At 46.0% G+C, this 270,000-nt stretch overlaps 1 protein-coding gene and 2 pseudogenes across 1 annotated transcript; 1 reads left to right on the top strand and 2 right to left on the bottom strand.

Moving 5' to 3' along the window:
* The window catches only part of LOC137535494 (zinc finger protein 585A-like), a 63,220-nt pseudogene extending 35,932 nt beyond the window's left edge, over positions 1-27,288 (top strand).
* A 28,209-nt stretch (positions 27,289-55,497) lies between these two features.
* Positions 55,498-127,893, bottom strand: LOC137535491 (zinc finger protein 585A-like). Its single transcript, XM_068257327.1, has 7 exons — positions 127,833-127,893; positions 123,045-123,164; positions 122,784-122,918; positions 122,575-122,698; positions 122,220-122,453; positions 108,156-109,422; positions 55,498-57,071 (listed from the first exon to the last, which is right to left on the bottom strand). Exons 2-7 carry the CDS (start codon positions 123,138-123,140, stop codon positions 56,123-56,125), a joined length of 2,805 nt encoding a protein of 934 aa, XP_068113428.1. The 5' UTR covers positions 123,141-123,164; positions 127,833-127,893; the 3' UTR covers positions 55,498-56,122.
* Positions 127,894-143,854: 15,961 nt separating this feature from the next.
* Positions 143,855-269,170, bottom strand: LOC137537205 (uncharacterized; annotated as a pseudogene).
* Between the last annotated feature and the right edge of the window lie 830 nt (positions 269,171-270,000).

Raw genomic sequence — 270,000 nt, 5'->3', positions numbered from 1 at the left:
CCATTCCCCTTCGTGATCATTACCTTGCAGCGGTGAAGGGGCTTGCGTATCACAATGAAGCAATGACCGCCGGCTATATGAGTGTCTGGGGGGTTGGCACACCAAAGATAATAAGGTCGTTGCTTTGTTGTGGTCAGACCAAATTTGATCAGCTGGACAGTCACTGTTCTGTCATTCGGCTACATAAGCCGGGCGACCATATGGGCTGTAAAGCCACCATCACCTGCACTCTCGTCATGGTGCGCACCAGTCCAGCATGGCCATCACTACACAAATGGCTGTTTGCAGTCACTGCATACCTTTAAGTGCATCTGTGTCTGCACATTGTATTATACCTGGCAGTCAGTGCATACCTTTCACTTGAATGGATGTCAGACTTGCCCTCCAGAACAGATTCTCGTGAAAGGCAAGTGGTGTCATCTTTGTCTGCCATAACAGATTCTCGTTAAAGGATTTAAAGTTAATTCATTTCAAATACAGCAAGCCCTCGAAAGTCCTCCCGTATTGTTATTTTTGGTCACTACCTCGCGACGGGCACGCCATGCCTGCTACCTTCCTTGCCTGGATGTGTGGTGGTAGCCGTTTCTTAGGCTCCAACTCCGGAACGGAATACAACCAGGATTCCCTGGCCATTACCTGTGGTCAGTCACAATGGAAGACTTGCCTTCCATAAAATATTCTCGCCCCTCCTTGAGGAGGAGACCAACCTGGTGAATTGCAGTGAAGGCACCATCAGACTTCCCCTCCATAACAGATTCTCGTTAAAGGATTTAAAGTTGATTCATTTCACATACGCAGCAGGGCCTCGAAAGTACTCCCGTATTGTTATTTTTGGTCACTACCTCGGGGTGGGCATGCCATGCCTGCTGCCTTCCTTGCCTGGATGTGTGGTGGTAGCCGTTTCTTAGGCTCCAACTCTGGAACAGAATAGAAACCGGATTCCCCGGCCATTACCTGTGGTCAGTCACCATGGTACTGACAAACTAGTACCATCGAAAGTTTCACACAGTTCAATGAATGGCAGACTTGCCCTCCACAAAACATTCTTGGCAAATGCTTTCGAGTTGGTTTGTCTTCCGCTGGGTCAAGGGTCCATCTGACCACAGATGCCTGGTCTGCAAAGCACGGTCAGGGCAGGTACAGCATGGGTCTCAGGCTCCCACTTCGGACCGGAATCGAACCTTGATTCCCCGACCATTACCCGTGGTGACAATGGCAGACTTGCCCTCCATAACAGATTCTTGTTGCAGGTACTGAACAGCAAGTAGAAAATGTAATTTAAAAAAATAGATTTAAGTTAAGCTTTAACAATGGTAGAAAAAGAACCATCGAAAGTTGATAAGGCAGTCAGACATTACCTGATATCACTGAGAAAGAGCAATCTCGCCATGTTGCGCACCAGTCCAGCACGGCTGTCACTACACAATCAGCTGTTTGCGGTGCGTTACACAGTGAGTTTGGTGTGTCAGTGTGAAGCAGTACACTAATTACACTACCTGATTTATGTATACACATGCAAGATGTTTGAAAGCACTTTAGGCCTGCAATTTAGCATTCAATGTGATTTCTGCTCTTAAAACGCTACTTTGCGTCAAATCCAGATTTTTCCCTGGGACTTTTGGCATGTATCCCACTCCGCCATGCCCCCTCCAGGTGTTAGACCCCTGAAACATCTTTTCCATTTACTTTTGTGGCCAGCATAAGTGTTTCTAGTTTTCAAAGTTCGCCTCCCCATTGAAGTCTATTGCGGTTCGCAAAAGTTTGCGCGAACCGAACCTTCCTCGAAAGTTCGCGAACCAAAAATTGAAGGTTCGGCCCATCTCTAGTTTGCAGAGATGTAAGGAACCCAACATTGGAGTACAAGTATAACAATATGCCTTCTACCTGCATAAGACATGTCGTGGGATTCAGACTTTGCTAATGGCCATGGCTGCAATTTATGTTCGTCAGAATTGCCACCATTAACATTGCCAAAATAAACAGGTTTTTGTGACCCTAGGCTATGACCTCTTTGGCCTAGGAGCACGAAACTCACCAGTCATGATTCCCCTAAGAGTCCCTACAATGCTAGAAAATTTGCCACTGCTGAGCCATCGCCCTTGGAAAAGATGTGAGATTTTGGAAAGTGAAATAGGAGGCCCAATGAAAGCCTATTGGGGATTTTAGCACTTTTGCACCCCATGTAACTCTGGTTTGCAGAGCTGTAGGGAACCCAACATTGGAGTACAAGTATAACAATATGCCTTCTACCTGCATGAGATATGTCGTGAGATTCAGACTTTGCTAACGGCCATGGCTGCGATTTATGTTCGTCAGAATCGCTACCATTAACATTGCCAAAATAAACAGGTTTTTGTGGCCCTAGGCTATGACCTCTTTGGCCTAGGGGCCCGAAACTCACCAGTCATGTTCCCCCTAAGGGTCCCCACAATGCTAGAAAATTTGCCACTGCTGAGCCATCTCCCTTTGAAAAGATTTGAGATTTTTGAAAGTGAAATAGGGAGCCCAATAAAAGGCAAAATTCAGCACCTTTGCACCCCTATAACTCTGGCTGGTTATCACCCGCCGACTTTAGCAGTTAATAGCAAAGGCCCCTTACATCCTAGCAAAACCAAATTTGCAGGATATGTGTGAGAGAACGCGGAAAAGCCGCCGCGTGTGCTGCTGAGGAGGCGGCGGATTCCGCGTCTAATGCGGCGGTTTGCACGCGGAAGCGTGCGTCTGGTAACAGGGCAGAACGCGGAAGAGCCGCCGCATGCAACAACAGTAAGGCGGCTGGTTCCACGTTCAGCGCGACGGTTTGCATGTGTCTGGTGTGGCTGAGTCTGTTAGTGCACACAGGCTTAGGAATACGCGCGCGTGCGCTGAGAGGCAGAACTCTTATACTGGGCAAGGAGAGATCAGCTGATCACGCTGATCCGCTCACTCCAGAGCAGGTTACTAATGGTTGATCAATTAGGGGTGGTGCCGGAGAGCACTACTCCATATATAGTCACTGCTGGCCAGTCTCAAGTTGTCTGCCGTTGCGAACACTTCATGATAGCACTCAGACCTTAGTCAGATCCAACAGTGTGTTTGAACCAGGTGGACCTGGGAATCCACACTTAGCCAGATTACTTGTACTGTTATTCTGTTTATGCTTAGGCTAGTTCCAGGGTGTAGAGACCACGGACCTCACACCCAGACTAGGGAACTTATGTTATCTATCTGTTATGCTTAGGCTAGTTCCAGGGTGTCGAGACCACGGACCTCACACCCAGACTAGGGAACTTGTGTTATCAATCAGTTTTACTTCAGACTAGTTCCAGGGTGTAGGGACCAAGGACCTCACACCCAGATTAGGCATTATATTGATATCTGTTATGACTTACTGCTTTCCTGACTATCCCACTGATCTGATTCGGTTCCTCGCATATCTGATATTCCGTTGCCAGACCCAGCTTGCCTTGGATACCGAATCAGCCTTCTGTCTTTGTATTTTAACTATCGATGTGTTGCCGACCTGGCCTGCCCGACCTCGAGAGCTATCTCTCCTCTTAAGAGAGAGTCTCCAGACCAGATAGTGACATCCACCTTCAGGTGTCACTCACTCTCTGGTCCTTCCCATCTTCAGCCTGACTCCACCACTTGGAGAGTCTCAGGCTGCTGGAAGGTTCCTGTGTCCTCAAGAGCAGTATTCCTTTTACTGCCTATGATCACCTGCTCAGCAGGTGCATTACTCAAAGTACTACTGTTACACCAAACACTCACATACCTATAGGTGTCCAGAGGTTAGCGATATATCTGTATTATCGGTGATTCTGCAGATCATCAATAATCAGGTATAAATCTGCATTCTTGGTGATACTGCAGATCACCAATAATCAGATTCTCTCTGCGTGCTGACACCAATCGTTACAATATGTTAAAAAGATAGCAGGAAACAATATTTAACCACTTTACCCCCGGCGGTACGAATTTCTCCGTCCCTTTTTTCCCTCCTAAAAAACCAGGGACGGAGAAATCCGTACCTTCCGCGCTCCCGCCGCTGTCCGCGCTACCGCCGCTCGTGCGCGTGCACCCGCCGCTCGTGCACGCCGCCGCCCGCTTGCCCGGAGATCAATGAACGGGAAAATCCATTCCCGTTCGTTGATCTAAGCCCCCGCAATGATCTGCTGCTTCTTTCAGAAACAGCGAGATCATTGTGAGTCTCCCAGCCTCCTACTGCTTCCTGTAAGCGTCCTTCCGGTCGCTTACAGGTCGCATGTAAACATACTCACTGTGGCCATCTTGTGTCCAAATAGTAAACTACACCCTAATGCATTTTACACATACAAATAAATTGTTTTACATAATAAATTAACTCATTACCTCCCACACTCCCCAATTATTATTTTTTTTTGTAATTTAAAAAAAAAAAAAATATATACAATAAAAAAAAAACATAAATAGTTACCTTAGGGACTGAACTTTTTAAATATTTATGTCAAGAGGGTATAACACTGTTACTTTATAAACTACGGGCTTGTAATTAGGGATGGACGCAAAACTGAAAAAATGCACCTTTATTTCCAAATAAAATATTGGGGCCAAACATTGTGATAGGGACATAATTTAAATGGTTTTCTAATCGGGAATAATGGGCAAATACATTTCATGGGTTTTAATTACAGTAGCATGCATTATTTAAAAAAACTATAATGGCCGAAAACTGAAAATAATTTTTTCCCACATTTTTTCCTATTTTCCCCATTAAAACACATTTAGAATAAAATAATTCTTGGCATAATGTCCCACCTAAAGAAAGCCTAATTGGTGGCGGAAAAAACAAGATATAGTTCATTTCATTGCGATAAGTAATAATAAAGTTATAGACGAATGAATGGATGGAGCGCTGAAAGGTGAAAATTGCTCTGGTGGTCAGGGGGTAAAACCCCTCAGTGGTGAAGTGGTTAAAGGACTTCTGAGGCCACAAATGTGAAAAAAGCTAAATACCTTTTCATAATCCAGATCTATGGAGGACGCCATCCGCATCCTCCCGTTCATTTCGCCGTGGCTCCCACAGTAATACCGTCCTCAGTCGGGTCCCGACATCTCCGAACGGGTCGGGTTCTCATTCCCCTCAATATGACTGCCACAGATTGCCGCAGCTGCGCAGTCCACATAGACGTGATTGCGGCTGTGCAGCTGTAGGACCTCCTCCCGATGCGTCCGATGTTTGCACGCATATTGATGATGCGGCGGGAGGAGGCCCTAGAGCTGCACAGCCGCAATCGCGTCTATCCGGACTGCGCAGCCGCGGCAATCTGTGGCAGTCATATTGAGGGGGAATCAGAACCCGACCTGTTCGGAGGGGTCGGGACCCGACTGAGGACGGTATTACTGTGGGAGCCATGGCAGAATGAACGGGAGGGCGCGGATGGTGTCCTCCATGGATCTGGATTATGAAATGGTATTTAACTTTTTTCATACTTGTGACCTCGTAAAAAAATATTTTTTTAATGATTTTTATGTGCTGAGTGTGGGAAATCTGAAAAAAAAAATGCCGTAGGGTCACCCCTCCCGAGCCTCTGTAACCCCTTGTCCCCCATGCAGGCCGGCCAAGCCTTCCCCTCCCCCCCCAGAGCCCTTGTCCAATCCATGGACAAGGGGCTCTTCCCCACCTCCGGTGCCCCAGGAGGAGGTGGGAGCGACAACTCCCAGGGGGGGGTTCATGGTGGCATCTGGGAGTCCCCTTTAAGAAGGGGACCCCAGATGCCCACCCCCCTCCCAGGAGAAAGGAGTATAGGCGTACATAGTACCCCTTACCCATTTCCACAAAGGGTTAAATGAAATAAAAACACAACCACCAAAAAAGTCCTTTAATTTTCTTAATTAACCATAAATACTTACCTGTACCTTTAAAGGGAACCAGAGAGAAACGGTAATAAAAAATAGAACAAGTTTTTATACATACCTGGGGCTTCTTCCAGCCCCATAAGCCTGGATCGCACCCTCGCCGCCATCCTCCGCTTCCTGTATCGGCGGTACTTGGTCCCGTCACTTCCGGCGGACGTGGCCAATTGTCCGCATCACAGGGGCTCCCTCCATACCCGTACGCATGAGGCTGCACAGTAGGCAGCCTCATGTGTACGTATACGGAGGGAGCCCCGTGTGATGCGGACAATTGGCCACATCTGCCGGCCGACTGGCCGACTCGCGGCAATGACGGGAGCCGGTACCGCGGATCCAGGCAGCAGAGGACGGCGGTGTGGGAGCGATTCGTGCGTATGGGGCTGGAGGAAGCCCCAGGTATGTATACAAGCCTACCCCCAACGTCTCTGGTTCCCTTTAAAAAAAAATTCCCACGCCAATATCCTCTAACGTGCAATCTTCTTAACAACTTGATTGAAGATCTTCCATGACAATTAGCTATACTATAGCTTAGAATGCATCCTTTGTGACGCATAGCTGCCAACTACCGCTGTCCTTATCGCCTCCTCACCTGTCACCCTCACCTAGCCTGATGCCCGGTGCACCGTGTGCCAGCCTAGGTGGGGGTTGACAGGTGAAGGCAGGTGGGGAGAGACAGCGGAGCCGGCAGCTATACGTCTTGCACAGGACGCATTCTAAGCTATACTAACGGCTCATGAATCATCATTTGTAATCAATCGGTTCTTTTTTAATGAATCGACTCTTTTTTCTTTGAAACTTTAAAATCGATTTTCTCAAAAAGTATAAGGTCTTTTAGATTTTTTTTTTCCTTTTGTAGTCACTGCCCTCCTCTACATACTCTGCAAATTTGGTGGTTTTACTATGTAAGGGGACTTTGCTATTAACCGCTAAAGTCGGCGGGCATTAAAGTCTATGGGCGAACCAAACTTTTGAAGAAAGTTCCTGGTTCACTGCGAATGCGAACCACCCAAAGTTCGCCTGGAACCGTTTGCCAGCGAACCGTTCGGGCCATCTCTAGAGAACAAACCCTATGCCACAGCAGCAGCCACACAGCAGGCGGGTGGGAGAACAAACCCGATCCCACTTGGGTTACACAGTCGCTCTCGGTTGGATACAACAAAATCCAGGGAAACCCTCCACCCAGGGTTGTAAAAAACTAATACTTAAAGTGATCGTGTAATAAACAAAGTGCCCCTATGGGATACTTACCTCACGGGCGTCTTCCCTCCTCTTCATTCTCCGAATATCCCCAAACAAGTGCCGTCAAGCTGTGCGCAGGCGCAGTAGCGCTAGGCAATATTTACATACTGCGCTCCTGCACAGGCGCACTAACCGCTTTCCGATCAGGTTCAGACAGGAGTAGCTGAGCTTGATCGGGTCTGCTCTACTGCGCAGTCCTGAGACCAATGGGAAAGCTGATACTGGGCCTGCGCAGGAGAGCAGAATGTAAATATTTCCACACGTGGTGTTCGCGGGCTGCCAGCGTTTGGTCCCAGAGGGTGAAGAGGATGCAGAAGCTTCATTAGTATCCAGAGGCTTTTCCTGTCCCAGGGTATGTACCCTTTGGGGCCCCCTTTTTATTACAGATTCTCTTTAAGTTTCACTGGCACCAAAATGAAATCAATTATTTAAGAACAGTTTAAAAAGAGGAGGAAGACAAAAACTTACTTCCTCTCAGGGAAACACGTCCGTGCAAAAAGTTCTACTTACCTGGGGCTTCCTCCAGTGCCTGACAGCCTCTCTGTCCCTCGCCGCAGCTCCTGTGATCCGCTCCGTTGATGCTGACCTCGCCAGGTGTGCCTCTACTGCTCCTGCGTGAGTGTGTGCCCGCGCCACTTGTAATAGCGCTCACATAGCCTGGAGTGTTCTGCGAAGGCACAGAAGTGCTGCGTGTAATGTACAGATTCACCGAAAAATGAGCCATCTGCGCAATCACAGGAAAATGACACCCAAAATATGATCTGAAGTGCCCCTTTAATTCATTAGCCAATAGCCTGGCTTTTAGAAAGCAGTGCTCATTTCAGCCCAGACCTCTGCACTGGGGAATGTGCTTCCTGAGAGGAGCAATAAACCCTCAAAAAACAGACCCACTCCACATCCTTTGTCCCCTCTTAGTAGACCCACAATCAGCTAAGTCAGAGAAACCAGATCCCGGTCGTAAATTCATTAAGTAACCACATTGCTGCACATTGCCTGACCTTCAGGAGCCCAGAGACAATGTCCCTTAATGATACTTTGATATACATAATCCCACCTGATTCCATAATTCAATGTATATTGCGGTACCGCAGGGACCCAGTAGTCCACAATTCACAGTGTGTCATGTGGCAAGCGCAGTACACCTTCTGAGATGCTAATCGATCAAATAGCTGCCTCACAGCCTGAGACATTGATTCCCTAGACAGAGAAGGTGTCACCCCAAGCGAGTTTGATATCGATTGGTTCAGAGCATGATGGCGGAATGTAAAATGCTGGTTTTTATACCCTATGTCAGATATCCACCGAGTTATGACATAATTGGAGAAAATACCCAATTCGGTCCCTAAGACAATAGGGGCCGGACTTCAGCCTAAAGTCAGATTGCTGAGGGTGGGGCAACCTCTCTTGTTACCATTCTCACCCTCTAGCAGAGAAAGGGTTAAATGGCTGGAAACCCAGGCTGAGGGGGAGAGACTCCAGCCATCCATACAACATCTATGATTGGCTGTGTTATCCATGGACTTCTATCCACAGAACTTTCCATAATTGGACTTTATATCTTCTGTTGGACCTATTACCACAAAGGACATACGGTAACTTGACACATTGCTCAGACTATCAATAGTTATTATTTTCACGTTTAATCCTTATTTTTTTTTAATTGTATCGATTTGTTTCAATTGCCATATTCAGTTCTGCATTATTTCTTTAACCTTCTGCCGCCTGCGTCCCGCCAATGGGCGTGGCCGCGGCGGCAGCCCCAGGACCGCCTAACGCCAATTGGCGTAAAGTCCTGGGGCTCTGTTTTGCATGAGATTGCGCGCATGGTGCGCGCGCATCTCATGCTCGCAGGGCGGAGCTCCGCCCCGCCTTCAGTCTCCGAGCGGCTATTGCCGCTCGGGAGACTGTTAGAAGGCGATCACGCCGTCTATTTACTAGGTGCTGCGATTAGCAGCAGCGCTGCACTGGGGCCAGCCGTGTGACACGGCTGTCCTCATGGGGGACAAGAGAGTGATCGGCTGTCATAGGCTAAAGCCTATGACAGCCGATCGCCGTAATTGGCTGGCTGTGGGGAGGGAGGGAGGGAATAAATTTAAAGAAACAGGGGTTTTTAGAAAAAAATAATAATATTTATTTAAAGACAAATAAACATGGGGGGAGCGATCAGATCCCACCAACAGAGAGCTCTGTTAGTGGGGAGAAAGGGGGGGGGGGAAATCACTTGTGTGCTGAGTTGTGCGGCCCTGCAGCTTGGCCTTAAAGCTGCAGTGGCCAATTTTGCTAAAAATGGCCTGGTCACTAGGGGGGTTTAGCCCTGCAGTCCTCAAGTGGTTAAATAAAAAAATTAAAATCGTCTGTCTAAGTGCTGTTTTCTTTAATATCTGAAAAGCTCCGCAAAGGATTCACATCTCCAAAGAGAGACGTTACCATAACCGTTTTAATATTAATATTGTTTTTTTTTTTAATCTCTAGAAAGGTTGTGAATTAACGCTTTTTTCTACAGGATTTAGCTAGAGTTAGACTTAGCATATTCACACGCTTTATTGCATATTGGTGGCAGCGACCTGGTCTCTATATGAGATCACAGATTGTATCGATTGTACATACAATCGAAATTGGACTGTGTGTGGACTCACCAACCAATCCAAAAGGTTACTTTGCCTTCAGTGCTGACTGCCTTCAGGATTCCCTCAGGGACTGAGGCTGAATGGTAAACTGCGGCAAAGGAAACAGGAATTGGAGGGTGACTGCGCATATGTCACACTGCGCCTGCACAAAATGCTCCAGGCTACGTGAGCGGGGTCATGACCGTGCGCTTGCACAGGCGCAGTACATGCTGACCTGGCAACGGAGGGGATCTGGGGACGCCAGAGCTGCGGCAGTAAGTAGATCTTGGTTTTATTTTATTTTTTTTTTGCTCAGATGTGTCCTTTAAAAATGATATAGATGATCACAGCATTAACCTCCTTGCCGGTTATCCCGAGCTCAGCTCGGGGTAACCTGCGCAGGAGGATTTCTCAGTCCACGCTGGGCCGATTTGCATATTTTTTTTTTATTGCACACAGCTAGCACTTTGCTAGCTGCGTGCATATTACAATTGCCGCCGATTCACCACTACCCGCCGCGCTGCCCCCCCCCCTCCAGACCCCTTGTGCAGCCTGGCCAATCAGTGCCAGGCAGCTCTGAGGGGTGGATCGGGATTCCCTCTGACGTCATGCCGCCCCGTCGCCATGGCGACCGGGGAAGCCCAGCAGGAAATCCCATTCTGAACGGGATTTCCTGCTTACTCTGATCGCCGGAGGCGATCGGAGTGGGTGGGGGATGCCACTGCTTAGCGGCTATCATGTAGCGAGCCCTGGGCTCACTACATGATTTAAAAAAATTTTTTTTAAAAGTGCTGTGCTCCCTACTTGGCACAGGAATTGGACCGGCAAGGGGGTTAAAGGACAACTGAAGTGAGAAGAATATGAAGGTTGCCATGCTTACAGTATTTCCTTTTAAACAATACAGTTGCCTGGCAGCCCTAATGATCTATTTGGCTGCAGTAGTGTCTGAATAACACCAGAAACAAGCATACAGCGAATCTTGTCAGATCTGACTATAATGTCAGAAACACCTGATCTGCTGCATGCTTGTTCAGGGGCTATGGGTAAGAGTATTAGAGGCAGAGGATCAGCACGGTTGCCAGGGAACTGGTATTGCTTAAAAATAAATACAATTGGCAGCCTCCATATCCCTCTCACTTCAGTTGTCCTTTAATGTTCCAAATAACTCCTCTCACTGAGCCGCTGGGCTTACAACTCTTTTTGAGATTTTGGGTATCATTCATGAAAGTGCTATCGGTAAGGGGAATCAATGCGGAAAAACACCGCTGCCGGTACTTTAGACTTCTGGGTGGGAATTCATAAAGAAGTGTGTAGGTGCGGTGGCAGTGCGGAGATTCCCCGAACTAGGCAGGCGGTAGGCTTGCGGAGACACGGAAGCTGCCGAGTTGATACATTTCTCCGTGTTCCGCTCTGCTGCAGCTGCCTGGGAGGTTTGTGTGTCTCCATTCACTTACATTGTTATCGCCACATCAGAGGGAGCGGTACTTCCCGACCTCACACCGCTTGCGGTGATCTTTATGAATGAACATTTTGCTACATTTGTTCCGATAATCACCGCACAAGGCGGTGATTTATCACTCTGCTCGGTAGTGTCATTTTTACATGCGGAAAGAGCCTTTATGAATGCTGAACTTTCCGAGTGGTCGGTAAAGTCAGCTGTTTTTAGCATTTCCGCATGCGGAAATGCTTTATGAATGATAGCCTTTGCTTTCCTTACTTACTTACTTATGAACTGAAGACCTACTCCTGAGAAACGCATTGCATTCTATGAAAGCTGTGTTTTTAAACATTAAAGCTATAGTTATTTTTCTCATTTTCTTAGTTTTTTTTTTCCCCTGAGAGGAGGTAAGTTCATATCTTCCTCCTCTTTTTAACTTTTTTTTATTTCATTTTCATGCCTGTGATGGCTGCCTTTGGCTGCAGTTATTCTTTACACCACAAGATGGCGATCTCACCTCTCTCAGGTGAAACGCAAAGAAAGGAAGAAATTAAACCAAAGAAAGGAAGTGATGTAACACAGACAGGAAGTGATGTCAGAGCAGGAGGAAACGTGGCAGGACAAAGCAAGGAGACGTTGTTGGAAGGGTAGTTGTATGATTTTTGTTGTATTTATGGTAATATTGAGGTCGGGGGAGGGATACATTTAGTTACAGAGGAGATTATAGTGCACCTGTCACTATCCTGATCATCCCCTTGAAGTAATTGCCATACAAGAGACTTTTATATAACTGCTGTGACTTGTTTGCCAGTTTTCTAGTGGCCCCACTACATGTGGCATAGATTATGGTTGACTTACATTGATGGAAAGTAAATAAAAAAAAAATATATATCATACCTCCCAACTTTTTTAGATGAGAAAAAGGGACACTTAAGCCATGCCCCTGCCACACCCCTGACCACGCCCTCACAACGCCTCTAGTCACGCATACCATAAAGATTTCATAAGAAACATTTTAAAATTAGTAATATATCAATTTAAAGGTTGGGAATAAAGTTTAGAGTCAATCAAAAACATTTTTAGTATAGAAATATATATACATAGAAAGAGGGACAACGTCCTGAAAGAGGGACAAATGAGGGTGAAAGAGGGACAGAGGGACAGGGCTCCCAAAAAGGGACTGTCCCTCTGAAAAAGGGACAGTTGGGAGCTATGTATATATATACATATCTGGTGGCTCCTCAAGCCCTGTTCGGGCTCATCAGTCCCTCATCGTCTGTCTCTGCCTCCACGATTCACCGCTGTTTGGTCAGTCAGGGGCATTCAGTGCGCTCCCCCATTGTGCTCTTCCATAGCCAAGAGCATCCTGCACAGTTTCTCCCGATTGCCTGAAGTACTGGGCTCAACTGCATTAAATCCAGGTGGAAAAGGACGATGAGGGACAGATGAGCCTGAACAAGGCTGGAGGAAGCCCCAGGTATGGATACTTTTATATACTTTATACCTTTAGGTTTACTTTAACCTCCTATCAATAATTCAGTCAAAACAGCATACAGGAGCGTATCTAGGTAAAATAGCGCCCCCCCCCCCCCCCCACAGTGAAAACCCCCTGAATAACAGCATCCTACCTCACCCTCATAGGCAGAGCAACCTCTCCACACAATCATCCAACCCCTCTCCCCTGTCCCAGTATAGATATCGCCCCTATAGTGCATTGGTGTCGCTCTGTTATTTACAGACCTCAGATAAGCGGTGACTCAAGAGAGGAAAGCTACACCAAGACAGCTGCTTCAAGGTGTTTTATTCCCCATGTGATGAAAACCCCTTTCAATTCACACAGTGTCAGTACTAATACAAATTGTGCAGACATCATACTGTATAGGGGCAGCACGGTTGTGTAGTGGTTAGCGCTCTTGCCTTGCAGCGCTGGGTCGCCAGTTCACATCCCAGACAGGGCACTGCATGGAGTTTGTATGTTCTCCCCATGTCTGAATGGGTTTCCTCCGTGCTAAGACAATATACTCTGTACAGCGCTGCAGAAAATGTTGGCGCTATATAAATATAATTTATACCATTTAATTCATTGCAATAGAGCTCCACCTCTAAAATCAGTATCTCATCATTAACCTCTGCAGTTCATTGTTATTCATTGGTAATTGGCTGCTGGGATACTCTATTACCGCAGCTGCTGATGTCATGGGGATCATCACATGTGGCATTCCCCGATCCTGTGTGGCCACCATCACCGGGGCCAGTACAGCAGACGTCATCCCCCAATCCTGTGTGGCCACCGTCACCGGGGCCATTACTGCAGACGTCATCCCCCAATCCTGTGTGGCCCCCACCACCGGGGCCATTACTGCAGACGGCATCCCCCAATCCTGTGCGGTCACCATCACCGGGGCCATTACTGCAGACGGCATCCCCCAATCCTGTGTGGCCACCATCACCGGGGCCATTACTGCAGACGGCATCCCCCAATCCTGTGTGGCCACCATCACCGGGGCCATTACTGCAGACGGCATCCCCCAATCCTGTGTGGCCACCATCACCGGGGCCATTACTGCAGACGGCATCCCCGATTCTGTGTGGCCACCATCACCGGGGCCATTACTGCAGACGGCATCCCCGATACTGTGTGGTCACCATCACCGGGGCCATTACTGCAGACGGCATCCCCCAATCCTGTGGGGCCACCATCATCGGGGCCATTACTGCAGACGGCATCCCCCGATCCTGTGTGGCCACCATCACCGGGGCCATTACTGCAGACAGCATCCCCCGATCCTGTGTGGTCACCATCACCGGGGCCATTACTGCAGACGGCATCCCCCAATCCTGTGTGGCCCCCTCCACCGGGGCCATTACTGCAGACGGCATCCCCCAATCCTGTGTGGCCCCCTCCACCGGGGCCATTACTGCAGACGGCATCCCCGATACTGTGTGGCCCCCTCCACCGGGGCCATTACTGCAGACGGCATACCTGATCCTGTGTGGCCACCATCACCGGGGCCATTACTGCAGACGGCATCCCCGATACTGTGTGGCCCCCTCCACCGGGGCCATTACTGCAGACGGCATCCCCCGATCCTGTGTGGCCACCATCACCGGGGCCATTACTGCAGACGGCATCCCCCAATCCTGTGTGGCCCCCTCCACCGGGGTCATTACTGCAGACGGCATCCCCCAATCCTGTGTGGCCACCATCACCGGGGCCATTACTGCAGACTGCATCCCCCGATCCTGTGTGGTCACCATCACCGGGGCCATTACTGCAGACGGCATCCCCCAATCCTGTGTGGCCACCATCACCGGGGCCATTACTGCAGACGGCATCCCCGATCCTGTGTGGCCACCATCACCGGGGCCATTACTGCAGACTGCATCCCCCGATCCTGTGTGGTCACCATCACCGGGGCCATTACTGCAGACGGCATCCCCCAATCCTGTGTGGCCCCCTCCACCGGGGCCATTACTGCAGACGGCATCCCCCAATCCTGTGTGGCCACCATCACCGGGGCCATTACTGCAGACGGCATCCCCCAATCCTGTGTGGCCACCATCACCGGGGCCATTACTGCAGACGACATCCCCAATTCTGTGTGGCCACCATCACCGGGGCCATTACTGCAGACGGCATCCCCGATTCTGTGTGGCCACCATCACCGGGGCCATTACTGCAGACGGCATCCCCGATACTGTGTGGCCCCCTCCACCGGGGCCATTACTGCAGACGGCATCCCCCGATCCTGTGTGGCCACCATCACCGGGGTCATTACTGCAGACGGCATCCCCGATTCTGTGTGGCCACCATCACCGGGGCCATTACTGCAGACGACATCCCCCAATCCTGTGTGGCCACCGTCACCGGGGCCATTACTGCAGACGGCATACCTGATCCTGTGTGGCTACCATCAGCGGGGCCATTACTGCAGACGGCATCCCCCAATCCTGTGTGGCCACCATCAGCGGGGCCATTACTGCAGACGGCATCCCCCAATCCTGTGTGGTCACCATCACCGGGGCCATTACTGCAGACGGCCTCCCCCGATCCTGTGTGGCCACCATCACCGGGGCCATTACTGCAGACGGCATCCCCCAATCCTGTGTGGTCACCATCACCGGGGCCATTACTGCAGACGTCATCCCCCAATCCTGTGTGGCCCCCTCCACCGGGGCCATTACTGCAGACGGCATCCCCGATACTGTGTGGCCCCCTCCACCGGGGCCATTACTGCAGACGGCATACCTGATCCTGTGTGGCCACCACCACCGGGGCCATTACTGCAGACGGCATCCCCCAATCCTGTGTGGCCACCATCACCGGGACCATTACTGCAGACTGCATCCCCCGATCCTGTGTGGCCACCATCACCGGGGCCATTACTGCAGACGGCATCCCCGATACTGTGTGGCCCCCTCCACCGGGGCCATTACTGCAGACGGCATCCCCCAATCCTGTGTGGCCACCATCACCGGGGCCATTACTGCAGACGGCATCCCCGATCCTGTGTGGCCACCGTCACCGGGGCCATTACTGCAGACGGCATCCCCCAATCCTGTGTGGCCCCCTCCACCGGGGCCATTACTGCAGACGGCATCCCCCAATCCTGTGTGGCCACCATCACCGGGGCCATTACTGCAGACGGCATCCCCGATACTGTGTGGCCACCATCACCGGGGCCATTACTGCAGACGGCATCCCCCAATCCTGTGTGGCCACCATCACCGGGGCCATTACTGCAGACGACATCCCCCAATCCTGTGTGGTCACCGTCACCGGGGCCATTACTGCAGACGGCATCCCCGATCCTGTGTGGCCACCGTCACCGGGGCCATTACTGCAGACGACATCCCCCATTCCTGTGTGGCCACCATCACCGGGGCCATTACTGCAGACGACATCCCCCAATCCTGTGTGGCCACCGTCACCGGGGCCATTACTGCAGACGACATCCCCCAATCCTGTGTGGCCACCATCACCGGGGCCATTACTGCAGACGACATCCCCGATTCTGTGTGGCCACCATCACCGGGGCCATTACTGCAGACGGCATCCCCCAATCCTGTGTGGCCACCATCACCGGGGCCATTACTGCAGACGGCATCCCCCAATCCTGTGTGGCCACCATCACCGGGGCCATTACTGCAGACGACATCCCCGATTGTGTGTGGCCACCATCACCGGGGCCATTACTGCAGACGGCATCCCCGATACTGTGTGGCCACCATCACCAGGGCCATTACTGCAGACGGCACCTCCCCGATCCTGTGTGGCCACCATCACCGGGGCCATTACTGCAGACGGCATCCCCCAATCCTGTGTGGCCCCCTCCACCGGGGCCATTACTGCAGACGGCATCCCCGATTCTGTGTGGCCACCATCACCGGGGCCATTACTGCAGACGGCATCCCCGATACTGTGTGGCCCCCTCCACCGCGGCCATTACTGCAGACGGCATCCCCCGATCCTGTGTGGCCACCATCACCGGGGTCATTACTGCAGACGGCATCCCCCGATCCTGTGTGGCCACCATCACCGGGGCCATTACTGCAGACGGCATCCCCCAATCCTGTGTGGCCACCATCACCGGGGCCATTACTGCAGACGGCATCCCCGATCCTGTGTGGCCACCGTCACCGGGGCCATTACTGCAGACGGCATCCCCGATCCTGTGTGGCCACCATCACCAGGGCCATTACTGCAAACGGCATCCCCCAATCCTGTGTGGCCCCCTCCACCGGGGCCATTACTGCAGACGGCATCCCCCAATCCTGTGTGGCCACCATCACCGGGGCCATTACTGCAGACGGCATCCCCGATACTGTGTGGCCACCATCACCGGGGCCATTACTGCAGACGGCATCCCCCAATCCTGTGTGGCCACCATCACCGGGGCCATTACTGCAGACGACATCCCCCAATCCTGTGTGGTCACCGTCACCGGGGCCATTACTGCAGACGGCATCCCCGATCCTGTGTGGCCACCGTCACCGGGGCCATTACTGCAGACGACATCCCCCATTCCTGTGTGGCCACCATCACCGGGGCCATTACTGCAGACGACATCCCCCAATCCTGTGTGGCCACCGTCACCGGGGCCATTACTGCAGACGACATCCCCCAATCCTGTGTGGCCACCATCACCGGGGCCATTACTGCAGACGGCATCCCCCAATCCTGTGTGGCCACCATCACCGGGGCCATTACTGCAGACGACATCCCCCAATCCTGTGTGGCCACCGTCACCGGGGCCATTACTGCAGACGGCATACCTGATCCTGTGTGGCTACCATCAGCGGGGCCATTACTGCAGACGGCATCCCCCAATCCTGTGTGGTCACCATCACCGGGGCCATTACTGCAGACGGCATCCCCCAATCCTGTGTGGCCACCGTCACCGGGGCCATTACTGCAGACGACATCCCCCAATCCTGTGTGGCCACCATCACCGGGGCCATTACTGCAGACGGCATACCTGATCCTGTGTGGCTACCATCAGCGGGGCCATTACTGCAGACGGCATCCCCCAATCCTGTGTGGTCACCATCACCGGGGCCATTACTGCAGACGGCATCCCCCAATCCTGTGTGGCCACCGTCACCGGGGCCATTACTGCAGACGGCATACCCGATCCTGTGTGGCTACCATCAGCGGGGCCATTACTGCAGACGGCATCCCCCAATCCTGTGTGGCCACCATCACCGGGGCCATTACTACAGACGGCATCCCCCAATCCTGTGTGGCCACCATCACCGGGGCCATTACTGCAGACGGCATCCCCCGATCCTGTGTGGGCACCATCACCGGGGCCATTACTGCAGACGGCATCCCCCGATCCTGTGTGGGCACCATCACCGGGGCCATTACTGCAGACGGCATCCCCCAATCCTGTGTGGCCACCATCACCGGGGCCATTACTGCAGACGGCATCCCCCGATCCTGTGTGGGCACCATCACCGGGGCCATTACTGCAGACGGCATCCCCCGATCCTGTGTGGGCACCATCACCGGGGCCATTACTGCAGACGGCATCCCCCAATCCTGTGTGGCCACCATCACCGGGGCCATTACTACAGACGGCATCCCCCAATCCTGTGTGGCCACCATCACCGGGGCCATTACTGCAGACGGCATCCCCCGATCCTGTGTGGGCACCATCACCGGGGCCATTACTGCAGACGGCATCCCCCGATCCTGTGTGGGCACCATCACCGGGGCCATTACTGCAGACGGCATCCCCCAATCCTGTGGTGCCACCATCACCGGGGCCATTACTACAGACGGCATCCCCCGATCCTGTGTGGCCACCATCACCGGGGCCATTACTGCCTTATACTGGGGGCACATCTGGCTATCTATACTGGGGAGGGGGCTGCCTCATACTGGGGGCACATCTGGCTATCTGTACTGGGGAGGGGGCTGCCTAATACTGGGGGTACATCTGGCTTTCTATACTGGGGAGGGGCTGCCTATTACTGGGGGTACATCTTGCTATCTATACTGGGGAGGGGGCTGCCTAATACTGGGATACATCTGGCTATCTATACTGGGGAGGGGCTGCCTAATACTGGAGACACATCTGGCTATCTATACGGAGGAGGGGCTGCCTAATACTGGGGTCACATCTGGCTATATATACTGGGGAGGGGGCTGCCTAATACTGGGGGCACATCTGGCTATCTATACTGGGGAGGGGCTGCCTAATACTGGGGTCACATCTGGCTATCTATACGGAGGAGGGGCTGCCTAATACTGGGGTCACATCTGGCTATATATACTGGGGAGGGGGCTGCCTAATACTGGGAGCACATCTGGCTATCTATACTGGGGAGGGGCTACCTAATACTGGGATACATCAGGCTATCTATACAGGGGAGGGGCTGCCTAATACTGGGGGTACATCTGGCTATCTATACTGGGGAGGGGGCTGCCTATTACTGGGGGTACATCTGGCTATCTATACTGGGGAGGGGCTACCTAATACTGGGATACATCTGGCTATCTATACTGGGGAGGGGCTGCCTAATACTGGGGGGACATCTGGCTATCTATACTGGGGAGGGGGCTGCCTATTACTGGGGGCACATCTGGCTATCTATACTGGGGAGGGGCTGCCTATTACTGGGGGCACATGATGGCTGTCTATACTGGGGGAGCCTGCCTAATACTTGGGACTAATCTGACTATCTATACTTAGGGGGTACCCCTCTAATATGGGGGGCTTATCTGGCTACCTACACTGGGAGGGGTACTCATCTAAGTCTAGGGGCACACCTCATTACCTGTACTGGTTGGGATATTATTGGCGGGGGAAGGCAATTTTGAATCTCTGCCTCTAGTGCTGGAGAACCTTGTCCCGGCCCTGCACTTAGCTGATTGAAGCAGTGAGGAGGATTCTGGGAGGTAATGTGACATTACTGTTAGTCTTTCTATACAGAGTTTTCCTCCAGTGAAGTCTGGTGATCATGTGACCATCACAGTGCCCTCATCTCACTCCAAGATATCTGATGGACACAACAAGCAGAAAATTTTGGAAATCACTGGGAAGATGATTGAGCTGCTGACAGGAGAGGTGAGCAGTGCTGGGAATTATGGGATATTATCCAGTAACACAAGGGGTGTGTCTGGGTGGTAACTATCATTGTGTGTGTCAGGTTCCTATAAGGTTTCAGGATGTCACCATCTATTTCTCCATGGAGGAGTGGCAGTATATAGAAGGACACCAGGATCGTTACAAGGACGCCATGATGGAGAATCAGCTGCCCCTCACATTACCGGGTAAGAGATTTTCATGTTTTGTAAAGGAGAGAGCAGTACTTGGGGTCCACCTAAATCCCCCATCATCTGATAGACACATAGGGACAATGTATGCAGCAATTCTATGTGTTTCCTACAGATGTATCCAATAACAGAAACCCACCAGCGAGATATACAGGTCCTCTTTATTCCCAGGATTGTCCACAGGAAGATCCCACCATCCCCCAGCATTATCAGGTAGGTGGAACTGAGGGTCCCTGGAGACTCCAAACTATGACCCATTCTTTATTCCTGTGTATGCTGTTATCTGTGTTCACATTTTACATTACATACATTATCTCTGACTTTGTGCACTTAGGGTGGAGAACTTCTACATGGAAGTGCTGTGGTTAAAGAGGAAGAAGAAGAGACATATGTGAGGAGTGATCAGCAGTCTATGGAGGAGGGTGACATGATGAGGACAAGTAAAGAGGAAGAAGAGACATATGTGAGGGGTGATCAGCAGTCTATGGGGGAGGGTGACCGGATGAGGACATGTAAAGAGGAAGAAGAAGAGAGATATGTGAAGAGTGATCAGCAGTCTCTGGAGGAGGGAGACATGATGAGGACAAGTAAAGAGGAAGAAGAAGAGACGTATGTGAGGAGTGATCAGCAGTCTATGGAGGAGGGGGACATGATGAGGACAAGTAAAGAGGAGGACAATGTTACAGAGGGCAGAACAGGTGAGTAATCAGCAGTAATATAGAATGAATGTGTATCTTTATTGCTGTTATGTCAATGCTCACAGACTGGCCATATTAGGGTGTATATTATGTGCTCATGTTAGATTATATAACTATTATGACCGTGTTGGGTGACAGCTTACTAACAATAGCAGTACAGACAACCTGGGGAAGGGAAAGGTCTCCTTATTCTCTCACACTGGGCTGCCCTCTTTTCCTCTGACACTTTAGCAGGGGCCGCTTGCAAGTGTCAGCAGCACTGATTAGCCTAATAAAGTGCTACATTTCTGCTAATTAGTTCCAGTGATGATGCCCATATGTCATTGTTCAGCCACCTTTGTGTGATCCTTGGTTGCTTAGCAACCAAAAGAGGGGTGAGAGAAGAATATCCTAGCTCCTATAGTACATTCATCCTCTTTATTCATAAGTTGTACTTACCCGCGTCTGCTGCCTCCGCCCCAAGGTGTGGCTAGGACCTGGGTTTGCCAAGGTGTCTGTGGGGTGTGGCTCCAGGAGGTGCTGGAGAAGCAGGGGGCGTGTCCTAGGCCACCCACATCTGCTGCATCCGCCTCAAGGTCTGGTCAGGACCTGGGATTGCCATGTTGTCTCTCTGGTGTCTGTGTCTGGGAGGTGGAGGAGAAGCAGGGGGCGTGTCCAGGGCCGGCCACGTCTGCTACATCCGCCCCAAGGTCTGGCAAGGACCTGGGATTGTTATGGTGTCTCTCTGGTGTTTGGCTCTTGGAGGTGCGGTAGAATCAGGGGGCATGTCCAGGACCACCCACGTCTGCTGCATCCGCCCCAAGGTGTGGCTGGGACCTGGGATTGCCAAGGTGTCTCTGGGGTGTGGCTCCAGGAGGTGCTGGAGAAGCAGGGGGCGTGTCCAGGGCCACACTGTGCAAGCAGCATATTTTTTGACTGCGGTGCACTTTAAAAATTAAGCAGGAATATGCCAAATATTTAAAGCCTCTGCTACAGTGGCTGCAAATAACAATTTTTAGGCAGGGAAACACAGCGGCCATTCTAAAGAACGTAATCTGAAAAATATAGGAACCAAATGCAATGTTTCGTGTTTACACATTAAAAAAAAAGCCTCTGTGTAAAATACATATTTTTGGAGGTAAATGTTCCTGTTGATCCCCCTCTGCCATGCCACTGCCCAGGGTTTTTGGACAGTTTTGACACCTTTTTAAAATAAATGATGGCTGCAAATATGCCCTGAAGGATTTTGAAATTCACCTGCCATTAAAGTCAGTGGGGTCCCCCGCGAACGTTCAGTTTGTGAACATTTGCGGAAGCGTTTGTGAACAGTCTGTGAACGTTCATTCGCGATGTTGGTCCATCAGTAGTGTGGAGATGTATGCTGTGCCTATCGCAGGGACAAGGACGGGAAGTCACAGCACATGTTACATCACATCCGCTGTCCTCCTGTTACTCCAGCTCACATTTACAGATTGCCCAGCAAGCTCATGGTGAACCAGAACTCCCAGAAGTGTGTAACGGGCTAAAAAGGATCAAAAAGCCCTCTTACTAAAATGCCATGCAAAACAGAAATGTGTCTTCTCAAAACAGAAGGTATTTGTGATTATTCAGGTTGGAGTGAGCATTTGAGATGTCCCACAATGCACCTTTGCTGAATATGCAAATTATCCAGTTGTTGTCCCTGAAAGCTAAAATAAGTCGGCACATCTTTGCATTCCAGTGGTTCGGGAGGTGTGGCTAGCTTTCAGGGACAGTAAAGGGATGATTTGCATATTCAGCAGTGATGCATTGTGGGAAACATCATTTGCTCACTCCAACCTGAATAAATTCCTTCTGTTTTGAGAAGGCAAATTTATGTTTCAGCTCAAATGTGACCGAGCCAAAGAGCTTCTTATGGCAGAAGCTGTGTGACATGATTACAAAAATAATGAGATCGCATTCACAAAGGAGGCATTTTAACCTCCCTGGCGGTATGCTTGGCACTGTGTCGGGCATACCACTTGCTGGCTCCAGGAGTCCACCATACGTAATAAATGTGATCCCATGCCTTTAAAACCTTTAGCTATCACTAGGATAGCTAGTACAAGTGTCCGGCACCCCCCGATCCCCACATTTATACATTACCCCCCTGGATCCAGCGATCGCGCGGCCTCCCCGCACAGCTCCAGTCTCTATGGGGAGGATCGGGTTTGCGCATGACGTCATGTGCGATTCTCCCCATAGTGAAGACCGGAGCTGTGCGGGGAGGCGGGGCCGATCGCTGGATCCAGGCTGGGTAATGTATTAGCAGGGGAGTGGTGGGGAACAGGGGGTTCCGGATACTCGTACTAGCTAGCCTAGTGCTAGCTAAAGGTTTTACAGACCTGGGATCAAATTAATTTTACTGGGGGACACAAACTGGCAAAACCTCCTGAGCGGCGTAATGCTCAAGAGGATAAAAAGGTAGCTGTCAGCCATACTATCTCAGGAAACAAACACATATATAAGTAGATAAATACTTGCTCTACTTACATAACATATGTATTGCACTGTCCACATTTTGATTTTAGTGATTTTTCTACAGTAAAAAAAAGAGAAAATCCTTCTTAGCATTTCCCATTTTACCTGTGGTTATTTTGAAGCCAATAATGATGTCATTTCCTACCTTACTCTCCTCTGCCTGATTGTATATGCATTGCCCGCCCTTCACTATAGAAAGTGCACGGTCTCAACATGAGAAATATTTGCCAATCCGAAAGGAACAGAGGTGTGGGAGGGAAAAACAGGAGGGAAAGAGGCTTCAGCCAATCAGGCTGCATAATTAAGTCTGAGGGGAAATAGAGAAGCAAAAAAGGACAACCCAGCATGCCCTGCAATTTCCTTTTTGTGTAGCAGATTTTGTGTGTACCAAATAAGTCAGGTAAACTAGGGAATGATCATTTATCAACAAGAAAAGTAATAGTGATTTTAACTTTTGGATTGCCTGGTTAGCATCCTTATTACTTGTTTACCAGATGAAAATAAAGAATTGAGTTTTGCTTTTATGCCCGACAGTTACACTTCAAGGGGGCTTTCACATAGGTACAGAGGAGGCACTGAAGTGTGTGCGTGCGTGCGCGCGTGTGCGGTTGTGGGTGGCAGAGGAGGTACTGAAAGAGGAAGAGAAAGCACAACTCTATGGACTTTTCTAATGAATTAATAAAATAAAAGTTAGAATGGTGGAGGGCATTTCCCAAGTTTTGCAGGGAGGCCCAGTGATTTCTAGTCCCACCCTTTCCCCTCCCCCTCCACTGATCTGTCCAATAGGAGCTGCAGTGTGCATCAGTTTGGTTGCTCGTTGGACAGAAGGGTGGGAGGTGAGATATGGCTATACTGTATATATTGGAGTATATATGTATGTATTTATATCCAGCTACAAGAGTGTTAAGGTGCCCATAGACCTGACAATTATGGGCAAATTATATTATATTCGACAAAGAGACAAATTGATCTCTAATTGAATCTGATTAGAGATAAATTTCTCTCTTGTCGCATCTGCCCATACACTACAGGCCGGTTCCCGTCCGATTTCAGCATGAAATCATCAGGGAATCGGCAGAGCCTGCCGCGTCTGCACCGCCGCTGCCCCTAATGTATAAATGTGCCCCCCAGTGTGTGTATTTATACGTTACCTATCCGGTGTCATCCTCTGCGTGGTGTCAGTCCATCTCGCTGGCAGCCTCATACATGCTAGCAGCGTAAAGCGTCTGACATCAGTGGCTATGTGCCGCTAACGTGTAAGCGGCTGTCCGGCGAGATGGACGGACACCGCATGGAGGCTGACACCGGGCAGGTAATGTATAAATGTACACACCGGGCACAATTATGGCACACGTTGTGGCAGCAGTGACGGGGTTTCATCGCTCGTTCAAAAATCGTACCACCGCACACCAAACCAACCAACTTCAGTCCGACAACTATCAGCATGCGTGGTCCACCATGTGACCAATTTCTGTCCCGAAATTGGTCGTTTGTCAGTCGGGAATGCACTTGGTGGCACCAATTTTCATCCAATTAGATTATAATCTGATTGGATGGTCGATCGGCCACCAAGTCGCCTCATGTATGGCCACCTGTAGTGGTTATAAGTATCCATAATATCAATAGATAATTCCTCCACCTCACAGCTCCTATAATTTAGTGTTGTGTAACATCACAATATCTTTATTTGCACAATTGGGGACAAGAGAGAGATAAAGGGACATTACAAGGGGCATATGAGTGACACGAGGATACAGTGGTAATAAGAAGGTGTAAGTGACACCACATTGCTCTACAAACATAACACAGATGTCTTGCTATAAGTACATATAGGTTTGTTGTCACAGGAGTAACACATTGCTTCCACTGTCTCATTAAGCTCTACATTTACTGCTGCTCAATGTATGGCCAGTGCTTTAGCTGTAGGGAGGGTCAATGACATGCAAATTACTCTGACTTGCAAATTGTATGCAGCTAATCACATTTCTCAGGAAATTAAAGTCATTGTCCAAATTCCAAGATACAGAGAATATGCATGCAATGCAAAGTTATTGTCCTGTGATTGCCTGTCTGTAAACAGCACAACCTTCTGCAATTCTCTGTCAGGCTGATAACTAGCAAAGGTCAGTGACATACCAATATCTCTGAGATGGTGGAAATGATATTTTAATTACATACAAAGTTATGCAGATGCTGCTTCTGGTCCATTTCCACTCTGCATAAACTTTGCATCAACTTGGATTTATCAGCAGCTCACTGACCCTCCCTAATGATAATTGTTCCTCCCCTCAGAATTCTCTAACAGGAAGTGATGATGTTTCTCTATTTGCAGGGCGGAGTCCTGGCATCAGGAACCTTTCAGAGACTCGTCTCTCTGTTTCCACAGACTGTACAACGGATGATGATGATGTCACTGGACAAGAGTCCCCTGCAGATATCACAGTTACCCCAAATATTCCCCCAGACTCCCTTCACCTGTCTAATCCTGAGGGGCCTCATACCCAGCACAGCTCTACCCCTGCTGGAGAGTCTTATTCCTGTTCCACGTGTGGGAAATGTTTTGTGTGGAAATCAAGTTTTGTCAGGCATGAGAGAACTCACACTGGTGAGAAATCCTATTCATGTGCTGAGTGTGGGAAATGTTTTGGACGGAAATCACAACTTGTCAGTCATGAGACATGTCACACTGGTGAGAAGCCCTATTCATGTACTGAGTGTGGGAAATGTTTTCCACAGAAATCAGGCCTTGTCATACATGAGAGATTACACACAGGTGAGAAGCCGTATTCATGTGCTGAGTGTGGGAATTGCTTTGCACAGAAATCACATCTTGTCAGACATGAGAGATCACACACTGTTGAGAAGCCCTATTCATGTGCTGAGTGTGGGAAATGCTTTGGACGGAAATCACAACTTGTCATACATGAGAGATCTCACACTGGTGAAAAGACCTATTCATGTGCTGAGTGTGGGAAATGTTTTGTGCAAAAATCAAAGCTCGTCATATATGAGAGATCTCACACTGGTGAAAAGCCCTATTCATGTGCTGAGTGTGGGAAATGTTTTCAGCAGAAAGGAAATCTTTTAACACATGAGAGATCTTACACTGGTGAGAAGCCTTATTCATGTGCTGAGTGTGGGAAATGTTTCAGACACAAAGTAAGCCTTGTCAATCATAAGATATGTCACACTGGTGAGAAGCCTTATTCATGTGCTGAGTGTGGGAAATGTTTTGGAATGAAAGGAAACCTTGTCATAAATGAGAGATCTCACACGGTTGAGAAGCCCTATTCATGTGCTGAGTGTGGGAAATGTTTTCAAGTGAAAGCAAATCTTGACATACATGAGAGATATCACACTGGTGAGAAGCCCTATTCATGTGCTGAGTGTGGGAAATGTTTTGGGCAGAAAGGACACCTTTTAATACATATGAGATGTCACACTGGAGAGAAGCCCTATTCATGAGCTGAGTGTGGGAAATGTTTTGGGCAGAAATCAGACCTTGTCAGACATAAGAGATCTCATACTGGTGAGAAGCCCTATTCATGTGCTGAGTGTGGGAAATGTTTTGGGCAGAAAGGACACCTTTTAATACATATGAGATGTCACACTGGAGAGAAGCCCTATTCATGTGCTGAGTGTGGGAAATGTTTTGGGCAGAAATCAGACCTTGTCAGACATAAGAGATCTCATACTGGTGAGAAGCCCTATTCATGTGCTGAGTGTGGGAAATGTTTTGAACATAAATCACAGCTTGTGAGACATTTGTGTTGAGTGTGGGAAGTGTTTTGGCCATAGGTGTTGTTTTCCAATGTATCTTTTATTTCTTGCAAAGTGCACACGGCAGCATTTTTACACTGAATCCTCAGGATGCTTTCATGCTGCTCAGTGCATTGGATTGTTGCTGCTCTTTATCTATATCAGACTCCTTCAGTTCCTCCAGCAGTTGCATGCATTTGTAAGCGTTCGTAGGCGTTGGTCCCTAGCGTACATCAGCCATTTTCAAGGTTGTGGCATTGGCTGCTTGAACGCTCTGCTACCATATATTGTGCGTTTGTTGAGAATTAACTTTGTGTTTGAAGCAATGGGATTAGCCATACTATGCCAGGGAAAAACAACATGTATAAGTAGATAAATACTTGATCTACTTACATAACGCATGTATTGTACTGTCCACATTTTTGTTTCAGTGAATGTTATATAGTAAATGAAGAGAATTCTGTTCCTGATGGGACCCATGTCTTTTTCTCACAGTTTAGGCTAAATCCTGATGTCATTTCTGCCCTTTACTATATTTCTTTTCTCCTCCAATTGCTGAGTCACCTCAGCCTTGCTTGTAAACACAAGTGAGCAGGGGATCGTGTTTCAGATAAGCAGCTAGGCAGGGAAATATATGGAAGAGGAGGAACATATTATAGATTAAAAGAACCCCCAGCATGCAACTGTTGGCACTGATTACTAAAGGGCCAGAGCTCCTTAAGTATGTGATAACTCCAAATCATAACAGCAGAAAAAGTTTTTAAAAGTTTTGAATGCAGGATTAGTATTTTTATCACTTAATACACTCAGAGCAGTTGCTGTTGAAATTAGATTTTTATGGTGACACTCCCGCTCTAATAGACATTTTGACAGAAAGGCAAAAGAACCTGGGAGTCATGCTTATAATACAGGAAGTAGAAACTCCCAATGCCTTATTACTTCCTGTGTGAATGAATGAATGAAGAGTGTGGATGGAGTGGAGTCATGCACAGTGTTGTGTTATCTTGTGTTTAATTGTATCAACTGAGGAATGTAAACAAACACTTCTCTGACACTGCAAACTCTCCTGAACAAAGACAGACAGTCAGAAAGTATATCTTCTTATATTTCAACATGAAAAAAAAAAAAAACAGTTATGAATAAAGTGCAAAGGCAGCTCTCAAAGCAAAACAGTGTACTTTGGAAACTTGTAATTTCTAAATAAATAATGATACTTATGCACAAAAGCAAATATGATAACCATATGGCATATAAAAAGTAGGAAAACATTTTATTGAATATTATGTCAGGGTTTTATACCGCTTAGAGCAGTGTTCTCCCCAGAGCATATTAGCTGGGCGTGCTGCCCGGGTAAGATCTGCGGCTGCCCGGGTAAAATTCAGCCATCCGTGTGGTATAATAAGCCTCCGTCCGAGCGGCCAGGAGATTAGATCTGTCCTAAGATCAGAGATGCCTGCTGCTCGGAGGAGATGCCCGCCCCCGGAAATTGCAGTCAGTCTTGCGTTGTGCACGCTGTACGTGCTATACTCGCGGGGGAGCCGGCCGCCTAGAGAAGCATGACTGTGAGGCAAGCCTGAAGTGACTGAGCCGGAGGCAGAGACACGGTTGAGAGTGGAGAGAAAACGTAGAGGAATGTGAAGAGGAAAGCAGGAGCAGACTGGACAGCGATTGAGGAATGTAGCTCGATAGAGGATGCAGGATTAATGACCACTGCTTGTCACGTGTTCCTGGCAGCTAGTTGAAAGGCAAGTGGGATGAGTATTTGCTCTTTGGTCCTGGTGACCTGGAATCTTTTTTTTTTTTCTGAGTTGGAACCTCTTGTGAATTTGTAAATGTCTTTATACAAAGTGCAGTGGTGCTTTATGCATAGTCTTTCAACTTAGCAATACAGTACTCATCCCTGACGATTTCTGCAGTTACCGATAATTCACTGACATTTTTTAAAGTATACTTCTGAGTGTTGTTTGTATAGTTTCTGAGCTCTTCTAATTATCTTTCTAGAAAAATCTTTTTAGAAAAATGCAGTCGCTGCTTTTCTTACCAGTTACAGAATCTGTTGGATTTTATAGTTCTGCTGTGAGTGATTGGTTTTTGTCCCTAGCATTGTTGGAATCTGCAGCACAGTCAACTTTTTTGCCACAGAAAATATCAGCATGTTGTTTCAGCTCATCCTATGTGGGAATATTTGGTGTTTGTGCAGGGATGCTGGGAGCTGCCACTTGTTCCTGTTGGGCATGCAATGCATTTCCTCTCTTCCCCTACTTTGTTTGAAAATTGGTTTTGAAACAGAACTCTTATCACACAGTGTGTACCCTCTGATTAATACGTAAATTAAAATGGCACTTTCCTTATAGCTTTAACTTAAAGGATACCCGATGTGACATGATGAGATAGACATGTGCATGTACAGTGCCTAGCACACAAATAACTATGCCATGTGCTTTTTTTTTCTTTTTGTGCCTGAAAGTGTTAAAAATAAATGGTAAACCATCATTTTTTCAGAATGGCAATCATCGGGCGATTGTGAACCGTTAATGGCAGCTATACGGCGCAATCACTGTTGGAGAAATTGTAGGTTGTGCGATTGCAGCGTGAATATGGTTGCAGTCATGCTTCCTAGTGGAAAAGGGCCCTTACTTCCCCACCCAGCTACTTTTTCATGCCACCCAGCTGAAAACAAATTCTGGGGAGAACACTGTAGACGCAGTGTTCCCCAACCGTGCATGTTTTGTAGAAATCCGGAGAAGTAGGTAATTGGCTCTGCTGAGACACTAATTACCTCACCAGTGCATGTTTGTGGTTTTCTGCAAAACATGCACTGTTGGTGGGCCTTGAGGACACGGTTGGGGAACTCTGCTGTAGAGAATCAGCCGCTGAGATAAGAGGCTGCATAACATTTTACACAAGCTCAGCTGCTGCTAGTCCTGATTATCTCTTTGGCTGCAGTACAGTCTGCCTGGTCATTGTCACGCAGAATGACGGCTGACCCTGCTGCACAAATGGGGGGGGGGGTGATCAATACAATTCCATCTCTGAGCCGTAGCAACTCAGAGGGAGACAGAATTTGGGGGCCGACAATTGCGGCTTCCTGAATTACCCTTGCGTGGACTACAGCATTACTGCTAAAACCGTGCCAAGCTGCAGCAAAAAGCCCTGCCTCATGGCTCACAACCCTGAAACAAGCATGCACGTAATCTTCTCGTAGTTTTATAAGCCAAATTAATCTGAATGCATGTTCAGGGTCTAGAGCAAAAGCGATTAGCGGTAGAGGATGAGCAGGACAGCCAGGCAACTGGTATTGTTCAATAGGATAAAATAGGGGGTGGGGAGCTCAGATGGTGAGTAGGTCGCACATAGCAGGAGCTCCGGGTATACCACCACCAGCCTTACCCACCATTTGCCGCAGAGCCAATCCATTGGGTTAACAGAGGGCACTGAGGGCGCTAAACCTGAAGAGTTTATTGAGACCAGGCTAATACAACAGTTTGGGACTGATCGATTGTATAAAACCTTGGCAGTGGAACAAGCGCATAGGGTGCCGCCCAGCCGTCCACAGCCTGGTGCTCCGCCACGTACATTTCTAGCTCCGATTGTACACAGTAGAGATCGAGATGCTATACTGCTCCTGGCGCGCGTCAAAGGTGATCTAAAGGTGGACAATACAGATGATTCCTGATTACTCCATTGAATTGCATAAGAAAGTGCCTCTTTCACTGACATTAAGTGGCGCTTGAAGGGAGTGAATATTCCCCATTCCAGGCAGTTCCCGGCTAAGCTACATATTCTAGACGGTGACAAGACTCCAAGAAAGTGCTGCACTGGTTAGATAGTAGACCCCATCACTGAATATTACACCTATACTCACCTTTGTGATGCCACTGTGTTTGATTTAGCTATGTGTAGCTATGTCTAGCTTATCTATATTGCTTGTAAGTTTACTTTACAGATACCTATGCAATTGTTCTATTTCTGATTGAGTAGAAAGTGATATACTGGCTAGGCAGTAGGCCTCACCATAACTGCATTTTGCCCCTACATTCATCTTTATAATGCGGCTACATTTGATCCAGATATGCTTCATTTCTGTTTGGACCACTTGCAAGTTCAGTTTCTAGATACCCATACTGCTGTTATATCTATGACGTTTTCTAGAGCAATGTTTATATGAGAGACTACGGTCATTTCTTAAAGTGGACCTGAATTCTTTCACAGGACAGAAGGAAAACACAGAGAAATGCATCCTGTGTGTATTTAAAGAGTTTAACCAGTTTAATTCACCCCCATTTGTGTCTAATTACTAGTTTTAATTTGATCTCCCCCCGTTTCACATGACTGCCTATGGCAGATAAGGCCATTTCAAAGCACAGGCTGTAAACAATATGTCTGCTGTAACATTCTGTGGAGATGCAGCTGCGGGCAGTCAGGATGCCCCCGCAGCTGCTTCAGGTTCCCTGTGGGGCGTTTCTCCTGTCCCTCCGGCGTCTAGCACGCCGAGGGGATTGTCAGTGGCTCATAGAGTGGCTTTGTCGCGCGCGCACAGACAGGACCTTTATGCAGGGAGGAGGCGCGTCAGCTGACCTGCCGGTCGGCTGACGTCAGAGGAGACTCTCGGCAGCTCGGATTGGCTGATGGCGTGGGCGTGGCCGAGGGGTCTCCTCCGATTCTTAAGCCTCCAGGAATCACTTGCAAACTGTCTGCTGTTGCGAATGCTTCGTGTGAGCACTCAGACTTTAGTTAGTTCTGGTGTGCTTTGATCTGGGAGGAAACCAGGGATTTCACACAAGACTAGGAATTGATATTACTACTGTTATTATTGCTTGATATTCTGTGTATGACTCTGGCTCTCTTCTGACTACTCTTACGCTACCTGATTCTGTACCTTTGCCCATCTGATCCTGTTGCTGACTCTGCCTGAAATACCTCTATCCTTCTGCCTGCCGATTCTGTACTGTATCCTCCTTTCTGTTGCCGAACCGATCTGTCTGACCACTCTACTCACCAGTGAGCCCTTGTCACTGGTGAGGTTCCTTACTGATAGTACCCACCAGCTCCTCTGGTGAGGTTCCTTACTGATAGTACCCACCAGCTCCTCTCTTGAGGTTCTGCCAAACGAATCAGTATTACTGTTGCACCAAACACTATACACTTGCTATTACCTTGTTAGCTATACTTGCATTATTGGTGATTCTGCAGATCCCCATATAATCAGGTATAGTGTCTGATTTATTGGTGATTCTGCAGATCACACAATAACCAAACTTCTGTTTGCTACACCAATCGTTACATCTGCTTCCATGAATCAGGAAGTAGAAACTGTGCAGATTTATTACAGGATTTATATCAGCTGTAACACAGAAATGTCTTTTGTTTAAAGGTTATTATGCTGTTGTGTATCTTTTAGAGCAGAGAGGAGGTCTGAGTTCAGCTCCGCTTTAACAGTTCGGTTCTGCGGCACACTCACACTGCAATGTGCTAAACCCGGATCGACTTGACTGCTCGGTCTCCATAAGAGTATTCAGTTAATGCTGATCTCTTGTCCTGTTATTAATATTTGGGGTATAAGCCCTGATGCTGTATTTAAAGGTTCTTGTTTAGCATTGTGGGTAGCGGTTCAAGGTTTGGAATATTTGAATGCACAATTGAATATTACATTTATGCTATTGGAAGCAGAGAGTTTTTCGATACCGGTAGCCACTGTAGGTACATGTAATGAATGGCGGAGATGTCGCCGTGCGGTCTGGCAGCGGGGCGGCTGTCTTCGCGTTCAGACCGGCGGTTTCCGCACAGCGACATGTGTCTGGTTTGTCTGGGCCTTCTAGTGCACACGGAGGGAGAGTTACGCGCGCGCTAGAGGACAGGACCTTTATGCCAACAGGAGAGGGATCAGCTGATCCCAGCGAACTCCTGATTGGCTGAGCGGCTGGGGGCGGCGCTGAGCAGCGCTGGAGTATATATAGATCTTGCCTTTCAGTTGCTGGTTGTCTGCCGTTGCGATTACTTACGTGTGAGCACTCAGACCACAGTCAGATCTTACAGTGTGTTAGAACCAGCAGGAGCTGGGAATTCACACTTAGCCAGATTACCTTTGTTTATGCTCTGTTATACTCTAGACCATTTCCAGGGTGTTGAGACCAAGGACCTCACACCCAAGTATAGGATTACTGTGTCATTACTGTGTTATACTTTAGATCAGTTCCCCGGGTGTTGAGACCAAGGACCTCACACCTCAGACTAGGATTGTGCTTATTAATATCTGTTATGACTTTCTGCTTTGCTGACCTCTCTCTTGCTTTCTGATTCGGTACCTCTGCCCATCTGTCTACCAGTTACTGACCCTGCTTGTATCCGGTTACCAAATCAGTCTTCTGTCTTTGTACCTTATGAGCTGTATGCCAAAATCATCAATATTAAAGCAATAAAAGGCTTGAACTACTTCAGTTGTGTGTATTTGAATCTAAAATATATGAAATTCTAATGTTTATCAGTACAATACAGAAAATAATGAACTTTATCACAATATGCTATTTTTTGAGAAGATCCTGTATGTGAGATGATTTTAAGGAAAGCATTCAGCATATTCTGAAACTCCCCTGTGTACTGCAGTGTGGGCTTTGTATCTAGATTTTTTTTGTAGTAGGTGTTGTTGCAGAGCTGTCTGTTTGCTTATTGAATTTAGCTGGATTTATCCAAAATCACTACAGAAAGCTTTACCAAATTCCCTCCAGATCTCCAGTCTTCAAATCCAGTTTCCGCAAACATATCAGCGCTTGAACATTTTACCCGTGACCTTAATCTTCATACATGGAAAGAATTGTGTTTGTCAACTATTGATAGGGAAACAATCTTAGACCCTTTCCCCACTTAGTCCAATCTTATAAGCTGTAACTATTTACTTATCATAGAATTTTTCACTTGGTTAAGTTTAAAGGGAATATTACCTCCTAGATTCTAGTCTTCCTTATGCTGGGTACACACTATTAGATTTTATGGTCGATTTACTGTCAGGTCGATTATTTCCAACATGTCCGATTTGTTTTCCAATCGATTTCCGAACATTTTTCGATCGATTTCCTATTAATGTTAATGGAAATCGATCGGAAAATGCTCGGAAAGAGATCAAAAAGCAAATCGGACATGTTGGAATTAATCGATCTGACAGTAAATCGACCATAAAATCTCATAGTGTGTACCCAGCATTAGCTACTATGTTAAATTTGAAGGGTTACTATAAGCATCTGGTATAGGGCTTTAATGTCATATTCAGGATCTCTTCTACAGATATGCAGCTGTTTGCTCTAATGACCTCCAAAATAGCATTTCATGTACCCAACTACTTTCTGTAAATAAAGCAATATCCACTCTCACTAAATGATGTAACACTCACTGGGAGATGTACCATCAAATCTTTTACTCCCTTTCTTCAAAAAGTAAAGCAGCAAGCATGCAACGATGAGCCAGCAATAGTATTTATTGAGACACAGTCCATAACAAACATGCAGTGCAGCAGTAACAAGCATCACATCACAGTCCGTGTGAATTGCAATACATCACCATCCAGATGGCCACACACATAGAGACCCCTGGCACTTCCAACAATTGTTTTGCCTTGGAATGGTGCTTGTTCACGGAAACTGCGGCTCACATGACAGTTATGTGAAAACTTTACACGACAAAATGAGAGTGTGTATAGATACACGCCTACTACGTGGGCCTCCTTCTCCCATTGGGCAGTGCTCAGAGCGGGGTCAGGTCGAGTGACCCCCCCCCCCGCCTAGGGGTCATCACTGCAACTAGGCCCACCATTTTAAAGTGGTTTGAAACCCAGCATTTCTTCTTTGCTCTAAAAGATTATTTACAGCATATTATATACTACCATCATTTGTTTTTACTAGAACAGCATTCAACTAGTTAAACACAGGAGTTACAAGCTCCCTGCAGGGAAAGCTGGACGCATTCGAACTGGAGATAACATTATCTTGTGTTTACTTCAGACACTCCAGAACACAGACAGACACTCAGAAAGCATTTCTGGGTACATTACAATATGAATACACCAGTTATGAATAAAATTCAATGTCAGCTCTCAGAGCAAAAAAATTGTACTTTGGGAATTTGTAATTTCTAAATGGATAATAATACTTATGCACAAAAGCAAATATGATAACTGTATGGGATATAAAAAGCAGGGAAACATGTTTTTATTGAACCTTATGTCAGAGTTTTATACCGCTTTAAGATGGTATGAGTTGCCTCCATTAGATTCAGTAAAATGTTGTACTAATCTAGGAACACCTCCATCTCCTTTCTCAATAGCGCTTATATGTTCAACCAGATGTTCCCTCGTGGGACGTGTGGTTTTTCTAATGTAAAAGAATTTGCAGGAGGGCATAAACAACAAACTCGGTTCTACATATTATGAAGTCTCGAATTTGGAAAAGGACTGATCCCAACCTAACACTCTCCGTCTTCAACACATGACAACATGTAGGACAGTGGTCACATTGAAAACCACGTTTGAGGCCATGCACCTATGAATTCACTCTTAGTAAGCATGCAGCCAAGTGTATTACCCCGGCAAAAGGCCATAATTGGTGGCTGTAAGGCCTTTGGACCCAATGGCCTCAATTCTGTTAGGGTTATCAAACAAATGACCCCATGAGGTAATGACATTTAGCAATTCTGGCAGTTTATCCACTTGAAGACCGTGGGCTTTACCCCCCTTAAGGACCAGCCACTTTTTTTTCCATTCAGACCACTATTTATTGCTCGCTCATACAACCTACCACCTAAATGAATTTTGGCTCCTTTTCTTGTCACTAATAAAGCTTTCTTTTGGTGCTATTTGATTGCTGCTGCAATTTTTACTTTTTATTATATTCATCAAAAAAGACATGAATTTTGGCAAAAAAATGATTTTTTTAACTTTCTGTGCTGACATTTTTCAAATAAAGTAAAATTTCTGTATACATGCAGCGCGAAAAATGTGGACAAACATGTTTTTGATTAAAAAAAAAAAACATTCAGTGTATATTTATTGGTTTGGGTAAAAGTTATAGCGTTTACAAACTATGGTGCAAAAAGTGAATTTTCCCATTTTCAAGCATCTCTGACTTTTCTGACCCCCTGTCATGTTTCATGAGGGGCTAGAATTCCAGGATAGTATAAATACCCCCCAAATGACCCCATTTTGGAAAGAAGACATCCCAAAGTATTCACTGAGAGGCATGGTGAGCTCATAGAAGATATTATTTTTTGTCACAAGTAAGCGGAAAATGACACTTTGTGACAAAAAAAAAAAAAGTTTCCATTTCTTCTAACTTGCGACAAAAAAAAAATGAAATCTGCCACGGACTCACCATGCCCCTCTCTGAATACCTTGAAGTGTCTACTTTCCAAAATAGGGTCATTTGTGGGGTGTGTTTACTGTCCTCGCATTTTGGGGGGTGCTAATTTGTAAGCACCCCTGTAAAGCCTAAAGATGCTCATTGGACTTTGGGCCCCTTAGCGCAGTTAGGCTGCAAAAAAGTGCCACACATGTGGTATTGCCGTACTCAGTAGAAGTAGTATAATGTGTTTTGGGGTGTATTTTTACACATACCGATGCTGGGTGGGAGAAATATCTCTGTAAATGACAATTTTTTCATTTTTTTTTACACACAATTGTCCATTTACAGAGATCTTTCTCCCACTCAGCATGGGTATGTGTAAAAATACACCCCAAAACACATTGTACTACTTCTCCTGAGTACGGCGATACCACATGTGTGGCACTTTTTTACACCCTAACTGCGCTAAGGGGCCCAAAGTCCAATGAGTACCTTTAGGATTTCACAGGTCATTTTGCGACATTTGGTTTCAAGACTACTCCTCACGGTTTAGGGCCCCTAAAATGCCAGGGCAGTATAGGAACCCCACAAATGACCCCATTTTAGAAAGAAGACACCCCAAGGTATTTCGTTAGGAGTATGGTGAGTTCATAGAAGATTTTATTTTTTGTCACAAGTTAGCGGAAAATGACACTTTGTGAAAAAAAAAAAAAATCAATTTCCGCTAACTTGTGACAAAAAATAAAATCTTCTATGAACTCACCGTAATACTAACAGAATACCTTGGGGTGTCTTCTTTCTAAAATGGAGTCATTTGTGGGGTTCCTATAATGTCCTGACATTTTAGGGGCCCTAAACCGTGAGGAGTAGTCTTGAAACAAAATTTCTCAAAATGACCTGTGAAATCCTAAAGGTACTCATTGGACTTTGGGCCCCTTAGCGCAGTTAGGGTGCAAAAAAGTGCCACACATGTGGTATCGCCGTACTCGGAAGAAGTAGTATAATGTGTTTTGGGGTGTATTTTTACACATACCCATGCTGGGTGGGATAAATAACTCTGTAAATGGACAATTGTGTGTAAAAAAAGTCAAAAGATTGTCATTTACAGAGGTATTTCTCCCACCCAGCATGGGTATGTGTAAAAATACACCCCAAAACACATTATACTACTTCTCCCGAGTACGGCGATACCACATGTGTGGCACTTTTTTGCACCCTAACTGCGCTAAGGGGCCCAAAGTCCAATGAGTACCTTTAGATTTCACAGGTCATTTTTGTTTCAAGACTACTCCTCACGGATTAGGGCCCCTAAAATGCCAGGGCAGTATAGGAACCCCACTAATGACCCCATTTTAGAAAGAAGACACCCCAAGGTATTCCGTTAGGAGTATGGTGAGTTCATAGAAGTTTTTATTTTTTTGTCACAAGTTAGCGGAAATTAATTTTAATTGTTTTTTTTTCACAAAGTGTCATTTTCCGCTAACTTGTGACAAAAAATAAAATCTTCTATGAACTCACCATACTCCTAACAGAATACCTTTGGGTGTCTTCTTTCTAGAATGGGGTCATTTGTGGGGTTCCTATACTGCCCTGGCATTTTAGGGGCCCTAAACTGTGAGGAGTAGTCTTGAAACCAAATGTCGCAAAATGACCTGTGAAATCCTAAAGGTACTCATTGGACTTTGGGCCCCTTAGCGTACTTAGGGTGTAAAAAAGTGCCACACATGTGGTACCGCCATACTCAGGAGAAGTAGTATAATGTGTTTTGGGGTGTATTTTTACACATACCCATGCTGGGTGGGAGAAATATCTCTGTAAATGACAATTGTTTGATTTTTTTTACACACAATTGTCCATTTACAGAGAGATTTCTCTCACCTAGCATGTGTATGTGTAAAAATACACCCCAAAACACATTATACTACTTTTCCTGAGTACGGCGGTACCACATGTTTGACACTTTTTTGCAGCCTCGGTGCGCTAAGGGGCCCAACGTCCTATTCACAGGTCATTTTGAGGCATTTGTTTTCTAGACTACTCCTCAAAGTTTAGGGCCCCTAAAATGCCAGGGCAGTATAGGAACCCCACAAGTGACCCCATTTTAGAAAGAAGACACCCCAAGGTATTCCGTTAGGTGTATGGCGAGTTCATAGAAGATTTTTTTGTCACAAGTAAGTGAAAAATTACACTTTGAATAAAAACAATAAAAAAAAAATTTCCGCTAACTTTTGACAAAAAATAAATTCTATGAACTCGTCATACACCTAACAGAATACCTTGGGGTGTCTTTTTTCTAAAATGGGGTCACTTGTGGGGTTCCTATACCACCCTGGCATTTTACGGGCCTAAAACCGTGAGTGGTCTGGAAACCAAATGTCTCAAAATGACTGTTCAGGGGTATAAGCATCTGCAAATTTTGATGACAGGTGGTCTATGAGGGGGCGAATTTTGTGGAACCGGTCATAAGCAGGGTGGCCTTTTAGATGCAACAAACACAATTGCTAACTTCCAGTCAGAGCAATATCCTGCCTCTATCTGGCCAGCAGACGCTTGTCAGCCAATCAGGTGCACTGTCATACACCCTTTGCCTGCTGTACCATACCTAGCAGGAATTACATAGATTAGCATTCAGGTGGGAGGCTTCGGTTGGACGCAATCGTGAATTGCGTCGTTTAACAGGGACGCCCCGTGTAGGCACATCTCCCACACGGTCCCCTCCCTAACCACTCACCTGTCAACCGCATCGTAGAAGCTGCAAAAAATAAAATTTAAAATCACAAACACTGGTCCACATGACAGCCCAGGGGCCCCAGGTCTCTCTCACTCACTGGGGCCCCCAAACCACCATGCAACACCTAGAGGGAAGTGCAGGCAAGCCCTGGACCTCTCACCTCCAGGGAACTCACCCCACCACCTCTAAACTGAATGCCAACTGCAACAAACACAATTGCTAACTTCCAGTCAGAGCAATATCCTGCCTCTATCTGGCCAGCAGACGCTTGTCAGCCAATCAGGTGCACTGTCATACACCCTTTGCCTGCTGTACCATACCTAGCAGGAATTACATAGATTAGCATTCAGGTGGGAGGCTTCGGTTGGACGCAATCGTGAATTGCGTCGTTTAACAGGGACGCCCCGTGTAGGCACATCTCCCACACGGTCCCCTCCCTAACCACTCACCTGTCAACCGCATCGTAGAAGCTGCAAAAAATAAAATTTAAAATCACAAACACTGGTCCACATGACAGCCCAGGGGCCCCAGGTCTCTCTCACTCACTGGGGCCCCCAAACCACCATGCGACACCTAGAGGGAAGTGCGGGCAAGCCCTGGACCTCTCACCTCCAGGGAACTCACCCCACCACCTCTAAACTGAATGCCAACTGCAACAAACACAATTGCTAACTTCCAGTCAGAGCAATAACCTGCCTCTATCTGGCCAGCAGACGCTTGTCAGCCAATCAGGTGCACTGTCATACACCCTTTGCCTGCTGTACCATACCTAGCAGGAATTACATAGATTAGCATTCAGGTGGGAGGCTTCGGTTGGACGCAATCGTGAATTGCGTCGTTTAACAGGGACGCCCCGTGTAGGCACATCTCCCACACGGTCCCCTCCCTAACCACTCACCTGTCAACCGCATCGTAGAAGCTGCAAAAAATAAAATTTAAAATCTCAAACACTGGTCCACATGACAGCCCAGGGGCCCCAGGTCTCTCTCACTCACTGGGGCCCCCAAACCACCATGCGACACCTAGAGGGAAGTGCGGGCAAGCCCTGGACCTCTCACCTCCAGGGAACTCACCCCACCACCTCTAAACTGAATGCCAACTGCAACAAACACAATTGCTAACTTCCAGTCAGAGCAATATCCTGCCTCTATCTGGCCAGCAGACGCTTGTCAGCCAATCAGGTGCACTGTCATACACCCTTTGCCTGCTGTACCATACCTAGCAGGAATTACATAGATTAGCATTCAGGTGGGAGGCTTCGGTTGGACGCAATCGTGAATTGCGTCGTTTAACAGGGACGCCCCGTGTAGGCACATCTCCCACACGGTCCCCTCCCTAACCACTCACCTGTCAACCGCATCGTAGAAGCTGCAAAAAATAAAATTTAAAATCACAAACACTGGTCCACATGACAGCCCAGGGGCCCCAGGTCTCTCTCACTCACTGGGGCCCCCAAACCACCATGCGACACCTAGAGGGAAGTGCGGGCAAGCCCTGGACCTCTCACCTCCAGGGAACTCACCCCACCACCTCTAAACTGAATGCCAACTGCAACAAACACAATTGCTAACTTCCAGTCAGAGCAATATCCTGCCTCTATCTGGCCAGCAGACGCTTGTCAGCCAATCAGGTGCACTGTCATACACCCTTTGCCTGCTGTACCATACCTAGCAGGAATTACATAGATTAGCATTCAGGTGGGAGGCTTCGGTTGGACGCAATCGTGAATTGCGTCGTTTAACAGGGACGCCCCGTGTAGGCACATCTCCCACACGGTCCCCTCCCTAACCACTCACCTGTCAACCGCATCGTAGAAGCTGCAAAAAATAAAATTTAAAATCACAAACACTGGTCCACATGACAGCCCAGGGGCCCCAGGTCTCTCTCACTCACTGGGGCCCCCAAACCACCATGCGACACCTAGAGGGAAGTGCGGGCAAGCCCTGGACCTCTCACCTCCAGGGAACTCACCCCACCACCTCTAAACTGAATGCCAACTGCAACAAACACAATTGCTAACTTCCAGTCAGAGCAATAACCTGCCTCTATCTGGCCAGCAGACGCTTGTCAGCCAATCAGGTGCACTGTCATACACCCTTTGCCTGCTGTACCATACCTAGCAGGAATTACATAGATTAGCATTCAGGTGGGAGGCTTCGGTTGGACGCAATCGTGAATTGCGTCGTTTAACAGGGACGCCCCGTGTAGGCACATCTCCCACACGGTCCCCTCCCTAACCACTCACCTGTCAACCGCATCGTAGAAGCTGCAAAAAATAAAATTTAAAATCACAAACACTGGTCCACATGACAGCCCAGGGGCCCCAGGTCTCTCTCACTCACTGGGGCCCCCAAACCACCATGCGACACCTAGAGGGAAGTGCGGGCAAGCCCTGGACCTCTCACCTACAGGGAACTCACCCCACCACCTCTAAACTGAATGCCAACTGCAACAAACACAATTGCTAACTTCCAGTCAGAGCAATAACCTGCCTCTATCTGGCCAGCAGACGCTTGTCAGCCAATCAGGTGCACTGTCATACACCCTTTGCCTGCTGTACCATACCTAGCAGGAATTACATAGATTAGCATTCAGGTGGGAGGCTTCGGTTGGACGCAATCGTGAATTGCGTCGTTTAACAGGGACGCCCCGTGTAGGCACATCTCCCACACGGTCCCCTCCCTAACCACTCACCTGTCAACCGCATCGTAGAAGCTGCAAAAAATAAAATTTGGCCTTTTAGATGACAGGTTGTATTGGGCCTGATCTGATGGATAGGAGTGCTAGGGGGGTGACAGGAGGTGATTGATGGGTGTCTCAAGGTGTGATTAGAGGGGGGAATAGATGCAAGCAATGCACTGGCGAGGTGATCAGGGCTGGGGTCTGAGGGCGTTCTGAGGGTGTGGGCGGGTGATTGAGTGCCCTAGGGGCAGATAGGGGTCTAATCTGATAGGTAGCAGTGACAGGGGGTGATTGATGGGTAATTAGTGGGTGTTTAGGGTAGAGAACAGATGTAAACACTGCACTTGGGAGGTGATCGGACGTCGGATCTGCGGGCGATCTATTGGTGTTGGTGGGTGATCAGATTGCCCGGAAGGGGCAGGTTAGGGGCTGATTGATGGGTGGCAGTGACAGGGGGTGATTGATGGGTGATTGACAGGTGATCAGGGGGGATAGATGCATACAGTACAGGGGGGGGGGTGTCTGGGGAGAATCTGAGGGGTGGGGGGGGGTGATCAGGAGAGAGCAGGGGGCAGTTAGGGACCTAATAAAAAAAATAGCAGTGACAGGGAGTGATTGATGGGTGATTAGGGGGGTGATTGGGTGCAAACAGGGGTCTGGGAGGTGGGCAGGGGGGGGGGGGGTCTGAGGGGTGCTGTGGGTGATCAGGGGGCAGGGGGAGAAATCAGTGTGCTTGGGTGCAGACTAGGGTGGCTGCAGCCTGCCCTGGTGGTCCCTCGGACACTGGGACCACCAGGGCAGGAGGCAGCCTGTATCATACACTTTGTATACATTACAAAGTGTATTATACACTTTGTATGCGGTGATCCGGGTGCTAGTAACCTGCCGGCGCTTCCGAACGGCTGGCGGGTTACAGCGTGAAGGGGCGGAGCCAGGCGCCGGCGGCCGATCGCGTCACGAATGAAGCGATCGCGCCGCCCATGCCCCTACAAGGACCGCCGCCATTTGTCTATACGGCGGTCCTTGCGGGGTCCACTTCCCGGTCGCCAATTGTCTATACGGCGGTCGGGAAGTGGTTATAGTCATGTTTTATCTAATGAGGTACATTATGTGGTCATTCATGAGGTAATTTGCATTAATTTTACCAAAAATAGCTATTCTCATGGAAATTAGGGGGCATGTTAGCACATAATTTACCGATCAGTTGAAGACCTGCCTGTACCTGGAGGTAAAGTCAATTTGTATGCAGTTTGCAGTTATTAGTGGAGTTCCTATTCAGGCTGTATATTAGAAAAGAATAGTAGAAATAAAACTCAAAATATTTACTGGATTTTTTTTTTATAAGGGATGCCTATAAATATACTTTTCATAGGTTACTACATCATCAAATACACCTTCCCCCCCCCCCCCCCCTCCCCCTCAAAAAAAAAAAAAACATCTTCCAAAGACTATCCTAACTGATGGAAGACAATTAAAGACTATTAATTATTTATTGCATGCTTACCTCTGAAATACCTCATGTTACCTCACTTTATGCATTTACCTCATGTTTTACCTCATGTTCGAAAATGGAGAAAAATCTTTCAGAATTGCTAAGAAAAAAAGAGGAAAATACCTCATGAGCTATTTTACCTACAAAAAAATATTTCCCTCACATAGCTACCAGAATTGAGGCCTATCATTCATCTTGTTCCAACAAATACCAATTATTATGAAGAATCTCTTGAATCTGACGTGACATCGGGGAAAAGTCAAACACAAAACTGACACAATCCTCTTTCTGTTTCTGACGACCCTCCAAAACATCTGCTCTGCTAATTTCCCGTACTTTTCCAAGGCCTGGTCCAGCTTAGGATTCTCATAGCCTCTATCCACAAAACGTTCATACATTTCTCCTGCTTGTATCTCAAAATCTTCTTCCCCAGAGTTATTCCTTTTTACCCTGAGAAATTGGCTGAATGGAACACAGGGACTGACATACACATGTTTTGGGACTGCACTAGTTTCCACCCTGTGGTCTAAGGTTGGATTATTAATATGTACTTCACTTATACTGGGTTTTTGTTTACCTACAAAGCTAGATCTGTTGCCAGTCAGTATAAATGAATTCCCTAGGAACATCCAACCACCTTTACTGTATGTCATATCATTTTGAGTGCTCTACACTAAATTACAGGTAGTCTCCGACTTACGTATGACCCGCCGATACGAAAGGCCCGATCCCATCGCAATGACGTCACTTCCACATAGGGGAATCTTAACCACTTCCCGACCGCCGCATGTACAAATGGCGGCCGGGAAGTGGATCCCGCATGGACCGCCGCATGTACAAATGGCGGCGGTCCTTGTATGGGCATGGGCGGAGCGATCGCGTCATCCGTGACGCGATCCTCCGTCGGGGATCGATAGCCGGGCATTTAGCTTCCAGTTCGCCGACCAATTAGCAGCGCCGGCGAGCGGAGGAATATAAAATTCCGCCTATCAAACGCATATAAGGCACTTTGTTATGTAAACAAAGTGCCTTATACATGCTTCCTCCTCGTCTCATTGTTCCAGAGACCACCAGCGAGGAGGAAGCCATTGTAAGTGTACAAGACACATTGGTTTTTTTGTACCTAGCTCCCCTGATCTCCCACCCCAGCCTTCAGGCCCCCCTGACCACCCCAGCAGACCCCTGCCAGCACCCTTGCACCCCTCTAACCCCCCCCACCTGCCACTAACTCGACGCTATCCCTTAGCTTAGGTCCCTAACTGCCTCCTAATCACCCCTGATCCCCCCCCCACCTTTAGATTACCCCCAGACCCCATCCCAGACTATCCCCCTGTATACTGTATATATCTGTATGCAGCTACCTTACCCCCTGATCACCTGTCTATCACCTGTCCATCACCCCCACCCATCAGAGCAGACCCTAACTGCCCTGCAGGGGCAACCGATCACCTGCCCAGACCCTCGATTGCCCTCATAGCCCCCTCCTGATTACATCCCCTGCACATTGTTTACATCCGTCCTCCCCAGCAATCACTAACTGATCTGCGATCAGTAACCCCCTGTGTCTGCCTCTCATCAGATCAGGACTCAGTCTGCCCCGTGCGGGTTCCTGATCAACCCCCCACCCCCTCAAATCGCCCTCAGACCCCCCCCCCCCCCCAATCACCGTCCGAGTGCATTGTATTTGACTGTTCTGTGATTGTATTCGATTGTGCTGCGATTGTATTTGATTGTGCTGCAATTGTATTTGATTGTCCCGTGATCTGCTTCGATTGTCCCGTGAGTGTTTGATTGCCTCTGAGACCCCACTTCCCACCAACCCTCAACCCACCACCACCCCCACCCGCCATCACCTTCCGAGTGCATCAGATTTGATTGTGCGGTGATTGGATTCGATTGTGCTGTAATTGTATTTGATTGTCCCGTGATCGGCTTCGATTGTCCCGTGATTGTTTGATTGCCTCTGAGACCCCACTTCCCGCCACCCCCAACCCCACCCTCCTCCCCACCACCTTCAACCACCACCTCCAACGTGCATCAGATTTGCTTGTGCTGTGATTGGATTCGATTGTGCTGTAATTGTATTTGATTGTCCCGTGATTGTTTGATTGCCTCTGAGACCCCACTTCCCACCAACCCCCCCCCCCCCCCCATCACCTTCCGAGTGCATCAGATTTGCTTGTGCTGTGATTGGATTCGATTGTGCTGTAATTGTATTTGATTGTCCCGTGATCGGCTTTGATTGTCCCGTGATTGTTTGATTACCTCTGCTAACCCACTCTCCACCACCCCCAATACCTCTCTAATACTCCCTTTTGCTAGGTAGGTGCTCTTTTTTTCTGGGTAGTCTCGGAGGAAAACCCCATAAATTTAGCAGTCCACAATGGCAAGAAGGGGGATTTCCGATGAGGAGGTACACAGGTACATGGACCAGTCGGATGAGAGCGTTTGGGAAGACTCATCCGACGAATCATCCGGGTCCGAATTTGAACCTGTGGAAAGCAGTGGTTCTCTGACCAAAAGTGATGACGAGGTTTTGGTCCCGGCTAGAGCCAGGCGTACCAGACCCCATGTCGTTAGACCGCAGGTGGCGCAGGATCCGCCTCAAGGGCAGCAGGGTGGTGCTAGCGCTGATGAGAGTTTTCTTGGTGAGGCAGGCACCAGCAGCGCAGCATCTCCTGGACTTAGTACCAGTACTTCCGTAGACCCTGGTGAAGTGGTGAGCGCCAGCATGGAAGTTGAAACTGGTACGGTGGCACGTGCAGTAGTACCCCCGTCGCAGCCACCAAGAAGAAGACGGGCCCGTAGTACCCATAGACTCCCAGAGGTGCTGGCACAACCAGATTGGCAATCCCCTGATTCCGCCGCACCCGTAGTGCCCCCTTTCACCGCCCAGTCTGGAGTCCAGGTGGCGACAGCTCATCTAGGAACGGCCCTAGACTTTTTGCAGCTGTTCATCACCCAGGTTCTCTTGGACTTAATTGTGGTTGAGACCAACCGTAAAGCCACACAATTCATCACCGAGCACCCGGAGAGCAGCTATGCCCAGCCTTTCCGGTGGAAACCAGTCCAAGTTTCCGACATTAAAATCTTTTTGGCCCTTATCCTTCACTTGGGACTAATGAAACAGAATGTATTGCGGTCGTATTGGTCTACAAACCAGTACATCATGTTCCCTTGTACCCTGCAGCCATGTCCAGGACACGATTTGAGTCCATCCTGCGCTTCCTGCACTTCGACGACGACAAAACCTGTCATGAAAGGGGAGACCCTGCTTATGACCGGCTCCACAAAATTCGGCCCCTCATACACCACCTGTCATCAACACTTGCAGATGCTTATACCCCTGAACAGAACATCTGCGTAGACGAGTCCCTCTTACGCTTTACCGGGCGCCTTGGCATCAAACAGTACATCCCAAGCAAGCGCGCCCAGTATGGGGTGAAACTGTATACGCTCTGTGAAAGGGCCACAGGCTATACATGTCGTTTTAGGGTCTATGAGGGAAAAGACTCCAAATTGGAGCCGGTCGGATGCCCTGACTACCTGGGGAGCAGTGGAAAGGTTGTGTGGGACTTGGTGTCACCCTTGTTCCAGAAGGGGTACCATCTTTATGTGGACAACTATTACACAAGTGTGGCCCTCTATCAGCACTTAAAGTTAGAAGAAATCCGATGCTGTGCCTAGTCGCCAGGGCTTCCCCCAACGGCTCTTTACCACCAGACTTGAACGGGGGCAGAAGGCCGCCTTGCGTACTAACGACCTGCCCACGGTGAAATGGAGCGACAAGAGGGACGTTTACTTTCTGTCCACCATTCACACAGACATGACAGAAATTCAACGGGCAACTCAGGTCATTGAAAAGCCCCTTGTCATCCACGAATATAATGTCAACATGGGAGGGGTGGACTTCAATGACCAAAGGTTAGCACCCTATTTAATTTCCCGGAAAACAAGACGCTGGTATAAGAAAGTGTCTTTTTATCTGATTCAATTGGCAGTTTACAACAGCTTTGTTCTCTACAGTAAGGCTGGGAGAACTGGATCTTTCCTTCAATTTCAGGAACAGATCATTCTGGACCTCCTGTATCCAGGAGGTGCCAGCACCCCCTCCAGATGCAACTAGCCGACTGCATGGAAGGCATTACGCCTATCAGCTTCCGAGTGCCCCAGGTCAACGCATCCGAAGAAAACGTTGTCGTGTCTGCAGCAGTGCTAGAAGAAGGACTTACACCAGTTTTTATTGTCCCAAATGTCCTGACCAGCCTGGCCTATGCCTAGGGGAGTGCTTTGAGAGGTACCACGAGCAGGTACACTATTAGAACCTAGGGAACTCCAGACACAGGAGTAGGCACACACTCAGTGGTCTTTCGCACATTGTCCCAGGGGGAGGAGAGGTAAGCTTGAAAACCAAACAAACAGGTAAGCATAAAAGTCGGAAGAAGGATCGGTTTCCATGCTTGATATTGCTGATCTGTCCTAGGTTGGTGATATAAGACGGCATGTTTGAATTTCCCTTGAGTGTGGACACCCCCGGTTTATATGTGATTTGGGCCTATGATGATACTTTAATGCCACACAGAGTCATCTCTATTGGCAGGCATATTACTGTATACTACAGGCATAATGCTGTATACTAAAGTTCTGAGGCCCAGTCACATAAGTTGGTGGCTCACCCTGAGTGCAGGGTGGCACGGGGTGTCTCTCTCCTGAGGTTATCACTGCCATTGATGTGGAGGAAGATCTGCCATTGATGTGGAGCAAGGTATGTTTGCCGTTCATTTTTCCTTTCAGCCCAGAGTGCATTACTTGTATACCCAATATAAGGAGTATAGCAGAAACTCCTAATACTGGCCATACATGTAATGATTGCAGAGACCCTAAAATGCCAGGACAGACTCCACAAATGACCCCATTTTGGAAAGAGGACACCCTAAAGTATTGTGTGAGGTGCACGGTGAGTTCATAGAAGATTTTAGTTTTTGTCACAAGTTAGCAGAATTTTTTTTTTTATTTTTTTTTTACAAAGTGTCATTTTCCGCTAACTTGTGACAAAAAATAAAAAATTTTCAATGACCTCATCATTCCCCTCATGGAATACCTTGTTGTGTATTCTTTCCAAAATGGGGTCATTTGTGGGGTTTGTTAATTGTCCTGGTGGCAAGTGGGCGGGGTGCTAAATTTTGAGCACCCCTGTAAAGCCTAAAGGTACTCATTGGACTCTGGGCCCCTTAGCGCAGTTAGGGTGCAAAAAAGTGCCACACATGTGGTATCGCCATACTCGGGAGAAGTAGTACAATGTGTTTTGGGGTGTATTTTTACACATACCCATACTGGGTGGGAGAAATACCTCTGTAAATGACAATCTTTTGATTTTTTTTTACACACAATTGTCCATTTACAGAGATATTTCTCCTACCCAGCACCCCTAAAATGCCAGGGCAGTATAGGAACCCCACAAATGACCCCATTTTAGAAAGAAGACACCCCAAGGTATTCTGTTAGGACTATGGTGAGTTCATAGAAGATTTTATTTTTTGTCACAAGTTAGCGGAAAGTGAAACTTTGTGAAAAAAAACAATACAAATCAATTTCTGCTAACTTGTGACAAAAAATAAAATCTTCTATGAACTCACCATACTCCTAACGGAATACCTTGGGGTGTCTTCTTTCTAAAATGGGGTCATTTGTGGGGTTCCTATACTGCCCTGGCATTTTAGGGGCCCTAAACCGTGAGGAGTAGTCTTGAAACCAAATGTCGCAAAATGACCTGTGAAATCCTAAAGGTACTCATTGGACTTTGGGCCCCTTAGCGCAGTTAGGGTGCAAAAAAGTGCCACACAAGTGGTATCGTCGTACTCAGGAGACGTAGTATAATGTGTTTTGGGGTGTATTTTTACACATACCCATGCTGAGTGGGAGAAAGATCTCTGTAAATGGACAATTGTGTGTAAAAAAAAAAAAATCAAAAAATTGTCATTTACAGAGATATTTCTCCCAGCCAGCATCGGTATGTGTAAAAATACACCCCCAAACAACTTTATACTACTTCTATTGAGTACGGCAATACCACATGTGTGGCACTTTTTTGCAGCCTAACTACGCTAAGGGGTCCAAAGTCCAATGAGCACCATTAGGCTTTACAGGGGTGCTTACAATTTAGCACCCCCCAAAATGTCAGGACAGTAAACACACCCCATAAATGACCCCATTTTTGGAAAGTAGACACTTCAAGGTATTCAGAGAGGGGCATGGTGAGTCCGTGGCAGATTTCATTTTTTTTTTGTCGCAAGTTAGAAGAAATGGAAACTTTTTTTTTTTATGTCACAAAGTGTCATTTTCCGCTAACTTGTGACAAAAAATAATATCTTCTATAAACTCACTATGCCTCTCAGTGAATACTTTGGGATGTCTTCTTTCCAAAATGGGGTCATTTGGGGGGTATTTATACTATCCTGGAATTTTAGCCCCTTATGAAACATGACAGGTGGTCAGAATAGTCAGAGATGCTTGAAAATGGGAAAATTCACTTTTTGCACCATAGTTTGTAAACGCTATAACTTTTACCCAAACCAATAAATATAGGCTGAAGGGTTTGTTTGTTTTTTATCAAAAACATGTTTGTCCACATTTTTCGTTCTGCATGTATACAGAAATTTTACTTTATTTGAAAAATGTCAGCACAGAAAGTTAAAAACAATCATTTTTTTGACACAATTCATTTCTTTTTTGATGAATATAATAAAAAGTAAAAATCGCAGCAGCAATCAAATAGCACCAAAAGAAAGCTGTATTAGTGACAAGAAAAGGAATTCATTTAGGTGGTAGGTTGTATGAGCGAGCAATAAACCGTGAAAGCTGCAGTGGTCTGAATGGAAAAAAAGGGTCAGGTCCTTAAGGGGGGTAAAGCCCACGGTCCTCAAGTGGTTAAAGAAGCGGATTCAAATTCCCCCAAGTGCCAGTGCATGTCCCCTGCAGCAGAAGCGTTGGACTCACCTCCAAACCAAGTCCAACGCTGTCTGTCTTCCTCTCTCCACCACCTGCCACTTTCAGCTCACATCAGCATCGCTTCACTTCCTGTATGTCAAGGTTACTGTATGTCACATGACATGCAGGAAGTGAAGCAGTGCTGTATGCTAGAGGCTGCAGGAGGTGGTGAGGCTAGATTGGCTGTGCTGGATTAAGGCTGAAAGGTGAGTCCAGCCCTGCTGCTTGGTGTAGGAAGGGGGGTGAACCGAGGTATGTGGGAGAAAGCGAGGCATGGAGGACAAAAAGGAGGAACAGAGGGGACAAAACTGAGGCATAAGGGGACAGAGTCACAGGTGGGGAACTAACAGAGGCACAGAGGGGGACAAAGAGGTACAAAGGGGAACAAACAAGCATGGGGGGACTAATGGGCAGGGGGGTGACAAACAGGCACAGAGGAGGCAAAGGGGGCAGAGATGGCACAGCATTCCGACTTAAGAACGGATTCAGGTTAAGAACGAGCCTACAGTCCCTATCTACTTCGTTATCCGGGGACTACCTGTACTGCTAACTGGAAATCACAGAACCAGTTTGTAATCCCTCATCTTGTAGCTGTAACCCGCTCCAATATCCTTATTGAACAGAAGATTAGGGCTCTGCACAGACCCCACCGATTTCCCCAATCCTGACTCATGGTCTCACCAATATATAACCAGTTACTTCACTGTTATTTCTTTCCCCATGTAAAAGGGTATTTCTTATGTTATAAGCCTACATCCAGGTTTACTGACTTTGTGGAATAATAATATGACCTTTGCCATAGACAATGTAAGGCCCTCTATAGCCGACCACTGGTTCTGTCAGCCTAATTCCCTATCAGCCTGACTCCCTCCTGTCTACCTTTATGGCTGTGTAAGTGACTGTCAGGGTGTAACTATTATTACCATCTATGATACAATTTCTTCTATGGTCTTTTCATGTTATATATATTTTTTTTTTTTTTGCTTGTTTGGCGCCACCGACAGGCTGCCTCGGCACTTGGCTCCTGCAAAAATCTTCCTCTTTAGTCATTTTCTTGTAGTAATTTTAGGGTTAGCGTTTTAGTTTTTGTTTTGTTTTTAGTTTTTAGATCTAGATTGTAAGTTAGGACAGCTTTCGAGGTATAGCTTGAGTTATAGTTTCCGGGTCTCTTACCTCTGGAAGCGAGTACCTGCAGAACTACTGCCGCCAGCTGTGCTCCGATCGGCTTCAGGGCCTGTCGCTCCCCCACTGCTCCCCGCACAGACGCCAGGGGGATGAGGCTTGGGTGGACCTGATGCCGATGCCCCAGACGAACTGCTGCTAGAGGGGTTTTACTCCCCAGTGCCCCGGCTCTCCTCCGCCACGGACCACTGGCCCCACGTGTTCACCACGTGGGAGGCCTCTGCCGCCATCGGATACCCGCTCCCGACGCTGCTACAGACAGAGGCAGCTCCCCTCAGCTGTCCACGGAGCGAGAAACTCGGGCCGCCTGCCTGGAACTGCAGCTCTCTGCCCCAAATGTGACCTCGCTCTGCCGCCCCTCCTCAGCCTCCCACGCTGAGCTCCACTCGCCGCCTGGAATCTGCCTCCACTTCGCTCACCCTGGCCACCCACGTGGTGAGCTGCCCGCTACCTGCCAACCGCTCCGGGGAACTCAAGGAGGAGACTGGCTACCTGCCAGATTGACCCAGGGCTTTCTACCCTGCCACGGAGGGACCTGAGTCTGAAGCCATCCAGGCTCCTGCCACCTTATACTACCAGCCTGCACCGGTGAGTCACCACCCCTCACCCGAACTATGGACACCAGGCTGCCGGCTGCTGAAGCACGCAGCGAACCCCTGGGAGGAGGCATCCAGCCCGCTCAGCTGCCGGGTAAGCTGCACACGCAAGCCTTCTGCAAATGCTGCCTTCTCTATGTCTACTGCACTGCAGCTGGCTTTGCCCCCCTGTGCCTGTGACCAGAACTAAATTGCTGCTGTTTTGCACTTTTGGCTAATTTTCCGGCGACTCTCTGTGGGTCTGTTGCCGTGCGCCCAGTCGGCGGAATAGTCCATACATCTGTCGACACCTTGTCATATATTTCCTAAACTATCAGCGAACTACTAGCCCCTATGAGACTGTGTCTGCATCCATCTGCAAACACGTTGTTTTTGGTTTTATATGTAGGCGAGCTACTAGCTCCTATGCTTCTGGTCTGGTTATACGGTACCCGCGGGAGAACTGCTGTACTGCTGTACTTGCCTAGTATACCTGCACTGAATGATATACCAATTGTATTTTTGTAATACTGCTTTGAGAAAATGTTCTTTCTTTTCTTCTTTCTTTTTTTTTTCTTGATGTTATGACCTGTACCCATTGACAATATTTTCGTGCTGTATATTTTGCACCTATTTCCCAATTTACGACTACTACTGCACTGCCAATTACGACTACTACTGCACTGCCAACTAACACTCTGCTGCATCCCCCCCCTTTTTCACCTGCAGCCCCCCCCCCCACACGATGCAGGCCCATACCCCCCCTACCACTTACCGCACAATCCTTAGTAGAGCCGAACTCGTACACTGGGAGCACGCACCGGTAGATCTACTACCTGAGGCTACTAACCTAAAGAAGGCGATCTGGGAGCACGTAGACCTCCTAATGAGAAAGTACGAGCTAGGGCACAGAAGAAAATGCCACAGAGGGAAGCGTGCAGGAGCACTGGTGAAACTGAAGAAGAAAGGGCTGCGGTCACCCATTCCATCCATTCTCCTAGCCAACGTCCGCTCCCTTCCCAATAAGCTAGATGAAATTCAGTTACTGAGCCACAAGCCCTCAATCGAAAAGAGCACCCCTGTTCTGTGCTTTACAGAGACGTGGCTCAATGACAGGTTCCCAGATGATTCTCTGCACCTGCCAGGCTTCAACCTCCTCCGCGCGGACAGAGACCCCACCTCATCTGGCAAAAAGAGGGGCGGAGGGGTATGCTTCTATATCAGCTCCAAGTGGTGTCGCGACTCGACCATCCTGACCAAAAGCTGCTCTCCAGACCTCGAAGTCCTCCTAATCAACTGCAGACCATACTACTCACCAAGAGAATTTGCCTCTTTTGTACTCGCCGGGGTCTACATCCCCCCGACGCAGACACCAAGAGTGCCACGCGCACCCTAAGTGACACCATCGCGAAATGGGAAACGGCCCTGCCAGACTCCCTCTTCATCATTATGGGGGACTTTAATCAAGCCAACCTCCACTCAGAGATGCCACGCTACGTACAACACATCTCATGCCCAACCAGGAACCAGAACACTCTGGATCATTGCTACACCATCCTCAAGGGCGCTTACAAGGCTACCACTCGAGCAGCCCTCGGCAACTCAGACCATTGCCTCATCCAACTGATTCCTACCTACAAAAGGCGACTTGAGAACTCCAAACCAGCCCTTAAGACATCCAAGAAATGGACGACGGAAGCGAAGCTAAAACTACAGGCCTGCTTTGACTGCACCGACTAGTCAGCCCTTGCCCCACAGCACGGCGACCTAGATGAATGGGCAGATAGAGTCACATCGTACATCAATTTCTGCGAGGACATGTGCATCCCGTCAAAGTCCTATAGGGTGTACCCCAATAACAAACCCTGGTTCAACAACAAGCTACGCCTGCTACGTAGAACCAAGGAGGAAGCCCACAAGAGTGGCAATCGGGAGGAATACAGGAAGGCCAAAAACACCCTCAACAAAGAACTGAGAGCGGAAAAAAGAAGGTTCTCTGATAAACTGCGGCTGAGCCTCTGCTCAAATAACTCGCGCGAAGTCTGGAAAGGTCTCAAGGTGGCAACAAACTTTAAGTCTCCCCCTCATCACACGACTCCCAGCGCTAAGCTAGCAGAAGATCTGAATAGGTTCTACTGTAGGTTTGAAGACAACCAAGAAGATGTACCCTATGACCAGGTGCCACCGGGTCACGACCTCCCAGGCTCATACTAGCCCAGGCCCCCCAGCCGCACTGATGGTCTCAGAGGCCGAGGTTCATAGACACCTTAAGCTACTCAATCCCAGGAAAGCTTCGGGCCCGGATGGTGTGTCAAACCTCTGCCTAAAAACCTGTGCAGACCAACTGGCCCCAGTCCTCACTTCCCTGTTCTCACAATCCCTAAAGGAACACAGGGTTCCCTCTTGCCTAAAAATCTCCACAATCATCTCCATCCCAAAGAAACCAGGTGCCACTGACCTAAACAACTTCAGACCTGTCGCACTGACATCAAACATCATGAAGGTCTTCGAGAGGCTGGTCCTCTCCCACCTGAAACACACCACCAAGAATCTGATGGATCCTTACCAGTTTGCCTACAGGGCCAACAGGTCCGTGGAGGATGCCATCAACATCAGCCTGGAGCACGTTCTGAGCCACCTAGACAGACCAAATACCTATGCCAGGATCCTCCTCTTGGACTTCAGCTCTGCCTTCAATACTATCAGCCCCGACATTCTCTTTGACAGACTAGTTCTCCTCAATGTGCATCCCAGCCTCTGTAGCTGGCTGAAGGACTTTCTCACAAACAGGACTCAGACTGTCAAGCTGGGCACCTTCTCCTCACAGATGCGAGTCACCAACACGGGTGCCCCCCAGGGCTGTGTCCTGTCCCCAATGCTGTTCTCGCTGTACACTAACTTCTGCACCTCAACAAGCAACTCGGTCCAGGTCATCAAGTTTGCAGATGACACCACCATCCTTGGTCTTATAGATGAGAGCGATGAACGAGCCTATCGCCAACAGATTACGAATATCTGCAACTGGTGCAAGACAAACAAGCTTGTACTGAACACAGCCAAAACCGCAGAACTGATCATTGACTTCAGAAAAGGCCGTCCCGAACTCCCCCCGGTCCACATCGAAGGCACTGAGGTTGCCAGGGTCCTGCACGCGCGTTTTCTAGGCACCACCATATCCAGCAACCTAAAGTGGGAGGAAAACACCACAGTGATTCAGAAGAAAGCGCAACAACGCCTGTTTTTTCCTACGTCAGCTGAAAAAGTTTGGAATGTCGCATGACATTATGACCTGCTTCTACTCTGCTGCCATTGAGGCAATACTTGGCTCTTCCATCATCGTGTGGTATGCAGGGGCCTCTGCGAGAGATAAGTATAAACTACAAAGAGTCATAAAGTCTGCAGAAAGGATCATCGGTACTCCCCTCCCACCACTGAACCTTCTCTACTCCTCCAGACTACGCTCAAGGGCCGCTAGGATAGCAGGAGACCCCACCCACCCTGGCAACGGCTATTTCAGTCTCCTCCCCTTAGGCCGCCGCTACAGGTCCTTACCCACCAGGACCACTAGACACAGAAACACCTTCTTTCCCCAAGCCATTGATCTCCTCAACGCACCCTCCCAGTCGCACTCCCTTGCTCCAGCGCTTACACCCGGGTAGTTAGCCCACCCATGTTACAGCACCCCAACTAGTTTAGAGTCACTTAAACTACTCTACTGCCCTCTTTACTTAAATTACTCTACTTACTGTATATCTGCTTGTCTTCAATACTGTATATCTGTATAACTTGTACAATACTACATATCTGCATAACTTGTCTTTTGTACTACTCGAGCCTGTATGTGTCAAAAATAATTCCAGGTACAACCCCTGTACTTGGCCATTAAACTTGATTCTGATTCTGATTCTATTTCAGTCATGTACAATGCTGCTCTGCATTCCTTATTAAGTATATGATACTTGCAATCATTTATCGGTAACCCTGCTGTTTTGTTGTTATTTGTCTGTGGCGGATTTATAGACAATAAACATGGTTTTTCATGAAAAAAAATACTTTGTTGTACACTTTGCAAGAAATAAGAGACTGCAAAAACAACACTTATAACCATGACACAATTTAACTTATGCAAAACAATTGTCTAACAAGCAGTGATTTACACCTAAAGTATTTCCCACAGTCAGCACGATTAGGGCTTCTCACCAGTATGCGACCTTTCATGTACAACAAGGGATGATTTACTACCAAAACATTTCCCACACTCAGCACATGACTAGGGCTTCTCACCATTGTGAGATCTCTCATGAGTGACAAGGTTTGATTTATCAGTAAAACATTTCCCACACTCAGCACATGAATAGAGATTCTCACCAGTGTGTGATCTCTCATGCCTGACAAGATGTGATTTACGACCATAACATTTCCCACACTCAGCACATGAAAAGGGCTTCTCACCAGTGTGCGATCTCTCATGTATATCAAGACTTATTTTATGTCCAAACCATTTACCACACTCAGCACATGAATAGGGCTTCTCACCAGTGTGAGATCTCTCATGTTTGATAAGGCCTCCTCTGTCTCCAAAACATTTCCCACACTCAGCACATGAATATGGCTTCTCACCAGTGTGAGATCTCTCATGTGTGACAAATAGTGATTTCCGAGCAAAACATTTCCCACACTCAGCACATGAATAGGGCTTCTCACCAGTGTGAGATCTCTCATGTGTGACAAGCAGTGATTTCCAAGCAAAACATTTCCCACACTCAGCACATGAAAAGGGCTTCTCACCAGTGTGAGATCTCTCATGTTTGACAAGGCCTCCTCTGTCTCCAAAACATTTCCCACACGCAGCACATGAATATGGCTTCTCACCAGTATGAGATCTCTCATGACTGACAAGATGTGATTTCTGGAAAAAACATTTCCCACACTCAGTACATGAATAGGGCTTCTCACCAGTGTGAGATCTCTCATGTGTGACAAGCAGTGATTTCCGAGCAAAACATTTCCCACACTCAGCACATGAATAGGGCTTCTCACCAGTGTGAGATCTCTCATGTATGACAAGATGTGAATTCCGAGCAAAACATTTCCCACACTCAGCACATGAATAGGGCTTCTCACCAGTGTGAGATCTCTCATGTTTGACAAGGCCTCCTCTGTCTCCAAAACATTTCCCACACTCAGCACATGAATAGGGCTTCTCACCAGTGTGAATTCTCCCATGTATGACAAGATGTGATTTCCATGGAAAACATTTCCCACATGCAAAACAGCAATAAGACCCTCCAGCAGTAGAAGAGATGTGTAGGGTATGAGGCCCCTCAGGGGTAGACAGGTGAGGGGAGTCTGGGGGAATATTTGGGGTAACCAGGATATCTGCAGGAGACTCTTGTCCAGTGACATCATCATCCGTTGTACAGTCTGTGGATACAGGGAGGCAAGTCTCTGAGAGGTTCCTGATGCCGGGACTCCGCCCTGCAAATAGAGAAACATCATCACTTCCTGTTAGAGAATTCTGAGGGGAGGAACAATTATCATTAGGGATGTAAGGAAAGAGGATGGTCGGCACTGCTGTACAGCTTCCTTTATTTGGCAATGTGCAGACAAGTAGGCTGTGTGTTACATCATCACTTCACAGTCCATAAGAAGAGACTAAACATGTACCGGTGCGGGGGTGGATAATGGTGAGTGCTGGTTGCTGGGAGCCTGACGGTAGTTTCACACACAAGCGCTTCTTCGGAGGCTATGACAAGGGGGTGGGGCTATATCTGCTCTAGTTGGAGAAAGTGCTTTACTGTAATAGTAACCTGCAATCCAAGATTACAGTGTGGGGAGGTCAGGGAGAGCGAGGCCAAACAACACGGCCGCTATTCCTAATGGAATTACAAGTCCTGCTGCAGCAGCTAATTATACAAGCCACTCACATAATATCCCATGATGAATATAGGTCAGGCCATGCAGAGCAGAGAATCTGGCTGGAATAGTCAGCAGTGTGTTTTATGGTAAGACAAGGGAGCCACAATATTGGGGGCACATGTGATTATTGGGGGGGGGGGGGGGCACATCTGGCTATACTGGGGGGTAATCATGGTAGTAAATATATCTACCTATAATGAGGGGTGGTACTTGGGGAATATCTGGCTATCACTATGGGGGGACCTGATATTAAGGGCACAGTTGATTATTTATACTAATACTGCACATCTAGCTTCCTATGGGGCGTACTATTGGGGGCACATCTGGCTTCCTATGGGGCGTACTATTGGGGGCACATCTGGCTACCTAAACATGGAGCTTATACTTGGTGCACACCTAACTATACTGCGGGTACATCTAGCTATTTCTAAGGGGAATGGGGGCTTATACTGGGGACACACCTGGTTACCTATGGGGGGGAAAGTGTGACAATCCAGCCCCGCAATCCCCTCGAGATCTGCTCCCGTTAGCGTACGCAGGAAGTACGGGTGCAGACGGACAACGAGACCGGTTGCTGGATCGTCAGAGGGAGAAAGGTTAATGTGACAGCTTGCCAATACCGTCTAATCTGCTCCCGTTAGCATATGCAGGAAGTACGGTGAACAGATTGACAATAAGGATTTATCGCGCAGCTGCCGACCATATGTAATGGGACAATTATCCACCAATCCCGGATTACTAGGCCACTGTTGCCATGCAGGTCTCATGCACTAGAGACTGCTGGAGGCAAATTCATTGTGTGCGAAGTAAACGGTTAAGATTGGTTGGAGGTGCCCATACATGTACAATCGGTAAACTAAAAATATTGATTACGCGCTGGAAATCAGGTAAATACACTGCCACCACTCCCCGATTGATAGGGCGAGGAGACCCCAACGCTATCACAATACGGTAGCCAGCCCAATCACGTTCGACATGCTCCAGTCACCATTCGGGGAATAGTCACTTCCAAGCCTTAAAGACTGTGAGCAATGTGACGTTTAAAGAAAGGTTACTGGGTCCATATATAATGCAATCTCGAATTGTATTTACAATCGAGAAACTAAAATTATCGATTTCGCACAGGAAATCTGGTTGGTACTAGCTAATCCTAAAAGGAAGAAACGGTTATTTACAACCTAGCTAGCAAATCAACAATTTATAAGCAAACAATAAAACAATGCGGTAGTAGGACTGACACTTCAGAGGGCAGATTCGTTATAGCATAGAATCAGATGACCAGAACAGGCACAAGACTGAACGATAAAAATCGTTAGTTTTATTTGAAAACTACATACACACACAGATTACTTTAACCCTCCTGGCGGTTTAAAAAAATCCGCCAGGGGGCAGCAAAGTAGTGTTTTTTGAATTTTTTTTTTTTTCATGTAGCGAGACAAAGTCTCACTACATGATAGCCGCTGCTGAGCGGCTTCCCCCCAGCCCCTCCGATCGCCGCCGGCGATCGGAGATCAGGAGATCCCGGTCAAAGAACGGGATCTCCCGGAGGGCTTCCCCCGTCGCCATGGCGACGGGCGGGATGACGTCATCGACGTCGTGACGTCAAAGGGGACTCCAATTCACCCCATGGCGCTGCCTGGCACTGATTGGCCAGGCAGCGCACGGGGTCTGGGGGGGGGGGGGGCGGCTGCGGCGCGACGGATAGCAGCGGATCGGCGGGTAGCGGATGCTACACGCAGCTAGCAAAGTGCTAGCTGCGTGTAGCAAAAAAAAAATTATGCAAATCGGCCCAGCGGGGCCTGAGCGGTGCCTCCCGGCGGCATAGCCCGACCTCAGCTCGGGCTTACCGCCAGGGAGGTTAAAACAGAGTGATTTGGATAGAAAAAGAGTATAGATGAAGAGAAACAGAATGTCTGGATATACAGTTCAAATACCATTATTGGTAGTCTATGCGGCAATCGCAAGTCTTTGGCGTAAAGTCCAAGATGGCGGTTTTGGGCCCGTGTCCTGCGGGCTGGTCGATTTGATGCTACTTCAATGCAAGATGAAAGGCGAAGGACGTGGACCTTTGGGTCATGTGAGTTTTGTTCCTCACTGTAGGTGTGTGTGTGTGTGTGTGTGGGGGGGGGGGAGTTATGACACATACAAGTCCAGCCTTGTGCAATTTGAATAAGGCAGTGCCCCCTTAGGCAGGGAGAGGTTTGGGCCAAATCATATTTTGCCCGCTCTCAGCATGCCCGTAGGTAATATCAAGAACCTGAATGAATATTCATAATCAGCGTAAGTGTGTGAATCTGCTAATACCAAATACGAGGAGTCTGGATCGCTAATAGCACCGTCCCCCCCTTTCACCTTACTGGCACTGGTTCCGGAAGATCCAGAGGGCTGAAAATCTCTCAGGACCAGTGTCATGTGGAATCTTATAAACTTCGTGAATTTGAGGGAACTGCTATCTTGGAAATAGTGATGAGCGAACACCTGGATGTTCGGGTTCGGGAAAGTTCGCCGAACATGGCCGAGATGTTCGGCATGTTCGGGCCGAACCCCGAACTTTCCGAACATCCAGCTTTTGGGGGCCCTATGGGGTCGCAGGCATAAGGGGGGAGCATGCCCCGATCGCGGGGGGGGGGGGGTCGGAAATTCCCCCCACCCCCTCCGCTAGCGCTCCCCCCTCTGCCCGCTTCCCCATAACAAAGTTTCAAGAAGTACCTGCTGTGTCCGGTGGTAGTGTGGGTGGCTGGCAGTGGGCGGCACTATGCAGTGACTGAATGAGGAGGAGGAGTCCGGAGAGTGACGCGTTGAGGGAGGCCGGGCAGCGGGCGGTTCAGCAGTGAACCGCCCGCTGCCCGGCCTCCCTCAACGCGTCACTCTCCGGACTCCTCCTCCTCATTCAGTCACTGCATAGTGCCGCCCACTGCCAGCCACCCACACTACCACCGGACACAGCAGGTACTTCTTGAAACTTTGTTATGGGGAAGCGGGCAGAGGGGGGAGCGCTAGCGGAGGGGGTGGGGGGAATTTCCGACCCCCCCCCGCGATCGGGGCATGCTCCCCCCTTATGCCTGCGACCCCATAGGGGGGCCGTATTCGGCCGAACAGGGCCCTGTTCGGCCGAACAGGGGCCCTGTTCGGCGGCCATTAGAAGTTCGGGGCGAACCCGAACTTAAAAGGCCGAACACCATCAGGTGTTCGGCCGAACGCGAACATCACCCGAACAGGGTGATGTTCTGCAGAACCCGAACAGTGGCGAACACTGTTCGCCCAACACTACTTGGAAACACCAGAAATATTACAAAACTGTGCCTATTTATTAAATATAGCTTGTAAGGTTTGTTGAATCTTTGGGTGTCCCCAAATGGCGTGATAAGGATCATTCCTGTCTCCTTTCAACTCAGGCCACAAGGCAGCTACATGTCGGGCTCCTGCTGGGTCGGTGCCTAGCCGTCTAGAAGTGGATGCCTAAATTGGTTCTGTCAGGCTGATATCTCACCTTCCTCTGATGGATGAGCTATATAACTACCCAGCAAGGCTAGGTGACAAATTCCACCCTTGGATGCGAGAAGCTATGTAATTAGCCAGTGTTTGTTAGCAGCCAGAGAGTAAGAGGAAAAAAAAGTGTATTTAAACCAAAATATGTCACTCTGGTTGCTTGCAATGAAACTTACAAGTGCGTTTGTGACTTGAATGGTGCACACGCGGTTTCCTCGGGAACCGTGTGCGTCACAAAAGTATATCTGGTCATCTACTATGGGGGACCTAATATTGGGTGCACACCTGGCTGCCTATTGGGGGGTTTAGTACTGGGGCACATCTGGTTGCTTATACTGTGAGGATGTAACCTTATTTTTATGATTCATTTTTTTTAATACGTTCTCAATTTAAAGTGTAATGTACACAAACCCACTATTACTGCAAATATCATCATAAATTATGATAGGAGTATAATTTATGTTGTGTGAAAAATGGGAGATATGGCAAAATAAAATGTATGTTATTCATCTACGGTAGTGCTTTTTATTTTTAAATGGGAATTGGTCAAAACTGAAAAAATAATATGTTTATTTAATTTTTTATACTATTTTTCCCATTTAAATGCATAGAAAACAAACACATTCTTGGGGAAAAAAATGCTGCCCAATGAAAGTCTGGTTTCTCTTGAAAAAAACAAATATATATCATTTAGGTGTTATTAGTAGGGATAAAGTTATTGCTGATTAAATAGAAACCTAGTTAAAACGTCAAAACTGCTCTGGTCCATAAGGGGGAAACAAGGTTTGGATGCAAAGTGGTTAAATCCCAACATGCATTGAGACCATTAAGTCTCTGTGTACCGAGGAGGAAAATCCACACCCATCGCCTCACATACCAACAGCTCATGATAAATACAGGGCTGTGGGGTCGGTACAAATATCATTTGACTCAATTTATGAAACCACTGACCCAGGAACCCAAAAATTTCTTGACTCCAACTTCAAAACCCTGGATAAATAACTCCTCTACATATAGTATGAATAACTCAATAGCTTTCCTTAAAGGGAAGGTTCAGGGAGGGGTTGAAAAAAATAAAAATCCATATCCACTTACCTGAGGCTTCCTCCAGCCCGTGGCAGGCAGGAGGTGCCCTTCGCCGCCACTCCAGAGGCTCCCGGGCCTCTCCGGTGGCCGACCTGACCTGGCCAGGCCCGGCTCTTCTGCGCTCCAATCTGCGCCTCACGGGGGCGCGCTGACGTCATCGGACGTCCTCCGGGCTGTACTGCGCAGGCGTAGTAGTTCTGCGCCTGCGCAGTACAGCACGGAGGACGTCCGATGAAGTCAGCGCGCCCGCGTGGGACGCAGAAGAGCCTGTCGTTGGAGCACAGAAGAGCCCGACCTGGTAGCCGGCCTGGCCAGGTCGGGTCGGCCACCGGGAGCCTGCGGAGCGGTGGCGAGGGCACCTCCTGCCTGCCACAGGCTGGAGGAAGCCCCAGGTAAGTGGATATGTATTTTTATTTTTTTCAACCCCTCCCTGAAACTTCCCTTTAAGAAAGACCTAATATCAGTAGGGCTGAGCTCTCGGATTCCAAATTTCGAGTTTGCCATCGGAATTTGGCAGTTCCGAGTAAGCACTCGAAACTCGAAAATTCGGCAATTCCGAGTACCGAATTCGCGTTTACATTGAAGTCAATTGTGCTAAATTCCGTGGTTAATTGTGAAGCCCCCTTACATGCTATCATCACCAAATTTGGCATGTATGTTAAGCAGATGAGTAGGAACATGGTAAAAAAAAATTGTGAAAAGACCTTATAGTTTTTGAAATAACAGATTTTAAAGTTTCATAGGAAAAATGGTTTTTAAACTGTGTAAAATGACAGTGCTGCAGTACAGGTTACTGCATTCCGAGTTCTGTATACATATTGTATACATTACATGAAAACAGACAGCGTGGGGTCCCCTCCCAAGCCTCCTTAACCCCATGCAGGCTGGGATAGCCAGAACGCGGAGTCCCGGCCACGTGGGGCTTCGCACCTTGAGCTATACCAGCCCGCATGGTCCATGGTATGGGGCTCTGGAGGAGGGGCGGCCAACCTCCCCCTTTCCCCCAGAGCCCTTGTCCAATCCATGGACAAGGGGCTCTTCCCCACCTCCGGTGCCCCAGGATGAGGTGGGGGCCGCCGACGTCCTGGGGGGTTCATGATGTCATCCGGGGGTCTCCTTTAATAAGCAGATTCCGGAAGCTGCCCCCTCCCCAGGAGAAATGAGTATGGGGTACACGGTACCCCTTACCCATTTCAACAGAGAGTTAAAAAAAGAAATAAAACCACGACAACGGAAAAAGTCCTTTATTGCTCTGGATTAACCAGGGATACTTACATTGCAATAATCTCACGCCAGTATCCTCAGGAGTGGTCCCACGCACCCGCCCAAATGGCTATAGACAGCCTCTGCAATCTGTATTGCATAAGCAAGAAACACGAAAATTGTTTGCTAAAACAAGAATTTTCGGCAAACAGTGTCATAAACAAAATGGCTGCTGGGGAATCCCCGTTCCCCGGAGGCCACCTTAGAAAGTCAGATTGAGCGTTATTTCACATAAATAGGTGGGTCCAGGGGACCAGGGCACCTCCTGCTCTGGTCACCTGGACCCACCATCTATGTCAAAAATGGCTGGTTTCGCCACTCTAGTGTGGCCTCCAGCGTTCCGGGATTTCCCAGTGGCCATTTTGATCGCATCATTGTTTGCCGAAATTTCTTGTTTCAAAGGCAACATTTTCGTGTTCATAGCCTCTGCTATACAGATGCAGAGGCTGACTGTGACCATTCAGTGGCGGGAGTTCGTCGGCGTGGGAGTGCGGTGAGATGCCCTAAGAGGATACTGGCGTGGGACCACTTCTAAGGATACTGGCGTGGGATTATTGCAAGGTAAGTATCCCTGGTTAATTTAGAATAATAAAGGACTTTTTTCGTTGTCGTGTTTTTATTTCTTTTTTTAACTCTGCTGAAATGGGTAAGGGGTACCGTGTACCCCTATACTCATTTCTCCTGGGGAGGGGCGGCTTCCGGGGTCCGCTTGTTAAAGGGGAACCCCGGGTGGCACCATGAACCCCCCAGGACGTCGGTGGCCCCCACCTCCTCCTGGGGCACTGGAGGTGGGGATGGATTAGACAAGGGCTCTGGGGGAGAGTGGGAGGTTGACCGCCCCTCTCCTCCAGAGCCCCCCCATACCATGGACCATGCGGGCTGGTAAAGCTTAGGGTGTGAAGCCCCACGTGGCCGGGACTCCGCATTCTGGCTATCCCAGCCTGCATGGGGACAAGGGGTTAAGGAGGCTTGGTAGGGGGGACCCCACGCTGTCTGTTTTCATGAAATGTATACAATATGTATACAGAACTCGGAATGCAGTAACCTGTACTGCAGCAGTGTCATTTTACACAGCTTAAAAACCATTTTTCCTATGAAACTTTGAAATTAATTTGTTAAAAAACTATAAGGTCTTTTCACAATTTTTTTTTACCATGTTCCTACTCATCTGCTTAATATACATGCCAAATTTGGTGATGATAGCATGTACGGGGGCTTTACAATTAACCGCAGAATTTGGCACTATTATCTTCAATAGAAATGAACTCGGAACATGAAAATTTGGAACACGAAATTTGGTTTTCCCATGCGGTACACGAAATTTCGACGAAATCGGAATTCAGCTGTTCCGATCAGCCCTAAATATCAGCTCTATGGATTTTAGCTAAATGTTTACATACATTATATTCCGTTCAACTCGCCGTCGCAATCCCCTCCTCACCTGATCTGTGTATGGGAAACAGCTGTTCCCAAACCCGATCACCATGCCTGCGATGAATCAGAGTCTGCGGCAGCAAGATGCAGGCTTTCATTCAAAACCCCCGATGCTTCAGTGTTTTATTTATAGAACACGGTTAGTGTAGCACCATGTTGTGGCCAAAAAGTAAAAATACACCATTATACACTTTTATATAGAAATTTTTTTATTTTTCTTACTCTTATTTTTAACCCAGTCCACCATTGCCCCATAGTTACCAAAATAAAACACTTGTTAAAAGAAATTACAGAATTAAAAAAAAACTGCATAAATAGTTACTTTAGGGACTTTTTTTAATATGTATGTCATGAGGGTGTATTGCTGTTAATTTTGCAAATAAAGTCTTGTAATTAGTGTCATAGTATTAAAAATCAATACATGGAAAAAATATACCTTTATTTCCAAAATAAACAAACACAGAAAACAAACAAACAGAACATTAGCAGTGTTAGGGAGCAGTGCTGCTCAACAGGATACCGGATATCCGAATAGATTCGGATATCCGAACTTTTTAGGCCTATCCGATCGGATCCGGATAGCTGGTCCAGTATCCGGATAGCTATCTGCGGATAGTTGGCTGGGCTATGCGGATATCCGCGGATAGTACGGATATCCGCGGATATCTGGACCAGTGAAACACTGCATGAGGTCCAGACGTCATGGGAGCCAATCAGAGGGCTCCCAGCAGAAGCACCAGAAACCAATCACAGAGGGGAACCCTGGCCAGCCCCACCTGACCTCATTAAGCCAATCAGAGGCCTCCCAGCCTAAACCCTGGCTCCCAATCACAGAAAGGAACACTGGCCAGCCCCCCTGGTATAATAAGGAGGGCTGCCATGATGAGACAGATCGTCCTGGCTTGCTGAATGCTTCCTGAGAGACATGCTTCTGCTGCAGTGCTGGTGCCCTACAAAGGGCTGTACATAGTTATAAACCTAAGCTGTTCAGTGATTAACCCCTTCACTATCACTACAGTATAGTTAAATCATTCATTTGCTTGATTGATGTCATAAATGTGACATTTAGAGTGTGTGCTGCAGTGCTGCTGCAGCTGCTATGTGATTGTGTGTGTGTTGTACACACACCAGGCCAGGTGCTGCCTGCCTGCCACGAGCAAACACGTGCAAAGTGCCACGTGCAAACACATGCACAGTGCAAACACGTGCAAAGTGCAAACACGTGCAAACTGCAAAAATGTGCAAACACGTGAAAACACGTGCAAAAATGTGCAAACACGTGCAAAGTGCCACTTTGCACATGGCACTTTGAACGTGTTTGCACTTTCCACATTTTTGCACTTTGCACATGTTTGCACTTTGCACATTTTTGCACGTGTTTGCACATTTTTGCATGTGTTTGCACATTTTTGCATGTGTTTGCGCGTGTTTGCACTTTTTTGCATGTGTTTGCACGTGTTTGCACTTTGCACATTTTTGCATGTGTTTGCACATTTTTGCATGTTTGCGCGTGTTTGCACATTTTTGCATGTGTTTGCACATTTTTGCATGTGTTTGCACATTTTTGCATGTGTTTGCGCGTGTTTGCACATTTTTGCATGTGTTTGTGCGTGTTTGCACATTTTTGCATGTGTTTGCACGTGTTTGCACTTTGCACATTTTTGCATGTGTTTGCACATTTTTGCATGTTTGCGCGTGTTTGCACATTTTTGCATGTGTTTGCACATTTTTGCATGTGTTTGCACATTTTTGCATGTGTTTGCACATTTTTGCATGTTTGCGCGTGTTTGCACATTTTTGCATGTGTTTGCACATTTTTGCATGTGTTTGCACATTTTTGCACTTTTTTGCATGTGTTTGCATGTGTTTGCACTTTGCACATTTTTGCATGTGTTTGCACATTTTTGCACATTTTTGCACATTTTTGCACTTTGCACATGTTTGCACATTTTTGCACGTGTTTGCACATTTTTGCATGTGTTTGCACATTTTTGCATGTGTTTGCGCGTGTTTGCACTTTTTTGCATGTGTTTGCACGTGTTTGCACTTTGCACATTTTTGCATGTGTTTGCACATTTTTGCATGTTTGCGCGTGTTTGCACATTTTTGCATGTGTTTGCACATTTTTGCATGTGTTTGCACATTTTTGCATGTGTTTGCACATTTTTGCACATTTTTGCATGTGTTTGTGCGTGTTTGCACATTTTTGCATGTGTTTGCACGTGTTTGCACTTTGCACATTTTTGCATGTGTTTGCACATTTTTGCATGTTTGCGCGTGTTTGCACATTTTTGCATGTGTTTGCACATTTTTGCATGTGTTTGCACATTTTTGCATGTTTGCGCGTGTTTGCACATTTTTGCATGTGTTTGCACATTTTTGCATGTGTTTGCACATTTTTGCACTTTTTTGCATGTGTTTGCATGTGTTTGCACTTTGCACATTTTTGCATGTGTTTGCACATTTTTGCATGTGTTTGCGCGTGTTTGCACATTTTTGCATGTGTTTGCACATTTTTGCATGTGTTTGCACGTGTTTGCACTTTGCACATTTTTGCATGTGTTTGCACATTTTTGCCTGTTTGCGCGTGTTTGCACATTTTTGCATGTGTTTGCACATTTTTGCATGTGTTTGCACATTTTTGCATGTGTTTGCACATTTTTGCATGTGTTTGCGCGTGTTTGCACTTTTTTGCATGTGTTTGCATGTGTTTGCACTTTGCACATTTTTGCATGTGTTTGCACATTTTTGCACATTTTTGCACATTTTTGCATGTGTTTGCACATTTTTGCATGTGTTTGCACATTTTTGCATGTGTTTGCACATTTTTGCATGTGTTTGCGCGTGTTTGCACGTGTTTGCACTTTGCACGTGTTTGCGCGTGTTTGCACAATTTTGCATGTGTTTGCACGTGTTTGCACTTTGCACATTTTTGCACGTGTTTGCACATGTTGGCACTTGGCACTTTGCACATGGCACATGGCACTTTGCCCTTGGCACTTGGCCCTTTGCACTTGACACTTGGCCCTTTGAACTTGGCCCTTTGCATTAGGCACTTGGCCCTTTGCACTTGACACTTGGCCCTTTGCACTTGGCCCTTTGCACTTGACACTTGGCCCTTTGAACTTGGCCCTTTGCATTTGGCACTTTGCACTTAGCCCTTTGCACTTGACACTTGGCCCTTTGCACTTGGCCCTTTGCACTTGACACTTGGCCCTTTGAACTTGGCCCTTTGCATTTGGCACTTTGCACTTGGCCCTTTGCACTTGACACTTGTCCCTTTGCACTTGGCCCTTTGCACTTGACACTTGGCCCTTTGCACTTGGCCCTTTGCATTTGGCACTTTGCACTTGGCCCTTTGCACTTGACACTTGGCCCTTTGCACTTGGCCCTTTGCACTTGACACTTGGCCCTTTGCACTTGGCCCTTTGCACTTGACACTTGGCCCTTTGCACTTGGCCCTTTGCACTTGACACTTGGCCCTTTGAACTTGGCAGTTGGCACTTTGCATTAGGCACTTGGCCCTTGGCATTTGGCACATTGCACTTGGCCCTTTGACAGCCTTTTTTGTGGGGGGGGGGGGGATTTTAAGTCCCCACATCATCAATTAGTGTTCCCCTTTGAAAAAGAATGATGCTACATGCCTAATTGACCCTTAAAAACCTTTTTAAAGCAATTTAAAGGCCACTTCCGGTTTTCAATTCGGATATCCGAATCCGGTCGGATATTAGGGTCGGATATCCAAATCGGATTCGGATAGGAAAATTTTGAATTCGGATATCCGACCCGGATCGGATAGCGGGGTATCCGGATCCGAATCGGATTCGGATTTTGAAAAGGGGTATCCGAGCAGCACTGTTAGGGAGTCTTGCACACGGACTCCTACTGAATAGGTGTTGGCATACTGAACAGGAGGAGCCAGGACATATAGGCAAATAGAACGTGTGGGTCTTATGTATCGAAGCAGATTTTATTTTAAAAGTACAAGGTGGGCCAATTATATGGATACACCTTAATAAAATGGGAATGGTTGGTGATACTAACTTCCTGTTTGTGGCACATTAGTACATGTAAGGGGGAAAACATTTCAAGATGGGTGGTGACCATGGTGGCCATTTTGAATCCAACTTTTGTTTTTTCAATAGGAAGAGGGTCATGTGACACATCAAACTTATTGGGAATTTCACAAGAAAAACAATGGTGTGCTTGGTTTTAATGTAACCTTATTCTTTAATGAGTTATTTACATGTTTCTCTCTGTTTACAGCCATTGACATATTGCCGAGATTAACACGTGAGGAGCGGATAGAAATTGTGTTGATGTCTGGTGAACGCAGTAACCGGGTCATTGCAGCAGATTTCAATGCAAGACAGCCTACGAGACCACCCATTTCCCAAACTGCTTGCTAAGTTTCGTAAAACTGGTTCAGTGTTGGATTTGCCAAAATGTGGATGCATGAAATCTGTCACTAATGAAGAAACATCAGTGGCTGTCCTAGCTTCATTCAGCAAGAGCCCACAGCGTAGCACTCGCCGCATGTCACTGGAGAGTGGCATTAGTTGAACATCCCTTCGGCGGATATTAGCTACTCACAAATGGCACCTTTAACAACTCCAGCTACTGCAGCATCTCAACGAGGATGACCCAGATCGGTGCACTGAATTTGCAGAATGGGCAAAACAAAAATTGGAACAGGACCCTCAGAAGGACGCAGAAGATTTTGTTCAGTGATTAGGCAAACTTTTATGTGAATGGTGAAGTTAACAAACAAAATCACTGCTATTGGTCTGACACTAACCCACATTGATAGATTACTCCAAGACTGTTGGAACAAAAAAAATTGATGGAATAGTGTGGTATATGGGGTACAAAGATAGTGGGCCATTCTTCATCAATGGAAACCTCAAGGCCACTGGATTTGTGAAATTGCTACATGATGATGTGTTTCCCTCTTTATGCACTGAAGCTGCCACGTTCCCTGAGTTTTTCCAGCAAGATGGTGCACCACCACATTATGGGTGTCAAGTCCGAGCCTTCCTAGATGAACAGTTTCCTGGAAAGTGGATTGGTTGTCGTGGGCCAGTTGAATGGCCCCCAAGGTCTCACGATCTGACCACCTTAGACTTTTATCTTTGGGGTCATCTGAAGGCAATTGTCTATGCAGTGAAGATATGAGATGTGCAGCACCTGACACTACGGATACTGGAAACCTGTGCTAGCATTTCTCCAGCGGTGTTGCTATCAGTGTGTGAAGAGTGGGAGAAGAGGGTTGCATTGACAATCCAACACAATGGGCAGCACATTTTATAAGAGGTCAGAAACTTGTAAATAACTCATGAAAGAATAAAGTTACGTTAAAACCAAGCACACCACTGTTTTTCTTGTGAAATTCCCAATAAGTTTGATGTGTCACATGACCCTCTTCCTATTAAAAAACAAAAGTTGGATTCAAAATGGCCGACTTCAAAATGGCCGCCATGGTCACCACCCATCTTGAAAGGGTTTCTACCTTACATATACTAATGTGCCACAATCAGGAAGTTAATATCACCAACCACTCCCATTTTATTAAGGTGTATCCATATAAATGGCCCACCCTGTATAAATGGCTGAAAACTGAGAAATAATTATTTGTTTCCCCTTTTCTCTTATTATTCCCTTTAGAATGCATATAAAAAATAATAATTGGTAGCAAAAAGTACTACCCAAAGAAAGCCTAAATTGTGACAAAACAATATATAGATCATTTTAGTGAGATAAGTAAAAATAAAGTTATCAGTGAATGAATGGGAGGAGAGCTGACAAGTGAAAATTGTCTTGGTTTTTAACCTCCCTGATGGTTCATTTATTTTTGGATTTATGGGTCTAAAAGCAGTACAATTTTTTCAAGAATTTTAGGCCTCCTATTCATAACTCACCACAAAACACTTCAGGGCTGCAGCCACATAGGACGTGATCTATGGGCAGCCAAGATCATTAGGGAGCTTTGCTCAAATACTCAGTCATGTACCGGCTAGAGGCAAAATTCAAACCCTGGTCAAAGTCTCACATACCACGTCAAAGGCAACACCTTTCTTACCAGTACACTATCCAGCTGACCAGATAGGAAGGATATTTACCTTCTAGAACCGGTTCAAAGATGGGCATCTAAATGAATCAGAGGGATGGAAGGTCTCACCAAGAACGGTTGGAAAAACTGGGCTTATATCATCCCTATAACTTCATAATCAAAGCACATTGCATATGGGGTATTATTTGATTGCTCACATTCACCCCCTAACCAGCTCCTGTCCTAACCAGCTCAGAATCTCATATCTGACCTTTTCTCACTCAGGTCACTTTTAAAATATCAGTACATGGTCTTATAATATCTTGTTTAGGCTATTGTAACATACATAGTGTGCTTATCCCTCATTGCAGGCACATTACACACATCACACCCCTATTACTTCTCACATTCCCTGTGTACATAGTGTGTTTATACCTCATTACAGGAACACTGTGCAGTCACATTACACACATCACACCCCTATTACTTCTCACATTCCCTGTGTACATAGTGTGTTTATACCTCATTACAGGCACACTGTGCAGTCACAATACACACATCACACCCCTATTACTTCTCACATTCCCTGTGTACATAGTGTGTTTATACCTCATTACAGGCACACTGTGCAGTCACATTACACATCACACCCCTATTACTTCTCACATTCCCTGTGTACATAGTGTGTTTATACCTCATTACAGGCACACTGTGCAGTCACAATACACACATCACACCCCTATTACTTCTCACATTCCCTGTGTACATAGTGTGTTTATACCTCATTACAGGCACACTGTGCAGTCACATTACACATCACACCCCTATTACTTCTCACATTCCCTGTGTACATAGTGTGTTTATACCTCATTACAGGCACACTGTGCAGTCACATTACACATCACACGCCTATTACTTCGTTTTCCCTGCGTACATAGTGTGTTTATACCTCATTACAGGCACACTGTGCAGTCACATTATCACATTACACACATCACACCCCTATTACTCCTCACATCCCCTGTGTACATACTGTGTTTATCCCTCATTACAGGCACACTGTGCAGCAGGGGTCTCAAACTCAATTTACCTGGGGGGCCGCAGCAGGCAAACTCAGGATGAGGCTGGGCCGCATAAGGAATTTTACTATCGCGGCGCATCGCCGCCTCTGCCCGCCCCTCTCACTCTTCCTTCACAGAGAGAGGCGGGGAGAGGCGGCGATTGACATCAGGAGGGGCAGAGCTGAATCTGAAAGCTCTGCCCCTTCCCAGGAAATGCCGGCGGATAGCCCCCCGGGCAATTTGGGGGCTCTGCAGCCCTCGTTTAGCGGCGGGGATGTGGCGGATTACTTGGGAGCACTGAAGCGAACTATAAGGAAGCTTTTGCCGGTGAGGGCCACAAAATATTGTATCGAGGGCCGCAAATGGCCCGCGGGCCGCGAGTTTGAGACCCCTGCTGTGCAGCCACATTACACACATCACACCCCTATTACCTCTCAAATTCCTTCTGTACATAGTGTGTTATACCTCATTACAGGTACACTGTGCAGTCACATTACACACATCACACCCCTATTACTTCTCACATTCCCTGTGTACATAGTATGTTTATACCTCATTACAGGCACACTGTGCAGTCACATTACACACATCACACCCCTATTACTTCTCCCATTCCCTGTGTACATAGTGTGTTTATACCTCATTACAGACACACTGTGCAGTCACATTGCACACATCACACCCCTATTACTTCTCACATTCCCTGTGTACATAGTGTGTTTATACCTCATTACAGGTACACTGTGCAGTCACATTACACACATCACACCCCTATTACTTCTCACATTCCCTGTGTACATAGTATGTTTATACCTCATTACAGGCACACTGTGCAGTCACATTACACACATCACACCCCTATTACTTCTCCCATTCCCTGTGTACATAGTGTGTTTATACCTTATTACAGACACACTGTGCAGTCACATTGCACACATCACACCCCTATTACTTCTCACATTCCCTGTGTACATAGTGTGTTTATACCTCATTACAGGCACACTGTGCAGTCACATTACACACATCACACTCCTATTACTTCTCACATTCCCTGTGTACATAGTGTGTTTATACCTCATTACAGGCACACTGTGCAGTCACATTACACACATCACACCCCTATTACTTCTCACATTCCCTGTGTACATAGTGTGTTTATACCTCATTACAGGCACACTGTGCAGTCACATTACACATCACACCCCTATTACTCCTCACATTCCCTGTGTACATAGTGTGTTTATACCTCATTACAGGCACACTGTGCAGTCACATTACACATCACACCCCTATTACTTCTCACATTCCCTGTGTACATAGTGTGTTTATACCTCATTACAGGCACACTGTGCAGTCACATTACACATCACACCCCTATACACATATTCCCTCCCCCGCTTACTGACATTATGTGATCTATGCTGCACCCAGGAGATACTCATTTGTTAGTCAATGTAATGATTTTTTTGAATGTCTAAACTAGTTTTTCACTCACCACCGTTCAGCCTTGTAATAATGTCTTCCTCCTTAGATGCTCTCATGATGTCTCCCTCCTCCACAGACTGCTGATCACTCCTCACATATATCTCTTTTTCTTCCTCTTTAATTGTCACCATCATGACACCCTCCTCCATAGACTGCTGATCACTTCTCACATATGTCTCCACTTCGTCCTCTTTAATTACTCTCATCATGTCACCCTCCTCCATAGACTGCTGATCACTCCTCATATACGTTTCTTCTTCTTCCTCTTTAATTGACCCCATCTTGTCACCCTCCTCTGTAGACTTCTGATCACTCCTCACATATGTCTCTTCTTCTTCCTCTTTAATTGTCCTTATCATGACACCCTCCTCCATAGACTTCTGATCACTCCTCACATACGTCTCTTCTTCTTCCTCTTTAATTGTCCTTATCATGACACTCTCCTCCATAGTCTGCTGATCACTCCTCACATACGTCTTTTCTTCTTCCTCTTCTTCCTCTTTAATTGCCCTCATCATAACACCCTCATCCATAGACTGCTGATCACTCCTCACATATGTCTCTTCTTCTTCCTGTTTAACCACAGCATTCGTATGTATCAATTCTCCATCCTAAGTGTAAAGAATGAGAGATAATTAAAAAAAAGTGAAGACCGACAACAGGATGGAATACATGTCACACAGTTTGAAGTCTCTGTTGACCCTCACTTCTACCTACCTGAAAATGGTGAGGGATGGTGGGATCTTCCTGTAGACAATCATATGAATAAAGAAGACCTCTACATCTTTCTGGTGGGCGTCTGTTACTGGATACCTCTGTAGGAAACACACATACTGACTGAATACATTGTCTCTATGTGTTTATCAGATGATGGGGGATCTAGATGGACAATCCTGGGAATAAAGGGGACGTGTAAATCTCTCTGGTGGGTTTCAGTTACTGGATACATGTGTAGGAAACACATAGAATTGCTGCATACATTGTCTCTATGTGTTTAGGAATACATACGGGTGTAGGAATAAGTATCGGTAGCTTACCTCCGCAATGCGCCCACGACGACTGTAGACATCCGTCTTTCAGGCGCTTCTTGCTCTAGTTACCGTCTTGAACTGATGACGCGCAGTTCAAAGCCGATCACTAGAGCGAGAAGTGCCTGGAAGACGGATGTCTGCAGTCACCTGGGGGGGCCAGATACACAGGGGGGAGGCAGAGGAGGCTAGCGGGGGGCAGCGCAATGATCTAGGGTCAGCGCGGGAGCCTGCCAAAGGTAAGTTGCCGCCGCTTTGACACTCCATGGGGAGGGCAGGAGACTCGGGCAGGCGGGAGGGAGGAAGGCAGGGGGGCAAATTAGGACACATGGAGGCACCAGAGCACACATATGGGGGCACATGAGCACACACAGGACACATGGGGGGGCACAGGAGGACATATAGGGGCACAGGAGCACACATGAGGACACACAGGACACATGAGGGGCACATGAGAACACACAGGAGGACGCATGGGGGGCACATGAGGACCCAGGAGGACACATGAGGACACACAGGAGGACACATGGGGGGCACATGAAAACACACAGGAGGACACGGGGGGCACATGAGGACACATAGGGGGCACAGAAGGACACATGGGGCACATGAGGACACACAGGAGAACACATGGGGGGCACAGAAGGACACATGGGGGCACAGAAGCACACAGGAGGACACATGGGGGGGCACAGAAGTACACATGGGGGGCACATGAGGACACGGGGGCACATGAGAACACACAGGAGGACACATGGGGGGCACAGAAGGACACGTGGGGGGGGGCACATGAGGACACAGGACACATAGGGTGCACAGAAGGATACATGGGGGGCACATTAGGACACACAGGAGGACACATGGGAGGCACAGAAGGACACATGGGGGCACAGGAGGACACATGGGGGCACATGAGGACACACAGGACACATGGGGATATGGGGGGCACAGGAGCACACATGAGGACACACAGAAGGACATGTACAAGACGCTCCTGGAATATGGACGCACCAGGTTTAGTATTTTTTCTTCCCCTGGTTTTTGCCCTCTAAACCTGGGTGCGTCATATTCCGGAGCGTCTTATACGGCGCGAAATACGGTGTGTGTGTGTGTGTGTGTGTGTGTGTGTGTGTGTGTGTGTGTGTGTGTGTGTGTGTGTGTGTGTGTGTGTTTAGAGAGGTTGCAGCCAGCACGCAGTACACTGTTTTATAAAAACAAAAATCTGTTTATTAGCAGACGTAACTTAAACAGCTTGCTCCAGCATAAATTGGAAAATAAATGAAAGGCTTATTTCAGCTTTGCAGTCCTTATCATTCGTAAAGTCCAGCTTATCCATTACAGTTCAGTTCCTGATGCTGGGAATACACGGTAAGATTCTGAGCCATTTAGATGGCTCGATAGATAATTTCCGATATGTCCGATGAAACGCCCAATCGTTTCCGTGCTTGATTCTGCATGGCAGACAATGGAAAAAGATAAGAAAAATGAGGGGAAGATAAGAGAATCGCCCGCAGAATCGAGCGGCAAAAACGAATGGATGTGGAATCGAGCGCTAGAATCTTACCGTGTATTCCCAGCATTAGGCCAAAACCATTCATGTCAGCAGTCCACAGTATGGTTTGGCTCTCAGCAATGTCTCCAAACACACTTGTCAGGAGGTCAGCAGCACATGTGCTTCCTGCACAAGATCCAACATCATACTGCACCTGTGCTTCCTCTTGTATGCAAATATAGCAGAGCTTAACTCTGCTCCACTAAAAACCAGGTGTGTACCTGGGTGGAAAGGGAAGGCCCACCCTTCCTTCCCTCCCATTCCAGTCCAGCCCTGGAAAAAAAACCTAACAAAGGCAGCAAGCTGCCAAGCAATCCCGGACTCCTTCCCAGGCACACATCTAGTTTCCTGATACCTCCATGTCGGCATACTCTGGGTTAGGCTCCGCCCCTTTAACCCCTATAGGACCCATTAAAAATCTACATAAGTAACTACCCTACCCCCCCTCCATATTTTCTTTTTTTTTGTCCTCAGACACTATGGGACCCGTTAGGTATAGGTATGATCTGCACAGTTAGGTAGGTAAATATATATTTCTTTTGCAGTTATGTTCAAATAAAGCTCGTTGAGCACCTTACCTTGGACAGGTTTTTCTTCCTCAGGTTCTTTTCCTGTCTTGCTTGCAGTCTAAGGCTACTAAATGTGCTTATTTAGACTGTAGAGCTGTGTCACTATCCGCTGGTACTCACAAGCTAAATGCTGGGATCACTGTGTGCCTGTTTGGGCTCATGATTCATCAGGGAGTTTAGGCTCTCTGCTATGAACCAGACAGTAACATTCTGTCCGGTTCTTTGAGTCATATTTTGTATATTTCTTCGGATTAGGCTCTCTGCTTTGAGCCAGATTGGTTATTTTTTAGCTATGGCGCTGTCAGGCAGCCAGGTGGGCGTGGTTAGCGTCCGGAAGTGTCTACTGCCCATGTGCAGTATCAGAAGGGAGGCTGGAAGCACAGCAGCCATCTTTGTTTAGGGCAAACGTGCCAGGAGAACGTTTCCACGCAGCCAGAACGCTGCAGGATGATAGGGGCGGCATATTTAAGAGAGCCTGTGCCTGCTCTCTTGCTGAACGTCTCTTGAACTTGCTGGGAGGCTGCAGGGCTGTGCATTATGTTGCAGGAGTACAATTCTTCTGAGGAATCTTTTTCTCATGGCAGTAAGCATATAGATATATATAGGCATAAACTGTATTGAGTGTGTATTTTTATATAGGACAGTATTCTGATTTTTTTCTGATGTTTTTCCACAGTGGATCCCGTGGGTACCGGGCAGGTGGATAGTGATGGTCCCTCTGGGTAAGGTTTTTTAGAAAATTTAAAGGGACAGTAAAAAAAAAAGAAAAAAAAAAAGGAATGTATAGAGCAGAGGGAAAACAACATAAATTGTTGTTTATGTCTCCCAGCTCTAGGCAAGAAGAAAGGGGAGTGGAGTCCGTGAGACCACGTACACCTTCAAAGTCTAAGAAGAAGAAAGCAAAGAAGCATCATAAGGATTCAGGGCGATCATACTCCAGATCACCTTCTCCAAGAAGGAGATATGAGTCAAGATCCAGGCACCATCGCTATCATTATTATGATGACTACCATTATAGAGGAAGATCTAGATCAAGGTCACCTCCTCCAAGACAACTACCAGATAAGGGCCAATGCTGGGCATGTCCAAATCAAGCTATGAGAGATAAGTCAGTTTGTGAATCTTGCTTCGGGCAACTAGCCAAAGGAACAGAAAGCAAATCAGAAGAAATCCTGGACGTAATCAGGAAAGTCGTGAGAGAGGAGGTATCGGCTCATGCTTCTTCGTCAGCAGTTCCGGGGGTTCATAACGATGAAAATATGCCTGAGGATACTTTAGCTGAGGATGAAACTCCAGGATTATTTAACTTTAACCTGACGGCTCCTTTCATCACGGCCATTAAGGAGGCGTTGGAATGGGTGGATGAACCAGAGCAGGAGGATCAGAACAGGGAGTATTACTCCCATTTAATTAAAAAAACATGTTCTTTTCCTTTGATGGAAGAAATAAAAAATATTATATTGGAGGAATGGAAGAAAGTGGACAACAAGCCATCTCTGCATAATAGATTCTCCAAGTTATATCCGCTCAAGGAGGAAGAAGTGCCATTTCTTCAAGTTCCACCCATTGTAGATGCGTCATTATCCAGATTAATAAAACATGTTACGTTACCGATGGAAAACTCTGTCATGTTTATAGACGTGTTAGACAGAAGAATTGATAACGATCTTAAAAGGATTTATCTGTCTGCAGGAGCATCATGTAAGCCGGCCATTGCTCTCACCTCGGTAGCCAAGGCAATGAAGGTCTGGGTAACGAATATAGAAGAAGCAATTGTAAAAGAGATGGATAAGAATGATATTCTATCAGCCTTTGAGGATTTGAAGATTACGGCTGATTTTCTGGGAGAAGCCTCGTTAGATATGCTCCGGTCATCTTCACGTATTATGCTTAATGCGGTAACAGCAAAGAGGGCACTATGGATGAAGCCATGGAAGGCGGATCAGAACTCAAAAATAAACTGGATAAAGATTCCGTATGATGGAACAGCACTATTTGGGAGTGAGATGGACAGAGCAATATCCAGAGTAACTGGTGGAAAATCGGGATTAATTCCCCAAGACAGACCTCAGCAGAAGCCATCTTCTACCTTTAAGAAACAGCCGTTTAATAAATTTAAGGAAGCGAAAAGTTATAAACCAGGAAAACAGTTCAGAAAAAACTGGAGTAGCTCCCAGGCAACGCTAGCCAGGTCTTTAAAATCAAACCCCCAGAATCCAGGTTCATCAAAGCAGTCCTTTTGAAGGTACGTCCATCCAGTTGTCTCCAATAGGTGCGAGACTGCGAGCTTTCAAGGACATCTGGGTGGGGAAGATTCAAGATCCGTGGGTGATCAGAACAGTTTCCAAGGGGCACAGATGGAGATTCAGAAAAAGACCTCAGGACAGGTTTATCCCTACTCATCTGCCAAAAGGGGTACAGAAGAGACTCACCTTAAAGGAATATGTAAAATCTTTGATGGATCAAGGCGCAGTGGTACCGGTACCTCTGTTGGAGAGATTTCAGGGGATATATTCTCCTCTTTTTCTTGTGCAGAAGAAAACAGGCAGCTTCAGACCAGTGATAGACCTCAAGTATCTGAACAGACACATCGCCCTTTCAAAGTTCAAGATGGAGTCATTACAGTCGATAATACTAGCAGTGGCGCCAAACGACTGGATGTTATCCATCGATCTTCAAGATGCCTATTTACACATTCCAATAGATTACAGATGCCAAAAATACTTACGCTTTGCTCTCCTGGATTTACATCTCCAATTCGTTTCGCTGCCTTTCGGACTCTCTACTTCGCCAAGAATCTTCACAAAGGTTCTGGTGTCGGTCATTGCAGCTTTAAGACTACAAGGTATTCGAATCCATCACTACTTGGACGACATCTTAATCTTGGCAGATTCAGAAGAAAAACTGATTCATCACAGACAGCAAACTATTCGTTTTCTGACAGATCTAGGCTGGGTGATAAATCTACAGAAGAGTCAGCTGTCTCCAACGAGAGAACTAGTTTATCTAGGAGCCCTGTTCAATACGAGAACAAATACCATCTCGCTTCCTCGGGAGAAACTCGACAATATCAGGACTCTGGTATCAGCAATACTACATCAGACATGGATAATGGCCAGAACTTGTATGAAGATTCTAGGAATAATGTCATCCTCTATTCCAATGGTCAGATGGAGCAGGTGGCACATGAGAGCACTTCAATGGGAGTTCCTGAGTCAGTGGAATCAATGTTCAATGACTCAGAAGATACATCTATCAATGGAAACAAAGCAATCACTGTTGTGGTGGACGAAAGAGAGCAATCTGTTGCAAGGACATTCTTTAATTCCATACACCTGGATCATACTTACAACGGACGCCAGCCAACTGGGTTGGGGAGCACACTGCCAACAGATGTGGGCGCAGGACTTGTGGAGACCTCCACAGTTAGGGGTGGTCTCCAATATTCTGGAGCTAAGGGCAGCAGTGAAAGCATCTATGACATTCACTCACATGTTACAGGGGAAAGCAGTGTGTTTCCAACTAGACAACAGAACTGCAGTTGCATACATTCAGAAGCAAGGCGGAACCAGGAGTGCAGCAATGATGAAGGAACTTGTGCCTTTGATGTCATGGGCAGAGAACAACTTGAAAGCAGTTCGAGCAGTATATATTCCTGGAATACAGAACACACAAGCGGACTTTTTGTCCAGACAGAAAATAAACAACAACGAGTGGAAGTTAAAGAGGTCAGTATTCATGGACTTGGTGCAGCAGTGGGGGTTACCACAAATAGACCTTTTTGCATCGCCTCGGAACAATCAGCTTCCCAACTATTTCTCCAGGACACCGGCTCCAGGAGCTCTGGGATCAGATGCCCTTACGATGCCTTGGAAGGTGTCACTGGTATATGCATACCCTCCAATACCTCTACTCTTGAGATTCCTGAAGAGACTATTAACAGAGAAAATGGAAGCTATTGTGGTGGCACCCTTTTGGCCGAAGAGGCCGTGGTTTCCGTTGTTGCTTCACATGTCAGTGTGTACACCTCTGACATTACCAATGATATCCGACATAGTGTCGCAGAACAGCTGCCTTCACAAGAACCCTCGGAGGCTAGCACTGACTGCCTGGAGGTTGAGAGGGGGATCTGGAGGCAAGCCGGTTTCTCTGCAGCTGTAATAGAAACTCTGCTAAAGGCGAGGAAAAAATCCACGAATAAGACTTACCACAGAGTGTGGAGAAAGTTTATTGAGTTTGCGACACATAGAGGGATTGATTTTCTCTCTCCTTCTCCTGAAGTGTTGGACTTTATACAATCAGGGGTAGAGCTGGGTCTAAGCGTGAGTACGCTCAGAGGTCAGATCTCAGCACTTTCAGCTCTGATTGGAAGACAGTTAGCACCTGAGAGAACAGTGCAACAGTACTTTCAAGCATTATTAAAAATAAGACCACCTATCAAAAAGGTTATGCCGAGTTGGGATCTTCCATTAGTGTTGGAGTATTTATCAGGAGCACCCTTTGAACCAATTGAGCAATGTTCAATATGGAACCTAACATTGAAGACGACTTTCTTAATAGCGATCTCTTCAGGTAGAAGAGTCTCCGAAGTTCAAGCTTTGGGACATTCGGATCCATACTTGCTGTTTTTTCCTGACAGGGTGGTTCTTAGACCACTTTTGCATTTTCTACCAAAAGTTGTCTCACAAAGACATTTAAACCAGGAATGGAATCTGCCAACATTCCCATTAGAGCAGCATCCATTGGATATCGCAAGAGTGTTAAAGCAGTATCTGTCAGCTACAGAGGCATTTAGATCGTCAGAAAATCTATTTATTTGCCCAGCAGGTCCAAGGAAAGGGAAAGAGGTAACATCAAGGACAATCGCTACATGGATTTGTAGACTAATCAAGTCAGCCTACAGAGCCAGGGGGGCAGAAGCTCCTTCTACCTCGGCACACTCTACCAGAAGTATCTCTTCTTCATGGGCGGCAATGTCGGGAGTGTCATTGACCACAATATGCAAAGCAGCGAACTGGTCTACACCGAATACGTTTATTAACCATTACCGGGTTGACCCGGGTGTTCTGACTTCTGTTGATTTTGGGAAAAAAGTGTTAACGGCAGTTCATAAATAATAATTCTTTTGCATTCAATCCCACCCGTCTTGTCTGTTATTTGATACTAGTTAAATCCCAGAGTATGCCGACATGGAGGTATCAGGAAATTAGGAAAATTTGTACTTACCTCAGTAATTTTCCTTTCCTGATACAGCTCCATGTCGGCATATGACCCACCCTTCATGTTCCACGTGTCTGAGTACTATACGAGAATATGGAGGGGGGGTAGGGTAGTTACTTATGTAGATTTTTAATGGGTCCTATAGGGGTTAAAGGGGCGGAGCCTAACCCAGAGTATGCCGACATGGAGCTGTATCAGGAAAGGAAAATTACTGAGGTAAGTACAAATTTTCCTAATTTTTCTACATAGACCCAAATAACGGGGAAATACCTTAAGAGTGTGATGTGTGTAATGTGACCACAGCCCAAATAGTGGGGATACTTTTGCCTTGAAGAAGCCTAGGCGTGGCTAGGCGAAACAAGTAGGCCGCTATGCATGTCCTCAGCGCTCTCTCCTCTTAGCTGTGAGCGCTCCCCTGACTGTTGGCTTCCAGGCTCAGGCTTGTGTTGTTACATTCGAAGCGTGTTCTGAGACACACGAATGCCTTTGCAGATAATCAATCCAGCTCAGCCCGCCTGATTACACATCCTCTGCCAGGACTCTCCAGGCTCTTCTGAGGGTGAGAACTGTTGTGCAGCTGAGCATGAAACGAGTGCTTTACTACCAAGTTCCCCCCATGTCTGCACAGAACGTTTATTGCTGATCATCATTAAAGAATACCCAAAGTGACATGTGATATGATGAGATAGGCATGTGTATGTACAGTGCCTAGCACACAAATAATTATGCTGTGTTTTTTTTTTCTTTTTCTGCCTGAAAGAGTAAAATATTAAGAATTTCACTGATAAGAAATTCCAACTATAAAACACTTTTTTTTAACAGAAGGCTTCTGAGAGCAAGAAAGAGGTAAAAGAGGGGATTTCTTATCAGTGAGAGTCACACTGTAGTCACTTACTGTCTGAGTCAGGACTGAGTCAGCCACTTACATACCTGATATTTAACTCTTTCAGGCAGAGAAAGAAAAAAAAGGGACAACGCATAGTTATTTGTGTGCTAGGCACTGTACATACACATGTCTATCTCATCATGTCACTTCGGGTATCCTTTTAGAAGTGTTGGTAGTATAATGGATATGTTAGTTACCTACCATACACTGATGCCTGGGTTCAATCCCCGCCTCTGGTGCTTTGAGTCTGCCAGGAGAAAAGCATGATATAAATGTTATTGCAGGTGGCTGGATGGTTAATGGTTAAGGGCTCTGCCTCTGACACAGGAGACCAGGGTTCGAATCTCGGCTCCTCCTTTTCAGTAAGCCAGCACCTATTCAGTAGGAGACCTTTGGCAAGTCTCCATAACACTACTGCCTATAGAGCGCCTCCTAGTGGCTGCAGCTCTGGCGCTTTGAGTCTGCCAGGAGAAAAGCGCAATATAAATGTTATTTGTCTTGTCTTAAGGCCTCTTTTCCACGGACTGTTAATAGGCAGTGACATGCCTCAAACTCTCACAACTGCTGACTGCTGCCTGGTAACTGATTGCTGAGCACAGCTCAACAGTCTGGGCTCGTTTCCACTATTGCGGTGCGGAATCGCCTGGATTCCACCGCTGATGAAATCGCATGCGGATGCGATTCCGCATGCGTTTTTGCCGCGAATTCGCATAGGTGAGGGTATATGCGATTTTAACCATGTCACTGCCTGTGTGAATTAACATTGGTACCTATGCGAATTCGCGGCAAAAAAACGCATGGGGAACACGCATGCGATTTCCCTATTAAATACATTGTGTGCGATTCGCCTGAGGGTTCTGCCGTGCAGAAAAATCCTGCACAGAAAAACGTACAGCAAAACTGACAAGTGGAAACAGGCCCATCCACTTGTATTGGCTGTGCTAATCTGCATGCAGGAAACGCATGCAGATTCACGATAGTGGAAACGGGCCCTCTGTGGAAAAGAGGCCTAACTGGCTTTCTTTTAGCGGCAGAGGGTGAGATCCAACATAACATCATTGTGTCTCCCCTCTTAGGCCTCTTTTCCAAGGACTGTTGAGCTGTGTGCTCAGCAAGCAGTTATCAGGCAGCAGTGAGCAGTTGTGAGAGTTTGAGAGGCATTTCACTGCCTATCAACAGTCTGTGGAAAAGAGGCCTTAGACCACTTATTACATACTACTGGGCTACAGATAATTAACCCTTTATCACCATCCTTGTTATATCCGGCCTGACACAGACTCTAATGTTGCTGTGATAGGCAGCTGTTGCGTGTGGGTGATAGGTGGTTGTCTGCATGCACAGAGATGTGTATGGGGGGGGGGGCCCACGTTATAGGAGAGGTGGTTTTTGAGATACATGCAGTTTTAATGGGTTTGACGTGTGCTTTACCTTTTTGATCTTAAAACAGGTGTGTGGTTTTTTATGTGCAATAAAAATAAATCTTGAACTTTTAACTCTTTGAGAGCCATCCATATTTCTCTATATAAACAGGGAAATATACCTCCCTCCCAGCAACCAGCCCTGATGTCCGCTACAAGATATAACAAGTATGTCCACCCCGACCTCTGCCCTGCCCAATATATAACAAGTATGTCCACCCCGACCTCTGCCCTGCCCAATATATAACAAGTATGTCCACCCCGACCTCTGCCCTGCCCAATATATAACAAGTATGTCCACCCCGACCTCTGCTCTGCCCAATATATAACAAGTATGTCCACTGCGACCTCTGCCCTGCCCAATATATAACAAGTATGTCCACCCCAACCTCTGCACTGCCCAATATATAACAAGTATGTCCACCCTGACCCCTGCTCTGCCCAATATATAACAAGTATGTCCCCCCGACCTCTGCTCTGCCCAATATATAACAAGTATGTCCACCCCGACCTCTGCTCTGCCCAATATATAACAAGTATGTCCACCCCGACCCCTGCTCTGCCCAATATATAACAAGTATGTCCATCCCGACCTCTGCTCTGCCCAATATATAACAAGTATGTCCACTGCGACCTCTGCCCTGCCCAATATATAACAAGTATGTCCACCCCAACCTCTGCACTGCCCAATATATAACAAGTATGTCCACCCTGACCCCTGCTCTGCCCAATATATAACAAGTATGTCCCCCCGACCTCTGCTCTGCCCAATATATAACAAGTATGTCCACCCCGACCTCTGCTCTGCCCAATATATAACAAGTATGTCCACCCGACCTCTGCTCTGCCCAATATATAACAAGTATGTCCACCCCGACCTCTGCTCTGCCCAATATATAACAAGTATGTCCACCCCGACCTCTGCTCTGCCCAATATATAACAAGTATGTCCACCCCGACCTCTGCTCTGCCCAATATATAACAAGTATGTCCACCCCGACCTCTGCTCTTCCCAATATATAACAAGTATGTCCACCCCGACCTCTGCTCAGCCCAATATATAACAAGTAAGTCCACCCCGACCTCTGCTCTGCCCAATATATAACAAGTATGTCCCCCCCGACCTCTGCTCTGTCCAATACATAACAAGTATGTCCACCCCGACCTCTGCTCAGCCCAATATATAACAAGTAAGTCCACCCCGACCTCTGCTCTGCCCAATATATAACAAGTGTGTCCACACCGACCTCTGCTCTGCCCAATATATAACAAGTGTGTCCACCCCGACCTCTGCTCTGCCCAATATATAACAAGTATGTCCATCCCGACCTCTGCTCTGCCCAATATATAACAAGTATGTCCACCCCGACCTCTGCTCTGCCCAATATATAACAAGTATGTCCACCCCGACCTCTGCTCTGCCCAATATATAACAAGTATGTCCACCCCGACCTCTGCTCTGCCCAATATATAACAAGTATGTCCACCCCGACCTCTGCCCTGCCCAATATATAACAAGTATACCCACCCCGACCTCTGCCCTGCCCAATATATAACAAGTATGTCCACCCCGACCTCTGCCCTGCCCAATATATAACAAGTATGACCACCAACCTCTGCTCTGCCCAATATATAACAAGTATGTCCACCCCGACCTCTGCCCTGCCCGATATATAACAAGTATGTCCACCCCGACCTCTGCTCTGCCCAATATATAACAAGTATGTCCACCCCGACCTCTGCCCTGCCCAATATATAACAAGTATGCCCACCCCAACCTCTGCCCTGCCCAATATATAACAAGTATGTCCACCCCAACCTCTGCCCTGCCCAATATATAACAAGTATGTCCACCCCGACCTCTGCCCTGCCCAGTATATAACAAGTATGTCCACTGCGACCTCTGCTCTGCCCAATATATAACAAGTGTGTCCACCCCGACCTCTGCTCTGCCCAATATATAACAAGCATGTCCACCCAGACCTCTGCTCTGCCCAATATATAACAAGTATGTCCACCTCGACCTCTGCTCTGCCCGATATATAACAAGTATGTCCACCCCGACCTCTGCCCTGCCCAATATATAACAAGTATGTCCACCCCAACCTCTGCACTGCCCAATATATAACAAGTATGTCCACCCTGACCCCTGCTCTGCCCAATATATAACAACTATGTCCACCCCGACCTCTGCTCTGCCCAATATATAACAAGTATGTCCACCATGACCTCTGCTCTGCCCAATATATAGCAAGTATGTCCACCCCGACCTCTGCTCTGCCCAATATATAACAACTATGTCCACCCCGACCTCTGCTCTGCCCAATATATAACAAGTATGTCCACCCTGACCCCTGCTCTGCCCAATATATAACAACTATGTCCACCCCGACCTCTGCTCTGCCCAATATATAACAAGTATGTCCACCATGACCTCTGCTCTGCCCAATATATAGCAAGTATGTCCACCCCGACCTCTGCTCTGCCCAATATATAACAAGTATGTCCACCCCGACCTCTGCTCTGCCCAATATATAACAAGTATGGCCACCCCGACCTCTGCTCTGCCCAATATATAAAAAGTATGTCCACCCCGACCTCTGCTCTGCCCAATATATAACAAGTATGTCCACCCCGACCTCTGCTCTGCCCAATATATAACAAGTATGTCCACCCCGACCTCTGCTCTGCCCAATATATAACAAGTATGTCCACCCGACCTCTGCTCTGCCTAATATATAACAAGTATGCCCACCCCGACCTCTGCTCTGCCCAATATACAACAAGTATGTCCACCACGACCTCTGCTCTGCCCAATATATAACAAGTATGTCCACCCCGACCCCTGCTCTGCCCAATATATAACAACTATGTCCACCCCGACCTCTGCTCTGCCCAATATATAACAAGTATGTCCACCATGACCTCTGCTCTGCCCAATATATAGCAAGTATGTCCACCCCGACCTCTGCTCTGCCCAATATATAACAAGTATGCCCCCCCCCCCCCCCCCCCCCAACCTCTGCTCTGCCCTGCCCTGCCCAATACATAACAACAATTACCTCTTCCAGCCGTGTGCTCTCTCCATCTATTTCTTTGCCTGTCTTTGTTATGTCACTTCCTGTGTGTAAGATCGCCATCTTGTGGTCAATATACTAACTGCAGTCTCTGTTTGAGGAATCTCCTGCACTCAGCAAACTATTATAATTATACTTATTGTTATTATAATTTTCAGCTTCATCTACAGACGCATCACATAAAGTAATAACAAAACTATTGAATAACAAGAATTCTAACAATTAATTATAATCATTATTCCCCAGACAGTTGCTGGAGATGTAGAGCTGCCATAGAGATGTGTTGCCATAGTTGCAGGAAGTGTCAGTTTCTTGCAGCAGACTGGTAGGAAGAGGCAGCATTACTGAAAAAATATTTTGGACTGGGATGTCTATTTTAACCACTTCCCAACTGAGGGATTTTACCCCCTGACCACCAGAGCAATTTTCACCTTTCAGCGCTCCTTCCATTCATTCGTCTATAACTTTATCATTACTTATCGCAATGAAATGAACTATATCTTGTTTTTTTCGCCACCAATTAGGCTTTCTTTAGGTGGGACATTATGCCAAGAATTATTTTATTCTAAATGTGTTTTAATGGGAAAATAGGAAAAAACGTGGGAAAAAAATTATTGTTTTTCAGTTTTTGGCCTTTATAGTTTTTAAATAATGCATGCTACTGTAATTAAAACCCATGAAATGTATTTTCCCTTTCCTCCCGGTTATAAAAACCATTTAAATTATGTCCCTATCACAATGTTTGGCGCCAATATTTTAACTGGAAATAAAGGTGCATTTTTTTCAGTTTTGCGTCCATCCCTAATTACAAGCCCATAGTTTATAAAGTAACAGTGTTATACCCTCTTGACATAAATATTTAAAAAGTTTAGTCCCTAAGGTAACTATTTATGTATTTTTTTTTTAATTGTAATTTTTTTTTTTTTTAAATTACAAGAAAAAAAAATGGGCAGTGTGGGAGGTAAAGGGTTAATTTTGTGTGTTAAACTAATTTATTTCTATGTGAAAAATGCTTTGGATGTAGTTTTACTATTTGGCCACAAGATGGCCACAGTAACATTTTGTTTATGCGACCTGCAAGCGTCCGGAAGGACGCTTGCAGGAAGTAGAAAGAGGCTGAGAACTTTTTTTTTTCCCACAATGGTCGTGCTGCTCAGCCGAGCGGCAGTGGATCATTGCGGGGCTGAGATCAACGAACGGGAATGGATTTTCCTGTTCATTGATCTCCAGGCGAGCGGGAGGCGACGTGTTTACTAGCGGCGGGCGGCGTGTTTACGAGCGGGAGCGCGGACAGCGGCGGGAACGCGAAAAGTACGTATTTCTCCGTCCCTGGGGGTTAAAGGATGGAAAAAGGGACGGAGAAATACGTACGCGCGGGGGTAAAGTGGTTAAATATGATGAAAGACTTTATATGATACTATGTTACTACTGTTAGATATAAAAATATTAGTTTAACATTGATTCCCGTTTGCCATGCTAGCAGATATTGCCATTAGGGATGGCAGAACATGTTCCCGGCGAACGTGCACTGCTAGAATGCTGGCAGGTAGTGAAAACATAGTTACATGTATAGTTAGATATTTGGGTTAAACAAAAAGACGTACATCCATCGAGTTCAGACAGAGAAAGTACAACACCAGCCTGCTCCCTCACATAACCCTGATGATCCAGAGGAAGGCAAAAAAACCCTTACAAGGCATGGTCTAATTAGCCCCAGAAGGGATAAAATCCTTCCTGACTCAAGATGACAATCAGATAAAATCTCTGGAACAATGCTGGCCATTCATGCCCACCCTACACCATTTTTTCATGTTTCACCCTGAAGTCAGATGGGACAGGATGGTCAATCAGACATAATGACCTCCCAGGCCACTCCTCCACCCTATATAAGGCATGATCCAAGCAGCCAATTTTCATTCTGCATTTGTCAGTTTAGGAAAAGATGCTGCACCTGCTGCTGCAGTTAAAGGTCAGTGAGAGATAAGCTGTAGTGTGATATAGTGCTGTGTAGCAGTCAGTGTAGAGAGAGGAGCTGCTGCTGCTGATACAGGGACAGTGTTAGAGAGGCTGTAGTGTGATATAGTGCTGTGTAGCAGTCAGTGTAGGGGGAGGAGCTGCTGCTGATACAGGGACAGTGTTAGAGAGGCTGTAGTATGATATAGTGCTGTGTAGCGGTCAGTGTAGGGAGAGGAGCTGCTGATACAGGGACAGTGTTAGAGAGGCTGTCGTGTGATATAGTGCCGTGTAGCAGTCAGTGTAGGGAGAGGAGCTGCTGCTGATACAGGGACAGTGTTAGAGAGGCTGTAGTGTGATATAGTGCTGTGTAGCAGTCAGTTTAGGGGGAGGAGCTGCTGCAGATACAGGGACAGTGTTAGAGAGGCTGTAGTGTGATATAGTGCTGTGTAGCAGTCAGTGTAGATGGAGCAGCTGCTGCTGATACAGGAACAGTGTTAGAGAGGCTGTAGTGTGATATAGTGCTGTGTAGCAGTCAGTGTAGGGGGAGGAGCTGCTGCTACTGATGATACAGGGACAGTGTTAGAGAGGCTGTAGTGAGATATAGTGCTGTGTAGCAGTCAGTGTAGGGGGAGGAGCTGCTGCTGCTGATACAGGGACAGTGTTAGAGAGGCTGTAGTGTGATACAGTGCTGTGTAGCAGTCAGTGTAGGGGAAGGAGCTGCTGCTGCTGATACAGTGTTAGAGAGGCTGTAGTGTGATATAGTGCTGTGTAGCAGTCAGTGTAGGGGGAGGCAGTGCTGGGCCGAAATTACGCATTAGCGTAATTACGCATCGTAATTCACTACAAATGCACCGTAAGCGTTACGTGTAAGGTTACGGTATTACGGGTAATTAATTACGCGTAGATCGCAGGGTTACGTTTTACGCGTAACAAATTACGCGTAAGACAGTAAACTCCCATTGAAATTACACAGTCTGCCGTAATCGCGTAATATTACGCTCCCGTATAATATAAAAAAGCCGCCGACTTTAAGGGTTAATAGCAAAGCCCCCTTAAGTGCTAAGAGCCTCAAATTTGGAGAATATATTAAGGAGATCAGAGGGAATAAGAGGAAAAAATTTTTTTTCAAAAAGACCTTATAGTTTTTGAGAAAATCGATGTTAAAGTTTCAAAGGAAAAATATATACATTTAAAAACCCGCCGACTTTAACGGTTAATAGCAAAGCCTGCTTAAAATTTAGGAACACCAAATTCACAGGGTATATTAAGGGGATCAGTGGGAATAAGAGGAAAAAATTTTTTTTCAAAAAGACCTTATAGTTTTTGAGAAAATCGATTTTTAAGTTTCAAGGGCGAAAATGTCTTTTAAATGCGGAAAATGTCAGTTTTTTTTGCACAGGTAACAATAGTGTTTTATTTTCATAGATTCCCCCAAGTGGGAAGAGTTTTACTTACTTCGTTCTGAGTGTGGGAAATATAAAAAAAAAAAAACGTGGGGTCCCCCCTCCCAGACCTCTTTAACCCCTTGTCCCCCATGCAGACTGGGATAGCCAGAATGCGGAGCACCGGCCGCGTGGGGCTCCGCACCCTGACTATACCAGCCCGCATGGTCCATGGATTGGGGGGTCTCGGAAGGGGAGGGGCAGCCAAGCTTTCCCCTCCCCCTCCGAGCCCTTGTCCAATTCAAGGACAAGGGGCTCTTCTCCACCTCCGATGGGCGGTGGAGGTGGAGGCCGCGATTTCCTGGGGAGGGGTTCATGGTGGCATCTGGGAGTCCCCTTTAAAAAGGGGTCCCCCAGATGCCCACCCCCCTCCCAGGAGAAATGAGTATAGAGGTACTTGTAGTACCCCTTACCCATTTCCTTTAAGAGTTAAAAGTAAATAAACACACAAACACATAGAAAAAGTATTTTAATTGAACAAAAAACATAACCACGAAAAAAGTCCTTTAATATTCTTAATTAACCATTAATACTTACCTGTCCCTTTAAAAGCCAGTTCCCACGCAATATCCTCGGAAATATACTAATCAGTTACAATGTAACAAAGTTATTCAATGTAACAACTTTGTTACATTGTAACACCACCGCACCCGACGTCACTCACCGCCGCCGCCACGTCTGCGCTGCAGGACCCGACAGAGCTCTGAGCTATAGCTCAGAGCTCTCTAAGCATCTTTGTATTTGGGCTCCAAGGAGCCCCATTGGTCCTTAGCAGACCAATGGGGTTCCTTCTGATTTGAAGGAACCCCATTAATCTGCTAAGGACCAATGGGGCTCCTTGGAGCCCAAATACAAAGATGCTTTGGAGAGCTCTGAGCTAATATAGCTCAGAGCTCTGTCGGGTGAAGGGACGCTAAGTCCCCGCCGGCTCCGCTGCCCTCCCCGCCTCTCCCACATGTCACCTATATACATGCTGGCACCCATGGGTGCCAGCATGTATATGGGTGACAGGTGTGGGCGGAGTGGACGGCGGGAGCCGGCGGGGACTTAGAGTGTATGCGGCGGCCGGCGGGTGAGCGGCGAGTGACGTCGGGTGCGGTGGTGTTACAAAGTAACAAAGTTGTTACATTGTAATAACTTTGTTACATTGTAACTGATTAGTATATTTCCGAGGATATTGCGTGGGAACTGGCTTTTAAAGGGACAGGTAAGTATTAATGGTTAATTAAGAATATTAAAGGACTTTTTTCGTGGTTATGTTTTTTGTTCAATTAAAATACTTTTTCTATGTGTTTGTGTGTTTATTTACTTTTAACTCTTAAAGGAAATGGGTAAGGGGTACTACAAGTACCTCTATACTCATTTCTCCTGGGAGGGGGGTGGGCATCTGGGGGACCCCTTTTTAAAGGGGACTCCCAGATGCCACCATGAGCCCCTCCCCAGGAAATCGCGGCCTCCACCTCCACCGCCCATCGGAGGTGGAGAAGAGCCCCTTGTCCTTGGATTGGACAAGGGCTCGGAGGGGGAGGGGAAAGCTTGGCTGCCCCTCCCCTTCCGAGACCCCCCAATCCATGGACCATGCGGGCTGGTATAGTCAGGGTGCGGAGCCCCACGCGGCCGGTGCTCCGCATTCTGGCTATCCCAGTCTGCATGGGGGACAAGGGGTTAAAGAGGTCTGGGAGGGGGGACCCCACGTCGTTTTTTTTTTATATTTCCCACACTCAGAACGAAGTAAGTAAAACTCTTCCCACTTGGGGGAATCTATGAAAATAAAACACTATTGTTACCTGTGCAAAAAAAACTGACATTTTCCGCATTTAAAAGACATTTTCGCCCTTGAAACTTAAAAATCGATTTTCTCAAAAACTATAAGGTCTTTTTGAAAAAAAAAATTTTCCTCTTATTCCCACTGATCCCCTTAATATACCCTGTGAATTTGGTGTTCCTAAATTTTAAGCAGGCTTTGCTATTAACCGTTAAAGTCGGCGGGTTTTTAAATGTATATATTTTTCCTTTGAAACTTTAACATCGATTTTCTCAAAAACTATAAGGTCTTTTTGAAAAAAAAATTTTTCCTCTTATTCCTTCTGATCTCCTTAATATATTCTCCCAATTTGAGGCTCTTAGCACTTAAGGGGGCTTTGCTATTAACCCTTAAAGTCGGCGGCTTTTTTATATTATACGGGAGCGTAATATTACGCGATTACGGCAGACTGTGTAATTTCAATGGGAGTTTACTGTCTTACGCGTAATTTGTTACGCGTAAAACGTAACCCTGCGATCTACGCGTAATTAATTACGCGTAATACCGTAACCTTACACGTAACGCTTACGGTGCATTTGTAGTGAATTACGATGCGTAATTACGCTAATGCGTAATTTCAGCCCAGCACTGGCTGATACAGGGACAGTGTTAGAGAGGCTGTAGTGTGATATAGTGCTGTGTAGCAGTCAGTGTAGGGAGAGGAGCTGCTGCTGCTGATACAGGGACAGTGTTAGAGAGGCTGTAGTGTGATATAGTGCTGTGTAGCAGTCAGTGTAGGGAGAGGAGCTGCTGCTGCTGATACAGGGACAGTGTTAGAGAGGCTGTAGTGTGATATAGTGCTGTGTAGCAGTCAGTGTAGGGGGAGGAGCTGCTGCTGCTGATACAGAGTTAGAGAGGCTGTAGTGTGATATAGTGCTGTGTAGCAGTCAGTGTAGGGAGAGGAGCTGCTGCTGCTGATACAGGGACTGTGTTAGAGAGGCTGTAGTGTGATATAGTGCTGTGTAGCAGTCAGTGTAGGGAGAGGAGCTGCTGCTGATACAGGGACAGTGTTAGAGAGGCTGTAGTGTGATATAGTGCTGTGTAGCAGTCAGTGTAGGGGGAGGAGCTGCTGCTGCAGATACAGGGACAGTGTTAGAGAAGCTGTAGTGTGATATAGTGCTGTGTAGCAGTCAGTGTAGGGAGAGGAGCTGCTGCAGATACAGGGACAGTGTTAGAGAGGCTGTAATGTGATACAGTGCTGTGTATCAGTCAGTGTAGGGAGAGGAGCTGCTGCAGATACAGGGACAGTGTTAGAGAGGCTGTAATGTGATACAGTGCTGTGTATCAGACAGTGTAGGGGGGAGGAGCTGCTGCTGCTGATACAGGGACAGTGTTAGAGATGCTGTAGTGTGATATAGTGCTGTGTAGCAGTCAGTGTAGGGGGAGGAGCTGCTGCTGATACAGGGACAGTGTTAGAGAGGCTGTAGTGTGATATAGCGCTGTGTAGCACTAGCAGACAGTGTAGGAGCAGGAGCTGCTGCTGTTGCTGATACAGGGACAGTGTTATGCTGGATACACACGTTGCGTTTTGCTGTGCGATTCGCGGAACCGATTCCATCAATTCGATTATTTCCAACATGTTTGATCGTGTTTCGATGGACACAGCCATAGATTTTGCATAGTAAGTATGCAAAATCGACGGCTGTATCCATCGAAACATGATCGAACATGTTGGAAATAATCGAATCGATGGAATCGATCCCGCGAATCGCGCAGCAAAACGCAACGTGTGTATCCAGCATTAGAGGGGCTGTACTGTGATATAGTGCTGTGTAGCGTTCTTCTCTATAGGGAGGAATCCTGGTTACCAGCCCCAGTTACACCTCATAGAGAGAGGTAAGGGGCCACATACCCCCTGGCCATAGGTGTGGGGCTGCTCTGACATTCCTGGGATTGGAGGGATCCCCTTGCCCAAATTACTCTATCCACAAAGACAGAACAGAAGACAGTGATATGAAACTTCATGAATGAATGTAAAATAGCTACTAAATGCACACCACTTCCTTTCCTCCCCACACAAATACCTTTATCAGCATCTGAGATCTCTGGTGATTTGTATTGCAAAGCATTGCTGTTACACTGGGAGTAAGGTGTCCCACTGCATTGTGGGATTTGTAGTTCTATGCAGGCACATAATAGAGATTAATAAAAAGAGAGGCGGGCAATACAGGAAGGGAGGAAGTGAGGTCACAGCAGGGCTTCACCTGCCCTTTACACAGATGGAGACTGAGAGAGGGACACAAAGACATGATTTACACTGCCTGTGGGAAGCTATAAGAGGCAGTATCTCCACAGGAAAGGGAGGAAAATAAATCTAGGCTTTATTTTTTAACAACACAATGTTTCTTAACTTTATTACAGACAGTATGCCCCCTTGTATGAAGGATAATGGGCGTTGAGTACCCCACTTTTGTGACATCATCTCAAGCACAACTAGCCACTTATACATCTGTGAGGTGCTACTGGGCATGTGCAGACCACACACATGCATGCCCAGTATGAAGATTACTATAGTAAATAGCTCAGCGTTTTTCTCTGCGGAGAGAGAGGAGGCGGGGCCACGCGCCAGAATCAGGTGATGCAGGGGCTTCGGGACGGCATCGCGGGACAAGACTTATCAGGTACAAATAGCTTTCTTTTCCTTGCAGGCTGCCAGATTTTTGTATTTACTAGGGAGGTCCTCTTTAATGACCCCTCCCACCCTAGCAGGCACTTAACCACCTCCCCTCTGGTTGTCATCTTAGAACCATCGCAGCAAGAACCACCAGGCACAGGAACTCTTTCCTCCCTCAGGCAGTTCTACTCTTTAACTCACCCACCCTGTCATGCATTTGTCCCTAGTGTCACCTCCCCACCCCCTTGCAGCCTCTGTGCCCTGTCTCTGAAATTTTCTCTGCAATTGTTAACCTCCCTCGCTATTTATCTGTATGTCTTTTAGGCTGTTTGAATCTCTGCACTGCTTCTTTTTCTTATGCCGTGTGTACCATAAATAATTGCGGGTGAAACCTGGTTGCACTTGGTGAATAAAGTAAATTCTGATTCTGATGAAGGAGTGGGTCGTGTGCAGCAGCGGTGGGCTCCAGGAGGTTTTGGGAAACTTCTGGACCATTACTAAGGTAAGTATTCATTTTTCATCCTTACAGGTTTGGTTTGGTACCACAGGAGAGGTACTTGGAGATACATCAGATATATATATATATATATATATATATATATATATATATATAAGCCAGAAATTTGTTTTTAGTTTATCTGTATTGGTGCAACCCACCCTTGTGAGTATAATTCTTATACCTTATACATTAATCTGTACAGACGTTACTGCACCATTGGGCTCCTGGTCTCTTTCATTTAGAGACTCAGAGGCATTATCGACCACCAGGAATCACATCAGCTTATTTGCCAATACAGGTAGCCATTTATAGGTGCAGCCAGTACAGGTAGCCAGATATAGGTGCAGCCATTATAGGTAGCCAGGAATAGATGCCGCCAAAACAGGTAGCCAGGTATAGGTGCAGCCAGGTATAGGTGCTACCAGTACAGGTAGCCAGATATAGGTGCAGCCAGTACAGGTAGCCAGGTATAGGTGCAGCCATTATAGGTAGCCAGGTATAAGTGACCCAGTATAGGTAAGTATAGGTGCCCACAGTATAGGTGACAGCCGATGACATCTAGCCCATATACGACAGACGGATATTGGATCGAGAGGCTGTGAGGTGGCCAATACTTCAGATGCTGTGACGGGCCCATATTAGGCCGCCATATCCGGTGAGTGGGGACCTGAAGGGGGGAGTGATGGTCGTGCTCGTGCGTACGTTGGCGAGAGTGCAGGCCATGAAGATGAAAATTGAAAAATACATTTTGATTGATTGAAAATTGAAGAGTTATTTATTGAATTCTACACTGTTTTTACTTTGATAACTGTGGTAATTCCAGAGCTAAGCTAATACCTGCCGACAAGAGCTGACCTGTACGGTGCCATAAAGAACTTGTGCTGTGTACAAACATCTAGGCCTTCTCAAGTTGTAGTATCTGTTTTGATCAGTTTCAGAGTAAGAAATACAAATTTATTTATTAAAAAAAAAAAAAATCAAGGTAAAAAAATAATTCTAATTGATAATTTAAAAAAAACACTAAACAAAGTCAGCAGGTGTCAGACTGGCAGCAGCTGTCCTTCTTGCCATTCGTGGTGGGGGTGGTGTCACCCAACTCCAATGCAGAGCCACGCAGTGGAGACTTGCAAGCAATGGAACGCTTCTCTGCTTTTTGGCCTGAGATCAAGTGTAGTATCGGTTTTGATAAGTTTCAAGGAAAGGAAAGTTATTGAAAAAATTTTTTTAAAAGTTATTTATGGTTATGGGTAGATTTGTTATTTATAACAAGATAAGAGATACAAATTTATTTATAAAAAAAATAAAATAAAAGTTAAAGAATAATTCTAGTTTTAATGATAATTTTTCTGCTCTCCTACTATCTCAGGCAAGGATGTGGCATTCCCACTCACTACATATGTGTAACAAACACAGCAAACCTCAGCCCTGCCCCTGACCATCTACAAAGGTTGACTGTTAAATTGCTACAATTTTGTATTTATAGCAAAGTAAGAAATAGAAAATGTATTAAAAAAAATTGTTAAAGCTTAATTGTCAAAAATAGCCTTGTCACTGGGAAGGGGGAGGGTGGGGGGTATGTGGTCCTGAAGTGGTTAAATAAAGGGGTTATGATTTAAACCTTTTGTTAATGTCTTGAACATTTTCATAAATTAGTACTCAGAAATTTTTCTTGGTTGTTCATTTTTGAAGTTACCCTTAACAATAAGTACTTTTAGATCTTGCATGCTGTGTCCTGGTTCACAGAAGTGTTGGGCCACTGGTGTGTCCATTTTACCCTCATTGATTTTAAAGCGGTGATGGTTCATTCTCGTGCGCAGTTTTTGTCCTGTTTCTCCTATATAGATTCCTCTTAAGGGGCATTTCATGCAGCGTATCATGTATACAGCATTAGATGACTCACAGGAAAATTGGTCTGATATTTGATGATATTTCTGTGAGTTTTGTATTTGTATTTGGCTTGTGCACAAGATATAAGGGCAGGTCTCACACCTTGTGTTATTGCAGGGCAATGTGTCTGGAGTTTCTGGTGTAGATAATGCACTTCTGATAATCATTTGTATCAAATTGGGAGGTTGTGTGAAAGCAAGCAGTGGTAAATCAGGAAAAACTTCCTTCAGGCATTTGTCTTTGTGAAGTATCGGTTGTAGGTCTTTCAATATCTTCCTTGGTGTCTTTAATTTTGACTTGTAGGTGACCACTATTGGGACTCTATTGTTTTCAGTCTTTGGGGTGTACTTCAACAGTTCCTCTCGATTTTAAAGTTGCTCTGTGTATTTGATCATCAATGATTTGTGAATGATATCCCTGATTTATGAATTACGTAGTGACATAAGTTGTCTGTCTCTGTCCTCTGAATTAGAACATATGTGGTTATACCTCAGAGCCTGGCTGTAAACAATAGATTTTTGGGTGTGTTTTAGGGGAAAACTATTCCACTTGAGGTAAATATGATGGTCAGTTGGTTTATGGTATATGGGTGTTTGTTGTTATGTGGTATATAAATTGTGGTATCCAGGAAACTGACATGGGAGGTTTAAAAGCTGAGCGTTAACTTGATGTTGTTGTGGTACTCTGAGAAGTTTTTGTGGAATCTGATTAATTCTTCCTGTGATGCTATCCAGATTAATAGGATATCGTCTATAAATCTGAAGTAAGCCCATGGTTTAATTTCACAAGTTGAAAGGAAGTTTTCCTCCAACCTGGCCATAAATAAATTAGCATACTGGGGTGACATCCTACTACCCATAGCACTGCCCGATGTCTGTAGATATATATCATTCCCAATTGAAAAAAATAGTTATGAGTTAGAGTAAGGACTCGTTTCCACTAGTGCGGCATGCATCTGCGAGACGCACACCTCCACTGAGCGGATGGGCGGGATCGCAGGCGAATCCCAGCAGCCGTGCCATGCCTCTGCAGCGAATTCTGCAGGGGGTTCCGGCCGAATCGCTACAGCATGCGATTCGGCCGGCGGCACCATAGCCTCTTATGGCAGAGTTTACCCGCACAATTTGCCTGCGGGGAAGCTCTGCTAAATCGCTTCCGTTTCCGCACAAGTGGAAACGGGCCCTAAGAATGTTCTACCCAGCCAGATATCTTTTCTATTAGTGCCCCCAAACTAGAGATGATAGATCAACCTGTATTTCCTTCTTTGTGTATTTTTGGTAAGATGCAGAAGGTGCCTATTTTACGATTATCTGGTATTTATGTAAGTGTGTGAGATGATTTTGAAGAAAGCATTAAGCATATTTGTAACTACTTGTTGCACGCCATGCAGTATATTTACGGCCCTGCAAAGTTCACAGGATGCACCAGGGCCATGCATACAAGTCTGCAGCGACCGCAGTTCCCATTCATAAATCTAAGTCCCCGATTTTATGAATACCAGCGTCTACGAGACATACATGGAAAGAATCGTGTTTGTGAACTATTGATAGGGAAACAATCTTAGACCCTTTACCCACTAAGTCCAACCTGATAAGCTATAACTATTTACTTATCATAGAGTTTTTCACTTGGTTAAGTCTAAAGGAATATCAACTCCTAGATTTTGGTCTTCCTTAGCTACTAGGTTACATTTTAAAGGTTTCTATAAGCATCTAGGTCTGGTATAGGGCTCTAATGTCATATTCAGAATCTCCTCTACAGATATGCAGCTGTTTGCTCTAATGACCTCCAAAATAACATTTTATGTACCCAACTACTTTCTGTAAATAAAGCAATATCCACTCTCACTAAATGATGTAACACTCACTGGGAAATGCACCATAAAATCTTATATAGATGGTATTTGACCCCCAGGAAAATTGCTTCCTTTTCTAAAAATATTTCACCCTTATGCTGGAAATGCAACAACAACATAGGGACTTATTCTCTTTCTTCAAAAAGCAAATCAGCAAGCGTGCAACGATGAATCAGCAATAGTATTTATTGAGACACAGTCCATAACAAACATGCAGTGCAGCAGTAAAAAGCATCAGCATTCAACTAGTTAAACACAGGACTTGCAATCTCCCTGCAGGGAAATCTGGACTCATCCGAACTGGAGATAACATTATCTTGTGTTTACTTAATTGTATCAAGTGAGGAATGTAACTATTCTCTGGCAATTCAGACACTCCAGAATTCAGACAGATACTCAGAAAGCATTTCTGGGTACATTACAATATGAATACACCAGTTATGAATAAAATGCAATGTCAATGTACTTTGGGAATTTGTAATTTCTAAATGAATAATAATTCTTATGCACAAAAGCAAATATGATAACTGTATGGGATATAAAAAGTAGGAAAACATGTTTTTATTGAATATTATGTCAGAGTTTTATACCGCTTTAAGATGGTATGAGTTGCCTCCATGAGATTCAGTAAAATGTTGTACTAATCTAGGAACACCTCCTTCTTCTTTCTCAATAGCTCTTATATGTACAACCAGACTTTCCCTCATAGGACGTGTTGTTTTTCTAATGTAAAAGAATGTGCAGGGACATAGGAGGGCATAAACAACAAACATGGTTCTACATATTATGAAGGCTCAAATTTGGAAAAGGACTGATCCCAACCTAACACTCTCCGTCTTCAACACATGACAACATGTAGGACAGTGGCCACATGGAAAACAACCTCTAGGTTTTCGTTTATCCAACCACGTTTGAGGATGTGCACGTATGAATTCACTCTTAGTAAGCATGCAGCCAAGTGTATTATCCCGGCGAAAGGCCATAATTGGTTGCTGCAAAGCCCTTGGACGCAATTACCTCAATTCTGTTAGGGTTATCAAACAAATGACCCCATGAGGTAATGACATTTAGCAATTCTGGCAGGTTTTAGTCATGTTTTATCTCATGAGGTACATTATGAGGTCATTCATGAGGTAATTTGCATTAATTTTACCGAAAATAGCTATTCTGTGAGGAAGCGCGGAACAGCCGCCGCGAGATCTCAGAGTGAGGCGGCTGTTTCCGCGTCCAACAGGGCAGTACAACGCGGAGAGACCGCCGCTTGCCGCCGGAGCAGAGCGGCGGACTCCGCGTTGGATACGGCGGTATGCACGCATGATGGGACTGGCGGCGTGGGGAGGCCGCCGCCTGCTCGGAAAGCAGTGCGGCGGTCCCCGCGTCCAATACAGTGCAGGCAGTACAAGACATGCCTGGTGTGGCTGGGACTCATAGTCCCTCTAGGTTCAGAGTGACGCGCGTGCGCGCGGAGAGGCAGAGCCTATATGACAGTCAGAAAAAGGTCAGCTGACCAGGCCGGTCAGCTGAAAACTCTGCCCCTGCTCATTGGTCCAGCACTTAGGGAGGTGCTGGAGAGTGGTATGTATATATACTGCTGGCTGTTCACTTGCTGGTTGTCTGGCATTGCGATCACTACGTGGTAGCACTCAGACCTGAGTCAGATCCGAAAGTGTGCCGGGACCAGCTGGAGCTGTAATCCTACACTTAGCTAGATTCTGTTGATAGTCTAAAGTACTAATTTGATTGTGATTATCTGTTATGACCTTTTGCTTGCCTGACTACTCTTCTGAACTCTGATCCTGTACCTTGCCTCTCTGATACTCTGTTGCCGAACCCCGGCTCGCCCTTAGACTCCGCATCTGCCTCCTGATTCTGTACCTTGATATTTCTGATACCCTGTTGCCGAACTCTGCTTGTTTATTAGACTCCGCTTCTGCCTTCTGAATCTGTACTGTATCTGTCTGTGTGGTAACGACCTGGCTTGTCCGACCTCGAGAACCAGCCTTACTGTCAGAGGCGGTTCCCAGTCCTGATAGTGACACTCCCTCCTGAGTGTCACTCTCGTTTTGTCCTTCCTGCTCTCAGCCTGACTCCTCCCCCCGGGAGAGTCCAGGTCTTCGGAAGGAATTTGTGCAGTACTCCTTACTGCTCTGAGGCTTAGTCCTCTAAGTATTACTGTTGCACCAAACACTCCTACTCCACTCAGGTGTCCAGAGGTTAGCTTATATATCTGATTATCGGTGATACTGCAGATCATCAATAATCTGGTATATATCTGTATTCCCAGTGATACTGCAGATCACCGGTAATCAGATCCTCTCTGTTACACCGATCGTTACAGAACGCCAGACCAAAACCAATATGGACGTACACTCTGACCGTCTGGGGGCAATTGTCTCCTCAATGGACGACATCAATCGAGTGCTAGGTGGTCACCAGACACTGATTGATTCATTATCTGGGTCTTTACAAACCCTCCGGACGGCTGTTGATGAGGTACGATCCCCTTCTAGTTCTGATATACGTATGCCAGTACCTGAGACATTTTCTGGCCACAGATCTGACTTCTGCAATTTTAGGAGTAGAGTGTTGTCATACTTCGAGTTGAGACCCCAATCCTCAGGCACTGTGGCCCAAAGGGTCACATTTATCAAAACATTACTGTCAGGCGATTCCCAGACCTGGGCGTACAGTTTACCTGAGGGTGACTTAGCCCTGACGTCCTGTTGACGAATTCTTTAAAGCAATGGCGGTAATTTACGACGACCCTGATATTGCCTCGACTTCGGAGCGGAAGCTCAAGCTATTGTGTCAAGGCAAGGGTCCAGTCGAGGAATACGCCTCTGAATTTAGGAGGTGGTCAGTGACAGCCAGGTGGGACACCTACGCCCTGTTAGACTGCTTCTTATCTGGGTTGTCGGACGAGGTCTCTAATCTCATGTTGAGTCAGCCCGAGCCCACGACACTTGATGGAGCCATTTCATCGGCCATCAGAATCGATCGCAGATTACGCTATCAGCGACAAACCCGGGGCAAAGACCAGGTTAAACTAGTGTCCTACGCTGCACCCCCTGAGACACCATCTCCACCTGTTTTACCTCCGCCCGAACCGATGCAGATAGGTCGGTCAAAACTGTCTCAGGTAGAGCGGAGACGCAGAATGTCAGAGCAGTTGTGCCTGTATTGTGCGGAGAAGGGTCATAGAGTGCGGAACTGCCCCAACAAGCCGGGAAACGGGCTTGCCTAGGAGTAGTGGGGGGTGACACCCTAGGCACACAATTCTCACCCCTTAAAGAGAAAAGGTTGCTTCTCCCTTGTACGATTACATGGGAGAACAAGTCTGTAGCCACTGAGGCCTTTGTTGATTCTGGCTCAGCGGCTAATTTTATGAATTTTGAATTTTCTCAGAAATTGGGTATTCCTCTCACCCCAGTGAAACCTCCCATCCAAGTCACAGCAGTGGACGATTCTCCCCTGCAACGGAATCGTTCCCTGTCACAGACTCCAGAGATGAAGGTCACTATAGGGGTACTGCATGGGGAACAACTACAGTTCTTTGTATTACATATGTCAACCTCCACTATCATCCTAGGCATGCCGTGGTTACAAGTCCATTCACCACAAATAGACTAGGCCACTGGGCAGTTAACAGCTTGGTCACCTCATTGTTTTCAGCAGTGTTTAGGGAGGCTGACGTTAGGTCAAACCAGGGTACAGGTGGAAGGTGTACCTGAACAGTACTCTGAATATTCTGATGTGTTCTGTCCCAAGGCTGCTGATAAACTGCCCCCGCATCGCCCTTTCTATTGCCCCATCGATCTCCGTTCTGGTTGTATGCCTCCTCGGGGCCATCTGTACAATTTATCTGGACCAGAAAAATTGGCCATGCAGGAGTATATCCGTGAAAATTTGGCCAAGGGCTTTATTCGCCCGTCCCGGTCACCGGCCGGGGCAGGCTTCTTTTTCGTTAAGAAAAAGGACGGGGGTCTGCAGCCATGTATTGATTACCGGGGCCTGAATAAGATCACAGTGAAAAATCGCTATCCGTTGCCGTTAATAGACGATTTATTCACGCAGGTCACCGATGCGAAGATTTTTTCGAAACTAGATTTACGGGGGGCATACAATCTGGTGCGTATAAGAAAGAGCGATGAATGGAAAACGGCCTTCAATACACCCGATGGGCACTGCGAGTACCTGGTGATGCCCTTCGGGTTATGTAATGCCCCGGCCGTTTTCCAAGAACTCATTAATGAGGTCTTTAGGGTGGTGTTAGGGAAATTCGTTTTAGTCTATCTAGACGATATACTTATCTTTTCTAACAACCTCTCTGAACACAGAACCCATGTCAGATTTGTACTGGACAAATTGAGGCAGAATTTACTTTACGCTAAAGTTGAGAAGTGTATCTTTGAGGTTACATCGGTCGCCTTTCTGGGGTACATAATCTCCACCTCGGGCCTGGCTATGGACCCTGCCAAGGTATCCGCTGTTCTGGAGTGGCCTCAGCCGGTGGGGTTGAAGTCTTTGCAATGTTTTTTGGGCTTTGCAAATTATTATAGAAGGTTCATAAAGGGGTACTCCACAGTTATCGCACCTCTCACCAGTCTCACAAAGAAAGGGGCAGATACCACTCACTGGTCTCCTGAGGCCCTACAGGCATTCTCTACTTTGAAGGAGCTGTTCTGCTCAGCACCCATACTAAGACACGTGGACACTTCCTTTCCTTTTGTTGTTGAGGTAGACGCCTCAGAGGTCGGGGTGGGGACTGTGCTGTCTCAACGTTCAGGCTTACAGGGTAGATTGCACCCGTGTGCCTATTTTTCTCGGAGGTTCTCTCCAGCAGAGAGAAACTACAATATAGGCAACAGGGAGCTCCTAGCCATTAAACTGGCCTTTGAAGAATGGCGTCATTGGTTAGAAGGAGCAGAACATCCGATCACGGTTTATACCGACCACAAGAATCTGTAATACATCGAGGGGGCTAAGAGGTTAAGCCCTTGTCAGGCTCGATGGTCCCTGTTTTTCTCGAGGTTCACATTTATGATTACGTACACTCCGGGCAGTAAGAATACTAAGGCAGATGCAGTTTTGTGTGTACAGCGCTCCCACTATGTGGCACAGAACCTATAAACATATACCAGTAAGTAATCGTATATTATATACAGCCTAGTGTCTCACAAATGCCAACACACAACCAACATAAGTCCCATTAACTTTTCATAACATGCAAAAATGTCCAGTTGTTCGTAATGATCACAGTCCCCTTCTCATTTCCAGCCCTGAAACAGACTCTCAGATATAGACCACGTTCCACAGTATATAGTTATGCTCTCACCGATGTTCAGAGGCTGATACTATATATCAGCAGTCTCGCTTGATTGTTACTCCAAGTGCCGTAATCTGCACAAGCTTCACCCTAGACACATATCAGATAGAAGGAAAAGAAAAGGGAGAGCACATCGCGTAATCCAGTTTCATAAAGCTGTCAAATGTCTCCCTTCACCGGTGAGGGCCTCAATTCACATCAATCCTTCATGTGCGTGCTCCCACATGCAATCCTCGCCACCAAGTGAACATGTAAACGCTCTCCAGCAGAGAGAAACTACGATATAGGCAACAGGGAGCTCCTAGCCATTAAACTGGCCTTTGAAGAATGGCTTTATTGGTTAGAAGGAGCAGAACATACGATCACGGTTTATACCGACCACAAGAATCTGTAATACATCGAGGGGGCTAAGAGGTTAAGCCCTCGTCAGGCTCGATGGTCCCTGTTTTTCTCGAGGTTCACATTTATGATTACGTACACTCCGGGCAGTAAGAATACTAAGGCAGATGTGCTCTCCAGGTGCTTTGAGCCAGAGACAGCACAGCCCTCTGTCCCAGAGACCATTGTCCCACGGAAATTGGTGATAGCCACAACGGAGACTTGGGAAGACTGGAAGGAGACTTTAAGTCCTTTTCAGCAGGACATCCCGGAAGGGAAACCAGATGGGGTTATGTTTATTCCATTACCATTCTGTTTCCAGATCCTAGAAATGGTCCATTCACACAAGAATGCCGGACATCCTGGGGCATCCAGAACGCAAGATCTGGTGGCCAGGTGTGCTTAGTCCTCTAAGTATTACTGTTGCACCAAACACTCCTACTCCACTCAGGTGTCCAAAGGTTAGCTTATATATCTGATTATCGGTGATACTAATCTGGTATATATCTGTATTCCCAGTGATACTGCAGATCACCGGTAATCAGATCCTCTCTGTTACACTGATCGTTACATATTCTCATGGAAATAAGGGGGCATGTTAGCACATAATTTACCGATCAGTTTAAGACCTGCCTGTACCTGGAGGTAAAGTCATTTTGTATGCATTTTTTTTTATAAGGGATGCCTATAAATATACTTTTCATAGTTTGCTAGAAAATCAAATACACCTTCCCCCTCAAAAAAATCATCTTCCAAAGACTATCTCAGCTTATGGAAGACAAAGACTACTATTATTTATTTACTGCATGAATACCACTGAAATACCTCATGTTTTACCTCACTTTATGCATTTACCTCATGTTTTACCTCATGTTTTACCTCATGTTCGAAAATGCAGAAAAATCTTTCGGAATTTCTAAAAAAAGATGAAAATACCTTACGAGGTATTTTACCTACAAAAAAATATTTCCCTCACATAGCTACCAGAATTGAGGCCTATCTTTCATCTTGTTCCAACAAATACCAATTATTATGAAGAATCTCTTGAATCTGACGTGACATCGGGGAAAAGTCAAACACAAAACTGACACAATCCTCTTTCTGTTTCTGAGGACCCTCCAAAACATCTGCTCTGCTAATTTCCAGTACTTTTCCAAGGCCTGGTCCAGCTTAGGATTCTCATAGCCTCTATCCACAAAACGTTCATACATTTCTCCTGCTTGTATCTCAAAATCACCTTCCCCAGAGTTATTCCTTTTTACCCTGAGAAATTGGCTGAATGGAACACAGGGACTTACATACACATGTTTTGGGACTGCCAACTAGTTTCCACCCTGTGGTCTAAGGTTGGATTATTAATATGTACTTCACTTATACTGGGATTTTGTTTATCTACAAAGCTAGATCTGTTGCCAGTCAGTATAAATGAATTCCCTAGGAACATCCAACCACCTTTACTGTATGTCATATCATTTTGATTGCTCTGCACTAAATTACAGGTAGTCCCCAACTTACCCGCCGATACGAACGGCTCAATCCCATCGCAATGACGTCACTTCCACATGGGGGAAGCTTGCCAATGCATGTCCCCTGCATGTCCCCTGCAGAAGCAGCATTGGACTCACCTCCAAACCAAGTCCAACGCTGTCTGTCCTCCTCTCTCCACCACCTGCCAATGCCAGCTCACATCGGTATCGCTGCGCTTCCTGTATGTCAAGGTTCCTGTATGTCACATGACATGCAGGAAGCAAAGCCGTGCTGTATGCTAGAGGCTGCAGGAGGTGGTGAGGCTAGATTGGCAGCGCTGGATTCAGGCTGAAAGGTGAGTCCAGCCTTGCTGCTTGGAATAGGAAGGGGGGCGAACCGAGGTGTGTGGTGGAAAGCGAGGCATGGGGGACAAAAAGGAGGCATAGAGGGAAAAAGAGGGGGCAAAAGAATGCAGATGGGAGAAAACAATTCATAGAGGGGACAAAACGAGGCATGGAGGCACAGAGGGGACAAAACTGAGGCACAAGGGGACAGAGTCACAGGTGTGGGACTAACAGAGGCACAGAGGGGGACAAAGAGGTACAAAGGGGAACAAACAAGCATGGGGGGACTAATGGGCAGGGGGGGTGACAAACAGGAACAGAGGGGGAACAGAGGCACTGAAGGAGACAAACAGGCACAGAGGAGGACACTGGAGACAAAGGGGGGCACATAGGAGGCAAAGGGGGCAGAGATGGCACAGCATTCCGACTTAAGAACGGATTCAGGTTAAGAACGAGCCTACAGTCCCTATCTCATTCGTTATCCGGGGACTACCTGTACTGCTAACTGGAAATCACAGAACCAGTTTGTAATCCCTCATCTTGTAGCTGTAACCCGCTCCAATATCCTTATTGTACAGAAGATTAGGGCTCTGCACAAACCACACCGATTTCCCCAATCCTGACTCATGGTCTCACCAATATATAACCAGTTACTTCACTGTTATTTCTTTCCCCATGTAAAAGGGTATTTCTTATGTTATAAGCCTACATCCAGGTTTACTGACTTTGTGGAATAATAATATGACCTTTGCAATAGACAATGTAAGGCCCTCTATAGCCGACCACTGGTTCTGTCAGCCTAATTCCCTATCAGCCTGACTCCTTACTGTCTACATTTATGGCTGTGTAAGTGACTGTCAGGGTGTAACTATTACCATCTATGATACAATTTCTTCTATGGTCTTTTCATGTTATATTTCATTCATGTACAATGCTGCTCTGCATTCCTTATTATGTATATGATACTTGCAATCATTTATCGGTAACCCTGCTGTTCTGCTGTTATTTGTCTGTGGCGGATTTATAGACAATAAACATGGTTTTTCATGAAAAAAATACTTCGTTGTACACTTTGCAAGAAATAAGAGACTGCAAAATAAGAGACTTATGCAAAACAATTGTCTAACAAGCAGTGATTTACACACAAAGTATTTCCTACAGTCAGCATGATTAGGGCTTCTCACCAGTGTGCGACCTTTCATGTACAACAAGGGATGATTTACTACTAAAACATTTCCCACACTCAGCACATGAATAGGGCTTCTCACCAGTGTGAGATCTCTCATGTTTTACAATGCTTCCTCTGTCTCCAAAACATTTCCCACACTCAGCACATGAATAGGGCTTCTCACCAGTATGAGATCTCTCGTGACTGACAAGATGTGATTTACAAACAAAACATTTCCCACACTCAGCACATGAATAGGGCTTCTCACCAGTGTGAGATCTCTCATGTCTGACAAGCTTTGCTTTTTCTGTAAAACATTTCCCACACTCAGCACATGAATAGGGCTTCTCACCAGTGTGAGATCTCTCATGTTTTACAAGGCTTCCTCTGTCTACAAAACATTTCTCACACTCAGCGCATGAATAGGGCTTCTCACCAGTATGAGATCTCTCGTGACTGACAAGATGTGATTTACAAATAAAACATTTCCCACACTCAGCACATGAATAGGGCTTCTCACCAGTGTGAGATCTCTCATGCCTGACAAGCCGTGATTTACAAGCAAAACATTTCCCACACTCAGAACATGAATAGGGCTTCTCACCAGTGTGAGATCTCTCATGCCTGACAAGAAGTGATTTCTGAGCAAAACATTTCCCACACTCAGCACATGAATAAGGCTTCTCACCAGTGTGAGATCTCTCATGCCTGACAAGAAGTGATTTCTGAGCAAAACATTTCCCACACTCAGCGCATGAATAGGGCTTCTCACCAGTATGAGATCTCTCGTGACTGACAAGTCGTGATTTACAAACAAAACATTTCCCACACTCAGCACATGAATAGGGCTTCTCACCAGTATGAGATCTCTCATGAATGACAAGATGTGAGTTACAAACAAAACATTTCCCACACTCAGCACATGAAAAAGGCTTCTCACCAGTGTGAGATCTCTTATGCATAACAAGGGTTGATTTAGAATTAAAACAATTCCCACACTCAGCACATGAATAGGGCTTCTCACCCGTGTGAGATCTCTCATGTATGACAAGATGTGATTTCCAACAAAAACATTTCCCACATGTGGAACAGGAATGAGACCTTCCAGCAGGGGGAGAGCTGTGCTGGGTATGAGGCCCCTCGGGGTTAGACAGGTGAAGGGAGTCTGGAGGAATATTTGGGGTAACCAGGATATCTGCAGGAGACTCTTGTCCAGTGACATCACCATCCGTTGTACAGCCTGTGGATACAGAGAGACGAGTCTCTGAGAGGTTCCTGATGCCGGGACTCCGCCCTGCAAATAGAGAAACATCATCACTTCCTGTTAGAGAATTCTGAGGGGAGGAACAATTATCATTAGGGATGAAAGGAAAGAGGATGGTCGGCATTGCTGTACAACTTCCTTTATTTGGCAATGTGCAGACATTAGGCTGTGTGTTACATTATCACGTCACAGTCCATAAGAAGAGACTAAACACATACCAGTGCGGGGGTGGATAAGGGTGGGTGCTGGTTGCTGGGAGCCTGACGGCAGTTTCACACACAAGTGCTTCTTCGGAGGCTATGACAAGGGGGCGGGGCTATATCTGCTCTAGTTGGAGAACGTGCATTACTGTAATAGTAACCTGAAATCCAAGATTACAGTGTGGGGAGGTCAGGGAGAGCGAGGCCAAACAACACGGCCGCTATTCCTAATGGAATTACAAGTCCTGCTGCAGCAGCTAATTATACAAGCCACTAACATAATATTCCATGATGAATATAGGTCAGGCCATGCAGAGCAGAGAATCTGGCTGGAATAGTCAGCAGTGTGTTTGATGGTAAGACAAGGGAGCCACAATATTGGGGAGACACATATTGGGGGGGGGGGGGCACATCTGGCTATACTGGGGGGTAATCATGGTAGTAAATATATCTACCTATAATGGGGGGGGGTGGAACTGGGGGAACATCAGACTATTAATATGGGGGACCTGATATTATGGGCACAGTTGATTATTTATACTAATACTGCACATCTAACTTCCTATGGGGGGTACTATTGGGGGCACATCTGGCTACCTAAACAGGGAGCTTATACTTGGTGCACACCTAACTATACTGCAGGTACATCTAGCTATTTCTAAGGGGAAGGGGGCTTATACTGGGGACACATCTGGTTACCTATAGGGGGAAAGCATATCTAGACATCAGTTATGGGGGGACCTAATATTGGGTGCACACCTGGCTGTCTATTGATGGAGGGGGTTAGTACTGGGGCACATCTGGTTGCGTATACTGTGAGGATGTAACCTCATATTAATGATTTGTTATTTTTTTTATGTTTTCAATTTAAAGTGTAAAGTACACAAACCCACTATTACTGCAAAATCAAATATCATCATCATAAATTATGATAGGAATATAATTTATGTTGAGTGAAAAATGGGAGATATGGCAAAATAAAATTTGTGTTATTCATTTACAGTAGTGCTTTTTATTTTTAAACTGGAATTGGTCAAAACTGAGAAATAATAATTTTTCCCATTTAAATGCATAGAAAACAAACACGTTTTTGGGGAAAAAATGCTGCCCAATGGTCTGGTTTCTCTTGAAAAAAAAAAAAAGTATATATATATATATATATATATATATATATGTATATATTTATATATATATATATCATTAGGTGTTATTAGTAGGGGCAAAGTTATTGCTGATTAAGTAGAAACATAGTTAAAACATCAAAACTGCTCTGGTCCATAAGGGGGAAACAAGGTTTGGATGCAAAGTGGTTAAATCCCAACATGCATTGAGACCATTAAAGTGGACCCAAATTAAAAATACAAGATTGCAGAAATAAAATCTATTTTCTAAATTATAATGATAAATAGCAGCCTTTTTCAGCTGCATGATGACAAATATAAAATATTTTACATTTATTGGAGAAACCTCTCCCTTCCTTTCAAATTGCCGGGACAAAATCCGGCAAACTGGTGAAGTAGGTGGTATCCGGCAATGGAGGAATTGCTAATGGCTGCCCCCAGTATAATCCTAGTTATGAAAAGAGGAGGGTGAAAAGCATGCACTGAAATGATCATAGGTTTGAAGGAGTGTTTATTTATCTTTGTATGTGTCAGAGTGGTGCAAATAAAAATGTTTATTTAAAAAAATGTTTGGTTTGGGTCCGCTTTAAGTCTCTGTGTACCAAGGAGGAAAATCCACACCTATCGCCTCACATACCAACAGCTCATGATAAATACAGGGCTGTGGGGTCGGTACACAAATCATTTGACTCAATTTATGAAACCACTGACCCAGGAACCAACTCTAACTCCTTGACTCCAACTTCAAAGCCCTGGATAAATAACTCCTCTGCATATAGTATGAATAACTCAATACCTTTCCATAAGAAAGACCTAATATCAGCTCTATGGACTTCAGGAAAATGTTTACATACATTATATTCCGTTTACCTTGCTGTAGCAATCCCCTCCTCCCATGATCTGGTATGGGAAACAGCTGTTCCCAAACCCGATCACCATGCCTGTGATGAATCAGAGTCTGCGGCAGCAAGACACAAGCTCTCATTCAACCCTCCCACCCCTGATGCTTCAGTATTTTATTTATAGAACATGGTGTAGCACCATGTTGTGGCCAAAAAGTAAAAATACACCCAAATACACCATTATACACTTTTACATAGAAAAAAATATTATTTTATCTTACTATTATTTTTATCCCATTCCACCCTTGCTCCATAGTTACCAAAATAAAACACTTGTTAAAAAAAATTTACATAATTAACCTATTTTGGTTCCTGGCCGTAGAAACTACGTCCAGGAACCGCGCGCTCCCGCGGCCGATCTCGCACGTGCACGCGCACTCCCGGCCGCGGATTCGGTAGCTATGGAATCAATGTATCGGGCTATGGTGCCCGATCACTGATTCCTCTCCCCCGCTGAAAAAGCTACAGCTTCTCTCGGAAGCTGCGCCTTTTCTGGCCGTTCCCTTCCCGATGAGTCACTCTAAGCGTGTGTTACGCTTAGAGTGACGTCATGTAAACAAACTCATGGCCGCCATCTTGTGGCCAAAAAGTAATACTACACCTGAAAGAAAAAAAAAAGAAAAATTAACACACATTTACATTATAAATCTATTGTTTACATCCCACCCTCCCAAAACTACCCAAATAAAATGTTTACTATAAAAAAAAAAACTATTACAATAAAAAAAACAAAACACATGTAAATATTTACCTAAGGGTCTAAACTTTTTAAACATCAATGTAAAGATGAAATATTTCTATATTTTTTTTTATTTTAAGATTGTAAATAGTGATAGATGCAAAATGGAAAAAATGCACCTTTATTTACAAATAAAATATTGTCGCCATACATTGTGATAGGGACATAATTTTAATGGTGTAATAACCGGGACATATGGGCAAATACAATACGTGAGTTTTAATTATGGAGGCATGTATTATTTTAAAACTATAATGGCTGAAAACTGAGAAATAATGAATTTTTTCCATTTTGTTCTTATTCTTCCTGTTAAAATGCGTTTACAGTAAAGTGGCTCTTAGCAAAATGTACCCCCCAAAGAAAGCCTAATTGGTGGCGGAAAAACAAGATATAGATCAGTTCATTGTGATAAGTAGTGATAAAGTTATAGGCTAATGAATGGGAGGTGAACATTTCTCACGTGAAAACGACGGAACCTGAATGGGTTAACCTCCCTAGCGGTAAGCACGAGTGTAACTCGTCCAGTAAAAAAATGCTAAACTGGAGATTTCTAGCTTATCCCCTCCGCCGGCTCCACTTTTTTTTTACTTGCAAGGGATTCCCTAAGACTGCTGGATGCCTGCTAGCACACTGTGGTCAGCCCTTATGTGATCAGGAGCCAGCAGAGAAGCTGCAGATCCATACCCCCTCCCTCCTCCCACCGGCTGTGCATTGAATCCCCCCTGCAGCATTCTCCTCCCTTCTTCCCAGTCTGCCTTCTGCAGCCAGTGTGTTCTCTTTTGTGCAGCGATCCCTGGCACTTTGTCCCCCGCCCCCCCCCCTGTACCTGCCTAAGCTCAGGAATGCTCATCTGGATTTCGGATATCCGGGTTACCCGGATATCCAAACTTTTTTACACTATCTGGCCGGATCCGGATAGTTGAACATAAATCCGGATAGCTATCTGCGGATAGTTTCACAGCCGACCCGGATATCCGCGGATTTCTCCCAGATATCCGAATTACAAATTCAATGGCAAAAAGAACCACCACCACCCACACACACTCTCTCTCTCTCTCTTATTTGGGTTACAATTTGTAGGCTGTCAAAAGCCAGCCCACATACATTGGCCAGGAATCAAACCCAGGTCAACTACTCAGAAGGCAGCTGTGCTCACCATTATACCACCAAAGCCTGCCTAGCATGAAGCTTAGCATGAAGCCATCCTAGCATGTACTATTGTGATATACCCAAGAGAAAAATGACTCCAGAAAGATCATGTGTCCCCCTGGATGATGCTTGTGTAACACACACAGCAAAGGACAGCAATTTGAAGTCTGGAAGATTCCAGGGCAAGGGTGGGAAGGATGAAAAGCTAGGTGGCCATTGTAACGAATGTGGAATTATCTCCGTGGTCAGCGCATAAGATAAGCGCTGACACTGCGGTAATCCCCCACGAACGCCTGAATAACAGAACCCAGCTGTGGTGCAATGCACCTGTAGAGGGAGAATTCCCACCGGCAGATGGAATAAACCCTCTGTACTGCCACAGATGCCAGATAGGAATTGTATGAGGGGAAGCAATACAGGGCAAGATAGCCCCTAGTGAAAGAGAGTGAGCACAGAGACAGAATGTATGTATGTCCACCAATCTAGTCGCCACCTGGCGACGGTGAACACACAACAGCGAAGACCAAGTGGGAAGCAATCGCAAGAATGGCGATTGCTAATAGCGAAACAAGATTGAGTAAAGACAGAGCATAGACGTAGTAAGAAAGACACAGTAAACAATAATGATCAGAACGCCAAAGAAAATAACAAACGCGCTATCTAAACGTGGTCACAACACAAGCACAACAGCGACAAAACACGTTAATGGCGCGGTCTCCGCACGAGAAGCGCAACAGAGACAAAACACGCCAACCCTAACTAACAAATGAACCCAGAAATACACACAAACAAATAACAGAAATGGTTGCTAATCTGTTGCCTTACCTCAGGCAACAGCAAGCGTCTGCTCCGGACAAACAGACAACAGAAACAAGTCAGATAAGATCCACTGCTCTTCCGCAAGAGCGAGTGCGATCCGTACAACAAGACAGACAGAAGGAGTAACCAGCAGCAACCGCAGCCGAGGTTAAACTCCAAGACAGAATACAGAGAGATCCACCACCTCTAACGCTAGGGCGAGTGCGATCCAAATAGACAGAACGATTCACTACCGCCAACCCTGGCGACAGTGCAGTCGCAAGGACAAGACAAGACAGAATAGGCAGTACAAATAATAACACAAACCTGACTGCACTAAATAGGAATGCAATGAGCACTCCCAAAGGATAACTACTCTAAGCTAGCAATAATATCCTACAATGAGCAGAGGGCTGAGACTCCAGGCAAGTTAGCAGGAACAAACCTTCATGACCAGCAGGGAATTCTGGGAGGAAATGGTATTTATACTGCAAGCCATCAAAGGAAGCAGCTAAGCAATTTGCATGACAAGTGGATGCAAAGTCTTCACCAGAACAGCAACTCTGAAAGTTGCAGAGTGAAGACAGGTCTCTTTTCCAGAGACCTGCAGCACTCAGACCTAAAAAATGGTCAAAAAGCTGTCTGCCTGTGCAGACAGCAGAGCAGATCATTACAGCCATGCAACCATTCCTGCTAACCTAAAGCTTACTTGTGTCTTACAACACATTGGCGTAACACTTTACCAAATCCAATGCTCCAATATGGGGAAGCTTCGCTGTTTGCTGTTTTTTGTTTTGTTTTGTTTTTAAGTGTGGAGTCACAGTTCACTCATCTCTTCAACTACAACAAAGGCCCAGGAGTAGTCTTACCAATGCCTATGATGAATCAGAGTCTGCGGCAGCAAGATGCAGACTCTCATTACCCCCCAACCCCCCCCCCCCCCCCGATGCTTCAGTCTTTTATTTATAGAACATGGTGTAGCACCATTTTGTAGCCAAAAAGTAAAAATACACCCAAATACACCATTATACACTTTTACATAGAAAAATTATTATTTTATCTTACTATTATTTTTATCCCATTCCACCCTTGCCCCATAGTTACCACTTGTTAAAAAAATTACATAGTTAAATGAAAAAAAACTACATAAATAGTTACTTCAGGGACTTTTTTTTAATATGTCTGTCATGAGGGTGCATTGCTGTTAATTTTGCAAATAAAGTCTTGTAATTAGTGTCATAGTATTAAAAATCAATACAAGGAAAAAAAATATACCTTTATTTCCAAAATAAACAAACACAGAGACAAACAAACACAGAACATTAGCAGTGTTAGGGAGTCTTGCACACGGACTCCTACTGAATAGGTGTTGGCATACTGAACAGGAGGAGCCAGGACATATAGGCAAAGAAAACGTGTGGGTCTTATGTATCGAAGCAGATTTTATTTTAAAAGTACAGGGTGGGCCATGTCAATGGCTGTAAACAAAGAGAAACTTGTAAATAACTCATGAAAGAATAAAGTTACGTGAAAACCAAGCACACAATTGTTTTTCTTGTGAAATTCCCAATAAGTTTGATGCGTCACATGACCCTCTTCCTATAGCAAAAACAAATGTTGGATTCAAAATGGACGACTTTAAATGGCCACCATGGTCTCCACCCATCTTGAAAGGTTTTCCCCCTCACATATACTAATGTGCCACAAACAGGAAGTTAGTATCACCAACCATTCCCATTTTATTAAGGTGTATCCATATAAATGGCCCATCCTGAATAATGGCTGAAAACTGAGAAATAATGATTTTCCCATTTTTTCTTATTATTCCCTTTAGAATGCATATAAAAAAATAATTGTTAGCAAAAAGTACTACCCACAGAAAGCCTAAATTGTGACAAAACAATATATAGATCATTTTAGTGTGATAAGTACAAATAAAGTTATCAGTGAATGAATGGGAGGAGAACGGACATGAAAATTGTCTTGGTTTTTAACCTCCCTGATGGTTCATTTATTTCTGGATTTATGGGTCTAAAAGCAGTACAATTTTTCAAGAATTTTACACCCCTATTACTTCTCATATTCATTACTTCTCATATTCTCTCTGTACATAGTATGTTTATACCTCAATGCAGGCACACTGTGCAGCCACATTACACATCACACCCTATTACTTCTCACATTCCCTGTGTACATAGTGTGTTTATATCTCATTACAGGCACACTGTGCAGTCACATTACACACATCACACACCTATTACTTCTCACATTCCCTGTGTACATAATGTGTTTATACCTCATTACAGGCACACTGTGCAGTCACATTACACATCACAACCCCTATTACTTCTCACATTCCCTGTGTACATAGTGTGTTTATACCTCATTACAGGCACACTGTGCAGTCATATTAAACATCACACCCTATTACTTCTCACATTCCCTGTGTACATAGTGTTTATACCTCATTACAGGCACACTGTGCAGTCACATTACACACATCACACCCCTATTACTTCTCACATTCCCTGTGTACATAGTGTGTTTATACCTCATTACAGGCACACTGTGCAGTCACATTACACACATCACACCCCTATTACTTCTCACATTCCCTGTGTACATAGTGTGTTTATACCTCATTACAGGCACACTGTGCAGTCACATTACACATCACACCCCTATTACTTCTCACATTCCCTGTGTACATAGTGTGTTTATGCCTCATTACAGGCACACTGTGCAGTCACATTACTCACATCACACCCCTATTACTTCTCACATTCCCTGTGTACATAGTGTGTTTATACCTCATTACAGGCACACTGTGCAGTCACATTACACATCACACCCCTATTACTTCTCACATTCCCTGTGTACATAGTGTGTTTATGCCTCATTACAGGCACACTGTGCAGTCACATTACTCACATCACACCCCTATTACTTCTCACATTCCCTGTGTACATAGTGTGTTTATACCTCATTACAGGCACACTGTGCAGTCACATTACACACATCACACCCCTATTACTTCTCACATTCCCTGTGTACATAGTGTGTTTATACCTCATTACAGGCACACTGTGCAGTCACATTACACATCACATCCCTATTACTTCTCACATTCCCTGTGTACATAGTGTGTTTATACCTCATTACAGGCACACTGTGCAGTCACATTACTCACATCACACCCCTATTACTTCTCACATTCCCTGTGTACATAGTGTGTTTATACCTCATTACAGGCACACTGTGCAGTCACATTACACACATCACACCCCTACTACTTCTCACATTCCCTGTGTACATAGTGTGTTTATACCTCATTACAGGCACACTGTGCAGTCACATTACACATCACACCACTATTACTTCTCACATTCTCTGTGTACATAGTGTGTTTATACCTCATTACAGGCACACTGTGCAGTCACATTACACATCACACCCCTATTACTTCTCACATTCCCTGTGTACATAGTGTGTTTATACCTCATTACAGACACACTGTGCAGTCACATTACACATCACACCCCTATTACTTCTCACATTCCCTGTGTACATAGTGTGTTTATACCTCATTACAGGCACACAGTGCAGTCACATTACACACATCACACCCCTATTATTTCTCACATTCCCTGTGTACACAGTGTGTTTATACCTCATTACAGGCACACAGTGCAGTCACATTACACACATCACACCCCTATTACTTCTCACATTCCCTGTGTACATAGTGTGTTTATACCTCATTACAGGCACACTGTGCAGTCACATTACACACATCACACCCCTATTACTTCTCACATTCCCTGTGTACATAGTGTGTTTATATCTCATTACAGGCACACTGTGCAGTCATATTAAACATCACACCCTATTACTTCTCACATTCCCTGTGTACATAGTGTTTATACCTCATTACAGGCACACTGTGCAGTCACATTACACACATCACACCCCTATTACTTCTCACATTCCCTGTGTACATAGTGTGTTTATACCTCATTACAGGCACACTGTGCAGTCACATTACACACATCACACCCCTATTACTTCTCACATTCCCTGTGTACATAGTGTGTTTATACCTCATTACAGGCACACTGTGCAGTCACATTACACATCACACCCCTATTACTTCTCACATTCCCTGTGTACATAGTGTGTTTATGCCTCATTACAGGCACACTGTGCAGTCACATTACTCACAACACACCCCTATTACTTCTCACATTCCCTGTGTACATAGTGTGTTTATACCTCATTACAGGCACACTGTGCAGTCACATTACACATCACACCCCTATTACTTCTCACATTCCCTGTGTACATAGTGTGTTTATGCCTCATTACAGGCACACTGTGCAGTCACATTACTCACATCACACCCCTATTACTTCTCACATTCCCTGTGTACATAGTGTGTTTATACCTCATTACAGGCACACTGTGCAGTCACATTACACACATCACACCCCTATTACTTCTCACATTCCCTGTGTACATAGTGTGTTTATACCTCATTACAGGCACACTGTGCAGTCACATTACACATCACATCCCTATTACTTCTCACATTCCCTGTGTACATAGTGTGTTTATACCTCATTACAGGCACACTGTGCAGTCACATTACTCACATCACACCCCTATTACTTCTCACATTCCCTGTGTACATAGTGTGTTTATACCTCATTACAGGCACACTGTGCAGTCACATTACACACATCACACCCCTACTACTTCTCACATTCCCTGTGTACATAGTGTGTTTATACCTCATTACAGGCACACTGTGCAGTCACATTACACATCACACCACTATTACTTCTCACATTCTCTGTGTACATAGTGTGTTTATACCTCATTACAGGCACACTGTGCAGTCACATTACACATCACACCCCTATTACTTCTCACATTCCCTGTGTACATAGTGTGTTTATACCTCATTACAGACACACTGTGCAGTCACATTACACATCACACCCCTATTACTTCTCACATTCCCTGTGTACATAGTGTGTTTATACCTCATTACAGGCACACAGTGCAGTCACATTACACACATCACACCCCTATTATTTCTCACATTCCCTGTGTACACAGTGTGTTTATACCTCATTACAGGCACACAGTGCAGTCACATTACACACATCACACCCCTATTACTTCTCACATTACCTGTGTACATAGTGTGTTTATACCTCATTACAGGCATACTGTGCAGCCACATTACATACATCACACCCCTATTACTTCTTACATTCCCTGTGTAAATAGTGTGTTTATACCTCATTACAGGCACACTGTGCAGTCACATTACACACATCACACCCCTACTTCTCATATTCCCTGTGTACATAGTGTGTTTATATCTCATTACAGGCACACTGTGCAGTCACATTACACATCACACCCCTATTGCTTCTTACATTCCCTGTGTACATGGTGTGTTTATACCCTATTACAGGCACACAGTGCAGTCACATTACACATCACACCCCTATTACTTCTCACATTCCCTGTGTACATAGTGTGTTTATACCTCATTACAGGCACACTGTGCAGTCACATTACACACATCACACCCCTATTACTTCTCACATTCCATGTGTACATAGTGTGTTTATACCTCATTACAGGCACACTGTGCAGTCACATTACACATCACAAGCCCTATTACTTCTCACATTCCCTGTGTACATAGTGTGTTTATACCTCATTACAGGCACACTGTACAGTCACATTACACACATCACACCCCTATTACTTCTCACATTCCCTGTGTACATAGTGTGTTTATACCTCATTACAGGCACACTGTGCAGTCACATTATACACATCACACCCCCATTACTTCTCACATTCCCTGTGTACATAGTGTGTTTATACCTCATTACAGGCACACTGTGCAGTCACATTACACACATCACATCCCTATTACTTCTCACATTCCCTGTGTACATAGTGTGTTTATACCGCATTACAGGCACACTGTGCAGTCACATTACACATCACACCCCTATTGCCTCTCACATTCCCTGTGTACATAGTGTGTTTATACCTCAATACAGGCACACTGTGCAGTCACATTACACATCACACCCCTATTACCTCTCACATTCCCTGTGTACATAGTGTGTTTATACCTCATTACAGGCACACTGTGCAGTCACATTACACACATCACACCGCTATTACTCCTCACATTCCCTGTGCACATAGTGTGTTTATACCTCATTACAGGCACACTGTGCAGTCACATTACACATCACACCCCTATTACTTCTCACATTCCATGTGTACATAGTGTGTTTATACCTCATTACAGGCACACTGTGCAGTCACATTACACATCACAAGCCCTATTACTTCTCACATTCCCTGTGTACATAGTGTGTTTATACCTCATTACAGGCACACTGTACAGTCACATTACACACATCACACCCCTATTACTTCTCACATTCCCTGTGTACATAGTGTGTTTATACCTAATTACAGGCACACTGTGCAGTCACATTACACACATCACACCCCTATTACTTCTCACATTCCCTGTGTACATAGTGTGTTTATACCTCATTACAGGCACACTGTGCAGTCACATTACACACATCACACCCCTATTACGTCTCACATTCCCTGTGTACATAGTGTATTTATACATCATTACAGACACACTGTGCAGTCACATTACACACAACACACCCCTATTACTTCTCACATTCCCTGTGTACATAGTGTGTTTATACCTCATTACAGGCACACTGTGCAGTCACATTATACACATCACACCCCCATTACTTCTCACATTCCCTGTGTACATAGTGTGTTTATACCTCATTACAGGCACACTGTGCAGTCACATTACACACATCACATCCCTATTACTTCTCACATTCCCTGTGTACATAGTGTGTTTATACCGCATTACAGGCACACTGTGCAGTCACATTACACATCACACCCCTATTGCCTCTCACATTCCCTGTGTACATAGTGTGTTTATACCTCAATACAGGCACACTGTGCAGTCACATTACACATCACACCCCTATTACCTCTCACATTCCCTGTGTACATAGTGTGTTTATACCTCAATACAGGCACACTGTGCAGTCACATTACACATCACACCCCTATTACTTCTCACATTCCCTGTGTACATAGTGTATTTATACCTCATTACAGGCACACTGTGCAGTCACATTACACATCACACCCCTATTACCTCTCACATTCCCTGTGTACACAGTGTGTTTATACCTCATTACAGGCACACTGTGCAGTCGTATTACACACATCACACCCCTATTACTTACTTCTCACATTCCCTCTGTACATAGTGTGTTTATACCTCATTACAGGCACACTGTGCAGTCACATTACACACATCACACCCCTATTACTTCTCACATTCCATGTGTACATAGTGTGTTTATACCTCATTACAGGCACACTGTGCAGTCACATTACACACATCACACCCCTATTACTTCTCACATTCCCTGTGTACATAGTGTGTTTATACCACATTACAGGCACACTGTGCAGTCACATTACACATCACACCTCTTTTACTTCTCACATTCCCTGTGTACATAGTGTGTTTATACCTCATTACAGGCACACTGTGCAGTCACATTACACCCCTATTACTTCTCACATTCCCTGTGTACATAGTGTGTTTATACCTCATTATAGACACACTGTGCAGTCACATTACACACATCACACCCCTATTACTTCTCACATTCCCTGTGTACATAGTGTGTTTATACCTCATTACAGGCACACTGTGCAGTCACATTACACCCCTATTACCTCTCACCCCCCCCCCCCCCCCCCAACACATACAAACTTTTATAATTCTTTTGAATGTCTAATGTTTATTACTCACCACTGCTCAATCTTGTAATAATGTCTTCCTCCTTAGACACTCCCATCATGTCTCCCTCCTCCACAGACTGCTGATCATTCCTCACATACGTCTCTTCTTCTTCCTCTTTACTTGTCCTCATCATGTCACCCTCCTCCGCAGACTGCTGGTCACTCCTCACATATGTCTCCTCTTCTTCCTCTGTACATCTTCTTCCTGTACATCTCTCTGGGGGGTTTCTGCTACTGGACACATCTGTAGGAAACATGTACACTAACTGAATACATTGTCTCTATGTGCTTAGCAGATTATGGGGGAGCTAGGAGGACCCTAAGAACTGCTCTCTCCTTTGTAAGACATTAAAATCTCCTCGTACCTGGTGATGTGAGAGGCAGCAGATTCTCTATCATGGCATCCTTGTAGAGGTCCTTGTGTCCTTCTATATACTGCCACTCCTCCATGGAGAAATAGACGGTGACATCCTGACACCTTATAGGAACCTGAAACACACAATGATACAGTCACCACCCTAACACACCCCTTGCTGTTACTGGATAATATCCCATAATTCCCAGCACTGCTCACCTCTCCTGTCAGCAGCTCTATCATCTTCCTGGTCACTTCCAGAATCTTCTGCTTGCTGTGTCCCTCAGATATCTTGGAGTAAGATGAGGGCACCGTGATGGTCACATGATCACCAGACTTCACTGGAGGAAACCTCTGTATGGAAGGACCAATAATAATGTCACATAATCTCCCAGACTCCTCCTCACCTCTCCAATCAGGTGTATGATTTATTAATAGAGATAAGAGTAATGTCATGTGATCTCTCAGAATCCTCCTCACCTCTCCAGTCAGCAGACAGATGATCTCCAGGGTGAGGTTGAATATCCTCTCGGTCATGTGACTCTGGTCCTCCTCCATCCTCAGTGATGTGGTCATGTGATCTGTACAGGAAGCTGCTGCCTTTTGATTGATATTAAGGGGAAAACAATTAAGGTTGCACAGTTGTCAGTGGTGAAACTGCTGATACAGGATCCCCCCTCTCCCCAGCACTGCTCTGGCATAACTAGAATATTTAACACCCGGTGCTAATTATCCACAGATTACCCCCCCCCCCCCATCCCCGCCAAACACACACACACACAAAAGGAAAAGTAGTGAGCGTGACAGCTTGAGAGTGGTAGGAATAGATTGTGAGCTCTTCTGAGGACAGTCAGTGACATGACTATGTACTCTGTAAAGTGTTGCAGAAGATGTCAGTGTATCAGATTTTATTTACATTTGAGCTAAAAGTGTCCAGTCCAAAATTATTCATATTCCCGTCAACAATCAATAGAAAAGCCTTTAATGGCTATTGCAGCAATCAAACGCTTCCTATAATTGCAGACCAGCTTTTTGCATGTCTCCTCAGGTATTTTTGCCCATTCATCTTTAGCAATGAGCTCCAAATCTTTTATGTTGCAGGTGCTTCTTGCCAACACCCTGATCTTTAGCTCCTTCCACAGATTCTCAATTCAATTCAAATCAGGACTCTGGCTGGGCCACACCAAAGCGTTAATGTTGTTGTCTGCTAACCATTTCTTCACCACTTTTGCTCTGTGTTTTGGGTCATTGTCATGCTAAAATGTCCACTGGTGCCCAAGGCCAAGTTTATCTGCAGACTGCCTGATGCTGTTGTTGAGAATCCTCATGTATTGCTCTTTTATATGGTGCCGTTTACTGTGATTAGGTTCCCTGGTCCATTGGCTGAAAAACACCCCCAAAGCATGAGGTTCCCACCACAATGTTTGACAGCGGGGATGGTGTTCTTTGGGTTGAAGGCTTCTCCTTTTTTACGCCAAATGACGGAAACATCATTGTGACTAACAATTACATTTTTGTTTCATCTGCTCATAACACAGAAGACCAGAAGACTACTTCTTTGTTCAGATAAGCATTTGCAAATGAAAAGTGAGCTTTTGTTTGCCTTATCTGGAGAAGTGGTGTCCTCCTTGGTTTGCATCCATAGAACCCAGCAGTGTGCAGTGTCTGTTGGATTGTCTGCCTTGAGACATTGCCACCAGCAGAGCCCAGATTCACCAGGATGGCCTTGGTGGTGATCATTGGATTCTTTTCCACCTCTCTCATTATCCTCCTGGCCAGCACAGGTGTCACTTTTGGCTTCCGACCACTTCCTCTGAGATTTTCCACAATGCTGAACATCCTGTATTTTAATAATACTTTGCACTGCAGCCACTGGAACTGGAAAACATTTAGAAATGGCCTTGTAGCCCTTTCCTGACTTGTGAGCAGCCACAATGCGCAGTCGCAGGTCCTCACTGAGCTCTTGTCTTAGCCATGACTGTCCACAAACCAACTGCAGAGAACTGTTGTTTTTCACCTGCTGAGTTGATTAAAACAGCTGTTCCCAATTAACCAGGGTAATTAGGATGCATTAGAACAGTTTGGACTATTTGGAATGATATAGAACTTTGGATTTTCCCACAGACTGTGACAGTTTGTGAAGGGTATGAATAATTATGGACTGGACACTTTTTGCTCAAATGTAAATAAAAGCTGAGAAAGGTACCCCCCCCCCCCCCCTCCCCACAATAATGCCTCTTGTGCATTGTCTTATCTCTTGGGAGACACTTATGTCATTTCCTGTCACAAAAATGACTTGCTGGTTGAATAAAAGTAACTTCAGAATTTGCCAGGGGTATGAATAATTATGGGCAGCACTGTAAATATATAATAATAATAATATGGTAGAACATTAGACTATGACTATGGTAGGAATAGATTGTGAGCTCCTCTGAGGACAGTCAGTCACATGCAGGGGTGGACTGACCATTCAGGCCCTCGGGCATGGACTGAGGGCCCATGGTCAGTAGGGGGCCTGCCCTGTGTAGCAGGAGGGGTGGCAGCACAGTGAAGGGGAGCGGCGGGGAAGGGGGGGCCGTCTCCCCCCTCCCTCACCAGGGGCTCCCCCTTCTTCGCTTCCCCTCCAGAATTAAGCTTTGTGGCAAGCTGCCAGCGGGCGGGCACTTACCTCTACCCCTGTTCCAAGCTCTGGGGGAGGGAGCTCTGCATGCCGCTAGTCTGGTCTACTTGTAGACCATAGCAGCAGCATGCAGAGCTCCCTCTCACGCCTGAACAAGCAGCGGTAAGTCTTCCCCGCCCGCTGCTTGTTCCCTGCTGCACCTATAGACCTGGCTACCTACACTAGGAACAACTATAGACTTGGTTACTTCCATTGGGGATACCTATAGACCTGGTTACCTATTCTGGGGGCACCTATTTTGGGGGAACTGCTGATGCCAGATTAAATGTATTTTGGAGAACAGCTGCCAGATTATGTGTATGTGGGGGAGCCGCGGTTCGAACCGCTGCCAGATTGTGTATGTTGGGGGAACCGCTGCTTCCAGATTATGTGTATTTTGGGGGAACCACTGCTGCCAGATTGCATGTATTTTGAGTGATACGCTGCCAGATTATGTTTATGTTGGGGGAACTGCTGCTGCCAGATTAAGCGTATTTTTGGGGAACCACTGACATATTATCTGTATTTTGGAGGAAACTCCGCCAGATTACGTGTATTTTTGGTGAAATGCTTTCAGATTACATGCATTTTGGGGGGAAACAATATGGCAGACTAAAACTTCCCAATCAGACCTTTTACACCACTGCTAAAGTCATGTATATTTGGCCCCACCCATGACCATGCCCAAGTTCTATTGCATGACCACACCCATTTTTTGGCCGCGCAGGGGTTTTTGTCAGTAAAAATTATCCTTTGTCAGTAAATTTTTATATCTTTTTCAGTAAAAAAATAATGTGAAATGTTGGCAACACTGGTACGGGGAACTATAATCTCCTATTGTCAGTCCACCCCTGGTCACATGACTGTATTCTGTAAAGTGCTGCAGATGATGTCAGCGCTATATAAATACATAATGTGGTACCTGCGGTGTTTGGCACCCCCAGCTAAGAAATTCAATGCAGAGTATTGGATTGGAAGCCGTGCTGATAGCTTACCTCATCCGCTGTGCGGCATTTTCCGACCTCCTGTTTGCGCAGCTCTCCTCTTAGCATCTGGCCCCTCCTCCTGCATCACGTGATTTCATGCGTGCAGGGAGAGGTGCCAGCACTAGGGGGAGAGCTGAGCAAACAGGATGTAGACAACACTGGACTCCAGGTGCGGGTAAGAGCAGCACGGCTTTCACACGCGCAATAACCTGCAAGCTGGGGGCGCCGAGCACAGTGGACACAGGTGGCTGCACAGGGCTCCGGGTGTCACCTCCCCAACATGAAGACACCTGGGGCGGGTCCTGCTGCTTAGCGGTACAAACGCCACTGCCCCAATGCAATCACTTGTGGGTGGTGGGGCCATGCAGAGTGTTGTAGGAAACCATAATAAGCTGGTTTATAGCCATCTGTGCACTATACTCACAGCAGGCTGTAGTCCTGTCCTCCCTCTGCCTCCTCTCCAGCTGGCCTCCTCTCCTCACATCCCCCTCCCACTGTTACTATTCCTGTGATGTTACAGCAGTGCTGGTAGTGGTAGATGAATGAGGATATGAGGAGAGGTGGAGACTGAGGCTAATGGGAGCAGAGGACTGGAGCACACTGTGAAAGCTAGCTATAAACCAATGTAATCCTTCCTCTTACTGCTCTGCATGGAGGTGGGGGAAGGGATCAATACTGGAGTGTGGGCATGGCTATACTAGGGGAGAAATGGCATTACTGGGGTGGGGGACATTACATACTGGAGGATAATGGCAATGCTGGGGGACACAGAGGGGCATGGCTATACTGGGGGAGAAATGGCATTACTGGGGTCGGGGACATTACATACTGGAAGATAATGACACTGGGGCAGCACGGGGGGACATGACAATACTAGGAAAGAAATGGAATACTGGGGTAATGTGGTGATCAGAGACCTCTCTCTTCTTCCTCACTGTTTCCCTAGTGCTGCCTTCTGCTGATCGTGTCATCAGCAGAATCCGAGTACTTGGGAAACAGTGAGGAGGAAGAGAGGCCTGTGCTTGCTGCTGGAATCCATGGATCAGGTGAGCCGCTACTTGTATGTATGCAAAGGGGTGGAGGATGTGGGTGGGAGCGATGAAGGACGGGGGTGAGCAGAGAACATGCGGCTAGCTATACTGGGGGCACCTTTACCTACCTACCAATACTGAGTGCACCTTTACCGAGCTATTTATATGGGGCAGTTATACCTGGCTAGCTATAATGGGGGCACCTTTACCTAGCTATCTATATGGGGGCAGCTATACCTGGCTACCTATACTGGGGGGGCCCTTTCCCTATCTACCTATATGGGGGCAGCTATACCTGGCTACCTATACTGGGGGGCCCTTTCCCTATCTACCTATATTGGAGCAGCTATACCTGGCTAGCTATAATGGGGGCAGCTATTCCTGGCTAGCTATACTGGGGGCACCTTTACCAAGCTACCTATACTGGGGGGCCCTTTCCCTATCTACCTATATGGGGGCAGCTATACCTAGCTAGCTATACTGGGGGCACCTTTATCTAGCTAGCTATATGGGGGCAGCTGTACCTGGCTAGCTATACTGGGGGGCCCTTTACCTTTCATCTGCTAATATATAACAACAATCACATAATTACCTCCTCCGGCCATGTGTTCTGTCCACTTCCTGAAATTTCTCTTCCTGCTGTGATACATGACTTCCTGCCTGTGTTACATCATGTCCTGTGTGTAAGGTTGCCATCATGTGGTGAATATACTAACTGCAGCCTCTGTTTGTGGAATCTCCTGCACTCAGCAAACTACAGTTTTATTATTATTATTATTATTATTATTATTATTATTATTATTATTATTATTATTATTATTATTATTATTTTCTGTTGCTACACAACAGCCTCATTCTACAGACGTATCACATGTATTAATAACAACAATAATGAATAAAAATATTGTAACAATGAATAATAATCATTTTTGTCCCCAGACAGTTGCAGGAGATGTAGAGCTGCCATAGAAATGTGTTGCCATAGTTACAGGAAGTGTCAGTTTCTTGCAGCAGATTGGGAGGAAGAGGCAAAATTACAGGAGAAATATTTTGGACTGGGATGTGTATTTTAAATATGATGAAACAAGACTGAGAGGGGCGGGGAGAAGTTGAGATTGACTTGAGAGGAGGCGGAGCTACTGCGCACAGCTCTACCGCTTCCACGAAGGAAAATTCTGTGATCGCAGAATCTATTTAGGGCATTTCTGGGGACATGACACTCAAAACAAACTTACATTTTAATGCTGAAGATGAATGCACAATAAAAAGAGGTAAAAAAAAATCTGCTTCAGACTTTAACTCTGATTCCCATTTGCCATGCTAGCTGATATTGCCATTAGGGATGGCAGAACATGTTCCTGACAAACGGCTGAAGACAAACGTGCACTACTCGCGTGCTGGCAGGAAGCGCAACCAATGTGGGCTGTTTACTCCGCCCTATACTTTCCCATAATGCCAGGTGGGACAGGAAGGTCAATCTGACATGATCACCACCCGAGCCTCTCCCCCTCCCCCATCCCTATAAAAGACACAATGCCAGTGTTATAATTTAAGTAGGCCTCAGTTATCTGGACTGAGGTTTAGGTAAAAGGCTTGTTCGCAGAGTATACCTTTAAATAGAGTTTTTCGTGATGCAGGCAGAAGTATCTCAGTGTCTGCTTGAAGCAGGTGATACAAGCAGATACTGAGAAGATGTTCCTAGTAGAAGGTCTTAGGCCTACACTGCCCCAAACAAATGGACTACGGGAACAATCAACATGGGCCATATTTACAAAACATAACATTCCTGCAACTGGAGCAAGGGGGCTCATAAAATATTAAGTGAGTAGATGTGTATCAGGACATCACAAGGGATCTGAACCAATCATAGATGGTTCAGATGATGACACCGTTAACTCTTTCCTGGTCAGTATTAAAGGGCCGGAAGGGGCCAACGGAGCCCATTCTTATTCTTACTTGCCTACTCTCTACCTGCTGACTGGAACCCTAACTACTTTTATTTCTGTAAGCTGATATAATGTATGCTGTATATACCTGTAACTTAGAATAGAAAGAAGATGACCTGATTACCTTCAACAGGAAGGTGATCAAGAGCTTGTAACGAAAAGGGACTTAAAGAAGAATCTGCTTGGCTAAGATATGATGAACTGTATCTGTATATCTGTGTATTGAATAAACTCCTTATACTTTGAAGATGCCTGAGAACGGTCTATCTCCTATAATGCTTGCTGTGTGGAGAGTCAAGTTATCTCACAGTCTGTGAGGTGCAACTCTAAGAAGTTGCTGGTGTCGAGAGAAACATATAGTTTATAACAGCCAGCATCTATTTTTATTCTGCATTAGTCAGTATAGGGAGAGGAGCTGCTGCTGCAGATAAAGGGACAGTGAGAGGTAGGCTGTATTATAATATAGTTCTGTGTCACCTCTGCTGACCCTCACCCACCCTTCTACTGTCCATGTCACCTCTCATGACCCTCACCCACCCTTCTACTGTCATGTCACCTCTCCTGACCCCCTCACTCACCCCATGTCACCTCTCCAGACCCTAACTCACCCTTCTACTGTCTATGTCACCTCTCCTGACCCTCACCCACACTTCTACTGTCCATGTCACCTCTCCTGACCCTCACCCACCTTCTACTGTCCATGTCACCTCTCCTGACCCTCACCCACCCTTCTACTGTCCATGTCACCTCTCCTGACCCTCACTCTCCCTTCTACTGCCCATGTCACCTCTCCTGACCCTCACCCACCCTTCTACTGTCCATGTCACCTCTCCTGACCCTCACCCACCCTTTAATTGTCCATGTCACCTCTCCTGACCCTCACCCACCCTTCTACCCCATATCACCTCTCCTGACCCTCACCCACCATTCTACTGTCCATGTCACCTCTCCTGACCCTCACTCACCCTTCTACTGTCCATTTCACCTCTCCTGACCCTGACCCATCTCTCTACTGTCCATGTGACCTCTCCTGACCCACACCCACCCTTCTACTGTCCATATTACCTCCCCTGACCCTCACCCACCCTTCTACCCCATGTCACCTCTCCTGACCCTCACCCACCCTTCTACTGTCCATGTCTCCTCTCCTGACTTTCACCCACCCTTCTACTGTCCATGTCACCTCTCCTGACCCACATCCACCCTTCTATTGTCCATATCCCATCTCCTGAGCCTCACCCACCCTTGTACTGTCCATGTCACCTCACCTGACCCTCATTTACTTTCTACTGTCCATGTCACCTCTCCTGACCCTCACCCACCCTTCTACTGTCCATGTCACCTATCCTGACCCTCAACCACCCTTATACTGTCCATGTCAACTCTCCTGACCCTCACCCACCCTTCTACTGTCCATGTGACCTCTCCTGACCCTCACCTACCCTTCTACTGTCCATGTCACCTCTCCTGACTCTCACCCACCCTTCTACTGGCCATGTCACCTCTCCTGACCCTCACCCACCCTTCTACTGCCCATGTCACCTCTCCTGACTCTCACCCACCCTTCTACTGGCCATGTCACCTCTCCTGACCCTCAACCACTCTTCTACTGTCCATGTCACCTCCCCTGACCCTCAGCCACCCTTCTACTGTCCATGTCTCCTCTCCTGACCCAACCCTCTACTGTCCATGTCACCTCTCCTGACCCTCACCCACCCTTCTACTGCCCATGTCACCTCTCGTGAACTTCACTCACCCCTCCACTAAACATGTCACCTCTTCTGTCTCTCACCCAGTCTTCTACTGTCCATATCCCCTCTCCTGACCCTCACCCACCCTTCTACTGTCCATGTCACCTCTCCTGACCCTCACCCACCCTTCTACTGTCCATATCCCCTCTCCTGACCCTCACCCACCCTTCTACTGTCCATATCCCCTCTCCTGACCCTCACCCGCCCTTCTACTGTCCATGTCACCTCTCCTGACCCTCACCTGCCCTTCTGCTGTCCATGTCCCCTCTCCTGACCCTCACCCAACCTTCTACTGTCCATATCACCTCACGTGACCCTCACCCACCCTTCTACCCCCATGTCACCTCTCCTGACCCTCACCCACCATTCTACTCCCCAAAACAACAAGCTACAGATCATTTCAGAGTGATAAGTAATGATAAGCTATTAGCAGATGAATGTACACAGCGCTGAAAAGTGAAAATTACTCTGGTTTTAAAGGGGAAAAACCCTTGGAGGTGAAGAGGTTAAAGAAGCATGAAAGAGTCCTGAGGACTCTCTGTAAAATACTTTCTTGTATGCCAAGCCATGGGATGTGACCTCAAAGACCTCTTTCTTAGTATTTGTATGGAGGCAAAGTCTTCCCCTTCTTAAACTCCCTCCATTCAAGCAACTTTAAGATCATAGGAAGATCATAGGAATGTTTTATGTTGTTAGAAAATAAACAAAGATTTGTAAAAATAATACCTTTTAATGGTATTGATAACAGATAACAGAATGATGCAAGCTTTCTGGGATCTAGTCTCCTTCTTCAGGCACGTTTCTGGATGTGAGCTGTAGTAGGCAGGTAAATAATAAACACGAAGATGACAGTTGTGCTGGTTACTGTTTACCAGTTAGATGTCAGGTGATCAGCAGGCTGGAGCCAGTGAGCTCATGCAAGCACACATGAAATCTAGCAGGCTTCTGAAGATCATGAAGTCAAGTCAATCATGTTAACCCCTTCCTGACAGCCTAACACAGATAGGCTTCAGGAAGGTGGCAGCTCCCGGACCGCCTAATGCTAAAAGGCATCCCCGCTTGAGTGACGGAGCTCAGCTCTGCCAACAGACTTCCACTGCCAGCCAGAAAAGAAAGAAACAGACATTTATTTTGTTTATACAGCTCTGTGATCTACTGCAGTGCTATACTGGGGACAGGCTGTCCCCTGGAGACGCTCTAATTGCGATCCCCTTTCATAGGCTTATGCCTATGAGAGAGGATCGCCCTGGTTGGCTGACGGGGGGAGGGAGGAGGCAAAAAAACTGAAAAAAAAAATATATATATATATATAGTGGGTTGCAACAGTATTCGGCCCCCTTGAAGTTTTCCACATTTTGTCACATTACTGCCACAAACATGCATCAATTTTATTGGAATTCCACATGAAAGACCAACACAAAGTGGTGTACACATGAGAAGTGGAACGAACATCATACATGATTCCAAACATTTTTTACAAATAAATAACTGCAAAGTGGTGTGTGCATAATTATTCGGCCCCCTTTGATCTGAGTGCAGTCAGTTGCCTATAGACATTGCCTGATGAGTGCTAATGACTAAATAGAGTGCACCTGTGTGTAATCTAATGTCAGTACAAATACAGCTGCTCTGTGAGGGCCTCAGAGGTTGTCTAAGAGAATATTGGGAGCGACAACACCGTGAAGTCCAAAGAACACACAAGACAGGTCAGGGATGAAGTTATTGAGAAATTTAAAGCAGGCTTAGGCTACAAAAAGATTTCCAAAGCCTTGAACATCCCACGGAGCACTGTTCAAGCGATCATTCAGAAATGAAAGGAGTATGGCACAACTGTACACCTACCAAGACAAGGCCATCCATCTAAACTCAAAGGCTGCTGTAACGATCGGTGAAACACAGAGAGAATCTGATTACCGGTGATCTGTAGTATCACTGGGAATACAGATATATATACCCGATTATTGATGATCTGCAGTATCACCGATAATCAGATATACAAGCTAACCTCTGGACACCTGGGTAGAGTGTTTTGGTGCAAACAGTAATAATGAGAGGACTGGGCCTCAGAGCAGTAAGGAGTACTGCACAATTCCTTCTGGACTCTCCCGGAGGGAGGAGTCAGGCTTGAGAGAAGGAATCGACAGAACGAGAGTGACACTCAAGAGGAAGTGTCACTATCAGGACTGGGAACCGCCTCTAACAGTAAGGTCGGTTCTCGAGGTCGGGCAGATCAGGTCGTAACCACACGGACAGACAAAGTACAGAATCAGGAGGCAAAGGCGGAGTCTAAAGTACAGGCAGGATTCGGCAACAGGGTATCAGAAATATCGAGGTACAAGATCAGAAGGCAGATGCAGAGTCTAAGAGCGAGCCGGGGTTCGGCAACAGAGTATCAGAAAGACAAAGTACAGGATCAGAGTTCAGGAGAATGGTCAGGCAGGCAGAAGGTCATAACAGATAATCACAATCAAACTAGTACTTTAAACTATCAACAATCTCTAGCTAAGTGTAGGATTACAGCTCCAGCTGGTCCCGGCACACTTTCGGATCTGACTCAGGTCTGCGTGCTACCACATAGTGATCGCAACGCCAGACAACCAGCAACTGAACAGCCAGCAGTATATATACCAGAACACTCTCCAGGCCCCTCCCTAATTGCTGGACCAATGAGAGTTGTGGAAAATGTCAGCTGACCAGCCTGGTCAGCTGACTCACTTCTGGCTGTTATATAAGCTCTGCCTCTGCGCGCGCGTCACTCTGAGTCTAGGTGGACTATCAGTCCCAGCCACACCAGTACTGTCTCGCAATGTATCCATTGGCCTGGGCGTGGGAGCCGCCGCACCGCTCACTACACCAGCGGCGGCTTCCCCACGCTCAGCCCCCATGTCAGGGACACTGCCATGCGGAAAATCCGCCGCCTCCAATGCGGATTCCGCCGCTGCCAATGCGGATTCCGCCGCTCTCCCTATGCGGCGGTTTTTCCGCGTTATGACGCCATGCTGGACGCGGAAACAGCCTCCTCACCCTGAGAAGCGGCGGCTTTTCCGCGTTTCTTCACAGCTGCGCAAGGAGAGTGCTGATCAGAAATGCAGTTAAGAGGCCCATGGTGACTCTGGAAGAGCTGCAGAGATCTACAGCTCAGGTGGGAGACTCTGTCCATAGGACAACTATTAGTCATGCACTGTACAAAGTTGGCCTTTATGGAAAAGTGGCAAGAAGAAAGGCATTGTTAACAGAAAGCATAAGAAGTCCCGTTTGCAGTTTGCCACAAGCCATGTGGGGGACACAGCAACCATGTGGAAGAAGGTGCTCTGGTCAGATGAGACCAAAATGGAACTTTTTGGCCAAAATGCTATGTGTGGCAGAAAACTAACGCTGCACATCACTCTGAACACACCATCCCCACTGTCAAATATGGTGGTGGCAGTATCATGCTCGGGGGGTGCATCTCTTCAGCAGGGACAGGGAAGCTGGTCAGAGTTGATGGGAAGATGGATGGAGCCAAATACAGGGCAAACTTGGAAGAAAACCTCTTGGAGACTGCAAAAGACTTGAGACTGGGGCAGAGGTTCACCTTCCAGCAGGACAATGACCCTAAACATAAAGCCAGGGCAACAATGGAATGGTTTAAAACAAAACATATCCATGTGTTAGAATGGCCCAGTCAAAGTCCAGATCTAAATCCAATCGAGAATCTGTGGCAAGATCTGAAAACTGCTGTTCACAAATGCTGTCCATCTAATCTGACTGAGCTGGAGCTGTTTTGCAAAGAAGAATGGGCAAGGATTTCAGTCTCTAGATGTGCAAAGCTGGTAGAGACATACCCTAAAAGACTGGCAGCTGTAATTGCAGCAAAAGGTGGTTCTACAAAGTATTGACTCAGGGGGCCGAATAATTACGCACGCCCCACTTTGCAGTTATTTATTTGTAAAAAATGTTTGGAATGAAGTATGATTTTCGTTCCACTTCTCACATGTACACCACTTTGTATTGGTCTTTCACTTGGAATTCCAATGAAATTGATGCATGTTTGAGGCAGTAATGTGACAAAATGTGGAAAACTTCAAGGGGGCCGAATACTTTTGCAAGCCACTGTATATATGAAGTAAAGCTTGCTGCAGTAATCAGAGCCCACCAACAGAAATCTCTGTTGGTGGGCAGAAAGGGGGGGATTCGTGTGTGTGCTGCATTTAAAATTTCTGTTAATGTCTTGAACATTTTCATAAATTTGTACTCAGACATTTTTCTTGATTGTTCATTTTTGAAGTTACCCTTAAGAACAAGTACTTTGAGATCTTGCATGCTGTGTCCTGGTTCACAGAAGTGTTGGCCCACTGGTGTGTCAATTTTACCCTCATTGATTTTAAAGCGGTGATGGTTGATTCTCGTGCGCAGTTTTTGTCCTGTTTCTCCTATATAGATTCCTCTTGAGGGGCATTTCATGCAGCGTATCATGTATACAACATTGGACGACTCACAGGAAAATTGGTCTGGTATTTGATGATATTTCTGTGAGTTTGGTATTTGTATTTGGCTTGTGCACAAGATATAAGGGAAGGTCTCACACCTTGTGTTATTGCAGGGCAATGTGTCTGGAGTTTCTGGTGTAGATAATGCACTTCTGATAATCATTTTACTCAAATTGGGAGGTTGCCTGAAAGCAAGCAGTGGTACATCAGGAAAAACTTCCTTTAGGCATTTGTCTTTGTGAAGTATCGGTTGTAGGGCTTTCAATATCTTTCTCAGTGTCTTAAATTTTGGGTTGTGCATAACTACAATAGGGACTCTCTTGTTTTCAGTCTTTGGGGTGTACTTCAACAGTTCCTCTCGATTTTAAAGTTGCTCTGTGTATTTGATCATCAACGATTTGTGGATGATATCCCTGATCTATGAATATATTACATAGTGACATAAGTTGTCTGTCTCTGTCCTCTGAAATAGAACATATTCGGTTATACCTCAGAGCCTGGCTGTAAACAATAGATTTCATGGTGTGTTTTGGGGGGGAAACTATTCCACTTGTGGTAAATAGAATGGTCAGTTGGTTTATGGTATATGGGTGTTTGTAAAATTCTATCTTGTATATAAATTGTGGTATCCAGGAAACTGACATGGGAGGTTTAAAAGCTGAGCGTTAACTTGATGTTCTTGTGGTACTCTGAGAAGTTTTTGTGGAATCTGATTAATTCTTCCTGTGATGCTGTCCAGATTAATAGGATATCGTCTACAAATCTGAAGCACGCCCATGGTTAAATTTGAAAGGAAGTTTTTTTCCAACCCAGCCATAAATACATTTGCATACTGGGGTGACATCCTATTACCCTATTTGACCCAAGTACCCCCATCACAATTCAGTTCCAGCATTGTACACCACTCACATGTGCACACACGCGCGTGTACACACGCGCGCGCACACACACACACACACACACACAGAGACACACACACACACACACACACACACACACACACACACACACACACACACACACACACACACACACACACACACACACACACACACACACACACACACACACACACACACACACACACACACACACACACACGTTTACGTTGTGTGCAGTGCTTTTGAAATATCTACTTTTGAGCTGCCTCATGTGGCACTGCAGTCTTCAAAAGCCAGGCAAGTGGTAGGTGGGACTAATATGGCTAGCAGGGATGTAAATGCAAGCTTATTGGCTGCTGCAGTCATCAAGACCTGCTTCAGCCAATAGGGAGCATTTACAGCAAGGAAGGTTAAACTGCAGGGTGCCTCTGTCACTCTACATATTACGGATGGCTAAGTGCAGGGACCTAATCCTACGCAACACTGCTGATCAGTTGATCAGCTAATCAGGTTGCCGCAGTTACCGTGCAGAGCATGACTGGCAGGCTGACACAAGGGGACACTGGTAAGCCTGCACAGCTGATCGTGCTGCGTACCCCTGGCTGTGGTCTCACATACCCCCTAGGGCAGTGATCTGCAAACTTCACTCTACAGCTGTCAAGGAACTAAAAGTCCCACAATGCATTTGCCTTTATGAATCATGACTGTAGCTGTCAGACTCCTGCAATGCATTGTGGAACTTGTAGTTCCACAACAGCTGGAGAGCCAAGTTTGCAGATCACTGCCCTAGGGTACGTGAACCACGTGTTGAAAATCGCTGAGTTATACTGATAAGTTGTATCCTGGGCTCTGTTGGTAGGGAATGTTGGCATACTGCAATACTGCCCTCATGTGGAATGTTAGCATAAATGATGCAAAATCCATTGTAGCAAAGTTAGCATCAGACCCATGGCAGACAATTTGTTAAGAAGGTCAGTGGTGTCCTGGATATAGCTAGCTGTATTACTTACCATGCGTTTAAGAATGTTCTACCCAGCCAGGTATCTTTTCTATTAGTGCCCCCAAACTAGAGATGATAGGTCGACCTGGATTTCCATCTTTGTGCATTTTTGGCAATACGTAGAAGGTGCCTATTTTAGGATTATCCGGTATTAATACAAGTATGTGAGATGATTTTGAGGAAAGCATTAAGCATATTCTTAAAGGACTTACGAGGCCAAGAATAGAAAAAAAAAAGAAAATACGTTACATACCTCCTCAGCTTGTAAGGCACGGAGGACGCCGTCTGCGCCCTCCGTGCCATTCCACCTGGTCCCTGCCACTCAATAGCCCCCGAACGGCCTTTGACTGCGCGGCCCGGGTCAGGCTCTCCAGCCTGTACAAAGATGGCCGGCGGAGCTGGCCGCGGCTGCGCAGTCTGCATAGCCGCGAGTGTGGCTGCGCAGCTCTAAGGCCAACCCCCCGATCCATGTAACAGGCTGTTTCCAATAGCGTGGATCAGGGGGTTGGCCTTAGAGCTGCGCAGCCACACTCGCGGATATGCGGACTGTGCAGCCGCGGCCAGCTCCGCCGGTCATCTTTGTACAGGCTGGAGAGCCCGACCCGGGCCACGCGGGGGGCTATTGAGCAGCAGGGACCCGGCGGAACGTCACGGAGGGTGCGGACGGTGTCCTCCGTGCCTTACAAGCTGATACAGGTATCTAACTTTTTTTTATTTATTTTTTTCTATTCTTGGCCTCGTAAGTCCTTTAATCTCCCCTGTGCACTGCAGTGTGGGGTTTGTTAGGCCTGAACGATTTTAGGAAAAAATTGAATTGAGCGATTTCTGTCCGAAATTACGATTTCGATTCAATTCACGATATCCTTCAAATTAAGCTTTGTTCCCCCCTTTGTGCCCATTTGTTCCCCCTCTGTCCCCCTGTCTCTCCTTGTGCCCCCTTTGCCTCTTCATGCCTCCTCTGGGTCTCTCTTGCCTCCTTTGTCTCTTTGTGTCCCCTCCGTGTCTCCTGTGTCTCTCTCTGCGCCTCCTCTGTCTCCCAAGCTGCACATACCTTCCAGCACGAGTCCAGCAATGCCCGTCTATCCACTTCACCTCCTGCAGGCTCTAATGCACGGCATACTTCCTCTGTATGTCATGTGACATACAGGAACCTGGAGTTTTACCAAGCACAAGAGCCGGCAGAGGGCGATAGAGGACGGAAGGTATGTCCAACGCTGCGGGCCGCACGCAGTGGGACTTTGGGAAAGTTTGAAGGCGCTTCTTCAAACTTCCCCATGTGGAAATGACGTGATCGCGATATTCGCCGCTTCGACGATTCTGAAATTGTGATCTTGGTGATCACGATTTCGATTTAAATTCGATTTATCTTTCAGGCCTAGGGTTTGTATCTAGTTTTTGTAGTAGGTGTTGTTGGAGAGCTGTCTGTTTGCTTATTGAATTTAGCTGGATTTATCCGAAATCACTACAGAATGCTTTATCAAATTCCCTCCAGATCTCCAGTCTTCAAATCCAGTTTCTGCAAACATATCAGCGCTTGAACATTTTACCCGTGACCTTAAAGTGGACCCAAATTAAAAATACAAGATTTCAGAAGTAAAATCTATTTTCTAATTATAATAAATAGCAGCCTTTTTTCAGCTGCACGATGACAAATATAAAATATTTTACATTTATTGAAGGAACCCCTCCCTTCCTTTCATATTGCCGGGACAGAATCCGGAAGACTGGTGGATTAGGAGGTGTCCGGCAAAGGAGGAATTGCTAATGGCTGCCACCTGTATATTCCTAGTTATGAAAAGAGAAGGGTGAAAAGCATGCACTGAAATGCTCATAGGCTTGAAGGAGTGTTTATTTATCTTTGTATGTGTCAGAGTGGTGCAACTAAATATTTTGAATTTAAAAAAAATGTTTGGTTTGGGTCCGCTTTAATCTTCGTACATGGAAAGAATCGTGTTTGTCAACTATTGATAGGGAAACAATCTTAGACCCTTTTACCCACTAAGTCTAATCTTATAAGCTGTAACTATTTACTTATCATAGAGTTTTTTACTTGGTTAAGTCTAAAGGAATATTACCTCCTAGATTCTAGTCTTCCTTCGCTACTATGTTACATTTGAAGGGTTTCTATAAGCATCTTGGCCTGGTATAGAACTCTGTCATATTCAGAATCTCTTCTACAGATATGCAGCTGTTTGATCTAATGACCTCCAAAATAGCATTTCATGTACCCAACTACTTTCTGTAAATAAAGCAGTATCCACTTTCACTAAATGATGTAACATTCACTGGGAGATGCACCATAAAATCGTATATAGATGGTATTTGACCCCCAGGAAAATTGCTTCCTTTTCTAAAAATATTTCACCCTTATGCTGGAAATGCAACAACAACATAGGGACTTATTCTCTTTCTTCAAAAAGTAAAGCAGCAAGCGTGCAACGATGAACCAGCAATAGTATTTATTGAGGCACAGTCCATAACAAACATGCAGTGCAGCAGTAACAAGCATCACATCACAGTCCGTGTGAATTGCAATACATCACCATCCAGATGGCCACACACACAGGGACCCCTGGGACTTCCAACAATTGTTTTGCCTTGGAATGGTGCTTGTTCACGGAAACTGTGGCTCACATGACGGTTATGTGAAAACATTACACGCCAAAACAAGAGTGTGTATAAATACACGCCTACTACGTGGGCCTCCTCCTCCCACTGGGCAGTGCTCAGAGCGGGGTCAGGTCAGGTGACGTGGCGCGCTACGTAAGTGCGCACAGCGTCCTTCCCAATCTGTGACAGGTTGCCAGGCCTGTTGCTTCCGTTTTAGATACCCCAAAGGATTTTCTCTGCGAAAGTAACCTGTCCCCCCCCCCCCCTTAATGACTGCAACTAGGCCTACCATTTTAAAGTGGTATAAAACCCAGCATTTCTTCTTTGCATTAAAAGATTATTTACAGCATATTATATACTACTATTATATACTACCACCATTTTTTTTTTTTTTTTGCTAGAACAGCATTCAACTAGTTAAACACAGGACCCTGCAGGGAAAGCTGGACGCATCCGAACTGGAGATAACATTATCTTGTGTTTACTTCAGACACTCCAGAGCACAGACAGACACTCAGAAAGCATTTCTGGACACATTACAGTATGAATACACCAGTTATGAATAAAATGCAATGTCAGCTCTAACTTTGGGAATTTGTAATTTCTAAATGAATAATAATTCTTATGCACAAAAGCAAATATGATAACTGTATGGGATATAAAAAAAGTAAGAAAACATGTATTTATTAAACATTATGTCAGAGTTTTATACCGCTCTTAGATGGTACGAGTTGCCTCCATGAGATTCAGTAAAATGTTGTACTAATCTAGGAACACCTCCATCTCCTTTCTCAATAGCTCTTATATGTTCAACAGACGTTCCTTCATGGGACATGTGATTTTTCCAATGTAAAAGTTTTTGCAGGAGGGCATAAACAACAAACTCGGTTCTACATGTTATGAAGTTTTAAATTTGAAAAAGGACTGATCCCAACCTTATACTCTCTGTCTTCAACACATGACAACATGTAGGACAGTGGCCACATTGAAAACAACCTCTAGGTTTTCGTTTATCCAACCAGGTTTGAGGATGTGTACCTATGAATTCACTCTTAGTAAGCATGGGGCCAAGTGTATTACTCCGGTGAAAGGGCATAATTGGTGGCTGCAAGGCCTTTGGACCCAATAGCCTCAATTCTGTTAGGGTTATCAAACAAATGACCTCCTAGGAGGTAATTTACCTCATGAGGTAATGACATTTAGCAATTCTGGCAGGTTTTAGTCATGTTTTATCTCATGAGGTACATTATGAGGTAATTTGCATTAATTTTACCGAAAATAGCTATTCTCATGGAAATTAGGGGGCATGTTAGCACATAATTTACGACCAGTTGAAGACCTGCCTGTACCTGGAGGTAAAGTCAATTTGTATGAATTTTTCAGTTTTTAGTGGAGTTCCTATTGCTGTTTTAGTGGAGTTTCTATTCAGGCTGTGTAGTAGAAAAGAATAGTAGAAAATAAATTCCAAATATGTAGTGGATTTTTGTCTTTATAAGGGATGCCCATAAATATACTTTTCATAGGTTACTACAATCAAATACATCCCCCCCCCCCCCTCAAAAAAAACAAAAAAACATCTTCCAAAGACTATCCTAACTGATGGAAGACAATTAAAGACTACTATTATTTATTTACTGAATGCTTACTGCTGAAATACCTCATGTTTTACCTCACTTTATGCATTTACCTCATGTTTTACCTCATGTTTGGAAATGGAGAAAAATCTTTCAGAATTGCTGAAAAAAGATGAAAATACCTCATTAGGTATTTTACCTTCAAAATAATATTTCCCTCACACAGCTACCAGAATTGAGGCCTATCTTTCATCTTGTTCCAACAAATACCAATTATTATGAAGAATCTCTTGAATCTAATGTGACATCGGGGAAAAGTCAAACACAAACTGACACAATCCTCTTTCTGTTTCTGACGACCCTCCAAAACATCTGCTCTGCTAATTTCCTGTACTTTTCCAAGGCCTGGTCCAGCTTAGGATTCTCATAGCCGCTATCCACAAAACGTTCATACATTTCTCCTGCTTGTATCTCAAAATCTTCTTCCCCAGAGTTATTCCTTTTTACCCTGAGAAATTGGCTGAATGGAACACAGGGACTTACATACACATGTTTTGGGACTGCCAACTAGTTTCCACCCTGTGGTCTAAGGTTGAATGATCAATATGTACTTCACTTATACTGGGTTTTTGTTTATCTACAAAGCTAGATCTGTTGCCAGTCAGTATAAATGAATTCCCTAGGAACATCCAACCACCTTTACTGTATGTCATATCATTTTGATTGCTCTGCACTAAATTACAGGTAGTCCCCAACTTACGAATAACCCACTGATATGTACAGCCCGATCCCATCGCAATGACATTCAAACTTCCCACAAGTGGCAGCGCATGTCCCCTGCAGCAGCAGCGTTGGACTCACCTCCAAACCAAGTCCAACGCTGTCTGTCCTCCTCTCCCCGCCACCTGCCACCTCACATCAGCTTCACTTTACTTCCTGTATGTCAAGGTTCCTGTATGTCATATGACATGAGTGCTGTATGCTAGAGGCTGCAGGAGGTGGTGAGGCTAGATTGGCTGGTTTCGGGCTGAAAGGTGAGTCCAGTCCTGCTGCTTGGCGTAGGAAGGGGGGTGAACCGAGGTATGTGGTGGAAAGCAAGACATGGGGGGATGAAACAATGCACAGATGGGAGAAAACGATTCATAGAGGGGACAAAACGAGGCACAAAGGGGACAAAACTGAGGCACAATGGGGAGAGAGTTACAGATCGGGGACTAACAGAGGCACAGAGGGTGAGGAACAAACAGAGGCAAAGAGGGGGACAAAGAGGTACAAAGGGGAACAAACAAGCATGGGGGGACTAATGGGCAGGGGGGTGACAAACAGGAACAGAGGGGGAACAAAGCCACTGATGGAGACAAACAGGCACAGAGGAGGACACTGGAGACAAAGGGGGGCACATAGGAGGCAAAGGGGGCAGAGATGGCACAGCACTCCGACTTCTGAATGGATTCAGGTTAAGAACGAGCCTACAGTCCCTATCTCCTTCGTTATCCGGGGACTACCTGTACTGGTAACTGGAAATCACAGAACCAGTTTGTAATCCCTCATCTTGTAGCTGTAACCCGCTCCAATATCCTTATTGTACAGAAGATTAGGGCTCTGCACAAACCCCACCGATTTCCCCAATCCTGACTCATGGTCTCACCAATATATAACCAGTTACTTCACTGTTATTTCTTTCCCCATGTAAAAGGGTATTTCTTATGTTATAAGCCTACATCCAGGTTTACTGACTTTGTGGAATAATAATATTACAAGCCCTACTGCATAGAGCCAAATTAATCCATGCCATGCACTGATGAGGATCAAACAATCCGAAACAGTCTGTATGCATGTTGGATTATTATGGCTCTGTACAAATTAACAAGCTGACACATCATTGCATTCCAGCGGTTCTGGAGGTGTGTTTAGCTTCTAAGGGTACAATGGTTAATTTGCATATATTCAGCAGTGTTGCTCTGGGAGACATCTCAAGCTCACTCCAACCGGAATTATCGCAAATTCTTTCTGTTTTAATAAAGCAAACTTTTGTTTTTGTTAATATTACCTTTGCCATAGACAATGTAAGGCCCTCTATGGCCGGCCACTGGTTCTGTCAGCCTAATTCCCTATCAGCCTGACTCCCTCCTGTCTACCTTTATGGCTGTGTAAGTGACTGTCAGGGTGTAACTATTATTACCATCTATGATACAATTTCTTCTATGGTCTTTTCATGTTATATTTCATTCATGTACAATGCTGCTCTGCATTTCTTATTATGTATATGATACTTGCAATCATTTATCGGTCCCCTGCTGTTCTGTTGTTATTTGTCTGTGACTGATTTATAGACAATAAACATTACACTTTGCAAGAAATAAGAGACTGCAAAAACAACACTTATAACCATGACACCATTTAACTTATGCAAAACAATTGTCTAACAAGCAGTGATTTACACCCAAAGTATTTCCCACAGTCAGCATGATTAGGGCTTCTCACCAGTATGCGACCTTTCATGTACAAAAAGGGATGATTTACTACCAAAACATTTCCCACACTCAGCACATGAATAGGGCTTCTCACCAGTGTGAGTTCTCTCGTGACTGACAAGATGTGATTTCTGATGAAAACATTTCCCACACTCCGCACATGAATAGGGCTTCTCACCAGTGTGAGATCTCTCGTGACTGACAAGGTGTGATTTCTGATGAAAACATTTCCCACACTCCGCACATGAATAGGGCTTCTCACCAGTGTGAGATCTCTCATGTCTGACAAGGTTTGATTTATCACCAAAACATTTCCCACACTCAGCACATGAATAGGGCTTCTCACCAGTGTGAGTTCTCTCGTGACTGACAAGATGTGATTTCTGATGAAAACATTTCCCACACTCAGCACATGAATAGAGCTTCTCACCAATATGAGATCTCTCGTGACTGACAAGATGTGATTTCCAAACAAAACATTTCCCACACTCAGCACATGAATAGGGCTTCTCACCAGTGTGAGATCTCTCATGTGTGACAAGCACTGATTTCTGAGCAAAACATTTCCCACACTCAGAACATGAATAAGGCTTCTCACCAGTGTGAAATCTCTCATGCCTGACAAGAAGTGATTTCTGAGCAAAACATTTCCCACACTCAGCACATGAATAGGGCTTCTCACCAGTGTGAGATCTATCATGTTTTACAAGGCCTCCTCTGTCTCCAAAACATTTCCCACGCTCAGCGCATGAATGGGGCTTGTCACCAGTATGAGATCTCTCATGACTGACAAGATGTGATTTACAAACAAAACATTTCCCACACTCAGCACATGAAAATGGCTTCTCACCAGTGTGAGATCTCTTATGCATAACAAGACTTAATTTATGCCCAAAACATTTCCCACACTCAGCACATGAATAGGGCTTCTCACCAGTATGAGATCTCTCATGACTGACAAGATTTGATTTAGAAACAAACCATTTCCCACACTCAGCACATGAAAATGGCTTCTCACCAGTGTGAGATCTCTTATGCATAACAAGACTTAATTTATGCCCAAAACATTTCCCACACTCAGCACATGAATAGGGCTTCTCACCAGTATGAGATCTCTCATGACTGACAAGATTTGATTTAGAAACAAACCATTTCCCACACTCAGCACAAGAAAATAGCTTCTCACCAGTGTGAGATCTCTTATGCATAACAAGACTTAATTTATGCCCAAAACATTTCCCACACTCAGCACATGAATAGGGCTTCTCACCAGTGTGAGACCTCTCATGTATGACGAGTTTTGATTTATTACCAAAACATTTCCCACACTCAGCACATGAATAGGGCTTCTCACCAGTGTGAGATCTCTCATGCATGACAAGGGTTGATTTCTGTGCAAAACATTTCCCACACTCAGCACATGAATATGGCTTCTCGCCAGTGTGAGATCTCTCATGTCTGACAAGATTTGATTTCCATTTATAACATTTCCCACACTTGGAACAGGAATAAGACCCTCCAGCAGGGGGAGAGCTGTGCTGGGTATGAGGCCCCTCAGGGTTAGACAGGTGAGGGGAGTCTGGGGGAATATTTGGGGTCACCAGGATATCTGCAGGAGACTCTTGTCCAGTGACATCATCATCCGTTGTACAGTCTGTGGATACAGAGAGACGAGTCTCTGAGAGGTTCCTGATGCCGGGACTCCGCCCTGCAAATAGAGAAACAGCATCACTTCCTGTTAGAGAATTCTGAGGGGAAGAACAATTATCATTAGGGATGAAAGGAAAGAGGATGGTCGGCACTGCTGTACAACTTCCTTTATTTGGCAATGTGCAGACAAGTAGGCTGTGTGTTACATCATCACCTCACAGTCCATAAGAAGAGACTAAACACGTACCGGTGCGGGGGGGATAATGGTGGGTGCTGGTTGCTGGGAGCCTGACGGCAGTTTCACACTCAAGCGCTTCTTCGGAGGCTATGACAAGGGGGCGGGGCTATATCTGCTCTAGTTGGAGAAAGTGCTTTACTGTAATAGTAACCTGCAATCCAAGATTACAGTGTGGGGAGGTCAGGGAGAGCGAGGCCAAACAACACGGCCGCTATTCCTAATGGAATTACAAGTCCTGCTGCAGCAGCTAATTATACAAGCCACTAACATAATATCCCATGATGAATATAGGTCAGGCCATGCAGAGCAGAGAATCTGGCTGGAATAGTCAGCAGTGTGTTTTATGGTAAGACAAGGAAGCCACAATATTGGGGGCACATGTGATTATTGGGGGGGGGGGGCACATCTGGCTATACTGGGGTAATCATGGTAGTACATATATCTACCTATAATGCGGGGGTGGTACTGGGAAAACATCTGGCTATCAATATGGGGGGACATGATATTATGGGCACAGTTGATTATTTATACTAATACTGGGTGCACATCTGGCTTCCTATGGGGGATACTATTGGGGGCACATCTAGCTTCCTATGGGGGGTACTATTGAGGGCACATCTGGCTTCCTATGGGGGGTACTATTGGGGGCACATCTAGCTTCCTATGGGGGTACTATTGGGGGCACATCTGGCTTCCTATGGGGGGCACTATTGGGGGCACATCTAGCTTCCTATGGGGGCTACTATTGGGGGCACATCTAGCTTCCTATGGGGGTACTATTGGGGGCACATCTGGCTACCTAAACAGGGAGCTTATACTTGGTGCACACCTAACTATACTGCGGGTACATCTAGCTATTTCTAAGGGGAAGGGGGGCTTATACTGGGGACATTTCTGGTTACCTATAGGGGGAAAGCATATCTAGACCTCTATTATGGGGGACCTAATATTGGGTGCACACCTGGCTGCCTATTGATGGGGGGGGGGGGGCACATCTGGTTGCTTATACTGTGAGGATGTAACCTAATTTTTATGCTTAAAATGTATTTTTATTATGTTCTCAATTTAACCAGTTCACCCCCAAGGGTTTTTACTCTAACGGACCAGAGCAATTTTCACTTGTCAGTGCTCCTCCCTTTTATTCCCTAATAACTTTATTACTACTTATCACAAGAAAATGATCTATACCTCGTTTTTTTCGCCACCAATTAGGCTTTCTGTGGGTAGTACATTTTGCTAAGAATTTTTTTTATTCTAAATGCATTTTAAAGAGAAAAAAACAACAACAAAAAAATTATTTCTCAGTTTTTAGCCATTATAGTTTTAAAATTAAACATTCTCCTGCAGATAAAACAAAACATTTTATTTGCCCAGTTGTCCCGATTATTAAACCATTTAAATTATGTCCCTATCACAATGTATGGCGACAATATATTATTTTGAAATAGGTATTTTTCGTTTTTTTTTTTTTGTTCTGGCCATAATTATGAGCCCCAATGTAAAAAATTAAAATTAATTTCCCCCCATAAAATATAGATTACAAAAAAGCTGAGTCCATAAGGCCACTATTTATTTATTTATTTTAAGCTGAATTTTTTTTTAACAAGTGTTTTTTTTTTTTGGGGGGGGGGGGGGGGGTTGGAAGTGTAATTTTAATAATGATGTGTATGTACTTGTGTATGTATGTATTTTGTATGTGTAATATACTTTTTGGCCACACTTGGTTATAGGAAGTGATCATTTTTTTTTTTTTATTTTTTTTTTTACACTTTATTGAAATGTAACAATTTCCTGTTTTTGTGAATGGACGTAGCCGCTGTTCGCGGTCACATCTATTCACTCCAGGCACTGCAGTTTCTTCCCCAATCACTCAGCACGGGATCCCGACGGAAACAGCGGCAGTAGCGGCGCGCACACGGCGGTAGCGGCATCGGGAACGCGCGACGTATTAAAACGTCATGTTGCTGTTAACAGGGTAAAGCATGACGTTTTAATACGTTAGTATGTCATTAAATGGTTAAACTGTAAAGTACACAAACCCACTATTACTGCAAAATCAAATATCATCATTAAAAATTATAATAGGAATGTAATTTATGTTTTGTGAAAAATCGGAGATATTGCAAAATAAAATCTGTTATTTATCTACAGTAGTGCTTTTTATTTGTAACTGGAATTGGTCAAAACTGAGAAATAATATGTTTATTTCATTTTTTCTTAAACTGTTGTTCCCATTTAAATGCGTAGAAAACAAACACGTTCTTGGGGGGAAAAAAATGCTGCCCAACGTAAGTCTGGTTTCTCTTGGAAAAAAAACTATATATATATATATATATATATATATATATATATATATATATATATATATATATATATATATATATATATATATATATATATATATATATATATCATTAGGTGTTATTAGTAGGGATAAAGTTATTGCTGATTAAATAGAAACATAGTTAAAACGTCAAAACTGCTCTGGTCCATAAGGGGGAAACAAGGTTTGGATGCAAAGTGGTTAAATACCAACATGCATTGAGACCATTAAGTCTCTGTGTACCAAGGAGGAAAATCCACACCTATCGCCTCACATACCAACAGCTCATGAGAAATACAGGGCTGTGGGGTCGGTACAAATATCATTTGACTCAATTTATGAAACCACTGACCCAGGAACCAACTCCAACTCCTTGACTCCAACTTCAAAGCCCTGGATAAATAACTCCTCTGCATATAGTATGAATAACTCAATACCTTTCCATAAGAAAGACCTAATATCAGCTCTATGGACTTCAGGAAAATGTTTACATACATTATATTCCATTTACCTCGCTGTCGCAATCCCCTCCTCCCCTGATCTGGTATGGGAAACAGCTGTTCCCAATCACCATGCCTGTGATGAATCAGAGTCCGCGGCAGCAAGACGCAAGCTCTCATTCAACCCTCCCGCCCCCGATGCTTCAGTATTTTATTTATAGAACATGGTGTAGCACCATGTTGTGGCCAAAAAGTAAAAATACACCCAAATACACCATTATACACTTTTACATAGAAAAATTATTATTTTATCTTACTATTATTTTTATCCCATTCCACCCTTGCCCCATAGTTACCACTTGTTAAAAAAAAACACATAATTAAAAAAAAAAAACTACCTAAATAGTTACTTCAGGGACTTTTTTTTAATATGAAGGTCATGAGGGTGCATTGCTGTTAATTTTGCAAATAAAGTCTTGTAATTAGTGTCATAGTATTAAAAATCAATACATGGAAAAAAATATACCTTTATTTTCAAAATAAACAAACACAGAAAACAAACAAACAGAACATTAGCAGTGTTAGCGAGTCTTGCACACGGACTCCTACTGAATAGGTGTTGGCATACTGAACAGGAGGAGCCAGGACATATAGGCAAATAGAACGTGTGGGTCTTATGTATCAAAGCAGTTTTTATTTTAAAAGTACAGGGTGGGCCATTTATATGGATACACCTTAATAAAATGGGAATGGTTGGTGATATTAACTTCCTGTTTGTGGCACATTAGTCTATGTGAGGGGGAAAACGTTTCAAGATGGGTGGAGACCATGGCGGCCATTTTAAAGTCGGACACTTTGAATCCAACTTTTTTTTTTTTTCAATAGGAAGAGGGTCATGTGACACATCAAACGTATTTGAAATTTCACAAGAAAAACAATGGTGTGCTTGGTTTTAACGTAACTTTATTCTTTCATGAGTTATTTACAAGTTTCTCTTTGTTTACAGCCATTGACATGTCACCGAGATTAACATGTGAGGAGAGGATAGAAATTGTATTGATGTCTGGTGAATGCAGTAACCGGGTCATTGCAGCAGATTTCAATGCAAGACAGCCTACGAGACCACCCATCTCCCATGCTACAGTTAGCAAACTGCTTGCTAAGTTTCATGAAACTGGTTCAGTGTTGGATTTGCCAAGATGTGGATGCATGAAATCTGTCACTAATGAAGAAACATCAGTGGCTGTCCTAGCTTCATTCAGCAAGAGCCCGAAGCGTAGCACTTGCCGCATGTCACTGGAGAGTGGCATTAGTCGAACATCCCTTCGGCGGATATTAGCTACTCACAAATGGCACCCTTACAAACTCCAGCTACTGCAGCATCTCAACGAGGATGACCCAGATCGGCGCACTGAATTTGCAGAATGGGCAAAAGAAAAATTGGAACAGGACCCTCAGTTTACACAGAAGATTTTGTTCAGTGATGAGGCAAACTTTTATGTGAATGTTGAAGTTAACAAACAAAACCACCGCTATTGGTCTGACACTAACCTACACTGCATAGATCCCTCCAAGACTGTTAGAACAAAAAAATTGATGGTATGGTGTGGTGTGGTATATGGGGTACAAAGATAGTGGGGCCATTCTTCATCAATGGAAACCTCAAGGCCACTGGATATGCAATATTGCTACATGATGATGTGTTTACATGAAGCTGGCAGGCACGTTCCCTGAGTTTTTGCAGCAAGATGGTGAACCACCACATTATGGATGTCAGGTCCGAGCATTCCTAGATGAACAGTTTCCTGGAAAGTGGATTGGCCATTGTGGGCCAGTTGAATGGCCCCCAAGGTCTCCCGATCTGACCTCCTTAGACTTTTATCTTTGGGGTCATCTGAAGGCAATTGTTTATGCTGTGAAGATACGAGACGTGCAGCACCTGACACTACTGATACTGGAAGCCTGTGCTAGCATTTCTCCTGCGGTGTTGCTATCAGTGTGTGAAGAGTGGGATAAGAGGCTTGCATTGACAATCCAACACAATGGGCAGCACATTTTATAAGTGGTCAGAAACTTGTAAATAACTCATGAAAGAATAAAGTTACATTAAAACCAAGCACACCACTGTATTTCTTGTGAAATTTCCAATGAGCTTGATGTGTCACATGACCCTCTTCCTATTGAAAAAAAACAAAGGTTGGATTCAAAATGGCCGACTTTAAATGGCACCATGGTCACCACCCATCTTGAAAAGTTTTCCCCCTCACATAGACTAATGTGCCACAAACAGGAAGTTAATATCACCAACCATTCCCATTTTATTAAGGTGTATCCATATAAATGGCCCACCCTGTATAATAATAAAGCCTACATTGTGACAAAAAAAAAACAATATATAGATCATTTTAGTGAGATAAGTAAAAAAGTTATCAGTGAATGAATGGGAGGAGAACGGACATGAAAATTGTCTTGGTTTTTAACCTCCCTGATGGTTCATTTATTTCTGGATTTATGGGTCTAAAAGCAGTACATTTTTTCAAGAATTTTAGGCCTCCAATTCATAACTCACCACAAAACACTTCAGGGCTGCAGCCACATAGGGTGTAATCTACGGGCAGCCAAGATCATTAGGGAGCTTTGCCCAAAGACTCTGTCATGTTTTATGTACCGGCGTGAGGCAAAATTCAAACCCTGGTCAAAGTCTCACATACCACGTCAAAGGCAACACCCTCCTTACCAGCACACTATCCTGATGACCAGATAGGAAGGATATTTACCTTCTAGAACCGGTACAAAGATGGCATTTAAAGGGAACCTTAACTGAGAGGGATAGGAATGTTTCCTTTTAAACAATACCAGTTGCCTGGCAGTCCTGCTGATCTCTTTAGCTGCAATAGTGGCTGAATCACACACCTGAAACAAGCATGCAGCTAATCCAGTCTGACTTCAGTCAGAGCACCTGATCTGCATGCTTGTTGAGTGGCTGTGGCTAAAAGTATTAGAGACACAGGATCAGCAGGAGAGTCAGGCAACTGGTATTATTTTAAAAGGAAAAATCAATATCCTTCTCAGTTTAGGTTCCCTTTAAATGAATCAGAGGGATGGAAGGTCTCAATGAGAAAGGTTGGAAAAACTGGGCTTATATCATCCCTATAACTTCAGATCCCAAAGCACGATGCATAGGGGTATTATTTGATTCCTCACATTCACTCCCTAACCAGCTCCTCTCATAACCAGGGATGCTCATCCGGATTTCGGATATTCGGGTTACCCGGATATCCGACCATTTTTCCACTATCTGGCCACATCCGGATTCCGGATAGTTAGGCAGAAATCCGGATAGCTATCTGCAGATAGTTTGACTGCCGACCCGGATATCCACGGATTTCTCCCAGATATCCGAATCCGGATTACAGGTTCAATAGCAAAAAGGACCACCACCCCCTCTCTCTCTCTCTCTCTCTCTCTGGTCTTCCAGGGATTTGAAGTATGTCAAAAGCAAGCTCACATACATTGGCCAGGAATCAAACCCAGGTCAACTGTGTGGAGGCCAGCGATGCTCACCACTATACCACCAACCACACACACAGCAAAGGACAGCACTTTGAAGTCTGGAAGATTCCAGGGCAAGGGTGGGAAGGATGAAAAGCTAGGTGGCCATGCAACCATTCCTGCTAACCTAAAGCTTACTTATAGACAGTCATACGAGACACATGCTGGGTGCAGGGCTGTGTGGTGAATGATCCTATAGACAGTCATACAAGACACATGCCGGGTGCAGGGCTGTGTGGTGAGTGATCCTATAGACAGTCATACGAGACACATGCTGGGTGCAGGGCTGTGTGGTGAATGATCCTATAGACAGTCATACGAGACACATGCTGGGTGCAGGGCTGCATGGTGAGTCAACACATTGGCTTAAGACTTTACCAAATCCAATGCTCTAATATGGGGAAGCTTCTCTGTTTGCTTTTTTTTTTTTTAGGTATGATTTCATTTTTGCACCTCGCTTTTTGCATGGGCAAAACGGTTTCCATAGCCCTGTAAGAGAAAGTGTAATAAAGGCCCTGCCTTAACATAGATATTACGGTACCTAAGACTACTCCTGGGCCTTTCTTGTAGTTGAAGAGATGAGTGAACTGTGACACCACACTTAAAAACAAAAAAAAAAGCAAACAGAGAAGCTTCCCCATATTGGAATATTGGATTTGGTAAAGACTTAAGCCAATGTGTTGACTCACCACACAGCCCTGCACCCGGCATGTGTCTCGTATGACTGTCTATAGGATCACTCACCACACAGCCCTGCACCCAGCATGTGTCTCGTATGACTGTCTATAGGATCACTCACCACACAGCCCTGCACCCAGCATGTGTCTCGTATGACTGTCTATAGGATGACTCACCACACAGCCCTGCACCCAGTATGTGTCTCGTATGACTGTCTATAGGATCACTCACCACACAGCCCTGCACCTGGCATGTGTCTCGTATGACTGTCTATAGGATCACTCACCACACAGCCCTGCACCCGGCATGTGTCTCGTATGACTGTCTATAGGATCACTCACCACACAGCCCTGCACCCGGCATGTGTCTCGTATGACTGTCTATAGGATCACTCACCACACAGCCCTGCACCCGGCATGTGTCTCGTATGACTGTCTATAGGATCACTCACCACACAGCCCTGCACCCAGCATGTGTCTCGTATGACTGTCTATAGGATCACTCACCACACAGCCCTGCACCCAGCATGTGTCTCGTATTACTGTCTATATGATCACTCACCATACAGCCCTGGTCCCGGCATGTGTCTCGTATGACTGTCTATAGGATCACTCACCACACAGCCCTGCACCCTGCATGTGTCTCGTATGACTGTCTATAGGATCACTCACCACACAGCCCTGCACCCAGCATGTGTCTCGTATGACTGTCTATAGGATCACTCACCACACAGCCCTGCACCCTGCATGTGTCTCGTATGACTGTCTATAGGATCACTCACCACACAGCCCTGCACCCAGCATGTGTCTCGTATGACTGTCTATAGGATCACTCACCACACAGCCCTGCACCCGGCATGTGTCTCGTATGACTGTCTATAGGATCACTCACCACACAGCCCTGCACCCAGCATGTGTCTCGTATGACTGTCTATAGGATCACTCACCACACAGCCCTGCACCCTGCATGTGTCTCGTATGACTGTCTATAGGATCACTCACCACACAGCCCTGCACCCAGCATGTGTCTCGTATGACTGTCTATAGGATCACTCACCACACAGCCCTTCACCTAGCATGTGTCTCGTATGACTGTCTATAGGATCACTCACCACACAGCCCTGCACCCGGCATGTGTGTCTCATATGACTGTCTATAGGATCACTCACCACACAGCCCTGCACCCAGCATGTGTCTTGTATGACTGTCTATAGGATCATTCACCACACAGCCCTGCACCCAGCATGTGTCTCGTATGACTGTCTATAGGATCACTCACCACACAGCCCTGCACCCAGCATGTGTCTCGTATGACTGTCTATAGGATCATTCACCACACAGCCCTGCACCCAGCATGTGTCTCGTATGACTGTCTATAGGATCACTCACCACACAGCCCTGCACCCGGCATGTGTGTCTCATATGACTGTCTATAGGATCACTCACCACACAGCCCTGCACCCAGCATGTGTCTCGTATGACTGTCTATAGGATCACTCACCACACAGCCCTGCACCCAGCATGTGTCTCGTATGACTGTCTATAGGATCACTCACCACACAGCCCTTCACCCAGCATGTGTCTCGTATAACTGTCTATAGGATCACTCACCACACAGCCCTGCACCCAGCATGTGTCTCGTATGACTGTCTATAGGATCACTCACCACACAGCCCTGCACCCAGCATGTGTCTCGTATGATTGTCTATAGGATCACTCACCACACAGCCCTGCACCCGGCATGTGTCTCGTATGACTGTCTATAGGATCACTCACCACACAGCCCTGCACCCAGCATGTGTCTCGTATGACTGTCTATAGGATCACTCACCACACAGCCCTGCACCCAGCATGTGTCTCGTATGACTGTCTATAGGATCACTCACCACACAGCCCTGCACCCAGCATGTGTCTCGTATGACTGTCTATAGGATCACTCACCACACAGCCCTGCACCCAGCATGTGTCTCGTATAACTGTCTATAGGATCACTCACCACACAGCCCTGCACCCGGCATGTGTCTCGTATGGCTGTCTATAGGATCACTCACCACACAGCCCTGCACCCAGCATGTGTCTCGTATAACTGTCTATAGGATCACTCACCACACAGCCCTGCACCCAGCATGTGTCTCGTATAACTGTCTATAGGATCACTCACCACACAGCCCTGCACCCGGCATGTGTCTCGTATGGCTGTCTATAGGATCACTCACCACACAGCCCTGCACCCAGCATGTGTCTCGTATGACTGTCTAAAGGATCACTCACCACACAGCCCTGCACCCGGCATGTGTCTCGTATGACTGTCTATAGGGTCACTCACCACACAGCCCTGCACCCAGCATGTGTCTCGTATGGCTGTCTATAGGATCACTCACCACTCAGCCCTGCACCCTGCATGTCTCGTATGACTGTCTATATGATCACTCACCACACAGCCCTGCACCCGGCATGTGTCTCGTATGACTGTCTATAGGATCATTCACCACACAGCCCTGCACCCAGCATGTGTCTCGTATGACTGTCTATAGGATCACTCACCACACAGCCCTGCACCCAGCATGTGTCTCGTATGACTGTCTATAGGATCACTCACCACACAGCCCTGCACCCAGCATGTGTCTCGTATGACTGTCTATAGGATCACTCACCACACAGCCCTTCACCCAGCATGTGTCTCGTATGACTGTCTATTAGTATGCTTTAGGTTAGCAGGAATGGTTGCATGGCCACCTAGCTTTTCATCCTTCCCACCCTTGCCCTGGAATCTTTCAGACTTCAAAGTGCTGTCCTTTGCGAGAGAGAGAGGTGGTGGAGGTGGTGGTGGGCTTTTTAGCTTCTAAACGGTTAAGAAGCCTTAAAAATACCACTTCCGGTTTTCAATTCGGATATCCGAATCCGGCCGGATACCCAAATTCAATTCGGGGTGAAAAATTTCAAACTCGGATATCTGACCCGGATCGGATATCTAGGTATCCGGATCCGAATTAGTTCCAGATAGTGAAAAGTGGTATCCGAGCACCCTCATAACCAGCTCAAAATCTCATATCTGACATTTTCTCACTCAGGTCACTTCTAAAATGTTAGTACATAGTCTTATAGTATCTTGTTTGCACTATTGTAACATACATAGTGTGCTTATCCCTCATTACAGGGACACTGTGCAGTCACATTACACACATCACACCCCTATTACTTCTCACATTCCCTGTGTACATAGTGTGTTTATACCTCATTACAGGCACGCTGTGCAGTCACATTACACATCACACCCTATTACTTCTCACATTCCCTGTGTACATAGTGTGTTTATACCTCATTACAGGCACACTGTGCAGTCACATTACACACATCACACCCCTATTACTTCTCACATTCCCTGTGTACATAGTGTGTTTATACCTCATTACAGGCACGCTGTGCAGTCACATTACACATCACACCCCTATTACTTCTCATATTCCCTGTATACATAGTGTGTTTATACCTCATTACAGGCACACAGTGCAGCCACATTACACACATCACACCCCTATTACTTCTCACAATCCCTGTGTACATAGTGTGTTTATACCTCATTACAGGCACACAGTGCAGCCACATTACACACATCACACCCCTATTACTTCTCACAATCCCTGTGTACATAGTGTGTTTATACCTCATTACAGGCACACTGTGCAGTCACATTACACCCCTATTACATCTCACATTCCCTGTGTACATAGTGTGTTTATACCTCATTACAGGCACACTGTGCAGTCACATTACACCCCTATTACCTCTCCCCCCCCCCCCTTCCCCAACACATACACACTTTTATAATTCTACTCACCACTGCTCAACCTTGTAATAATGTCTTCCTCCTTAGACACTCCCATCATGACACCCTCCTCCACAGACTGCTGATCACTCCTCACATACGTCTCTTCTTCTTCCTCTTTACATGTCCTCATGATGTCACCCTCCTCCATAGACTGCTGATCACTCCTCACATATATCTCTTCTTCATCCTTTTTACTTGTCCTCATGATGTCACCCTCCTCCATAGACTGCTGATCACTCCTCACATACGTCTCCTCTTCTTCCTCTTTAACCACAGCACTAACATGTATCAATTCTCCACCCTAAGTGTACAAAATGAGAGATAATTAAAAAAAATGTGAAGACAAACAACATGATATGCAGAAGGAATAAATGTCACACAGTTTGAAGTCTCTGATGACCGTCACTTCCACCTACCTGAGAATGGTGGGGGATGGTGGGATCTTCATGTGGGCAATCCTGGGTGTAAAGAGGACCTGTACATCTCTCTGGGGGGTTTCTGCTACTGGATACATCTGTAGGAAACACACACACTGACTGAATACATTGTCTTTATGTGCTTAGCAGATTATGGGGGAGCCAGGAGGACCCCAAGCACTGCTCTCTCCTTTGTAAGACATTAAAATCTCCTGTTACCCGGTGATGTGAGGGGCAGCAGATTCTCCATCATGGCATCCTTGTAGAGGTCCTTGTGTCTTTCTATATACTGCCACTCCTCCATGGAGAAACAGACAGTGACATCCTGACACCTTATAGGAACCTGAAACACACAATGATACAGTCACCACCCCGACACATCCCTTGCTGTTACTGGATAACGTCCCATAATTCAAAACACCGCTCACCTCTCCTGTCAGCTGCTCCATCATCTTTCTGGTGACTTCCAGAATCTTCTGCTTGTTGTGTCCCTCATATATCAGGGAGTGAGGTGGGGGAACCGTGATGGTCACATGATCACCAGACTTCACTGGAGGAAACCTCTGTATGGAAGGACCAACAATAACGTCACATAATCTCCCAAAATCATCCTCACCTCTCCAGTCAGGTGTATGATTTATTAACAGATATAAGAGTGATGTCATGCGATCTTCCAGAATCCTCCTCACCTCTCCAGTCAGCAGACAGATGATCTCCAGGGTGAGGTTGAATATCCTCTCGGTCATGTGACTCTGATCCTCGTCCATCCTCAGTGATGTGGTCATGTGATCTGTACAGGATGCTGCTGCCTTTTGATTGATAAGGGAGAATAATTAAGGTTGCACAGTTGTCAGTGGTGAAACTGCTGATACAGGATCCCCCCTCTCCCCAGTACTCCCCTGGCATACCTAGGGTATTTGACACCCGGTGCCAATTATCCACAGAAACCCCCCTCCCCCATCCCCGGCAAACACACACACAAAAAAGGAAGAGTAGTGAGCATGGAAGCTTGATAGTGGTAGGAATAGATTGTGAGCTCCTCTGAGGACAGTCAGTGACATGACTATGTATTCTGTAAAGTGCTGCAGAAGATGTCAGTGTATCAGCTTTTATTTACATTTGAGCAAAAAGTGTCCAGTCCAAAATTATTCATATCCCCGTCAACAATCAATAGAAAAGCCTTTATTGGTGTAACGTTTGCGGGATTTTATTTCCGTGGTCAGCGCACAGAACGCGCGCCGACACTGCGGAAATCCTCCACAAACGTGTATTAAGGTATAACCCAGCTATGGTGCTATGCACCTGTAGAGGGAGAATCCCACCGGCAGATGGAGCTGTGGAGTACAGACGGACTCAGCCTCTGTACTGCCACAGATGCCAGATGGGAATTGCACGAGTTGAAGCAATGTAGGGCTGGATAGCCCTAAAAGAGAAAGAGCACAGAGACAGAATAAATGTGTGTCCACCAATCTAGTCGCCACCCAGCGACGGTGAACACACATCAGCAGAAACAAAGTAGGAACGCAATCGCGAGAGAGGCGATTGCCAGAAGTGACACAAGACTGAGCAGGACAGAGCACAAGAGTAGCAAAGGCACAGCAAACAAGAACAATAAGGAAAATAACAAACGTTAACTAAACGCGAACACCGCACTCATTCGCAACAGCGAACGCGTTTAAGCACGATCACCGCGCATTAGGCGCCAAGTGATAAGCGTGCCACCCTAACTAACCAATGACACACAAATGAGCACAAACAGACAAGACAGACAGATGAGGTAGCCAGTAGCAACCGCTGCTCCAGCTTACACTCCAGGAACACAGATCAGAAGGATCCACAGCCGCTACCGCTAGAGGCTAGTGCGATCCAAACAAGACAGACAGATGGGGCTACCAGTAGCAACCGCTGCTCTGGATAGGCAGAATACAGAAGGAAGCACTGCCACTACCACTAGGGCAAGTGCGATCCACACAGATGGAGCAGGCCAGTAGCAACCGCAGCTCTGACCTACGCTCCCAGACATACAGAACGATTCCCTGTCGACCGACGCTGGCGACAAGGCAATCGAGACAGACAGAACGATTCACAATCGCCAACCGCTGGCGACCGTGCAATTGCAGCAGAGACAGAACAAGGCAAAACAGATAATACAATCTGACTGCACTAGAAGGGATGCCTAGTACAGTCCCAAGAAATTACTCTAAGATAATCTTTAACAAACAGGCAAGGCTGACACTCTAGGAGTGTTTGCTGAAACAAACCATCAAGATGACCAGCAAAGGATTCTGGGAGAACATGTTATTTATACTGCCAGCCTTCAAAGGAGGCAGGTAGGCATTTGCATAACAAATGTATGCAAATTCCTCAGCAGCAGAGCAGGTCTGAAACTTGCAAAGCAAAGACAGGTCTCTTTTCCAGAGACCTGTAGTCCTCAGACTTAAGGAATGGTCAAACAGCTGTCTGTCTGTGCAGACAGCTGAGCGGATCATTACAATTGGCTATTGCAGCAATCAAATGCTTCCTATCATTGAAGAACAGCTTTTTGCGTGTCTCCACAGGTATTTTTGCCCATTCATCTTTAGCAATGAGCTCCAAATCTTTCATGCTGCAGGTTCTTCTTGCCATCACCCTGATCTTTAGCGCTTTCCACAGATTCTCAATTTGATTCAAATCAGGACTCTGGCTGGGTCACTCCAAAGCGTTAATGTTGTTGTCTGCTAACCATTACTTGACCACTTTTGCTGTGTGTTTTGGGTTATTGTCATGCTAAAATGTCCACTGATGGCCAAGGCCAAGTTTATCTGCAGACTGCCTGATGTTATCGTTGAGAATCCTCATGTATTGCTCTTTTTCCATGGTGCCGTTTACTGTGATTCGGTTCCATGGTCCATTGGCTGAAAAACACCCCCAAAGCATTAGGTTCCCACCACCATGTTTGACAGAAGGGATGGTGTTCTTTGGGTTGAAGGCTTCTCCTTTTTTACGCCAAATGAAGGAAACATCATTGTGACAAACAATTCAATTTTTGTTTCATTGGACTATAACACAGAAGACCAGAAGACTTCTTCTTTGTCCAGATGAGCATTTGCAAATGCAAAGTGAGTTTTTGTGTGCCTTATCTGGAGAAGTGGCATCCTACTTGGTCTGCATCCGTGGAACCCAGCAGTGTGCAGTGTCCGTTGGATTATCTGCCTTGAGACATTGCCACCAGCAGAGCCCAGATTCACCAGGATGACATTGGTGGTGATCCTTGGATTCTTTTTCACCTCTCTCACTATCCTCCTGGCCAGCACAGGTGTCCCTTTTGGCTTCCGACCACGTCCTCTGAGATTTTCCACAATGCAGAACATCCTGTATTTTTAATAACACTTTTCACTGCAGCCACTGGAACTTGAAAACATTTAGAAATTGCCTTGTAGCCCTTTCCTGACTTGTGAGCAGCCACAATGCGCAGCCGCATGTCCTCACTGAGCTCTTGTCTTAGCCGTGACTGTCCACAAACCAACAGCAGAGAACTGTTGTTTTTCACCTGTTGAGTTGATTAAAACAGCTGTTCCCAATTAATCAGGGTAATTAGGATGCTTTAGAACAGCTTGGACTATTTGGAATGGTATAGAACTTTGGATTTTCCCACAGACTGTGACAATTTGTGAAGGGTATGAATACTTTTGGACTAGACACTTTTTGCTCAAATGTAAATAAAAGCTGAGAAAAGTTTTTTTCCCCCCACAACAATGCCTCTTGTGCATTGTCTTATCTTTTGGGAGACACCTATGTAATTTCTTGTAAAAAAAATGACTTGCTGGTTGAATAAAAGTAAATTTAAGTCAGAATTTGCCAGGGGTATGAATAATTACAGGCAGCACTGTAAATATATAATAATAATATGGTAGAACATTAGACTATGACTATGGTAGGAATAGATTGAGCTCCTCTGAGGACAGTCAGTCACATGCAGGGGTAGGCTGACCATTCAGGCACTCGGGCATGGACTGAGGGCCCGTGGTCAGTACGGGGCCTGCCCTGTGTAGCAGGAGGGGTGGCAGCACAGTGAAGGGGGAGCGGTGGGGAAGGGGGGCCATCGCCCCCCCCCCTCCCTCACCAGGTGCTCCCCCTTCCTCGCTCCCCCCTCCAGAATTAAGCTTTGTGGCAGGCTGGCTGGCAGCGGGCGGGCACTTACCTCTGCCCCGTTCCAAGTGCTGGAGGTAGCTCTGCATGCCGCTAGTCTGGTCTACTCGTAGACCAGAGCAGCGGCATGCAGAGCTCCCTCTCGCACCTGAACAAGCAGCGGTAAGTCATTCCCTGCCCTCTGTTTGTTCCCCGCTGCACCTATAGACCTGGCTACCTACACTAGGAACAATAGACCTCGTTACTTCCATTGGGGATATCTATAGACCTGGTTACCTATTCTGGGGGCACCTATTTTGGGGGAACTGCTGCCAGATTAACTGTATTTTTGGGTAACCACTGATGCCAGATTAAATGTATTTTGGGGAACAGCTGCCCAATTATGTGTATGTGGGGGAACCGCGGTTCGAACCTCTGCCAGATTGTGTATGTTGTGGGGAACCGCTGCTTCCAGATTATGTGTGTTTTGGGGGAACCATTGCTGCCAGATTACATGTACTATATTTTGGGTGATACGCTGCCAGATTACATGTATTTTGGGGAACCGCTGCCAAATTATATTTATGTTGGGGGAACCGCTGCTGCCAGATTACGTCTATTTTGGGGGACCACTGCCATATTATCTGTATTTTGGAGGAAACTCTGCCAAATTACGTGTATTTTTGGTGAAATGCAGTCAGTTTACATGTATTTTGGGGGGAAACACTATGGCAGACTCAAACTTCCCCATCAGACCTTTACACCACTGCTAAGGTCAGGTATATTTGGCCCCACACATGACCACACCCACGTTCTATTGCGTGATTACTCCCATTTTTTGGCAGCGCAGGGGTTCTTGTCAGTAAAACATATCCTTTGGCAGTAAATTTATATATCTTTTTCAGTAAAAAATAATGTAAAAGGTTGGCAACACTGGTACGGGGAACTATAATCTCCTATTGTCAGTCCACCCCTGGTCACATGACTATGTACTCTGTAAAGTGCTGCAGATGATGTCAGCGCTATATAAATACATAATGTGGCCCCTGTGGTGTTTGGCTCTCCCAAATAAGGAATGCAATGCAGAGTATTGTGCGCGTGGAAGCCGTGCTGATAGCTTACCTCATCCGCTGTGCAGCATTTTCCGACCTCCTGTTTGCTCAGCTCTCCTCCTAGCATATGGCGCCTCCTCCTGCATCACGTGATTTCATGCGTGCAGGAAAAGGTGCCAGCACTAGGGGGAGAGCTGAGCAAACAGGATGTAGACAACACTGGACTCCAGGCGTGGGTAAGATCAGCACGGCTTTCACACGTGCAATACTCTGCAAGCTGGGGGAGCCGAGCACAGCGGACACGGGTGGCTGCACAGGGCTCTGGGTGTCACCTCCCCAACATGAAGACACCCGGGGCGGGTCCTGCTGCTTAGTGGTAGAACCAATCACTTGTGGGTGGTGGGGCCATGCAGAGTGTTGTAGGAAAGCATAATAAGCTGGTTTATAGCTACCTGTGCACTATACTCACAGTGTGCTGCAGTCCTGTCCTCCCTCTGCCTCCTCTCCAGCTGGCCTTCTCTCCTCACACCCCCCTCCCACCAGTGTTGCCAACCGCCCGTAAATTTACGGGCAGCCCGTAATTTTTTATACAAATTAAGCTGCCCGTGAATTCCGTAAGGAATTCAGCAGCGTCCGTAAAAGGGCGGCCTACTGGCCGCCTGCCCTGTTTCAGGAGGACAGCGGCGCAGTGGAGGAAGAGCTGTGGGCAGCGGTGGAGAAGGGGGGCAATCCCCCCCCCCCTTCTCTCACCTTAGTGCTCTTCCTCCCTCGCTCACTGTCCCCCTTCTGATCTAAGTGCAGAGTGGCGCTTGGCAGCGGGCGGGACTTACCTTCCGTCTCGCTCCTGCGCCGGAAGTTCTGCTGCTCTGGTCTGGACCAGACCAGAGTAGCGGCAGATCATCCCGCGCCGGCGACGAGAGAAGACGCAGTCACGCAGGTAAGTTCCGCTCACTGCCGCCTGCCACTGCCAGCCACTCAATCACTTAGTTCAGGAGGGGAGAGCGAGCTGCTCCCCTCCTGCTTTAGGGGGTCACCTGGCTACCCATGGGCACATAAACATCTGGCTACATCTACTGGGCACATATACATCTGGCTTCATCTACTGGGCACATATACATCTGGCTATATCTACTGGGCACATATAACCCTGGCTACATCTACTGGGCACATATACATCTGGCTATATCTACTGGGCACATATAACCCTGGCTACATCTACTGGGCACATATAACCCTGGCTACATCTACTGGGCACATATAACCCTGGCTACATCTACTGGGCACATATAACCCTGGCTACATCTACTGGGCACATATACCTCTGGCTACATCTACTGGGCACATATAACCCTGGCTACATCTACTGGGCACATATACCTCTGGCTACATCTACTGGGCACATATAACCCTGGCTACATCTACTGGGCACATATACCTCTGGCTACATCTACTGGGCACATATAACCCTGGCTACATCTACTGGGCACATATACCTCTGGCTACATCTACTGGGCACATATAACCCTGGCTACATCTACTGGGCACATATACCTCTGGCTACATCTACTGGGCACATATACCTCTGGCTACATCTACTGGGCACATATAACCCTGGCTACATCTACTGGGCACATATAACCCTGGCTACATCTACTGGGCACATATAACCCTGGCTACATCTACTGGGCACATATAACCCTGGCTACATCTACTGGGCACATATAACCCTGGCTACATCTACTGGGCACATATAACCCTGGCTACATCTACTGGGCACATATAACCCTGGCTACATCTACTGGGCACATATAACCCTGGCTACATCTACTGGGGACATATACATCTGGCTACATCTACTGGGCACATATAACCCTGGCTACATCTACTGGGCACATATAACCCTGGCTACATCTACTGGGCACATATAACCCTGGATACATCTACTGGGCACATATAACCCTGGATACATCTACTGGGCACATATAACCCTGGATACATCTACTGGGCACATATAACCCTGGATACATCTACTGGGCACATATAACCCTGGATACATCTACTGGGCACATATACCTCTGGCTACATCTACTGGGCACATATAACCCTGGATACATCTACTGGGCACATATAACCCTGGATACATCTACTGGGCACATATAACCCTGGATACATCTACTGGGCACATATAACCCTGGATACATCTACTGGGCACATATAACCCTGGATACATCTACTGGGCACATATAACCCTGGATACATCTACTGGGCACATATAACCCTGGATACATCTACTGGGCACATATAACCCTGGATACATCTACTGGGCACATATAACCCTGGATACATCTACTGGGCACATATAACCCTGGATACATCTACTGGGCACATATAACCCTGGATACATCTACTGGGCACATATAACCCTGGATACATCTACTGGGCACATATACCTCTGGCTACATCTACTGGGCACATATAACCCTGGCTACATCTACTGGGCACATATAACCCTGGCTACATCTACTGGGCACATATAACCCTGGCTACATCTACTGGGCACATATAACCCTGGCTACATCTACTGGGCACATATAACCCTGGCTACATCTACTGGGCACATATAACCCTGGCTACATATACTGGGGACATATACCTCTGGCTACATATACTGGGCACATATACCCCTGCCTACATATACTGGGGACATATACCTCTGGCTACATATACTGGGCACATACATACTGGGCTGGCTACATATACTGAGGACACTGGCTGTTTGCCATTATGTGCATTTACTGGTGAAAAGCTGTCTCTTATTATGTGCATTTACTGGTGAAATGCTGTCTCTTATTATGTGCATTTACTGGTGCAAAGCTGTCTCTTATTATGTGCATTTACTGGTGAAAAGCTGTCTCTTATGTTCATTTACTGGTGAAAAGCTGTCTCTCATTACGTGCATTTACTGGTAAAAAGCTGTCTCTCATTACATGCATTCACTGGTGAAAAGCTGTCTGTCATTACACGCATTTACTGGTGAAAGGCGGTCTCTTATGTGCATTTACTGGTGAAAGGCGGTCTCTTATGTGCATTTACTGGTGAAAAGCTGTCTGTCATTACGTGCATTTACTGGTGAAACACTGTCTCTCATTATGTGTATTTACTTGCCATGCCCACTTTAGTTGCCGCAAATTTCCTCGAACATGTTGCCCCCTACCCATTTGACTGCCCCCTCATATGTGCCAGTCTAGAACCGGCCCTGTACCCCTGCCTACATATACTGGGCACATATACCCCTGGCTACCTGTTCTGGGGACATCTCTCCCCCTGGCTACCTGTTCTGGGGACATCTATACCCCTGGCCACCTATTCTGGGGACACCTATAGACCTGGGGCTACCTATTTTTGGGGAACCACTGCTGTCAGATTAAATGTATTTTGGGGAACTGCTGCCAGATTATGTGTATGTTGGGGGAATCGCTGCTGCCAGATTACATCTATTTTTTGGGAACCACTGCCATATTATCTGTATTTTGGAAGAACCTCTGCCAGATTACGTGGATTTTCGGTGAAAAGCTGTAAGATTACATGTATTTTGGGGGAAGGGGGGGAAACACTATGGCAGAGCTCAAACTTCCCTGGCAGACCTTTCACAGCAATATTAAAATCATGTATATTTGGCCCCACCCATGACCACGCCCACATTCTGTTGCGTGGCCACGCCCATTTTTTCTGCGCGGCGCAGGGGGTTTTGTCAGTAAAAAAATCTTTTGTCAGTAAATTTTTAGGTATTTGTCAGTAAAAAATAACATGAAAGGTTGGCAACACTGCCTCCCACTGTTACCATTCCTGTGATGTAACAGCAGTGCTGGTAGTGGTAGATGGATGAGGATATGAGGAGAGGCAGAGACTGAGGCTAATGGGAGCAGAGGACTGGAGCACACTGTGACAGCTAGCTATAAACCAATGTAATCCTTCCTCTTACTGCTCTGCATGGAGGTGGGGGAAGGGAGCAATACTGGAGTGTGGGCATGGCTATACTGGGGAAGAAATGGCATTACTGGGGTGTGGACATTACATACTGGAGGATAATGGCAATGCTGGGGGACACAGGGGGGACATGGCTATACTGGGGGAGAAATGGCATTATTGGGGTGTGGACATTACATACTGGAGGATAATGGCAATGCTGGGGGACATGGCTATACTGGGGGAGAAAGGGCATTACTGGGGTGGGGACATTATATACTGGAGGATAATGGCAATGCTGGGGGACACAGGGGGGGGGGGGCATGGCTATACTGGGGGAGAAATGGCATTACAAGGGTGGGGGACTTTACATACTGGAGGATAATGGCAATGCTGGGGGACACAGGGGGGACATGGATATACTGGGAAAGAAATGGCATTACTGGGGTCTGGGACATTACATACTGGAAGATAATGACACTGGGGCAGTATAGGGGGACATGACAATACTAGGAAAGAAATGGCATTACTGGGGTAATGTGGTGATCAGAGACCTCTCTCTTCTTCCTCATTGTTCCCCTAGTGCTGGCTTCTGCTGATCGTGTCTTCAGTAGAAGCCGAGCACTAGGGGAACAGTGAGGAGGAAGAGAGGCCTGTGCTTGCTGCTGGAATCCATGGATCAGGTGAGCCGCTACTAGTATTTATGCAAAGAGTGGAGGATGTGGGTGGGAGCGAAGGACGGGGGTGAGCAGAGGACACGGGGGCTAATTACAGTGGTGTGAAAAACTATTTGCCCCCTTCCTGATTTCTTATTCTTTTGCATGTTTGTCACACTTAAATGTTTCTGCTCATCAAAAAACGTTAACTATTAGTCAAAGATAACATAATTGAACACAAAATGCAGTTTTAAATGATGGTTTTTATTATTTAGTGAGAAAAAAAAACTCCAAAAGTAATTGCCCCCCTTGTTAAAGAATAACTTAACTATGGTTTATCACACCTGAGTTCAATTTCTGTAGTCACCCCCAGGCCTGATTACTGCCACACCTGTTTCAATCAAGAAATCACTTAAATAGAAGCTATCTGACACAGAGAAGTAGACCAAAAGCACCTCAAAAGCTAGACATCATGCCAAGATCCAAAGAAATTCAGGAACAAATGAGAACAAAAGTAATTGAGATCTATCAGTCTGGTAAAGGGTATAAAGCCATTTCTAAAGCTTTGGGACTCCAGCGAACCACAGTGAGAGCCATTATCCACAAATGGCAAAAACATGGAACAGTGATGAACCTTCCCAGGAGTGGCTGGCTGACCAAAATTACCCCAAGAGCGCAGAGAAAACTCATCCGAGAGGCCACAAAAGACCCCAGGACAACATCTAAAGAACTGCAGGCCTCACTTGCCTCAATTAAGGTCAGTGTTCACGACTCCACCATAAGAAAGAGACTGGGCAAAAACGGCCTGCATGGCAGATATCCAAGGCGCAAACCACTTTTAAGCAAAAAGAACATTAAGGCTCGTCTCAATTTTGCTAAAAAAACATCTCAATGATTGCCAAGGCTTTTGGGAAAATACCTTGTGGACCGACGAGACAAAAGTTGAACTTTTTGGAAGGTGCGTGTCCCGTTACATCTGGCGTAGAAGTAACACAGCATTTCAGCAAAAGAACATCATACCAACAGTAAAATATGGTGGCGGTAGTGTGATGGTCTGGGGTTGTTTTGCTGCTTCAGGACCTGGAAGGCTTGCTGTGATAGATGGAACCATGAATTCTACTGTCTATCAAAAAATCCTGAAGGAGAATGTCCGGCCATCTGTTCGTCAACTCAAGCTGAAGCGATCTTGGGTGCTGCAGCAGGACAATGACCCAAAACACACCAGCAAATCCACCACTGAATGGCTGAAGAAAAACAAAATGAAGACTTTGGAGTGGCCTAGTCAAAGTCCTGACCTGAATCCTATTGAGATGTGGTAGCATGACCTTAAAAAGGCGGTTCATGCTAGAAAACCCTCAAATAAAGCTGAATTACAACAATTCTGCAAAGATTTGTGGGACAAAATTCCTCCAGAGCGCTGTAAAAGACTCGTTGCAAGTTATCGCAAACGCTTGATTGCAGTTATTGCTGCTAAGGGTGGCCCAACCAGTTATTAGGTTCAGGGGGCAATTTCTTTTTCACACAGGGCCATGTAGGTTTTGAGTTTTTTTTCTCACTAAATAATAAAAACCATCATTTAAAACTGCATTTTGTGTTCAATTATGTTATCTTTGACTAATAGTTAACTTTTTTTGATGAGCAGAAACATTTAAAGGATACCACAACTGACATGTGACATGTTGAGATAGACATGTGTATGTACAGTGCCTAGCACACAAATACCTATGCTGTGTTCCTTTTTTTCTTTCTGTGCCTTAAAGAGTTAAATATCAGGTATGTAAGTGGCTGACTCAGTCCTGACTCAGACAGGAAGTGACTACAGTGTGACCCTCCCTGATAAGAAATTCCACCTATAAAATACTTTGCTAGCAGAAAATGGCTTCTGAGAGCAAGAAAGAAATAAAAAGAGGAATTTCTTATCAGTGAGGGTCACACTGTAGGTTACTTCCTGTCTGAGTCAGGACTGAGTCAGCCACTTACATACCTGATATTTAAAGGGGCACTACAGCGAAAAACTGTAAAATGTAAAATATGTGCAAACATATACAAATATGAAGTACATTTTTTCCGGAGTAAAATGAGTCATAAATTACTTATCTCCAATGTTGCTGTCACTTACAGCAGGTAGTAGAAATCTGACAGAAGTGACAGGTTTTGGACTAGTCCATCTCTTTATAGGGATTTCTCAGGTATATATTTATTTTCAAAAGCACTTAGTGAATGACAGTTGCTCTGTCCAACTGCCAAAAAACTGTGAAGCGAGCAGGACAGCTGGCCAGCATTATTGTTTAAATCCTTTTTTGGTAATATCTTTATAAAGAATAAAAGCCTTGCTGAGAATCCCCTATGAAGAGATGGACTAGTCCAAAACCTGTCGCTTCTGTCAGATTTCTACCGCCTACTGTAAGTGACAGCAACATAGGAGAAAAGTAATTTATGGCTCATTTTACTCTGGAAAAAAATGTACTTCTTATTTGTATATGTTTGCACATATTTTAAATTTGACAGTTTTTCGCTGTAGTGCCCCTTTAACTCTTTCAGAGAGAGAAAGAAAAAAAAGGAACACAGCATAGTTATTTGTGTGCTAGGCACTGTACATACACATGTCTATCTCATTATGTCACATTTCAGTTGTGGTATCCTTTAAGTGTGACAAACATGCAAAAGAATAAGAAATCAGGAAGGGGGCAAATAGTTTTTCACACCACTGTATACTAGAGGAACCTTTACCTAGCTATCTATATGGGGCAGCTATACTGGGGGCACATTTACCTAGCTAACAATACTGAGTGCACCTTTACCGTGCCATTTATATGGTGGCAGCTATACCTGGCTAGCTATACTGGGGGCACCTTTATCTAAATATCTATAAGGGGGCAGCTATACCTGGCTAGCTATACTGGGGGCACCTTTACCTAGCTATCTCTGTGGGGCAGCTATACCTGGCTAGCTATACTGGGGGTGCCTTTATCTAGATATCTATATGGGGGCTGCTCTACCTGGCTAGCTATACTGGGGGCACCTTTATCTAGCTATCTATATGGGGGCAGCTATACCTGGCTAGCTATACTGGGGGCACCTTTATCTAGCTATCTATATGGGGGCAGTTATACCTGGCTAGCTATACTGGTGGCGCCTTTACCTAGCTATCTATATGAAGTCAGCTATACCTAGCTAGCTATACTGGGTGCACCTTTACCTAGGTATCTCTGTGGGGGCAGCTATACCTGGCTAGCTATACTGGAGGCACATTTACCTTTCATTTGCTAATATATATAACAACAATCACATAATTACCTCCTCCAGCCGTGTATCCTCTCCACTTCGTGTATCCTCTCCACTTCCTGCTGTGATACATGACTTCCTGACTGTGTTACATCACTTCCTGTGTGTAAGGTTGCCATCTTGTGGTGAATAGACAAACTGCAGCCTCTGTTTGTGGACTCTCCTGCACTCAGCAATCTACAGTATTATTATTATTATTATTATTATTATTATTATTATTATTATTATTATTATTATTATTTTCTGTTGCTACACAACAGCCTCATCTACAGACGTATCACATGTAGTAATAACAGGAATAATGAATAAAAAAATTCTGACAATTAATTAATAATCATTTTAGTCCCCAGACAGTTGCAGAAGATGTAGAGCTGCCATAGGGATGTGTTGCCATGGTTACAGGAAGTGTCAATTTCTTGCAGCAGACAGGGAGGAAGAGGCAAAATTACAGGAGAAATATTTTGGAGTGGGATGTGTATTTTAAATATGATGAAGAGTGAGAGGGCGGGGAGAGGTGGAGATTGACTGGAGAGGAGGCGGAGCCACTGCGCACAGCTCTGCCGCTTCCAGGAAGGAAAATTCTGTGATCGCCGAATCTATTTAGGGCATTTCTGGGGACATGACACTCGCTCTGCTGTGGGGATTCGGCAAAACAACTTGGATTTTAATGCTGAAGATGGATGCACAATAGAAAGAGGTAAAAAAAATCTGCTTCAGACTCTCTGTAACACTGATTCCCATTTGCCATGCTAGGAGATTTTGCTATTAGGGATGGCAAAACATGTTCCCTGACAAATGGCTGCCGACGAATGTGCACTACTAGATTTCAAAAAGGTGGAGGGCGCTTGTGTGAGCTCAATTAAGGAAACCCTATTTCACCCGCAGCTAACCAGCTAAATGTGGGAACCCACTCTCCCACATAAAAGGAATTAGAATATTATGAACAAGATTGCACTACTAGCGTGCTGGCAGGAAGCGCAACCAATGCGGGCCGTTTACCCCGCCATATACTTTCCCATAGTGCCAGGTGGGACAGGATGGTCAGTCTGACATGATCACCACCCGCACCCGAGCCTCTCGCCCTCCCCCATCCCTATAAAAGACCCAATGCCAGCATCAATTTTCATTCTGTATTAGTCAGTATAGTGAGAGGAGATGCTGCTGCAGATAAAGGTACAGTGAGAGGTAATGCTGTATTATAATATAGTGCTGTGTCATCTCTCCAGACCCTCACCCACCCTTCTACACTCATGTCACCTCTGCTGACCCACACCCACCCTTCTACTGTCCATGTCACCTCTCCTGACCCTCACCCAGCCTTCTACCCCCATGTCACCTCTCCTGACCCTTACCCACCCTTTTACTGTCCATATCATCTCTCCTGTCTCTCACCCACCCTTCTACTGTCCATATCATCTCTCCTAACCCTCATCCACCCTTCTACTGTCCATGTCACCTCTCCTCACCCTCACCCACCCTTCTACTGTCCATGTCACCTCTCCTGACCCTCATCCACCCTTCTACTGTCCATGTCACCTCTCCTGACCCTCACTTACCTTTCTACTATCCATGTCACCTCTCCTGACCCTCATCCACCCTTCTACTGTCCATGTCACCTCTCCTGACCCTCACTTACCCTTCTACCCCCATGTCACCTCACCTGACCCTCACCCACCCTTCTACTGTCCATATCACCTCTCCTGACCCTCACCCACCCTTTTACCCCATATCACCTCTACTGACCCTCACTCACCCCTTCTAGCCCCATGTCACCTCTCCTGACCCTCACCCACCCTTCATCTGTCCATGTCACCTCTCCTGACCCTCACCCACCCTTCATCTGTCCATGTCACCTCTCCTGACCCTCACCCACCCTTCATCTGTCCATGTAACCTCTCCTGACCCTCACCCACCCTTCTACCCCCATGTCACCTCTCCTGACCCTCACCCACCCTTCTACTGTCCATGTCACCTCTCCTGACCCTCACCCACCCTTTTACCCCATATCACCTCTCCTGACCCTCACTCAACCCTTCTACTGTCCATGTCACATCTCCTGACCCTCATCCATCCTTCATCTGTCCATGTCACCTCTCCTGACCCTCACCCACCCTTCATCTGTCCATGTCACCTCTCCTGACCCTCACCAACACTTTTACCCTATGTCATCTCTAGGGATGAGATCCGGATGAAATCCAAATGAGTTTCATTTGGATTTCATCCAGATATTTAGTGCAGCTGAGTGGGAGGGTTAAACTTACCCAGAAGCCATCTTCTTTAACCCGTCCCACGTCGCGTCCCACGCTGCATTCCAATTCGAGGTCACGTGACTACCACTGCGTCTGAGTAGAAGGAGAAAGCGTAGTAGTCACGTGACGCAGCTTGGGATGCAGCGTGGGATGGGTTAAAGAAGATGGAAGACGGCTTTTGGGTAAGTTTAACCCCACCTCACCCACCCGCTCAGCTGCACTAATGATCGGATGAATCCATTCACTTCTATGAGAAATCAACCAGAAAAATGACCAAAAATAAGATTACACATAACAGAAATACAGAAAATGGTATGTTGTGTACCTAGCATAAGTGTGTGAAGAATTCAAGTCAACCTCCAGACTAAAAATGTACTCAGCAGCACTGAAAAGGCTTGGTGTTTCTTTAACAGTTTCACAGCATTAGAACTTTGTTTTTCTTACCCAAGCCTCATTTTTAGCTGTACAGAAGAAAACTGCCCGGGCATTTTGCCCCTGATGCTGTGCAAAGCATGATGGGATTTCTGATGTTGTTGTTCTTGTTCTGCTGTTTTGGTGCAATTTTTTTATTTTATTTTGAATTTAAGATTTGAAGCCTAGTGTGCGCAGCTGAGAGGGGTGATCAGGACACAGGACAGTTGGAATTGTCTCATGCTCACTGTCACCTCCTTTCAACCAAAAAGATGGCTGCCCCCATGAAATCACAAACATTTGCTTGATCTTTTAAAACGGTGGGTAAGAGATTATATTACCTATTTTAATTAACATAACTAATGCAACTTAATGACAGTATGCTTGTTTAGGCTGAAGTTCCGCTTTAACTGACTTTTCTATTTTAAGGCTGCCATACACTGGTCGATTGCCACCAGATCGACCAGCAGATAGATCCCTCTGTGATCGAATCGGATCAGAGAGGGATCGTATGGCTGCCTTCACTGCAAATAGATTTTGAATCGATTTCACTATGAAACTGATTCACAATCTGTGGAGCAACGTTTGCACAACGGTTTCACAGCTGTATATTGGCGGGAAATCGTGTAAGTGTACAGGACCCTTTATATAGATTGAGAACAACTTCATACAGATAATGGTAACTGGGACCAGGCTTGGGATTTTCCCCTGAACCAATCAGAAATCTGAAATACATTGTCCTTTCAGTAATCATTAGGGGGATTAGAGATGTGACACTAGAGAAGTTTGCCCGGTGAATAGGTCGCGGTGAACAAGGGGTGTTCGCATTCGCATCGGCAGGTGAACATTTGGCGTGTTCGACCAGCCCCTATACATTATAATGGAGCCAAATATTGACCCCTAACCCCAGAGTCAGCAGACACATGGCAGCCAATCAGCTATCCCTCCCACCTGGACTCCCCCCCCACCTATCAGAAAGCCAGTACAGCAGCTATTTCGCAGTCTGTGTTTGGCTTCTGTGCTAGACAGATCAGGGAGAGTGTGCTGCTGATAGGGAGAGTGTTAGGTAAGTCTGTGTTCTGTGTCCTCAGTGCAGATTCTTGCTGCTGCCACATTGTCCCGAACAGCTAAGCACTTCTTATGGCTGGCACATTGTTTTTCTTGCTATTGTATTGCTGTTCTATGTCCAGTGCAGAAGTTAGCTGGTGGAGACAGGTCTGCTGGTCCTAGAAGTGCACCGGACATAACCCAATAATCCTTCAACACCACTAATGGCATCTAGTATCCACTACTAACCCCTGTATAAGGCGTCAGCACAGAATCCACAATCATCTGCACTCTCACGGACGTATGCACAAGCACAGCAGCCACTACACACCACTACAAAAAGATTGTCACCAAGAGGACTAATATTTATGTCCTGGAGGTGTCAACTAGCAAAAACAATGAGTTGCTCACCTGACGGTATCACTGAAGCTCTTTGTGGTTGTTTGCGGTGCGTTAAACGCAGTATTTCATCTGTCAGTGTGAACCGGGCCCAACCCTCACACTACCTTATTGCTGTGTATGCACTCCAGAAATTTTAAAGCACTTAATTCCACAAATTTAGGAATGTACTGTGATTTCTGCTCTTTAGAGATTAAAACACAACTCTGCATCAACTACATAATTTTTGGTGGGACTTTTGCCATGGACCCTCCTCCAGCATGCCACAGTCCAGGTGTTAGGCCTCTTGAAACAACTTTTCCATCACTTTTGTGGCCAGAAAAAGTCCCTATAGGTTTTAAAATTTGCTTGCCCATTGAAGTCTATGGCAGTTCCCCAGATTCACCTGTTTGCGAACTTTTGTGGAAATTTGCGTTTGAAGTTCACAAACTGAAAATATGATCTTCGCTACATCACTGTGTGACACCTAAGCAGACAAATCTCTCTCCATAGCAGGAGGCATGTGAGGGGGTTTCTCATGGGATTGGGGCTGTCTATGGCCATTATGCTTCATGTATTCCAGTTACTCGGGAGGTTCTGACCTAATTCTGCTATAATCTCTGTATCTGATGAATGTGAGTCACCCAACACCAGTAACAGATCATCTGCATAATATGAGATTCTATCTGATAAACCTGCTACTACTAAGCCTTTCTCCAGTGGTTGGGGTGTAAGTCTAATGCCAGGGGTGCCATGGCTGGAGCCAATAATAGGGGTGAGAGGGCACCTCTATCTATTCCCCGCACAGGAGGCGCCTCTGTCCCCAGCACCTCCATGTCCACATTCCCATACACCCCCCATATATTATTCATGGTCCTTGTGGAGATATATTGGGGTGCTTATGATGTTAGGTATACATATTGACATATTCTATCATTTTTATGTCTGCTGTGTATCTTTCAGAGGTGGATGTCAGCCAGCATGGCTTGAAGGTATTGGCAACTAGCTTCCTGGAATTCCGTATAAAATGTAAAGTACCTATCATTGTCTGCTTCTAATTAGGAAGTCCCCAGCGCGCACTCCGCGTTTTCGTATTTGGGTCAGCTTTGCGCTTAGGCCAAATACGGGAACGCCACGCACCCACACACAAACACAGTTGCAATCTTACACTGTCGTGAAGCAAAGACCCACTAACAAGTCGTTCCGAACGATACTGTTAGCCACTCTGCTGTCGCTGCTCGCACTGGCGTTGTTCGGACGTCAGCTGCGCGCTTAGGCCAACGTATGACAAACGCCCCCACACACAATGCAATTACAATTTCATACGGTAGTGTTGCTCAAGCGTACAATTAGGCATGAACTTATACACGGTTACACTTCAGTCTCTTCTAGGCTATGAGTGTTAGTTTAGTACGGCAGAAGTCAAACTTATTAAATAATAATTTAATATTCTAGAAAAACATAGAACAATGCAGAACTTAATATATACAAAAAGATTACAAAAAACAAAGTAAAAATAGTTACAAGATAAAAGTTACAAAGATAACACACACGGATATTTGCGTAAAAATAAACGGGGGAAAAAAGAACGTTACCAGCTTAGGTTAGAACGTTGTTTGACGGGAGGACGCCGTTTTGACCAGGAGTCGCGATCCTCCCTAGCTATTCGCTACCTCCAAGAGAAGACGGTCACTAGGCATTTGCCTCTGCTTTTTATACTCTGAGCTACGCCTGTAGGCTGCAACTTCCTTGGGGAGGGGAATTAGATTTAATAACATCCTCAGACATAATTTGATTTCCCAGAGATCTGACATCCACAGGTGAACAGTGTTCTATAGCACACACACAACAAAAGACTTCGTTAACCTCCAATCTCCCCAGGTTACAGGTGACAATTGATTAAGGCTTTCACATTGCAGCAGGATGTCCTGTGTGATTGGCTTCAAAGTCTACTGCAGCCGGTCCAGGTGACAATTGCTCCCAAACACAATACCCCTCTGAGACATTATTCAGACAACATGGTCTGACCACCTGTATAAGCTTCACAGCAACTGTCTAATTAAGGGTTTCCTAATTAGAAGCAGACAATGATAGGTACTTTACATTTTATACGGAATTCCAGGAAGCTAGTTGCCAATACCTTCAAGCCATGCTGGCTGACATCCACCTCTGAAAGATACACAGCAGACATAAAAATGATAGAATATGTCAATATGTATACCTAACATCATAAGCACCCCAATATATCTCCACACCTCCGCCGTTAACTTGGTGCAAGGCAGATGATCTTCCCAGATTATCCTGCCAGCACCTACATTGTTGGTTCTGCTCGACGGGACAGTCCATCAGCATTCCCATGATTGCTCCCCTTCCAGATGGCACTGGCAGGTGGTTCTAACGAATCATCCTGCCAAAGCCTACATTGACGGCCTGGCCGGGTGGGGTAACCCTTTAGCATCCTCAGGAGGGTTCCCCACCTGTCAGTTAGCTCCAAGCTACACGAATGGAAAGCTAGGTCAGGTTGCTGCAATGTGTCGTTGCCCGTGGCAACCTGACGTAACCACCCAGGGGAATGTGAGTCAGTGACAACCGTGAATTGGCGACCATAGAGACAGGGCTGCAGCTGGGGAAGGGTCCCAACCGTCGCTACACGCACTTCCTCTATAGTGGCAGGAGCTATCTCTCGGTCCCTTTGGAGAACGATTATCTGCCGGTCTGCCTCCTCCACTTCGGACAGCTCAGAGGGAATAACTTCCCAGGACCCTCTCAGCCTGCCCCTCCCAGCTGGTGACCTGCTGGCTAGCCCCCTGAGCTCTTCCAGGCTGCTGTCAAATCGAACAGCCCCAGAGAGCTCAGTGCTGCCTGTCACACATTCCAGGAAGGCTGCAGACGGAGAGGCTCCTGGGCCCTCCGGGCCAGGTTCGGGATTGGATGTGGCTGACCCAGCAACATTTGCCACTTCGGTGGACAGTCCCTGTGCTGTAGACCCGCTAGCGCTGCGGGTTACCACTGCAGCGGAGGGAGCGTCCACATTACACATATAAACCACATCACCTTTGGTCTGGAAACCATCTGAAGGGGAAGGATCTGGCCTAGTGCCATCTGCCCCTTCAGTGGACAGTCCACCTGCTGCAGCCCAGCGAGCGCCGCTGGTTACTCCTGCAGCTGATGGAGTGTCCACATGACACACAGCATTATGTAGTACAACACATATGACATCAGCATTATCAGCCCTACATATATTGTCATTTGGGACATCACATAAAACATCCACATTATCTGTATCATTACACACATTGCTACTCAGCACTTCACAAGTAGCATCAACAGTTCTTGCATCGATCGCCTCGATAGTCTGTGCGTCACAAATGACATTATCAATTTCTGCATTCTTTGTATCAACATGTCCCACTCCAGGCCTAGGCACTGGAGACTCACTAGGGCTGGCTCCTAGTACACAGTCCATAGTCCCTGGGGCCTCACCAGCACTCCACACTTGCACAGCATTATCAAACAGTACCTTGCAAGAGTCCTGAACTTCTGCTGGGGATGCAGGCCCCACAGGGTTTGGAGTAGGCTCATACCGGGCCACTAACCGTCCCAGGTCAGTACCCAGCAAAACGTTGGTGGGGATTTTGTCAGTTACCCCAACTTCTTTCAGTCCGCTGCCGGCCCCCCAATCCAGGTGGACCAAGGCGGTGGGTATTGCTGGGGTGACACCCCCAATTCCCCTGACAGCAATCATTTTCCCAGGTATGTACTGCTCCGGGTTCACAAGCTGGGGATGTATGAGAGTCACTTCTGCTCCAGTGTCTCTCAGCCCAGTGGCAACTGTACCCCCAACCGTGACAAGCTGCAGATTCTCTGCATAGCCAGTGGCATTCCTCGTAGCACACAAAGCAGTTGGGACTTCCCTGGGGTTTGAGGCCTCACTGGATTTTGGGGCCTCCCTATTCCTCTCTGGGCAAGTCATGCTGATATGACCCACCCTGTCACATACAAAGCATTTCCGAGTGTCAGTGGTTGGTTGCCTGAATCCAGGAGACAGCGGTGCTTGCCTCCTCTGGGTGCTGGGTGACACAGGTTTAGCACTCGGTTCTCCCCGCCAGCTGGGAGTAGTAGTCCTCCGGGACTCGGGTGCTCTATGGGCGGTGTAGGAATCGGCCATTTCCGCAGCCTCATCCACTGTCTTTGGTTCTCGATCCAGCACAAACAGCCGGACCTCAACAGGACAGGTGTGTAGGAACTGGTCTTTTATCATCAGCTCCTTCAGGGCATCCAAGGTTTCAACTGACAGTCCTTTTAGCCACTGCTGGAAGGCAGTGCGCAGGTTGCAAGCATGATCCAGGTAGCTGTCATTAGGACCTCGCTGCACTGTCCTGAAACGTTTGCGATACACCTCTGGCGTGAGGTGGTATCGCGCAATAATGGCTTTCTTAATCGCCTCAAAGTCTGTTTCTTCCTCCTGGGGGAGACTCACAAACGCCTCCAGGGCCTTGCCTCTCAGCCCTGGTGTGAGGTATCTTGCCCACTGCTCACGGGGCACCCCATACTGCCGACAAGTCCTTTCAAACCCCTGTAGGAAAGTGTCTATGTCAGAGTCCTTGTCCATAGCGGGGAACTTATCCAGGGGGATTCTGTGGACTCGCTCACCTTCGCGTTCTGCGGGTCCAGCAGACCGGTTCTGCTGCTGAAGTTCAGCCAGCTCCAGCTGGTGTTGCCGTTCAGCTCTTTCCCTCTCGGCCTGGTGTCGCTGTGCAGCTTGTTCCCTCTCGGCCTGGAGTCTGTCCCTCTCGGCCTGGAGTCGCTGTGCAGCTTGTTCCCTCTCGGCCTGGAGTCGCTGTGCCGCTTGTTCCTTCTCTGCCTGTCGGTGCAGTAGGATCAGCTTTAGGCGCAGTTCAGGATCAGCCGAGTTCAGTAGCTGTAGATCAGCTTCCAGAGATGTCATCTCAGTGTTCGGTGGATCATCCAGGACATCGTCTCCACTCGCATCCTGTAGCGGGAGCGATTCCTCCTCTGGCGTGTCGTGAGCTGCATCCACTGACGTTAAAGCACGGGCTTGCTCTGCCTCATCATACTCCTCGAGCGCACGAACTAACTGCTCCTTAGTCTGGCCGCTCACCGTCTCGATGCCTTTGTGCTCACACAGGTTGAGTAGTATCTCTTTACTTTGCCTTGCATAGCTGGATGCTTTCTGAGCCATCGTGTTGCAAAAAAACAAAAAGAAAAAAAAAGGGGGGAGGGAAAGCAAACACCAAGTGTGTATCTTTGAACCAAAAAAAAAAACGTATATAGATTCTGCACTGAGTAGACTTCTGTAGGCTAGTTGCTTCTAGCAAGCTTCCAGTCTTTAGTACTCAGAATAGCGAGCTAAACTGCGTACTAATGTACTAAACGATGCCACCACTGCCAGCCAATTATGTCAGGAACCGGCCCGCGGCACGCCTGCGTATACGGTTCCCGACTGCGGGTTTGACCAGACTGAGAGGGGAAGCAGCCTTAGTCAAGCTAAAACAAGGCTGGGACCCCTCAGAACACCTCTCACTGCCACCACTAGCGGTTCGCTAGACACTTCCACTCTGCTGTCGAGTCCCCAGCGCGCACTCCGCGTTTTCGTATTTGGGTCAGCTTTGCGCTTAGGCCAAATACGGGAACGCCACGCACCCACACACAAACACAGTTGCAATCTTACACTGTCGTGAAGCAAAGACCCACTAACAAGTCGTTCCGAACGATACTGTTAGCCACTCTGCTGTCGCTGCTCGCACTGGCGTTGTTCGTACGTTGGGTCAGCTGCGCGCTTAGGCCAACGTATGACAAACGCCCCCACACACAATGCAATTACAATTTCATACGGTAGTGTTGCTCAAGCGTACAATTAGGCATGAACTTATACACGGTTACACTTCAGTCTCTTCTAGGCTATGAGTGTTAGTTTAGTACGGCAGAAGTCAAACTTATTAAATAATAATTTAATATTCTAGAAAAACATAGAACAATGCAGAACTTAATATATACAAAAAGATTACAAAAAACAAAGTAAAAATAGTTACAAGATAAAAGTTACAAAGATAACACACACGGATATTTGCGTAAAAATAAACGGGGGAAAAAAGAACGTTACCAGCTTAGGTTAGAACGTTGTTTAACGGGAGGACGCCGTTTCGACCAGGAGTCGCGATCCTCCCTAGCTATTCGCTACCTCCGAGAGAAGACGGTCACTAGGCATTTGCCTCTGCTTTTTATACTCTGAGCTACGCCTGTAGGCTGCAACTTCCTTGGGGAGGGGAATTAGATTTAATAACATCCTCAGACATAATTTGATTTCCCAGAGATCTGACATCCACAGGTGAACAGTGTTCTATAGCACACACACAACAAAAGACTTCGTTAACCTCCAATCTCCCCAGGTTACAGGTGACAATTGATTAAGGCTTTCACATTGCAGCAGGATGTCCTGTGTGATTGGCTTCAAAGTCTACTGCAGCCGGTCCAGGTGACAATTGCTCCCAAACACAATACCCCTCTGAGACATTATTCAGACAACATGGTCTGACCACCTGTATAAGCTTCACAGCAACTGTCTAATTAAGGGTTTCCTAATTAGAAGCAGACAATGATAGGTACTTTACATTTTATACGGAATTCCAGGAAGCTAGTTGCCAATACCTTCAAGCCATGCTGGCTGACATCCACCTCTGAAAGATACACAGCAGACATAAAAATGATAGAATATGTCAATATGTATACCTAACATCATAAGCACCCCAATATATCTCCACAGTCCTCTTCCTCACAATGACCCCAGCGTGACCCCCGTGAAGAAGAAGAATAATTACTGTGTTTACACAAGAAGCAAGGATTTCTGGGACAGGCATAATGTCTTTTTTCAATAAAGAAACAGGTCTGCAAAACAAAGAGAATGCAGCATTAAAAGCAAATACAATGTTTATATTTCACAAAGGATTAGAGTGCAATAATCTTATTACTGGACATTGCGCATTCAGCTCAAATCTCTTCATGTTTCCTCATTATTAGACAGGGAGACAAAGAGAGGGAAATCTCCTTCACTCCGTTTCGTCTGGATGAATGGGAGCTTCTAACATTCCCACATCTGCAGCTCACAGCAGGCAAATAATGTTATATAGAACTTTCCTGGAGTCTCACATTCTTATTTTCACTTTAATAGGTTAAAATTTGACTCTCAATTGTGCACAGCAGCCATAAGGATACACACAATCTGGTTTATTCAGCTCCAAAAAACAAAAAAAAGCATATACTTATCTTTCAGCACTTTCTTGTTGACATGAGTGTTTGTTCAGCCATTTAGAAGTCTTTTAACTTTGTAACTCTTCAGAGGAGCCGTGGCTGCATTACACTGCAGATCCTGCCTCATTTGCATAAATAAAGCTCCTGATTTATTAACCCTTACAATGGAAAAAATAAACAGTTCAAACTAGGCTTGGTACTATTTATACCTCAGTATGTCAACTTAGCTCAGGGACTTAAATGCTTTAACCATTTGCCCTTCCCCGGGACAAGTAACGACGTCCCTGCAAATTCCCTCTTTGCCTTGCAGGGACATGCAAGGACGTAGCGCACTCCCGCCCAACCCCCCCCCCCCCCCCGCGCATTACTTCCTGTCTGCAAAGTAACAGTACGCACAGGAAAGTTATGCCTGAAGACATCTTGTGGCAAAATATTAAAATTACACCTACACACTTTTTTTTTTACTAAACAGACCTATTTTTACATTTAAAATGAACCCCTTACCTCCCACACTCCCCAATGGTATATATATATACAGTATATATTTAAAGAGACTCTGAAGCAAGTCTATGTTTACTTTTTTAACATGCAGCATCAATCCCCGCTGATCGCCGCCTCTCCCCACCCCTCTCAATCTTCCTTCACAGAGAGGGGCGGGGAGGAGGCGGAGATCCATGCGGCGATTGACGCGCATGGAGGCAGAGCTAAAGCTCATACCTCTGCCTCCAGGAACAGCAAAATCGACGACCAAGAAAGTTGTGGATTTTGCAGAGGGGATTTGCGGTTATAAACTCCTCGTTTTGCCGTGGGATAGCGGCGTTTTAGCTGGGGTTATAGTTCTTTACATGGCTGCATGTTAAAATAGTGAATTTAGACTCGCTTCAGAGTCTCTTTAAAAAAAATACATAAAGAGTTATCTTAGGGACTGAACTTTTTTAATATGTATGTCAAGAGGATATATTACTGTTTCTTTTTAAATTATGGGCTTGTAATTAGTGGTGGATGCAAAACTGAAAAATAAAGGTACCTTTATTTCCAAATAAAATATTGGTCCCGTACACTGTATTAGAAAAATATTTGAAATGTTGCAATAACCAGGAAAAATAAAATGTGTGGGCTTTATCCACAGTAGAACATTTTATTTTGAAACTATAATGGACAAAAACTGAGAAATATTTTTTTTCTTACAGTATTATTCCAATTAAAATGCATTTAGAATAAAATAATTCTTAGCAAAAAGTATCACCCAAAGAAAGCCTAATTGTTACAAAAACAAAAAAACAAGCTATAGATCATTTCAGAGTGATACGTACTGATAAAGTTATTGGCAGATGAATGGACACAGCTCTGAAAAGTAAAAATTGCTCTGGTTTTTAAGGGGAAAAACCCTTGGAGGTGAATTGGTTAAAGAAGCATGAAAGAGTCCTCAGGACTCTCTGTAAAAATACTTTCTTGTATGCCAAGCCATGGGATGTGACCTCAAAGACCTCTTGCTTAGTATTTATATGGAGGCAAAGTCTTCCCCTTCTCAACATCCCTCCATTCAGTAAAAATAATACCTTTTAATAGTATTGATAACAGATAGATTACGTCCAACCGAGCCTCCCACCTGAATGCTGATGTATGCAATTCCTGCTAGATTTGGTATGGCAGGCAAAGGGTGTATGACTGTACACCTGATTGGCTGATTGGCGCCTGCTGTGTGTGTTGCAGAATGCTTTATGTAGATAGAAAAAACAAAGTTTTGTAAAAATAATATCTTTTAATGGTATTGATAACAGATAGAGTTAAATGATGCAAGCTTTCTAGGCTCTAGTCTCCTTCTTCAGGCATGTTTCTGGATGTTAGCTGAAGTATACAGGTAAATATTAAACACAAAGATGGCAGTTGTGCTGGTTACTGTTTAGCAGTTAGATGTCAGGTGATCAGCAGGCTGGAGCCAGTGAGCTCATGCAAGCACACATGAAATCTTGCAGGCTTCTGAAGATCATGAAGCCAAGTCAATCTTGTTAACCCCTTCCTGACAGCCTAACTGCGATAGGCTTCAGGAAGGTGGCAGTTCCAGGACCGCCTAATGCTGAAAGGCGTCAAAAGCGGTGGGCGGAGATTAGCGGGAATCGCGCGCGTCCCTGCTTGAGTGATGGAGTTCAGCTCCGCCAACAGACTTCCACTGCCAGCTGGAAGCCTGAAAAGAAAGAAACAGCCATTTCTTTTTTCTTTTGTTTGTACAGTGCTGCCAACTACTGCAGCGCTATACTGGGGACAGGCTTTGTCACTCTGCTGTCCCCTGGAGAGGCTCTGATTGTGATCCCCTCTGATGCCTAAGAAAGAGGATTGCCCTGATTGGCTGGCGGGGGGAGGGAGGGGGAAATAAAAAAAGTAATTTTTAATTAAAAAAATAAATAAATATAAAAAGTAAAGTCTGCAGCAGTGATCAGAGCCCACCAACAGAAAGCTCTGTTCGTGGGCAGAAAGGGAGGGAATTCATGTGTGTGCTGCATCGTATGGCTCTGCAGCGAGCTATTAAAGGCGCAGAGCACTTAATTGTCAAAAATAGCCTGGTCACTGGGAGAATGGGGGGAGTCTGTGGTCCTGAAGTGGTTAAATAAAGCAAAAAAAATAAAAAGATTTCATACATACCTGGGGCTTCCTCCAGCCCCATAAGCCCGGATCGCTCCCACGCCGCAATCATCCGCTTCCTCTATCGCCGGTACCGGGTCCCGTCACTTCTGGCGGACGCGACCAATTGTCCGCATACACAGGGGCTCCCTCCATACCCTTACGCATGCGGCTGCGCAGTAAGGCGCCGCACACGTAAGGATAAGGAGAGAGCACCAGTGAGGCGGAAAATTGGCCTCGTGCTTCCGCCGACTGGCCGAAAGTACGGGACCCGGTACCGGCGAATACAGGCAGCGGAGGATGGCGGCGTGGGAGCGATCCAGGCTTATGGGGCTGGAGGAAGCCCCAGGTATGTAATCTTTCACCTTCTTCTGCTCTGGTTCTCTTTAACAATAAGTACTTTTAGATCTTGCATGCTGTGTCCTGGTTCACAGAAGTGTTGGGCCACTGGTGTGTCCATTTTACCCTCATTAATTTTAAAGTGGTGATGGTTCATTCTCGTGCGCAGCTTTCGTCCTGTTTCTCCTATATAGATTCCTCTCGAGGGGCATTTCATGCAGCGTATCATGTATACAACATTGGATGATTCACAGGAAAATTGGTCTGTTATTTATAGATATTTCTGTGAGTTTGGTATTTGTATTTGGCTTGTGCACAAGATATAAGGGCAGGTCTCACACCTTGTGTTATTGCAGGGCAATGTGTCTGGTGTTTCTGGTGTAGATAATGCACTTCTGATAATCATTTGACTCAAATTGGGAGGTTGTCTGAAAGCAAGCAGTGGTAAATCAGGAAAAACTTCCTTCATGTACTTGTCTTTGTGAAGTATCAGTTGTAGGGCTTTCAAAATCTTCCTCAGTGTCTTTAATTTTGGGTTGTAGGTGACCACTATTGGGTTGCTCTGCACATTTGATCATCAACGACTTGTGGATGAGATCTGATCTATGAATATATTACATAGGGACATAAGTTGTCTGTCTCTGTCCTCTGAATTAGAACATATTCGGTTATACCTCAGAGCCTGGCTGTAAATAATAGATTTCTTGGTGCGTTTTGGGGGGAAACTATTCCACTTGAGGTAAATATGATGGTCAGTTGGTTTATGGTATATGGGTGTTTGTAAAATTCTATCTTGTATATAAATTGTGGTATCCAGGAAACTGACATGGGAGGTTTAAAAGCTGAGCGTTAACTTGATGTTCTTGTGGTACTCTGAGAAGTTTTTGTGGAATCTGATTAATTCTTCCTGTGATGCTGTCCAGATTAATAGGATATCGTCTACAAATCTGAAGCACGCCCATGGTTAAATTTGAAAGGAAGTTTTTTTCCAACCCAGCCATAAATACATTTGCATACTGGGGTGACATCCTATTACCCTATTTGACCCAAGTACCCCCATCGCAATTCAGTTCCAGCATTGTACACCACTCACATGTGCACACGCACACACACACACACACACACACACACACACACACACACACACACACACACACACGCACACGCACACGCACACGCACACGCACACGCGCACACACACACGTTTACGTTGTGTGCAGTGCTTTTGAAATATCTACTTTTGAGCTGCCTCATGTGGCACTGCAGTCTTCAAAAGCCAGGCAAGTGGTGGGTGGGACTAATATGGCTAGCAGGGATGTAAATGCAAGCTTATTGGCTGCTGCAGTCATCAAGACCTGCTTCAGCCAATAGGGAGCATGTACAGCAAGGCAGGTTAAGCTGCAGGGTGCCTCTGTCACTCTGCATATTATGGATGGCTAAGTGCAGGGGCCTAATCCTACGCAACACTGCTGATCAGTTGATCAGCTAATCAGGTTGCCGCAGTTACCGTGCAGAGCATGACTGGCAGGCTGACACAAGGGGACACTGGTAAGCCTGCACAGCTGATCATGCTGCGTACCTCTGGCTGTGGTCTCACGTACCCCCTAGGGCAGTGATCTGCAAACTTGACTCTACAGCTGTCAAGGAACTACAAGTCCCACAATGCATTTGCCTTTATGAATCATGACTGTAGCTGTCAGACTCCTGCAATGCATTGTGGAATTTGTAGTTCCATAACAGCTGGAGAGCCAAGTTTGCAGATCACTGCCCTAGGGTACGTGGACCACGTGTTGAAAATCGCTGAGTTATACTGATAAGTTGTATCCTGGGCCCTGTTGGTAGATCATTCAACTGAAGGAAATGTTGGCATGCTGCAATACTGCCCTCATGTGGAATGTTAGCATAAATGATGCAAAATCCATTGTAGCAAAGATAGCATCAGACCCATGGCAGACAATTTGTTAAGAAGGTCAGTGGTGTCCTGGATATAGCTAGCTGTATTACTTACCATGCGTTTAAGAATGTTCTACCCAGCCAGATATCTTTTCTATTAGTGCCCCCAAACTAGAGATGATAGGTCGACCTGGATATCCATCTTTGTGCATTTTTGGTAATACGTAGAAGGTGCCTATTTTAGGATTAACTGGTATTAATGCAAGTATGTGAGATGATTTTGAGGAAAGCATTAAGCATATTCTTAAAGGACTTATGAGGCCAAGAATAGAAAAAAAAATAAAAAAAGTTAGATACCTGCATCAGCTCGGAAAGCACGGAGGACGCCGTCCGCGCCCTCTGTGCCATTCCGCCGGGTCCCCGCCGCTCAATAGCCCCCCCCGAACAGCCCCTGACCGCGCGGCCCGGGTCGGGCTCTCCAGCCTGTACAAAGAAGGCCGCCGGAGCTGGCCGCGGCTGCGCAGTCTGCATAGCCGCGAGTGCGGCTGCGCAGCTCTAAGGCCAACCCCCCGATCCACGTAATAGGCTGTTTCCTGTAGCGTGGATCGGGGGGTTGGCCTTAGAGCTGCACAGCTGCACTCGTGGCTATGCGGACTGTGCAGCCAGCTCCGGCGGCCATCTTTGTACAGGCTGGACCCGGGCTGCGCAGGGGGCTATTGAGTGGCGGGGACCCGGCAGAATGGCACGGAGGATGCGGACGGCGTCCTCCGTGCCTTACAAGCTGATGCAGGTATCTAACTTTTTTTTATTTATTTTTTTTCTATTCTTGGCCTCGTAAGTCCTTTAAACTCCCTTGTGTACTGCAGTGTGGGGTTTGTATCTAGTTTTGTAGTAGGTGTTGTTGGAGAGCTGTCTGTTTGCTTTTTGAATTTAGCTGGATTTATCCAAAATCACTACAGAATGCTTTACCAAATTCCCTCCAGATCTCCAGTCTTCAAATCCAGTTTCTGCAAACATATCAGCGCTTGAACATTTTACCCGTGACCATAAAGTGGACCCAAATTAAAAATACAAGATTTCAGAAGTAAAATCTATTTTCTAATTATAATAATAAATAGCAGCCTTTTTTCAGCTGCATGATGACAAATATAAAATATTTTACATTTATTGGAGGAACCCCTCCCTTCCTTTCATATTGGCGGGACAGAATCCGGAAGACTGGTGGAGTAGGAGGTGTCTGGCAATGGAGGAATTGCTAATGGCTGCCACCTGTATAACCCTAGTTATGAAAACAGAAGGGTGGAAAGCATGCACTGAAATGCTCACAGGCTTGAAGGAGTGTTTATTTATCTTTGTATGTGTCAGAGTGCTGCAACTAAATATTTTGAATTTAAAAAAATGTTTGGTTTGGGTCCGCTTTAATCTTCATACATGGAAAGAATCGTGTTTGTCAACGATTGAAAGGGAAACAATCTTAGACCCTTTACCCACTAAGTCCAATCTTATAAGCTGTAACTATTTACTTATCATAGAGTTTTTTACTTGGTTAAGTCTCAAAGGAATATTACCTCCTAGATTCTAGTCTTCCTTAGCTACTATGTTAAATTGTAAGGGTTACTATAAGCATCTGGTATAGGGCTTTAATGTCATATACAGAGTCTCTTCTACAGATATGCAGCTGTTTGCTCTAATGACCTCCAAAATAGCATTTCATGTACCCAACTACTTTATGTAAATAAAGCAATATCCACTCTCACTAAATGATGTAACACTCACTGGGAAATGCACCATAAAATCTTATATAGATGGTATTTGACCCCCAGGAAAATTGCTTCCTTTTCTAAAAATATTTCACCCTTATGCTGGAAATACAACAACAACTTAGGGACTTACTCTCTTTCTTCACAAAGCAAATCAGCAAGCATGCAACGATGAACCAGCAATAGTATTTATTGAGACACAGTCCATAACAAACATGCAGTGCAGCAGTAACAAGCATCAGATCACAGTCCGTGTGAATTGCAATACATCACCATCCAGATGGCCACACACACAGGGACCCCTGGGACTTCCAACAATTGTTTTGCCTTGGAATGGTGCTTGTTCACGGAAACTGCGGCTCACATGACGGTTATGTGAAAACATTACATGACAAAATGAGAATGTATATAAATACATGCCTACTACGTGGGCCTCCTCCTCCCACTGGGCAGTGCTCAGAGTGGGGTCAGGTCAGGTGACGTGGGCCTCCTCCTCCAACTGGGCAGTGCTCAGAGCGGGGTCAGGTCAGGTGACGTGGGCCTCCTCCCACTGGGCAGTGCTCAGAGCGGGGTCAGGTCAGGTGACGTGGGCCTCCTCCTCCCACTGGGCAGTGCTCAGAGCGGGGTCAGGTCAGGTGACGTGGGCCTCCTCCTCCCACTGGGCAGTGCTCAGAGCGGAGTCTGGTCGGGTGACGTGGGCCTCCTCCTCCCACTGGGCAGTGCTCAGAGCGGGGTCTGGTCGGGTGACGTGGGCCTCCTCCTCCCACTGGGCAGTGCTCAGAGCGGGGTCAGGTCAGGTGACGTGGGCCTCCTCCTCCCACTGGGCAGTGCTCAGAGCGGGGTCAGGTCAGGTGACGTGGGCCTCCTCCTCCCACTGGGCAGTGCTCAGAGCGGAGTCTGGTCGGGTGACGTGGGCCTCCTCCTCCCACTGGGCAGTGCTCAGAGCGGGGTCTGGTCGGGTGACGTGGGCCTCCTCCTCCCACTGGGCAGTGCTCAGAGCGGGGTCTGGTCGGGTGACGTGGGCCTCCTCCTCCCACTGGGCAGTGCTCAGAGCGGGGTCTGGTCGGGTGACGTGGGCCTCCTCCTCCCACTGGGCAGTGCTCAGAGCGGGGTCACGTCAGGTGACGTGGGCCTCCTCCCACTGGGCAGTGCTCAGAGCGGGGTCAGGCCGGGTGACGTGGGCCTCCTCCTCCCACTGGGCAGTGCTCAGAGCGGGGTCTGGTCGGGTGACGTGGGCCTCCTCCCACTGGGCAGTGCTCAGAGCGGGGTCAGGTCAGGTGACGTGGCGCGCTATGTAAGTGCGCACAGCGTCCTTCCCAATCTGTGACACGTTGCCAGGCCTGTTGCTTCCGTTTTAGATACCCCAAAGGATTTTCTCTGGGAAAGTGACCTGTCCCTTCACCCCCCCCCCCATCTAGGGGTCATGACTGCAACTAGGCCCACCATTTTAAAGTGGTATAAAACCCGGCATTTCTTCTTTGCTCTAAAAGATTATTTACAGCATATTATATACTACTATTATATACTACCACCAATTTTTATATTGCTAGAACAGCATTCAACTAGTTAAACACAGGAGTTACAAGCTCCCTGCAGGGAAAGCTGGACGCATCCGAACTGGAGATAACATTATCTTGTGTTTACTTCAGACACTCCAGAGCACAGACAAACACTCAGAAAGCATTTCTGGACACATTACAGTATGAATACACCAGTTATGAATAAAATGCAATGTCAGCTCTAACTTTGGGAATTTGTAAATTCTAAATGAATAATAATTCTTATGCACAAAAGCAAATATGATAACCGTATGGGATATAAAAAGTAGGAAAACATGTTTTTATTGCATATTATGTCAGAGTTTTATACCGCTCTTAGATGGTACGAGTTGCCTCCATGAGATTCAGTAAAATGTTGTACTAATCTAGGAACACCTCCTTCTCCTTTCTCAATAGCGCTTATATGTTCAACCAGATGTTCCTTCATGGGACGTGTGATTTTTCCAATGTAAAAGATTTTGCAGGAGGGCATAAACAACAAACTCGGTTCTACATGTTATGAAGTTTTGAATTTGGAAAAGGACTGATCCCAACCTAACACTCTCCGTCTTCAACACATGACAACATGTATGACAGTGGCCACATGGAAAACAACCTCTAGGTTTTCGTTTATCCAACCACGTTTGAGGCCATGCACCTATGAATTCACTCTTAGTAAGCATGGAGCCAAGTGTATTACCCCGGTGAAAGGCCATAATTGGTGGCTGCAAGGCCCTTGGACCCAATAGCCTCAATTCTGGTAGGGTTGTCAAACAAATGACCTCATAGGAGGTAATTTACCTCATGAGGTAATGACATTTAGCAATTCTAGCAGGTTTTAGTCATGTTTTAACTCATGAGGTACTTTATGTGGTCATTCATGAGGTAATTTGCATTAATTTTACCGAAAATAGCTATTCTCATGGAAATTAGGGGGCATGTTAACACATAATTTACCGATCAGTTTAAGACCTGCCTGTACCTGGAGGTAAAGTCAATTTGTATGCAGTTTGCAGTTTTTAGTGGAGTTCCTTTTGCTGTTTTAGTGGAGTTCCTATTCAGGCTGTGTAATAGAAAAGAATAGTAGAAATAAAACTCAAAATATATTTTTTTTATAAGGGATGCCCATAAATATACTCTTCATAGTTTGCTACAATCAAATACACCTCCCCCCCCTCAAAAAAATCATCTTCTAAAGACTATCTCAGCTTATGGAAGACAAAGACTACTATTATTTATTTACTGCATGAATACCGCTGAAATACCTCATGTTTTACCTCACTTTATGCATTTACCTCATGTTTTACCTCATGTTTTATCTCATGTACGAAGATGGAGAAAAATCTTTCAGAATTGCTAAAAAAAAAAAAAAAAAAAAGGAAAATACCTCATGAGCTATTTTACCTACAAAAAAATATTTCCCTCACATAGCTACCAGAATTGAGGCCTATCTTTCATCTTGTTCCAACAAATACCAATTATTATGAAGAATCTCTTGAATCTAATGTGACATCGGGGAAAAGTCAAACACAAAACTGACACAATCCTCTTTCTGTTTCTGACGACCCTCCAAAACATCTGCTCTGCTAATTTCCTGTACTTTTCCAAGGCCTGGTCCAGTTTAGGATTCTCATAGCCTCTATCCACAAAACGTTCATACATTTCTCCTGCTTGTATCTCAAAATCTTCTTCCCCAGAGTTATTCCTTTTTACCCTGAGAAATTGGCTGAATGGAACATAGGGACTTACATGCACATGTTTTGGGACTGCCAACTAATTTCCACCCTGTGGTCTAAGGTTGAATTATTAATACGTACTTCACTTATACTGGGTTTTTGTTTATCTACAAAGCTAGATCTGTTGCCAGTCAGCATAAATGAATTCCAAAGTAAAGGAGTACAGAAGAAGGTTGGCACTAGATGCATGGATAGGCAGATCCAGGGGGTAGCAGGTGGACAATCCGTGCCTCCGGATAAACAGACAACAATGTGACAAATAAAGAAGGAATTAGAAATCCGGGCACCAGCCAGCAGTTATGCTTAGATCACACCTTTAATTGCATCCACCTGGAATTCCAAATGACAATAGGTACAATCGGCCGATTGTACCTATTGTCATTTGGAATTCCAGGTGGATGCAATTAAAGGTGTGATCTAAGCATAACTGCTGGCTGGTGCCCGGATTTCTAATTCCTTCTTTATTTGTCATAAATGAATTCCCTAGGAACATCCAACCACCTTTACTGTATATCATATGTCATATCATTTTGATTGCTCTGCACTAAATTACAGGTAGTCCCCGACTTACGAATAACCCGCTGATATGTACAGCCCGATCCCATCGCAATGACGTCACTTCCACATGGGGAAAGTTTGAAGCTTCAAACTTCCCACAAGTGGCAGCGCATGTCCCCTGCAGCAGCAGCATTGGACTTACCTCCAAACCAAGTCCAACGCTGTCTGACCTCCTCTCTTCACCACCTGCCACTGCCAGCTCACATCAGCATTGCTTCACTTCCTGTATGTCAAGGTTCCTGTATGTCACATGACATGCAGGAAGTGAAGCGGTGCTGTATGCTAGAGGCTGCAGGAGGTGGTGAGGCTAGATTGGCAGCACTGGATTAAGGCTGAAAGGTAAGTCCAGCCCTGCTGCTTATAGTAGGAAGGGGGGCGAACCGAGGTATGTGGGAGAAAACGAGGCATGTAGGAGAAAACGAGGCATGGGGGACAAAAAGGTGGCACAGAGGGGAAAAAACGAGGCAAACAGAGGGGGCAAAACAATGCAGATGGGAGAAAACGATTCATAGAGGGGACAAAACTAGGCATGGAGGCACAGAGGGGAAAAACGAGGCTCAGAGATGACAAAACGAGGCACAAAGGGGACAAAACTGAGGCACAAGGGGGACAGAGTCACAGGTGGGGGACTAACAGAGGCACAGAGGGTGAGGGACAAACAGAGGCACAGAGGGGGACAAAGAGGTACAAAAAGGAATAAACAAGCATGGGGGGACTAATGGGCAGGTGGGTAACAAACAGGCACAGAGGGGGAACAAAGCCACTGAAGGAGACAAACAGGCACAGAGGAGGACACTGGAGACAAAGGGGGGCACATAGGAGGCAAAGGGGGCAGAGATGGCACAGCACTCCGACTTAAGAACAGATTCAGGTTAAGAATGAGCCTACAGTCCCTATCTCCTTCGTTATCCGGGGACTACCTGTACTGCTAACTGGAAATCACAGAACCAGTTTGTAATCCCTCATCTTGTAGCTGTAACCCGCTCCAATATCCTTATTGAACAGAAGATGAGGGCTCTGCACAAACCCCACCGATTTCCCCAATCCTGACTCATGGTCTCACCAATATATAACCAGTTACTTCACTGTTATTTCTTTCCCCATGTAAAAGGGTATTTCTTATGTTATAAGCCTACATCCAGGTTTACTGACTTTGTGGAATAATAATATTACCTTTGCCATAGACAATGTAAGGCCCTCTATGCCGGCCACTGGTTCTGTCAGCCTAATCCCCTATCAGCCTGACTCCCTACTGTCTACCTTTATGGCTGTGTAAGTGACTGTCAGGGTGTAACTATTATTACCATCTATGATACAATTTCTTCTATGGTCTTTTCATGTTATATTTCATTCATGTACAATGCTGCTCTGCATTCCTTATTATGTATATGATACTTGCAATCATTTATCGGTAACCCTGCTGTTCTGTTGTTGTTTGTCTGTGTCTGATTTATAGACAATAAACATGGTTTTTCATGAAAAAAAAAATACTTTTTTGTACATTTTGCAAGAAATAAGAGACTGTAAAAACAACACTTATAACCATGACATTTAACTTATGCAAAACAATTGTGTAACAAGCAGTGATTTACAACCAAAGTATTTCCCACAGTCAGCATGATTAGGGCTTCTCACCAGTATGAGATCTCTCGTGACTGACAAGATGTGATTTACAAACAAAACATTTCCCACACTCAGCACATGAATAGGGCTTCTCACCAGTATGAGATCTCTCGTGTTTTACAAGGCCTCCTCTGTCTCCAAAACATTTCTCACACTCAGCGCATGAATAGGGCTTCTCACCAGTATGAGATCTCTCGTGACTGACAAGATGTGATTTACAAACAAAACATTTCCCACACTCAGCACATGAATAGGGCTTCTCACCAGTATGAGATCTCTCGTGTTTTACAAGGCCTCCTCTGTCTCCAAAACATTTCTCACACTCAGCGCATGAATAGGGCTTCTCACCAGTATGAGATCTCTCGTGACTGACAAGATGTGATTTACAAACAAAACATTTCCCACACTCAGCACATGAATAGGGCTTCTCACCAGTATGAGATCTCTCGTGTTTTACAAGGCCTCCTCTGTCTCCAAAACATTTCTCACACTCAGCGCATGAATAGGGCTTCTCACCAGTATGAGATCTCTCGTGACTGACAAGATGGGATTTACAAACAAAACATTTCCCACACTCAGCACATGAATAGGGCTTCTCACCAGTATGAGATCTCTCGTGTTTTACAAGGCCTCCTCTGTCTCCAAAACAGTTCTCACACTCAGCGCATGAATAGGGCTTCTCACCAGTATGAGATCTCTCGTGTTTTACAAGGCCTCCTCTGTCTCCAAAACATTTCTCACACTCAGCGCATGAATAGGGCTTCTCACCAGTATGAGATCTCTTGTGACTGACAAGATGTGATTTACAAACAAAACATTTCCCACACTCAGCACATGAATAGGGCTTCTCACCAGTATGAGATCTCTCGTGTTTTACAAGGCCTCCTCTGTCTCCAAAACATTTCTCACACTCAGCGCATGAATAGGGCTTCTCACCAGTATGAGATCTCTCGTGACTGACAAGATGGGATTTACAAACAAAACATTTCCCACACTCAGCACATGAATACGGCTTCTCACCAGTGTGAGATCTCTCATGTTTTACAAGGCCTCCTCTGTCTCCAAAACATTTCCCACACTAAGTGCATGAATAGGGCTTCTCACCAGTGTGAGATCTCGCATGTTGGACCATTTGTGATTTATAAACAAAACATTTCCCACACTCAGCACATGAATAGGGCTTCTCACCAGTATGAGATTTTGCATGTCGGACCAGATGTGATTTACAAACAAAATATTTCCCACACTCAGTACATGAATAGGGCTTCTCACCAGTGTGAGATTTCTCATGCCTGACAAGAGGTGATTTCCAAGCAAAACATTTCCCACACTCAGTACATGAATAGGGCTTCTCACCAGTATGAGATCTCTCATGACTGACGAGATGTGATTTCTGGAAAAAACATTTCCCACACTCGGCACATGAATAGGGCTTCTCACCAGTGTGAGTTCTCTCATGTCTGACAAGACTGCATTTCTGTGCAAAACATTTCCCACACGTGGAACAGGAATGAGACCCTCCAGCAGGGGGAGAGCTGTGCTGGATATGAGGCCCCTCGGGGTTAGACAGGTGAGGGAAGGCTGGGGGAATATTTGGGGTAACCAGTATATCTGCAGGAAACTCTTGTCCAGTGACATCACCATCCGTTGTACAGTCTGTGGATACAGAGAGACGAGTCTCTGAGAGGTTCCTGATGCCGGGACTCCGCCCTGCAAATAGAGAAACATCATCACTTCCTGTTAGAGAATTCTGAGGGGAGGAACAATTATCATTAGGGATGAGAGGAAAGAGGATGGTCGGCACTGCTGTACAGCTTCCTTTATTTGGCAATGTGCAGACAAGTAGGCTGTGTGTTACATCATCACCTCACAGTCCATAAGAAGAGACTAAACACGTACCGATGCGGGGGTGGATAATGGTGGGTGCTGGTTGCTGGGAGCCTGACGACAGTTTCACACACAAGCGCTTCTTCGGAGGCTATGACAAGGGGGCGGGGCTATGTCTGCTCTAGTTGGAGAAAGTGCTTTACTGTAATAGTAACCTGCAATCCAAGATTACAGTGTGGGGAGGTCAGGGAGAGCGAGGCCAAACAACACGGCCGCTATTCCTAATGGAATTACAAGTCCTGCTGCAGCAGCTAATTATACAAGCCACTCACATAATATCCCATGATGAATATAGGTCAGGCCATGCAGAGCAGAGAATCTGGCTGGAATAGCAGTATGCTTTAGACAAGGGAGCCACAATATTGGGGGCACATGTGATTATTGGGGGGGGGCACATCTGGCTATACTGGGGGTAATCATGGTAGTACATATATCTACCTATAATGGGGGGGGTGGTACAGGGGGAACATCTGGCTATCAATATGGGGGGACCTGATATTAAGGGCACAGTTGATTAGTTATACTAATACTGGGTGCACATGTAGCTTCCTATGGGGCGTACTATTGGGGGCACATCTGGCTTCCTATGGGGGGGGGTACTATTGGGGGCGAGTCTGGCTACCTAAACAGGGAGCTTATACTTGGTGCACACCTAACTATACTGCGGGTACATCTAGCTATTTCTAAGGGGAAGGGGGGCTTATACTGGTGACAAACCTCATTTTTATGATTAACATTAAAGTACACAAACCCACTATTACTGCAAAATCAAATATCATCATCAAAAATTATGATAGGAATATAATTTATGTTGTTTGAAAAATGGGAGATATGGCAAAATAAAACTTGTGTTATTTATCTACAGTAGTGCTTTTTATTTTGATATAGTTATTGCTGATTAAATAGAAACATAGTTGAAACGTCAAAACTGCTCTGGTCCATAAGGGGGAAACGAGGTTTGGATGCAAAGTGGTTAAATCCCAACATGCATTGAGACCATTAAGTCTCTGTGTACCGAAGAGGAAAATCCACACCCATTGCCTCACACACCAACAGCTCATGATAAATACAGGGCTGTGGGGTCGGTACAAATATCATTTGACTCAATTTATGAAACCACTGACCCAGAAACCCAAAAATTGCTCCAACTCCAACTCCTTGACTCCAACTTCAAAGCCCTGGATAAATAACTCCTCTACATATAGTTAAAGATGGCCCGAACCTCAGATTTTCGGTTCACGAACCTACAGCGAAAGTTAGGTTCGCGTGAACTTTCGCAAACCACAATAGACTTCAATGGGGAGGCGAACTTTGAAGACTAGAAAAATTTATGCTGGCCAGAAAAGTGATGGAAAAGATGTTTCAAGGGGTCTAACACCCGGAGGGGGGCATGGCGGAGTGCAGTGTTCTCCCCAGAGCCTTTCAACTGGGCGGAGCGCCCACCTGACTTTGTCCCGCCTCCCGGCTGCCCTTTGTCCCTGGTCCGCGAAACAATCTTTCTTCCTATACTTCATTAGAGCGAGCAGCGGCTGTTTCAGTGCAGCCAGCCAGCTGTCATTTAGGGACGCCATCCCCGCCCTCCTCCCCCAGCTCCTGTCTGTAGTGTGGAGGGGCGGGGAAAGCTTGGTAACTTTTACAAGCCATGGGGTAGAGGAAGATAGGAGAGGACGCGCAGCTCTGATCACAGGCTTGTTTGTCTGTGTCTCCCCATCATCAAGTATGTGTGAAGCTTCAGCGATGTCGCAGCCTGCACAGGAGAGCAAGGAGCCCCGTTCTTTCAGGCATGTCTTTCTGTCCCCCGCCATCAAGTGCCTGTAAAGAAATAATGACTGGCCCTGCTGCCTGGCCACTGTGTATCTGAATGTGATGTCCCTGTAGACGGTGGAGATGTCAGTCTGTGCTATCTCCTGCAGTGCTGCACAGCTGTACAAATTAGCACTGATTAACCCATTGCTTGATGTGCCATGTGGGGTGGGGAAGAAGGCTCACCCTGGCTGCTGCTAATGGAGGAGGGAGAGTCTGCCTTTGCCTGGAAAGGTCTCATAGATGCAATTCTGTTGGAGAGGGATATTCGAGTGCTGCTGGTAGATAGGGGTTGGGGAAGTCTTCAAATCCACCAGCAGCACCCTGACTGAGAATGCCCCTTCCTAGCCAGTGTTAACCCCTTTTCTCCCACCCAGTAGCGGGTTTATATGAAAAAGGCGCCCGTAAAAAAGGGCGCCTGGTGTAGCCCATATAAAAACTTCAGCTACAAAAAAACTCCGGGACGTGTTAATTACTATTCCCCCTCCAGGCCGCCATGGATAGTGGGGGAATGAAATAATTCGGCTTCCAGCACTTGTAGCCTATATCAAAACTCGGCCGCCCTTTTCTACACCTTGTAACCCATATTTCCAGAAATAACATTGATGTCTATGGCGGCGCCCTTTTCATACAGGCAGCTCTGGCGCCCTTTTCAACCGATACCCCCAGTAGCACCCAGCGTGACAGTGACCTTCCCCCACCCTAAATACACAATAAGGAGCGCAAGATATAAAGTTAAAAGTTTCCTTTTTTATTTTCAATAAAAAATATATATGTTTACTATTGCGTATGCTCCCACAGATCTAAAAACAAAAAAGTAGATATATTACATATATATATATATATATATATATATATATATCAATCCACCATGCACTCATTCAATCTCATACATGCTCACTACAAGCCCTCTGGTGACCCTTTGGGGAAAAAAATATATATAAAATTCTAAAAAATATATAATTATACTTCCAAAGTAGGATAATGATGAAGCCAGTTCCTTTAAAAAATACTCAAGGGATTTCTACATGCATAAGATCTTGTCTTCTAATATGCCGCCTGTAGTGATATCACACTGCTGCCACAATAGGGTCCTTTCATAGAGGTAAAAAACCACAACAGAACCTTTGATGTCAAGAGTTTTCTGCGACATGCACTTTAAAGGCAGTGGGACTAATCACACGGTTACTCACGTATCCCCAAGTAGTTATATCTCCACACGGTCGGAAGAATGTCCGCACAGGGGCCTGATGCAGCACCGTAGCGTCTCCTCACTCACCCACGCCGCCCGCAATGCCTGCGGCTGTATTACGAGCCTCCGTGTGTTGGCTGGTTGGGAGTCTGACGTCACTTCCGTGCGTTCCGGCTCCTTCCACTTCCTGTAACTCTGCGCTCCAGCCGGCTGCGTCACTCTCCGACACACGCAACACCTCCACTGCTTGTAGTCTTCCGCACACCGCTTACGCCACAGATAATTACATGTAAGTTTCAGAACAGCAAGATTCCAATTGATCTAAGGGGCGCCCCACTCAATCAATCATCGACATGTTTCGACATCTACGGATGTCTTTCTCAAGATATTTGGAATAAAGCTCACCGGACACTCCTCTTCCTTTATAGTTCACAGTTCCTCCCCATCCTTCTCTCTTAAAGTGATAGTCCTCAATTAGTTGTAATTCTCCTGCAAATGTTAAACTGACGCCTTTACATATCCCCAGGGTCACCAGTCCCCTCCAGGTCACCAGTCTATAACAATTTATCCACTACATCCATATCATCAATACCATTCATTTGAAAAACCCAAACAATTCCATTTCTTAATTTAGGCCTTTAGGAGCCAATGTATCCAGGTTAAACATCCAATTGCTTTCCCGCCCCGACATTTTGGCGATATAATCGCCTCCCCCACCCGGCTACTTTTCCATGCCACCCAGCTGGAAAAAATTTCTGGGGAGAACCCTGGAGTGGGATACACGCCAAAAGTCCTGGGGTGAAATCCGGATTTAATGCAAAGCAGCGTTTTCAGAGCAGAAATCACATTGAATGCTAAATTGCAGGCCTAAAGTGCTTTAAAATATCTTGCATGTGTATACATCAATCAGCGAGTGTAATTAGTGTACTGCTTTACACTGACACACCAAACTCACTGTGTAATGCACCGCAAACAGCTGTTTGCGTAGTGATGGCCATGCTGGACTGGTTCACACCATGGCCAGAGTGCAGGCCGTGGCAGTTTTCAAGCACATATGGTCGCCGGGCTGTGGTAGCTCAATGATAGAACAACAGTGACTGTTCAGCTGATGAAATTTGGTCTGTTCACAATGAAGCAATGAACTTATTATCCTTGGTGTGCCACCCCCCCAGACACTCATATAGTCGGCGGTAATTGCTTCATTGTGATACGCAAGCCTCTTCACCGCGGCAAGGTAATGATCACAAAGGGGAATGGGCACATGTACATGCCTTTTGTTTTGTTGTTGCAGCCACAGTGCAGCCAGAAAAATTAGGCAGGCATGTACACGCATCAGAAAAATTATCATAGCGAAAATTCAGAAATCCGACTGGAGTCCTGGACCCTGTTGGTGGTTTCGGAGAAGGCAGTCAAGCGGCCTGCAGGCAGATATGCTGTGTGGGGAGTGACTTAGTCTTGGGGCAGGCAGCCAGTCACACGGCGTGCAGGCAGAGATGCTGTGTGTGGGGACTGACTTAGTCTTCGGGCAGGCCTGAGCGTGCTTTGCAGACCAGGCATCCGTAGTCAGATGGACCCTTGACCCAACGCTGTGTGCCAGAGATGTCACCACTTTCTTTTCAACATCATGGTACAGTTTAGGTATCGCCTTTTTTGAGAAAAAAATGCGGCCTGGTATCTTCCACTGTGGTGTGTGGCTTTGCTTTTGTGTGTTGCTTTTCCTCAGGTGGTCATCCCATTGCAGTTTGTGCTTTGTAATCATGTGCCTTCGTAAGGTAGTTGTCCCTACGTGGGTCTTGGTCTTTCCACGGCTCAATTTTCGGTGGCAGAGAGTACAGATGGCATTGCTCTCATCTGAGGCAGACACACAAAAAAATTTCCACACCGCTGAGCCCTGGGGTGATGGCACTTTGGTGGTGGCGGCCAACTGAGTGTTAAGTGGGGTGCCAGAATCAGAGCAGGAGGAGGAAGATATGTCACACTTCCGTGCGGAAGCTAAGAAAGATGAGGTGTTCTGTGTTAAATAGTCAACTATGTCCTGACAATATTGGGGGTTGAACACTGTACTTTGGTCGAGGGCTGCACGAAATCACGACTGCGCGACCTCGAACAGACCTGCCAGGTGGCCTGCCTCTGCCTTTTTTTTGTCCATATTGGGGGGTGGGATGAAGTGAAAGGTATTCACTGACTTGACTAATACAATGTGCAGTCGCACAGGTGCAGTTAACAGGTATGCACGGAGTGGTATATCACACTGCGTGCACTCACGTGCACTGAACACAACAGGTAGGTATATGCAGTGATGGGTATTACAATGTGCACCTGTCACACACAGACAGGTAGCGGACAGTAGTGTTGGGCGAACAGTGTTCGCCACTGTTCGGGTTCTGCAGAACATCACCCTGTTCGGGTGATGTTCGAGTTCGGCCGAACACCTGACGGTGCTCGGCAAACCGTTCGGCCACATGGCCGAACTAAGAGCGCATGGCCGAACGTTCCCCGAACGTTCGGCTAGCGCTGTGATTGGCCGAACGGGTCACGTGGTTCGGGCCCGAACGCGCTCTGATTGGCCGAACGGTCACGTGGTTCGGGTAAATAAATACCCGAACCACGTCATATCTCCGCCATTTGTCTGTGGGTTTAGCTTTGGGTAGGCAGGCAGGGTAGTTCGCTCTCCAGCCACGCTAGCCAGGGTCCCCCCCAGTCATTGTGTGTCGCTGCTGGGAACAGTAGTACACCGCTCGCTCAGCCACACTATATATAGCATTGTTTACTGCCACTGTGTACCTCGCTCAGCCACGCTATATATATAGCATTGTGTTTTCTGACACTCTGTGTACACGGCTTAGCCTGACTAATATAGCATTGTGTGTACTGCAACTGTGCACCTCGCTCAGCCACGCTATATATAGCATTGTGTGTACTGCCACTGTGCACCTCGCTCAGCCACGCTATATATAGCATTGTGTGTACTGCCACTGTGCACCTCGCTTAGCCACGCTATATATATAGCATTGTGTTTTCTGACACTCTGTGTACACGGCTTAGCGTGACTAATATAGCATTGTGTGTACTGCCACTGTGCACCTCGCTCAGCCACGCTATATATAGCATTGTGTGTACTGCCACTGTGCACCTCGCTCAGCCACGCTATATATAGCATTGTGTGTACTGCCACTGTGCACCTCGCTCAGCCACGCTATATATAGCATTGTGTGTACTGCCACTGTGCACCTCGCTCAGCCACGCTATATATAGCATTGTGTGTACTGCCACTGTGCACCTCGCTCAGCCACGCTATATATATAGCATTGTGTTTTCTGACACTCTGTGTACACGGCTTAGCCTGACTAATATAGCATTGTGTGTACTGCCACTGTGCACCTCGCTCAGCCACGCTATATATAGCATTGTGTGTACTGCCACTGTGCACCTCGCTCAGCCACGCTATATATAGCATTGTGTGTACTGCCACTGTGCACCTCGCTCAGCCACGCTATATATAGCATTGTGTGTACTGCCACTGTGCACCTCGCTCAGCCACGCTATATATATAGCATTGTGTTTTCTGACACTCTGTGTACACGGCTTAGCCTGACTAATATAGCATTGTGTGTACTGCCACTGTGCACCTCGCTCAGCCACGCTATATATAGCATTGTGTGTACTGCCACTGTGCACCTCGCTCAGCCACGCTATATATAGCATTGTGTGTACTGCCACTGTGCACCTCGCTCAGCCACGCTATATATATAGCATTGTGTCTACTGCCACTGTGCACCTCGCTCAGCCACGCTATATATATAGCATTGTGTTTTCTGACACTCTGTGTACACGGCTTAGCCTGACTAATATAGCATTGTGTGTACTGCCACTGTGCACCTCGCTCAGCCACGCTATATATAGCATTGTGTGTACTGCCACTGTGCACCTCGCTCAGCCACGCTGTATATAGCATTGTGTGTACTGCCACTGTGCACCTCGCTCAGCCACGCTATATATAGCATTGTGTTTTCTGACACTCTGTGTACACGGCTTAGCCTGACTAATATAGCATTGTGTGTACTGCCACTGTGCACCTCGCTCAGCCACGCTATATATAGCATTGTGTTTACTGCCACTCTGTGTACACCGCTCAGCCAGACTATATACCGTTGTTTACTGACACTCTGTGTACACCGCTCAGCCAGACTATATACCATTGTTTACTGACACTCTGTGTACACGGCTCAGCCTGACTATAAAGCATTGTGTGTACTGCCACTGTGCACCTCGCTCAGCCACGCTATATATAGCATTGTGTTTTCTGACACTCTGTGTACACGGCTTAGCCTGACTATATAGCATTGTGTGTACTGCCACTGTGCACCTCGCTCAGCCACGCTATATATAGCATTGTGTTTACTGCCACTCTGTGTACACCGCTCAGCCAGACTATATACCGTTGTTTACTGACACTCTGTGTACACCGCTCAGCCAGACTATATACCATTGTTTACTGACACTCTGTGTACACGGCTCAGCCTGACTATAAAGCATTGTGTGTACTGCCACTGTGCACCTCGCTCAGCCACGCTATATATAGCATTGTGTTTTCTGACACTCTGTGTACACGGCTTAGCCTGACTATATAGCATTGTGTGTACTGCCACTGTGCACCTCGCTCAGCCACGCTATATATAGCATTGTGTTTACTGCCACTCTGTGTACACCGCTCAGCCAGACTATATACCGTTGTTTACTGACACTCTGTGTACACCGCTCAGCCAGACTATATACCATTGTTTACTGACACTCTGTGTACACGGCTCAGCCTGACTATAAAGCATTGTGTGTACTGCCACTGTGCACCTCGCTCAGCCACGCTATATATAGCATTGTGTTTTCTGACACTCTGTGTACACGGCTTAGCCTGACTATATAGCATTGTGTGTACTGCCACTGTGCACCTCGCTCAGCCACGCTATATATAGCATTGTGCTTTCTGACACTCTGTGTACACGACTTAGCCTGACTAATATAGCATTGTGTGTACTGCCACTGTGCACCTCGCTCAGCCACGCTATATATAGCATTGTGTTTTCTGACACTCTGTGTACACGGCTTAGCCAGACTATATAGCATTGTGTGTACTGCCACTCTGTGTACACCGCTCAGCCAGACTATATAGCATTGTGTTTACTTCCACTCTGTGTCTGCTGGGCCTGGGAACAGTAGTACACCGCTCACCCGCCACTGTATAGCATTGTGCTCTGTGTCGCTGCTGGGAATAGTGGTACTGTATAGCATTTCTGTGCTGCCACTGTACTGCTGCCAGTCAGCGTGTACTGTAAGGATAAGTGAAATGAGGAAGAAATCCGGTGAAAGAGGAAGGGGCAAGGGAAGAGGTGTTTCCCCTGACGGTTCACGTACAGGCCACAGGGGAGCACCCAAGAAAACCCACTCAATACCGCCCATGTTGTCCAGGACAACAACCCTCACAAATCCAAAAGAACAGGACCAGATAATTACTTGGATGACCTCTCAAGCGTCCAGCAGTGGGTTAAGCAGCACCAGCACATCACGCACGAGGTCCGAGTCCTCAGCCAGTTACAAGGAGCCAGTGGGCACAAAGCTGACACAACCGGCAGCGACACCACGCACACAACTGCCAGATAACCAGTCCTATGAATTACCTCAGGACACAATGGGGTATTCGCAGGAGCTATTCCCAGCCCAACAAACTTCCACCTATGAAAGGTCAATGGAGGAACAGCCAGAAATGTTGTGCCCGGATTCACAACCATTAACTGTGGGAAATGCACCGCGCACTGAAATACAAGGCGAGTCCGAGGAGGACTCGGAAACCCAAATCCCAGAGCAAGTTGGGCAGGAGGGGTTGCAATTGCAGGAGGTCGGCCGACAAGATCTGGAAGACGACGTTGGAGTGAGCTGCGCAGAGGTTGTTCTGGGGAGCTCTACTCCACGGCGGCGGCCCCCCACAATGACATATGACGAGTTTGAGGAGATGGAAGAGGAGGGTATGGACAATGTGGACAGAGACCCAGATTTTATTTGTGAACGAGAACATCGCCGTCGTAGCAGCAGCACAGATGAGTCTGTTGAAGAACCCACTGCTGCACGAGTTCGCCTTGTGCCACAAGGTAGGCGGCGCGCAATTTCAGGCACCACAAGCGTGGAAGTTAGAGTGAGAGGCAAAAGAGGAGGAAACAGAAATCGCCAGCAAGGAGGCAGGTGCTCCAAAGTCTGGGCTTTCTTTGAAGACTGCACTGAGGATGTTACCATGGCGATTTGCAAGGTGTGCAAGACTCGCCTGAGCAGGGGGAAAAGTATTAACAACCTCTCCACCACCAGCATGAGCCGCCACATGCTATCCAAACATCCCACTCTGTGGGCAAACGCGGCAGGACAGGGTACCAGCAACACTGCCTCCCTTGGGTTCACCAGACTCACCACCAGACCCGCCTCAGCAGCAGCAGTAGCCCAGCCATTGCGTGGTTCACAACATTCACAAACATCAGACGACGCTGACACTGTCACTTTCCGGAGTAGTGCTCTTGAGGTCTCCCAGTGTTCATCAAACACAACAACCAACAGCCCTTCCGTGTGCAGCGCTACGGTTCAGTTGTCTGTGTCGGAGATGTTTGAGCGCAAGAGGAAATTGCCAGCAAATGACCCCCGGGCCGTGGCAGTAACAGCCAGCATAGCCAAGCTTCTGGCCTGCGAAATGCTGCCATATCGAGTGGTGGAGACAAACAGCTTCAAGGGCATGATGTCAGTGGCCATCCCACGTTACGTGGTTCCCAGCCGCTACCACTTTGCGCGCTCTGCAGTGCCTGAGTTGCATGAGCACGTGGTCAGCAAAATAACCCGAAGCTTGAAGAATGCCGTTGCCTGCAAGGTTCACCTCACCACTGACACCTGGACGAGTGCGTTCGGCCAGGGTCGATACATCTCCCTTACCGCGCACTGGGTGAACCTTGTGGAGCCTGGCAGCGATTCCTCACCTGCTACGGCGCGGGTGTTGCCCACGCCGCAAACAGCTGCACCGCCGTCCCTCCCACTGGATAACAACAGCAGCACCTACCTCTCTGACTCCTTCTCCTCCAACGCATCTCAAAGCTGTACCTCTTTCGGAAACGCTAACCCAGCAGCAGTAGGATCGTGGAAGCAGTGCAGCACAGCTGTTGGCATGCGTCAGCAAGCGTTGCTGAAGCTGATCTGCCTTGGGGATAAGCAGCACACAGGGGAGGAAATTTGGAGGGGAATAAAGGAACAGACGGATTTGTGGCTGGCACCGCTGGACCTGAAACCGGGCATGGTTGTGTGTGATAATGGGAGTAATCTCATTCGCGCTTTAAGGTTGGCTAAGCTGACACACATCCCTTGCCTGGCGCACGTGATGAACCTAGTAGTTCAGCGGTTCCTGAGGACATACCCAGGCGTGGCCGATCTTCTGTTGAAGGTGCGTCGAGTGGCCAAACATTGTAGAAATTCCAGTACTGCTTCGGGGGCACTCGCCAAGATGCAGGAGCGCTTCAATCTCCCCCACCATCGCTTGCTGTGTGATGTCCCTACGCGCTGGAATTCTACGCTGCACATGCTAGCACGCTTTTGTGAGCAGAAGAGTGCAGTGGTCCAGTACATGACGGCGCAGTACCGAGGCGCATCCGGACAGCTGCCAAGCTTCTGTGGATCCGATTGGGCCAACATGTTGGACCTCTGCCAAGTCCTCCAAAATTTTGAGCAATCCACGTTGCTTGTGAGCAGTGACAACTCTTCAGTCAGCATTACCATACCACTGCTGTGTTTACTGAAGAGGTCGATGTTAAAAATCAAGGAAACAGCTGTCATGATGCAACTGGGGGAATCTGAAGGAGAAAACGATCAGCGTGATGGTACCAACATCAGGCCATCCGCCTCAGGGAACGCTGGCCCCAGCAGCTATGACGAAGAAGAGGAGGAGGAACAGCTGGAGTTGGAGCAGGAATTTCATGCCACCACTGACGAGGGCCAGAGCGGTGCACGTTGGACTTCCACAATTCAACGCGAATGGTCAGCAGAAGCAGACCAGGAGGAAGGTGACGACTATGATGCATCACAACAACTATCACAACGCTCACAAGAGGATGATGAGGATTCTGGTAGGACTCTGGCACACATGGCTCAATTCATGCTAGACTGCATTGAACGTGATCCACGCATTGTGCGCATTCTGGACAACACCAATTACTGGGTTTATACCCTTCTGGATCCACGGTACAAACACAATGTTCCAAAACTGCTTGAAGAAAGAGTCAGACAGGTCAAAATGGAAGAATACCAGCAGGCCCTTGTGGAGACTTTAGAGAGGAGATTGACATCCTCCCCCTCCTCTAGCCAGTTGTACGCAGACAGACTGACTTCCGCAAACCCAGGACGACCAGGAGGGCAGCAAACAACGCAAGCCGCAGCTAGTACCCAAAAGGGAACGGTATCGGCAGTGTCCTTGGAGTGGGAAAATTTTCTGACACCCATGCAGCAGCAGCCCACTGAACAGCAAGCGTGCAGATCCACCTCCAACACCGATCGCCTGGAGAAGATGGTCAAGGACTACATGTCAGATGACGTAGCTGTGTCGAACAATCCATCTGCACCCTTCAACTATTGGGTATCGAAGCTAGACACCTGGCACGAACTGGCAATGTACGCAATAGAGGTGCTGGCTTGCCCGGCAGCCAGCGTTATGTCGGAACGCTGTTTCAGTGCTGCCGGAGGCATCGTCACAGATCGGCGTATCCGCCTCTCTACAGAAAATGCAGACCGTCTGACTCAAATTAAAATGAATCAATCCTGGATTGGAAATGACTACGCAACACTCCAGGACCCCAACCAAGTAACATGACCAATGAACATCTGGGATGGTGTAGCGTTTCCGGTCCCTGTTTATTGAACCTCTCATCTGTATTACATTTATGACTGCATGGCGGCAAAAAGCATTGCTGCTATATCCGCACGCTTTTTGTCCTCATGCAAGGCCTGGGTTGTTGTGTCTCAAAAACCGTGGCCTTCTCCTCCTGCGCCTGCTCCTGTTCCATCACGTCTGCTGCTGCTGGGTTAGCGTTGCCGCGTGGTCCCTGTTTATTGAACCACTTATCTTTATTACATTTATGACTGCATGGCGGTACAAAGCATGCTATCCGCACGCTTCTTGCCCTCATGCAAGGCCTGGGTTGTTGTGTCTCACAAAGCGTGGCCTTCTCCTCCTGCGCCTCCTCCTGTTCCATCACGTCTGCTGCTGCTGGGTTAGCGTTGCCGCGTGGTCCCTGTTTATTGAACCACTTATCTTTATTACATTTATGACTGCATGGCGGTACAAAGCATGCTATCCGCACGCTTCTTGCCCTCATGCAAGGCCTGGGTTGTTGTGTCTCACAAAGCGTGGCCTTCTCCTCCTGCGCCTCCTCCTGTTCCATCACGTCTGCTGCTGCTGGGTTAGCGTTGCCGCGTGGTCCCTGTTTATTGAACCACTTATCTTTATTACATTTATGACTGCATGGCGGTACAAAGCATGCTATCCGCACGCTTCTTGCCCTCATGCAAGGCCTGGGTTGTTGTGTCTCACAAAGCGTGGCCTTCTCCTCCTGCGCCTCCTCCTGTTCCATCACGTCTGCTGCTGCTGGGTTAGCGTTGCCGCGTGGTCCCTGTTTATTGAACCACTTATCTTTATTACATTTATGACTGCATGGCGGTACAAAGCATGCTATCCGCACGCTTCTTGCCCTCATGCAAGGCCTGGGTTGTTGTGTCTCACAAAGCGTGGCCTTCTCCTCCTGCGCCTCCTCCTGTTCCATCACGTCTGCTGCTGCTGGGTTAGCGTTGCCGCGTGGTCCCTGTTTATTGAACCACTTATCTTTATTACATTTATGACTGCATGGCGGTAAAAAGCATGCTATCCGCACGCTTTTTGTCCTCATGCAAGGCCTGGGTTGTTGTGTCTCACAAAGCGTGGCCTTCTCCTCCTGCGCCTCCTCCTGTTCCATCACGTCTGCTGCTGCTGCTGCTGGGTTAGCGTTGCCGGTCCTTGTTTATGGAACCTCTTATCTTTATTACATTTATGACTGCATGGCGGTACAAAGCATGCTATCCGCACGCTTCTTGCCCTCATGCAAGGCCGGGGTTGTTGTGTCTCACAAAGCGTGGCCTTCTCCTCCTGCGCCTCCTCCTGTTCCATCACGTGTGCTGCTGCTGGGTTAGCGTTACCGGTCCCTTTTCCTGGAACCTCTTATATGTATTACATTTATGACTGCATGCCGACAAAAAACATGTTACCTGTGCAAAGAAAACAGACATTTCCCGCATTTAAAAGACAGTTTTCCCTTTGAAACTTTAAAATCGATTTTCTCAAAAACTATAAGCTCTTTTTGCTAATTTTTTTTTCCCTCTTGTACCCACTCCCAAGGTGCACATACCCTGTAAATTTGGGGTATGTAGCATGTAAGGAGGCTTTACAAACCACAAAAGTTCGGGTCCCCATTGACTTCCATTATGTTCGGAGTTCGGGTCGAACACCCGAACATCGCGGCCATGTTCGGCCTGTTCGGCCCGAACCCGAACATCTAGATGTTCGCCCAACACTAGCGGACAGGCACAGTGACACTGCGTGCGCTCAGCTCACGTAGGTGGGTGGGTGCACTGTGAATAACAGGTAGGTAGGTATATGCAGTACTGGGTATTACAATGTGCAGCTGCCTGTCACACACACAGGTAGTCACTGAATGTGCTGGGCCTAGCAGTGGCACACACAGTATGAATTAGCAAGGCTCTCTATGCAACACAAGTGTCAGTAGGACACACAGAAAAAAAACAATAAATCACAAGAACAAGATTAGCTCTCAAAAGAGCTGTTGTGGGGTGATATTTTAGCAATAAGAATCAGCAAGGAGCAAGCTAAGAAGCCTACAAGAGTCTAACTAATCTTTCCGTATGAGAGTCTGCAGCAGCAACAGCAGCTGTCCCTTCCTTTATTACTGCAGGCACACAAGTGAGTAAAATGGCCGGCGATGCCTGCCTTTTATAAGGGGGGAGTGGCTCCAGGAGGGAGTGTAGCCTGATTGGCTACAATGTGCCTGCTGACTGTGATGTAGAGGGTCAAAGTTGACCCTAATGGTGCATTATAGGGGTGAGCCGAACTTCCGGAAAAGTTTGCGTTCGCTGGCGAACCGTTCAGGCCATCTCTACATATAGTATGAATAACTCACTACCTTTCCATAAGAAATAGCAGAGGTGCTCAGCCAGGCCATTGACCCGATTTTGTACCCTCCAAAAATTTTTGCCTGATGAAGCGGGATTGTGACCCATGAAACGCATTGCAACTTTGGAGCTTTTATAGAAAAAGTTACTAGTTTATACTGTGAGTAACGTCCCATTGTCCGGTCTTTCTTTCTATGAGGGAGGTGAGTCCACCAACTTCCCCCTTTTAAAAAGTTTTTAATCGATTTTACTCTACTTGGCGCCGCTGTGTTACTGCTTTACAAATTGTCTAGTCCACCCTTGGTGGAGGGCTGTATCCCCATTCCTGTCTACAGAGAGCGACTTCTTAAACCTGAGCGGGGTAAGGTTATAATTCTCCCTGCCCGCTTATCCAGTGGTTGCCTTGGTGGTGACCCATGTTTGTGAGTATAACCATTACTTTGTTGTACACCTGACTAATTGTCACTGAGATACTACACTATATTGGGCTCTCGGTTTCCTTTTGTCTCCTTCAAGCTTTTCATAAGAAAGACCTAATATCAGCTCTATGGACGACAGCAAAATGTTTCCATACATTATATTCCATTTACCTGGCCAACGCAATCCCCTCCTCCCGTGATCTGGGAATGGGAAACAGCTTTTCCCAAACCCGATCACCATGCCTGTGATGAATCAGAGTTTGCGGCAGCAAGACGCAAGCTCTCATTCAACACTCCCCCTCCACCCCTGATGCTTCAGTGTTTTATTTATACAACACGGTTAGTGTAGCACCATGTTGTGGTTAAAAAGTAAAAGTTCACCCAAGTAAACCATTATACACTTTTACATAGAAAAATTACTATTTTATCTTACTATTATTTTTAACCCATTCCATCCTTGCCCCATAGTTACCAAAATAAAACACTTGTTAAAAAAAAAAAAAATTAATTAAAAACAAAAAAATGACATAAATAGTTACTTTAGGGACTTTTTTCAATATGTTTGTCATGAGGGTGTATTGCTGTTAATTTTGCAAATAAAATCTTGTAATTAGTGTCATAGTATTAACAATCAATATGGAAAAATATACCTTTATTTCCAAAATAAACAAACACAGAAACAAACAAACACAGAACATTAGCAGTGTTAGGGAGTCTTGCACACGAATTCCTACTGAATAGGTGCCGGCATACTGAACAGGAGGAGCCAGGACATATAGGCAAATAGAACGTGTGGGTCTTATGTATCGAAGAAGATTTTATTTTAAAAGTACAGGGTGTGCAATTTATATGGATACACCTTAATAAAATGGGAATGGTTGGTGATATTAACTTCCTGTTTGTGGCACATTAGTATATGTGAGGGGGGAAACCTTTCAAGATGGGTGGTGACCATGGCGGCCATTTTGGAGTCGGCCATTTTGAATCCAACTTTTGTTTTTTTAATAGGAACAGGGTCATGTGACACGTCAAACTTATTGAGAATTTCACAAGAAAAACAATGATGTGTTTGGTTTTAAAGAGACTCTGTAACAATTTTTTCAGCCTTAGTTCTTCTATCCTATAAGTTCCTATGCCTGTTCTAATCTGCTCTGGCTTACTGCAGTCTTTCCTAACTGCACTGTCTCTGTAATAAATCAATGTATCTTTCCTCTGTCCTGTTTGTCGGCCTAAAGCTTGATTGTGTGGAATGTGCAGGGCTGCTTGTGATTGGTAGAAGCGATACACACCCTCTGCAGGCCCCCTGCATACTCTGAATGACTCACACTCTATGCTTAGCTGAGCCTATTAGAAGCTGGTTAGTTTGTTTGTAAACACTGCCTAAAACTGTTAATTACAAGCCAGGATTGCAGCAGAGAGTGGCAGAAACAGCACAGAGGGGCACAGGAGAAAATAATGAATAGAATGGTATGCTTTTTATTGTAAGAATATTAGAGTACAGATTCTCTTTAATGTAAATTTATTCTTTCATGAGTTAGTTACAAGTTTCTCTTTGTTTACAGCCCTTGACATGTCGGCAAGGTTAACATGTGCGGAGTGGATAGAAATTGTGTTGATGTCTGGTGAACGCAGTAACCGGGTCATTGCAGCAGATTTCAATACAAGACAGCCTACGAGACCACCCATCTCCCGTGCTACAGTTAGCAAACTGCTTGCTAAGTTTCGTAAAACTGGTTCAGTGTTGGATTTGCCAAAATGTGGACACATGAAATCTGTCACTAATGAAGAAACATCAGTGGCTGTCCTAGCTTCATTCAGCAAGAGCCCACAGCGTAGCACTCGCTGCATGTCACTGGAGGGTGGCATTAGTCGAACATCCCTTCGGCGGATATTAGCTACTCACAAATGGCACCCTTACAATCTCCAGCTACTGCAACATCTCAACGAGGATGACCCAGATCGGTGCACTGAATTTGCAGAATGGGCAAAACAAAAATTGGAACAGGACCCTCAGAAGGACGCAGAAGATTTTGTTCAGTGATTAGGCAAACTTTTATGTGAATGGTGAAGTTAACAAACAAAATCACTGCTATTGGTCTGACACTAACCCACATTGATAGATCCCTCCAAGACTGTTGGAACAAAAAAAATTGATGGACTAGTGTGGTATATGGGGTACAAAGATAGTGGGCCATTCTTCATCAATGGAAACCTCAAGGCCACTGGATTTGTGAAATTGCTACATGATGATGTGTTTCCCTCTTTATGCACTGAAGCTGCCACGTTCCCTGAGTATTTCCAGCAAGATGGTGCACCACCACATTATGGGTGTCAGGTCCGAGCCTTCCTAGATGAACAGTTTCCTGGAAAGTGGAGTGGTTGAATGGCCCCCAAGGTCTCCCGATCTGACCCCCTTAGACTTTTTTCTTTGGGGTCATCTGAAGGCAATTGTCTATGCTGTGAAGATACGAGATGTGCAGCACTTGAAACTACTGTCAGGTTTTCAGATATCAGAAATAGAGATTTATTAATTGAATAAAAACATAATTAATGTCCTTTAAGAATATAGCCTTATAGTATTCCATGGTCTATTATAGATATTAGCATGTGTATCCTGATTTATATTATTATATGCATGCAAGTTTGATTTATCATATAGATTGTAACAAATAGATTTCTTTATACTGTTTTATATCAAATGTAATTCTGACTCAAAAAGAAAAGCAAAGAGTTTCTTTTTCCTCTAAGTTCAGACTGCTGACAAAGTGTTGATCAAGATATATGTGAATACTCTTAACCTTTAGGCAAATCTTAAAAGTTTACTTTGTCTTGGACACTATCGAAGCCAATATTGAAGTGTCCGTGTTTACAGTCCAAGGGAAAAAAGCTGGCCAGAGACAGCTTGCAGTTGCAAAGTGAAGATTCTGATATAGAATTTCTTATAATCTTATTATCAGGAGTTCTATATATGTATGTCATTATATATATCCTGTCATATATAGTAATGTAATAAGCATTATTTCATATTATTTTATATAATTAAGTGGATAATATATGGGGATATATACTTAAATATTATATATCAGCTTATGCTCAATTCCAATTATATTCCCCAGAGACGGTCAGAGCTACAATGTTTGTTATGAGTTATAATCATTAACTCTTCGGCCAGACACACAAGTAAACTCAAGAGACTCAGCTATATTTACTAGAATAACATTCTTGGATTAAAAATGGTTGTTCTCAAACAAAGCCATAACTTATTTGTTGACCAGCTGAATTTGCCCAAAGAGCTAGTCTTGACCAGTTTTATGTGTTATTAGGAATTAAAAGATAGGAACCTTTAATGAATTGTCAACATAGTGTTGAACATGGTATTAACAGGTCAAGAGGTTATTATTTTTTTTTTTTTTGAATAATATATCTTATACGAGTGTGCCCCCTGCTGGAAGAAACGACACATCCAGCAATAATGTCACATGATTTATATAAAATTGATATTTAAATGAACTAGTTAATTAGAAATTTGAGAGGATACGCCCACCAACTCCAGTTGGATCTTAGTTAATCCGTGGAGGTTGGATTATTGATAAGAGGAAACATAAATAATGAGTGCAATGGACACTCGAGACACTCTCTAAGACACACTCTCATCGCTTCAAAAGAAAGACACTCTCTAAAAGGAACAGACTCTCCTCTGAAGGCACACTCTCAACCTCTGAAAGAAGGGACATACTTTCAGACAGACAGACGGAAAAGACTCTCATGCCCTACTAGCCTTGAGGCCACTCCCAGATTGGGTAAGCTGTGCAGGCCTGGCAAGATTCCTTACTACATTTTATTGGTAACTATACATTTTTAATTATATCAAAGCCAACTAAGTTAGGGGCTTGGATTTTCAATGATTCTATACCTAGTATAGAATACCCTGAACATGGACCTTCCTGGAATTGCAACAAGGAATATCCATGTTTGATTTGGGTTTATTTTTCTTTACATTTTTTATTAATGTAAGTTTTTCCGCCAAGCTTATAACTTGTTAGAGAGATAAAAGATTGGTTGACATATAAAGGTTTCATTTACAGATCAGGTCATAATTGCATAATTTCATATATCTTTTCCTTTGATTTAAAATCAGATTTTTTATAAAATAAGTGTTTACATATTAGTAAACTTTAAGCTTGTTTTATATATAAAGGTTTATAGACCAGCCAGATCTGCTTCCATATTTTTCCCTTGTTAGATTGAGTTTTACAATCAAGCCTTGCTAATAAGATAATATGTCTGCCATTTTGTGGTTGCACAGCCTATTGTGATTGATTGATTTTATTGGTTAATATCTGTGGTCAACTTTGCTCTGAAGTATATAGTCAGCTTATACTGAGAAGTACCTTGTGGTTATTATTATTTGGTGATTATTGTTTGATTCTTATTATTTGATTTGTAATCATTCTGACAACTTGTGTATTTAATAAATTATTTTAAAAAGTAAAGAGTTGTCATGACTTTTCACTCTTTGTACAAGTAGCTTGAGAAACTTGCTATAAGAACTTAAGGTTGGGCGTTTTAATATAATAAGACTCCTCCCATTATTTTTGTAGGAGGCCTTGATTTTTTATTTTATACATACGGTTATAGTTCATATAGTCATATCGTATAAACGCCCGACACTACGGATACTGGAAGCCTGTGCTAGCATTTCTCCTGTGGTGTTGCTATCAGTGTGTGAAGAGTGGGAGGAGAGGGTACGGATACTGGAAGCCTGTGCTGGCATTTCTCCTGTGGTGTTGCTATCAGTGTGTGAAGAGTGGGAGAAGAGGGTTGCATTGACAATCCAACACAATGGGCAGCACATTGAACACGTTTTATAAGTGGTCAGAAACTTCTAAATAACTCATGAAAGAATAAAGTTACGTTAAAACCAAGCACACCATTGTTTTTCCCAATACCACCACTGACATTCCCAATAAGTTTGATGTGTCACATGACCCTCTTCCTATTGAAAAAACAAAAGTCAGATTCAAAATGTCCGACTTCAAAATGGCCGCCATGGTCTCCACCCATCTTGAAAGGTTTTCCCCTCTTACATGTACTAATGTGCCACAAACAGGAAGTTAATATCACCAACCATTCCCATTTTATTAAGGTGTATCCATATAAATGGCCCACCCTATATCAATGGCTGAAAACTGAGAAATAATGATTTTCCCCTTTTCTCTTATTATTCCCCTTAGAATGCATATAAAAAAATAATTGTTAGCAAAAAGAACTACCCAAAGAAAGCCTAAATTGTGACAAAACAATATAGAGATCATTTTAGTGTGATAAGTAAAAATAAAGTTATCAGTGAATGAATGGGAGGAGAACTGACATGGAAATTGTCTTGGTTTTTAACCTCCCTGATGGTTCATTTATTTCTGGATTTATGGGTCTAAAAGCAGTACATTTTTTTCAAGAATTTTAGGCCTCCAATTCATAACTCACCACAAAACACTGCAGGGAGGCAGCCACATAGGACGTGATCTACGGGCAGCCAAGATCATTAGGTAGCTTTGCAGCCAAGATCACTAGGGAGCTTTGCCCATGTTTTATGTACTGGCGAAATTCAAACCCTGGTCAAATTCTCAAATCCCACATCAAGGGCAACACCCTCCTTACCAGCACACTATCCAGCTGACCTGATAGGAAGGATATATACCTTCTAGAATCGGTACAAAGATGGGCAGCTAAATGAATCAGAGGGATGGAAGGGCTCACCGAGAAAGGTTAGAAAAACTGGGCTTATATCATCCCTATAAATTCACATCCCAAAGCACATTGCATATGGGGTATTATTTGATTCCTCACATTCACCCCCTAACCAGCTCCTGTCATAACCAGCTCAGAATATCATATCTGACCATTTCTCACTCAGGTCACTTCTAAAATGTTAGTACATGGTCTTATAATATATTGTTTGCACTATTGTAACATACATAGTGTGCTTATCCCTCATTACAGGCACACTGTGCAGCCACATTACACACATCACACCTCTATTACTTCTCACATTCCCTGTGTACATAGTTTGTTTATACCTCATTACAGGCACACTGTGCAGTCACATTACACACATCACACCTCTACTACTTCTCACATTCCCTGTGTACATAGTGTGTTTATAGCTCATTACAGGCACACTGTGCAGCCACATTACACACATCACATCCCTATTACTTCTCACATTCCCTGTGTACATAGTGTGTTTATACCTCATTACAGGCACACTGTGCAGTCACATTACACACACCACACCTCTATTACTTCTCACATTCCCTGTGTACATAGTGTGTTTATACCTCATTACAGGCACACTGTGCAGTCACATTACACACATCACACCCCTATTACTTCTCACATTTCCTGTGCACATAGTGTGTTTATACCTCATTGCATGCACACTGTGCAGTCACATTACACACAGCACACCCCTATTACATCTCACATTCCCTGTGTACATAGTGTGTTTATACCTCATTACAGGCACACTGTGCAGTCATATTACACACATCACACCCCTATTACCTCTCACATTCCCTGTGTACATAGTGTGTTTATATCTCATTACAGGCACACTGTGCAGTCACATTACACACATCACATCCCTATTACTTCTCACATTCCCTGTGTACATAGTGTGTTTATACCTCATTACAGGCACACTGTGCAGTCACATTACACACACCACACCTCTATTACTTCTCACATTCCCTGTGTACATAGTGTGTTTATACCTCATTACAGGCACACTGTGCAGTCACATTACACATCACACCCCTACTACTTCTCACATTCCCTGTGTACATAGTGTGTTTATACCTCATTACAGGCACACTGTGCAGTCACATTACACACATCACACCTCTATTACTTCTCACATCCCCTGTGTACATAGTCTGTATACCTCATCACAGGCACACTGTGCAGTCACTTTACACACATCACACCTCTATTACTTCTCACATTCCCTGTGTACATAGTGTGTTTATACCTCATTACAGGCACACTGTGCAGTCATATTACACACATCACACCCCTATTACCTCTCACATTCCCTGTGTACATAGTGTGTTTATATCTCATTACAGGAACACTGTGCAGTCACATTACACATCACACCCCTATTACTTCTCACATTCCCTGTGCACATAGTGTGTTTATACCTCATTACAGGCACACTGTGCAGTCACATTACACACATTACACCCCTATTACTTCTCACATTCCCTGTGTACATAGTGTGTTTATACCTCATTACAGGCACACTGTGCAGTCACATTACACACAGCACACCCCTATTACATCTCACATTCTCTGTGTACATAGTGTGTTTATACCCCATTACAGACACACTGTGCAGTCACATTACACATCACACCCCTATTACTTCTCACATTCCCTGTGTACATAGAGTGTTTATACCTCATTACATGCACACTATGCAGTCACATTACACACATCAAACCCCTATTACTTCTCACATTCCCTGTGCACATAGTGTGTTTATACCTCATTACATGCACACTGTGCAGTCACATTACACACAGCACACCCCTATTACATCTCACATTCCCTGTGTACATAGTGTGTCTATACCCCATTACAGACACACTGTGCAGTCACATTACACATCACACCCCTATTACTTCTCACATTCCGTGTGCACATAGTGTGTTTATACCTCATTACATGCACACTGTGCAGTCACATTACACACAGCACACTCCTATTACATCTCACATTCCCTGTGTACATAGTGTGTTTATACCCCATTACAGACACACTGTGCAGTCACATTACACATCACACCCCTATTACTTCTGACATTCCCTGTGTACATAGTGTGTTTATACCCCATTACAGACACACTGTGCAGTCACATTACAAATCACACCCCTATTAGTTCTCACATTCCCTGTGCACATAGTGTGTTTATACCTCATTACAGGCACACTGTGCAGTCACATTACAAATCACACCCCTATTACTTCTCACATTCCTTGTGCACATAGTGTGTTTATACCCCATTACAGACACACTGTGCAGTCACATTACACATCACACCCCTATTACTTCTGACATTCCCTGTGTACATAGTGTGTTTATACCCCATTACAGACACACTGTGCAGTCACATTACAAATCACACCCCTATTACTTCTCACATTCCCTGTGCACATAGTGTGTTTATACCCCATTACAGGCACACTGTGCAGTCACATTACACATCACACCCCTATTACTTCTCACATTCCCTGTGCACATAGTGTGTTTATACCTCATTACAGGCACACTGTGCAGTCACATTACACACATCACACCCCTATTACTTCTCACATTCCCTGTGCACATAGTGTGTTTATACCCCATTACAGACACACTGTGCAGTCACATTACACATCACACCCCTATTACTTCTTACATTCCCTGTGTACATAGTGTGTTTATACCTCATTACAGGAACACTGTGCAGTCACATTACAAATCACACCCCTATTACTTCTCACATTCCCTGTGTACATAGTGTGTTTATACCTCATTACAGGCACGCAGTGCAGTCACATGACACATCACACCCCTATTACATCTCACATTCCCTGTGTACATAGTGTGTTTATACCCCATTACAGACACACTGTGCAGTCACATTACACATCACACCCCTATTACTTCTGACATTCCCTGTGTACATAGTGTGTTTATACCCCATTACAGACACACTGTGCAGTCACATTACAAATCACACCCCTATTACTTCTCACATTCCCTGTGCACATAGTGTGTTTATACCCCATTAAAGACACACTGTGCAGTCACATTACACATCACACCCCTATTACTTCTGACATTCCCTGTGTACATAGTGTGTTTATACCCCATTACAGACACACTGTGCAGTCACATTACAAATCACACCCCTATTAGTTCTCACATTCCCTGTGCACATAGTGTGTTTATACCTCATTACAGGCACACTGTGAAGTCACATTACACATCACACCCCTATTACTTCTCACATTCCCTGTGCACATAGTGTGTTTATACCTCATTACAGGCACACTGTGCAGTCACATTACACACAGCACACCCCTATTACTTCTCACATTCCCTGTGCACATAGTGTGTTTATACCTCACTACATACACACTGTGCAGTCACATTACACACAGCACACCCCTATTACTTCTCACATTCCCTGTGCACATAGTGTGTTTATACCTCATTACATGCACACTGTGCAGTCACATTACACACAGCACACCCCTATTACATCTCACATTCCCTGTGTACATAGTGTGTTTATACCCCATTACAGACACACTGTGCAGTCACATTACACATCACACCCCTATTACTTCTCACATTCCCTGTGTACATAGAGTGTTTATACCTCATTACATGCACACTATGCAGTCACATTACACACATCAAACCCCTATTACTTCTCACATTCCCTGTGCACATAGTGTGTTTATACCTCATTACATGCACACTGTGCAGTCACATTACACACAGCACACCCCTATTACATCTCACATTCCCTGTGTACATAGTGTGTCTATACCCCATTACAGACACACTGTGCAGTCACATTACACATCACACCCCTATTACTTCTCACATTCCCTGTGCACATAGTGTGTTTATACCTCATTACATGCACACTGTGCAGTCACATTACACACAGCACACCCCTATTACATCTCACATTCCCTGTGTACATAGTGTGTTTATACCCCATTACAGACACACTGTGCAGTCACATTACAAATCACACCCCTATTACTTCTCACATTCCCTGTGCACATAGTGTGTTTATACCTCATTACAGGCACACTGTGCAGTCACATTACAAATCACACCCCTATTACTTCTCACATTCCCTGTGTACATAGTGTGTTTATACCTCATTACAGGCACACTGAGCAGTCACATTACACATCACACCCCTATTACTTCTCACATTCCCTGTGCACATAATGTGTTTATACCCCATTACAGGCACGCAGTGCAGTCACATGACACATCACACCCCTATTACTTCTCACATTCCCTGTGTACATAGTGTGTTTATACCTCATTACAGGCACACTGTGCAGTCACATTACACATCACACCCCTATTACTTCTCACATTTCCTGTGCACATAGTGTGTTTATACCTCATTGCATGCACACTGTGCAGTCACATTACACACAGCACACCCCTATTACATCTCACATTCCCTGTGTACATAGTGTGTTTATACCCCATTACAGACACACTGTGCAGTCACATTACACATCACACCCCTATTACTTTTTACATTCCCTGTGTACATAGTGTGTTTATACCCCATTACAGACACACTGTGCAGTCACATTACAAATCACACACCTATTACTTCTCACATTCCCTGTGCACATAGTGTGTTTATACCTCATTACAGGCACACTGTGCAGTCACATTACAAATCACACCCCTATTACTTCTCACATTCCCTGTGCACATAGTGTGTTTATACCCCATTACAGACACACTGTGCAGTCACATTACACATCACACCCCTATTACTTCTGACATTCCCTGTGTACATAGTGTGTTTATACCCCATTACAGACACACTGTGCAGTCACATTACAAATCACACCCCTATTAGTTCTCACATTCCCTGTGCACATAGTGTGTTTATACCTCATTACAGGCACACCGTGCAGTCACATTACACATCACACCCCTATTACTTCTCACATTCCCTGTGCACATAGTGTGTTTATACCTCATTACAGGCACACTGTGCAGTCACATTACACACAGCACACCCCTATTACTTCTCACATTCCCTGTGCACATAGTGTGTTTATACCTCATTACATGCACACTGTGCAGTCACATTACACACAGCACACCCCTATTACATCTCACATTCCCTGTGTACATAGTGTGTTTATACCCCATTACAGACACACTGTGCAGTCACATTACACATCACACCCCTATTACTTCTCACATTCCCTGTGTACATAGAGTGTTTATACCTCATTACATGCACACTATGCAGTCACATTACACACATCAAACCCCTATTACTTCTTACATTCCCTGTGCACATAGTGTGTTTATACCTCATTACATGCACACTGTGCAGTCACATTACACACAGCACACCCCTATTACATCTCACATTCCCTGTGTACATAGTGTGTCTATACCCCATTACAGACACACTGTGCAGTCACATTACACATCACACCCCTATTACTTCTCACATTCCCTGTGCACATAGTGTGTTTATACCTCATTACATGCACAATGTGCAGTCACATTACACACAGCACACCCCTATTACATCTCACATTCCCTGTGTACATAGTGTGTTTATACCCCATTACAGACACACTGTGCAGTCACATTACAAATCACACCCCTATTACTTCTCACATTCCCTGTGCACATAGTGTGTTTATACCTCATTACAGGCACACTGTGCAGTCACATTACAAATCACACCCCTATTACTTCTCACATTCCCTGTGCACATAGTGTGTTTATACCCCATTACAGGCACACTGTGCAGGCACATTACACACCACACCCCTATTACTTCTTACATTCCCTGTGTACATAGTGTGTTTATACCTCATTACAGGAACACTGTGCAGTCACATTACAAATCACACCCCTATTACTTCTCACATTCCCTGTGTACATAGTGTGTTTATACCTCATTACAGGCACACTGTGCAGTCACATTACACATCACACCCCTATTACTTCTCACATCCCCTGTGTACATAGTGTGTTTATACCTCATTACAGGCACGCAGTGCAGTCACATGACACATCACACCCCTATTACTTCTCACATTCCCTGTGTACATAGTGTGTTTATACCTCATTACAGGCACACTGTGCAGTCACATTACACATCACACCCCTATTACTTCTCACATCCCCTGTGTACATAGTGTGTTTATACCTCATTACAGGCACGCAGTGCAGTCACATGACACATCACACCCCTATTACTTCTCACATTCCCTGTGTACATAGTGTGTTTATACCTCATTACAGGCACGCAGTGCAGTCACATGACACATCACACCCCTATTACTTCTCACATTCCCTGTGTACATAGTGTGTTTATACCTCATTACAGGCACACTGTGCAGTCACATTACACATCACACCCCTATTACTTCTCACATTCCCTGTGTACATAGTGTGTTTATACCTCATTACAGGCACACTGTGCAGTCACATTACACAAATCACACCCCTATTACTTCTCACATTCCCTGTGTACATAGTGTGTTTATACCTCATTACAGGCACACTATGCAGTCACATTACACACATATCACACCCCTATTACTTCTCACATTCCCTGTGTACAGTGTGTTTATACCTCATTACAGGCACACTGTGCAGTCACATTACACACATCACACCCCTATTACTTCTCACATTCCCTGTGTACATAGTGTGTTTATACCTCATTACAGGCACACTGTGCAGTCACATTACACACATCACACCCCTATTACTTCTCACATTCCCTGTATACATAGTGTGTTTATACCTCATTACAGGCACACTGTGCAGTCACATTACACACATCACACCCCTACTACTTCTCACATTCCCTGTGTACATAGTGTGTTTATACCTAATTACAGACACACTGTGCAGTCACATTACACATCACACCCCTATTACTTCTTACATTCCCTGTGTGCATAGTGTGTTTATATCTCATTACAGGCACACTGTGCAGTCACATTACACATCACACCCCTATTACTTCTCACATTCCCTGTGTGCATAGTGTGTTTATACCTCATTACAGGCACACTGTGCAGTCACATTACACACATCACACCCCTATTACATCTCACATTCCCTGTGTACATAGTGTGTTTATACCCCATTACAGACACACTGTGCAGTCACATTACACATCACACCCCTATTACTTCTCACATTCCCTGTGTACCTAGTGTGTTTATACCTAATTATTATTATTATTATTTAGTATTTATATAGCGCCGACATATTACGCAGCGCTGTACAGTGTATATATATATCTTGTCACTAACTGTCCCTCAAAGGAGCTCACAATCTAATCCCTACCATTGCCATATGTCTATATTATGTAGTGTAAGTACTGTAGTCTAGGGCCAATTTTTAGGGGGAGCCAATTAACTTATCCGTATGTTTTTGGCATGTGGGAGGAAACCGGAGTGCCCGGAGGAAACCCACGCAGACACGGAGAGAACATACAAACTCTTTGCAGATAGTGCCCTGGCTGGGATTCGAACCAGGGACCCAGCGCTGCAAGGCTAGAGAGCTAACCACTACGCCACCGTGCATTACAGGCACACTGTGCAGTCACACTACACATCACACGCCTATTACTTCTCACCCCCCACCCCCAACGCATACACACTTATTGGCTTCATGTGATCTATACTGCTCCCAGCAGAGACATAATTTAGTGAATTGTATAATTATTTTGAATGTCTAATGTTTATCACTCACCAGTATTCATGCCAGTAATAATGTCTTCCTCCTTAGACACTCCCATCGTGTCTCCCTTCTCCACAGACTGCTGATCACTCCTCACATATGTCTCTTCTTCCTCCTTTTTACATGTCCCCATCATGTCACCCTCCTCCATAGACTGCTGATCACTCCTCACATATGTCTCTTCTTCCTCCTTTTTACATGTCCCCATCATGTCTCCCTCCTCCATTGACTGCTGATCACTCCTCATATACGCCTCTTCTTCTTCCTCTTTCTTTATCCTCATCATGTCTCCCTCCTCCATAGACTGCTGATCACTCCTCACATATGTCTCTTCTTCCTCCTTTTTACATGTCCCCATCATGTCTCCCTCCTCCATTGACTGCTGATCACTCCTCACATATGTCTCTTCTTCCTCCTTTTTACATGTCCCCATCATGTCACCCTCCTCCACAGACTGCTGATCACTCCTCACTTCTTCTTCCTCTTTAATCACAGCACTAACATGTATCAATTCTCCACCCTAAGTGCGCAAAATGATACACAATTAAAAAGTGAATACACAGGATATGCAGAAGGTATAAATGTCACACAGTTTGGAGTCTCTGATGACCCTCACTTCCACCTACCTTATAATAGAGGGGGGTGGTGGGATCTTCCTGCGGACAATCCTGGTTGTAAAGAGGACCTGTGCATCTCTCTGGGGGGTTTCTGCTACTTGACCCATCTATAGAAAGCATACACACTAACTGAATGCATTGTCTTTATGTGCGTAGCAGATTATGGGGGGGAGCTAGGAGGACCCTAAGCACTGCTCTCTCCTTTGTAAGACATTAAAATCTCCTCTTACCTGGAGATGTGACAGGCAGCGGATTTTCCATCATGGCGTCCTTGTAGAGGTCCTGGTGTCCTTCTATATACTGCCACTCCTCCATGGATAAATAGACAGTGACATCCTGACACCTTATAGGAACCTGACACAAACAATAATACAGTCACCACCCAGACACACCCCTTGTTGTTACTGGATAATGTCCCATAATTCCCAGCACCGCTCACCTCTCCTGTCAGCAGCTCCATCATCTTCCTGGTGACTTCCATAATCTTCTGCTTGTTGTGTCCCTCAGTTATCAGGAAGTGAGGTGGGGGCACCGTGATGGTCACATGATCACCAGACTTCACTGGAGGAAAACTCTGTATGGAAAGACCAACACTAACGTCACATGATCTCCCAGAATCCTCCTCACCTCTCCAGTCAGGTGTATGATTTATTAATAGAGATAAGAGTAATGTCATGTGACCTCCCAGAATCCTCCTCACCTCTCCAGTCAGCAGATAGATGATCTCCAGGGTGAGGTTGAATATCCTCTCGGTCATGTGACTCTGGTCCTTGTCCATCCTCAGTGATGTGGTCATGTGATCTGTACAGGATGCTGCTGCCTTTTGATTGATAGTAAGGGGAGAATAATCAAGGTTGCACAGTTGTCAGTGGTGAAACTGCTGATACAGGATACCCCCTCTCCCCTGGCATACCTAGGGTATTTGACATCTGGTGCCAATGATCCACAGATTACACCCCCCCCACCCCCCTGATTCACAAAGCGGTGCAAACTGTTTAGCACGGGTGTGCTAAACAGTTATCACGTGAAGTGCATTTCGCGGACTTTTGCGCGCGCAAAGTGCCGCGATTCACGCGATCGCGGACTTTTGCGCGCACAATTTGCCGCGATTCGCGCACATCGCAGCAAATTGCGCGCGCAAAAGTCCGCGATCGCGCGAATCGCGGCACTTTGCGTGCGCAAAAGTCAGCGAAATGCACTTCACGTGATTACTGTTTAGCACACCCGTGCTAAACAGTTTGCACCGCTTTGTGAATCAGGCCCTATAACTTTGGTAGGAATAGATTGTGAGCTCCTCTGAGGACAGTCAGTCACATGCAGGAGTGGACTGACCATTCAGGCACTCGGGCATGGACTGAGGGCCCGTGGTCAGTAGGGGGGCCCGCCCTGTTTAGCAGGAGGGGTGGCAGCACAGTGAAGGGGGAGCGGCGGGCACAGCGATGGGGAAGGAAGGGCCGTCTCCCCCTCCCTCGCTCCCCCTCCCTCGCTCCCCCCTTCAGAATTAAAGTTTGTGGAAGGCTGGCAGCGGGCGAGGACTTACCTCTGCCTTGTTCCAAGCGCTGGGGGGAGCTCTTCTAATCGTATACCAGAGTAGTGGCATGCAGAGCTCCCTCTCACACCTGAACAAGCAGCGGTAAGTTGTTCCCCGCCCACTGCCAGCCTGCCACAAAGCTGCATTCTGGAGGGGGAGCGAGGAAGGGGGAGCCCCAGGTGAGGGGGGGGGGAGAGACAGCCCCCCCCCCTTCCCTGCTGCTGTGCCCGCTGCTCCCCCTTCACTATGCTGCCATCCCTCCTGCTGCTGGGGACACTATAGACCTGGCTACCTATTCTGCGGACACCTATAGATCTGGCTACCTATTCTGGGGATACCTATAGATCTGGATACCTATTCTGGGGACAACTATAGACCTGGCAATCTAAACTGGGGACACCTATAGACCAAGCTACTTATACTGGGGATACCTATAGACCTGGCTAATTATACTGGGGACACCTATAGACCTCGCCATCTATTCTGGGGACACCTATAGACCTGGCTACTTATACTAGGAACACCTATAGACCTGGGCATCTAAACTGGGGACACTAATAAACCTGGATACTTATACTGGGGACACCTATAGTCCTCGCTACTTATACTGGGGACACCTATAGACCTGGCTACCTATACTGGGGACACCTATAGACCTGGCTATCTAAACTGGGGACACCTATAGCCCTGGCTAATTATACTGGGGACACCTATAGACCTCGCCATCTATTCTGGGGACACCTATAGACCTGGCTACTTATACTAGGAACACCTATAGACCTGGGTATCTAAACTGGGAACACTAATAAACCTGGATACTTATACTGGGGACACCTATAGACCTCGCCACCTATTCTGGGGATACCTATAGACCAGGCAATCTAAACTGGGGACACCTATAGACCTGGTTACTTATACTGAGGACACCAATAGACCTGGCTACCTATTCTGGGGACACCTATAGACCTGGCTATCTAAACTGGGGACACATATATACCTGGCTACTTATACTAGGAACACCTATAGACCACTGCCATATTATCTGTATTTTGGAGGAAACTCTGTCAAATTGTGTGGATTTTAGGTGAAATGCTGTCAGATTACATGTATTTTGGGGGGAAAGACTATGGCAGACTCAAACTTCCCCGTCAGACCTTTTGCACCACTGCTAAAGTCATGTATATCTGGCCCCACCCGTGACCACACCCACATTCTATTGTGTGACCACGCCCATTTTCCGGCAGCGCAGGGGGGGTTTTCAGTAAAAAATATCCTTTGTTAGTAATTTTTTTTATCTTTGTCAGTAAAAAATAACGTGAAAGGTGGACAACACTGGTACGGGGCCCCATAATCTCCTATTGCCCAGGGGCCCCATGAGTTGTCAGTCTGCCCCTGGTTACATGACTATGTACTCTGTAAAGTACTGCAGAAGATGTCAGTGCTATATAAGTACATAATAATAATAATAATATGGTAGTACATTAGACTATGACTGGTACGGATTATATTGTGAGCTTCTCTGAGGACAGTCAGTGACATAACTATGTACTCTGCAAAGTGCTGCAGATGATGTCAGCACTATATAAATACATAATGTGGCCCCTGCTGTGTTTGGCTACCCCAGCTAAGAAATTCAATGCAGAGTATTGTGCGCGTGGAAGCCGTGCTGATAGCTTACCTCATCCGCTGTGCAGCATTTTCCGACCTCCTGTTTGCTCAGCTCTCCTCCTAGCATCTGGCACCTCTTCCTGCATCACGTGATTTCATGCGTGCAGGGAGAGGTGCCAGCACTAGAGGGAGAGCTGAGCAAACAGGAGGTCGACAACACTGGACTCCAGGCGTGGGTAAGAGCAGCACGGCTTTCACACGCGCAATATTCTGCAAGCTGGGGGAGCCGAGCACAGCAGACACGGGTGGCTGCACAGGGCTCTGGGTTTCACCTCCCAACATGAAGATACCTGGGGCAGGTCGCCCCTGCTGCTTAGTGGCAGAAACACCCCTGCCCCAATGCAATCACTTGTGGGTGGTGGGGCCATGCAGAGTATTGCAGGAAAGCATAATAAGCTGGTTTATAGCTACCTGTGCACTATACTCACAGCGTGCTGCAGTCCTGTCCTCCCTCTGCCTCCTCTCCAGCTGGCCTTCTCTCCTCACATCCCCCTCCCACTGTTACCAATCCTGTGATGTTACAGCAGTGCTGGTAGTGGTAGATGGATGAGGATATGAGGAGAAGCAGAGACTGAGGCTAATGGGAGCAGAGGACTGGAGCACACTGTGACAGCTAGATATAAACCAATGTAAATCCTTCCTTGTACTACTCTGCATGGAGGTGGGGGAAGGAGCAATACTGGAGTGTGGGCAAGGCTATGCTGGGGGAGAAATGACATAGGGTGGGGACATTACATACTGGAGGATAATGGTAATGCTGGGGGACACAGGGGGGACATGGCTATACTGGGGAAGAAATGGCATTACTGAGGTGGGGGGCATTACATACTGGAGGATAATGGCAATGCTGGGGGACATGGCTATACTGGGGAAGAAATGGCATTACTGGGGTAGGGGACATTACATACTGGAAGATAATGACACTGGGGCAGCACGGGGGGACATGACAATACTAGGAAAGAAATGGCATTACTGGAGTAATGTGGTGATCAGAGACCTCTCTCTTCTTCCTCACTGTTCCCCTAGTGCTGGCTTCTGATGATCGTGTCACCAGCAGAATCCGAGTACTAGGGGAACAGTGAGGAGGAAGAGAGGCCTGTGGTTGCTGCTGGAATCCATGGATCAGGTGAGCTGCTACTTGTATTTATGCAAAGGGATGGAGGATGTGGGTGGGAGCAAAGGAGGACGGGGGTGAGCAGAGGACACGGGGGCTATCTATACTGGGGGCACCTTTACCTAGATATCTATATGGGGCAGCTATACCTGGCTAGCTATACTGGGGGCACCTTTACCTATATATCTACATGGGGGCAGCTATACCTGGCTACCTATACTGGGGGCACATTTACCTAGCTATCTATATGGGGGCAGCTAAACCTGGATAGCTATACAGGGGGCATCTTTACCTGGCTAGCTATACTGGGGGCATCTTTACCTGGATAGCTATACTGGGGGCAGCTATACCTGGCTAGCTATACTGGGGGCAGCTATACCTGGCTAGCTATACTGGGGGCACCTTTACCTAGCTATCTATATGGGGGCAGCTATACCTGGCTAGCTATACTGGGGGCATCTTTACCTTTCATCTGCTAAATATATAACAACAATCACATAATGACCTCCTCCAGCTGTACGATCTCTCCACTTCCTGCAACTTCTCTTCCTGACTGTGTTACATCACTTCCTGTGTGTAAGATCGCCATCTTGTGGTGAATAGACTAACTGCAGCCTCTGTTTGTGGAATCTCCTGCACTTAGCAATCTATTATTATTATTATTATTATTGTTGTTGTTGTTGTTGTTTTCTATTGCTACACAACAGCCTCATCTACAGACGTATCACATGTAGTAATAACAATAATAATGAATAAAAAAATTCTAACAATTAATAATAATCATTTTAGTCCCCAGACAGTTGCAGGAAATGTAGAGCTGCCATAGGGATGTGTTGCCATAGTTACAGGAAGTGTCAGTTTCTTGCAGCAGAGTGGGAGGAAGAGGCAAAATTACTGGAGAAATATTTTGGAGTGGGATGTCTATTTTAAATATGATGAAAAAAGACTGAGAGGGGCGGGGAGAGGTGGAGATTGACTGGAGAGGAGGCGGAGCTACTGCACAGCTCTATTGCTTCCAGGAAGGAAAATTCTGTGATCGCAGAATCTATTTAGGGCATTTCTGGGGGACATGACACTCGCTCTGCCGCGGGGATTCGGCAAAACAAACTTGGATTTTAATGCTGAAGATGGATGCACAATAAAAAGAGGTAAAAAAAAACTGCTTCAGACTCTCTGTAACACTGATTCCCATTTGCCATGCTAGCAGATATTGCCATTAGGGATGGCAGAACATGTTCCAGACAAACGGCTGCCGACAAACGTGCATTACTAGTGTGCTGGCAGGTAGCGCAACCAATGCGGCCGTTTACCCCGCCCTATACTTTCCCATAGTGCCAGGTGGGACAGGAAGGTCAATCTGACATGATCACCACCCGAGCCTCTCCCCCTCCCCCATCCCTACAAAAGACACAATGCCAGCATGTATTTTCATTCTGTATTAGTCAGTATAGGGAGAGGAGATGCTGCTGCAGATAAAGGTACAGTAAGAGGTAGGCTGTATTATAATATAGTGCTGTGTCACCTCTGCTGACCCTCACCCACCTTTCTACTGTCCCTGTCACCTCTCCTGATCCTCACCCACCCTTCTACTGTCCATGTGACCTCTCCTGACCCTCAGCCACCCTTCTACTGTCCATATCCCCTCTCCTGACCCTCACCCACCCTTCTACTGCCCATGTCACCTCTCCTGACCCTTACTCACCCTTCTACTGTCCATGTCATCTCTCCTAACCCTTACCCATCCTTCTACTGTCTATATCACCTCTCCTGACCCTCACCCACCCTTCTACACTCATGTCACCTCTGCTGACCCTCACCCACCCTCCTACTGTCCATGTCACCTCTCCTGACCCTCACCCACCCTTCTACTGTCCATGTCCCCTCTGCTGACCCTCGCTCACCCTTCTACACTCATGTCACCTCTGCTGACCCTCACTCACCCTTCTACTGTCCATGTCACCTTTCCTAACCCTCACCCACCCTTCTACCCTCATGTCCCCTCTCCCGACCCTCAGCCACCCTTCTACTGTCCATTTTACATCTCCTGACCCTCACCCACCCTCCTACTGTCCATGTCACCTATCCTGACCCTCACCCACCCTTCTACTGTCCATGTCACCTCTCCTGACCCTCACCCACCCTTCTACTGTCCATGTCACCTCTCCTGACCCTCACCCACCCTTCTACTGACCATGTCACCTCTCCTAACTCTCACCCACCTTCTACTGTCCATGTCACCTCTCCTGACTCTCACCCATCCTTCTACTGTCCATGTCACCTCTCCTGACCCTCACCCACCCTTCTACTGTCCATGTCTCCTCTCCTGACCCAACCCTCTACTGTCCATGTCACCTCTCCTGACCCTCACCCACCCTTCTACCCCCATGTCACCTCCAGGGATGAGCTCCAGATGAAATCCAAATGAGTTTTATTCAGATTTCATCCAGATAATTAGTGCAGCTGAGCTGGTGGGTGAGGGGGGTTAAACTTACCCAGATGTTGTCTTCTTTAATCCGTCCCATGTCACCTCTCCTGACCCTTACCCACCCTTCTACTGCCCATGTCACCTCTCCTGACCCTCACCCACCCTTCTACTGTCCATGTCACCTCTCCTGACCCTCACCCACCCTTTAATTGTCCATGTCACCTCTCCGGACCCTCACCCACCCTTCTACCCCATATCACCTCTCCTGACCCTCACCCACCCTTCTACTGTCCATGTCACCTCTCCTGACCCTCACCCACCCTTCTACTGTCCATGTCCCCTCTCTTGACCCTAACCAACCTTCTACTGTCCATGTCACCTCTCCTGACCCTCACACAACTTTCTACTGTCCATGTCACCTCTCCTGACCCTCACCCACTCTTCTACTGTCCATGTCCCCTCTCCTGACCCTCACCCAAACTTCTACTGTCCATGTCACCTCTCCTGACCCTCACCTACCCTTCTACTGTACATATCACCTCTCGTGACCCTCACCTACCGTTCTGCCCCAATGTCACCTCTCCTGACCCTCACCCACCCTTTTACCCCCAGAAACAACAAGCTATAGATAATTTCAGAGTGATATGTAATGATAAAGTTATTGGCAGATAAATGGACACAGCTCTGAAAAGTGAAAATTGCTCTGGTTTTTAAGGGGAAGGAGGTGGAGGTGAAGAGTAGTGTTGGGCGAACACTGTGTTCGCCACTGTTCGGGTTCGCCCGAATTTTGCAATGTTCGGGTTCGAGTCGGGCTTCACCGGACACCTCATGGTGTTCGGCCATGGTGTTCGGCCATGGTGGCCGAACCGACAGCGCGTGGCTGAACGTCCCCCGAACGCTCGGCTCGCGCTGTGATTGACCGAGCGGGTCATGTGGTTCGGGTAAATAAATACCCGATCCGCGTGATTTTGCCGCCACTTGTGTTTGGGTTTAGCTTTGGGTAGGCAGGCAGGTTAGACTCTTACCAGCAAGGCTAGCCAGGGCCCCCTAGCCTCATAGTGTATTTGCCACTGTACTGCCAGTCAGCGTGCGTGTACTGCTGGGATCAGTAGTACTTCCGCCACCAGTATATAGCATTGTCTATTGCCACTGTACTGCCAGTCAGCGTGTACTGCTGGGATCAGTAGTACTTCCGCCACCAGTATATAGCATTGTCTATTGCCGCTGTACTGCCAGTCAGCGTGTACTGCTGGGATCAGTAGTACTTCCGCCACCAGTATATAGCATTGTCTATTGCCGCTGTACTGCCAGTCAGCGTGTACTGCTGGGATCAGTAGTACTTCCGCCACCAGTATATAGCATTGTCTATTGCCGCTATACTGCCAGTCAGCGTGTACTGCTGGGATCAGTAGTACTTCCGCCACCAGTATATAGCATTGTCTATTGCTGCTGTACTGCCAGTCAGCATGTACTGCTGGGATCAGTAGTACTTCTGCCACCAGTATATAGCATTGTCTATTGCCGCTGTACTGCCAGTCAGCGTGTACTGCTGGGATCAGTAGTACTTACACCACCAGTATATAGCATTGTCTATTGCCGCTGTACTGCCAGTCAGCGTGTACTGCTGGGATCAGTAGTACTTCCGCCACCAGTATATAGTATTGTCTATTGCCACTGTACTGCCAGTCAGCGTGTACTGCTGGGATCAGTAGTACTTCCGCCACCAGTATATAGCATTGTCTATTGCCACTGTACTGCCAGTCAGCGTGTACTGCTGGGATCAGTAGTACTTCCGCCACCAGTATATAGCATTGTCTATTGCCGCTGTACTGCCAGTCAGCGTGTACTGCTGGGATCAGTAGTACTTCCGCCACCAGTATATAGCATTGTCTATTGCCGCTGTACTGCCAGTCAGCGTGTACTGCTGGGATCAGTAGTACTTCCGCCACCAGTATATAGCATTGTCTATTGCCGCTGTACTGCCAGTCAGCGTGTACTGCGGGGATCAGTAGTACTTCCGCCACCAGTATATAACATTGTCTATTGCCACTGTACTGCCAGTCAGCGTGTACTGCTGGGATCAGTAGTACTTCCGCCACCAGTATATAACATTGTCTATTGCCACTGTACTGCCAGTCAGCGTGTGTGTACTGCTGGGATCAGTAGTACTTCCGCCACCAGTATATAGCATTGTCTATTGCCACTGTACTGCCAGTCAGTATGCGTGTACTGCTGGGATTAGTAGTACTTCCGCCACCACCAGTATATAGCATTGTCTATTGCCACTGTACTGCCAGTCAGCGTGCGTGTACTGCTGGGATCAGTACAACCATAATGAAGAAATCCAGTGAAAGAGGGAGGGGCAAGGGAAGAGGTGTTTCCCCTGACGGTTCACGTAGAGGCCGCAGTGGAGCACCTAAGAAAACCCACTCAATACCACCCATGTGTGCCAGACAAACAACCCTCACTAATCCACAAGAGCAGGACCGGATAATGTATTGGATGACCTCTCAAGCGTCCAGCAGCGGGTTAAGCACCAGCAGCACCAGCACATCCTTGTCACGCACGAGGTCCTCTGCCAGTTACAAGGAGCCAGTGGGCACAAAGGTGACACAACCAGCAGCTACACCATGCACACAATGGCCGAATAACTTATTTCAGGACACAATGGGCTTGATTCACAAAGCGGTGCTAACCTACTTAGCACGTCTAAAGTCTTTAGATGCGCTAACCAGGGTGCTAAGTAGGTTAGCACCGGATTTCTCAATCAGATCGTGCGCTAACTTTGCGCGCATAAAGTTTTACGCGCGCAAAGTTTTACGCGCGCTAAGTCCCATAGGCTTTAATGGGCACTTCGCGCGGTGCGCCCTGCGCTCTGTGCAGTACGCGCGTAAAGTTTTATGCGCATAGAGTTTTGCGCGCGTAAAGTTTTATGCGCGAAAAGCTTGTTTAGACGTGCTAAGGGGGTTTTCACAGGCGTGCTAACAGTTAGCACCGCTTTGTGAATCAAGCCCAATGGGCTACTCGGAGGAGCTATTCCCACCCCCACAAACTTCCACCTGTGAAAGTTCAATGGAACAGCCAGGAATGTTGTGCCCAGATTCACAACCATTGTGTGAGGAAAATGCACCACTCACTGAAATGCAAGGCGAGGACGAAGACACCCAAATCCCTGAGCAATGTGTGCAGGAATTGGAATTGCAGGAGGTCTATCGAGAACATCTTGAAGACATGGGAGTGAGGTGCTCAGAGGGTGTTCTGGGGAGCTCTAGTCCACTGCACACAGACACAGTCACAGATGAGGAGATGGAAGAGGAGGTTTTGGACGATGTGGACACAGACCCGGATTATCAAGTAGAACCTCGCCGTCGGGATAGCGGTACAGATGAGTCTGCTGAAGAACCCACTGCTGCAAGAGTTCACCATGTGCCACAAAGTAGGCGGGGAATTTTGGACACAACAAGCGTACAAGTGAGACGTAAAACAGGCATGAACCAAACTCGCCAGCAAAGCAGGAGCTCCAAAGCCTGGGCTTTCTTCGAAGACTGCAGGGCAGATGTTACCATGGTGATTTGAAAGGTGTGCAGGACCCGACTGAGCAGGGGGAAAAATATCAACAACCTCTCCACCACCAGCATGCGCCGCCACATGGAAGCCAAACATAGCACTCTGTGGTCAAACGCGCAAGGCCAGGGTACCGGCTCGCTTCCAGCCCCCAGCAACACTGCCTCTGTTGTGGTCACCAGACCCTCCTCAGCAGCAGCCCAGCCATTACGTGGTGCACAAACATCAATAGTAGATGACGATGTCAGTTTCCGCAATAGTGCTGTTGACGTTTTCCAGTCTTCAACGACGATGACAACAACCAACTGCCCTTCAGTGTGCGATCCTACGGTTCAGTTGTCTGTCCTGGAGATGTTTGAGCGCAAGAGAAAATTGCCAGCAAATGACCCCCGGGCCGTGGCACTAACAGCCAGCATAGCCAAGTTTCTGGCCTGCGAAATGCTGCCATATCGCGTGGTGGAGACAAACAGCTTCAAGTGCATGATGGCGCTGGCCATACCACGTTACGTGGTTCCCAGCCGCTACTATTTTGCGCGATGTGCAGTGCCAGCGTTACATGAGCACGTGGCTAGCAAAATAACCCGAAGCTTGAAAAATGCCATTGCCTGCAAAGTTCACCTCACCACTGACACCTGGACGAGTGCGTTTGGCCAGGGTCGATACATCTCCCTTACGGCGCACTGGGTAAACCTTGTGGAGCCTGGCAGCGACTCCTCACCGGCTACGGCGTGGGTGTTGCCCATGCCGCAAACTGCTGGACCGGCGTCCCTCAGAGTCGATAACAGCACCTACCTCTCTGACTTCTTCTCCTCCAACGCCTCTCAAAGCTGTACCTCAACCGGCAACGGTAACCCAGCAATAGGATCGTGGAAGCAGTGCAGCACAGCTGTTGCCATGCGCCAGCAAGCCTTACTGAAGCTGATCTGCCTTGGAGATAAGCAGCACACAGGTGAATAAATTTGGAAGGGAATCAAGGAACAGACCGATTTGTGGCTGGCACCGCTGGACCTGAAACCAGGCATGGTTGTGTGTGACAATGGGAGCAATCTCATTCGCGCTTTAAAGTTGGCTAAGCTGAGACACATCCCTTGCCTGGCACATGTTATGAACCTAGTTGTTCAGCGGTTCCTGAGGACATACCCAGGCGTGGCAGATCTTCTGCTGAAGGTGCGACGAGTGGCCAAATATTTCCGAAAGTCCAGTACCACTTCGGAGGGATTCACCAAGAGGCAGGAGCGGTTCAATCTACCGAACCATCGCTTGGTGTGTGATGTACCCACACGCTGGAATTCGACGCTGCACATGCTAGCACGCTTTTGCGAACAGAAGAGTGCAGTGGTCCAGTACATGATGGTGCAGTACCGAGGTGCATCCGGACAGCTACCAAGCTTCTGTGGATCTGATTGGGCCACCATGTTGGACCTCTGCCAAGTCCTCCAAAATTTTGAGCAATCCACGTTGCTTGTGAGCGGTGACAACTCTTCAGTCAGCATTACAATACCACTGCTGTGTTTACTGAAGAGGTCAATGTTGCAGATCAAGGAAGCCACAGTCAGGATGCAAGTGGGGGAATCTCAAGAGGACAACGATCAGCGTGATGATGATACCAACATCAGGCAATCTGCCGCTGGTCCCAGCTATGATGAAGAAGAGGACGAGGAACAGCTGGAGTTGGAGCAGGACTTGGATGCCCCCGCTGCCGAGGGACAGAGCGGTGCACGTTGGACTTCCACAATTCAGCGGGAATGGACAGCAGAAGAAGACGAGGAAGAAGGTGGGCGACGGCGTGATGCTGGTGATGATGATGGTGCATCACAACAATCAAGCTCAGAAGAACATGATGAGGATTCTGTTAGGACTCTGGCAGACATGGCTCAATTCATGCTAGACTGCATTGAACGCGACCCGCGCGTTCTTCGAATTCTGGATGACGTGGAGTACTGGGTTTATACCCTTCTGGATCCACGGTACAAAGACAATGTTCCAAAACTGATTGGAGAAAGTGTCAGACAGGTCAAAATGGAAGAATACCAGCAGGCCCTTGTGGAAACATTAGAGAGGAGATTGACATCCTCCTCCTCCTCTAGTCAGTTCCACACCGACAGACTGACTTCCGCAAACCCAGGGCGAGGAGGGGAACAAAGAACACAAGCTGCAGCTAGTGCCCACTAGGGAATGGTATCGGCAGTGTCCTTGGAGTGGCAACATTTTCTGACACCCATGCAGCAGCCCACAGAACAGCAATCGCGCAGTTCCACCTCCAACACCGATCGCCTGCAGAGGATGGTCAAGGACTACATGTCAGATGGTGTAGCCATGTTGAACAATCCATCTGCACCCTTCAATTATTGGGTCTCTAAGCTAGACACCTGGCACGAACTGGCAATGTACGCAATAGAGGTGCTGGCTTGTCCTGCAGCCAGCGTTATGTCCGAACGCTGTTTCAGTGCTGCCGGAGGCATCGTTACAGATCGGCGTATCCGCCTCGCCACAGCAAATGCAGACCGTCTGACACAAATTAAAATGAATCAATCGTGGATTGTAAACGACTACGCAACACTCCCCGACCAAGGACCATGAACATCTGTGATGGGTTAGCGTTGCCACTTTCCGGAATACCTCATTTCTATTATATTTATCACTGCATGGCGACAAAATGCATTGCTTTGCGCATGCATTTTGTCCTCAAAGCACACCAAATTTACATGATATCTTAAGAATAAAAGTGGGAATAAGAGGGAAAAAAATATTCAAAAACACCTTATATTGTTTGAGAAAATCGATTTTTTTTCAGTTTCAAAGGAAAAAAATGTCTTTTAAATGCGGAAAATGTCATTTTTTTTTTTGCACAGGTAACAATCTTGTATTATTTTCACAGATTCCCCAAAGTGGGGAGAGTTATATTTACTTCGTTCTGAGTGTGGGTCCCCCCTCCCAGACCTCTTTAACCCCTTGTCCCCCATGCAGGCTGGGATAGCTAGAATGCGAAGCACCGGCCTCAGGGTGCGGTGCCCCATGCGGCCGGTGCTCCGACAAGGGGTTAAAGAGGTCTGGGAAGGGGGAGTGGACCCCACGTCATTTGTTTTTTTTTAAATTCCCACACTCAGAACGAAGTAAATATAACTCTTCCCACTTTGGGGACTCTACGAAAATAATACAAGATTGTTACCTGTTCCTTTGAAACTTAAGAATCGATTTTCTCAAAAACTATAAGGGGCTTGATTCACAAAGCGGTGCTAACCTACTTAGCACGTCTAAAGTCTTTAGACGCGCTAACCAGGGTGCTAAGTAGGTTAGCACCGGATTTCTCAATCAGATCGCGCGCTAACTTTGCGCGCGCAAAGTTTTATGCGCGCAAAGTTTTTACGCGCGCTAAGTCCCATAGGCTTTAATGGGCACTTCGCGCGGAGCGCCCTGCGCTCTGTGCAGTACGCGCGTAAAGTTTTACGCGCATAAAGTTTTGCGCGCGTAAAGTTTTATGCGCGAAAAGCTTGTTTAGACATGCTAAGGGGGTTTTCACAGGCGTGCTAACAGTTAGCACCGCTTTGTGAATCAAGCCCAAGGTCTTTTTGAAAAAATGTTTTTCCTCTTATACCCCCCCCCCCCCCTCCCCACGTCCACATACCCTGAACATTTGGTGTATGTTGCATGTAAGGAGGCTTTGCAAAGCAGGAATGTTTGGGTCCCCATCGACTTCCAATATGTTCGGGATTCGGCCCGAACATACCGAACATCGGGACACCGTTTGGCCGAACGTTCGCGAACCCGAACATCTGGATGTTCGCCCAACACTAGTGAAGAGGTTAAAGAAGCATGAAAGAGTTTTCTGGACTCAGTAAAATACTTTCTTGTATGCCAAGCCATGGAATGTGACCTCAAAGACCTCTTTCTTAGTATTTATATGGAGGCAAAGTCTTCCCCTTCTCAACATTCAAGCAACTTTAAGATCATGGGAATGCTTTATGTAGACAGAAAAAAACAAAGTTTTGTAAACATAATACTTTTTAATGGTATTGATAACAGATAGAGTTAAATGATGCAAGCTTTCTGGGATCTAGTCTCCTTCTTCAGGCATGTTTCTGGATGTTAGCTGAAGTATGCAGGTAAATAATAAACACGAAGATGACAGATGTGCTGGTTACTGTTTAGCAGATAGATGTCAGGTGATCAGCAGGCTGGAGCCAGTGAGCTCATGCAAGCACACATGAAATCTAGCAGGCTTCTGAAGATCATGAAGCCAAGTCAATCTTGTTAACCCCTTCCCGACAGCCTAACGCCGATAGGCTTCAGGAAGATGGCAGCTCTAGGACCGCCTAATGCTGAAAGGCGTCAAGAGTGGTGGGCGGAGATTAGCGGGAATCGCACGCGTCCCCGCTTGAGTGACGGAGTTCAGCTCTGCCAACAGACTGCCAGTGCCGATTGCCGCTAGCAGCCTGGAAAGAAAGAAACAGACATTTCTTTTGTTTGTACAGCATCTACTGCAGCGCTATACTGGGGACAGGCTGTCCCCTGGAGAGGCTCTGATTGTGATCCCCTCTCATAGGCTGATGCCTATGAGAGAGGATCACCCTGGTTGGCTGACGGAGGGGAGGGAGGGGCAAAAAAAATAGTAATTTTTAATTAAAAATAAATAAGTAAAATAAATTAATATAAAAAAGTAAAGCCTGCTGCAGTAATCAGAGCCCACCAACAGAAAGCTCTGTTGGTGGGCAGAAAGGGGGGGGGATCATGTGTGTGCTGCATTGTATGGCTCTTCAATGTGCCATTAAAGCTGCAGAGCACTTAAATGTAAAAAAATAGCCTGGTCACTGAAGTGGTTAAATAAGGTGTCATGAATCCTGTTCCACAATTTAAACCTTCTGTTAATGTCTTAAACATGTTCATAAATTACTACTCAGAAATGTTTCTTGATTGTTAATTTTTGAAGAACAAGTACTTTGAGATCTTGCATGCTGTGTCCTGGTTCACAGAAGTGTTGGGCCACTGGTGTGTCCATTTTACCCTCATTCATTTTAAAGCGGTGATGGTTCATTCTCGTGCAGTTTTTGTCCTGTTTCTCCTATATAGATTCCTCTTGAGGGGCATTTCATGCAGCGTATCATGTATACAGCATTGGATGACTTACAGGAAAATTGGTCTGATATTTGATGATATTTCTGTGAGTTTGGTATTTGTTTTTGGCTTGTGCAGAAGATATGAGGGCAGGTCTCACACCTTGTGTTATTGCAGGGCAATGTGTCTGGTGTTTCTGGTGTAGATAATGCACTTCTGATAATCATTGGTCTCAAATTAGGAGGTTGTCTGAAAGTAAGCAGTGGTAACTCAGGAAAAACATCCTTCAGACATTTGTCTTTCTGAAGAATCGGTTGTAGGGCTTTTGATATCTTCCTCAGTGTCTTTAAGTTTGGTTTGTGCATAACCACAATAGGGACTCTATTGTTTTCAGTCTTTGGGGTGTACTTCAACAGTTCCTTTAGATTTTAAAGTTGCTCTGTGTATTTGATCATCAACGATTTGTGGATGATATCCCTGATCTATGAATATATTACATAGTGACATAAGTTGTCTGTCTCTGTCCTCTGAATTAGAACATATGTGGTTATACCTCAAAGCCTGGCTGTAAACAATAGATTTTTTTGGTGTGTTTCATGGGAAAACTATTCCACTTGTGGTAGATATGATGGTCAGTTGGTTTATAGTATATGGATGTTTGTAAAAATCTATCTTGTATATAAATTGTGGTATCCAGGAAACTGACATGGGCGGTTTAAAAGCTGAGCGTTAACTTGAAGTTCTTGTTGTGCTCTGAGAAGTTTTTGTGGAATCTGATGAATTCTTCCTGTGATGCTGTCCAGATTAATAGGATATTGTCTATAAATCTGAAGTATGCCCATGGTTTAATTTCACAAGTTGAAAGGAAGTTTTCCTCCAACCCAGTTGGAAAATAGTTATAAGTTAGAGTAAGAATGTTCTATCCTGCCAGATATCTTTTCTATTAGTGTCCCCAAACTAGAGATGATAGGTCGACCTGTATCTCCTTCTTTGTGCATTTTTGGTGAGATGCAGAAGGTGCCTATTGTAGGATTATCTGGTATTAATGTAAGTGTGTGAGATGATTTGAGGAAAGCATTAAGCATATTCTGAAACTCCCCTGTGTACTGCAGTGTGAGGTTTGTATCTAGTTTATGTAGTAGGTGTTGTTGGAGAGCTGTCTGTTTGCTTATTGAATTTAGCTGGATTTATCCAAAATCACTACAGAATGCTTTACCAAATTCCCTCCAGATCTCCAGTCTTCAAATCCAGTTTCCGCAAACATATCAGCGCTTGAACATTTTACCTGTGACCTTAATCTTCGTACATGGAAAGAATCGTGTTTGTCAACTATTGAAAGGGAAACAATCTTAGACCCTTTACCCACTAAGTCCAATCTTATAAGCTGTAACTATTTACTTATCATAGAGTTTTTCACTTAGTTAAGTCTAAAGGAATATTACCTCCTAGATTCTAGTCTTCCTTAGCTACCATGTTAAATTTTAAGGGTTACTATAAGCATCTAGGTCTGGTATAGGGCTCTAATGTCATATTCCGAATCTCTTCTACAGATATGCAGCTGTTTGCTCTAATGACCTCCAAAACAGCATTCCATGTACCCAACTACTTTCTGTAAGTAAAGCAATATCCACTCTCACTAAATGATGTAACACTCACTGGGAGATGCACCATAAAATCTTTTACTCTCTTTCTTCAAAAAGTAAAGCAGCAAGCATGCAACGATGAACCAGCAATAGTATTTATTGAGACACAGTCCATAACAAACATGCAGTGCAGCAGTAAAAAGCATCAGCGTTCAACTAGTTAAACACAGGACTTACAAGCTCCCTGCAGGGAAAGCTGGAGTCATCCAAACTGGAGATAACATTATCTTGTGTTTACTTAATTGTATCAAGTGAGGAATGTAAATATTCTCTGGCAATTCAGAGACTCCAGAATTCAGACAGATACTCAGAAAGCATTTCTGGGTACATTACAATATGAATACACCAGTTTTGAATAAAATGCAATGTCACCTCTCAGAGCAAAAAAAAAAAATTAAACTTTGGGAATTTGTAATTTCTAAATGAATAATAATACTTATGCACAAAAGCAAATATGATAACTGTGTGGGTTATAAAAAGTAGGAAAACATGCTTTTATTGCATATTATGTCAGAGTTTTATACCGCTTTAAGATGGTACGAGTTGCCTCCATGAGATTCAGTAAAATGTTGTACTAATCTAGGAACACCTCCTTCTCCTTTCTCAATAGCGCTTATATGTTCAACCAGATGTTCCCTCGTGGGACGTGTGGTTTTTCCAATGTAAAAGAATTTGCAGGGACATAGGAGGGCATAAACAACAAACATGGTTCAACATGTTATGAAGTCTCAAATTTGGAAAAGGACTGATCCCAACCTTATATTCTCTGTCTTCAACACATGACAACATTTAGGGCAGTGGCAACATTGAAAACAACCTCTAGGTTTTTGTTTATCCAACCACTTTTGAGGTCATGCACTAGGCCTGAACAATTTTAGGAAAAAATTGAATTGATCGATTTCTGTCTGAAATTGCGATTTCGATTTGATTCATGATTTCCTTCAAATCAAACTTTGTTCCTCCTCTCTGTCCCCATCTCTCTTTGTTATCCCTCTGTCTCTCTTTGTGCACCCTCTGCCCCCTGTCTCTCTTTGTTCCCCCTCTGTCCCCTTGTCTCTCTCTGTGTCCCCTTTGTGTCTTTCTTTGGGGCCCTTTTGTCTCTCTGTGCCCCTTCTGGGTCTCTCTCTGTGCCTTCTCTGTGTGCCCCCTCTGGGTCTCTGTGTGCCCTCTCTGGGTCTCTCTGTGTGCCCCCTCTGGGTCTCTGTGTGCCCACTCTGGGTCTCTCTGTGTGCCCCCTCTGGGTCTCTCTGTGCCCCCCCTGGGTCTCTGTGTGCCCCCTCTGGGTCTCTCTGTGTGCCCCCTCTGGGTCTCTCTGTGTGCCCCCTCTGGGTCTCTCTGTGTGCCCCCTCTGGGTCTCTGTGTGCCCCCTCTGGGTCTCTCTGTGTGCCCTCTCTGGGTCTCTCTGTGTGCCCCCTCTGGGTCTCTCTGTGTGCCCCCTCTGGGTCTCTCTGTGTGCCCCCTCTGGGTCTCTGTGTGCCCCCTCTGGGTCTCTCTGTGTGCCCCCTCTGGGTCTCTCTGTTCCCCCTCTGGGTCTCTCTGTGTGCCCCCTCTGGGTCTCTCTGTGTGCCCCCTCTGGGTCTCTCTGTGTGCCCCCTCTGGGTCTCTCTGTGCCCCCTCTGTGTCTCTCTGTGTGCCCCCTCTGGGTCTCTGTGTGCCCCCTCTGGGTCTCTCTGTGTGCCCCCTCTGGGTCTCTCTGTGTGCCCCCTCTGGGTCTCTCTGTGTGCCCCCTCTGGGTCTCTCTGTGTGCCCCCTCTGGGTCTCTCTGTGTGCCCCCTCTGGGTCTCTGTGTGTGCCCTCTCTGGGTCTCTCTGTGTGCCCCCTCTGGGTCTCTCTGTGCCCCCTCTGGGTCTCTCTGTGTGCCCCCTCTGGGTCTCTCTGTGTGCCCCCTCTGGGTCTCTGTGTGTGCCCTCTCTGGGTCTCTCTGTGTGCCCCCTCTGGGTCTCTCTGTGCCCCCTCTGGGTCTCTCTGTGTGCCCCCTCTGGGTCTCTCTGTGTGCCCCCTCTGGGTCTCTCTGTGTGCCCCCCCTGGGTCTCTGTGTGCCCCCTCTGGGTCTCTCTGTGTGCCCCCTCTGGGTCTCTCTGTGTGCCCCCTCTGGGTCTCTCTGTGAGCCCCCTCTGGTTCTCTTTGTGTGCCCCCTCTGGGTCTCTCTGTGTGCCCCCTCTGGGTCTCTGTGTGCCCTCTCTGGGTCTCTTTGTGTGCCCCCTCTGGGTCTCTCTGTGTGCCCCCTCTGGGTCTCTCTGTGTACCCCCTCTGGGTCTCTCTGTGTGCCCCCTCTTGGTCTCTCTGTGTGCCCCCTCTGGGTCTCTCTGTGTGCCCCATCTGGGTCTCTCTGTGTCCCCTCTGGGTCTCTCTGTGTGCCCCCTCTGGGTCTCTCTGTGCCCCATCTGTCCAAAAATCTGCAGCACTGCTGGACATACCTTCCAGCAAGAGTCCAGCAATGCCAGTCTATCCACTTCTCCTCCTGCAGACTGTAATGCATACTTCCTGTATATCATGTGACATACAGGAACCAGGAAGTATGCTGTGCACAAGAGCCGGCAGACAGCGATAGAGGATGGACAGTGTTGGACTCGTGTGGAAGGTAGGTCCAGCACTGCCGATGCCGCGGGCTGCACACGCCAGGTCTTGGGCGAAGTTTGAAGCCACTTCTTCAAATTTCTCCATGCGGAAATTACGTCATCGTGGAAATCACCGCTTTTTGACAAGATTGAAATTGTGATCTTGGCGATAGCGATTTTGGTTTAAATTCGATTTATTGTTCAGGCCTATCATGCACCTATGAATTCACTCTTAGTAAGCATGCAGCCAAGTGTATTACCCTGGGCGAAAGGCCATAATTGGTGGCTGCAAAGCCCTTGGACGCAATGGCCTCAATTCTGGTAGGGTTATCAAACAAATGACCTCATAGGAGGTAAATTTACCTCATGAGGTAATGACATTTAGCAATTCTGGCAGGTTTTATCTCATGAGGTACATTATGAGGTCATTCATGAGGTAATTTGCATTAATTTTACCGAAAATAGCTATTCTCATGGAAATTAGGGGGCATGTTAGCACATAATTTACCAATCAGTTGAAGACCTGCCTGCACCTGGAGGTAAAGTCAATTTGTATGCAGTTTGCAGTTTTTAGTGGAGTTCCTATTGCTGTTTTAGTGGAGTTCCTATTCAGGCTGTGTAATAGAAAAGAATAGTAGAAATAAAATTCCAAATATTTACTGGATTTTTTTTTTATAAGGGATGCCTATAAATATACTTTTCATAGGTTGCTACATAATCAAATACACCCCCCCCCCCCCCTTCAAAAAAATCATCTTCCAAAGACTACCTCAGCTTATGGAAGAGAAAGACTACTATTATTTATTTACTGCATGAAATTCCTCATGTTTTACCTCACTTTATGCATTTACCTCATGTTTTACCTCATGTTTTATCTCAAGCTCGAAAATGGAGAAAAATCTTTCAGAATTGCTAAAAAAAAGAGGAAAATACCTCATGAGGTAATTTACCTACAAAAAAATATTTCCCTCACATAGCTACCAGAATTGAGGCCTACCTTTCATCTTGTTCCAACAAATACCAATTATTATGAAGAATCTCTTGAATCTGACGTGACATCGGGGAAAAGTCACAAAACAGGTGAGTCCAGCCCTGCTGCTTGGAGTAGGAAGGGGGGCGAACTGAGGTATGTAGGAGAAAAGCGAGGCATGGGGGGACAAAAAGGAGGCACAGAGGGGACAAAACTGAGGCACAAGGGGGACAGAATCACAGGTGGGGAACTAACAGAGGCACAGAGGGTGAGGGACAAACAGAGGCACAGAAGGGGACAAAGAGGTACAAAGGGGAACAAAAAAAGCATGGGGGGGGACTAATGGGGAGGGGGGGTGACAAACAGGCACAGAGGAGGACACTGGAGACAAAGGGGGGCACATAGGAGGCAAAGGGGGCAGAGATGACACAGCATTCCGACTTAAGAACGGATTCAGGTTAAGAACGAGCCTACAGTCCCTATCTCCTTCGTTATCCGGGGACTACCTGTACTGGTAACTGGAAATCACAGAACCCGTTTGTAATCCCTCATCTTGTAGCTGTAACCCGCTCCAATATCCTTATTGAGCAGAAGATTAGGGCTCTGCACAAACCCCACCGATGTCCCCAATCCTGACTCATGGTCTCACCAATATATAACCAGTTACTTCACTGTTATTTCTTTCCCCATGTAAAAGTGTATTTCTTATGTTATAAGCCTACATCCAGGTTTACTGACTTTGTGGAATAATAATATGACCTTTGCCATAGACAATGTAAGGCCCTCTATGGGTGACCACTGGTTCTGTCAGCCTAAGACCCCTATCAGCCTGACTCCCTCCTGTCTACCTTTATGGCTGTGTAAGTGACTGTCAGGGTGTAACTATTATTACCATCTATGATACAATTTCTTCTATCGTCTTTTCATGTTATATTTCATTCATGTACAATGCTGCTCTGCATTCCTTATTATGTATATGATACTTGCAATCATTTATCAGTAACCCTGCTGTTCTGTTGTTATTTGTCTGTGGCTGATTTATAGACAATAAACATTACGCTTTTGATGAAAAAAAATACTTCCTTGTACACTTTGCTAGAAATAAGAGACTGTAAAAACAACACTTACAACCTTGACATTTAACTTATGCAAAACAATTGTCTAACAAGCAGTGATTTACACCCAAAGTATTTCCCACAGTCAGCATGATTAGGGCTTCTCACCAGTATGCGACCTTTCATGTACAACAAGGTATGATTTACTACCAAAACATTTCCCACACTCAGCACATGAATAGAGCTTCTCACCAGTGTGAGATCTTTCATGTACAACAAGGTATGATTTACGGGCAAAACATTTCCCACACTCAGCACATGAATAGGGCTTCTCACCAGTGTGAGATCTCTCGTGACTGACAAGATGTGATTTCTGATGAAAACATTTCCCGCACTCAGCACATGAATAGGGCTTCTCACCAGTATGAGATCTCTCGTGACTGACGAGATGTGATCTCTGGAAAAAACATTTCCCACACTCAGCACACGAAAAGGGCTTCTCACCCGTGTGAGATCTCTCATGTTTGACAAGGCCTCCTCTGTCTCCAAAACATTTCCCACACTCAGCACATGAATAGGGCTTCTCACCAGTGTGAAATCTCTGGTGCGTGACAAGGTTTGTTTTAAAACTAAAATATTTCCCACACTCGGCACATGAATAGGGCTTCTCACCAGTATGAGATCTCTCGTGACTGACGAGATATGATTTCTGGAAAAAACATTTCCCACACTCAGCACACGAAAAGGGCTTCTCACCCGTGTGAGATCTCTCATGATTGACAAGGCCTCCTCTGTCTCCAAAACATTTCCCACACTCAGCACATGAATAGGGCTTCTCACCAGTGTGAGATCTCTCGTGCGTGACAAGGTTTGTTTTACAACTAAAATATTTCCCACACTCAGCACATGAATAGGGCTTATCACCAGTATGAGATCTCTTGTGACTGATGAGATGTGATTTCTGGAAAAAACATTTCCCACACTCAGCACACGAAAAGGGCTTCTCACCCGTGTGAGATCTCTCATGTTTGACAAGGCCTGCTCTGTCTCCAAAACATTTCCCACACTCAGCACATAAATAGGGCTTCTCACCAGTGTGAGATCTCTCGTGCGTGACAAGGTTTGTTTTACAACTAAAATATTTCCCACACTCAGCACATGAATAGGGCTTCTCACCAGTATGAGATCTCTCATGTCTGACGAGATGTGATTTCTGGAAAAAACATTTCCCACACTCAGCACATGAATAGGGCTTCTCACCAGTGTGAAATCTCTCGTGACTGACAAGATATGATTCACGAACAAAACATTTTCCACACTCAGCACATGAAAAGGGCTTCTCGCCAGTGTGAGATCTCTCGTGCGTGACAAGGTTTCTTTTACAACTAAAATATTTCCCACACTCAGCACATGAATAGGGCTTCTCACCAGTATGAGATCTCTCGTGACTGACGAGATGTGATTTCTGGAAAAAACATTTCCCACACTCAGCACATGAATAGGGCTTCTTACCAGTGTGAGATCTCTCGTGACTGACAAGATTTGATTTACGAACAAAACATTTTCCACACTCAGCACATGAAAAGGGCTTCTCACCAGTGTGAGATCTCTCGTGCGTGACAAGGTTTGTTTTACAACTAAAATATTTCCCACACTCAGCACATGAATAGGGCTTCTCACCAGTGTGAGATCTCTCATGAAAGACAAGACTTGATTTATGACCAAAGCATTTCCCACACTCAGCACATGAATAGGGCTTCTCACCAGTGTGAATTCTCTCATGTATGACAAGATGTGATTTCCAACCAAAACATTTCCCACATGTGGAACAGGAATAAGAGCCTCTAGCAGGGGGAGAGCTGTGCTGGGTATGAGGCCCCTCAGGGTTAGACAGGTGAGGGGAGTCTGGGGGAATATTTGGGGTCCCCAGGATATCTGCAGGAGACTCTTGTCTAGTGACATCATCATCTGTTGTACAGTCTGTGGATACAGAGAGACGAGTCTCTGAGAGGTTCCTGATGCCGGGACTCCGTGCTGCAAATAGAGAAACATCATCACTTCCTGTTAGAGAGTTCTGAGGGGAGGAACAATTATCATTAGGGGTGAGAGGAAAGAGGATGGTCGGCACTGCTGTACAACTTCCTTTATTTGGCAATGTGCAGACAAGTAGGCTGTGTGTTACATCATCACAGTCCATAAGAAGAGACTAAACACGTACCGGTGCGGGGGTGGATAATGGTGGGTGCTGGTTGCTGGGAGCCTGACGGCAGTTTCACACACAAGCGCTTCTTCAGAGGCTATGACAAGGGGGCGGGGCTATGTCTGCTCTAGTTGGAGAAAGTGTGTTACTGTAACAGTAACCTGCAATCCAAGATTACAGTGTGGGGAGGTCAGGGAGAGCGAGGCCAAACAACACGGCCGCTATTCCTAATGGAATTACAAGTCCTGCTGCAGCAGCTAATTATACAAGCCACTAACATAATATTCCATGATGAATATAGGTCAGGCCATGCAGAGCAGAGAATCTGGCTGGAATAGTCAGCAGTGTGTTTTATGGTAAGACAAGGGAGCCACAATATTGGGGAGACACATATTGGGGGGGGGGGGGGCACATCTGGCTATACTGGGGGGGGGGGGGGGGGAATTATGGTAGTAAATATATCTACCTATAATGGGGGGTGGTGGAACTGGGGGAACATCTGGCTATCAATATGGGGGACCTGATATTATGGGCACAGTTGATTATTTATACTAATACTGCACATCTAGCTTCCTATGGGGCGTACTATTGGGGGCACATCTGGCTTCCTATGGGGGGGATACTATTGGGGGCACATCTGGCTACCTAAACAGGGAGCTTATACTTGGTGCACACCTAACTATACTGCAGGTACATCTAGCTATTTCTAAGGGGAATGGGGGGCTTATACTGGGGACATTTCTGGTTACCTATGGGGGAGAGCATATCCAGACATCAGTTATGGGGGGACCTAATATTGGGTGCACACCTGGCTGCCTATTGGGGGGGGGGGGTTAGTACTGGGGACACATCTGGTTGCTTATACTGTGAGGATGTAACCTCATTTTAATGATATTTTTTTCATGTTCTCAATTTAAAGTGTAAAGTACACAAACCCACTATTACTGCAAAATCAAATATCATCATCATAAATTATGATAGGAATGTAATTTATGTTGTGTGAAAAATGGGAGATATGGCAAAATAAAATGTGTGTTATTTATCTACAGTAGTGCTTTTTATTTTTAAACTGGAATTGGTTAAAACTGAGAAATAATATGTTTATTTCAATATATATATATATATATATATATATATATATATATATATATATATATATATATATATATATATATATATATATTCTCTATAATAAAACCCCTGTGTCCCTGTGTATGCCTCCTGTCTCTGTGTAGCGTTGTCCGTGCTTTTGGCTACTGTGCATGTGCGCAGCACGGACCCAGAGACAGGGAGCCGAGCAGGCGGCGGGTGAGCGGGCGGCCGGGTGTGCCACATGTAAGCGGGCGGCCAGATGTGCGGCGGGTGAGCGGGCGGCAGGCGGGCATGCGGCAGCGGGTGGTGGGCGCACGCTTGTGGCGGGTGTCAAGTGCGGAAACACAGACCTAGAGCCCGTTTTTAAATGGGTTTAGGTCTACTAGTATATATATAATGAAATAAACATATAGGAAGAATAACTCAACTCTACATATAGGATGAATAACTCAATACCTTTCTATAAGAAAGACCTAATATCAGCTCTATGAACTTCAGAAAAATGTTTACATACATTATATTCCCAGAAGTCTTAGAAGCTCCCCTGAAATGTTCAGCAATCCTTATCCTGAGAGGCCCAGTCATGCCCCCCACATACTGCACACAACAAGCAGAACATGGAATGACGTAAACCACCTGATGAGAGCTGCAATTAATGTGCCGAAGAATCAGAGACGTCCTATTATAACTATAAGACAAAACCAATCTGCTGACATTGTGTACAGCACAGCAGCACCATGTAGGCTTCCGGCCTCCCCCCTCCCCCCCCCCCCCCCCCCCATAGCATCCCCCAGCAGCAAGCCAGGCAGGATGTGTATTGGTGATGGTATAGGAGTAGTTTACTGTACTGTAGCTGAACACACAGCCTACTTGTCCGCACATCGAAAAATAAAGGAAGTTGTACAGCAGTGCCGACCATCCTCTTTCCTTTCCGAATAATGTATTGCTGAAACTCCAGCCAGACCACGCCATCTCTCTGCAAAAGCGGGGGTGATTCAGATCAGTGATGTCATGTCTAGGAGAACTCATGGAGGAGCATGTGATTTGTTTGATCAGCTGATAGATTTGCAAAGCTCTGATTTGCAGTGATCACATCTTGCCTTAGCACATGATCCTGACCAGCAAATCAGAGACGTACTTCTCTATCACCTGACCACACTGATCACATGTTTCTTCATGAGTTCCTAGACAGACCATCACTGATCTGGATTTATGGGTCTAAAAGCAGTACATTTCTTTCAGGAATTTTAGGCCTCCAATTCATAACTCACCACAAAACACTATTCAAGCTTGGCAGTGAAAAAATGTAAGCGGTAGGACATACACTCCCAGTGAGCCAACATCAATGACAAATCGATGAAAATATCAACATTTATTTATTAAATCTACAATTTGTACTAATAAAAAATATATTAAAAAACACATGGGATGGCCACCCCGTCACGACTCACCCACTCAAACCACCACGTCACACCAGCAGACACACGCCGGCATCTAACGCTAGTAGCAGAACCTACAATGATGTACCAAATCTAATAATATATCCAAGGTATGCAGTGTCTCTGCAGCAAAGGGGGAGACAGAAAGGAGAACGAGGAGGCTGAGATGAAGCACAGTCCAGCGTCATATACACAAGCCTTGATATTAGTATTGCAGGGTGACATACAGCAAACAGTTCATCAGCAGCAGCAGTACAGCAAGCAAGATGGTGATAAGTCAAATTGGCCAGGTTAGTTCATCAAGGAGGCGTGTCCATAGACATTGTCACAAGACTTCACAGCATCAAAATCAAATGCAGTGGATGTTCATCTCACCAGATCATAGCGGAGCTTCACAGGATGCCTCACCATACCACAAAACACTTCAGGGCTGCAGCCACATAGGGCGTAATCTATGGGCAGCCAAGATCATTAGGGAGCTTTGCCCAAAGACTCCGTCATGTTTTATGTACTGGCTAGAGGCAAAATTCAAAACCTGGTCAGAGTCTCACATACCACGTCAAAGGCAACACCCTCCTTACCAGCACACTATCCAGCTGACCAGAGAGGAAGGATATTTACCTTCTACAACAGGTACAAAGACGGGCATCTAAATGAATCAGAGGGATGGAAGGTCTCACCAAGAGAGGTTAGAAAAACTGGGCTAATAGCATCCCTATAACTTCACAATCAAAGCACATTGCATATGGGGTATTATTTGATTGCTCACATTCACCCCCTAACCAGCTCCTGTCATAACCAGCTCAGAATCTCATATCTGACCTTTTCTCACTCAGGTCACTTCTGAAATGTTAGTACATGGTCTTATAATATGTTGTTTGGACTATTGTAACATACATAGGGCTTGATTCACAAAGTGGTGCAAAGTGTTTGCACGCCTGTGAAAAGCCCTTTATCACGCCTAAACTCAGTTTAGGCGTGATAAGAAGAAACTCACGCGCAGTGTGCCGTGCTTCGCGCGCAGCGTCCACTGAGCCCTATGGGATTTTGCGCGCGCAGCGCGGTGCGCTACGCGCGCAAAACTCTGCGCGCGGGAGCTTCGCGCGAAGAGCAGCACAAATCGGTGATAACTCAGCTTTGCACCGCTTATCACGCCTAAAGTCTTTTAGGCGTGATAACTGAGTTATCACCGCTTTGTGAATCAAGCCCATAGTGTGTTTATACCTCATTACAGGCACACTGTGCAGTCACATTACACACATCACACCCCTATTACTTCTCACATTCCCTGTGTACATAGTGTGTTTATACCTCATTACAGGCACACTGTGTGGTCACATTACACATCACACCCCTATTACTTCTCACATTCCCTGTGTACATAGTGTGTTTATACCTCATTACAGGCACACTGTGCAGTCACATTACACACATCACACCCCTATTACTTCTCACATTCCCTGTGTACATAGTGTGTTTATACCTCATTACAGGCACACTGTGTGGTCACATTACACATCACACCCCTATTACTTCTCACATTCCCTGTGTACATAGTGTGTTTATACCTCATTACAGGCACACTGTGCAGTCACATTACACACATCACACCCCTATTACTTCTCACATTCCCTGTGTACATAGTGTGTTTATAGTTCATTATAGGCACACTGTGCAGTCACATTACACACATCACACCCCTATTACTTCTCACATTCCCTGTGTACATAGTGTGTTTATAGTTCATTATAGGCACACTGTGCAGTCACATTACACACATCACACCCCTATTACTTCTCACATTCCCTGTGTACATAGTGTGTTTATACCTCATTACAGGCACACTGTGCACTCACATTACACACATCACACCTCTTTTACTTCTCACATTCCCTGTGTACATAGTGTGTTTATACCTCATTACAGGCACACTGAGCAGTCACATTACACATCACAACCCTATTACTTCTCACATTCCCTGTGTACATGGTGTGTTTATACCTCATTACAGGAACACTGAGCAGTCACATTACACATAACACCCCTATTACTTCTCACATTCCCTGTGTACATAGTGTGTTTATACCTCATTACAGGCACACTGTGCAGTCACATTACACACATCACAACCCTATTACTTCTCACATTCCCTGTGTACATAATGTGCTTATACCTCATTACAGTCATACTGTGCAGTCACATTACACATCACACCCCTATTACTTCTCACATTCCCTGTGTACATAGAGTGTTTATACCTCATTACAGGCACACTGTGCAGTCACATTACACACATCACACCCCTATTACTTCTCACATTCCCTGTGTACATAGTGTGTTTATAGCTCATTACAGGCACACTGAGCAGTCACATTACACATCACACCCCTATTACTTCTCACATCCCCTGTGTACCTAGTGTGTTTATACCTCATTACAGGCACACTGTGCAGTCACATTACACACATCACACCCCTATTACTTCTCACATTCCCTCTGTACATAGTGTGTTTATACCTCATTACAGGCACACTGTGCAGTCACATTACACACATCACACCCCTATTACTTCTCACATTCCCTGTGTACATAGTGTGTTTATACCTCATTACAGGCACACTGTGCAGTCACATTACACACATAACACCCCTATTACTTCTCACATTCCCTGTGTACATAGTGTGTTTATACCTCATTACAGGCAGACTGTGCAGTCGCATTACACATCACCCCCCTATTACTTCTCACATTCCCTGTGTACATAGTGTGTTTATACCTCACTACAGACACACTGTGTAGTCACATTACACACATCACACCTCTTTTACTTCTCACATTCCCTGTGTACATAGTGTGTTTATACCTCATTACAGGCACACTGTGCAGTCACATTACACACATCACACCCCTATTACTTCTCACATTCCCTGTGTACATAGTGTGTTTATACCTCATTACAGGCACACTGTGTAGTCACATTACACACATCACACCCCTATTAGTTCTCACATTGCCTGTGTACATAGTGTGTTTATACCTCATTACAGGCACACTGTGCAGTCACATTACACACATCACACCCCTATTTCTTCTCACATTCCCTCTGTACATAGTGTGTTTATACCTCATTACAGGCACACTGTGCAGTCACATTACACACATCACACCTCTTTTACTTCTCACATTCCCTGTGTACATAGTGTGTTTATACCTCACTACAGGCACACTGTGCAGTCACATTACACACATCACACCCCTATTACTTCCCACATTCCCTGTGTACATAGTGTGTTTATACCTCATTACAGGCACACTGTGCAGTCACATTACACATCACACCCCTATTACGTCTCACACTCCCTGTGTACATAGTGTGTTTATACCTCATTACAGGCACACTGTGCAGTCACATTACAAATATCACCCCTATTACTTCTCACATCCCCTGTGTACATAGTGTGTTTATACCTCATTACAGGCACACTGTGCAGTCACATTACAAATATCACCCCTATTACTTCTCACATTCCCTCTGTACATAGTGTGTTTATACCTCATTACAGGCACACTGTGCAGTCACATTACACATCACCCCCCTATTACTTCTCACATTCCCTGTGTACATAGTGTGTGTATACCTCATTACAGGCACACTGTGTAGTGACATTATACACATCACACCACTATTACTTCTCACATTCCCTGTGTACAGTGTGTTTATACCACATTACAGGCACACTGTGCAGTCACATTACACATCACACCCCGATTACTTCTCTCATTCCCTGTGTACATAGTGTGTTTATACCTCATTACAGGCACACTGTGCAGTCACATTACACATCACACCCCTATTATTTCTCACATTCCCTATGTACATAGTGTGTTTATACCTCATTACAGGCACACTGTGCAGTCACACTACACACATCACACCCCTACTACTTCTCACATTCCCTGTGTACATAGTGTGTTTATACCTCATTACAGGCACACTGTGCAGTCACATTACACACATCACACCCCTATTACTTCTCACATTCCCTGTGTACATAGTGTGTTTATACCTCATTACAGGCACACTGTGCAGTCACATTACACGCATCACACCCCTATTACTTCTCACATTCCCTGTGTACATAGTGTGTTTATACCTCAATACAGGCACACTGTGCAGTCACATTACACATCACACCCCTATTACTCCTCACATTCCCTGTGTACATAGTGTGTTTATACCTCATTACAGGCACACTGTGCAGTCACATGACACACATGACACCTCTATTACTTCTCACATTCCCTGTGTACATAGTGTGTTTATACCTCATTACAGGCACACTGTGCAGTCACATTACACACAGCATACCCCTATTACTTCTCTCATTCCCTGTGTACATAGTGTGTTTATACCTCATTACAGGCACACTGTGCAGTCACATTACACATATCACACCCCTATTACTTCTCACATTTCCTGTGTACATAGTGTGTTTATACCTCATTACAGGCACACTGTGCAGTCACATCACACACATCACACCCCTATTACTTCTCACATTCCCTGTGTACATAGTGTGTTTATTCCTCATTACAGGCACACTGTGCAGTCACATTACACACATCACACCCCTATTACTTCTCACATTCCCTGTGCACATAGTGTGTTTATACCTCATTACAGGCACACTGTGCAATCACATTACAAATATCACCCCTATTACTTCTCACATCCCCTGTGTACCTAGTGTGTTTATATCTCATTACAGGCACACTGTGCAGTCACATTGCACACATCACACCCCTATTACTTCTCACATTCCCTGTGTACATAGTGTGTTTATATCTCATTACAGGCACACTGTGCAGTCACATTACACACATCACACCCCTATTACTTCTCACATTCCCTGTGTACATAGTGTGTTTATTCCTCATTACAGGCACACTGTGCAGTCACATTACACACATCACACCCCTATTACTTCTCACATTCCCTGGGCACATAGTGTGTTTATACCTCATTACAGGCACACTGTGCAATCACATTACAAATATCACCCCTATTACTTCTCACATCCCCTGTGTACCTAGTGTGTTTATATCTCATTACAGGCACACTGTGCAGTCACATTGCACACATCACACCCCTATTACTTCTCACATTCCCTGTGTACATAGTGTGTTTATACCTCATTACAGGCACACTGTGCAGTCACATTACACACATCACACCCCTATTACTTCTCACATTCCCTGTGTACATAGTGTGTTTATACCTCATTACAGGCACACTGTGCAGTCACATTACACGTCACACCCCTATTACTTCTCACATTCCCTGTGTACATAGTGTGTTTATACCTCATTACAGGCACACTGTGCAATCACATTACAAATATCACCCCTATTACTTCTCACATCCCCTGTGTACCTAGTGTGTTTATATCTCATTACAGGCACACTGTGCAGTCACATTGCACACATCACACCCCTATTACTTCTCATATTCCCTGTGTACATAGTGTGTTTATACCTCATTACAGGCACACTCTGCAGTCACATTACACACATCACACCCCTATTACTTCTCACATTCCCTGTGTACATTGTGTGTTTATACCTCATTACAGGCACACTCTGCAGTCACATTACACACATCACACCCCTATTACTTCTCACATTCCCTGTGTACATTGTGTGTTTATACCTCATTACAGGCACACTGTGCAGTCACATTACACACATCACACCCCTATTACTTCTCACGTTCCCTGTGTACATAGTGTGTTTATACCTCATTACAGGCACACTGTGCAGTCACATTACACACATCACACCCCTATTACTTCTCACATTCCCTGTGTACATAGTGTGTTTATACCTCATTACAGGCACACTGTGCAGTCACATTACACATCACACCCCTATTACTTCTCACATTCCCTGTGTACATAGTGTGTTATACCTCATTACAGGCACACTGTGCAGTCACATTACACACATCACACCCCTATTACTTCTCACATTCCCTGTGTACATAGTGTGTTTATACCTCATTACAGGCACACTGTGCAGTCACATTACACATCACACCCCTATTACTTCTCACATTCCCTGTGTACATAGTGTGTTTATACCTCATTACAGGCACATTGTGCAGTCACATTACACACATCACACCCCTATTACTTCTCACATTCCCTGTGTACATAGTGTGTTTATACCTCATTACAGGCACACTGTGCAGTCACATTACACATCACACCCCTATTACTTCTCACATTCCCTGTGTACATAGTGTGTTTATACATCATTACAGGCACACTGTGCAGTCACATTACACACATCACACACCTATTACTCCTCATATTCCCTGTGTACATAGTGTGTTTATACCTCATTACAGGCACACTGTGCAGTCACATTACACATCACACCCCTATTACTTCTCACATTCCCTGTGCACATAGTGTGTTTATACCTCATTACATGCACACTGTGCAGTCACATTACACACAGCACACCCCTATTACATCTCACATTCCCTGTGTACATAGTGTGTTTATACCTCATTACAGGCTCACTGTGCAGTCACATTACACACATCACACCCCTATTACTTCTCACATTCCCTGTGTACATAGTGTGTTTATACCTCATTACATGCACACTGTGCAGTCACATTACACACAGCACACCCCTATTACTTCTCACATTCCCTGTGTACATAGTGTGTTTATACCTCATTACAGGCTCACTGTGCAGTCACATCACACGTCACACCCCTATTACTTCTCACATTCCCTGTGTACATAATGTGTTTATACCTCATTACAGGCACACTGTGCAGTCACATTACACGTCACACCCCTATCACCTCTCACATCCCCCCCCCCCACCCAACACATAAACACTTATTGGCTTCATGTGATCTATACTGCACCAAGCAGAGACATCATTCTTAGTCAATTGTATAATTCTTTTGAATGTCTAATGTTTATCACTCACCAGTATTCATGCCAGTAATAATGTATTCCTCCTTAGACACTCCCATCGTGTCTCCCTTCTCCACAGACTGCTGATCACTCCTCACATATGTCTCTTCTTCCTCCTTTTTACATGTCCCCATCATGTCTCCCTCCTCCATTGACTGCTGATCACTCCTCACATATGTCTCTTCTTCTTCATTTTTACATGTCCCCATCATGTCACCCTCCTCCACAGACTGCTGATCACTCCTCACATACGTCTCTTCTTCTTCCTCTTTAACCACAGCACTTCCATGTATCAATTCACTATCCTAAGTGCACAAAATGATGGACAATTAAAAAAGTTAAGACAGACAACCGAATATGCAGAAGGTATAAATGTCCCATAGTTTGGATTCTCTGATGACCGTCACTTCCACCTACCTGATAATGGTGGGGGTTGGTGGGATCTTCCTGTGGACAGTCCTGGGTAAAAAGAGGACCTCTACATCTCTCTGGGGGGGTTCTGTTACAGGATACATCTGTAGGAAACACACACACTGACTGAATACATTGTCTCTGTGTAATTATCATATGATTGGGGGGGGGGTGTAGGTGGACAATCCTGGGAATAAAGAGGACCTGTACATCTCTCTGGTGTGTTTCTGCTACTGGACACATCTATAGAAATCATACACACTAACTGAATGCATTGTCTTTATGTGCTTGGCGGATTATGGGGGAGCTAGGAGGACCGTCCATACTGCTCTCTCCTTTGTTAGAAATGAAAATCTCCTCTTACCCGGTGATGTGAGGGGCGGCTGATTCTCCATCATGGTGTCCTTGTAGAGGTCCTGGTGTCCTTTTATATTCTGCCACTCTTCTTCCATGGAGAAATAGATGGTGACATCCTGACACCTTATAGGAACCTGACACACACAATGATACAGTCACCACCCAGACACCCCCCTTGCTGTTACTGAATAATGTCCCATAATTCCCAGCACTGCTCACCTCTCCTGTCAGCAGCTCCATCACCTTCCTGGTGATTTCCAGAATCTTCCGCTTCTTGTGTCCCTCAGATATCAGGAAGTGAGGTGGGGGCACCGTGATGGTCACATGATCACCAGACTTCACTGGAGGAAACCTCTGTATGGAAAGACCAACACTAACGTCACATAATCTCCCTGAATCATTCTCACACCTCCAGTCAGGTGTATGATTTATTAATAGAGATAAGAGTTATGTCATGTGACCTCCCAGAATCCTCCTCACCTCTCCAGTCAGCAGATAGATGATCTCCAGGGTGAGGTTGAATATCCTCTCGGTCATGTGACTCTGGTCCTCGTCCATCCTCAGTGATGTGGTCTTTGATCTGTACAGGAAACTGCTGCCTTTTGATTGATAGTAAGGGGAGAATAATCAAGGTTGCATAGTTGTCAGTGGTAAAACTGCTGATACAGGATACCCCCCCCCCCCTTCTCCCCTGGCATACCTAGGGTATTTGACACCTGGTGCCGATTATCCACAGATACCCCCCCCCCCCCCCTTCCCGACAAAAACTCACACACAAAAAAAAAAGTAGTGAGTGTGACAATTTGATAGTGGTAGGAATAGATTGTGAGCTCCCCTGAGAACATTTAGTGACATGACTATGTGCTCTGTAAAGTACTGCAGAAGATGTCAGTGTATCAGCTTTTATTTACACATGAGGAAAAGTGTCCCATCCAAGATTATTTATACCCCTCTCAATAATCAATAGAAAAGCCTTTATTGGCTATTGCAGCAATCAAACACTTCCTATAATTGCAGACCAGCCTTTTGCATGTCTCCACAGGTATTTTTGCCCATTCATCTTTAGCAATAAGCTCCAAATCTTTCAGGTTGGAGGTTCTTCTTGCCAACACCCTGATCTTTAGCTCCTTCCACAGATTCTCAATTGGATTCTACTTGGATGCTACTTTTTCTATTGAACTGATCATAATGGTAGTATGGTTTATGATAGGCCAGCTTTAGCATGTAGTGTGGTTCATGGTCTAGAGGGTAAGACAGATACCTACTACCCACTGCGTCCTGGGTTCAAATCCCAGCTATGGAATATAAGCATGCTTTTCAAAAAGTACAAATCCTTAATCATGCTACTTTTTCTATTGAATTGATCATAATGGTAGTATGGTTTATGCTAGGCCAGCTTTAGCATGTAGTGTGGTTCATGGTCTAGAGGGTAAGACAGATACTTACTACCCACTGCGTCCCGGGTTCAAATCCCAGCTATGGTATATAAGCTGTTTTGAAAATCTGCAATTCCCTACTTGATGATGAGAGAGAGATTTTTTGGGTGTTATTCCGGAAATTTCCGCGGAATTCCGTTTAAGAGGTATAGGAATTCCGTTTCGACCACCGGAATTAGCTAAATCCGGCCGGAATCACGGAATTAATAATTCCGTGGAATTTTCCGAGCATCCCTAATTGTGACAAACAATTCGATTTTTGTTTCATCTGCCCATAACACAGAAGACCAGATGTCTTATTTGTCTAGGTAAGCATTTGCAAATGCAAAGTGAGCTTTTGTGTGCTTTATCTGGAGAAATGGCATTCTCCTTGGTCTGCATCCATAGAACCCAGCAGTGTGCAGTGTCCATTGGATTGTCTGCCTTGAGACATTGCCACCAGCAGAGCCCAGATTCACCAGGATGGCCTTGGTGGTGATCCTTGGATTCTTTTTCACCTCTCTCACTATACTCCTGGTCAGCACAGGTGTCACTTTTGCCTTGCAACCCCGTCCTCTGAGATTTTCCACAGTGCGGAACATCATGTATTTTTAATAATATTTTGCACTGTAGCCACTGGAACTTGAAAACAGTTAGAAATGGCCTTGTAGCTCTTTCCTGACTTGTGAGCAGCCACAATGCGCAGCAGCAGGTCTTCACTAAGCTCCTTTGTCTTAGCCATGACTGTCCCCAAACCAAATGCAGAGAGCTGCTGTTTTTCATCTGTTGAGTGGATTAAAAGAGCTGTTCCCAATTAATCAGGGTAATTAAGATGCTTTAGAAGGCTTGGACTATTTGGAATGGTATAGAACTTTGGATTTTCCCACAGACTGTGATAGTTTGTGAAGGGTATAAATAATTTTGGACTGGGCACTTTTTGCTCAGATGTAAAAAAAAGCTGAGAAAAGTTTATTTTTTTTCCACAATAATGCCTCTTGTACATTGTCTTATTATCTTTTCTGTCTTTCCTGCCAAAAAAATTACTTGATGGTTGAATAAAAGTAACTTTAAATCAAAATTTACTAGGGCTATGAAGAATTATGGGCAGCACTGTAAATATATAATACTAATATGGTAGGACATTAGACTGTGGTAGGCTTAGATTGTGAACTCCTCTGAGGACAGTCAGTGACATGACTATGTACTCTGTAAAGTGCTGCAGAAGATGTCAGTGCTATATGAAAACATAATAATATGTTAGAACATTAGACTATGACTTTGGTAGGAATAGATTGTGAACTCCTCTGAGGACAGTCAGTCACATGCAGGGGTGGTGTACAAGATACAGAGGCGCCAAAAGAATAAAAGGTAATTAAATGAACTTAAAAAAACAACTGGTTAAACAGAGGAGGCAGCGGTGGTCTTACCCCCTCCAAACAGACACAGGCAAGGACTGCGATTCAGACAGTCAACAATTTATTTGGAACTCCAAAAAACAATGCGATGCCAAAAAACAATGCGGGGGTGGACTGACCATTCAGGCACTCGGGCATGGACTGAGGGCCCATGGTCAGTAGTGGGCCGTCCTGTGTAGCAGGAGGGGTGGCAGCACAGTGAAGGGGGAGCTGAGGGCACAGCGATGGGGAAGGAAGGGCTTTCTCCCCCTCCCTCACCAGGGACTCCCCCTTCCTCGCTTCCCCCTCCAGAATTAAGCTTTGTGGCAGGCTGGCAGCGGGCGAGGACTTACCTCTGCCTTGTTCCAAGCGCTGGGGCGAGCTCTTCATGCCACTAGTCTGGTCTACTCGTAGAACAGAGCAGCGGCACGCAGAGCTCCCTCTCACGCCTGAACAAGCAGTGGTAAGTTGTTCCCCACCCACTGCCAGCCTGCCACAAAGCTGAATTCTAGAGGGGGTGCGAGAAAGGGGGAGCCCCAGGTGAGGGAGGGGGAGACACCCTCCCTTCCCCGCTGCTCCCCCTTCACTATTATTATTATTATTTATTGTATTTATAAAGCGCCAACATATTACACAGCACTGGACAATAAATAGGGATACATACATTGCAACAAGGGGTGACAGACAGAGAGGTAGCAAACGGTTATTCAACATAGCACAAGGTTATACATACAATCAGGGTATAAAATGCAGTTTACAGAGACCCGGCAAAACAAGTACGAGTTAGTCCATGAGTAGGGTGTAATTGCTGGGGTAGTAAAATTAAGAAGGACACACTAAGGGAGGGGGGGAGGCGCTCCCAAGGCTTACAATCTAAAGGGTGGGGGGACACATAAGGTAGGACTGTGGAAAGGGTGATTGACAGAGAGTTACAGTGTGGTAGATGTGGGGTAGGCTATTTTAAAGAAATGTGTTTTGAGGGCTTGCTTGAAGGTGTTGAAGGAAGGAGCGAGTCTGAGGGGGAGTGGAAGGGAGTTCCATAGGGTGGGGGCAGCTCTTGAGAAGTCTTGTAAGCGTGCATGGGAATGAGAAATGCGTGGGGAGGTCAGGCGGAGATCATTGGAGGACCGGAGGGGACGGGCAGGTATATATATCTGTTGACGAGCTCAGAAATGTAGGTTGAGCAGGTCTTGTGCACAGATTTGTAGGTAAGGCACAAAACCTTAAAACTGATCCTGAAGCTGATAGGGAACCAGTGTAGGGATTCGCAGAGGGGAGAAGTGGAAGCATAGTAGTGGGAAAGTCTGATGAGTCTAGCTGCTGCATTCATGACTGATTGAAGGGGTTCAATGCGTTTTAAGGGGAGGCCAGATAGTAGGGCATTGCAGTAGTCAAGGTGGGAGATGATGAGGGCACTATGCTGCCATCCCTCCTGCTGCTGGGGACACCTATAGACCTGGCTATCTAAACTGGGGACACCTATAGCCCTGGCTACTTATACTGGGGATACCTATAGACCTTGCCACCTATTCTGGGGACACCTATAGACCTGGCTACTTATACTAGGAACACCTATAGGCCTGGGTATCTAAACTCGGGACACTAATAAACCTGGCTACCTGTTCTGGGGACACCTATAGACCTGGCCACCTATTCTGGGGACACCTATAGACCTGGCTATCTAAACTGGGGACACATATAGACCTGGCTACTTATACTAGGAACACCTATAGACCACTGCCATATTATCTGTATTTTGGAGGAAACTCTGTCAAATTGTGTGGATTTTGGGTGAAATGCTGTTACATGTATTTTGGAAACACTATGGCAGACACAAACTTCCCCATCAGACCTTTTGCACCACTGCTAAAGTCATGTATATCTGGCCCCACCCATGACCACACCCACATTCTATTGCATGACCACGCACATTTTTCGACAGTGCAAGGGGTTTTTGTAAAAAACATCCTTTGTTAGTACATTTTTATATCTTTGTCAGTAAAAAATAACGTGAAAGGTGGGCAACACTGGTACGGGGCCCCATAATCTCCTATTGCCCAGGGGCCCCATGATTTGTCAGTCTGCCCCTGGTCACATGACTATGTACTCTGTAAAGTGCTGTAGAAGATGTCAGTGCTATTTAAGTACATAATAATAATATGGTAGTACATTAGACTATGACTGGTATGGATTAGATTGTGAGCTTCTCTGAGGACAGTCAGTGACATGACTATGTACTCTGCAAAATGCTGCAGATGATGTTAGCACTATATATAGATAAGATAAGATAAGTAGTTTATTCGCCAAGTACGGCCGAGCAGTACCCGGAATTGCTTTTGGTACACATGGCTTAAGCAAAGAAGAAGCACTCCACATTGGCGGAGTACTGTACATGATACATTACAGTACATGCAACAATTTTAGGACATAGACAGCGTTAACCTTACCAACAAAACATTTAACATTTTTGCGTAGACAAATGTAAACCTTAACAGCAGCACCCTAAGATTACTGCAATAGTTATTGCTACCTATACTGAAGAGAAGAAGGAAGACCTCGGAGCATGAGGGGTAGGTAGGTAGAAGCTTTGTGGTCTAGGTGGTGGGGGTTTAGTGGGGGTTTAGTGGGGGTTGGCGTTTAACAAAAGAACTGCCTGAGGGAAGATGGTGTTCCGACGTCTGCTGGTTCTGGATCTAATGGTTCGGAAGCGCCGACCCAGCGGGAGAGGCTCAAAGAAGCAGCTGCCAGGGTGAGAAGAGTCACAGGAAATCCTGTTGGCCCTCTTCCTCATCCTGGCGGTGTGGAGGAGGTCAAGGGATGGTAGGTGGGAACCAATGATCTTTTCTGCCTCATTGATGATTCTTTGCAGTTTTTGTCTATCACTCTCCATTGCGCCAGCATACCAGGCGATTATGGAGGAGCAGAGAATGGACTCCGTGGTCGCGGTGTAGAAGCTGGTCAGTAGCTCCCAAGGGATTCCGAATTTTTTAAGTTGGCGCAGGAAAAATAGCCTCTGCCGTGCCTTCTTCTGAATTCTGGCAGTGTTTTGCCCCCATTTTAGGTCAGTGGATAAGGTTGAGCCCAGGAACCGCACAGTTGGTACTTTGGAGACCACTGTCTCGCCTATGTTGACGGGTGGGAGGGCAGGAGGGTTCTTCCTAAAGTCAACAACCAGCTCGACAGTCTTTGTTGCATTGAGGACAAGGTTGTTGCTCTTGAACCAATTGCAGATTCTCTCTATTTCGCTGTGATACTCGTGCTCTCCGTTGTTGTTGATGAGGCCAATGATAGTTGTGTCATCAGCAAATTTGATGACCTTCACAGAGTCTGTGGAGGAGGTGCAGTTATTGGTATACAGGGAGAACAGTAGCGGGGACAGTACACACCCTTGGGGTGCACCCGTATTGGTAATTCTCATGCTGGAGGTGCAGTTGCCGAGCTTGACCTGCTGCGTTCTATCTGAGAGGAAGCTCCTGACCCATGCACAGAGTGTGGGGTCAACAGCGAGCTGCGCCAGGTTGTCGATCAGAATGTCCGGGCAGATCGTGTTGAACGCAGAGCTAAAGTCCAGAAACAGGATTCTGGCATAGGAATCAGGCCTTTCGAGGTGCTCCAAGATGTATGCAAGGCTAACATTGATGGCGTCCTCTACGGATCTGTTTGCCCTGTATGCGAATTGGAGTTGGTCAAGCCGTGCGTTGGTGGTGTGTTTGAGGTGTGCGAGGACTAGCCGTTCCAGGATCTTCATGATGGTGGATGTTAAAGCCACGGGTCTGAAGTTATTGAGGTCAGTGCTACCTGGCTTTTTGGGAACTGGAATGATCGTGGACCTCTTGAAACAGGAGGGAACTGTACCTTCCGCTAGTGACCTCTTGAACAGAGAGGTGAGCACAGGAGCTAGCTGATCCGCACAAGTTCTTAAGCAAGATGATGACACACCGTCTGGGCCTGAGGCTTTCCTGGCGTTCAGCTTGCGAAGGAGCTTAAGAACTTCTGATTCCTGAACTGTGACTGGTGCAGTGGCACAGTGGTCGCCTAGTGCCAATTCCATTGACCCCGAGACCACAGGCTGCTTGGGCTGACGCTCAAATCTGCAGTAAAACTCGTTGAGCTCCTCGGCCAGCTGGATGCTAGGGGTCGTGAGTTGGGGAGAGGGTTTGAGGTTCGTGACAGCTCTGAGGCCTTGCCATACTTCCCGTGGGCTATTTGACTGGAGGCTGAGTTGCAGCTTCTCAGAGTAGGCCCTCTTTGCGACCCGCAGTTCCTGTTTCAGGGCATTCCTGGCATCCCTGAACTCCTCTGGGGATCCTGACCTGTGCGCCTCCTCCTTGCGTTTACGGAGCTGGCGTATATATACATAATGTGGCCCTTGCTATGTTTGGCTCCCCCAGCTAATACATTCAATGCAGAGTATTGCACACTTGGAAGCCGTGCTGATAGCTTACCACATCCGCTGTGCGGCATTTTCCAACCTCCTGTCCGCTCAGCTGCTCTCCTAGCATCTGGCGCCTCCTCCTGCATCACGTGATTTCATGCGTGCAGGGAGAGCTGCCAGCACTAGGGGGAGAGCTGAGCAAACAGGATGTCAACAACAGGCGGGGATAAGATCAGCACGGTTTTCACACGCGCAATACTCTGCAAGCTGGGGGAGCCGAGCACAGTGGACACGGGTGGCTGCACAGGGCTCCGGGTTTCACCTCCCAACATGAAGATACCTGGGGCAGGTCGCCCCTGCTGCTTAGTGGCAGAAACACGCCTGCCACAATGCAATCACTTGTGTGTGGTAGGGCCATGCAGAGTATTGCAAGAAAGCATAATAAGCTGGTTTATAGCTACCTGTGCACTATACTCACAGCATGCTGCAGTCCTGTCCTCCCTCTGCCTTCTCTCCTCACATCCCCCTCCCACTGTTACCATTCCTGTGATGTTACAGCAGTGCTGGTAGTGGTAGATGGATGAGGATATGATGAGGATACGAGGAGAGGCAGAGACTGAGGCTAGTGGGAGCAGTGGACTGGAGCACACTGTGACAGCTAGCTATAAACCAATGTAAATCCTTCCTCTTGCATGGAGGTGGGGGGGAAGGAGAAATGCTGGACTGTGGGCATGGCTATACTGGGGGAGAAATGGCACTACTGGGGTGGGGGACATTACATACTGGAGGATAATGGTAATGCTGGGGACACAGGGAGGACACAGCTATACTGGGAAAGAAATGGCATTATTGGGGTGTGGACATTACATACTAGAGGATAATGGCAATGCTGGGGGACACAGGGGGGGGGGGGGGGGCATGGCTATACTTGGAAAGAATTGGCATTACTGGGGTCGGCGACATTACATACTGGGGGATAATGACACTGGGGCAGCACGGGGGGAACATGACTATACTAGGTAAGAAATGGCATTACTGGGGTAATGTGGTGATCAGAGACCTCTCTCTTCTTCCTCACTGTTCCCCTAGTGCTGGCTTCTGGGCTTCATCAGCAGAAGCCCAGAACTAGGGGAAAAGTGAGGAGGAAGAGAGGCCTGTGCTTGCTGCTGTAATCCATGGATCAGGTGAGCCGCTACTAGTATTTATGCAAAGGGTTGGAGGATGTGGGTGGGAGCAAAGGAGGACGGCGGTGAGCAGAGGACACGGGGGCTACCTATACTGGGGGAACCTTTACCTAGATATCTATATGGGGGCAGCTATACCAGGCTAGCTATACTGGGGGCACCTTTACCTAGCTATCTACAGTGGGTTGCAAAAGTATTCGGCCCCCTTGAAGTTTTCCACATTTTGTCACATTACTGCCACAAACATGCATCAATTTTATTGGAATTCCACGTGAAATACAAACACAAAGTGGTGTACATGTGAGAAGTGGATCGAAAATCATACATCATTCCAAACATTTTTTACAAATAAATAACTGCAAAGTGGGGTGTGCGTAATTATTATTCGGCCCCCTGAGCCAATACTTTGTAGAACCACCTTTTGCAGCAATTACAGCTGCCAGTCTTTTAGGGTATGTCTCTACCAGCTTTGCACATCTAGAGACTGAAATCCTTGCCCATTCTTCTTTGCAAAACAGCTCCAGCTCAGTCAGATTAGATGGACAGCGTTTGTGAACAGCAGCTTTCAGATCTTGCCACAGATTCTCGATTGGATTTAGATCTGGATTTTGAATGGGCCATTCTAACACATAGATATGTTTTGTTTTAAACCATTCCATTGTTGCCCTGGCTTTAAGTTTAGGGTCATTGTCCTGCTGGAAGGTGAACCTCCGCCCCAGTCTCAAGTCTTTTGCAGTCTCCAAGAGGTTTTCTTCCAAGTTTGCCCTGTATTTGGCTCCATCCATCTTCCCATCAACTCTGACCAGCTTCCCTGTCCCTGCTGAAGAGATGCACCCCCCGAGCATGATGCTGCCACCACCATATTTGACAGTGGGGATGGTGTGTTCAGAGTTATGTGCAGTGTTAGTTTTCTGCCACACATAGCGTTTTGCATTTTGGACAAAAAGTTCCATTTTGGTCTCATCTGACCAGAGCACCTTCTTCCACATGGTTGCTGTGTCCCCCACATGGCTTGTGGCAAACTACAAACAGGACTTCTTATGCTTTCTGTTAACAATGCCTTTCTTCTTGCCACTCTTCAATAAAGGCCAGCTTTGTACAGTGCATGACTAATAGTTGTCCTATGGACAGAGTCTCCCACCTGAGCTGTACATCTCTGCAGCTCGTCCAGAGTCACCATGAGCCTCTTTACTGCATTTCTGATCAGCGCTCTCCTTGTTCGGCCTGTGAGTTTAGGTGGATGGCCTTGTCTTGGTAGGTGTACAGTTGTGCCATACTCCTTCCAATTCTGAATGATCGCTTGAACAGTGCTCCGTGGGATGTTCAAGGCTTTGGAAATCTTTTTGTAGCCTAAGCCTGCTTTACATTTCTCAATAACTTGATCCCTGACCTGTCTTGTGTGTTCTTTGGACTTCACGTTGTTGTTACTCCCAATATTATCTTAGACAACCTCTGAGGTCGTCACAGAGCAGCTGTATTTGTACTGACATTAGATTACACACAGGTGTACTCTATTTAGTCATTAGCACTCATCAGGCAATGTCTATAGGCAACTGACTGCACTCAGATCAAAGGGGGCTGAATAATTATGCACACACCACTTTGCAGTTATTTATTTGTAAAAAATGTTTGGAATCATGTATGATTTTTATTCCACTTCTCATGTGTACACCACTTTGTGTTGTTCTTTCATGTGGAATTCCAATAAAATTGATGCATGTTTGTGGCAGTAATGTGACAAAATGTGGAAAACTTCAAGGGGGCCGAATACTTTTGCAATCCACTGTATATGGGGGCAGCTATACCTGGCTAGCTATACTGGGGGCACCTTTACCTATACATAGGGGCAGCTATACCTGGCTACCTATACTGGGGGCACCTTTACATAGCTATCCATATGGGGGCAGCGATACCTGGCTAGCTATACTGGGGCATCTTTACCTAGCTATCTATATGGGGGCTGCTATACCTGGCTAGCTATACTGGGGGCAGCTACACCTGGATAGCTATACTGGGGGCAGCTATACCTGGCTAGCTATACTGGGGGCAGCTATACCTGGCTAGCTATACTGGGGGCACCTTTACCTATACATAGGGACAGCTATACCTGGCTACCTATACTGGGGGCACCTTTACATAGCTATCCATATGGGGGCAGTGATACCTGGCTAGCTATACTGGGGCATCTTTACCTAGCTATCTATATGGGGGCTGCTATACCTGGCTAGCTATACTGGGGGCAGCTATACCTGGATAGCTATACTGGGGGCAGCTATACCTGGCTAGCTATACTGTGGGCAGCTATACCTGGCTAGCTATACTGGGGGCATCTTTACCTAGCTATCTATATGGGGGCTGCTATACCTGGCTAGCTATACTGGGGGCACCTTGTCCTTTACCTTTCATTTGCTAAATATATAACAACAATCACATAATTACCTCCTCCAGCTGTATGTTCTCTCCACTTCCTGAATCTTCTCTTCCTGACTGTGTTACATCACTACCTGTGTGTGAGGTTGCCATCTTGTGGTGAATAGACTAACTGCAGCCTCTGTTTGTGGAATCTCCTGCACTCAGCAATCTATTATTATTATTATTATTATTATTATTATTATTATTGTTTTCTATTGCTACCCAAGAGCCTCATCTACAGACGTATCACATGTAGTAATAACAACAATAATGAATAAAAAAATTCGAACAATTAATAATAATCATTTTAGTCCCCAGATGATGAAAAAAGACTGAGAGGGGCGGGGAGAGGTGGAGATTGGCTGCAGAGGAGGCGGAGCTATGCACACAGCTCTGCCTCTTCCAGGAAGGAAAATTCTGTGATCGCAGAACCTATTTAGGGCATTTCTGGGCACATGACACTCGCTCTGCTGCGGGGATTCGGCAAAACAAACTTGGATTTTAATGCTGAAGATGGATGCACAATAAAAAGAGGTAAAAAAAAAAAAAAAACTGCTTCAGACTCTCTGTAACATTGATTCCCATTTGCCATGCTAGCTGATATTGCCATTAGGGATGGCAGAACATGTTCCCGACAAACGGCTGCTGACGATCGTGCACTACTAGCATGCTACGTAGTGGGAGAGTTAGCGGGCACATTTCAGCCTCAGAAGAAGTTTGGCGTTTGCCACACGAAACGGTCGTAAGGCCGTGCACCAACCGGCACCCACAGCTGCTGCCTCCTTACTACACCAGGGCACCCATCTAGACACCATGGTATGACTTACGTTTTTGATGTTTCACTGCTAAGCCACAGTTTGTGAATGCACTTTATCCATCACCTGTAGTGTCT

This window comes from Hyperolius riggenbachi, chromosome 10 (assembly GCF_040937935.1).
Source record: "Hyperolius riggenbachi isolate aHypRig1 chromosome 10, aHypRig1.pri, whole genome shotgun sequence".
Taxonomy (NCBI): domain Eukaryota; kingdom Metazoa; phylum Chordata; class Amphibia; order Anura; family Hyperoliidae; genus Hyperolius; species Hyperolius riggenbachi.
This window is presented reverse-complemented; position numbering and strand designations above follow the sequence as displayed.

Coding starts and splice junctions, on each gene's coding strand:
- LOC137535491 (XM_068257327.1), bottom strand. CDS start 123,140: ATGACCACATCACTGAGGATGGAGGAGGACCAGAGTCACATGACCGAG. Junction 122,454..122,574: donor GCTGCCTCTCACATCACCAG/GTACGAGGAGAT, acceptor TGTTTCCTACAG/ATGTGTCCAGTAGCAGAAAC. Junction 57,072..108,155: donor TCCCTTGTTGTACATGAAAG/GTCGCACACTGG, acceptor CATACATGGGAG/AATTCACACTGGTGAGAAGC.